The sequence below is a fragment of the Thermobia domestica genome, chromosome 7 (assembly GCF_964235325.1).
Source record: "Thermobia domestica chromosome 7, izTheDome1.hap1.1, whole genome shotgun sequence".
NCBI lineage: Eukaryota > Metazoa > Arthropoda > Insecta > Zygentoma > Lepismatidae > Thermobia > Thermobia domestica.
Genome location: NC_137460.1, coordinates 291,330,973 through 291,558,605, shown reverse-complemented (window position 1 = coordinate 291,558,605; position 227,633 = coordinate 291,330,973). Strand labels below are relative to the sequence as shown.

The following is a 227,633-nucleotide window of genomic DNA, read 5'->3' as shown; positions in this document are numbered from 1 at the left end:
GGTAAAACGAGCTATGCTATATTGTTAGTGTTTCCCTAAAACATAATTTATTTATGAAATACGAACACAATCGCCTGAGTCGTTCTTGAAAAATCGCAGGGTAAAACTTACTGTAAAAAGTAATTTTCAGGATGAGGGCATTATACGATATAGCTAGCTTATTTATGTAACATGTATTTGTGAAATATGAACAACAAACATCTCCTGAGTCGTTTTTGGGAAGTCATCGGGAAAAGCTTACCTCCAAAGGTAAACTATTCTATCTGTAATTTTGACAGTATATCGAGTAATTTTTAAGCAAATCGTCGGGAAAATTTTCACTGTCAAAGAAAACTCTCTCTTTTTTGGATTTTTCTTTTCGGAACACGCGAGTAATAGCATATTATTAGATTACTACAGAACATATCTTTACTGAAATTAGAACAAATTTATCTCAGCTATTACTGAGAAAATTGTAAAAAAAAAATCAACCCTTGAGAAAACCACTTCTGTATGTTATCGGGATAAACGGTTTATGCTGTATGTTAGTTTATTAACCTTTTGATTACGGAGCCTTTTTAAAAAATAAAGCCTGGGATACGGCGCCAATTTCTGCAGTTGCCTAGTATGTCTCCTGAGTAAAACACATGCAAGTACATATATGAGATACCCAGAAAGTTAAAAAACAATTAGGTTTAGTGGGCAAACTGCAAGATATCTATAAATAGTTACTTCGTATCCCAAGCCTTATTTTTAGGTAACTAAATATAGTTACTTCGTGTCCTAAAGGTTAATGAAACATTTCGTTAGGAAGTAAGAACAAAATCGCCTTAGGCGTTAATGGGAAAAACCATCGGGAAAAAACTCACCTTAAAAGAAAACTACTACTTCGAACGAGTTGTCATATTGTTATCTTATTATGATACGCTAATTTATGAAATGTGGTTGAGAAAATTGTGCAAAAAGAACGCATACCATATAGTAAATTACACCATATATATTTTTCCGAAAAAATATTCATATACGGTGGAGATTTGTTAATAAAGTAAGCTTATATATTTATGAAAAGTTAATAAAACCGTCACAACTGTATCTTTTGGAAAACTTAATTATTTTAAATTTTAATCCTCTAGTAAACCACCCTTACTTTTAGGTGTCTAAGAATATAAATTTCGAAACGATAGTGTTATTAAAACGTTATGTCTAGAATTAGGTCCAGATACGTTGAACAGTATGGCTTCTATTTGAGTGCTTGTAAAAGCGTGACAAACCAAGAGACGAATAGATGGACAGACATAGAAAAATCACTTTTTCGATATGTAGGAGTCATGTAACTTGAATTCATTAAAATTTGATATTCGGCTTTCATAGCTATCAACACACTTTCTTCTTTCGTCGCTCGAATGTGAAAACAAATAGGCCTATACCGACATATAAAATGATAATTTGTAATCCCCAAAATTTAATTTGTTATGTTTAATGTGTTGTCACGCTAGAAAAAAAAGGTTATGCATGTTACATCATTTTGTTGTCAGTTTTCCATGCTAATGTATTATTCGGAAGAACGGTATGATTATAATTAATATCCATGGCACATTTTGGAAGCATTCGTGTTCTTCACAAACAGAGCTGTAAAATTTAGTTTTGTTAAAAGAAAGCATTCCTTATTCCTTACACAGACTTATGATTGCATTTCTTGCACTTGTGGATATGAAAAAAGGAGAGAGAGAGTCAATACCCTAAAAAGAAACACACACACACAGAAACACTAGAACAGTAATTCAACATCAGCCTTTTATTTTTCTTCACGACAAAGAGCTATTCTACTTTCGTCACTCTGTGCGTAAGGCCGCAGGTCGTGCATGTTTTCCTTTTTTCTGTTCCTGACTCACAGACACACACGAAGCGAGTTGAGGTTACTTTTGCTCTGTAAAAACGGGGTCGCTATTAGTAATAGTAAACTAATTCTGAATAAATACGTCATCAGAAGAAACAAAAAGTTATTTCCTTATTATATTGTTTCGGCTGTTGTTAATATAAGAATCATACATTCTCTATAATGTTTTGTAAAAAAAAAGATGGGATCGGATGGGATTCGACGTGGTGTCAAAACAGTATAAGAATTACCAGTCCGCCACTCTACCCACTTGACCACACAGACTATCTTTTGGCGTCTGTCTTTTCTTAACAAATAAATGCTCATGACTATACGGTAGAGGATGTCACTTCCAAACTTAAGACAACACTTATTCTCTTTGTTTCTATATTTCCGTACAACATCTTAGTTACACAAGCTAAATTAGATTTGGCAGGCAATTTACACCCTAGATTTAAGCCAATAAATGCTATATTTTACCTCACTTTCCATTTTTTGATTCAACTCTCCACTTACCAATCCTGTTATTCCCTCTGCAATCATGCTCTGCTACTGCAAAGAATCCCTCGAAAACATTATTGCCAGTATACACAAAACCGACCATAATTTTGTTTTTTGCTTATATTTTTATTATTTTATTATATTTTTTTTGCAAAATAAGCTGCTATCTCGCAATTTTGGTGGAAACTATCAATATGACATATCTCCTTAGAAGGATTGCTTTGTATTATCTCCACTTACTAATAACTGAACTTTACCCATAATCGTATGTAAAATTGAATAATTGCGTAAAATCGTGAGTTACAGTATACATGCAATTTGTTTCTGCGTGTAAGGGTACATTTAACCCCGTTTGTTTCGGGATATTTAAATTCTCATGTGGTGCTCACATTTTTAAAATCTTTGGCGAAATAACGAACTGGTGGTGAGAAAACTAATGTGTGAAAAATTAGTAATGTTAGAGAAGAAAGGAACACTTCATGCTCTTCGAAACACTGTGTATTTAACTTCAAGTGATTGGCTTTATTTCTTGAAATTATTAACGTGCATTGAACAATACTGTGAAAAACAGTAAAATTTGGAGTATTGTGCTACGTGAATATTTTGACTTGTCTACTGATACTATTCGCAATCATGTACAATCGCAATGTCTTACATGCAGAGGACTTGTCGGTTGTCATACATGTGTGGATGAGTAGAGTATTATTAATTGAATGAACATCAGTTTTCCAACTGTATGTCCTGATAAGAAGAGTGATGTGAACATTGATGGTGAAAGATTAAAATTGGAAATGAAAGTATTCTGCGAACAAAAACTCATAGATTCAAATATGGCTGATTTATTTGGTAGGCAAACACAGCCATGGTGGGGAGGACCAGATACTCAACCTGTGGAGGGTATCGACGAAATTGGCGTCTGTTCATAATGAAAAAACTGATTTGTTTTTTCATATATACAAAACAGTGTAGTAAACATATAACAATAAAAATATAGTGAAAGTGAAATGTTTCGTTTAGAAAAAACGTGTTTTGTGATCTTTTCATACACTTTACTGTGATGGGATTTTTTAATAAGTGTACTAATGTTTTCATGATAAGAAAATAGTATCAAGTTTTCCCTTCTATACTATAAGTATTATGTATAATTATAATGAATTCATATACTTGAAATGTTTGATAAAGAAATCAAAACGTTTGTATTTGAAGTCATTATTATTACATAATTCGGCCTTAAGTATGATAGGCCTTTTTATTTAGAAAAAAAATTAAAATAATTAATATTAAATTTTAAAAGAAAGTCTATCATAATAATAATAAAATTGAATTAACATATTTGTTTCAATTTACGAAAGAATAACTGATTAAATATTTGAATTCATTATTATTATATAGTTATATGATTACATCAATGAATTATTCTTTAAGAGAATGAGTTTTAAAAAGGTACAAAATATGTTTTCTGATATATTTATTTAATTACATAATTGATCATAAAACATACTTATTACGAAATGGAAGAAAATAAAAAAAGAAACATTTGTTTTTTCAAAGATAAGAAAGAAGAATACAAACTCTTTATTAATGATAATATTTACCCAAGAATAAACGATGGTAAGTATAGTACATCTTTTTTTTTAAAAAAAACTTAAACACTATTCTTAATTAACACACACAGTTTGAAAAACCATTTCACGTTTACTGTGTGAATGATTTGAACTCGTCACTTTACACGTACTACAATATTGATGACGATGACGACTCTACACTGTCCACACTAATGTTCATATGGCTGATGATGGAACGTACCTAGAAATCATACTGTACAGCGATGGTGACCATAATCACTTGACACACACACACACACATTATAGTAATATTTTTATAGTGATGATGATGACTCGATACACAGTGCACATTATTGTTTATATTATTATGATGATGAAAGGTAGCTAGAAGTCATAATGTACAATGATGCAGCCCATATTTCTGATTACGATTTTTTATTGTCTGAAATGAAAAAAGTGAAAATCATAACAAATTATTTTATCTATAATAATGAACAAATAAAGAAATAATAAAAATGAACAAATAAAGAAACGATAATATAAGAATACAAAACAAACGCAAAAGAGAAAATAACAGTGATAATAAGGAAATAATAATAATACGTATACAAAGAAGAAGAAGAAGAAGAATAAGAAGGATAAATGATTACCTGCAGTAATAGAATAATCGAAGATAATTTTTTCGGGTGTTAATGAGAAATTATAAAGAAAATCGTTTAAGGACTTTCCTTTAGCTTTGAAGCAAAGGAATAAGTATGAATAATGTCCACATTGGGACGATTTCACATTTTGGATATGTTTATTATTAAATTTATAAGAAATTTAATTTCTACGTAGTAAAGGAATATGTTGCATTACATATGGAGGAAACCCAAATGTATCGAAATAGTCAGCACGTCCATCAGTATTAATATATATGGATGACCAATGGGTACCGATTTTACTGGATGGATCTGTATTTATGACGATAACTACAGGTATCATGACATGTAATGGTAATTGATTCCAGGCAAATACGCCAATGTAGTGATTTTGAAATAAAGAAATTGTTTGAAGTGCATTCAATAATTCTAGTGTAGAGGAAGTCATGTATAAAAATGCACACATGTTCATATATGTTGCGGTATTAAAATAATAATAACGTGCCTTTAAAAATCCATGATGATGTTCCTTTGGTGATCTACTTCTAACAGTGACTGGAACTCACCATATGTGATGCATGAGACAGGTGCTGGTAGAGTGTTCTTAAAATAAACTTCCAGACGAACACAACCATGCCGTATAAGATTCCAATGCTGCACTTCTGTGGCTTCTCCATCTTGCTTAATGTCGAAAACAAAGCTAGTGTATCATTGAGAAAAGTCAAGGCGGGGAATGTTGATGCCATGATTGGAAAAGTTAATATCTGATCAACAGAATAGGGTATGATATGAAGAAACATATAGGTTGTTTTCGAAATCTGGTTATAAAGGTTTTGAATGTACAGGTTTTCCATTAAAGTATAACGAGAAGAAATTGACGTCTAAATGTTTGAAATGAAATGGATTTTAAGTTATCGTTCCTGTGTTTGCATCATTTTGAGTAAACGCCACAATCACTCGAGTTGGTAATACTCCCATAAATAAATTTTCGATTATTTTTGAATGAAGATTCTTTGGCATAACGAATGACTTCACTTGCACTTTTGCGAGATGTTTATCCAAACAACGGTTTGTTGTTTTAACATACATAAAAAAACAGCGTAAAAACGGTTGATAATTATTTAATAGTAACATTAATAAGAATTACACAATTAATGGACTGTATTTAGTACACAAAAGATTGATAGTTATTCCAATCGAAAAAGAATGTAATTTGGTCCTCCAAGCACGATCGCGGTAGCGCGTTACACACAAAAGCTCTCACTCCCACACACTGACAAAAGATGCTTGGACGCGGCCTAACTGTAAATTTTGAACAACGGGAGAAAAGGAACCAGTATGCGAAACTTCGGGGTAGAGAAAAAGTCACCCCAAGAGCCATCTGTACACAAAAATTGCAGAATGACACTGTCAAAAATTTAATATAAGGCTGTCATAGACAAAATTAATAATAATTAATTGGCAAAGAACAGAATGGCCCAAACATAGCCCCCACCTTGAAACGCTCAAGTTTCAAAGAAAATAGTAACTTCACAAGCCTTGAATCACACAAATCACATACACTGCATAAGACTAATGAATATTAATACGCTGAAACATGAAAGCACTATTTACAAATTATAACGACAGCAGCCAATGCACTTATCACAACACCCTGCCATGACCTATTTATTTTCGGAATTGAACGGGATTAAACACAGTTTCACAATAGGACGTTTCAGTTCACCCTGGGCTGTTTTAATCGTAACTACACGCACTGCTCCATCGCGGCCTGAGTGAACTTCCTTGATCCTCCCAAGCTTCCATTGTAGTGGGGGGAGGTTGGATTCCTTTATTATCACCATGTCGCCCACCTTCAGGTTATCTTGTAGCGTAAACCACCTTGCCTTTTGCTGGAGGCAGGACACATACTCTAATGACCAGCGACGCCAGAAATGCCTTACAAGCTGTTGCACAAGCTGCCATCTTCTAAGGTGAGAGAGGTTAGGGGACGAGCAGTCCTTCTCTGGGAGGGCCAAGAGGGATTCCCCAACTAAGAAGTGAGCAGGGGTAAGACAGGAGAGATCATTAGGATTCTCTGACAACGGTGTGAGAGGGCGCGAGTTCAGAATTCCTTCTATTTGGGCCAGCACGGTGCACATCTCTTCGTAGCACAATGTTACATTTCCCATTATTCTTTTTAAATGGTGCTTGACACTCTTCACGCCGGCCTCCCATAAACCACCAAAGTGAGGGGAAGAAGGGGGATTAAAATGCCAAGTTATCCCCCTTTCGGAGAGGAATGATGTGGTCAGTTTATTTTCCTTGGAATGCGCACTGGCCTTCAACAGCTGATTTAATTCTTTACTAGCGCCCACAAAATTTCGACCACAGTCACTATAAAAATCACTTGGAACACCCCTGCGGGCTATAAATCGCTTCAAAGCGGCTAGAAATGAATTGGTGCTGGCGTCAGATACCAATTCAAGGTGAAGGGCCTTGGTAGCGAGACACACAAACAGAACAATATAGCCCTTACCCTTAATACGACTTCTTCCATAACTGTTTTTCAGAACATATGGCCCAGCGTAGTCTACGCCAACTTTGGAAAAGCACTTGCCGGGATTAACCCGGGATGCTGGCAGTGAACCCATAATTTGAGTCTGGGTTTTTGCATTGAAACGCTGACACCGTACACATTTGTGAATGACATCACGCACTAAACTTCTGGCCCCCAGCACCCAAAACTTTGTTCGCAGGGTAGCCAGCACTAATTGAGGCCCACCATGCAAAGTGTTTGCATGCTCACATTCCACCAATAGACGAGTAAGTTTATGCCTTTTGGGCATCAAAATAGGGTGTTTCCTATCCACGGACATCTCGGCATTCTGCAACCTTCCACCAACACGTAAAATTCCATCACTGTCAATAAAGGGAGTCAAACATAACAAACTGCTCTTACGGGGAAGGGGTTGTTCATTCTGTAGACGCTTAAGCTCTGTAGAAAAAACACTTTGTTGCACTATCTTGACCAGGCACAAAAGACTTTCTTCTAATTCTGTCGCGGTCAATGAACCACGAAGCTTCTGTTTTGGGTTTCTGCAATTGTAAATAAACCGCCGACACCAGCTCACCACTCTTTTCAACTTTGACAGGGAGGAGTAGCGGTTCGCAAGGTCATTTTCGGTGTTTACACACATGACTGTGACACATTTTCTTCTTTCTTCAACTACACTTGAGGCAGCCGGAGTACAAAATGACGCTGGCAACACTGCTTCGCGCATCCACGAAGGACCCTCCCACCACAGAGGGTGACCTAAGAGCTCCTGGGGCATGACCCCCCGCGTAGCACAGTCCGCTGGATTGTCCTTACTCTCGACATGTCCCCACTGGGGGGCGGGCAGAATATTTTGTATTTTCGCTACTCTGTTAGCAACGAAGGTTCGCCATTTGTCCGGTGACTGAGCTAACCACGATAACACGACCATAGAATCCGTAAAGGCTCTAGCTTCTTTCACATCGAGATTAATTGCACTAGCAATTGTTTTTAGTAGCTTAGCCAACAGTAATGCCGCACACAACTCCATCGGGGGAGGGACACAGCTTTGATGGGCGCAACCTTAGTCTTAGCCGCAATGAGGCTTACGCCCACACCCCCGTCTGCACATTCTGATCGTAGGTAGGCCACTGCACAATAAGCTCGTTCGCTAGCATCACAATGACCTATCAGCTGACAGCTGACAGCGTCAAATGGCCTGATACATCGCGCTACCTTCACCTCACTTAACACAAATAGTGAGTCACAGTATGCTTGCCACACTGCACTGGTCTCAAGAGAAAGGGGTTCATCCCAGCCTAAGTTTTCCTTCCATAAGGATTGCAATAGTATCTTAGCCTTTATAGTCACTGGGGAAAGAAGACCAAGAGGATCGAAGAATTTGGCCACTTCCGATAGTACCTTCCGTTTTGTCCACACAGAGGGAGGAGGAGGGATGGATACACTGAAACCAAATTCGTCACTTACAGGTGACCACTGCACCCCGAGAGTCTTAAAGTTGCTTTCTTCACTGAAATTGAAGGGCACATCCATTTCGCGCAAGTGGGGGGGAACGGCCTCAAGCACTTTTGGTTCACTAGATAACCATTTTCGAAGCTCAAAACCGCATTCCCGTAACAGTTGAATTAGCTGCTGCTGCAACTCAATTGCGTCCCTCACACTGCTCGCACCTCCGAGGTAGTCGTCCATGAAAAAATCCCGTTTCACGGCTTCGGCTGCTAGCGGGTATCTCTCCCCTTCATCTTCGACCGCCTGGAGTAGGCATCTCGTGGCAAGGAAGCTAGCAGGAGCGGTACCATAAGTGACGGTGAGTAGGCGGTAGTCCTGTATAGTTTCACTTGGCGAGTTTCTCCAAACAATCCTTTGATAGTCCACATCGTCTTTATGCACTCGTATGGCACGGTACATCTGTTTAATATCAGCACATAATGGCACACGATGTTCGCGAAAGCGAACTAGAATAGGAAAAATGTCTTCCTGTAACTTCGGGCCCACCATGAGCCTTTGATTTAAGGACACCCCAGAAGTTGTTTCCGCACTTCCATCGAAAACCACTCGTACTTTCGTGGTAGAGCTAGTAGGTTTTAAGACCGCGTGATGCGGCAGGTAGCAACTTTTTTCGGGGGGCACATTTTTCTCACTTGCGGGGATAAGCTCCATATGTCCCAATTCAAGATATTCGTCCATGAACTCACGATACTGCCGCTGTAACACAGGTTGTTTCGCTAATTTACGTTCCATGTTCAATAATCTCTTAATCGCGATCTCGCGTGATTCTCCTAGTTCTGGCGCGCTACCCCTGAAAGGTAGTCTTACCACATAACGTCCCTGTGAGTCACGGTGGTGGGTTTTCAGAAAATGTTGCTCACAATCCTTTTCTTCTTTGGATAAGTGCGTTTGCTGAGGCAGCTCTTCTAGTTCCCAGAAACTTTGAAGGGCGGAATCTATTTCACATGATACACGGCATGATGTCACTGTCACGTTGCTGGCTCTAGAACCTACACTTCCGGATAACACCCATCCCAGTGTCGTTTCAAGAGCAATAGGTGAGCCTGGGGGCCCGACCCGCTTTCCCCCGAGCATGAGAGACGGAAACACGTCAGCACCGAGAAGAATGTCAATGGACCCTACCTCATTAAAAGTGGGGTCCGCGAACCTTAAACCTGTCAAATGTGGCCAGAACGTTGCTTCGGGACATGGCTGTTTTGGTAGATTTGAGGTCACCTTGGGCACTACAACAGCCTTGGTTTCGAATGTTTCACAACTTCCGCCTAGAGGTTGAAACTTCAAATTCACCATAGCACTAGCAGTTCCTACCCCTGCTCCCGTTATACCGGAAATCACCACACTGGATCTGATTTTTCGAAGACCAAGCTTCTGCACGCAATTTTCAGTAACAAAACTGGACTCTGATGCGCAATCGAGCATACACCGGAATGGATATGGCACACCATCCTTCCCTAATATTTTCACGATAGCAGTACACAATAGGACATGAGGAACACTGACTTCGGAAGTCACATGAGAGGCAAAACTTGTTTCCTGAGATTGTACTGGGTTCGACGTCGACTCACTTCTATTAAAATGTAATAATGCATGATGTTTCTTATCACACTTTCGACATTTGCTGGATGAGCATTTGTCCTTCCAACATGCTTTGCGCATGCAATTAAAGCATAGTTTTCTCTCCTTCACGAACGCGACACGATCTTCTACTGTTCGTTTGGTAAATTCGGCACATTTGTAAAGAGGGTGGTCAGAACTACACATTTCACATAGAGTTTGAGTACGTTGAGCGGTACTGACATAAGAGGACGCTGATTTCTTTTCGCGGCCTTTCATTGGGTCACTAGTGGCGGGTGGTTGTCTCGGCTTGTCATTGGCCGCAACAGCAAGAGCGCGGGCTCTGTTGTTCAAAAATGCCGCGAGTTGCTCAAAAGATGGCTGCTCACTTGAGTTCAAAGAAAGCTCCCATTGTCTACGTGTCTCGTTGTCTAATTTGTCCGCTGTATGGTACACTAAGAGCGCATCCCAATGTTCGATTGGTTGTTCCAACACCTTAAGAGAACGCGTACACTCCATGGTGGTGTCTATCAATTTTCTTAACGCGGCTGCTGATTCCTGTTTAATGGAAGGTTGTGTAACTAACCGTTTCAAAATCGAGTTTACTATTTCTCGCTTATTATGATAGCGCGCGTTTAACATGACCCATGCTTCCTTATAATTACTATCCGTTATCTGCATAGCTTGTAAAAGCTGTGCCGGCTCCCCTTGCAACGATGTTTTTAAATACTGCATTTTTTGAGCACCTGTCAGTTTCTCGTTATTATGCACAGAGGCCACGAATAAGTCATGGAACGAAAGCCAGTCAAATAGATTTCCTGAGAACACTGGAAGCTGGAGTTTGGGTAACCTAATGTCACTCACTTGTTGCATTTCAGACACAGGGTTTGGGGGAGGGGGTTGGGACACTTGTAATCCAATTAATGACACCCGCAGTTTCACTATCCTGTTGTCCATCTCCGCAATGTCCACTTCTTCCCTTGTGTATTCTTCATCTGTTGGCACCGAAGCACAATCTTCCAACAACGCTGAGCATTCTCGTTCAAGATCCGCCACTTTTTCTTTGTGAACAAGAATGGCGTTCACTTCACTTGTTGTCAAAAGCTCAACGGCTTTTTCAGCTCTTGTGATTTTCGACTTTGGGGTCCGTTTCTTCACAGCAAATGTCTCCATCTTAATAATAAACACAAAACACTTTAAAACCAGAATAGAATGTTCACACTGTTCGTTTAAAACTGCTCACAACGGTTACGGATCCGGCCCGGAAAGAGGACCATTTAGATGTTTATCCAAACAACGGTTTGTTGTTTTAACATACATAAAAAACAGCGTAAAAACGGTTGATAATTATTTAATAGTAACATTAATAAGAATTACACAATTAATGGACTGTATTTAGTACACAAAAGATTGATAGTTATTCCAATCGAAAAAGAATGTAATTTGGTCCTCCAAGCACGATCGCGGTAGCGCGTTACACACAAAAGCTCTCACTCCCACACACTGACAAAAGATGCTTGGACGCGGCCTAACTGTAAATTTTGAACAATGGGAGAAAAGGAACCAGTATGCGAAACTTCGGGGTAGAGAAAAAGTCACCCCAAGAGCCATCTGTACACAAAAATTGGCACTACATGCAGAATAACACTGTCAAAAATTTAATATAAGGCTGTCATAGACAAAATTAATAATAATTAATTGGCAAAGAACAGAATGGCCCAAACACGAGAGGATATTTGGCGGTTGTTGATTGAAGAAGCTTGTTATGTGCTAGTTTTATTCTAGGACTAACATCAACCCTTTTAGTATGATGTTATATGATTACATCAATGAATTAAAAAGAGTGTGAAATTCTTTAAGACAATGAGTTTAAAGAAAGTACAAAATATGTTTTGTGATATATTTATTAAATTATATAATTGATCATAAAACATACTTATTACGAAATGGAAGAAAATAAAAAAGAAACATTTGTTTTTTCAAAGATAAGAAAGAAGAATACAAACTCTTTATTGATGATAATATTTACACAAGAATAAACGATGGTAAGTATAGTACATCTTTTTTTTAAAAAAACTTAAACACTATTCTTAATTAACACACACAGTTTGAAAAACCATTTCACGTTTACTGTGTGAATGATTTGAACTCGTCACTTTACACGTACTACAATATTGATGACGATGACGACTCTACACTGTCCACACTAATGTTCATATGGCTGATGATGGAACGTACCTAGAAATCATACTGTACAGCGATGGTGACCATAATCACTTGACACACACACACACACATAGTAGTAGGGGTCCGCGTATATTGAGCCGAGTCAGCAAAATTTTTTGTGACGTCATAGGTCAAAGGTCAATGACCTTGGCCCGGGGTCAATAACCTAGGGGTACTTAGGACTACCCCCTCTAAATTTTGGCAGGTGTACCATGGCCCACCCCTAAATTTCGGCAGGTGTACCTAGGACCAGCCCCCTTAAATTTTGGAAATTGCCCAATTTAAACATTTGTTATTATAGTACTGGACCCTAACATGTATTATGATAAATTTGGGTGGTCCACCTCGTTCCCTTTTAGGGGTACAAAATTGCCAAAATATAAACGTAAGGAATACGTTGTACCCGTGTTTGGTCTTTTGGCCCAATTTATCCTCTTGGATGAGGTCCTATTACCTTATATGGTTATATGGTTATGTATAGGGGTCCATTACCTACCATAAGACATAGGTACATTTGTGCACCTCTTTAAAAATTTGGGAGGGGTACCTTGGCCCACCCCTTTAGTTTTGGAAATTGACCAATTTAAACATTTAGTATTATAGTACTGGACCCTAACATGAATTATGATAAATTTGGGTGGTCCACCTCGCTCCTTTTTAGGGTTACAACATTGCCAAAATATAAACGTAAGCAATACGTTGTACCACGTGTTTGGTCTTTTGGCTCAATTTATCCTCTTGGATGAGATCCTGTTACCTTATGTGGTTATGTATAGGGGTCCATTACCTATCATAAGACATAGGCACATTTGTGCACCCCTTTAAAATTTGGGAGGGGTAACTTGGCCCATTCCTTTAATTGTAGAAATTGCCCAATTTAAACATTTGGTATTTTAATACTGGACCCTAACATGTATTATGATAAATTTGGGTGATCCACCTCGTTTCCTTTCATGGGTACAAAATTGTCAAATTTTAGTACAACCACGTGTTTGGTATTTTGGCCCAATTAATTCCCTTGGATGAGGTACTACTACCTTATATGGTTATATGGTTATGTATAGGGGTCTATTCCCTATCATAAGAGATAGGTGCATCCTTACATTTTAGAAATTGCTTATTTTATATATTTGGTATTATAGTACTGGACCCTAACATGTATTACTATAAATTTGGGTGGTTCATCTCGTTCCCTTTCATGGGTATGAAATTGCCAAATTTTAGTACAACCAAGTGTTTGTTTTTGGCTCAATTTTATCTCCTTGGATGAGGTCCTATTACCTTATATGATTATTTGGTTATGTATATTGGTCCATTCCCTATTATAAGACATGGGTATATTGATGCACCCGTTTAAAAATTTGGGATGGGGTACCTTGGCCCACCCCTTCAATTATAGAAATTGCCCAATTTAAACGTTTGGTATAATAGTATAAGACGCTAATATATATTACTATAAATTTGGGAGGTCCATCTCGTTCCCTTTCATGGGTACGAAATTACCAAATTTTAGTACAACCACGTGTTTCGTTTCCGACATAATTTATTCCCTTGGATGAGGTCCTATTACCTTATATGGTTATATGGTCATGTATAGGGGTCCATTTTCTATCATAAAACATAGGTACATTGATGCACCCCGGGAGGCACTGATTAAGAATAAATAGTCCGTCATAAAAATGTTTGGCTATTGTTTAGCTTTTGGGGGGACAGGTTTTTAATTGACTTTTTTGCGATTTTCTATTAACATTCGGTTAGATTAGCTTAATAACATTTAATTCACACAGTATTGCCGAGCGAGCGTTAGTGAGTAAAGGCGAGTTAGAGTCTCGCAGGGCACATTGTTTTCAGTCTTCGTTAGTGTTGGCTCCCCATTACTAAACAGTTACCAAATGTTAGGTTTTACAGTTAAAATGAGAGAGTACATATTATCGAGGGTTCTGTAAGATATTAAATTCCCGAGGAATTTTTCAGTGTAGGAAACTTCTAATTTATATTTAGAATAGCGAAAATATTACGCACTCTAACCTATTTTGATTTTATGCAACACTAAGTGTTTTTCGCTACCCTCATTTTGGCTCTCATCTTCAGCTATTGGTGTCTCTGTCTCTTGCGAACAAAACCCTGTGCTAACTTGTTGGTCCCATGCTGTGCTCCTGCTCTGAATCGGTTAAATATCATCCTCGCTTTTAATGGTCACCTAACGTAAGATGCTTTTCCTGCAGTCTCTTTTTAAATGATATTCGTTCGATGCGTAGTTACACCTTAGAGGCCTTCACTACTGCGTAATTAAACTACCGCTAATTTTAGTTTTTCTGTAATATCCTGAAAATAAATAAAAATACCCGAAAAGTAGAAACGTAGTAAACTAAACAATACGATTTTGTGTGTGATACCGTTATCACAACTCATCTATCTGCTTTCGATTTGCAACTGTAGATAGATTTAACAGTTTTCGTGGGTTATGTAAATAGCGGTATACCAAAAAGAGATAGGGAATTATAGTAAAAGTATCACATTCACAATCGTATTGTTTAGTTCACTACGTTTCTGCTTTTTGAATATTTCTATTAGTTTTGAAGACATAGAGAAAAACTCTAAAATTAGCTGTAGTTTAATTTCGGTGTAGTGAAGGCCCTTAAAGAAAGTCCTCGTAAAGTGAATCTGCACTCATGAATGCAACTCCTATCCTGAGAAACATTTTTAAAGACATTACAAATTAATTTCGTGAAGAAATAACTAGGCCTACATATAATAAGATAGCACATGATCATTCCAGACACATCATATGCAGGCATATTGTCAATCTGTACGCAATAATCTGAACATGCGCTAAAGTAATAACATGCCAGAACGTCTTAAGAAATCTTTTAAATCAAAAAATTTAAAAAAATGTTTGCTTTTTTTTTCAAAAAAGTCACGGAATATTCTCAATCTACGCCAATTTTGGGAAGTCATCTGTGGCACTTAGCCCTAGTATTCTTTAATTTTATAGTTATACAAAACAGATTACTGCTAGTATGCATAAAAATAATATCAATTACTTTCCGTGTCCACATACTCAATTTTAGTGCACCGCATAGCGATTTTCGTTTGTTTTCTTTGATATAATGTTGGATAAAAAATAAAACAAGATCTAATTTAGAGCAGTTGTGTCAAATGTTGTAACCAACCCAAAAGTTGCATACAACTTGGTATCATAAATTTTCAAATTCCACTTTGATGAAATATTTCATACAATATATGATGGAATATTTGTCTATAGCGTATTTAAAAAAGTTGAGAATGTCTCCATGTCCCGTTTCCAGCCTATTTTAAAGAAAAATTCCCGCATTCCCGCTAGTGCTCAGAATTTCGCATTTTACGGGAAATTTCCCACAAACTGGAAAAACTGGCATGGCTGTGCTTACCTCATGACGTCACACGTGTTCGGCATAGTTCGTAATCTCAGTTTGCGGCGCCCCCTGTGCAGTAGTAATTCAGCTCATTTACGAAACATTTTGGGTATAGATAATATTTCTCCTTCTTCTTCTTCTTCTTCAGGTTCCTCTGATTTGGTTGACATAATTGAAAGTGTCACGGATTCTTCTTGTTTTCGTATTAAATATAAATGTTTTTGAAGAGCATTATTATCTTTATTCCATTTTTGTTCATCACTAAGACAGGATAAATGTAAAATATTTTGCATTTCTTGATCCAAACTTGATTCACGTTCCCCCAGACAGGCACGTAGCCAGGATTTCGTGAAGGGGGGGTCCGTGACATGAAATACTGTGTTCATCACACCAGGGGCTTGATCATTCTAAACTATTTTACTGGAACATATACTAGTTCGTTTAGCCAGAATTTCATAACGGCAGGGGGGACATGAAACACTGAAGGCCCAGACTTACATACTACCCAGACTTACATACAGCAATATTTCAATTACAGCAGCCATCCCGCTTGTGCTATTCTTGAGATGAAAATGTTATCGATAACCTGGTTTTTCATTCACCTTTCGCCTATTTAGTGTCCAATAGTCAACACACTCATTCGCATTGTCCATTAACAATGGCTTTTTAACTCGCTAACAAAAATTGTCTCGTAGTAGATATGAGGCTGTTCATCAGCGTGGGAAACTTTTCCGCCATGGGAACGTTCCCTGTGGGCCTAAACCTTCCTAAACTAGTATGTTATTAGGTGATAGGTCATATGTATGCTCTTGGACGGCTGTATGGATATATAGAGACAAATGAAAGATGATATTTTCCTCTTCTTCTTCTGTATGTGACCCTAGACATGTATTGGGTAGTTATTTTGTACTTCCGCTCCACCCAGACGAAGAACGTAAGTGTTCATGCGAGCAGACTATATAAAATGTGTCCTTTGATTGAATTGGGCTTAGTTGCTAAGGTGAATATCGTATTTCATGACTTTTTTGAAACCGGGATGAGAATTCGTATGCGCAAGTGCCAGGAATTGGGTGCCACATGAAAGTTGTTGCAGCACCTGCAGCAGCAGCATTGACATTCAGCCTTGGTCCCATTCACCCGCAGATTGCTATGTGCAATGGTCATTTCCCAGGTCTTGAGTAAATAGCGGAGGATCACGTGATGAAAAGTAGCGAATGAAAGAATGGTGACGTGTGTACACATATGAGCTTGTGTAGATCATTCCGTTAGTACCTCTTGCGAAGGAAGAAACGTCAAATTAAAGATGGTATCGTCAATGAATTTATCAAATAAGCTTATTATGTCATCATTGGTTCCTTTTACAAAAATGAGAGATTTAGAGACTGGCGTACCATTCCGTATTGTAAACTGTGAGATAATTGCAACGATATATATGGCAGGAAGACATGTGTGACATTTGAAGGAGGAGAGAAAGTGATTTTACCATGACACTGCACTGAAAATTTGGAAGCAGATAATGGTGCATTATTAACGTATTTACAAAGCGTCAATACATCTTTAACATATAAAGGAATGAAGATTCATTTGTCTCGACGTAACATGCATGATCTTGAATTTACTGAATTGGTATCTTGATCGTAAGTGTATGGGGGCACGTATAAACAAGATAAAACATGAATTTTCCTCTTCGTCCTCCCCTTCATGCATACACAGACACCTGTATGCATAGTGCCCTTATTCTGTGTTGATCAGCTATTGGAGTAACATGTCTCTGAGTGCTTATGCATAAACTATGGCTACCGTACTAAGAAAGGGTACTTGTTAAATGATAGATATGTTTATAATTCAATGAAAATCAAATTAATTTGTATTGGATTGGATAGTGATGCATTCGAACTAGTGATTCGTGTTGGTAAAAGACTTGTGTTTGGAGTGAAGTTAAATTTGGCAGAGTGGTAGAAACTTGTACCCTCATGCGCAAAAAAAAAAAAAAAAAAAAAAAAATCGCGTATACTGTAACTCACGATTTTTCACAATTATTCAATTTTCCTTACGTTTATGGCTAGAATTCAGTTATTAGCAAGTGGAGATAATACAAAGAAATCCTTCTAAGGAGATATTTCGAAAAAGTATAATAAAATTATAAAAATATAAGTAAAAAACAAAATTATCGTCAATTTTGTGTATAATGGCAATAATGTTTTGGAGGGATTTTTTAAAGTATCAGAACATGATTGCAGAGGAAATAACAGGATTGATAGGGGGAGATTTGAATCAAGGAACTACAAAGTGGAGTAAGATATTGGAATAAGTGGCTTAAATCTAGGGTGTAAATTGTCTGCCAAATATAAATTAGCTTCTGTAACCAAGATGTTGTACGGAAATATAGAAACAAAGAGAATAAGTGTTGTCGTAAGTTTGGAAGTGACTTGCTCTATAGCCGTGAGCATTTATTTGTTAAGAAAAAGACAGGCACCGAAAGTTAGTCTGTGTGGTCAAGTGAGTAGACTGGCGGACTTAATTCTTATACTGTTTTGACGCCACATCGAATCCCATCCGATCTCATAATTTTTTTTTACAAAACATTATAGAAACTTTATAATTTTTATGTTAGTAAGAACCGAAACAATCTAATAAGGAAATAACTTTATGATTTTTCTGATGACATATTTATTTAGAATTAGTGTACTATTTGTAATAGCGATTGTTTTCAGTTTATGGTGTTGTATAGCTTCTTTTCTCATCCTCTTTCCTTGAAAACAAAAAGTGTTTCCAATAAAGTGTGAAAAGTATATATATAGAGAAACAGACTTCTCAGTATCAAACCTGATTTATCGTTATGAAATGAACAAGTTTCACGTTATTAAAAAAGAAAACTATAGAAAATTGTTGAATTTGGTCTCCTTTAGGTTTCTAGCAAGGTGAGTCAAAAGTCCTTGGACACCTGCTTAAGTTTGAAAATCGATGGGAAAAGTAAAAAGTGATTATGGGAACCGAGATTTGATGAGGGGCCGTAACTATTGGAGTGTATGTTATTCATGGCCGCCATCTTGAAATCCGCCATTTTGGATTTAAGTCAATTTTTTAAATCGGAAGGGGAGTGTATTACACATCAAATAACATTAGCTTGTGCTCCGGAATTTAGTGGTGTAATTTTTTTCAATCTTGTACAGTTTAGAAGTTATTAATGTGGGAAATTACATTGATACTGAATGCTATAGCACATGTTTTACGTGTTGACCATCCCGTGCCATGCACAACTGTAGTCGCCGCAACCACTCTGACTGCACACAGAGGAGAATGTCTCCTGAAATTTGGTCACAGGTTTGTTGGATGCGTTGCTTCAGGTGTATTAAATCACGGATTATCTCAGCATACAGTATATGTTTAAGATGTCCCCATAGATAAAAATCAAGGGGCGTTAAGTCAGGGGATCTGGGCAGCCACTTCACGGGACCACGGTGACCAATCCCCTACCCTGGCCGTTTATCATTCACGGACACCAAGTCCATAGTGTGGAGGGGCTCCATCATGCTGAAAATAAAATGGAAAATGCCGTCGGCGTTCAATGTGGCACGGAACACAAGGTCCTGCAGCTGCATCAGATACTATGGTGCTGTTAAGGTGTTGTAAATGAAAAATGGCACAATGATGCGGGTGTCCCATATGCCACACCACACCATCACCTTTGCTGAACTAAGATCTCGACTCGGGTCAACCCAGTTCGGATTTGCGTCACACCAATATCGACAATTATGTAGATTAACTTCGCATTTCAAAGTGAAATACGCCTCGCCGCTTAACAGTATACCCTTGTTAAACACAGGATCTAGTTCGTGTTGTTCAGTAGCGCACATGGAGTACTCCAACCGGCGATCAGGGTCATCCTCGTTCAGTTTATGTTGCATGTGCAGCTTGTAAGGATGCCACTGATTGGCGTGTGATATCCGGACAAAAGAGGATTGGCTTATTGCACATGCTAGGAACACACGACGGGTACTTTGTTTAGGACTTTTCACAAACGACGCAACAACCGCCGTTGCAGTTTCCTCATTGGTGGCAGTCTTTGGTCGCCTACTGCGTGCCCTATTTTGAACAGAGCCCGTCTCCCGGAATTTGATGATCACGTGAGCCACCGTGTAATGCGGTACCGGTTCTCTGTCTGGGTGCCGTCCGTTGTAGTCAGCTGCTATTGTTCGGTAGCTGCGTTCCCCTGATATAAGGATGATTTTGATCTTCTGTTCACGTGTCACACCCATTTTAGATCACCTTAAACAAAGAAAGAACTGGGTCAGTGTCAAGGTAATTTCCAACTTTGAACAGTAATAACTTCTAAAATGTACAAGATAGAGATAAACAAATTACACCACTAAATTCCTGAGATCAAGCTAGTGTTACTTGATGTGTCATACACCCCCTTCCCATTTAAAAGAAAGGACTTGAATCCAGTAGCGGCTCGATACCATAATCTGAGGCAGTTCTGCACAGTTTGTTTTTTGTATATTAAATTTCCTGTTTGCAGTAATTAATTATAAAATGTACACCAACCAGCATAATTTTTAGCCCTTTAATCGTTGTAAATGATAATTATAATTGAAATTAATAAACGTATATACAACTTTACTGTATCATGCAACCATGTGCGGCGATTAGGGGGGCAAAGGGGGGCAGTTGCACCCCACTTTTTTGATATAACCCATTTATGTATATAGATTCATTTGGAAATATAAAGTTTTTGTATGTATTACTGGTTCATAGAAAAAATGGTGCCATATAATATTCGCCATTGCATGAGTACGTGATGGTTATCTTCCCGTGGAGTTAAGAAAGCTGCAGAAGTTGCGTTTTAATTGCCACGGAAAATAACACAAAAATTAACCTATTGCAACACAACAATTTCAGCATACTTTCACTTCTTATACGGATTCAATATATTAGTCAGCCGCTTTGAATTTTAAGACGTTCATGAGCAAGGAATCAAATCTCTGTCTAAAAGTACAAAGGGCTAGTACATATACTTGCGTTGGTCTTGTCAATTTACTTAATAATATATGAAATACGATATACGGTATTTTAACAAAAAAGATAGTATTCTATTAGTTATACAACCTTCCTTCAAGTCTTGCCCCCCCCTACTTTTAACGTCCTATAGCTGCCTCTGCATGCAACCAAAATACTATTGTTTCTGATTATTGGGTGTCAATGGCACATTTAAGATTTTGTTTCGGGAGGAGCTATACGCAGCATATGAATAAACACTTAATTTTTCCTTTGGGATGCCTACAAGTTTTAATGAGTTTCGGGAGAGCTTGAGCCCGATAGCTCCCCCCTAAATACGCCACTGTTACGTGTAACAAACTTTAAAAATACTATACCCATATCGTAAGAAACATGCTGTTTTCAGATACCATAGAAAATTTCGGATTCACGTAATGTCTACAGGCAGAAATTTTATTAATACTACTGAATTATAGCTATCTTATTTTATTGTTTGTAAATGAAGTCCATCCATCCGACGTGTCTTCTGCTGTGCAAGATGTTTTATTACTCTATCATTAAAGTTCGGCATGGTGGATATGAAATCACGCTCGATTTATAAGGCAACCAAAGCATTGAGTCTTTCCTGGCATTTTGCGCTTCTCAAAAATATTTTATTTTTAAATTATAGAAGCAACGTTGTGCTTCAACTATTGTCATTGGGGTAGTTAGAAGAATTTCCAAAAGTTTTATGGATTCCTTAAAATTGTTACACAAATTTATTCAGAAAATTTGCACAAACTCGAACATGAAATGAAATGAAATCTTTAAGTTTAACGTCCCACGATTATGCCGGTTAGGCTAAAGGAGACGGTGATAATGAGAAATGAGTGAAATGGTGGAATGAAGAGTGGGAGGAAACGGGAGAACCCAGAGAAAACCCACGAGCACGGTGTTTGTCCACCACAAAGTCCAAACGGCGCGAGCTGGGATCGAACCAGGGACCCCAAGCACCGGAGGTGAACGCTCTACCACTGAGCCACCGCGCCCCCCCAAACTCGAACATGGAATACTATTATTTTAAAGCGCACAACTATACTGAACACCTTAAAAAAACAGGAGAAAGGCGCCACATGTACATCACGTCGTGTGTCTTCGGCTTCTTCGGAAGTATTCGTGAGTCCTGAGCTGCTGGAAGTGCAGCTCTAGTAAATCCTATCTACCAAACAAGGAAAACGTAATACAGTGCGGCTGGTGAAGAGTTTGGTCTCAATGCTAAAACATAGGGCAATCCGTGCACAGCTCTTGCAATATCATTAAGCTTCCAGAAGGTGTTTCCAGTAATTGTACGCTATGTAGCTTATCTAGCAGTACAATTTCAGGACACTGTTAGACTAAATATTATCATTACATGTTATTATCTTAATTAAATTAAACACAATTCAACTAAATTGAAAATACATGTATTCCACTAAAATAGCTGGTAGTTCTGCAGCTCTGCAGCACTTATAGACAAGCCGCCCCTGCTTGAATCCAAAATAACGGATTCCAAGATGGCAGCCATGAATGACATACACTCCAAAAGTTTCGGCCCCTCTTCAAACCGCTGTCTCCATCATCACATTTTAGTTTTCCCGTCGACTTTCAAACTTAAGCAGGTGTCCAACGACTTTTGACTCACCCTGTATATTCTTTATAAGACTATACTTTATAAGGCAAGATGTGCGATCATACCCAAAAATTTACCTAGTGAGTGAAAGATGTTTTCTGCGCAAATATTTTACAAGTTTAAGTGCATGAAACATCATTTCGCCATGGTCTCGCTTATCTGATCTTCGTTTATTGCACATACCATATTATCCGACATATCATAGCAGGTAAAATGTGGCATCAATCGGCAAGCTGAACTACAAGTTTGGTCTTAGTTCTTGACGCTTCGGCTTCTATCGCCTGGCACGCCCGTCTACACCATGACTCATATGTCTATCATTGTGTGCAGGCACGTATCCAGCTTTCATTTACGGAGGGGGCCCAACACAATTCCTCGTAAGCACGTAATTCTAAAGTTTCAAAAATACTACTACTACTACTACTACTACTACTACTACTACTACTAATAATAATAATAATAATAATAATGCAACAGTTCTGTATTTCTCTTAAACTTTTCTTACTTGTCATTTATGAACCGGTTTACTTTAAACAAACTACATTGTAACACAAACGAAATCAAAAAATATTTTCTAGAGACCTGTAGGGAAAACTGTCTGCTACGTATATCACATACCAAAAATAGCAAGAAGTTATTGAGTGTATCGTTTTATACATTAACATTATAAACAGAACGGAAACGAAATTGTAATCCCATTTAAAAGTGTTCTTTAATTCCACCTGGTATCAGCGGCATTACGGTATATTTTTACAAGTAACACTTCCCAAGTGTAACACTCTGATTTTAATAAAATTTGGCAGGTAGATACTACACATAAAATAAACGAATACGTGTTTTTTTTTATTTTCTGCGAAAAAACGGTTTTAGGTGACAAAAGCCACCACTCAAAAAATTTGAAAGTTGACGCCCGAAAGGCAAAAAACAGCTGGACCAATGTGAAGGAAATTGTGCACAGATATTGCAGACGTAAAAAAAAGCGAATATGTGTTTTGTATTTTCCTGGAAAAATGGTTAGGTGGGCACAAAACCCTCCAAACCTTTGATCATGAAATATCAAAAGTGCCAAATATATATCAGACGTGTGTAAAGGACATGGAGAATTGCAACACTTTGTGTATGAAGAATACGCAAAAAATAAACTTACACTTTATTTTAATTTTCTGCGGGAAAATTGGTTCTAGGGGGCAAAAGCCTCAACCCAAAATTTTGAAAGTTGACGCCTGAAAGGCAAGAAGAAGTGAACCGGAATAAACGAAATTGTGCACAGATATTGTAGACATAAAATGAGGGAATACTGGTTTCATATTTTCCTGGAAAAAACGGTTAGGTGGAACTTGGACTCCTCCAAACCTTTGATCATGAAATATCAAAAGTGCTAATAACAGTATGTCAGAAGTGCTTAAAAGACTTGAAGAATTGGAACGACACATCGTGTAGGGACAATATGCAAAAAAAGAGAAAAAAAAACGAATACTGGTTTATTTTGTGGGGAAAATGGTTTTAGGCGTCAGAAGTCCCTACCCAGAATTTTGAAATTTGAGGCCAAAAAGGCAAGAACAAGTGCACCGAATTGAATGAAATTGTGCACAGATTTTGTAGACGTAAATTGAGGTAATTGGGTTTCGTATTTTCCTGAAAATAGGCGGTTCAGTGGGAAATAAGTATACGTCAGAAGTTCCTAAAGAGTATGGAGAATTGCAACGATACTTCGTATAGGGACAATTTGCCAAAAAAATAAATGAAACATGTTTTAATTTGTGCGGAAAAACAGTTTTGGGGCCTGGGGCCCTCCGAAATAAAAGTAATATTACCGTAAAGTGCAGGAAGAAGTGGACCGAAGCAAATGAGATTGTGCGTAGATATTGTGTAGACTCTATGTAAACAAGGACTTCCGTGTTTCTATGATGCCCCTATCCATTTTGACGCATTAACAGCAAACATGAAATTAATCGGCACGTGTTTTTGTTTATGCGGAAAAACATTGTAAGGCTTAAGGGTGTCTCCTGAAATACTATAGGCCTACTGTTTGTGCTTGTTGTTGATCTGCCAAATTCGAAGAAATCGGATGGAGACACTTGTTAAACACGAAAGGCCTTACTTTTCATATCCAATATCTACAGACAATTTCATTCGCTTCGGTCCACTCAACAGTTTTTTTTTTCTTTTCAGAAAAATACGAAACACATATTCCATCATCTTACCTCTACAATATTTGTGAAGAATTTCATTCAGTTCGGTCCACTCAACAGTTTTTTTTTTCTTTTCAGAACAATACGAAACACGTATTCCCTCATCTTACCTTTACAATATTTGTGAAGAATTTCATTCAGTTCGGTCAATTTCTTCTTGCCTTTCGGGCTTCAAATTCCAAAATTCTGGGTGGGGCCTTTTGCCCACTAAAACCGTTCTTTTCGCAGGAAATAAAAAGCATATTCGTTTACTTTTTTTCTTTTTGCGTGTTGTCCGTACACAAAGTTTCGTTGCAATTCTTCATGTCCTTTACACACATTTGACCTACTGTTACTAGCACTTTTGATCATGGGTTCGGAGGGATCCGAGCCCCACCTAACCGTTTTTTCCAGGAAAATACGAAACCCGTATTCCCTCATTTTCCGTCTGAAATATCTTTGCACAATTTCGTTCACTTAGTCCACTTGTTTTCACATTTCGGGCGTCAAATTTGAAAATTTTGGGTGGGGGTTTTGCAGAAAATAAAAAAAAACACTTATTTGTTTATTTTATGCGTAGATCTACCTGCCAAATTTTATCAAAATTGGAGTGTTACACTTGGGAAATCTTACTTGTTGGAATTATAACAACAACGCATTGCCCACAGTTTGGACACTGACTCGAAGTAATCTGATACAAAAAACTTCAAAATGGTAAAAGCAGGTTTATTAAAAAGTGCTTGAGTTTTGGAAAGGGACAGCTTCCAGGACCTCACGCTGGATACGTCCCTGATTTAATGTATTTTATTTATTTCTTGCAAAACATGATTATTAGATGCGTAATATATAAAATTATATCATAGTTTGACTTTTAATAGGTCTTTTTTTAACACATCCATATTATCCGGCGTTCTGCCTGCCTGTTTTATGTCCGGTAAGTGAAACTCTACTGTATTTCCAAATATAGCATATACACAGGGGTTAGAGGTCTGCACGGGCCGGAATTTTTAGAACGGACCCGGCCAGTTCCCTTTAATTTATCACTGCAAGCATTAGCGGATTAAGGACAGAGCCAATGGAGCCCAGGATACTGGGCCCCAAGCTCGGGGGACCCTTCAAAATCCCTCTGTTTAATACTAAAACATATCAATCAAACTATTACATTATAGGCTTCAGCCCGATGCTGTTTTTTTTTTCCGCTCGTTACGCTCGCGGTGTCACTAGATTTAAGTCTTTCCATTAGAAGCATTTAACTGTTAATAATGAATGTAATTATTTAACTGTTAACAATGAATATAACTAAATTAATTCTTATAAACTTGGAGCACATTAAAATATTACAGCATAGTTCTAGGTTGTTCCTTAAGCCTATGAGGCTGTGGAATGCAGCAAAGAAAATTTATGCGTTAGAACTATTCGTAACATAGGGGCCCCTTAAAATAGTTGCCTCCAGGTCCCCAAAAGTCTTAATCGGCCCCTGCCTATCAGCAATATTTCACGAAAAGCTAGTATTTTTTTAACAAATGTGTTCGACATCAAGTTTTCATAAAGTAGTCCCTTTCTCCTTTAAATAATTTTAGAGGCCGCGTTGTTTCAGTGGTAGAGCGTTTACCTCTGGTGCATGGACTCCTTGGTTCGATCTATGCTCGCGCCAAGTGAACCTTGAGCTGGACAAACACCGTGTGCGTGGGTTTTCTCGGGGTTCTCCCGTATTATCCCACTTTCTTCATTCGACCATTTCGTTCATTTTCCATCATCACTGTCTCCTTTATCCTAGCCGGCATATTCGTGGGACGTAAAATTTAAAGCTTTCATTTCAAATAATTTCAATCAAAGAACAGTTGCAGGAAGTATGCAATTTCGAATACAACAAGCTACTATATAAAATTCCGAGTATATTATTTTTTTATGAAATTCTCGCGAACTTTATTTCTAAATCGAAGGGTAAGAAGACTAAATTCACTCTCTTATTATTATTGGTCCATTTCAATTGAAGCAGCTGGAATAGTTGGAAAAATTAAAAAGCCATACCAGTGGCGTAACTAAAGGTTTGGAGGACTCTCCCCAGTCAGCGTGGAGTGGGGCCCCTTTTCCACACCCAACTTCACGATTTGGGGGCCCCTGATGGCTTGAGGCCCCCACAATGCGAGATCTGCGGGGCCCTTATTTACGCCCATGAGCCATACCCTATATTCTAGCTGCCACAATCGGAATAACGCGGCATACTGGTGTGTCCAGCAAAGTGAATAGTGTGACGCAAACTTGTTCCTATTATTTACTAGAATATTTGTCGTGTTTCTGTTATTTATTTATTATTATTATTATTATTATTATTATTATTATTATTATTATTATTATTATTATTATTATTATTATTATTATTATTATTATCAACGATTCTTCCATGGATCAGCTATCTGTATACGGTTAAGCAACCACAACTATCACATTGAGGGAATGAGTATAATTATTTACTTTAATAGTAATACAAAATTCTATTTGCTTGTATATTCTACCGGGAATAACTGCATCCGTCTAGAAAGCTAGGACTAACAACAAAGGACCCTATGTTCTGACCACACACCGCTCCAAAGTTCACTTCTACGCCTTTGCACAATAAGGGCTTTTGCGTTCAGAGAGAGAGAGAGAGAGAGAGAGAAACAACTTAATTCCATTGCAGTTATATACTTATGAAAGGTTAACTTATGTTTATAAATTATGTAAATGACCGTATCGTGTTCTGTTTATTATTATTATTATTATTATTATTATTATTATTATTATTATTATTATTATTATTATTATTATTATTAATTATTATTACTAATTTTTATTATTATACATTTCTTAACACGCTGATTGCCATGTGTATGGAATTCCAACACAAGGCTCTCCTGTGCAGCACAGCGTGATGATTTTCCATACGCAAACAACGTAGATATTCCAAGTTTATTGTGTTCGTTCTATAGGTGTGTATGTAATTAGATGCATATGGCGTAGAAATCAAAATTTGATGTCCATGCCACGTATATGCAAAACCATTCACAAAGAAATTTAGGAACAAAGACATTGAGTTTAACGTCTCATTCAGCAACGAAGCTATATGAGACAACGGCCTACTGATTAACGTGGACTCCGAACCACGTGAACTCTCGCCGTCTTCCACGCCAAAGGCGCGTACGCTAACCGCTTAGCTACGAAGGAGCTCATGAACAGATACATGTATGGGCTAAAACAAAGACGAAACGAAGATGTATGATGTGATTTTGAGTTTATCGTCCGTTTCAGCAGCGAGGCTATATAAGAGTGGACCTACTGTTTAACGTGGAATCCGAACCACATGAGCTCCCGCCGGGCGAAAACAAATAATTACTGGCGCATTGCTGTCCGTGATGCACAAATGATAAGGGTCAACAGTTTTAAATTTAAACAAATATAGTTTTAATTAAGCATGAATTTAACTTACAGTGGACAGTGGGGAAGGCTCAGGAGTTTGCTAGGATCGTTACAATATCAAAATCCGTCAAACACTGCAAACCTGTCAGCAAGCCACTAAAAATATTAACAACCTCCTAACGTCGTGCCTATAAAGCATGGGGATAATCGAAGAGTGACGTTCAGAAGTTGCTACTACTCATTATCCAGAATGAGTAGGTTAAAGTTTAAATGAGAGGAAATTATAATAAACTCTATAATACGTTTCATTAATGTATTTGTCTAAATAATGTCATAGTGTCTGAGTGTATGTTCTGTATGAATGTTGCCTAACAAATCAGATCACAAATCGTAAACGACTGGAAATTGAATCACGACTAACACATACATAGCTGAGGCACACATACCTTCGTTATGCGATGACAGTCTGGACTGATAATTCTAAACTCCTCAGCTCTGGATCTCCTGGACAAGCGTCAGCGTGTGGTCTCCAACGGAATGCCAACTAGAAGCCAACAATTACAAGCGGACTGTAGTTGTACTTCAATGTAGAGTAAATCACCCTTGATCTACTATGGTCTTAATTGATCTCAGACTTCTGCTAGGCTGATAGTTCTCTGATCCTTCTGCTCGGCGTCTGATCAATGTCTGCTACTTCTGATCCAGATCCTCTCCAACACGAGGTTTTTGTTCTCAATTCGAGACGCTGGAATTCGCTATGTCGTTCAATTGTGTGTACCTCAGCTATTGGTGAAACATTTGTTTCAATCCGTATTACATCGTGACCAAATTTCCAGACTAACAATCTCTGCAGATCTGAAAGTTGTGCAACATTCAAATTGTGTCAATGTTAACAAACTAGATTGCACATTGATGACATTATAGTTCTCGATTTTCATCTTTACAAAACAAAACAAACAATCTGACTATTTAGCGTCTCGCCATGATTTCAATAACAACACTACATAAATACTATCATGTGTGGCAATTAACATATACAAACAAATGCACGTGTTCATATGTCATAACATTACATTATCACAGTATTTTAATCTTTTCAATTTTAATTATAATAAATCTTTATCTCCGTCACCAAAAATAAAATCTTAAAATCCATATACCTCTACAATATTAAACAGATATTGCGTTCTAATGTTCATTTCAATGCAAACCTATGTGTACCAACAGATTTTAGTATTCGCCCTCAAACGAAGGTGCACACTATCCATGATTTGCAGTATTAAACTCTCTCTCACCCTCTGTATTCTCCTAACATGTCTCCCAGCGATTACAACATTCTTTTTTGGGATCTCAATCATTTATTAGGGGGCCGCGGTGGCTCAGTGGTCGAGCGTTCACCTCTGGTGCTTGGGGTCCCGGGTTCGATCCCAGCCCTCGCCAAGTGAACTTTGTGGTGGACAAACACAGTGTGCGTGGGTTTTCTCGGGGTTCTCCCGTTTCCTCCCACTTTCTTCATTCCACCATTTCATTCATTACTCATCATCACCGTCTCCTTTAGCCTAACCGGCATAACCGTGGGACGTAAAACTCAAAGATTTCATTTCAATCATTTATTAGTAGGATACCTTTATCTACATGCCACTAATTAACCTGGCATTGTATTTTTCACTTTTTTACCTTTCGAATTGTTAATCGTCCTTTGGACATTTCAGTCGCACCTATCTAATATTAACAACGTTTCTTCGATAATTTGGTAACATTGTGTTATTTCTTTATATTATTGATTAGCTTGGTTAAGCTTATTTAAACATTTCTTTGCACCGACGTGTCACATCTCTTGCATGAACATACACTTCTCTCACTGGATACCAAATCCAGAACCAATGCACTTGAACCATTTGACCACAACAAGACACATTTAAAAAGAAGTTTCGATTTTGTTCGGAAAATTGTGATTAGATGGAACATTTAAAAATATATATAAGAAAGAGTGCGGAGCGTTGTACTTTCTCGCACCATTTCTTATATATATTTTTAAATGTTCCACTTGTACTTTATTCGCATTGTACTTTCTCGCTCGAATTTCTTACACTGACATATGTTAGGCTGCAACTATTATTGAAACATTTATTTGGGAAATTGCGAATAAAATAATGTTTTGGAAAACTTTGCTAGAAAAAATTTTATGCCCAAAAGTAACGTACCCATTGGCCATATTTTGGTTAGAAATAACTTAGGCCATATATTAAAATTTTTTAAGGATATAATTGTATGTGAATTATAAGCAAAAGCGTTTGAGTAATTTCTGAGAAAATCATGAAGAAAGTCAACCTCAAGAATAAATTATTCCTTGTGGGTCTTTTCAGGTAAAACGAGCTATGCTATATTGTTAGTGTTTCCCTAAAACATAATTTATTTATGAAATACGAACACAATCGCCTGAGTCGTTCTTGAAAAATCGCAGGGTAAAACTTACTGTAAAAAGTAATATACATCTTCTAGATTTTCAGGATGAGGGCATTATACGATATAGCTAGCTTATTTATGTAACATGTATTTGTGAAATATGAACAACAAACATCTCCTGAGTCGTTTTTGGGAAGTCATCGGGAAAAGCTTACCTCCAAAGGTAAACTATTCTATCTGTAATTTTGACAGTATATCGAGTAATTTTTAAGCAAATCGTCGGGAAAATTTTCACTGTCAAAGAAAACTCTCTCTTTTGGATTTTTCTTTTCGGAACACGCGAGTAATACCATATTATTAGATTACTACAGAACATATCATACTGAAATTAGAACAAATTTGTCTCAGTTATTACTGAGAAAATTGTAAACAAAATCAACCCTTGAGAAAACTACTTCTGTATGTTATCGGGATAAACGGTTTATGCTTTATGTTAGTTTATTAACCTTTTGATTACGGAGCCTTTTTAAAAAATAAAGCCTGGGATACGGCGCCAATATCTGCAGTTGCCTAGTATGTCTCCTGAATAAAACACATGCAAGTACATATATGAGATACCCAGAAAGTTAAATAACAATTAGGTTTAGTGGGCAAACTGCAAGATATCTATAAATAGTTACTTCGTATCCCAAGCCTTATTTTTAGGTAACTAAATATAGTTACTTCGTGTCCTAAAGGTTAATGAAACATTTCGTTAGGAAGTATGAACAAAATCGCCTTAGGCGTTAATGGGAAAAACCATCGGGAAAATACTCACCTTAAAAGAAAACTACTACTTCGAACGAGTTGTCATATTGTTATCTTATTATGATACGCTAATTTATGAAATGTGGTTGAGAAAATTGTGCAAAAAGAACGCATACCATATAGTAAATTACACCATATATATTTTTCCGAAAAAATATTCATATACGGTGGAGATTTGTTAATAAAGTAAGCTTATATATTTATGAAAAGTTAATAAAACCGTCACAACTGTATCTTTTGGAAAACTTAATTATTTTAAATTTTAATCCTCTAGTAAACTACCCTTACTTTTAGGTGCCTAAGAATATAAATTTCGAAACGATAGTGTTATTAAAACGTTATGTCTAGAATTAGGTCCAGATACGTTGAACAGTATGGCTTCTATTTGAGTGCTTGTAAAAGCGTGACAAACCAAGAGACGAATAGATGGACAGACATAGAAAAATCACTTTTTCGATATGTAGGAGCCATGTAACTTGAATTCATTAAAATTTGATATTCGACTTTCATAGCTATCAACACATTTTCTTCTTTCGTCGCTCGAATGTGAAAACAAATAGGCCTATACCGACATATAAAATGATAATTTGTAATCCCCAAAATTTAATTTGTTATGTTTAATGTGTTGTCACGCTAGAAAAAAATGGGTTATGCATGTTACATCATTTTGTTGTCAGTTTTTCATGCTAATGTATTATTCGGAAGAACGGTATGATTATAATTAATATCCATGGCACCTTTTGGAAGCATTCGTGTTCTTCACAAACAGAGCTGTAAAATTTAGTTTTGTTAAAAGAAAGCATTCCTTATTCCTTACACAGACTTATGATTGCATTTCTTGCACTTGTTGATATGAAAAAAGGAGAGAGAGAGTCAATACCCTAAAAAGAAACACACACACACAGAAACACTAGAACAGTAATTCAACATCAGCCTTTTATTTTACTTCACGACAAAGAGCTATTCTACTTTCGTCACTCTGTGCGTAAGCCGCAGGTCGTGCATGTTTTCCTTTTTTCTGTTCCTGACTCACAGACACACACGAAGTGAGTTGAGGTTACTTCTGCTCTGTAAAAACGGGGTCGCTAGTAGTAATAGTAAACTAATTCTGAATAAATACGTCATCAGAAGAAACAAAAAGTTATTTCCTTATTATATTGTTTTGGCTGTTATTAATATAAAAATCATACATTCTCTATAATGTTTTGCAAAAAAAAGATGGGATCGGATGGGATTCGACGTGGTGTCAAAACAGTATAAGAATTACCAGTCCGCCACTCTACCCACTTGACCACACAGACTATCTTTTGGCGTCTGTCTTTTCTTAACAAATAAATGCTCATGACTATACGGTAGAGGATGTCACTTCCAAACTTAAGACAACACTTATTCTCTTTGTTTCTATATTTCCGTACAACATCTTGGTTACACAAGCTAAATTAGATTTGGCAGGCAATTCACACCCTAGATTTAAGCCAATAAATGCTATATTTTACCCCACTTTCCATTTTTTGATTCAACTCTCCACTTACCAATCCTGTTATTCCCTCTGCAATCTTGCTCTGCTACTGCAAAGAATCCCTCGAAAACATTATTGCCAGTATACACAAAACCGACCATAATTTTGTTTTTTGCTTATATTTTTATTATTTTATTATATTTTTTTTGCAAAACAAGCTGCTATCTCGCAGTTTTGGTCGAAACTATCAATATGACATATCTCCTTAGAAGGATTGCTTTGTATTATCTCCACTTACTAATAACTGAACTTTACCCATAAACGTATGTAAAATTGAATAATTGCGGAAAATCGTGAGTTACAGTATACACGCAATTTGTTTCTGCGTGTGAGGGTACATTTAACCCCGTTTGTTTCGGGATATTTAAATTCTCATCTGGTGCTCACATTTTTAAAATCTTTGGCGAAATAACGAACTGGTGGTGAGAAAACTAATGTGTGAAAAATTAGTAATGTTAGAGAAGAAAGGAACACTTCATGCTCTTCGAAACACTGTGTATTTAACTTCAAGTGATTGGCTTTATTTCTTGAAATTATTAACGTGCATTGAACATGCTGTGAAAAACAGTAAAATTTGGAGTATTGTGCTACGTGAATATTTTGACTTGTGTACAGATACTATTCGCAATCATGTACAATCGCAATGTCTTACATGCAGAGGACTTGCCGGTTGTCATACATGTGTGGATGAGCAGAGTATTATTAATTGAATGAACATCAGTTTTCCAACTGTATGTCTTGATAAGAAGAGTGATGTGAACATTGATAGTGAAAGATTAAAATTGGAAATGAAAGTATTCTGCGAACAAATACTCATAGATTCAAATATGGCTGGTTTATTTGGTAGTGCAAACACAGCCATGGTGGGGAGAAACAGATACTCAACCTGTGGAGGGTATCGACGAAATTGGCGTCTGTTCATAATGAAAAAAAACTGATTTGCTTTTTCATATATACAAAACAGTGTAGTAAAAATATAACAATAAAAATATAGTGAAAGTGAAATGTTTCATTTAGAAAAAGTGTGTTTTGTGATCTTTTCATACACTTTACTGTGATAGGATTTTTTAATAAGTGTACTAATGTTTTCATGATAAGAAAATACTATCAAGTTTTTCCTTGTATACCATAAGTATTATGTATAATTATAATGAATTCATATACTTGAAATGTTTGATAAAGAAATGAAAACGTTTGTATTTGAAGTCATTATTATTACAGAATTCGGTCTTAAGTATGATAGGCCTTTTTATTTAGAAAAAAATTTAAATAATTAATATTAAATTTTAAAAGAAAGTCTATAATAATAATAATAAAATTGAATTAACATATTTGTTTTAATTTACGAAAGAATAACTGATTAAATATTTGAATTCATTATTATTATATAGTTATATGATTACATCCATGAATTATTCTTTAAGAGAATGAGTTTTTAAAAAGTACAAAATATGTTTTGTGATATATTTATTTAATTACATAATTGATCATAAAACATACTTATTACGAAATGGAAGAAAATAAAAAAGAAACATTTGTTTTTTCAAAGATAAGAAAGAAGAATACAAACTCTTTATTGATGATAATAGTTACACAAGAATAAACGATGGTAAGTATAGTACATCTTTTTTTTTTTAAAAAAACTTAAACACTATTCTTAATTAACACACACAGTTTGAAAAACTATTTCACGTTTACTGTGTGAATGATTTGAACTCGTCACTTTACACGTACTACAATATTGATGACGATGACGACTCTACACTGTCCACACTACGGATGGCCAGACGAATCCATATCTCGGATATCCGGATCCTATAATATCCGGATCCGGATCCTATAAGATCCGGATCTCGGATCCGGATCTGAAATTTCGGATCTTGGATCCGGAATTTCGGATCTTGGATCCGGATATCCGGTTCCTGGATCCGGATCCGAAATTTCGGATCTTGGATCCGGATCCGAAGTTTCGGATTTTGGATCCGGAATTTCGGATCTTGAATCCGGATCCGAAGTTTTGTATCTTGGATCCGGATCCGAAGTTTTGTATCTTGAATCCGGATCCGGAATTTTGGATCTCGGATCCGGATCCGAAGTTTCGAATATTGGATCCGGATATTCGGTTCCTCTATCCACACCCGAAATTTCGAAGTTCAGATTCGGACTCCTGATTTGAATATTTTAGACCTTAGATTGAGACCCAGAACTAAAATATCCATATGTATAAAATTGACTAGGTGAATTTTATCTAACTCAGTGGGAAGACAATTCAATGTAAATGACAAAAGATTACATGAAAATCTCATTTTCACATTTTTCGGGGTTAGACCACTGTTGCGCACACCCCATCATTTAGTCTTTAGTATATCTTTAAACGTACTACAAGTATGCCACTTTCATCTCAAGTCAGTAATTGTATAGATCTGCCTTTTGTTATATATTAATCGAGTTAGGATTAAAACTCGATTGTTTGTGAGACCTATGATAATATTTTCAGAATGAGTTATAACGTTGAAAAACTGCTTAGTAATGCTGCATATTTTCTTTGTGCCACATTGGAATTTAATGTAGTCTATCTTATACAGTCGGCTCTTATGATTAATTCAATGATCTGAACTCCTGCAGCATTACGCTAAAATCATGGATGTCTTTGAATTTTCATCATTATTTCTAGTTTTTATTACGAGCAAAATAAATATCATAAGCGGCATTTTACATAATACATATAGACGCAGTTCAGTCAGTTGATTGCTTAAAGTTTATAGCAAAGCTATTACATTTCGAAGACACTGGCGGCTTTAGGACAAAATCCATGGCTTTCCCATAAAATTTTAAATCTCTCTATATAAAAAGGGCAAAGTCCTGAGTGAGTGAGTGACAGATCACCGTACATGCCAAATCGCTTAAGCTACAAACGTGAAATTTGGACAGTTTATAGGCTTTGTGACGTAGGATACTACTAAGGAAGGACTTTGGGAAATTCGACGAGGAAGGGGGGAAATGGGGTGGAAAATAATGATGATTCTTGACGTTAGATACTTCAAATTTGGTATTTGGGTTTCTCATTGAAAATAATTTGATACTTGTTAAAGTGCTTTTTGAAATTTAAATTAGAAGGGGCAGGGAAGATGTAGAAAGTAAAAGAACGGGTGGTAATTGCAATTATTGCAATTAGTATAATAATATGCCTATATCTCGGAAACTTAAAGGGTTAGAAACATGGAATTTGGTATTTGAACTTCTCACTTAAAATAATTAGATACGTATTTCAACGTTTTTTTAATATGTGACCCAGAAGGGAAGAAAAAGGGCGAGAAGAAAATTAAGTGGAGATTAGAATTATTGTAATTATATGTTAAATCATTTAAGGTTAGAGACTTGAAATTTGGTATTTGCATTTCTCATTGAAAATAATTTGACATGTGTTTCAGTGTTTTTTGACGTTTTAGTAAAAAGGAAAAGAGAAGAGATGGAAAGGAAAGAGGGTGGGGATTGTAATTATTATAATAACATGTCGATATCTGGGAACCTCTGAAGGTTAGGAGCATAGAATTTGGTATTTGCATTTGAAATAATTAGGTATGTTCTTAAGCGTTTTTTGATGTATGTCTTAGAGGGGAAGAAAAGGGGCGGGGAGAAAAGACTTTTATATCTCGGAATCCTGGAATGTTAGAGAAATGAAACTTGTTATTTGAACAAAAATTCGTTATGAAATGAAATCTTTGAGTTTTACGTCCCACGCATATGCCGGTTAGGCTAAAGGAGAAGGTGATTATGAGAAATAAATGAAATGAAGAAAGTGGTAGGAAACGGGAAAACCCGAGAAAACCCACGAGCACGATGTTTGTCCACCACAAAGTCCACATGGCGCGAGCTGGGATCGAACCAGAGACCCCAAGCACCGGAGGTGAACGCTCTACCACTGAGCCACCGCGCCCCCTTAAAAATTCGTTGTGTTTGCAGGCGTATGATGTGCGAGGCCGTAGACCGAGCAAATGTGTGGGCTGGGGGGAAAGCCCTTATGTACTCGCACTGAAATTCGGTATGTCTCGGGATACCGGAATGTTATTACATACAATATGATATTTGAACTGAGATTCGGTATGGTTGTAGGTTTACGAGGTACGAGGTCATAGGCCGATCAAATGAGATATCAGAGGGTCTAAGGGCAAATCCCCAGACATTTCTTTTCGAATTGATTATGATTAGAGGCTTTAGTGGTGCGAGGCCCTAGTAACGGGTGTCTAGTGGCGAAGCCCCCAACTAGCCGAGATCTATTAAGTACATAAATATATTTGAGTAATGACTGGAAATTGCATGTATGCCTGTGGACAAAATTGCATAAGTAGCCACGAGAAATGACAATCCTTTAAGATAAAAATTTTAAAAAGCTACCAAAATGTACTCTTGAATGAGTTGTATATTATGTTTGCGCAGGGCCGAATCCAGAACGGACTCCTGGAGGGGGCGGATGGATTCTTAGGGGGCGGTTGGGGATGCTAGCAGTGAAAAATTACTTAGATGATCTGAAATTGCCACAAATTACTACTAAAGTACACTGTTAATGGTGGCGCTGGGTAGAGGCGAACGACTTTTCGCCATCCCCCTGCATCCGCCTATGTGTTTACATGAATGATATAGCTCGTTATACAACCTATGCAGAGTTAATAGTAGTGGATTACTAATTACAAAGATACGTGTTGCTGCTCGAGGCTCCATATGGTATTTTGTATACACATACAGTACATTAATACATTGATTTTGATACATTAATTGCCATTTAGAACTTCATCTCTACTACAATTCTTAATTCTAACTGGAGTGGTACGGTCACAGAGAAACGTATTTTTAAAGAAAGAAAAAAATCTCATCAAGAGCAAGAAAAGGAAGTTGCTTCTTTTGGAAAGGAAGTTTTTGAAATTTTTTCGTTTGAAATTTTTGTTTCAAAATTTTTTGTTCGAAAATTTTTGTTTTGAAAGATTTTGTTTCAAAATTTTGTTTGAAATTATTTCGTTTCAAAATTTTTGTTTGAAAATTTTTGTTTTCGAAATTTTTGTTTTAAAGTTTGGTTTGCCATTTTTAAAAGTTTGTGTACTCTTTAGTAAAGAACCGGAACTATTTAAAACAAAAACCTCTGGTAACACTGTTTATCATGATGCAATAGTACACGTCAGAACATGGGGTTGTACTTGAAATGAAAAAAAAATCATTGAAATGTATAATTTTGAAAAAAAATGAAATGAAATCTTTGAGTTTTACGTCCCACAGTTATGCCGGTTAGGCTAAAGGAGACGGTGATGATGAATAATGGATGAAATGGTGGAATGAAGAAAGTGGGAGGAAACGGGGGAACCCCGAGAAAACTAACGCACATATCGACTGAACACACCCATCTGTGACGTATATGTTGTTTACTTCAGTAGCCACTTTCTTATATAGTGTACTAGCATATATTACCCGCTTCGCTGGGTTGAAATGAAAATTTAAATGCACAACTCCATATCTCATGTGTTTAATACCCGTGAAATATGCTTGCAGTAAATGTTAACATTATATCGCCTGTCATTTATGTTAACCCGCCGAGTGACACGGTCATGCGGGTTGCATATAAATACGTTTATTTTTACCTATGATGAACTAACAAAGGATTTGTACGTTATGGACACTTGAATGGTCAATTATCTCAAGACACTGGTAATTAAAAATTAAAGTGATATGATAAAAACCATCTAGGGTCCAAATCCTAATAACCCCCCAAAAATGAAAGAAATTGGTTCAGCCGTATTAGCGTGATGAGGGAACAAAGGATTTGTACGTTCTCTTTTATATATAAGATGGGAATTTTCTTCTTTGTAGTTATCCACAATTTTTAGAAGTTGAAAACGCAGCAGGATGTGAAACGTTGTAGTAAAGTTTGCTTAATTGTTTGTTTATTGTTTCCATCTTGACCATATTGGATGTTTACACGCACGTGTCCTTTCTCTTGTAGGTTCTTCTTCTGTTTCTTCTTCGTCTTCTACAAACGATTTCAGAGGTATTTTTCCCTTAACGACATGCTACTGGTGATGTTTTGGTTCGTCGTAAAATATATAACAAACGTTTTGGATTCCCAACGACTTCTTAAGGGGATGTCTACCCACTTGCAAGTGTTTCAGGATCCCTATAAGATAACATGTAGATATTTCTATGTGAATATTTAACAAGATATTGAACTTACCGTCTCAAAATTTTCCATGATATTTTCCAACAGCGATACCTATATGTTCATGGTTTCTGTTTTTGATTTAATGCCCCAGATCAATTTAGATTAATTATAATGTATACTTCCGTTTACACTTGGCAACGTAGAGGATAGAATTTCTCCAGGAATTGAGAGCTCTCTGCTGAACCTCTAGCCCTAATAGTCTTCGCGTCACGTGGTAGTGATTTATGAGCGCTTCTGGCTAAAAACAAATGTTGTCTCTGTTTCTTCCTTTTTTTTTGTCAAAAACTTGTTTTGGGCAGCTTTGTTCTCAGTTTTGTCCACTGCCTCTATCGAGATAGCATTTATACAATGGAAATCGTTTGCAGATCTCATAGCAGATAATGTAACATTCTTTGAAGAAACTCGAAGACTGACATACGAACCGCGTGACAGTTTGGGTAGGGAATCTGGAGCGTTGCAATTTTGTGTTCTGAACTCCGCCTTATCACACAAGACGAAATGATCATAAACAAGAGACTTGTGAAGGAAGAAGGAAAATGTTCTTAGTAATTGTATCCAATTGTTTCCACATTTTTCACCTTTCCCCCCGAAAGATCCCTTCGAAAAGGGAAAGAGGGGAGGGTGATTTTGTGACCCTTGAGTTTTAGAATAGTCTTGAAACGAACTGCAAAGTGCACTTACTGGAAATTCTACTGTCGTTGTGCTATAATATCTGTGTTGCAAGAAGTGTGACAAAATGAAGGAATCAAAGAGGAAAAGAATTTGGTACTCTCTCCTTCCAAAAAAGAAGTCTCGCCAAGCTAATTCATATGTGTGGTCGATCTCAGAGTATGGAGTTCAGAGACTGGATAGTTAATATTTACCATTCAGGATTACCTTACAACAAATTAAATTCCATTTTCACCTAGCTTGGGCTGGGTTTGGGCAACTCCCTCTTGTGCAGTCGCCTGGACCCAGATCAGGCTCGTATTTATGGACATGTGTCTATTTCCGGATCACTTCGGAATTGATCCTTCGTTAATAACTATTCAAGTTCATTACTATATTTCCTGAATTATCCAGTAATCCTTTCTCCTCCAATCCTTTATCTTTCTTCATTCTTTCTCTTTTTCTTTTCTTCTCTGCCTCCTTCTGCTACTCTTCTTTCTCACTCTTCTTTTTCCTAACACTAACAAAACTGAAAAACGGTGTCGTGACGGGGAGTAGTCGCTATCAGCACGGTCAATAAGTTGTTTCGATAGTTTTTTTTTCCTTTGGGAGTCCGATATGGAATGATTAACTCGAAAATGAACATATACAGAAAGAATAATAATAATAATAAAATTTATTCATGATTTCAATTATCAGATAGGAGAGTATTGTATTTCTTCCTTACTTCGGGCGACTCCTCCTTCCACCCACGAATAAAATTACCCTTATACATGACAATAGGAAGGTATTTCGTTGAAAAATATGCTTTTTGTAGGATCATTTTAATTTCAGGCATATAGTCATTCTACTCCTTTTCATAATGTAATTAATATAGATGTATGCACAGTATAAATGTAATGTGTTAGAGATGTAATAAACTATTTCGTTGATAATTGTTTTTGGTAGAATCATTTGAATTTCAAGCATAACGTCATACTAAGGGGTTCCATAGTCTTGTGGTTAGAACTTTTGACTCCTGTTCGCGTGATTCTAGGTTCGATTCCCTACTAGAATACTTAAATCATTGGCGTTTGCTCATCGTTGTGAGCCAAGCTGGGGAGCCACGTGATTAAAAGACGTTACAGTCTATAGAATTAATATAAATGTATACACAGTACAAATGTTGTTTGACAGTAGTAAGGTATTTCGTTGATATGTATATACTATTTCCAGGATGTATACATTTCTTTGTATACGACTTTTATAATGTATAATGTATTCTTATAATCAAGAACGAAATCTTAAAATTCTTCTTCTTCTTATTATTATTATTAAGTATTCTGCCTTTTCGCCGGTCCTAAGACTGATGAGATTTTTTTCGTTTCTTGTTAATTTTCAGTTTGGACCTTGAAATATTTCTTCCATGTTTCTCGATTTTCAGCTTCTTCTTAATAATAATTAATTATTAATGCTTAATAATAATTAGGCATAACAATGTTAGAAAACTGAAATATTTTAACAGGGCAGTTGATTTCCACGAATGTCTAATAACAAATTTTACCACCCAAGTGAGATTTATACCACTTGACACTATGGTTCGGAACTCATGACTATCATATTTGTGTTACAAGGTTATTTTCTAAAGACAGCTGTTTATTAGTCTAAAATCTAAACTCAGCAATACAGCCCATAGGGGCCTGGACATGCCAGCTGGTAAACATTCACAACCTAGAAGATCGTGATCAGTGCAATGACATCAAACAATCCTTTCGTCTTTCTTGGCCAGAGATCGCTACCACTTTATTCGGATAGTTCTCCATTTCTTTCACGATGTTGACTCAACTTCGGAAGTTGTGAGCTTACACTGGCAATCGAATCCTATTCTACGTACAATGGAGACACAATATAACGAGATTCAGCTAAGGAAAAACTCCTAAATAGTCATTAGTAGGAAAAGAAGCTGAGTACTATTCAGGAATGAATTGTTGATCATCTCTTAGGGGGAGGATATTTTCGAGAAAATGTACGCATGGAAAATAATAATAATAATAATAATAATAATAATAATAATAATAACACAGCTACACAAAAAGAATAAGTTCTGTGCACCAGACCCCAGGGTATGGATTCAAAATATTTTGGTACCCAGAATCCAAATTTCGAAACCCCAGGACGATTGACCGTGATATTTTTTTAAATGGGCGATAAACATAAGCAAACGTAAAACAGCACTTACGTTCTTCGCCCATAAAACAAAGTTGACACGGTCAAATCGTCCTGGAGTTTCGAAATTTGGGTTCTGGGTACCAAAATACATCGAAGGGGTCCAGTGCACAGAACTTTTATTTATTTTGTGTGGTTGTGTAATAATAATAATACTGTATAAGGAAAAGGAATGAAGACGTACTAAAGGAAGCTAATGAAGGACGACAGATCATGAAGATAATAGGAAAAAACAGCATGCTTGGACATCTTATTCGGCACTCCGATTGGATCACCGTGTTGATAGGGGAAAAGGCAGAAGAAAAACCAGGAAGTGGAAGATCAAGGATAGAAATATCTATAAGTTTTACGTCCCACAGTTATGCCTGGTAGGTTAAAGGAGCTAGTGATGTTGTGGAAAGAAGGAAATGCTGGAATGCAAAAAGTGGAAGGAAACGGGAGAACCCCGAGAAACCCCCCACACATGGTGTTTGTCCTCCACAAAGTTCACTTGGTGCGAGCTGAGATCGAACTAAGGACGCCATGCATTAGAGGTGAACGCTCTACCACTGACCCACCGCGGCCCGACCAGGGATAGATGCAGTTACGAAGAAGAGACCTTATCAAATTATAAAACAGCTCTCCCAGGGGAGAGAAAAGTTTTAAAATTTCCTTCTTGCGCATCAACCTATGATTGAAGTGAGAAAGATTATTATTATTATTATTATTATTATTATTATTATTATTATTATTATTATATCGAGAATGTACTTCTGGGTTTCCTCCTTAAAAAATACACACACTATTTCCAATTATGGTTATCCTACTTTTTACAAATTTGTCTTTTTTTTCCTCTGTCTTTCATTCCCATCATGCGATGGGTGGGCCATAGAAGGTGACGCCTTTTCTGTGGCCAAAGTGATCAAACTTATCTAATTCAATATTGGTTTAAATAGTATTAGTTTTCAAGCTACATATATGAGTTCTTTGACTAACTGAATAGTGCACGCCCCTTCTGGCTCACTCGCCATTATTTAACATTAAATTTCAGATGCCTCGATATACTTGCATAAGTTTATTATTTCTAAAATAAACATTACGTAAAAGGTTATTCAAATTGATATCTAGTTTTTCTGACATTTGTATATTACGCATATCTTTCTTAAGGGGTCTTGGCCCCCCAAGCCAAATCTGAAATGACGCTACTGCCCGAACCCCTCCCGGGCCGGAAGTGATATATTCTTTGTAGGCCCGAGCACGTGCAGACCTCTAGTGCAGAGGCGTGCCCACGGCCTTGCATCTTGAGGGACCTCGCAAAGACCAACGAACCTAAATCGATTTAGCACTCACTTTTGTCGATGCAACAATAGAAACAAATATGAATTCGGACTTAATTACAGAAAAACAATACGCTTCAAACTAACTTTTCATCTATTCGTATATATTAGATCGCTAGCATACGCGACAGGCGGCGAGTTTATTTTAAAATTGCAATAATGAACACTGGCGTCTCTGGCATGTAAATTTTTGGGGGGACATAAAAAAAGCTATTTAAATGATACTACCTAACCCAAGCTATGTACTATCTTTGATTCCATTTGTTACTTTCCCGGACCCCCTGAGAACTCCGAACTCTGTTATAATCGTTTCACAGCCTGAATATTATATTCCAAATACAGTCGTTAGTAAATAAATTAAATTAGAATAAAATATGGAATATTTTGTACTTCAAAATATTGGGGGGGACGCGTCCCCCTCGTCCCCCCCGCCAGAGACGCCCATGATAATGAATGTGTATAAGTCTTTATCGTTGAGATGAATTGTTTTCGATAAATTTTATTATAATTAGCAATTTTTAAAAAAGGGGGCAGGAAGGACTCGTAAACCTTATTCGCCTTCTGTGCAGATGGTATGGTAAAAATCAATACTGGATAATGAAAGTGTAAGTGTAAAGGCTAATATGGAACAGAGAAACAAAAGAGAACTTCTTCAGAAGGGAATTGGGAGGGGAGGGGATGAGAGTACAATGGTGTGACACTTAAAATGCGTCTTGATTTGTATACTTCAACAAACTTTTCTTATTAGATTACGCAATTTCTAGTTTCTTACTCCGATTATTCAAAGTATTCAAATGTTCTCGGAGGGAGTGACCGCCCCTCCCTTTAATCCGTCCGTGGTGTCATTCAGTTTGGCTTTTCGCTACTAATTCAAAGTGTTTTCCGAAACAAGTTGTCTTCTTGTGACAGCAGGGGGTGGAAGAAACAAACAAACCGTGAAAGGAAGAAAGAAGAGGTTTTGGGCTCTTCCAGTCCAGACCATTCTAACCACTGAGAAGTGAGAATCACGTGATTTTTCTGGTAAGAGCGTCCTTTTAAAAGCAGCTAACAAGTAAACAGATGGTCAGCCCTCTCCCCTCTGCAGCATACTTTTTATTCTCTGTTGCCAAACTTACTGAAGAATATATTGCAATTAATCTAACGCATGTAACGTAAATTGGAGACCGTGGTTGGATTTATATGGGTCTTGTGTATTTGTATTAAAATTTTCAAGTTATTACCTGCAATACTTTGTTAGAAATTACCATATTAAATTTTACATGTTATCAAATGGAGAGTTAGAAACCTAAGCGGAGATGGTAGAAGATCCCCTTAAGGTGTGTTATTAGAAGATAAATAATTACTAAATTTCTCCCATCCAGGTGTATTTGTGTGTTTCCGTGGTCGCGATACATCACAAATTAAATCTAAAATATGAGATCTTCTAGTTTATCACCACTGATATAAACAGTTCCTTTATAATCCAACGTGATATTATCATCGTGTTTTATTCTATGCAGTAGCAAGGTTCGTATATATCACTACAGGTTGCGCCAACCCAATCGTTGGATGTGTGACGTCACCGGGTAAGCAGACGTGAGTATTTTCTTGGCTCAGTGATGCCAGTTTTGTAACAGCAACATTGCCGTCCAAAGCCACAACATTTCCCGATGTGATGCAAAATTTCCCGCTAACCTAAATAGATATAGTTTACATCTAGTAGTAAACAATTTTAAAAAATACCGCTTTAGACGAACTATGATGTACAGTACAATGGAATTCATTCTCGTAGTATAAAAAGGTATTATTTATAGTTATGCATGGTAAGGTAAAAAACATTTTTTAAAAAAATACTGTGTACACTTTTTTGTAACGAACACTATGTCGTTCTTTATGGTTTGGAAGGGAATGCTATGTTCAGCAAAGCCAGAGTTAATTCAGTTGTTTTGGCCTAACGATTTTTGTGTTGCAGCATATTGCTTGTTCCGTCACCAAAAAAGCAGCGAAAAGCAGGGTATTTTGGAATTGCTTTACATTAACTTGATTTTTCAAGTCTTTTTGTATTTTTGAGGTTCATTTGTATCACAAAAGAGCTCAATGTTAAGGGTCTTACACCTAAAGCCTATTATTCATCGTCAAACTTTTCCATCAAATATTGTATCAAACTTTTCTTTGACGATAATTTGGTGGGTAAAACTTTCGCACCCATTATAAACGATCAAATATAAAAGTGAATATCATTGCTCAGTTGTTTATATTTCTTGATTCAGTTGTTAGGTCACATGAACGTATATGTGAGTTTTATGGTGGCACCTGCTTGTGTAACTATAATGAATAAGGTTGTAGAAATGAATGGAATGACTATTCGCAGTTACTTCTGTCTCATTTCCCTCTTTTATTGCTATTCCCAAATAAATCTTATTTTCATGGTTCCTTTCTTGTTCAGTAAATACGTATGAATCTACATTCTATTTATTAGTCCGATGCTTAAATTTCTTCTAATTCAGTTAATTTTCGAGTAATTGGGGCACTGATTAAGAAAAATAGTCCGTCATAAAAATGTTTGGCTATTGTATAGCTTTGGCGGGACAGGTTTTTAATTGACTTTTTTGCGATTTTCTATTAACATTCGGTTAGATTAGCTTAATAACATTTAATTCACACAGTATTGCCGAGCGAGCGTTACCGAGTAAAGGCAAGTTAGAGTCTCGCAGGGCACATTGTTTTCAGTCTTCGTTAGTGTTGGCCCCCCATTACTAAATAGTTACCAAATGTTAGGTTTTACAGTTAAAATGAGAGAGTACATATTATCGAGGGTTCTGTAGGATATCAAATTCCCGAGGAATTTTTCAGTGTAGTAAACTTCTAATTTATATTTAGAATAGCGAAAATATTACGCACTCTAACCTATTTTGATTTTATGCAACACCAAGTGTTTTTCGCTACCCTCATTTTGGCTCTCATCTTCAGCTATTGGTGTCTCTTGCGAACAAAATCCTGTGCTAACTTGTTGGTCCCATGCTGTGCTCCTGCTTTGAATCGGTTAAATATCATCCTCGCTTTTAATGGTTACCTACCGTAAGATGCTTTTCCTGCAGTCTCTTTTTAAATGATATTCGTTCGATGCGTAGTTACACCTTAGAGGCCTTCACTACTGCGTAATTAAACTACCGCTAATTTTAGTTTTTCTGTAATATCCTGAAAATAAATAAAAATACAAGAAAAGTAGAAACGTAGTAAACTAAACAATACGATTTTGTGTGTGATACCGTTATCACAACTCATCTATCTGCTTTCGATTTGCAACTGTAGATAGATTTAACAGTTTTCGTGGGTTATGTAAATAGCGGTATACCAAAAAGAGATAGGGAATTATAGTAAAAGTATCACATTCACAATCGTATTGTTTAGTTCACTACGTTTCTGCTTTTTGAATATTTCTATAGTTTTGAAGACATAGAGAAAAACTCTAAAATTAGCTGTAGTTTAATTTCGGTGTAGTGAAGGCCCTTAAAGAAAGTCCTCGTAAAGTGAATCTGCACTCATGAATGCAACTCCTATCCTGAGACACATTTTTTAAGACATTACAAATTAATTTCGTGAAGAAATAACTAGGCCTACATATAATAAGATAGCATATGATCATTCCAGACACATCATATGCAGGCATATTGTCAATCTGTACGCAATAATCTGAACATGCGCTAAAGTAATAACATGCCAGAACGTCTTAAGAAATCTTTTAAATCAAAAAAATAAAAAAAGTTTGCTTTTTTTTAAAAAAAAAAGTCACGGAATATTCTCAATCTACGCCAATTTTGGGAAGTCTTCTGTGGCACTTAGCCCTAATATTCTTTAATTTTATAGTTATACAAAGCAGATTACTGCTAGTATGCATAAAAATAATATCAATTACTTTCCGTGTCCACATACTCAATTTTAGTGCCACCGCATAGCGATTTTCGTTTGTTTTCTTTGATATAATGTTGGATAAAAAATAAAACAAGTTCTAATTTAAAGCAGTTGTGTCAAATGTTGTAACCAACCCAAAAGTTGCATACAACTTGGTATCATAAATGTTCACTTTGATGGTATCCACTTTGATGAAATATTTGATACAATATATGATGGAATATTTGTCTATAGCGTATTTAAAAAAGTTGAGAATGTCTCCATGTCCAGTTTCCAGCCTATTTTAAAGAAAAATTCCCGCATTCCCGCTAGTGCTCAGAATTTCGCATTTTACGTGAAATTTCCCACAAACTGGAATCACTGGCTTGGCTGTGCTTACCTCATGACGTCACACGTGTTCGGCATAGTTCGTAATCTCAGTTTGCGGCGCCCCCCTGTGCAGTAGTAATTCAGCTCTTTTACGAAACATTTTGGGTATAGATAATTCTTCTTCTTCTTCTTCAGGTTCCTCTGATTTAGTTGACATCATTGAAAGTGTCACGGATTCTTCTTGTTTTCGTATTAAATATAAATATTTTTGAAGAGCATTATTATATTTATTCCATTTTTGTTCATCACTAAGACAGGATAAATGTAAAATATTTTGCATTTCTTGATCCAAACTTGATTCACGTTTCCCCAGACAGGCACGTAGCCAGGATTTCGTGAAGTGGGGGTCCGTGACATGAAATAATGTTCATCACACCAGGGGCTCGATCATTTAAACTATTTTACTGGAACATATACTGGTTCGTTTAGCCAGGATTTCATAACGGGAGGGGGGACATGAAACACTGAAGGCCCAATCAACCTAAATTACTTTACTATCAACATATATTGGTTTGTTAGGACATTAAAAAGAGGTATTTTAATAACAAACTACGAAGAAATCTTGAGTAAAATAATAAAAAACCGTATTGCACGTTCTTTCTCTGTTCAATCAAATATAGCAATTTTTATTTCATTAACACCTCAACTATCAACTATTATAAAAAGTACATTTTCACTATTATAAAAAGCACACTCATGTCCAAAATGATTATCTCATACCTATGACTGTCTTCTTGTAAGAATATAATTTGATAATGATTTTGCAGGGTACTTCTAATACTGATACCATGTGTATAATCGGGAAATGTATATTTGTGGTAAATTTCTAGGAAAAGAATTCTAAATACGAAAATTAGAGTGATTAAAACGAAATGTTGCTAAATGGACAAGAAATATTTTTGTTTTATTGTTCTTATTTACTGCTTTTTTGACAAAATTTGCCACTTACATGTCTTTGTCGATTATACACATCATTACAAGAAATACCGGGCGAATTCGTTATCAAATTATACTCCTACAACAACATATTTATATACATGCAACAAAAATTTTGGACATAAGTGTACAAACTCAATAATGTCTTGTAAAATATTTTACAATATCTGCGTTCTTTCTCTTTTGAATCAAATGTTAACAGAACTTTCTTTTTACATAAATTTTTGTTTTTATTATTCCTTTAACTACTTACTGTCTGTTCCAAATGACAGGTTAAAGGAGTAGTAGAAAATTGTTTGTGAAATAACATGTTTGATACTGCAAGGATGCGATGACGAAAAATTATGATAAAACAGTCCACGCTGTTACACAAATGTCCACGCTGGCTTTATGCTTTCAGAAGATTGAAATCTCCCTTACTAGTAGCAGAAATTCTAAGAATTGCGTAACTTCCGGAAATTTCAAATTCCTTGACTCTTCCAGGATATCCCAAACACCTCGCCACCATGTATTGCAACTAATTCAAATCTCCTCATAAGAAAGAGTAACTAAAAGCTTTCTGTAGTCCTTTTTTAATTTTTAACGCCGATTCTTTTTCTCATTTCATTTCGTTTTATCCTTCCTCATTTTTTTTAGTTCTGGTCTCGAAGGGGGGGGGGACCGGACCCCCCCTTGGCTAGTGCCTGCCCCAGAGCTGCTGCTGATGATGATGGTGTCTGTATACAATTAAGAAAATCATGTGAAACTAAAATCATTTTCTTTGCGTGTTCCATTTCAGTAACGGAATAGTAAACTTGATAATGAACTACTTAAAATTGGAGCTAATAATGCCGGGAGGAATCCACCCTGATACACTAGTAAATGCTTTTTCTTCCTTTCGATGAAGTTTCCTTTGTTTACAGAATATCAAAGCGTCCTCTTGTATCGATTTAACCTTGCTTTCTGCGTCTTTGTAATAGGTGCATTCCCCTTTAATACATTGTAACAACATTCGCAAATACTACGAATCACTCAAAAGACTGCATTTGACACTATAGCTTTACGTAATTTAGGATTGGCTTTGCTCAGCGTACCAAGAATATCTCCGTGTTTTACTCTCGGAGATATATTCACAGAATGAACAGAGTTTAAACCTAGTATTATAAACACATCTTATTCCTCTATTTCGTTGGAAGATAAACGTAATGATAAATATCATCAGGAAAGATATTTGTTTGAAAACGAAGTTCATCTGGCGTATCCTGTTTAAAATTAATAAATAAATATCCATATGGTAATTTTGTTGCGTCGTTGAAACTTTCTTGAAGAAATTTTAGATTTTCAGGAGCTAATTGATAACTCATGTTTGTGATTTATCTCTTGGGTTTTTAAATAATACGAGATAAGAGCAATTCAAGCTCATATCTCTGCTTCCTTTTCCTTGATAAAATATGTTTTGTGTAATAAACAGTACACTAAGATTTCTATGATGAGAAACCTTTGTAAAGAAATCAACTATATTGCGGATCACTTCGCACATATGGTCGTCAAAAATAATAAGATATGGTTCAGTTTCAGTAATAAGTTTTACGTTCGAGGTAATCCTTCAATATATTGTACTTTCGTCAAAATTTCTCGGTATGCATTTTGCCACTCTCCATAATAACGATAAATATGACGAAATGATGTATTAATCATATGTAATAAGTTAGACAGGAATCGTATTACAAAGGAAGATTTTTACATCCACTTGGTCCTGCAACAATACATCAAAAGGGATGTTTCCACGTCGTATCCATGTTAAAGAATATAACAATACTCTCTTCGTCCGTATATTTATAAATTAGCGTATTACATTCTTCTTCGTCTTCTTTTGTTGCAAAGAGTATATCCATATGGAAGAGTATCATATGAATTTAGAATTCTACGTTCTTTTATATAATTCACCTTATAGACTTGTGTTTCAGGCGTGCTAACGATAGTATGATCTTTCCTCGGTTTGGGGGACATGAATATATTAGGGGGCCAAGTCATTAAACGGTCTCTTACAAATATTTAAATCATGATTTTTGCATTAATAATAGCGTTTTGTATTGAGATCTAGGGCCACAGAAAGTTTAAGGGGAATGCCCCCCTAGCACCCCTCTGGTTGCGGGCCTGCATGGAATCCGAACCACATGAGTTCCCGTGATGAATCGAACCCGAGTCTCCCACTTTTTTGAATTGGAATCCACACATAAAGTTAGCTTAACTTTGTTGTGTGATCTTTGGTTTGATCCTTAGTTAAGTAAGTTTTTGTTCCATCCAGTAGATTTTATAAATATGTTTTCCACTTCAGAGTTGGAATTTATTTTCCACTTGATAGTCCGAGACAAACGAAACCAAATGTACGTTTCTCTTCTTCTGACAAATTTAATTTCACTAATGTAAAACGAAGAGTGACTCACTCAGATTCGAATTGTGGACTACGTCAATCAAAGGCATTCATATTAATCGATAGATCTTAGCGGCTCTCATCAATGATTTTTTTGTTGAGTTCTTTCCTTCGGCATAAACAACAAGGGTCCTGGTTCGATTCTCGATGCATTCAATCACACAAACATCCACAAAGGCACCCCCCCCCCACATACACACTTGAATATCTTCGACAAGAACATGGGCCTTATTATAAGAGTTATGTACAGAGTATATTTTTCTTATGCCATCAGACAAAAAGAGAAGTAGCTGTGAAGCAATGGGAAAAAAAATCTCATCACGGCTTCCACACAGGCATCATACATATGTATATTATAGTATCCGTTGATGTAGTTCTTTATATAACAGTTTTCACGTGCAACACAAGCCCAATGGGGGTTTGCGTATACAGATTTTCATCTTGCGTTGTCAAAACATTATGAAATTCTATACGAAGCTTCCATCATTCAATATCTTAGCTTCCGTTCTTATATCATACTCAATGGAATCTAAATAACAAACTATTCACTCAAGAGCTGGGAAAGTCATGTTTCATATTGTTTATACATCCATCTCCGGGGGAATAGGACCAAGGCTAAATTTTGATGCTGCATTTCTTCGTGGAAACCAAGGCCAATTCAATGTCTATAGGTGCACTTGCTTATACGAATTCTCATACTACGTTTTCAAAAAAAAAAAAAAAAAAAAATCATGAAATACGAGATTCACCTTAGCAAGTAAGACATATTCTATCAAAGGACACATTTCATACAGTCTGATACCAAAACCTGTTCTCATGGGCACGCGCGTCAAGGCTTATTCAATGTCTATGAGCAACACCTGCATATATGAATTTTCATCCCACGTTTGAAAATAAATCATGAAATACGAGATTCACCTTAGCAACTAAGACCAATTCGATCAAAGGACACATTTCATACATTCTGATACCAAAATCTGTTCCCATGGACTCTCGCGTCAAAGCCTATTCAATGTCTATGGAGAACACCTGCATATATGAATTCTCATCCCACGTTTTGAAAAAAAATCATGAAATACGAGATTCAGTTTGGCAACTAAGACCAATTCTATCAAAGGACAGATTTCATATAGTCTTCTTCCATGGACACTTACACTCTTCGTCAGAGAAGGCGTGGGTCAAAAATAACTACCCAATACATGTCCACGGTCACATTTAGTGATGGGCAGTGGGAATATTCCTGGTAAGAATGAAAATTAAAAAAGGGAATATTCCCGGGTTTTTCCCTGGGATATAAATTGGATTCTAAATAATTTGGAGGTTAAATAAATAAAATTCGTTGACTGTAGTTTATATAACTATTTACATGATTTTTTAAAAATTTTCCGTTTGAACTAGAAAGTAGCAAATTCCTAATTCATGAACTAGTTGATAAAGTAATATACTAATTCTGTAGAGATAGAGGTGAAGTAGTGTGAATACTCCTCGAACCACCTTCAGTAGTAGATGTCGGTTTGTCTGCTGTCTCTCATTCAAATTTCGCTCTCTGAGAAAGAATCAGATATTGAATAAAGAAATAGCTGTAGACGTAAATACTTATACTTTTAAAATGTAATGTTATATATCAAAATTAAGGTTGCTTCTCAGGATTATTATCGTTTTTTCCGGTCCTGGTTAAGTAGGATTTGTTTGCTTCCTTTTACGGCGTATTCATGTACCAAGCTTTGTTGGCAAATGTTGTTAACACCGTGTGTATTGTTCCAAATAGCATGTCCTTTTAAATTAGAGATTTAATAGTAGACAGTAAGAAGACAGTAACAAAGCACAGCTTACCTCAAATGAACATTCTATATATATACCATCCCATACACTGACAACCTTACAAAATTTCCGACACACTACGTACGTTTCTGGCAGTTACCAACCTAAATTCTTTATAATGTTTGAAAATTTCTATGATTATATTATTAGTAGTACTCAAGTTTAGAAAACCCATTTAAACTGTTTTAACGGTGTAAAAGTGTGTGGACTTTCTATACCAAGTGTTTTTCTTAGCACATATTTACTTAATAAAACATATTTTAAGTAAACATACATTTATGCCTAATCCCTACATAGAATAAAATAATAAAAAAGCAAGGCAATACCGTTCAGAATATACATTTTAAAGAATCATCTGGAGACACATGTAATAAGCAGTAACGTAGCGTGAAGTTTTGAAATAGGTAGGCTTAAATTAGATTCGTTGCTATAGCATGGCTAGGAGGGGACCCTGAAACTTGCAATTGTTTGTTGTATGCATACATGAGTATAAAGTGAATTCAAGTTGCGCCCCCCCCCCCCAAAAAAAACTATCCCGCCCTTGTTTAAAGGATCACGTCTTAGTGTTCTGACTACGGACGGCTGTAATGTTTGAGAGAAAAATGCTAATTCATGCAATAGATTTTTTATACAATGCAAGAAAAGTATAAAAGTAGTTCTGCTTCATATTTCCCTTACATATACGATTTCCTTACATATGCAATACTCGCACATTACACATACACTGTATTATTATTTCAAAGAAACAATAAAAACGGATATAGGGCTATCTTAATTTTAAATTCTCCAAATCATGGACACAAATTTAAGCACTTCATCCACAACAACACCTATCAGCATACTAATGTAAAATAGTAGTGCTGCAGCTCACAGTCAATTTATGCTTTTTACAGAAAAAGCTAGTTTTAGAGGAACTTTTTACAGAAAAAAAACTAGGACAAAAAAGGCACTATACCTCATCTGAGGCCTCATTCATATCGATCTTCGCAAAACTTGCGGGTCGCAACGAAAAAAATGCAACGTCAATTATTGCCAACTAAAATGGAAATTTTACTCTGCGATAGCGGAAACCGGTACGTAATAAGATCCCTAATGTATTAGTACTATTCATAGTAAGATTTCTAATCTCTCTCTCTCTCTTCTTTTTCTCTTTCTCAGAACTTGTTACTGAATGCGAGCTCCTAAATTTTTTATAGTCTCTCTGTTTTATACTTTCTTTCAAGACCGTGTCCTGTCGCTTTTGTTTCCTCAAACACCCGAAAGGCTAGCCTTTCGTCAACATTCGTCCACGTTCGTTGCATTGTGTTGAATTTGTGTATTGCTCATGATTTTCGTCTGCTGAGGGTGACGGGAAAGCGATTGTCACCGCCCCATTCTCAAAATTGCATGAGAAAGGCGGAAGGCTAGCGGTCCATAGCCTACAATGCCTTCTTGCAGAAGCTTCAATCTCTCGTGATGTTTAAACAGTGCATCATAAAATAAATCAATTTTAATAAAATTTATTGTATCAATGTTCAAAATCAATATTTCAGGCTGATGTATAAATAAGTGAATAGCCTAAGCCTTATAGCTTCAATGAACTCTACTTCCCTGGTAATAAGTATACTATAGTAGAAACGAATTTCATCATATAGTAATATAATGCAATTTTCTCTGTTTGTAATGAATTCCCGGAATCTTCCCATTTTGGGGAGTCTTCCTGGCAATATTCCCGAAAAATATTTTCCCGGGAATTTACCCATCACTGGTCACATACAGAATAAGAAAACATCTTGTTCTTTATATCGATACACCCGTCCTAGTGCATGCATATGACCTATCACCTAGCAACATACTAGTTTAGGTCGATTTATTCCGCCAAGGAACGTTCCCAGGGCGAACATTTTCCCACGCTGACGAACAGCCTTATATTTTCTCTCGTATTCAACACCAATGAAAATGTTAAGTAGTTAATAATTACGATTTATAAGCGCTCTAAGTGAACAAAAGTAGTGTGTCATTGTTAGTCATCCCATCGTATGGCTTATACTATCTCCGTTCCAGTTTAGTTGAGGTCTCATGTAACTCAGTTATTGTGATTTATTACTTTGTATCAGGTTACACTTGCATCGCTCATTGTACATAAGACTTGAGCAGCGAAACAGTGAGTGTATGGGGCACAAAGGAATGAGAGAGAGAGAGAGAGAAGCACAAGAGAAATGCTTTAATTTATAATGTGACCATTCCTCATCAAAATTTAATCACAAAAGAACCCCACTGTGAGTATATAGCTTTATTTCAAACTAATACAATAACCAATCGAGAATTGTTTGAGTTTATGTACCTGTCACTTAACGAGAATTGTTTATGTTACTGTTAAATTCTTCGATAAATTTTGCTCATGATTTGCATTCCACAATAGTTTGAGTCAACACAATCCAAAATTTGCGATTTAGTTCGTGATAGTAGTATTACTAGTCGTAATGACTGGGTATATTCACAATACACACTCCAGGTGGTCATCGGTAAGTACGGCCGCTTTAAAATGATATAGTAGAGTAGAGTAGAGTAAGATAGGGATAAGTAAGTTAGGGGTAGAAACGGATTAGCTTAAAATTTAATTATTATTATTATTTTTTTTATCTATTTTCATAAAACTAATAGAGCGTAATTTCTCGTTGTTGGGTGAGTATACCAGCTGGAGTGGGCATTGTAAAGTTAACCCACGACTTTTTGCATCTTTTGCCTTGCGTTACTGTACGCAGATATTTAGGAGCACAAATTTAGAATGTGGTCTCAAGTATGAGAAAATTTCCTGTCGTGTGTGAAAGTGTTTTATTTGTTACGTAGATTAAGAATATTCAAACTTAGAAAAAAGAAAAAAAAACGCGTTTCTTCTTTCAAATAAGCTCTATGATCGTCTTGACTGTTACTAGCATAACGCATGCCCAAAGAATTGTGTACATATTGATAATATGGATAAAAATTGATGTGCCCTAAAAAATAACATGCTATCTTATTTCATCTCGAAATTATCTCGTAGATCCTTATAAATGATTTCTTTGCGAAGAAGTTGCATTTGCGAATACAAATTTACTTTATAACTCCTTTGGGGGTACGTTTAGTACAAGGGGTCCAACAGCACGTAAAAAACACAAAATTTACAGGAGAAATGAGTGATGCAAATACTTAGACGTAACATAACGTAACCAAATCTAACCAAACTTAACATAAACTAACGTAAGCTAACCTGAACCAAACTAAACTAACGTAATATTAGTAGAAATAAGCGAAATTCTATGATTTTTTGGAAAATTATGCAGGACTCCTATACTAATATAACATAAAATAAACTAACCTAACGTAACCTAAACTAGCCTATCCTAACTTAAACTAACCAACCCTACCCTACACTATCCGAATGTGAATAGAAATTACCAAAATTGTAACATTTTTTTAGAGAAAAGAGCTGGACCCCTTCTGCTAAACATAGGCCCTCCTTTGGGAGACCCGGGTTCGATTACCGGCGGTAGCTCATGTGGTTCGGATTCCACGTTAATCAGTAGTTCCATGTCTCATATAGCCTCGCTGCTGAAAGGAACGCTAAACTAAAATCAACTCAGTTGATAAGTACTTTTTCTTATTGGTATATACGCGTTTACATTTGCTTTGAAAACTTCTGTGCATCCAGCTTGTAGTATGTGGCCGTTGAAGTGAGAGTGCTATACTCTATGTAGCTTTGTTAATGTTACGAAAGTCATGAGGTAATTTCTCACACTGACGTAAGTAAAAATTGCCTATGAGCATACAGCATATTGGTATATTCAACGAAGGCCGTAAAGTGGGAATATAAAGTTCGAAGGAGTAGATATTTAACACCAATAAAGTTCGTGGTCTAAGAAGCCGAGAGGTGGCACTGTTGTTTAATAAGTAATTGCCATCTCCAGACAAACAGGTGGGACTTCTGTTCAAGACCCTAGAGTCTATTATACTGCGAGTGTTGCATAAGACAAGTGACAGTGTTCTTCTAAAAGATGGCACTTTATTCAGACCGTGGACAACATGCAATTGATTTACGGTCGTTCACATATATTCGAACTCTTTCAGAGGCGTTTTCCTAACAGACGCCAATCGTCATACAGGATATTTGCAGCAATTTATCGGCGCGTCTGTAAAACAGGAACCGTACCTCCTCATGTGTTTGCTTGTCGAGTCCGTCGTGTACGAACACCTGCCATTTACGTATTTGTCTTATAAGCTGTGGTAAATGAGACAAATGCGTGTACGAAGGAACGTAGCCGCGAAATGCATGTCAGTCATATGACTGCTTCGCGTGCGTTGCATTAAAATGTCTGGTACTTATACTACCTGGAAAGGGTACAAGGACTGATAGAAGTGGATTTCCCACTACGAGAAGCATTCTACCAGTGGTTCATTCTGCGGATTACAACCATCGTGCTGTGTCAGGGATAAATAATGTTCACTGATAAGGCCAGGTTTGGAAAGAATGGTATCGCTAACTTGCATAACAAACACTTTGGCTGACGCACATTGCTGTGGTATGGTTGTCGTTCATCAACACCAATTTTGTGCGCAATATATGGTATGGTATTGTCCATGATCAACTGACATACATGCTACCTAAAAGAGTGGATGGAGCACAGAATTTTAACAGGATAAAGCAAAGAATTTTACTTCCCTGCAGGATACATTGCTCGAATTACTGGAAAATTTTTCCCTATCGATTCGCCGCAGCATCTGATACATGCGCGATGGGGACGCAGGTACTTCAGCGTGAATATCAGTTGGTGATTGGATAACAAGTTTCCCACGCCTTGGATCGGACTGAGCGGCCCAATACATTGGGTTGCTCGTTCTCCGGATCTGAATCCACTGAATTTTTATAGTACAACTGTTTGCCAGGAACCATGTATCTTCGAATGAATTCTATAATTCATGATCTTTCGTGGCTATACATGCGTTGCTCTCCATGGCCGACACTTCTTACATCTCCTGTGATATGTCCGATGAATGTAAGTTGTGTCTCTCTACATGTCGCTATTTCCTACTTCGAACTTACTGTTACCATGCTTCGGCTCTCGCTATCTCTGTTATTCTATATGTCTATAGGACCTGTTTGCTTCTCCCGGTGTCAGAAATGAACTCCGAACGTTTGTTACATTAATTAAGTTACGCCCTGTATAACCGAATCAGGGCAGAAGTGCAGAGGGGGTCCGTGAGGTAGTGCATCCACAACGAAGGGTGTTCACATAAAGCATTAGTGCAAAAGACGCTTGATAGCGCATAAATTTACGTACATTTGAACACTTTTAACCCTGTTATAATAAACTTAAGGTTTCACACAGAAATGCTCCGCCGCTGAAAGTTAGTAGCCTTTGGTATTCATCCATTTATGTTTGGTATAGCACTTACAATGGTTACACTTTTGTAATATTATGCCTATAATCATGAAATGCTGGTTTCCTACGCTGTGAATGCTTCCCCCGACAATAGGATTTAGCCAGTTTTCTTTCAATCTTCTTTCATATATACTCACTCACTTAACCATGAAATCCACATTTTTAAGACTTTTTTCTTAAGCCTCTTCTGCTGCCATAAGGTCAATATAACCCCACACGTCTCTGGCCTGTGTTTTTCCTCTCAAGTATGTAAATTAAACACAATGACTTAAACATAGTTTTTTTTTCTTTTCACCTTCCTAACAGTGTGGCAGACGTCTAATACTTTACATTTTATTTATATTTCCACTTGGGGTCAAGTGGATCCCTTAGTACTTTCTATGTAATTTATCTATCTATCTATGTACATATGATTCTCTGACTTACGCAACATTACAAAATATATGAACGACGAAGATGGTTAGTGGATTATGATATTCTGGCTACTATGAATTACCTATGTAACGTCCACGTGAATGTAAGGACTATATTAAAGATAGTCTGAGTTGATTTGAAACTCAGCACCGCATTCTCACAGTGAAATATATTTGAGTGATTTAAAATGGGAAAAGAAGTAACTTAACATTTGGGAAAATTTAAGGTTCTTGCAAGAAACGGATGTATGTCATACTTGAAGCTAATATCATTAAGATGAAAATCAATATGAAACAGTTTTAAAAGGAAACCGGGATTGAAATGTTTATTTACTTATTTATTTATTGTTTTTATGAGAACATGGTTATAGATATCAACATGGTCTGACCAGAATATTGTAGTCGTTGAAACCAGTTGCAGAAAAAAATTCTGTTTTTGTACAACATATATGACATAATTAAAATTTTCATTCAAAATAAGACTATGCTTAGAGAACATTAGAAAGAAAAATACAAAGTTTTGAAAGAAATTCACCGAAGTTTTATTTATTCATTGTGTACATTGGTGATCGGACGACATTTCAATGTATCAAGCACATTACTCGAAGTTGTAACATTTGACCACTCGGACAATTACAAGCTCCCTCCCCCTTCTAGCAACCATCCAGTTTCATTCAGAACAATGTAATAGATGCTAATTTTGCCCCATTTCAAAACGCAAGGAAATTAAATTTTAGCTCTGAGAAGTGTAATAAGTCAGGAGCACAGGAAATTACTGTACAACCAATGTAAGTAGTAAAATAACAGCTAAGTGTTATAAAACAATAACAATTACACCACAAAATGTTGTGTTCCAACATATATATGGATTCGAAAATACTTTTTTGTTTTTTTTTTAATAGATGTTTTCCTATGTTTGGCATTTCGCAGCTGCTAAACAAATACTTTTCTCCTTGTCGATATTTCCTTACAAACGTTTGTTGTATACTACCATTTCGAGAAAACAATGTAATATTTTCATAGTGTGTTTATTTCCAATGATATAGAACTTTTTCATTTTGGAATGATAACTCATAGTACTCATGAACTGGATGCAGTTAGCTAAGGATAAAAGTCAGTGGATAGCTTTTGTGAATGCAGCATTGAACCTCCGAGTTCCATAGGCCATAGAGTTAGTTAGTTAGTTACCTCATAGTACTCCGAACATAACTTTCTTCGTTGTGCCAGACCAGGGTTAATCAGTACCTATTTCTCTTTCTTATAAACGGAAATATTTCTGTAATCTAGTACTCTCCTGTACGAACTGTTAATTTAAAATACTAATTATGCTGGTGAGCACTTATAAACTGTAATGTATTATATATTTTTGTCGACGTTTTCCAAAAATGTATTCTTATTTATAGGTTGAGTTCTGAGGAGGGCAGTGTTAGTAGTTGAAACCCTAACACTTTAACTTAATTTTAATAAATATGTTATTTCTAGTCAGAAGGTATTAATTGGTTATGTAGTAAGCTTAAGATTTGTAATGAATAGAGTTACATAGAAAAATAATATCTAATACATTTAGATTATAATGTAGCTGCCATATAATAACTTTTTTTTTTTTTTTTTTTGAAAATGTCCTCTGGTCGGTAAGAATTTGTAAACCGAGAATTTTATTCTGCTTTCTATGTTAAGTTTCCGTCTTTGAATTCACGGGACTTTGATATGTTTCGTGTTGTGTAACTTTTACACTATTTAGTATACAGAAAATAGGTAAATAAAAAGTGGGCACTTTTTAAATTTATTTATCTGTATATTTTGACTGCTTTGAATGTGGTATTTGTCTCTGCCTGGAATAAGAAAGATAATAATAAGTGATGTTGCAGAAAGTTTACATCCTCGTATAAGACATTGTGAAAGTATTTAATATTTAAATAAATCAATATTATGGAATTCTTTTGAGCAGTCCTCTTTTTTTCGTGTTCACTGTCAGTGAATAAAATGGTAATAAGTAGCCTGAGCGCTATCTATGTACAATAATAACAATAGTAATATGTTACCTAACGAATGTGTTACTCTTTTATTTTATGTAGCAGCAAGAAAGAATCTAGTGTTTAGCGATACACTTTTCGTACATTAAAGTTGTATTGAAGAATTGAAGAGAGATGATATATAGCAAATTTCACCTAATCGAGCTAGAGGGATGAACTATTATGTAGTAAATTTCACAAAGTCGAGCGACGAAGAAATTTATGTTAAATATTGCATTCGGAAAAAATAAGTTTACGAAGTATCGTTGTTCTATTAGGCTATTTACTTAAGTTTTAATCGAACTTTAATTTGTAGAAGGTAGATCACTATCTTACTACTACTTCTTTTTCTTTATTACCCACTGACGTTTTATTTTCTCAGTCTTGTACTGTGCTTATAGTTTTCGGTGTTTTGTCTGTGTTGCAGAACGAATGAGGATACCTATGAATGTAAAAAATTATTTTTTGTTTTGTTTATTTATTTATTTATTTATTTTGTTTTTTAGGGCATAGAATCATTTCCGTTCGTGTTTGTAAGGAAATTCTGTGAAACTGAGAATTTTTTTTTTAATATATATGATTCCAGACAAACATTAAATTCGCTCTTTTATCCCAAGATCCTTTATATAATGTGTAAACGATAAGGAGGGTTTGAGTCAGGTATTGTTTTACTTCTTAAAGGATATAACTGAGTTCCCAATTGTGCTATCAAAAGAATTAAGACCTTTCATCCTTTTTCGAAATTTCCATTCCTTCACATACCTGTATTTAAATCAACCTCCTTTAAAGTCTTATTTGTGCGTGATAAGTTTTTCTTTGATCTTTCTTTCAGATAACTTGACTTGGGTAAGCAATTTAAAATATCGAAAAGACTTTTAAGTAGGTGTAATCTGTAGTACGTTTTTATTATATTTGTGATTTTCACAATTGTTTTCCTTATTTAATTTTAATGTAAGCTCAGCATAAAGTGTTGATAGTGATCTAAGGAAATTATTCCAAAATTTTTGGTCCGTAACGCAAAATTTGATCCGTCTTACAAAGTCTACTATGTCATCTCCTACAACCCACTAGTCTTTACATCACTGTTCTCTTTCCTATTTTTCTCACGAAAATAGTAAATGTAACAATAAACTACCGCCATAGTTGGATTTCTCATAGTAGAACCATTAAACATTTCCTAGTAGTTTCAAACTTTAATAAGTAGTAATCTTGAGGATTTGTGTATTCTGTTCCAATACATACGTGGATTATTTACTGTTGAGTTGTCATCGTTCTGATTGACTCAAAAGCTGAAATAAGGAAAACTCCTCACACATATTCATGAAGAGCAGTGTAATGTTGCCAATGTTTTCATTTTCCCCGTAAATTTTACATTTCTCTGTTTTGTTTTACTATGTATTATATATGCGTATTACTTATCGCTATAAGTCTTTTCTTGTACGCTGAAAGAAAAAACAGCTCTGTTAACGGTAAGGGGAACAGAAATTACAAAATTAACCTTATTTAGTCTGTAATTTGCCATATTCGAGTCTTGCGAGAGCAGGTTCTAGTCTCGGTGAAGTTCAGCATTAAAAAGTATCATCGCATTTTGGTGCGCAGTTTGAAATTGTAATCCGCGAAGGAATGGTGTTGTGATCACAAACTAGATACCTTAAACCACTCGGCCTTGGTAGGTACCTATAAAGTAAGAGGTGAAAGTCAAATGTGTGTCCTAAACGACATTTTAAGATATCCGTCAAATACTTTTAGTTCTTCTAATTCATTTTATGGAATAATGGATCACAAACTAGAGGAAATAGTTATTTTAGCCTTATAAGAGCTAAGTATCTAAAGGTTTATAAACAATCTCTTCTAATTTCTTCACTCCCAAAGAAACACAAAGAAGTAAAGAATTAACAATTATAAATAAAAGTATAAATAATTAGTTTATATATTAGTTTGACTGATATTTATATGACAGACTGGTTGGTAAAACATGGATCCATGCAATACTTACCAGTCTTCGTGGAAAAAGCAGGTTACAATGAAAAATGTCACTTACGTTTGAATAGGAATGTACATATTTTTAAATGAGAGCAGTGCAAAGACTCGGTATGGCCAAAGTACCAGGACGCAAATGCATCAAGACTGCCACATCCCGTCAGTGGGAGTCAAAACACTGAACGTTCCTCAGATAATCTCTAAAAGAAATTGTTAATTTATATCAGACTAAGCATTTAAACACACTGTTAGCCTTTAAGATGATATCGTTTCGAACTGTCGTGAAACGGCATGGAGAGACTTCTTGAATAAATAAATCTAAGTGGGAAGAAACTTAATTATTGTGGCTAAAATTTATAAAGAAAAAAACATGTGGAAATAGGATTCTGTAAATATCTGTTGACCTTCTTACAAAATATCATTAATGTAATATTCAGTTGGCCGAATTCATAAACTACACCTTTGTATCCACATTTTTGTGATTCCATGCTGACTAACACTTTCGTTGCCAAACAGTCATTTAATTATCTCCGCTGGAGATGATGAGCATTCTGGATTTTGATTAAATATGAAATGCCGTTCTACAGGTTAATGTTCAAATGTGGAGTTAAAGCAGGACATTTCATGAATTTTTCACATCATTGTACGAAATTTTTGTATAAAAAATATTTATATATCGTCGGAAGTACTGTAACGATGCAATATTATGCTGGAAATAACAAAAATTATGATTAGTGTTAATGATGCTCTGACATTTCGTCAGACAAGATGTCTTCACGTTATATACAATTTAATTTGGATTATTGGCCATGGAATCTTTAGTTTTAGCGCTAGGTTTTATACTACCGTAAGTTTGTCCCTGACAGCAGTTTTAGGAAAATTAGTTTTCTTTGTATTGGAATTATACTAGTCTTTAATTTTTTGATTATTAACTTAGCCATGTAAGGAAGTCACAAATCTGTATAATTGATGTGAAATAGCATGTCGCATATCTGTTTGCACTAAGTATACTCTGGAAACATGAAATTAATTTAACAAAAATACAGTAGTTTGGTAGAATATAAGATAAACTAATTTAAAATATGTACTATAAAGGTAAGAAAATCATAAATGTAAAGGTAAGTGGTTATGACGATGGTATGCTAGGAAAAATATATATTAAGCAATGGAATATCGTTTCCTTAGTTTAATTTGTAGGTGGCACTTACTGAGGATTCGCAGTAATATGGAAACTAGATAAGAGTGTTTGTTGTCAGTTGTTTATTAAGATTAGCCTTGAAGATACGTTTCGTTTCGGTATCACCTAAAGTTCAATGACCGAACTCAAACCTGTTTCAGTGTCACCCAAAAGTCATATTGGAGTAGAATCTTAGGATGTGCCATTTGTTCGTTGAAAGCAGCCACTTAGTAGATCTTTGATTCATCTTCTGTTGCAGTGAGTCAAGCTGTTCTCCATTATAAACTTTTGAGAATTATAATTACTCCCTACATATATTTTCAGCCGTTTTCTTTTTTTCTTTCTTTCTTTTTTTTTTTTTTTTGTCTGCTACACCTCTTTTCCTTTACTAACCCTGTTCACTGAAAATTAGAAAATAAGTTTCAAATGATCCTGTATAATCTGGTTGATTTCATTGACTGAGTATTTTAAATATCACTTTATCGTTACACCGCAAAACATCATTTTAATTTCAAAATCCGTTAATGATTTACAAGAGTGTTTCAAACCTTTTGCTTGACTTTTTTATACAGTAGTTTGCTGTATAACAGGACGTGTCGTCTTAGTTTAATATTTTTACAAATGTAAGGAAAAATCAATACGAAATAGATCATTATAATATATTTTAAGTGCAGGATAACCTCAATGTTTTAAAGCGATTATATTTGTAAAAAAAAAAAAAAAAAAAAAAAACTGTAGCCGAGTTTAGCCATCTTGTATGTTTTTTATTAGGTTGCTGGTACCTTTGTATTCAATAAACAGAAACGCCAAATCTTGTGCAATGATCATTAAGAATATCTATCTATGTCTCTCCTAGTTGCCAAGCGAAGCTGCAGTGGAAGAGTACGAAGAAACTTCTCGGCAAGAAATATTGATACCCTTTGTTTCCTTACAATTTATGATTTTTACTTTTGAGGTCAACAAGAAATATCAACGATGAGTTATTTATCATAAAACTTATGACTTTACTCGTATAATTTTGATGATGGAGGAAGATTCGAAAATGGAAAGTGGAGAATGCTCCACGAAATCTGAGATGGATCTCAATGTTACAACTGTTTATATAAAAGTAGAACCATTGGATGATGATGAATCATTTTTTGACGAAAACACAAGTCTATTATCACCAGAAATTAAAAATGAAGATGACGCTGAGGACCCAGAATATATATTACCAAATATACCAAACGAGCAATTCGCTAAAGACACGGAATCTAATTTACTGGATGACAAATATGAACAAATTGAAAGTAAAGAACTGCCATATATTTCAACCTCTAAGCCAGAAATTATTTCAATAAAGCAAGAACATGATGAAGGTGGAACGTGTTCAAATATATGTGAAACTGTTTTGGATATAAAGGAAAATGATATCTCGGACGGAACATGTGAAGTGATGTCGAGTAATACGGAAGTTCAGAGGTAATTTGTTTATTTATCTAAAAGAATAACTATATTATTATTTATAGTTCAATTAATGGCTAATATTAGATAAGAAACAAGAGAATATACAAGCTTACTATTTCAAAAATGTAAGCTAACGGTTTATAAGATAGCTTGTATTACTTTCAGAATTTGTATGATTGAGTTATAACTACAATTAGAAAGCTTTCTTTCGAAATGGGCTCATATAAGTCAATAAACAATTTAACCACAAGAAAAATATATAATATAACTCGATTCAAGACACTATAGTTTAACCTTCTCAGGACGAACAGCTCAACCGTTGAGCCAGCAATTCAAACCTCTCTAGCTCAGCTTCTAATTAACCTAGAGATATGATTTTGGTATTTCTTTAGAAAGGATGGAACTTTCTAATCCTGTGTATACCATTCATGTAATGGGTCACGCCGTGAAGGGGAGGGGGCAAAGTTGGGTGTTTATAGTTTTCCGTTTCTCCCTTCAGAATTTGGGGGGAGGTAACTCCCTGGTGGAGCTACAAGGGTAAAAAATGGCATCCATACAGACAAATGAACATACTAACTAGTCATACCCAGTCCATGACTTTTGGGCTTGAGAGGGGTGAACAGGAGTGGTATTGAATTTACCATTTTTTTATTGTAATTTTCTTATAAAGACAAAAAATATTTCAAATTTGAGGAACTCTGGCAACATTGTTATTCATCGTACGGAGTTAAAAATCTCAAATTTACGACAGATATTTGGGACGATGATACACAAAAGTCAAACCTGTCGGTTCAATACGAATGAAAAAAGAAATTCGGAACCCCGAACCTACGTGACACATCCTGTATCTTATTAAATATCCACTCTAATGTACTCTAACGTTGACAGCCCTAGCGACATTCGTAATTATCACAGACACACAAATCATACCTCGTTGAAAACCTTATAGACCAGCCATTCCAACAATGTAACTTTTTTGTGTCTCAGGCCAAACCAGTAAAAGAAGAAGACGACGAAAATCAAATTTTTGGCTGGAAAGTAAATCTTCCGAAATTTGTCGGATTATGGCAACGCTGTTATTTGTCGTACGCAAGGAAAAAATTCTCACGTTTACGCCAGACATTGGGAACAACGATATAAAAAAATGAATGGTGTAGTTGCAATAGGAGTGAAGAAAAAGATCGGAACCTCCAACCTACGTGAATCATCCGGTATTTTTTTTTTCGATACATTGAGGTATACGCTAATATCGGCAGAGTTGGCCACGCTCCTAACTGTCACAAGCATATTAGCTATACCTCGTTAGAAAGCTTATATAACAAACATCCCAACAAGGTAACTTTCGCATCTGTCGAGCCAAACTAGTAAAAGAAAAAAGACGAAAATGAAAATTTTGGGGGGAAATTCAAATTTTTCAAAATTTTTCGGACTATGGCAACGCTATTATTTGTCGTACGCAAGGAAAATAATTCTCACATTTGCGCCAGACATTGAAAACAACGATGTAGAAAAATGAAGGATTTAGGTGCAGTAGGAGTGAAAAAAATTCGGAACGCCGACCCTACGTGAATCATCTTGTATGTTTTCGAGAGATTGTGGTATAAGGTAACATTGGCAGACTTGGTCACGCTCCTAATTGTCAAAAGCATATCAGCTATACCTCGTTGGAAAGCTTATAGAACAGACATTCCAACAAGGTAACTTACAGAACAGACACACATACACACACGCACATACACACACAGAGAGAGAGAGACAGAGAGATAGCGAAAGGAAAACGGTTATCACCTCAGAACGCATCGTTCTACGTTTAGCCTGGTCAACGTCAGCTGTAGCTATCAGTTGAACCTAAGGGTCGTAAATATGCAATACATTTCTTTCAACTCCCTCCTTTTACAAGCTATTTAGTTTTAGAAAAACAATCTTCCTGCCGAAGCAAAAGAAAAGAAAAGTAATGATCTTTCGACGAACAATGTAAGTTTATTCTCTGCCGTTAGTAAGATACAATTTTTCTGCATTCCAACTGCACTTACACGCTTTATTTGTTGCACAATTGTTCACCATAACGGAGGTAAATATGAGAATTTTTTCTTACATACGAGAAACAACAGCGTTGTCAAAGTCCGACAAATTATGAAAGATTTGATTTTCCCCCCCAAATTTTTATTTTCGTCGTCTTTTTTTTAGTAGTTTGGCCCGACAGACACGAAAGTTACATTGTTGGAATGTTTGTTCCATAAGCTTTCCAACGAGGTATAGCTGATATGTTTGTGACAATCAGAAAACTGGCCAAGTCTGCCGATATTAGCGTATACCACACTCTATCGAAGAGAATGAGGATGATCCACGTAGAGTCGGTGCACCAAATTTTTTCCTCCATTTCGATTGCACCTACACCATTCATTTTTTATATAATTGTCCCCAATGTCTGGTGCAAATGTGAGATTTTTTTCTTGCGTACGAGAAATAACAGCGATGCCATAGTCCGACAAATTTTTAAAAAATGGATTTTCGAACCAAAATTTTGATTTTCGTCTTCTTGTACTAATTTAGCCCGAGAGATGTGAAAGTTCCCTTGTTGGAATGTGTGTGTTATACGGATTCCAACGGGGTATAGCTGATATGTTTGTGACAATTAGGAGCATAACCAAGCCTGTCAATGTTAGCGTATACGATAATCTCTCGAAAAAAATACAGAATGATTCACGTAGGTTGGATATTTCGAATTTTTTCCTCCATTCCTATTGTACCTAAACCCTTCGTTTTTTTATATCATTGTTCCCAATGTCTGGCGTAAATGTGAGAATTTTTTTCCTTGCGTACGACAAATACCAGCGTTGCCATAGTCGGACAAATTTGGAAAAAATAATTTTTTCGCGAAAAATTTTGATTATCGTTTTCTTCTTCTTTTACTAGTTTGACCCGAGAGACACGAAAGTTACCCTGTTGAAATTAGTGTTTCATAAGATTTCCAACGAGGTATAGCTGATTTGTTTGTGACAATTAGGGGCATCACCAGACTTGCCAATGTTAGCATATACCAAAATCTATCCATAAAATACACGATGATTGACGTAGGTTCGGTGTTCAGAATTTGTCCTTCCATTCGTATTGAATGTAAACCCTTCATTTTTTGGTATCATTGTCACTAGTGTCTGGCGTAAATCTGTAATTTTTTCCTTGCGTACGGTATATAACAGCGTTGCCATAGTCTGACACAATCTGAAGAAATGTATTTCTGTTAAAAAAAAAGAATTTTTTCTTCTTTTACTAATTTGGTCCGAGAGACACAAAAGTTACTTTGCTGAAATGTCTGTTCTATAAGGTTTCCAACTAGGTATGGTTTGTTTATGTGTGACATTTAGGGGCGTCGCCAAGCCTGCCAACGTAAGGGTAGACGAAAATTTCTCGGGAAAATAGGAACAGGATGATTCACCTAGATCCTACCTTCCGATTTTTTTACGTAGCTATTGTACCTTTGCCCTTCATTTTCTGGTATAATTATCAATGTCTGGCCTCCAGGTGAGAATATTTTTTTCTAGCGTACGACTAGAAACAATGTTGCCCGACTCACAAATTTCGAAAAAAGTAGACTTTTCAGTTTTTCTCTTCTACAGATTGGGTACGGTAGCATCAAAGGTTATCTTACTAGAATCTTTGTTTCATAAGCTTTCCAACAAGGTATAATTCATACCCATGGAAGAATTGGGAGAGGTGCTATGGCCGCCAAAGTAAAGCTCTACGAGTTTCTTGAAATTCCTGCCCGTCCTGCAAAGGTTAAGCCCATAAATCAAACGCGCAAAAGAACCTGATTATGAAATTATATTTAATCTTATTCCTGACGTAATAATACGCTTTTAGTGTTATAAACATATTTGAATTTACACACTTTCTTTCTTTTTAATTTTTAGGCCTTTTGTAGTTCTTTGTATTCGAATTTGACGACATCTTTTTTTAATACTTTTAACTGCATTTCAAAGAACACTTATAACTCATTTTCTACTGCTCTAAGTTCGATGCACGAAGTGTTTTGCTCTACGACTTGTGTAATATAAAATATCTATCGTTCCGCCAGTAATGAGAGAAGGTTGATAGAAAGTTCGATTACATGGATAAATATCGTTCATTTCGTTGGTTTATTCAGAAAATCTTAATAAACGTTAGCAACATTTCGGAATGTTTTCTATTAGAAATTATAACACCAATATCAAACTTTTCACTAAGGGGCTAAATTAGTACTGTTTTCAGTTAAAGTTCAATACTCTTGTACATCTTGATAAATCTGTAGAATAGAGATGCACAAGGAGGAAAAAAAATTAGTTTGGGGATTCATATCTTTTAAAAATATAAAAAAGCAAAATTTAATTTTCTGCGCAAGCCAGGTGTACTTGACTTGGTGGAAAAACCTTTGTGGGAAGCTTTTCATGCTTTAAATGTTAAAAAGAAGAGCTATGGTTGCGAGTCGCTGGGAGATAGTTCCTTACAAAAAAATCTGTCGTGTTATTGCATCTAAATGAAACGTGTAAGTCATAAGTCAAACAAATATCTAAAGATACATGGTATTTTTTATAACGTAACCTACTGCACTGTTTTATTTAATTAGTATCAAGTATTGATGTGGCTTTGGTATTGCTGTGGATGTCTCCCATATTAATCTTTTTGTAAGGCTAAAATTCGGTCATGTTTCGTTTTAAAAAAAATTTGTAACTGAAAATGAAACACAGGCATCTCAGAAAGACCCAAACTTATCTTGAAGTTCTGTGTGATCATTATATAATGTATAAAACGTATGAATATTGCTCATATATGTCAGACTTGGTGATTTTTGAAATTGCAGTGAGAGTTTGATTAAAATCTGCGACGTTAAAATATTTTCACGTTTGTTTCTCAGTATATTGCTTTTAAATGTTGGTACCCTTTTTTGTTTTCATTCTGATTCCAAAAAATTGAGATAAACATAATTTTAATATGCAGATTTTAGTGTAACATGCTTTTGATTAAATGATGGAAGCCTTAATAACGTTAGGTAGATAATAGGCAAATTTTGTGTTCCAAGCAATAATTTTCAATATATTTTCTTCTACTAGGACTTAATTTTATGGTCCAAGCATAAATTTACGATATTTTCGTCTATTTTACTAGGACTTCTGACGCACACGGTGATGTATACAATGAACCGAGAAGTATTCAGGAGCGTGGTGTATCAAAAAATTTAACTCATAAAGGAGAAAATGCGTTTACATGCACTCAATGCAACAAATCATTTTCCCAAAAAGCCCACATGTTGAGACATTTATTAATTCATAAAGGGGAGAAACCGTTTTCTTGCACTAATTGCAACAAATCATTTTCTCAAAAAGCCCATCTATCAAGACACCTATTAACTCATAAAGGGGAAAAGCCATTTTCTTGTGCATTTTGTGGAAAGTGTTTCTCAGTCAAATCTAGCATGATGCGTCATAATATAGTCCACACGGGCGAAAAACCATTTTCTTGTACACTTTGCGGTAAGAAATTTTCTATTAAAAGTAACCTTACGCAGCATATGTTAATTCATTCTGGTGTCAAATCACATACCTGTAACTTATGTGGTAAATCTTTCACTCAAAAAGATCAAGCAAAGAGACATATGTTGACGCACACAGGTGAAAAGCCATTCCCGTGTGACCAATGTGGTTTAGCATTTGGTCATTTACATAATCTTAAAAAACATTTGTTACTTCACACGGGAGAGAAGCCGTTCTCTTGCAAAGAATGTGGGAAAAGTTTTGCTCGAAATCACTATCTTCAAAAGCATTATATAAGTCATAGACGAAAGGAATTGCGTAAACAGAAGTATGCTTCAAAGTGATTTTTCGATTATTTTATAAGTTATCCTTTATTTGACATATTAGAATTATTTCTTTGATTTATAAAAATGTTTTTCAGAGTATGCAAACAATCATTATTCTAAGAGACTTTGTGTTCCTTTATGATTGAACTTTAATAATAATAATAATATATTTAATATCAAACACTGTAGTTAAGAATCTGAAGCATGGTAAGTTATAAAACTTATTAATACAATACTATACAAAAAATAAATGCCAAAATTCGTGATAAAGTTCATTTAAAAGAAAACGTATTTCCTGTTTTTAACATCAACAAAATAAAATGTGATTATGATTAATAATATGTTAAAAGCATAATTATATTTTATAGTGATATGCTGAAAGTCTTAGTAAATTATAAATTTACTCGTAAAAAAGGGAAAAGCGTGGGTGGTGCCTAGTGTATTCTGACTCATATAAGTGGTTTCTTCCATGTTGCGAGAAGATAAACTATTATCTAAACAAATTAGATGTGTAGAAATGGTTATGTTTTGTGTAGGTAACGGCATTAATATCTCAATTACGAGACTCATTATTTTCATGAAGTTATTTGCTTCATAAAACTTCTGCATACAGAATCGAAGCTCTCCACAAAAAATTCTGAAGATTCAATATGTTTTAACGCACTTCGAAAATATAGAGCTGAAAAGCTAACATGAAATATTCTGTACTAAATTTTAATCCTATTTTGAGAAAGTTTATAACTAGACTATAGTGTCGAGAATTGTGAATAATAAAAAGTAAAATTAATGCAAAGTGATTGTTGTGTATTCATATAGAGTGTGCTAATAAATTAGGTCAAAGAACTGTAAAAAATGATAGCACACACTAACATAAAAGTTGTTCAAAGTACGTCATTCCCCATGATATTTTGAACTCCCAAGCAGTTAAGTGACAATAAGTATAAAAATAGAAACATCGACTCACCGTAGAAATAATTATGCTAGAAAGACATGCAAAGAATGTACAAGGATTTTCAACAATAACATAAAAATCAATCGTGCTCTTAGTTACAAGTGCTTCCAAGTAGGCAAAAACACGCTTGGACGGCAAACAGGTATCCAGCCGAAACAGCGCTTGAACAAAAACCGCGTAAGGACAAAAAGAGCGCATGCAAATACCGCATGGACAAAAGCAGCGCATGAACAAAAACTGCACAAGGATAAAGCGCATAAACATAAACCGCGCAAAGAAAAAAAAATCACAAAAAAATGCGAGTGCAAAAAGCGCATGATCAAACACAGCGTATGAAAATACCGCATGGATAAAAACAGTGCAAGGACAAAAACAGCGCATACAAATACCACATTGACAAAAGCAGCGCATGAACAGAAACTGCACACTTACAAACATCGCATGCAAATAAAACATGCGCAAAAAGAATGCATAAACATAAATCTCACAAGAACAAAAACAGCGCATGCATATACCACGTGGACAAAAACCGCATGGAGAAAAACCGTGCAAGGACAGAAACAGCGCATGTGAATACCGCGTAGGCAGAAACAGCGCAAGGACAAAAGCAGTGCATATACAAAAAAAGCACATGAACAAAAGCCGCGCAAGGACAAACAGCGGATGCAAATAACGCGTGGACAAAAACAACGCATGAACAAAAACTGTGGAAGGACAAAAACAGTATATGCAAATACAACGTGGGCAAAAATAACGCATGGACAAAAATCACACATGCAGAAAAATAGTGATGGGCAGTGGGAATATTCCCGGTGAGAAGGAATTTAAAAAATGGGAACATTCCTTGGTTTTTTCCCGGTCTATAAATTCCCGGGAAGGAATTTTTTTTTCATTTCTTTACTTTATCTTCCAAATTATAAGAACCATATGAGTAATTACTTTATTTTAATATATTATGATTTACTTCTAGGAATGAAAGAATTTGGAGGTTAAAGAAATTAAAATTTTTTGACTGTACTTATATAACTTATAATATGTTTTTTTTAAAGTTCCATTTCCATTTGCCCTAAAATGTAAGGCAATTGTTTAGCATTGGGGGGCGAAAACTAGCAAAAGGTAAGATGATTTACGGAAGAAATGTGTTGATAGTGATGTTCAAGTAGTAAAAATTGTGTCGAACACATGTTTTTAGGGCAGTAGGGAATTTGTACAAACGTAAGGGTAAGTGGAAGTGATTTATGTGAGAAAAGAAAGTGAATTGTTTGTAACGAAGATCGAAAACAACGAGCCCTGCGGGCTTTTGACCCGACTTTACTCGCTCGGCAATGCTTTCTGAATTTAATGTTGGTAACGTAATTTAACATATGAAACCATAAAACAACCGCATCGGAATAGAATATCGCAAAAAAAAAAAAAAAGTAGGTGCAAAATCTGGCCCCCCAAACCTAAACAATAGCCAAAAGTAGCAAAGTACTAATTTACAAATTATGAAAAGGATTCATTTTGTAAAGTAATGTAGAATTATGTAGAAATGGAGGTCCATTACTATTAATAAACCCTGAATTACCGTTAGTAATAGATTTCGGTCTGTCTCCTCTCTCTAATTCGAATTTCTGAAGAGGTACTCGGACTTCTCCTGTGTGTGAATTAACGCATGAAATTTTGAAAAATGGACAGGAAGGAAGGTCTTGTATGGCAATGTTACATGCAAAATTATCAAGATAGGAAAGTATTTTGCAATTATTGTGAACATACATATTTACGTGCAAATGTTGACAAAATGGTGGGACATGTCTCCTGGCAGTTGCCCAACCTAATTTGTTTATAAGATTTAAAAATTTAATATGTTTATAATATCAGTAGTAGAAGTTTAGAAAATCCACTAACATGTAAATTTAAACTTTTTAGCGGTTTAAAGATATGTGGATTTACTAGACCATTTTTGAAATATATTTACTTTCATAGAACATATTTGTAAATAAATATCCATTTATGCGTACTCTCTAAATATAATTAAATAACATAACATCGTTTAGAATATACATTTTAAAGACTCCTCTGGGGACAACACTAATAATATACTATGATATAAATCGAATTTAACTTTGAAATTATAATAAGAAAATGGAATTTTCTTTGTGATTGTACATAAATTCCCGAAAAATATATTCCCGGGAATTTACCCCCCAATACACAAAAACACCACAGCGACAAAAACCGCGCACACAAAATCAGCAGAACAAAATACCGTTAAAAAAAGTCATTTAACATTTTCCACTAGGATCGCTCGCGCTCTCGCTCACTTCCAATTTTGCTCGCGATTATTTACCTCAATTGGGCTCGTTCTCCCAACTACTTTCTTCGGCTTTTCTCGCAATCACTTGATCTTCCGCTCACCTTTCTCGATTGGGCTCGCGCTCCCAACTACTTTCCTCGGCTGTTCTCGCGATCACTTGATCTTCCGCTCACCTTTCTCTACTGAGCTTGTACTCGCCCGGCTTTGCACTCACACGAGCTTGTACTCTATTCCTAACGGCTCGGGCTGACGCTGACTTCTCTCAACCTGGCTATCGCTCACTCGGACTCCCTCTAACTTCCATCAACATGGCTCCAGGTCGCTATCTCTTCCCCATACTTGGCTCGCGCTCACTCAGGCTCCTGCTATATTCCCTCAACTGGTCTCGCACTCTCGATAACTTCTCAATTTAGCTCAGGCTCGCGATCACTTCCCAAAACTGGACTAGCGCTCACACGGGCTCGCACTTAATTCTCTCGAATGGGTTCGTGGTCACTAATCCTAAGTGCGATCGCGTTCACACGGACTCGTGCTCACTTTTCTCAACTGATTTCGCGTTTACTCGGACTGGCGCTCACTTCTCTCAACTGAACTCGCGTTCACTCGGACTGGCGCTCACTTCTCTCAAGGGAGCTCGCGCTCTTTGAAGCTTGCGATCACTTCTTACAACTGGGCTTGATCTTACTCGGTCTCGCATTCGTTTCTCTCGACTACTAGCGGATCCAGAAGGATCAGTTGGAGAAAGTGGTTCGCTTCCTGGAAGATGAGCGTAGCTTCAAGGTGACTAAAATTTTAGTTAGCAAGTATGGGATGCATACTAATCCGGGGTTGCAGAGGGGTGTAAACCTGATTCCCAGATTCCATTTTGGGACCCGAATTTGTGTGTTTTTTTTTTAAAAATGAAAGTATGTTCTTTCTTACGGCTTAATGAACTCTTAGATTCATTGCCGCAGTAACAAAATACGCAAGTGCATTCTCCCTTGCGCTGTACCAATTAAGTAATTACTTTCATAATTTGGTTGCATAAGAGTATTCTTTATATTCTTCTTCTCAGTCAACTTAAAGATCCATCTGAAACTCTATAGAACTCTTTCTTGCACTTCGTAAATATTCCTTTACGAAAATGACACACACACACAGAGAGAGAGAGATGTTGAAATATCATACGCAGCTAATAGCAGAGACATACGCAGCTAATGGATCCCGGGAATCTGGATCCCCTCCACAAAATCTCGATTTTTCTGTAAATTTCGTCTAATTTTGGTGGTGATTTGACAAATTTTAATATAATTTATTCTCATTTTAAGTTTGGAATCCCTCCCGAAATAGTTCAATGTACGTGCCTATCACGAGGTATAACACATGTATAGCTTACTACGTTTTCTTCATTCATGATGTGTTGGGTTCAATTCCTGGTGTTACAGCCTTGAAAGGACTAACTAACGCCAATAGCACTGGTAAAAAGTGCCCTCGCTTCGATAAATTTCGGATTTTCTTTTAAAATCGCTAAGTCCAATGTATCTATTTTAAAACAAATCCATTCATGGGGTCACTAGCCAAATAAACTCAAAACTGGAATTTTTGAACGTCCATTTATGCCAATGGTAAAAGTTCGATGGTTGAATACGTTTCGAATTGGTCTTTTTATACTAATTTGAGGACACTGAGGCTAATGGAAGGATGTTTCAACATATTGGTGCACGAAGCGACGAAAAAAATGACATCAATGGGTGGATATGCATACTCCATTCTCGTGACTCCATGAACGGATATGCGTTAAAATAGTTCAATTGGATTCAGGGTTCTCAAATTAGTATGAATATAGCAATTAGAAATTTGTTCAAGAGTAGGCACTTTCTACTAGTGGCAAAACCATTTGTTCCCTGGGCGCATTACAGTGATTCGGATTCCACCTAAAACGGCAGATGTACGTTTCATATAGCATCGGTGCTAAAAGAGACAAGCTTTCTTCATATTTTGTTGATATTGATATTTGAGAGGCGTGTCATTGTGAGTTGTGGTATAAGCCTGTAAAGCGCTTACTTCTTTCGATTTGATTCGAGTCCATGATTTTAGCCAAAGTATGATAAACAATGCATGTATTTCGAAATAATTGAAAGCCACACATACACCCTGTTTTCATGTGCCTCCCCGAATTTCATGAATTTCTCATTACGGGATTTTCACATGTTTATACTGCCTCTTCCAGTGTCGGTCGCTTCACCAAAAATGACAACAGAGTCACGTTCTTCAGTTTCTTACTCATCTTCATCACACACACTAACAGAACAACCGTAAATTAATATATAACGGGTTGAATTTGAAATATGTTAAAATTGCAGTCCACGCAAAAAATATTTTCTCTGTCAATGTAACAGAGTAGGGTCGCACGGTTAAAGCTTATCTTGCCATTTGTTATCTGCCATTAAGCCCTCCCATTTCTCCTCTGTGTAGATAAATATAGGTTTCCTTTGTTGCACTAAACTGATCGCAGGAAAACTTGAAGCTTGACCTAAATCTATCGATTTCACTATCCAATAGAATGCGAGGGTATGTTCGGGTCGTCCACTCCTATACATGACATTGTTTTCAGTGTCCTCTCAGAAAAAGACATAATCTTTGAACTGTAGCACTATGCGAAGAACATTTCCTGATGGGCAAAATGTTGGATTTTCGATGTATTTCGTTTTGTGAAATTCAATATTTCACCACGACTTTAATTTGTCAACATTGTTGAGATTTTCTTAAATGTATGTTCGGATTGCGGCTCCATAAATCGTACCAAAATCTTCTGATGTATCAAAGGTGAAGAAAACTTTTGTATGATCGGTATAGGACCCAGAATTCACGACATGTTGGAAGTTAGAGATAAACCTTGGGATCATGTATCCATAGAATTGTTCATTTCTCAAGAAAAAAACTTTCAACTGTATTCAATTGATGTATTTAAAGATGAATGTATCAGGAATTCAATTGCTGGTACGTTTAGGAATTTTTCACTTGAACATAAGAAACATAAGACAAATATAGGACACTGTTTCAAAACTGTATGCAAAGGGTATTTTGGTTTGTTGCTTGAGCTTAACGTTCCACGGGAACAACAGGGCGGCTAAAGGAGACGTTCACTTACTGATTACAGTAGAATCCGAACCACTTTTTTTATTCAAATGTACTTCAATCGGGAATCGAACCGGGTACCATGAGCACCGTATAGGGTATTTTGTCCAAGTTCACCGCCTTTGCAGTGGTATAGTTGAGTATGTAAAGGAAAAAAGCATTAGACCAGACTTAGAACAAGATGTTAGAAATTGGCTCTATTAAGTAATTTGTTAAATGTAGCTTTTAGAAACGCAGTAGAATTATAGATATTCCTATAACAACAATAAGATTATATTATACTAGCCATCGCCTAGGGTGAGGCTTCACCTCCAGACCCCCAATTTGCTCGGAATACAGGCTCGCCCAATATAGCAAATGCTAATACGTGTTACTATGGTTCAATATTTAGCATTCTTCGTTCTGTATATTTCGTATAGAATTGAATTCGGCTAAAACTCTGTCACGAAATTCAGACATCTCGTAAGGCATTTTAGTGAACCACCGCCAGCTCTTTTCCTACAATTTCTCTTTATTCAGGTAAGGGCAATTGAAGTTTCGGGACCAGAATTTCATTTCATTATCCTTTCTCTAGGACACAATTTTAAAATATATCTTTCATACAGAGTGAGCCGACTTGCCCTCCTTCCTACAGCTGTTTGTCCAACGAATGAATCATATATTGCCCTTTTGGGGCTTATGGTGTCCGCCTAAAGAACTAGGGACAAAAGTATTCATAATTCAAATATGTGTGTATAAAGTACTATTACTACCACACATTTTGATTCGACTCTGCTTGACTTGTTACACAATTTGGATCGGTTGTGAAAAGGCAATATTTATATTTGCCAATGATAAATGCTGGAAATAAAAAAGAAAGAAAATTGGGGGGCGGTCGCCCCCTCCGTGGATCCACCAGTGCTTCCGACTTGGTTCACGCTCACTCGGACAGGCGCTCAATTATTTCATTGAGGCTCGGGCTCACTTGAGCTCGTGCTGAATTATTCAGCCCGTGACCGGCTGGGCGCGAGTGCCGCGCTCGCGAGTGTTAGGCTTGCTAGTTTGGACACCTATGATAAAAGCAGATTATGCATGGCCCGCGATGCTCATCCTTTTCCAAAGCAAACAATAAAGCAATAGTCTAGCAAAGCACATTAACTCTTGCGCTGAACCCGACTCTTGGCTGGATCACGCTGGCTTGTACCTGCCAAATTTTAGTATAGACTTCATCCTACTTTGAAAAAATGAAATGAAATCTTTGAGTTTTACGTCCCACGCTTATGCGATTTCATCCTACTGTTGATTCCTACCAGTCAGGACTATACTAACAAGTAACACTTCCCAAGTATAGCACGCCGATTTTGACATAGTTTGGCAGGTAGATACTACACATAAAACAAATGAATGCGTGTTTTTTTTATTGTCTGAAAATAAAAAAAAACGGTTACATGGGCCAATAACCTTCGCCCAAAATTTGGAAGTTGATCGAAAGGCAATAACACACGGACTGGAGTGGACGAAATTGTGCAACAGATATTGTAGACGTAAAATGAGGGAATAGAGGTTTCGTATTTTCATGAGAAAAGGTGTGGGGCAGACCCTTCCAACCTTTGGTCATAAAATATCAAAGGTGCTAATAACAGTATATCAGAAGTGCATGAAGAATTAGAACGAAAGTCAGTGTAGTGACAATACTCAAAAATAAACGAATACAGATTTTTTTTTATTTTCCGCGGAAAAACGGTTTTATTGTCCAAAAGCCCCAGCCCAGAATTTTGAAAGTTGACGCCCGAAAGGCAAGAAGTTAACAGTGAAGGAAACTTTGTATATATATTATAGACGTAAAATTAAGGTGTATACATATTATAGACGTAAAATTAAGGAATATGTATTTCTTAATGCCACAAACCTTCTAAACCGTTGATTACGAAGTATTATTGTCCAAATAGGCATACGTCAGAAGTTCCTAAAGGATATGGAGAATTGTAACAAAACTTCTTATCGGGACAATTTGCAAAATAATACACGAAACATGATTTAATTTTTGCGGAAAAATTTGGGGGCTTCATCCAATAAATTTAAATATTACTCTAATAGCAGAGGAAGGAGTGAAGTATAAGCAAATGAAATTGTGTGTAGATACTGTATGTGTAAAATAAGGCCTGTCGTGTTTCTAAAGTATCTCTGTCTAATTTGCTTCAAATTGGTCACTTCAACAGCAAACAGGAAATAAACCGACACGTGTTTTTGTTCATGCGGGAAAAACCTTGTAAGGCTTAAAGGCGCCTCCTGAAATACCATAAAACACGCTATACATTTTCTGATTACTGTTTATCTGCCAAATCTGAAGAAATCGGATGGGTACCCTTGTGATCACGGAAGGCCTTATTTTACATATACAATATCTACACACAATTTCGTTCCCTTCGGTCCATTCTTTCTGCCACCCAACGCCTCGGTCTACCGAACATTTTTTTTTGGGGGGGGCGGAAATACGAAACACATTCCCTCATCTTACCTGTACAATATCCGCACAATTTCATTCACTTCGATTCACTTCATGCCTTTCGGACGTCAAATTTCAAAATTTCGGGTGGAGATTTTGCCCCTAAAACCGTTTTTCCGCACAAGAAACCTATTCGTTTATTTTCGCGTATTGTCACTACACAACGTTTTGTTCTTATTCTTCATGTCCATTAAACACTTCTAACATACTGACATTAGCAATTTTGATATATCGTGATTAAAGTTTTGGAGGGATCCTTATACCACTCAACCACTTTTTTCAGGAAAATACCAAACCCATATTTTCTCATTTTACGTCTACAATATCTGTGCACAATTTCATTCACTTCAGTCCACTTCTTTTTGCCTTTCGGGCGTCAAATTTCAAATTTTCGGTTGGGGCTTTTGCCTCCTAAAACCGTTTCTCCGCGGAAAATTAAAAAAAAAACACGCATTCGTTTATTTTGTGTACTATCTATCTGCCAAATTTAATCAAAATCGGAGTGTTACGCTTGGGAAGTGTTACTTGTAAGTCACGCGTTATTCAAAATAGGCCAACCTCTGGTGCTTGGGGTCCCGGGTTCGATCCCAGCCCCCGCCAAGTGAACTTTGTGGTGGACAAACACCGTGCTCGTGGGTTTTCTCGGGGTTCTCCCGTTTCCTCCCACTTTCTTCATTCCACCATTTCACTCATCTCTCATCCTCACCGTCTCCTTTAGCCTAACCGGCATAACCGTGGGACGTAAAACTCAGAGATTTCATTTCATTTCATTTTCAAAATAGGCCAAATAGAGTATCCAAGATGTCAATGCGAAGAAATAGGCACATCAGAACAGCACGTATTATGGTGTCCATTACCTGAAGAACGGTTAGAGGGAAAAGATCAAATAAATTGGAAAGAAATAAACTAAATTATAGCTAATGAGGTGGACTATAGGATATTAAGCAAAGTAATAAATGACATCAGAAGAAAGAAGAGAACAATATACTAGGTAGAAAAAATCATTTAGAATGTAAACAAAACGGAGAAACAACAAAATATGAATTATGTATATAATAATAGTGTAGCTGAATGAATGGGAGAGTGGTTGTGATTCTTTGTGGACCGAAGGACTCCTCGAGGAACGTCGGCATTGCGAGTGTTGCAGAAAGAAACTGTGTGCACTGGACACATCCCCGGGTAAAACCGGTGTAAACAGTAAATTTATAAATGCCTTTAATGAAAAAAAAAATATCTCGGAGCGGAAGCACAATCCAGTATCTGCACTGGCGTATTTAAATGACATGCGAATCTTACAAGAAACAGACGTGAACGTGTTATCCGGACATCCGAATCAAACCTAGTCTATTTAATAAACATAACAAAAATATGTTCATGCAGAAACAGTTAGGTGCTATGGACAATGGAGTAAGTCTCTGGAGCCCATTAATCCTGTTAGCATAAAAACAAATTTTAGACTCGCAGTGACAAAGCTATTGCATCAACATTGTTCATTGGAAAGTCATCCTTTGTAGTTCATTCTCTCAGCATGAAAGAAGTTCTGGAAGTGAGTGTGAGCTGAATTGAGAGAAGTGAGCATGAGCCCATTCGAGAGAAGTGCGTGCAAGCCCAGTTGAGAGAAGTTATCGCAAGCGTAAGCTCAGTTGAGGGAAGTCAGCGCGAGCTCAGTTGAGAGAAGTGAGTGCAAGTCCGACTGAACGCTACTGCACTGAGGATTAGTGAGTGCGAGCCCAATTGAGAGAAGTGATCGCGAGCTCAAGCTTTGTTCAGGGAAGTGAGCGCGTGTCCGAATGAGTTCGAGTTCAGTTCAGAGAAGCGAGCACGAGCCCGAGTGAACGTCAGCCAAAACAAGAGAAGCGAGCGCAGTTACGAATAGTGAGTTCAAACTCGAGAATTTACAAGCCCGAATGAGTGCGAGCCCAATTGTGGTGAATGACCGCGAGCTGTTAAAACAAGTGTTTTCGAGTGCGAGCGAGCCTAGTGCAAAAAGTTATCTATGATATTTGTCCATGCTGTGTTTGCTTGAGCTGTTTTTGTCCGCGCTTTATTTGCATGCGCTCTTTTTGTGTGTGCACGTTTTTATGCATATGCTAGTTTTGTGTACACTGTATTTTAATGGGCTGTTTTTGTCCACGTGTATTTACAGGCGCTCTTTTTGCTCAACGCTCTTATTGTTTGCGGGTTTTTGACCTAGAACCGGCAAAGAGTACAGACTGTGTCGAAAGAAAGTCAGAAGAGTTACGGAATTGCTGTTTCATTGTTCATATTTTTACAGATAACCCATGTCAGGATGTTATTTTTTGTGATTTTGTACGTCTGTTACTCCTAACTGTACCCTTTTGCCCACAGGCATAGTCTCACTTTTCCATTTTTTCATATGACAAATTCCGTCTTACAGTTTGTCGACCTAGTAGAGTAACACCTTCTTCATTTTTATTTAAGAATAGAATTATGCACAAATCAACGCAACAGACGGTGATGTTTCGGTTAAAAGATAATGGACATGGAAGACCCATCACACAATTAGACAATCTCATCAGCGTACTTTATCCTATACCTTTATAAGTTATTATGTAGAAATGTGGCCCACTTTTAATTGACGTGTTCTAATTTATGTCAATGATCGTCTAAATACTGGTTTCTTATATGAAGAAAAATCTTGAATTGCAAGCCTGCAGTGGTGGTAGGAAATTGTCATCTATGAAAGTCTGACATTGGCCATCAGAAAATCCATATTTCAGCAATGTGTAAAGGTTTGCTAGTGTTATACTACAGGTAACCACGAAGGATTTCTGTATGACAAAAAATAAGCACTCGACCTTACAAAAAATTACGGAATACCTGGAAATAAAGGAAAACTGCCTACATCCTACAGTATATCATTCATAATAAGATTAACATTATATAAGTCCGGTGTCATAAAATTGGTGGTCTGAAACACAACAGTCTAATCTCTTTATTTAAGTACACATAATACTGAAATTCTTTTTACTGAAATGCTGTTTAGTATGTCGCATGTTATTTTCAAACAAGCAATGACACATTGGTGGGAGGTAATGGGCTATGGGCTTCAACTCTTTATTTGTGCTTAGGTTTTGAAGGTGAGTATTCTGTTTCGGAAAAAGAATTAACATTTCCAGTTTCACTAGGGTACCTTTCCTGATCACCCAGAAGTTCCTGCACCGCTCATAAAGCATCTCAAAGGTTGCTACAATTCAATTATAGAGACCATTGTTTTTCTCTACGTTTGAAATCAAGAGTAAAAACCAGGTATCTTTTCTGAGAAGCTTGTAATCAGTGCAATATTGAGGTAATAAAGTAATTTAGTTTGTGAAGTCGAAAAATATGTTCACTTTGACACTTTTTTTTAAAGTAGGATACGAAGCAGTACACATGTCTTAAAATATAAACTGTCCGTACAAAGTGCGGACTTACTGCAAGCTACACTGAGATATTTCCCAAATAAGGTGAGTTCTATGTAAGCCTTGACTGCAGTGAAGACTGAATGGGTCAACAGAAAATCAAGTGTTAAAAGAAACGCCAACTGCATGGTTCTTCTAGTTAGGCAATATCGATTGCTGCGAAGTCACTTCTTAAAACTTGTCGATGTAGTTTATTACTTCTTTATATGTATACTTAACGTATATGTGGAACCTAATTTTGAAATTGTATAATTCCAATCTTTGCGAGACTAGACAGACATTCTGCAATACTGGCCAAGATAAACTAGAATGAATTCCAGAGATTAAATCAAATAATAAAAATTAATCCAGATTATAAGTCTCTTGAAGCTGTACTTACAATGATTTCTTTTCTCTCAAGTCTAGAGGAGTGCGCAAGAGAAAAAGGTCATCTAGACATGGCTGCCAACTAGATATCTAAGTTTCATATATAAAACAATGCATGACAATAACAGCTAAGTCAGTCAAAAGTTGGCTTATTGGGTAATACAGTAGTAAGGAGTGTGGTGGGAGCAGAGTCTTACGATATTGAAAAGAGAAGACAGAAGTGTACTGTTAGAGACTTTGTGGGTCAATGATTAGTGTCACGGATCTGTGAGTAATCGTTCATTTTGGCATGTGTTCAGATCCTGTCAAAGAATGTATTTTTTAATTTTGGTACCGCTTTATTCGTCGTGGTTCGGAATAACTTTCAGTCTCTTATTTTACTTGTACACTTGTCTTTTCTTAGCAATGCCATGGCGGAAACGGTCCATACCCATGCCTGTATCTTCATTGTACTGGGGCTGGGAAACACAGCAAACTCGAACACAGACACCGTAAAAGATATTCACTGAATTATACGTGATTAAACTACGTATTAAATTTGTAACAAATGACAAAACCAAATTTTATATAATGGATGTATAATGTTACTCAATATCAACACATATATATATTGTTACACTAACCAAGAAAACAAATGAGTTAATAACTCTTTAAGTAACCAGAGTGCACAGCTGCTATAATTGAAATATACCAATGAAATAGGTGGCTCGATAAATGAACTAAACAACTCACGTTAGTCTTCGGCTAGCCAATGTTTCAGTTCTGTCGCCGTCTTCAGGTTGGGTCCCTGATGCTTCCTCCGTAATTAATGTTCCAGACTGGTGTTCGTAAATGCAATCCTTAGTGTATATGGTAACAGACGAAGTCGTGTTCCAGGGTTCCACTTATCGTGATATTTACCGCAATGGAGAATGAATTGATCCTCTTAACACATACGAGAAATTGATTAACTCGGTCTTCACATTTAAAATACTTCACAACTAGAACTGTTCGACACAGATCAAACTGACGAGGCGCGTAGGTTCATCCCATACAAGGGTATGTTGCACGTTTAGACGCGTACTTCACAACACACATAAGCGTGGATCTTACGTCCGCAGAAGTGCCTGAAGCACTCCAGCACTCTTTTGCTCAACTATAGAATATGAATCCTGTGGCTGGAGTCTCCCGCTTATGACGTATCATGTTGAGGCCAAGCTCTTTTGGTGAAAAGCTGCGGATGCTTCGAATTAACCAACCAATGATGGACTATAATAACATGTAGGTGTATCTGCAAGTGTCCCGTTTTCTGGACTCGAGAAAGCGATAACAAAAAATAAGTTGTTGTTTCCACATCATATGCTCATATATAGCCATGGAATCTAACTGAGGCTCACCAACACAATTGAAAAAATATACCAAAGCGATGAGGGAAGAGTTTCTAGAACGTATGGAAATATACGAGGCTTGGTTAATAAAGTTTAAAATATATCAAAGGTTTTGTTGATTCTCCTCAAATACAATAAAATAGGCTAGGGTCGGAAATATCCCTTTGGCCTCGAACGGACCGAGCAAATAGTTTTAATTTGTGAGAGAATCCTGGACTGTAAAGGGTTAAAGGTCTATATGAAGTTGTTACTGAGAAGTCACTGTATTTGTGGAACACCCTGTAGGTGATCACTAGTTGCTGAAGGTTCACTATGAAAATTCGGTATATTGGGACTGCACTGTATATAACGAATCACACTTCATTTGATAAATATAAGGTTGTTCAGCCTGTATGACGATAAGCTATCTTTTATGTTCATAAAGCCACCTTCAATAAAACATTCATTATTATTTCATTTATTTGTATGTGCAGTTTATAGTTCATTTTCTTTCTCTTATTTATTTATTTTTCAATTATCGGTTTCTCACCATGATTATGTGCGTTTCAATTTACTTTTCAATCATTTTCACTAAACATATAGCATATTTAAACACATTAAACCAATTGAATATGCAAATAAACATTAACGTAAAAATACTTAATTACTTAGATAATAACAAGAAACATGTATTACGGTACAGCTTCGCGCAGATCGGCACGCACCATCTTTAGACGGTTACCGTAGAGAACTCACAACTCTTTACCTCCAAATAATACAGCTTTGCACTATATTACTTGTAGGTTCAGAAAGTTCGTCCCTTCGACAATCGTCTAAAACTCCACGAAGGCACGGTTCACCTTACCGTAACGGTCCAGATTCGGACGGAATCACCTGAGGCGTGATAAAGAAAATAGATAAGAGCATCACCTACTTTCACAGATTGATCACAAGTAATTTAACAACCACGTTCTCGCCTTGTCATGCAACCTGAAAAAAGAACAAACAAACCTAAATATTTTCAGTGCCATTTATTATGAGTAATTGGACGTACCTGTAACATAGTGTATATTTTACATTTTACTTTGCCCCAATTACGTAGTTGGTTCGTAGATATGCTTTGAAACTTTTCACGAGAACAATCTTAGTCCGTGATGGCGCACTATCGTTTGTGATCACAAATCCGAAGTCTTCCCATTAAGAATCTGATGAATCCTCTTGCAATAACTGTCCGTTATATTACTTTTATAGATTTACTGAGCCGGCTTCCCTGGTAAACGTGATGGCTACATTACAACGTGAATTCGCTTGAATAAATTGACTTCTTCAATAATTCTTCATATTAGTCGGTATTTAGACGTCCATTCTGTTCAGGTATACCTTTCCAAGTCCTTTGATCGACATAAAGTCTCGTTCACCACCCCCTCTTGTTATAAAACACTTCATGGGGCAGATTTAGTTTAGAGAAAGCTTACGAAATATCCACTAAAACACTCATATCAGCAGTACTATTTTTACAGATTATTTATAAACTTTTGGGTACACTTATAGTTTTTGTAAAGCATAGCACAATTCATATACTTTTAAAATGCGTCTGGCGTTAAGACTCGACTTCGATCAAGAATTTTTGTCGAGTCATTCTTCGTACACAAACACTTACACACCAAACTCCAGCTTTATGCGTCTGAAGTTCTCTTTACTTTCCTCTTCCTTTTCTTCTACTCTCTTTCTTTTAGTACCACCAGGCGGCAACACAATCAGCGGAGAGCATACACCACACAAATTGTACGAATTCAAATGAACGTCACAAAATACACTAACGCAGAAGTTGCGTTGAAACGAAAAATATATCAAGCAAAAATTTGGAGTAGTTACACATGTATGTCGAATTCGGAAGTCTTGCCTGAGAACAATGTGAGCGGCAAGATCGAAATTCCTAATATGTGTATTTGGTGTAGTGTAAGATGTGTGTGTGCACGTTTTTACAACAAACTTAATCAATGCTCAAACTTTCTTATTCATAATATTTTATAATATTCAAATATTAAATATAAACATCTAATATAGCATGAAAATTATTATATCAACTAATATATATATATATAGTCATACACGAAACATTAGTAAATCGAAATGATTTTCAAAACAAGTATCTCATAAGACAATTATAACATTAATCTCTTACTAATTACTTAAAGTACTATATTTTCAACTTACTTAATATCAAAAATACTAAAAGAATACAAAATCACTTAAAATCTTAAGTCCCAATAATTATATTGCTCAAATAACAAAACAAAAGATTTATTGAATTTTTTCAAATAAATTTAGAATCACGTGTCAACTCATTTTTTTTTTATCAGTATTACTCACAACGAATGTAAACTTTTCATTTTTTTAATCAAATCATCAATCATAATAGGTACGCAGACATCAATACTAATGCACGGATCTTTGTAATATTAGCGAACGCACGATCATTGGCTGATACAATCATTACTTAACTTTATTTTTAGCAAATCTTCCTATTAGCAATGGCAAAATATAACTCTCTGACACATTTAAGGGCATTAATCGCAAACACATATCACATAACAAGAGGGATATACAATCCACCTCTAAAAACATTAAACATTTACAATAAATACTTCCTACTTATCTAGCATTCATAAGCTAGGCATTCGAGAAGTAACGAGGAATAATTATTTCCGAACGTGTACAGCCTTCAAGTGGCCTCTTGTTTCACGTTTAAATACGCTTGCATCACAACAACGAATTTACGTGAGGATGCCGCTGTACAACAGCCTTTTGGCATCTTAGAAACAGCCCTAAATCATTTAAAATGCTCAACTGCCACTCAGTTGCACTGAGACGTATACAGCCCAAAGAAACTTCACACGCAATCATTCTGTTCGCTTAATAACCATTGTCAAAACCTGATAAATTTATGCCTGATTTGATTAACATACCATAAGCAATGGGACCTGTCTTTTACTAGATTGTACAACGAATAAATTTCTTCCCCATTTTCTTCCTTTTTTTAAATCTGAAATTCAATTTAAATTTCACTATATATAATTATTATCGTGAGAGTTTATTGACAAGTATTAATTTAAGACAATATTTTCTCTCCCTTCAAACTTACGAACATGAAAACAATCAGTTAAACAACAAAGTAATTCGTTAATTCCGACTATTTTATTTAAATGAGTTATGTAGCGAAAGTTTCAACTAGTACTTTTCCCATATCGAAGTGAATAAAAACCCTGATAAAGTGAATTAAACTAATTTTTTCCTCCTATATGAATCATTTGACACAAAACGAAACCAAAAATTAGGTATTTTCTCTCTTGCGTCAGTCGTTGAGCAATACATAAACTTGTAAAAAATCATGGAAACGAAACTTTTTTTTTTTAAAAAAAAAGATATGGTTTTTACATTGAGACTACTTCTTTGCTTTAAATATATATCTGTCAGAAAGATAATTAAAATATACGAACATAATATGTAAACGTAATACAATATATAAACAAAATTCAAATTTTAATTATATTTTCTTCACTAAACACAAAATCTATTCATAAAACTAATAAAGTTCAGAATTGAGTAAAACTACAATGTAAAACTAAAACACATATGTACTAATCAACATTCCTACGCATTATATCATTATATCCAAAATTGTTAAAATATTAACTATATACTTGCATTATATAACATAACTAACAATCTTTCAAACATTTTAATACAAATAAATGACCGAATCGGTGGGTAAGCTTTGCGAAGCGCCGTCCTGTATGTCACTGGTTGACAGCACAGGTTCTAAGTCGTCAATAATAATATAAAAAAATAGGTTAATGAATTGGTCCCGAAGACCAACGGGCGCAGACTTACAATTTGTTACAGCTGAAGTATGCAGGGTCGCTAAACTCCCTGACGATTTAAATAAATCGCTTCTACACTAAAACCTTATCCCTCCCAGCTGAACGCGATATGCGTTGCAGCTATGTCACAATCGGGTAAATCTTTGCAACCCCAATTGGGCTGTCACCATCTAGATCTTGAAGAGGTCATATGAAAAGGACAATATGAATACCCTGGGGAAAGGGAAATTCGATAATACTGCCCCGTATTTAAATTCCATCTAGTAAATCATTGAGATTATTTCGGGCCTGCTCATACCTACAAAGTAAGTAGGTTTACAAACACATAATTTTCTTAAAAGCGCATTGGCCACTATGGAGGATGTGCGGCCTACTGGCAAATGCACTTATCATTATCGGGAATACAGTCACATCCAGGAGAGTCACATTCGAGAATAAATCATTATATTGGACAATGTCACTTATAATCGGAATGTTGTATTCACTTTTTGATTAATCTCACCTTTTGCAATTATTATTCATATTTCCTCGATTTCGAAAATATGCTTATTTCTAAATTTAAAACAATATTCATCAAATTTTGTCCAGGATCACATCAACAATGCTATCAAATCCAAAACTGATGATAAATTTAATTATCAAATTTCCATAATGTTTATAACTTGTTGATATTTTATGTACTTTTCATCCAATTACTTAAGCTCATTATAGATAATACTACCTAGCCAAAATAAACACTCTATGTTTGTCGATACCGACTTTTATCAGCTATTTGTTGGTTCCACTGTCTTAACAAGATACTATAGCAAAACTTACAAATTAAATAATAACAGCATTTCATGTTTTCTAATTGCAAAAGCATAACATATATGTGTAAATGCATCTTTTATTAATCGATCTTATCAACACTGTGCAGCCAAAGAAAAAAAAAAAGAGAAAAGATTATTTACTGAAATCCAAAACGAATGTAATTTCATTTTCTCCTTTAAATCAATTTAAGATAAATATCTGATAAAAAATATAAAGTTTTCAGCTTCAGTTATATAATGTTATGTTTTTTTAAAATACATGAAACGTCAAAAGCCGAAAATGAATTTTGGAATGTGTGATTAATTGCCGAACTCGCACACTAGCTGAGGCCCAATCGGATGCCACCCCGATTTGGTCACTTTAATTTGGAAAGAAAATAGTGACGCCTCTAAGGGATGAATTAGAAAGTATAAAATCTATCAAAGGCTTTCTTGATTCTCCTCAAATGCAATAAAATAGGATAGGGTCGGTGATAACTTAGAAACTACTTTCTATCGTAAAGAACATGGATATATGGACGTGAAATAAATATAAAATATATCAAAAATATACCCAATATATAACAAATATACCCAATACACTGTTTTAAATCATATCATCATCTTGTTTCTAATTATATTCACAAACAGAAAGCAATATAAAAAGATGCCCAGCTTTGTTCAAAAATTTGCAAAAGATCAGCCATATACATATATTAATGAAACACGAAGGTGAATAAGAAGAATTTATTATATACAGCTGAAAACTAATTCTTTCCTCTATTTTTCAACATAGTCTCCATAAACTTTCAAGCACTTATCATATCTCTGCACTAACTTAGAAATTCCATCAACATAAAAATCTCACGCCTGTCGCTTGAGCCAGCCTGTGACCGCATCTCTCAAGCTTCTGTTCATCACCAAAGCGCTGAGATCTAGGTAACTTCTTCAAATATATGAAGTGTGATGATAACCACTGGATTAAAGGACGATTTTCAAGAATTTTTCCATCAATTTTCTGAATCAGTTCATCAGTGACTACTGACGGCCTGCTACATCCCTCTTCATCATAGTGGTTGTTCGTCCATTTTTAAATGAATAGACGTTCACGAACAAGACCGTTACTAATCACACTTGGTCCATACATGGCACAAAGTTCCCGATCAATAGCTGCTGCAGAATATTCTTTCGCGGTATGAAAACTTGACTCTACCACGTAGTTAGGTGCAAATTCCCCGGAAGATATTTTTCGGGAATATTCCCAAAAATGGTAATATTCTGCGAATTTATGTATAAACACAAAGAAAATTGCATTCTATGACTATATTACGATTTAAAAATAAAATTCCTTTTATTATCGTATATTTATTACTGTTTTTTTCAGGATATTCTTTAAAATGTATGTTCTGAACGGTATTATATTTTATTATATTTAGAGAGTATGCATAAATGTATATTTACTTACAATATATTTTATGCAGTTAAATATATAGAAAAAAACACTTGGTATAGAAACTCCACATGCTTTTACACCGCTAAACAATTAAAATTTATATGTAAGTAAATTTTCTAAACTTAAACCTACTTCTAATAATTATATATATATATATATAAAACTTTTTAAATGCTATAAACAAATTAGGTTGGTAACTACCACAAAACATCCGTACTCTGTCGATGTTGTTAGTGCCACGTTGCTAGTGTATGGGGTCACATTTATATAATGTTGATTTGAGGTACCCTGTGCTTTGTTACTGTGTTCTCACTGTATACCATTAAATCTCTAATTTAAGAAGATAGGCTATTTCAATTAATATACAGGGTGCAAAAAAATTCCCCAACAACGTTTGGTAGAGGAATACATACGTAAAAGGAAGCTAAAAATCCCAATTAACACAAGTCCAGAAAAAACAGTATTAATGGAACACCGTAAAAATCAACCCTAATTTTGATATGTAAGCATTACATCTTGAAAGTATATGAATTTCAACTACAGATATATCTATATTTAGTATCTGATTCTTCCACAAAAAGCGAAATTTGAGTCAGACAGCAGATAGACTGACATCTATTAGTAACGGTTGTTCGGGATGTATTGTTAGTACTTCACTTCTACATAACTTCTACATTATTTTACAAAATTGGTTCCTTTTCGGCATTTAAAAATTAGTACTTTGTTACTTTCTAGTGCAAATGGAAATGGAAACTAAAAATCATATTACTAGTTAGTTATGTAAGTACAGCAAAAATTTTAATTTTTTTAAACCTCCAAATCATTTAGAAGAAAATAATTATAAATGACAATAAAGTAATTAGCCATATGATTGTTATAATTTGGAAAATAAAGTAAAGAAATGGAAACCAATTCCTTCCTGAGAATGTATATACCAGGGGAAAAAACGGAACATTACCACTGCCCATCAGTACTACTAAGGCTGGATGGAAACTGAACTACCACGCACGTCTGTGCAAGGATTGTAGCTCTGCCCCCACTACTTTTCGCTCTAATCGGAATTACTTTCTTAACGCGACTCGTATATCATAATAGGTTAATTTAGACCTACGAAACCTTTCCGATAAACTCGTTGATAAAATACACATGTTACGTGATCTCTTAAATGATTGTGAGGAAGGAAGCAGTCTTTCACCTAAAATCCGACATGACAGTGGTGCGACCAAGGGAACATCCAGTGAATTTAGGATAATGATATCCAGAATCGTTCTGTTTCCAGTATTTACGTGCCACTTATGATCCCGTTGTTAGACCTACGAATGATAATTTAGACCATAGATAATATAGATAATTTAGATAATATAACCGTAATCCATAAATATTTTATTAAAAATGAACATGAAAATGAACAAGAAATAATTTGGTCTTGGGGAAGACTGAAGGACAAAATTTTCTGAAACTCCTATAACAATTTTGTCCTTCAGTCTTCCCCAAGACCAAATTATTTCTTGTTCATTTTCATGTTCATTTTTAATAAAATATTTATGGATTACGTACAAATTTAGCTGAACAGTTCTTGTCACAAAATTTTCCGACAAAGAAAACTTTCTACGAAGGATATACTATGTCTTATGAAATTTACATGCAAAGTGACTAACCATGATCAATTTCACCCCATATTACAGGTTTTAATTGAGCATTTATGAAACAAACGAAATAACCTAAATCATTTCTGATAAACGTTTCCGGCCAGAAACTCAGCAGAAGAGTAAAATTCCCCTTGTCGACGTCATTTCCTTTTTTAATAAAATCGATTTATAATGTAATATATGGTTGTTAATGGAATGCAGATTTGAATTAAAAAATCAAAATAAGTTTGAGCTTTTTTCAAGAAAATTACATTGAAACACTCATCCTTCATTAAATTACCCTTAATTTCAGGGATAGTAAGAAAATTCAAAATTGTCTCCAGAAATTTCAAATTTAATGGAGATATGAGTAGTATTACCGCCAATTAACCGCGTTTTGTAATGAATTTTTCTCTTTTCTCAGGTCCCACCTGATCCGAATTACTCGATTTTCCAGTGTCGCACGATATACTGTGTCACGCGTATAGCCCAGCTATGGAAAATTGACCACCCTGAAATCTTGTTCTCTCTTATGAGGGTATATTCGTTCTCTTTTATGACCACTTTTTAAACATAGCAAAAATTACATAAGACTACGAACACTATGACCACGATCGCATATATTAGCAGCACTACTATGTAACATAGCAGAGAATAATGGGGGTTGTACTCGTTTCCTTTCACGACCCCTTTTTTGGGGTGTATTCATTTTCTTCTCCAACCCCTATTTTAACATAGCATAAATTATACAGAGACTACGATCCCCTTATGCAACATAGCAGAGATTTCCTCAATGCAGTGTTAAGCTAGGTACAAATATATTTGAATAATTAACTCATTTCCCATTCTCACATACATATCCATATCAATTGTATATTGAAAAACTAGTAAATTGTAATGCTAATGCAAAATAAACATATCTTCAAACATCCATGTGGTTTAGAGATACCGTAGGTCATATGGACTGTGGCCGACAACGTTTTCTTATTATTTTAAGTCAGCAATTTGAATTATTGGGTTATATTCATGCTGATATTTTCAATCAGGAGAAATTTCTACTCAATAGTGTACAACTGCAAATTACACGAATTCCAGCTAAACATGTATTTTGTCTAATGGGTAAAGCACATGCTGAGGAAAAAGTTGTAATTACAGATGCAACATTGTTGGTGAAAAAGTTGATGTATCATCTGCGGTTAAAATAGCACAAAAAAAAGTATTACAAAACCCTAAGTTTAGAATAAAATATACTATAACAAAAGTGCAGGTGAAGACAGAAACTTTACCACAAGGAATTATGGATAGTTCACTTCCCAGATTTGTTTTCCGGCATAGTGCTTAACGTATTATTATTGGGTTTGTTTCTAATAGAGCTTTCAATGGTACATAGGAGACTAATCCATTCAATGTTAAACATTGTATGTTGATGGAACGCCTGAATCATCCAAACCACTACAACCAGATTTTGATAAGCTATATATACAAACAAGCTACAAATATACAAGCATATTCTACGTTGTTTACAAGTTCTGGTATTTATTATTCTAATCAAGGTAATGCTATTTCACTTGCCGAATATCCTAATGGTTATACTCTACTGGTGTTTGATTTAACTCCCGATCCAAGTGCTAGTGCTGAGCTCCTCCGTGGCTAAGCGGTTAGCGTACGCGCCTTTGGCGTGGGAGGCCCAGGTTCGATTCCCGGCGGGAGCTCATGTGGTTCGGATTCCACGTTAATCAGTAGGTCCACGTCTCATATAGCCTCGCTGCTGAACGGGACGTTAAACTCAAACTCAACTCAACTCAACCAAGTGCTAGTGCTGGATTTCATACTAGTCTACAACGTCAAGGAAGTGTGCAGAAATTATTGACGGTGAATTGTCCTCAAAACTAGAAATTTATTTGAGAGCATTAATTAAAAATGTTAAATACCCTTGAACTTTATGAGGCACTACAACAAAATTTGTCTAAATGCTTTTACAGGTGTATATGCTGCAGATGAGTTACCGCAATTTATTCATGCATTTCCAGCAGCCATAATTATAAACACTGATCCTAGTGATAAGCCTGGTGAACATTGGGTTGCTGTTTATATATCTAATATGTGTGTGGGACAGTATTTCGATAGCTATGGTATACCTCCCTATATACAACATCATATAAGGTTTTTAAAACGAAACTGTCTGTAAGGAGGGCACCGTGCAAAACACCAGTCTCCCTTCATCTGGTCAATAAGAAGATAGACACTATTTACTCTTTGTAATCAAAGACATTTGTAATTAGAACTGTGTAATAAAATTGGTGAAGGGAAAAGATTCGCCCGGACCGTCATTTAGTCTCTACCTATAAAGTCATTGCCATATACTCAGACCAATTTATAAATTAACTATTATATATAGTTTTTCAGGGAAAGTTTTCGAATTTTCTTCCTCATCATAAAAATAAGGGAAGCTCACTGAAGTGTGGAAATCAAAATTTCCATTCTATCGGAAACGACTTTTATAATTTTGTTTATATATCGCAAATCAGGGTTATATTAAGAATTATAGCATAGCATAAATTTTTGTAGGAAAGTTTGAGGTAGTAGTTTATCTTAGTGGTTTGTTGCTGGACTATTTTCTTAAAATGAATGCTGGCATGTCGTTCAAACTTTCATAAAAATAATATTTCATTAACCCATATATACCCAGAATAATTTTAGTCACGAAATTACGTAATATTGTAAACATTAGTAATAGGGTTGTGTTTGAACCAGAATTTTTAAAAACTTTTTACGTATTTTAACTATTTAATGAATAAATGTCACTTGCGAACACGCAACACCGAGCACATAGGATATCAATCGGAAACAATATGCCTGTTGCGAAAACGAAAATATCGGGAAAAGAAGACAGGGGTGTAGCCAAGGGGGGACCCATCGGAGCCAGGGCCCCAAATGATTTCCTGTCCCCCAAATGACCAGCTTTTAAAACATCATAGTAAAATTATCTCGCTTATATGCTTTAACAAGTGTTTTAAAATACATAGAGGATGGAAAATTTGGTGAGAAACAATGTTTTTATTCAGTTTGGATTTCATTCGCTCTCTTTTATTTCTACTCACTGTAATAAAATAATTATTTTTGTTTAAGTCATGAATAATAAATAAATATTTTTGTCAGGAAACCGTAAACAAATTAAGTGAAATTTCAAAGAAAATCAATTTTGTGTAGATAGGTTCTGTATACAAGATCTTAAATATAAATATAAAGGTAACCAAGAAACGTTTTGTTGCTTTTTCACCCACCACCTTCGAACATCGATATGGTACCTAAGACTACCTGAAAGATCAAAAATAGTCCCCATCAGCATCGACGACCTTCTGAAAACGTTCTGGAAGGCCATGGAATCCATTGCGGTAGAACTTGGTGGGCCGTGAAACGAAGAAGGTATCAGGTGCATTCAGAACTGATGCCTCCAGAGTTTTAAGTTTTTCTTGAGCACAGCTCAACTGCTGACACTACACAGTTGTAATGATACTCTGACCAGCTGGTAGCAGTTCCCGATGCACGATGCAGCAAACACACAGAAGGACCTTCTCTTGGTGCAGTGCTGGTTTCGGCTGTTTTGAAATCGGTTCATGGGATGCTAACCAATGATGATGGCGCCGTGGAGCTTCGTATGGGACCCACTTTTTTATATCACATATCAACACCCTGTTCAGAAATGGCTCCGAAACAGTAAATAAACACAGGCGACTGCCGCGTTGCCTTGTGGCCCGGAGTCAAAATATGTGGGGCCCATCGACCCAACTTGTAGTGCTTCCGACGTTGATGGATGTGCTGCCGAATGGTTTCTCCACTCACACTGAATTGTAGTCCCAGTTCCTCTTTGTACATGTGTTGGTCTTCCGGCACGTGTTGTTTCGGGTGTTTCTTAAACTTGTTAAACCATCGCTGCACTTTCCGCGTCGTCACGACACCCTCACCAAAGGCCTGGCATATCTTCTGTCCCGCTACAGCGGCGTTTGATCTCCATTTGAACTCGGTCAGCATACATGCTCTTATGACGCTCTGTGGATGTCCCATGTTCCCTCTGTCTTTACGCAAGTTCACGGTGTATCTGAATTCCCACAACCAGGTAGTATGTTGGATATACCCACACCAAGAACTCACGTTCGCCTTATCTCCACTCGCATTCAACTCACGGTGTGAGGTTAAATTGAACACAGACCTCCACGAAAAGGAACGGAACTTTCTTGTTTACCTTTATAGTTATGCACAAAAGTATAGCGTTTGGTCCCGGGCAGTAGTTCTTGATTAAGCATAATAAAAACTATCTTGAATATAATTTATGGATAATAATAATAATAATAATAATAATAATAATAATAATAATAATAATAAGAGGAAGAAGAAGAAAAAGAAGAAGCTAAAATAGTATTTTTAATTTTCCAGAAGGAAACCAAAATTTTCCTTTCTTTCAGGCCTCAAAAACACTAGCAGCAACACATTTTTTGGCTTTGTACATTGTGGCGGCCCCCTCAAAAACGACGGGCCCCTCCTACACAAACCTGCTGGCTACACCCCTGAAGGAAGATATCATTGAACTCTCTCGAACACTAACGGGGGTCCAGGTAGAAATGGTCAACAAGAATCGTTCTCTTTATTTGATTTAAAAATATTTATATTTGGTGCTTTGCAGGGACGGATCCATGACCGACTTCTGGGGGGGCGGTGGGTTGTCATACTGCTACTTTTAAGGTCACCAAACTTTGGGATAAGATTTATTTATATATATAAAATAAGAAAGTTTCCTCTTCTGGGGGGGCGATCGCCCCCCTTTGATCCGCCCCTGGTGCTTTGACAAATAATATCCTGAATAACATATTTGAGAAAAGACATACATACATGCACACCCACCCATACATATACATATATGGTGTTTAGTTCTCAATATTTAGTACTTTTTCAGTTCCTGGATCGTAAAAGCTATACTTACAACATTTGCAATTATTTGACAGAATGGAACATCATGAAGTGACACCTGACATTGTGCTCACACTCTGTTTGGTTGCAATTTACATAAAGCACACCTTGACCACTTTCACTGCACTGTCAGTGTCCTTTATTGCCAAATCGTACATTCTCTCCTACTCTGTCTACAATTCCTGTAACTATTCTCCCAGGTCTACATTTTATTTGTCCGTATTTTCCTAGAACAGCCATTGTAACACCAAGCCGGAAATGAAGAAAATTCAAGTTGTCTCCACCAGTAATGTTGACTCAGTCCTTTAAAAGATGATACGCATTCTGAGCTGAAACTTCAATCCCCTATAAGAACAGAGGCCACAATTATTATTTAGATCGAGTGTTACTTCTGCAACAGCTCACATTCTGGCCCATACGATCAGTACCGCCCATGTATCGATTATACAAAGCTATCCCGTTTGCCTGCGGTACTGTTATTTTCTTTTTTTTAGGAGCGGAGAGTGTCTGTTTACTGGCATAATGGGTTCAAATAGTTGGTACTTGAAAGAAATTGTCACGACTGAATTATAATTCCAGCTACACACAATGGCTTTTTCGAAGCATTTTCATCCAGCATAGTACATCATATGTGCCTTGTGCTGCCCGTTTGAAAATTGAATGTTCGGCGATCCGACACTTGTCCAATGGGTTACCTCTCAGAGTATCAGTTTTTTTCTATGAAATTATTTTTGAATTATTATTATTATTATTATTATTAGTAGTAGTAGTAGTAGTAGTATTATAAGCTCGCATTTCCTCTAATATATATATGCTAATGATTGGGGCCGCAGTGGCTCAGTGGTAGAGCGTTCACTTCTGGTGCTTGGGGTCCCGGGTTCGATGCCAGCCCTCGCCAAGTGAACTTTATGGTGGACAAACACCGTGTGCATCGGTTTTCTCGGAGTTCTCCCGTTTCCTCCCACTTTCTTCATTTCACCACTTCATTCATTATTCATCATCACCGTCTCTTTTAGCCTAACCGGCATAAGCGTGGGACGTAAAACTCAAAGATTTCATTTTTCTGCTAACGATTATGATACCAAACATTTCTCGAAGCTTTCTTGCACCCACTGGAAAACGTGAAGTATATTAATATTTATTTGCATATATTGTTATTGTAGACTGTTCCCATAATGCCCACCGACTTCGATTTTCAAAATTAAAAAAAAATAAATTTCACTTTTTATTTTGTGTTCAATTTGAATTCATTTTGTTATACTACCATTAAAAACCCATATACATCATATTACGAATCAATCATTATGGAACAATTTCATGTGTTAGGCGCAGCATTGGTACCAATCTTTGAAAATTTCATTTACAACTTTTTTCTTTTTCTATTTTAATTGATTTTGTGAGTAATAGTGCTTTCAGTATAAAGGTACAACAAGATTTTTTTTCTCTCTCTCTGTCTGTGTATGTGTGTTTCTAGTTTCCGGCGTAAGCGTGTGGATACTACCAGGTATACTTTCGTGTGTACATATGCTAGTGGGTGTGTGTGGCGGGGGTATATGAAGTATTAATTGGGATCACGTAGTGGAACTCGATATTAGTACGTACATACGAGCGGCCGTTACTTCACACGATAACTTTGGACGAATGCGATTTTTTTTAATTCTGCTTTCTGCAGTAAATAAGTAGAGTGATTCCTCTTGAGGGAGTTCTTTAATGGAGGTGATTCGCCAACTGGAAGTGGTAGAAATGGGTCATTTCCGATTTTAATGTTGATAATTATAGAGCTTACAAAATTTGGACGATTACTGTGTTTGGATTTCATGATAATCTTTGAGTCTACGTCTCACATAACCTCGATGCACAAAGGGAATCCTAAACTTAAATAATTAACTAACTCGAAACCGATGAGAGTACAAAACTCAAGGTTTCGGCAGAAAACTAGCACAAAAATTTGGAATAGAAAAAGTATCAAGTATTCAGTTGGAGGGGGAGGGAAAGGATGAGAACACGGACATAAGACCATAAAACACATTATTGAAATGGCAGTCAGTGATGATTATAGAGGTGGTTCTTGGGCCTAGAGCTTCGAAATTCCCTCTATGGCATTTCCCGAGCGTGCACAATCTGAGTTACTATAATTTTCACAGTACTATATTCAGCCATCGTTTATTCAATTCCCCCGCCCTTCAAAATCTGAAATGAACATTGCCTCCTATGGTGCTCTATATAAATTACATGTATTTTTGCAGTACTGCTTTCCACGTCCATTTAGACAGTCCCTCACCATTCCAGACACAATCGGAAATGGTCTCAGTCGTTTGTACATCGTTTCTACAGAAATGTGTAGGTGAAATTTTCGTTTGCACACAATTAGGGGCACCGCCAGAACAAAAACAAAGTGGGGGGCTGTCCAATGGTAGTCCCCCACCACGTAAAATTCAATCACAAATCGTCGCAATCGTTTGTACATCGGTTGTACAGAAATGTGCAGGCGAAATTTTCGTTTGCACACATTTAGGGGCGCCGCCAGGACGGGAAAAAATGGAGGGCGGTCCAAAAGGTAGCCCCCCCCACCATGTCCAATACAATCATAAATCGTCGCAATCGTTTCTACATCGTTTGTACAGAAATGTGCAGGCCAAATTTTCGTTTGTACATAATTAGAGGCGCCGCCAGAAAGAAAACAAAGTGGGCGGTGTGTCTAAGTGGTAGACCCCCACCATGTCGAATTCAAACACAAATTGTCGCAATTGCTTGTACATCGTTTGTAAAGAAATGTGCAGGCGAAATTTTCATTTGTACACAATTAGGGGCACCGCCAGAACGAAAACAAACTGGGGTCTGTCTAAGTGGTTGCCACCCACCATGTCGAATTCAAGTACAAATTGTCGCAATCGTTTGTACATCGTTTGTACAGAAATGTGCGGGCGAAATTTTCATTTGTACATAAGTAGGGGCGCCGCCAGAACGAAAACAATGTGGCGGACTGTCTAAATGGTAGAAACATTAAAAAAATTTGTCACATACTCACTCACTCACTCACTCACTCTATGGCCTATGGAACCCAGAGGTTCAGTGCCGCGTTCACAAAAGCTCTCCACTGACTTCTATCCTTAGCTAATTGCATCCAGTTTCTACTTTGTATTCCTATCTCTGCGAGATCCATCTTAATATTATCCTCCCATCTGCGCCTAGGTCTTCCTAATGGTCGTTTTCCTATGGATCTACCAGTCAAGACTTTGAAAGCGTTTCTACTTTCTTCCATTCTAGCTACATGACCTGCCCACCTAAGCCTCCTAGACTTGACGACCCCAACAATGTTGGGTAAACCGTATAAACTATGTAGTTCCTCGATATGAAGCTTCCGCCATTCCCCATTCTCGTTCCTCTTGGGTCCGAATATTCTTCTCAGGATCCTGTTCTCAAATACTTTCAGTCTATGTTCTTCCCTCAGAGTAAGCGACCATGTTTCGCAACCATACAGAACAACAGGCATGATTATCGTTTTATATATTTTAAGCTTCAAATTCCTCGACAGAATTCGCGACGACAAGAGATTTTGAACCGAATAGTAACACAAATTCCCTGCTTTTAGTCGACATTTAATTTCTTCGTGAATGTGATTTTCGTCTGTTAATATTGTTGATACATACGATTGATATTATTTATGAATATATTATTTTGGGAAAGGAAGCATATTTAATTATTGAATGTTATGTTAAAATAAAGAAACTAAATGTTGTCATAGAATGTAAACACGTGTGTGTGTTTATGTGTTTACATCAATGTTTTGTATATGTGATGAATGTTATGTTTTGCTACGGCTAGACGCTAAGTCGTCAGTTCGTATGCTATTGTGATTTGTAATTTGTAATGTTTTGGTTCAGGAATGTATTGTCATCAAGTTGTAATACTATAACATTGACACACTTTTGACTGTGGCATAATCGTTGAGTTTGCAGAAATTTGTTGGTCTGAGAATTTGATCACGATGTAATTCGGGTGAAACCAATGTTTTACCAATAGCTGAGATATACAGAAAATCAACAACATGAATTCCAGGATGTCTGGAATCCGAGTATAAAAACTCATGGTCCTAAAGGATTGGGATCAGATGGAAGAGATTACGATTAGACGAGCTATCATTGAGAACCACGGATAAGTGTATCACAGTTGTCGTTTAGCTGTGATTCCATTCTACGATTAGATCAGGAGATCTAATAGTTTCCAGTAAACCATTAAAGTGGATTATGGTTTAACAATAGTCAGCCACTACAGACTATTGGCAGCGAGATCTGTATTATCCAGAACTTCGACATCAGTTCCAGGCATCATTTACTCAAAGGTACGTGTATCTCAGCTATGTTCGAGTTATTCGTGGTTAACTTCTTAGATGCTTAAAGATATGTGATCTGGCGTTTATACACAGTCTACGAACAAGTTACAGTAATACACGATATTTATGAAAATACACAGATTTAATTGAAAGTCAATCTAATGTGGTTTCCTTTTGTCATCCTCAACCTACTCATTAGGATAATAAAAGATTTCCCATATCAAATGATAATTGGGAACGATTTCTTGCAGACACAGAATTGTCGAATAGATTATGGAACTAGTAAAATCATAGTTCAAAGGTTCGGGAAACCGATTAAACATTGTAGAAATGATCAGGAAACCAGAACAGTTTCCGATAATATCGCGATGAGTAAAAAAACAAGTTTAAAGCCGAAATGGGTCCTTGGACATAGAGTGAAGTTGTTAGCAAGAACTAGGACAACTGTTGAAGTTAACCTAGTCAACTCTTGGGCAAACAACGAGTATTTATTAGAGCCAGATAAATTGTTAGAAACTCAATATAACGTATTTATACCTAGAGCGGTATTGTCAAAAGAAAATCGGTGTTTAGAAGTAATTAATCCATCAAATAAGACAATCATGTTAACGAAAAATTTGAAAGTTGGAGATGCAGAAGCATGTATTAGTGAATCAGAATTAAGACAGGAAGGATTAACAGAGGATGAAATTGAAGAGGTGTTAGATGCAAGGAAAAACTATGATAAAACAAGGTTAAAATTTGGCGAAAAGACTAATCCAGAAATTAAAAAGAAATTAGAAAAGTTATGTTATGATTACGCAGATGTTCTTGCGTGGAAAGAGAATGAGTTAGGAAGAGTTAAAGGAGTAGAACATAAGATAGAGTTGGAAACGGAAGTTCCGTTTAGACGGCAACAGTATCCAATACCAATAGCTATGAGAGACAAAGTTAAAGAACAAATCAACATCCTGCTCGAACAAAACATCATCGAGGAGAGTAATAGCTCTTACAATTCACCCATGCTATTCGTCAAAAAGCCTAATGGATCTATCAGAGCCTGTCTCGATTGTAGACTGCTGAATAAGCACGTAAGGTTCCATTCCGTGGCGTTGCCGCCTATACATCAGATTTTAACATGTATGGGGGGTCACAAATTCTTTAGTGTACTTGACATTAAGAGTGCGTATCACACGGTATCAATTTCGAAGGAATCAAGGAAGTACACGGCGTTTAACATTCCTGGCGTCGGTGCTTACCAATATTCTAAACTCCCTATGGGATACATCCAATCGCCCGCCATATATACGATAATCATGGCAATGACATTAGCTAACGTTCATCCGGAAGCGGTGTCATATTACATGGACGACGTATTCCTATACGTAAACAATCAGGAGAAGATGGTATCGGTATTACATTCAGTTTTTCAAAGACTAAGAAAATATGGCTTAAAGTTGTCGGTAGAAAAATGTCACTTCATGGAGGAAAAAGTAATGGCATTAGGTCACATTGTGAGCGAAGCCGGTTATGAAATAAGTCCAAAAGTGATTCAGGCAATAAAAGCTTGTAAGCCACCCACAAGCGCAAAAGAATTTAAGTCATTCCTTGGGTTGACTAACTACGTACGAAAGTTTTGTAAAAACTATGCAGAAATGTCAGCTACTTTTCAACAATTGTTGAGGAAAAACCATAAATTCGTATGGACCGAGGAACATCAACTTAGCTTTGAAAAATTAAAAGATGCGTTGATGAATGCACCTTTATTAGCACCATTCCGAGAAAATCTGGAAACGAGAGTGTATACCGATGCGTCGACAAAATCAATTGGGGCTGTACTCATGCAAAAGCAAGTGAATGGAGAATGGACACCTATAGCATATTATAGCAGAGTGTTAAGACCAAATGAATCGAGAAGACATATAGTGGAGTTAGAAATTTTGGCTGTGGTGAGTGCATTCAAAGCATTCAACTATTATTTGTATAATAAAGAATTCGAGTTATACACTGATTGTAGATGTATCAAGTATCTACAAACAACGCCAAAATTATCACCAAAATTGTTAAGGTACAGTTTAGAGATGGCACAATACCAATATATGCCAGTGCATTGTCCAGGTGAGAAAAACCCGAGCGATGTATTATCAAGAAACACGGATATTCAACCAACCGATGAAGACATTGATTTGGATGCGTTACCAGTAAAGACAGAAGATCTTGAAGTCAACATCACGTTCGACGAAGATGTGGACGTAGCTGAGTTGCAGAGGAAATAATGAAGTCTATAGAACATCCAGAAGAAGCAGACGAAAAAGCGGAAAAACAAGCTCGCTGGTATGAAATTAAGGACGGAAAACTTTTCAGAACTCAAAAGATGGCTAATGGAAAGGAATTTCTATTATGCATTCCTTTTTCTTTAAGGGAACAAGTTTTCAAGAACTTGCATTGTTCGATATATGGAGGAGGACACTATTCCTACACGAAGTGCTATAATCGAGCATTAAAATCAATTTATTTCCCGAATATGAAAAGATTTTTCCAAGAGAAGGTCAGCCAGTGCATCAGTTGTCAAATTCAGAAACGTAAAGCTGGTAGGACACCATTGCATCCACAGACATACCCGAGTTATATGCCATTCCAGCATGTAACTATGGATGAGATTGGGCCGTTTAAAAGATCTAAAAATCATAGGAATAAATACGTAATTGTATTCGTAGATAGTGCTACGCGTTACGTAATTGCTAGGGCAGTTCCCGCTATAACGTCCGAAATTATAGCAGAAGTAATTTTTGAAGAGTTGATTACAAAGCATGGGATTCCTGAGATTTTGGCCATGGACCGGCATAGCACACATCGAAGCCGAGTAATGGAAGAGATGGCTGAGCGTTTTGGTATGATGTTAAACTTTGCCAACACAGATGCCCACTATAGTATCGGAACATCGGAAAGAGCTATAGGGTCAATCCAAGAGATTATGAAGCACTATATAGACCGTGAATTCACAAATTGGGACGAAATCTTACCTTGCATAGTGTTTACCATGAATACACAGATTCATGACGGAACTAAACACTCGCCATATTATTTGCTTACAGGGCGTGAACCCAGAACGTTCTTGAAACAGGATCTGGACATACCTTGTGAGTATATAGAAAACGAAGAGCGAATAAGAACTGTAAAGGAAGCAAGGAAGGTAGCGTACCAGAATTTGCAAAAACGGTTTAAGTCTCAAAAGAAGCAAATCGAGAAGAAGTTTTCTCAACCTAACTTTGACGTAGGTCAAAAAGTTTGGATTCGTGAAATGCCAAGAGCAGGCATTCCAGCTTGTTTTGGGAAAAGATTCAATATTCGTGGAGTTATAGTGCAAAAGATGAATAATAATTCATATAAAGTGAAATATGAGACGAAGAAAGGACAAGAAAAGATTGATACCATTGATTTAAGACGTTTAAAACCATTTGTTAGCGCGAATGATGAAGATTCGGATAGGCAAGATCAAGATTCGGATTTAGACAGTGATGTCTAAAAAGAAAAAAAACAACGCGTGTAAAAATCAAGAGGTTGTTGACTCATTGACTACATTGAAAAAATAAAGTTAAAAGTTATTGGCAACGATAAAACACGAATAAGTTTTAGTATATAATTTTGTATTTTTGTTAGGGATCTGTAGACAAAATGTTTTTATCAGTGAAACAGCGAGATGGACCGCTGTTTATCAACAAAAGTCCGTGTCCCGAAATCAAAGGAAATGTTGATTTCCATCTAAAAAATCCCTTAACTGGTAAAAATATATTGTTTACAGAATTTGGAAGTGATTAGGAAATTAGAGAATTTTTTTTAAACTTAGATATATCTAGGAAATTTGTTTAAATTGTTGAATAATCCAAGGTGCACATACAAAGTAAATTAAATAAATAAAAACATTAAATAAATAAGAAATATAGAAATAATTAAAATAAATAATTTAAATTCAGATAGTAATTCTAAGTTTTAATTGTTTGCAGTTAACATCATGTTCAAGATATTCATTTTTCAAATACTATTGATTAGTATTGGGATAGCAGAGGAAGAACATCAACAGATAACATTATCAGAGATTGGATTAGCTTTGACGCAGAATGCATATGCTGTTCATGCTACGAATATGGTGTTTACTACTGAAAAAATGCATTTGAATTTCCAAGAATCGGTGCCAGTACATGATAAATGTACTGACGCATACGAAATTCTTAACGACTATGCTGTAAAAGAGAAAGAATTTAGACAGAACATAGTAAATTTATTACCCTGCCATTTTGTCTATGAAAATGGAAAAACTAGGTGTAATAATAATCACAGAAATAAAAGATTTATATTTTCGTTGTTACTGGGATTATCGTCTATTGGTTTATCGACTTATAACTTAATACATAATAAACAGTTGTCTCAGTCTATTGATAAATTAAATAAACATGAAAATGTATTAACTAATGAAATTAAAAATCTAAAAGAATCATTTAATAATGAAATTGCAGTAGTCCACGGGATTGTAATAAAAGTACAACATGTACTGCACGATTTTAAAAATAAAATTCAAGAGCTATACTGTTATTTGCATCAATCCCAACGCAAGATAATGGCGAACTTGTTTGCTCATCTTGTACAGGAGAGAGTAAATAAAATAGTAAATAGCATATTAAATAATCAGTTAACATATCATATATTATCTAATGCTGATGTTAAAAGGTTAATTAGTCTTCATGATGTATTGAAGAATACTATTTATAGGTCAGACACTGGGATGTTTTACCAAATGTCTGGCGTATATTTAGTAAAATATCATTACGAAGAAAATAATGTTGATTTAATAATAAAAACTCCGATAATATATGATACTAGTATTTCAATAATGTATGACGTAACATCAATGGGCTACTTAATAAATAATACCAGAATATTTTATGAATTACCGGAAGCAGTTTATTTGGCGGAAGGTAAATTTCATTCTTTAGATAAAAGTAAATGCGAATTTAAAAGTTTTCTATATTTTTGTGAAAGCATAACTATGGATCGTGAATCAAAATGTTTGAATAATATCATTTTAAATAATTCTTTGGAAGGATGCCAGCAAAATTCTGAGAAATTTTTGGGGAATGTGATATTCAGATATACACACGCTGGTGTGATGTATTCTTCTGTTGAAAAAGAAGCGTACATGACAAAAGTGGGTGTACATCAAGAAGTTACTTCAGCAAAACTTGATCAAACTAAATCTAAATCAAATTTCATAAACTATGATAAATTTGATAACATAATAATAGGAGAACTGGTCATTCCAACTAAGCGGATAATTCAAATTCAGAATAAACATATTAAATTGATCGGTAATTGGACTGAGAGACAAGTAAATTTCACCTTGCATACGCAAGAGTTAAATAGTTTAACTGAAAAATTGTTAAAATTGAAAGTCGATACGTCAATCCCAGAACTACATCTAAAAACAGATTATATCATATATGTAATATTTGGAGTAATAATATCATTAATTTTGACGACAATATTGTTATTAGTACTGTATTGTAAGCTTTACAGAGCAATACGGAAGTATAAAATTCAAAATCAAGAATAATAATAATAATAATAATAATAATAATAATAATAATCATCATCATCATCAACAACAACAAGTAATAATGAAGTAAGCATAGTATGTAAATCAATATTGTATGTGCCTTGGGTTATGAAAAAAAAAGTTTTACATTTTTGGATATGAAGAGGAATGGAGTTTATTTGAAAAAAAATCTAAGTTGCAATAAAGACCTGAAAAGGAATATCGGATTAACATTTAAAACAATTGGTAATAGGTAGAGATACTTACCTATAGCATGAGGTAGTTGTGAGTTGAAAAGCCTTTGGTTATGCCATCCTAGATAAAACTAGGATTGGTCTATTTGATTTGGTGAAACGATTAAGTTGTTGAATAAAAATGGTTACGTAGTACTAATACGGCAAAACTCTTTGTTTTGATAGAAAAGAAGCAATAGATAATAAGCATAGTTAATAGATTATCATAGATGAAAATAGATACAAGCGTGTAAATAGATAATAGCTAGGTTAAATAACAACATAATATTAGTGAAATCAGTAGCTCCAAGCTATAGAAAACAAAAGCGAAAAGAGTAAAAATAGAAAGAATTGTCTATTAGTGAAGCTAGACAAATAGATAAATAATAGATAATGTAGATGCTAGTGATATAAACTAGTTCAGTAAGCTTACGAATCAAGAATAAGAAGTCGTAAAAAAAGTGCGAAAAAAAAGTATGAAAAAGTCGTTAAAAGAAGTAAATGGTTTGAATAGAAAAGTAAGAAGATCATAGATACTAGACGAGAAATAGTCAAGAATAGAATACAATCATAATGCATCATGTCTATAATCATCATTAAGTTGTATGTAAACACATTATTTTTGTCAAAATTCATTTTCTAAATTCAAGTTTTTTTAAAAATGAGAGGAAAATTATTGATTTATTATTATAGAATGATCAATTGGCATATGGATTATTTGTATAATAATAAGTTAAAGTATTCAGTTCATGAATATCTTCAATATTCATTTGGATACAAGATTCAGTTTTGTAGCGTTTCAGTCTACTACAAGCTACTACTTGCTGGACGGCTGAATCCTTGCGCTCGCATGAGATGCGTTCGCTTCTCCCGCATGCGAAAGGACCCGTTGCTAGGGGGCGGAGCTTCCAAGAACATGGCCGCCGTATAGCAACAGGCCACACCTACGGACGACGAGTTTCGTTCACAATGATTTTGATGCTTTATGAATGATTTCTAAGTACATAGAATGTTGGAATGTTGAAGAAAGATAGATTAAACAACACTAAAGATAATAGTACCTACAGACAACGTTAAAACTAGTAGTAAACTGTATTTAAGAGAATAAATATGCACGAAAATGTAGGGCTTTACGACTTTAAAAAAAATGATGACAAAGACAGCGTGAAACGAGTGAAAATGTAACGAGGATAGCATTTTTGTCTCCGAATAGGTTACATAACTATTAGAACACTAATCATTATTTAGAATATGCATTGATTATGCATTTTATAGAGAATAATGAACGATTTTTGAACATTAAGACTAGGCCTATGTGAAAAGTACGTAATATTTTTACAGAAGAGAATCATAGACCGAGATTTAGCAATATTAGTTTTTAAGATAAATAAAAACGGGATTTCACACTTAGTTATTTATATTTACAGGCATTATGGAGAAGAAGTTTATGGTACTTACTTTTGCATTAACATCGTTAACACTATTAGTACTAGCGACGTCTATAGTTATAATATATATAGTTATTAAATTACGTAGATTAGTAGAAAGAAAGAACAGGAAGGAAGTGTAGAAAATAGAAAGGTATATGACGATATTAGTAACATAGATAACTACGGATCATTTCCAATTTATGCAGAAGTAGATAAAAATCACACTAAAAAGCACATTATTAGCACTAAAAATAATGCAGATCACAATCACAAGCATACAGAAGTATCACAAAAAACTTCAGACACTGTTGGTATACACGAGAGGTTCCACTGCACCAAAACTAAGAGGGATGCACTAAAAATCACGGAATTATCCAATTTCGAGACGGAAAACATGGATAGACACTTATTCACAAACTCGAAAAACGAAAAAGTTTACGTTAGACCCTGTGATGTGGTAATCCTGTGAACAATTTTCCAAAATTTTAACGAAAAGTGCGGAGCACGTCTTCATGGTTAACTTGAACTATCGAAGCGACGCGGCAAATAGGATGACACGTGGAACTGTTTCAATGTCAGTGTCAAAAACGTTGCTGATACAGCAATCTATGGAAGGAAGTGACTCAGAGTTGCTAACTCTATGGATAAGAAACTTACTATTAGTGAAGTGATTAATATTTTGCAAATTTTATTTTGTGTTAGAAAAATCATGCAACGACAAGAGACGTTGTTTATTAGTATATTAGTGTACTATAACAAGATAAATAGTGTATAATAAAGTGTATTATAGTCATCGAAAACATCAGTGATATGGACACTGATACTAGTGAAACAAGTGCAGAGATAACAAACACTGGTTTGGACTTTGCGACTGAATGCAGCGGAAAGTTTCCGAGAACGAGAACAAGAAAGTATATGTATGTGCAGTTCCGAGCACAGGAAATGCTAGACAATTACAAGTAGTTATGTATATAACTCAACAGATGGCAGGAGCCGATACTTTTATGAGGACTCTTGACAAGTATTTTTTAAAGAACAACAATGAATGTAAATAAATGATGTTTTAAAAATTTGTTTTTAAATGTGATAAATAGTTAAATGAATATAAAGATATATATACAGGGTGATGGATAAATATACGCAATTATTGTTATAGTCAATTTCAGGGAAGTAATTGATTCGAGAACGGAGTTCCCTCATTTTGAAGGAAGGGCATGTTGATACATACGATTGATATTATTTATGAATATATTATTTTGGGAAAGGAAGCATATTTAATTATTGAATGTTATGTTAAAATAAAGAAACTAAATGTTGTCATAGAATGTAAACACGTGTGTGTGTTTATGTGTTTACATCAATGTTTTGTATATGTGATGAATGTTATGTTTTGCTACGGCTAGACGCTAATTCGTCAGTTCGTATGCTATTGTGATTTGTAATTTGTAATGTTTTGGTTCAGGAATGTATTGTCATCAAGTTGTAATACTATAACATTGACACACTTTTGACTGTGGCATAATCGTTGAGTTTGCAGAAATTTGTTGGTCTGAGAATTTGATCACGATGTAATTCGGGTGAAACCAATGTTTTACCAATAGCTGAGATATACAGAAAATCAACAACATGAATTCCAGGATGTCTGGAATCCGAGTATAAAAACTCATGGTCCTAAAGGATTGGGATCAGATGGAAGAGATTTCGATTAGACGAGCTATCATTGAGAACCACGGATAAGTGTATCACAGTTGTCGTTTAGCTGTGATTCCATTCTACGATTAGATCAGGAGATCTAATAGTTTCCAGTAAACCATTAAAGTGGATTATGGTTTAACAATAGTCAGCCACTACAGACTATTGGCAGCGAGATCTGTATTATCCAGAACTTCGACATCAGCTCCAGGCATCATTTACTCAAAGGTACGTGTATCTCAGCTATGTTCGAGTTATTCGTGGTTAACTTCTTAGATGCTTAAAGATATGTGATCTGGCGTTTATACACAGTCTACGAACAAGTTACAGTAATACACGATATTTATGAAAATACACAGATTTAATTGAAAGTCAATCTAATGTGGTTTCCTTTTGTCATCATCAACCTACTCATTCTAGATGGTGAGTAGCAGCGATCTTCGACCGTCAATTATCATTCATCCCCATGCAATCTAGGCACGACGGTGGAAGGTTGTTAATATTGATCCTAAATATTTGAAAGTATCCACTTTATCAAAAGTATTATTTAATATTTTAACGCCTCCACAATTTGCAGTATTACGGTCCAAACACACTTCCATGTATTTAGTTTTCTCTGCATTTACTTCTAAACCCATGTCCCTACACGCGTTTAATAAGATCTCTGCATTTATTTCTACTGTTCTCCTATCATCCCCTATTAAATTTACATCATCAGCATATGCCATAACCTGGTGAATGCCGTTCAACTCTAGGCCCTGGTTGCTATCTCTCTCTCTCTCTCTCTCTCTCTCTCTCTCTCTCTCTCTCTATATATATATATATATATATATATATATATATATATTGGGGTGGCAATGAAAATTCATTTTTACATTTTTAATGGTCAAATTTTATTGTGTTTTATCTGAGATGTTTACTACAAAAGTTTTGGAAAAAAATACACAATATTTAGTGGTCGCTCAAGGCATCCATAAATTTATTTAAAACTACTAAAATGTGAAAATTCACATACAAATCGTATGAAATTCAAAAATACGTTTGGAAACATCTTTTAGTAATATTTATGTTTTACGAATGTATATTTTTCAATATTTGTTTGCAAAAGTATATTCAACACAAGAAACAAAATATGCTTTGACTGAGAATGAATTTACTTGAAGGAGAAATTTCTTTCTGTACTGCTCTACAACTTGGAGAAGAAACTAGCCCTGATTTTCCTAATTCTTCAGTTTTCCATTGAAGTTTTGAATGAGTAGAATTCCTCGTTCTGCCAGATCATTTGCAACATGCAGACCTCTCACACGCTCTCGAGTCTGAGGGAAAATATCGTTCGTTTTCCACGTTTCCGGGTATTCTAATGAGAAACAATCCGTGGAGATGTCTAATGCTTCAAACAGCTTTTTGCTGTTCTGGAAATCAAGTCACTAAGGGCTTTATCCTTCCCGGTCTCCTCATATCTTAAGGGTACGTGTTCTTCTCCTTCATTTCCATCCCTAAATAATGCTGTAACCACGTCTTTCTTCACTGCTGCGTAGACTTCAGGACCAAAGAAACTGAGGCCAATAAATGGTTCGCTCAAATACTACAGATATTCTGAAAAATTGTGCGATTTTGCTTCTGCAATTAATGCATTAACATTTTGTAGAAATGATTGTGCCTTAAGATATTTAGCTCATTCCTTGGATCTGAAAGAGCAAGATTATTCCTTCAAATACACTGCGACGACAACTTTGAAGTCACGAAGCCTGTTCAGCTCACGAGATGTAAGTGAAACTGTGACTGGAAAAGGAATATCTTCAGGCAATAAATCAATTTCGCCATCCATCATGAATTATGGTAGGCTCCAGGAACGTAGAATGTGATATCTCCTTAAAAAAAAAAAACTTCGCCAGGAAGTATGAGAGCAACCTGTGAAAGTTCATTGTAATTATCTCTGTGTTGATAGTGCGTGCTTGAAAAAAGATATCAGTTCATACTTTACTGGGATAAGAACCCCTGCGACAACTATGTCCTGGTGGAATCCAATATCGTCTGATTCTTCAGCTTATCAATTGGGGTCCATGCCTCAGAGAAACGGTGAAAGAATTCTAGAGTATATCATATATTCTAGAGTATATCCACGATTCCTAAAGTTTTTCACGTGTATCTCGTTTTCAAATGTCAAATAATTGTAATGAATGATAGGTTTCGGAAGAAAATATCAAGTAAAATGAGAAAGTCAAATGAGGTTTCAAGCGCCCAATGTAATATACTCGTCACGCACCCTATATATGAGACCTCTAAACATATCATCACCAAACTTTAGAATACATCGTGAATACCTCCGGGGGTCATGTACCGCAAGTGTGAAAACTACCTCAAAGAGAAAAAGTTGGGCTGATCCAGGTTGACACGCTGAGATTACATGAGTGCTTAACTATTATAAACGTAGCTATAAGCTTAAGCGCGTTGAGTGACCTATAAATATTAAAATGTTTTTATGAAATTTTGTACGCATGCTTAAGTAACCAAAAGGAAAAAATAGCGGGACACTGTGTTAAATTTGCCCATATAACTAAGTGCCATCCTAATATATATAGGGTGTTTCAAAACTACCAAGAACGTTTGGGAGCTGATTCCTGACACCAATATAGGACAAAAAGTAGAGACCAAACTGGGTGAACAGATGTTTCTGTTCGGAACTATAGGAAATGAAATGAAATCTTTAAGTTTTACGTCCAACGGTTATGGCGGTTAGACTCAAGAGATCTTGATGAGAGATCCATGAATGAAATGCTGGAATGAGGAAAGTTGGGGGAAACGGGAGAACCCTGGGAAAACCCACGAGCACGGTGTTTGTCTACCACAAGTCCATACGGCGCGAGCTGGGATCGAACCAGGGACCCCAAGCACCGGTTCGGAGCTATAGGCTGCCCAAAACACGAAAAATCGGGCTTTGAAAGTCCCTAGCCCCAAACCTATGGGACCTATCGTAGTCGAGTCAAGACTTCACTTAGGAACTAGTATGTGTCATATCCAAATATTCAAGTTTCAGATTCCTGCGGTACTTCTGCAATAATTTTTATAGAGGTAGTTGGTGAATACTTAAAATTACATGCCCGTAACAAACTCCCTCTATAAAAATTGTTACGTGAGTACTTTAGGATTTTGAAACGAGGATTTTGGATAGGGCACATATTAGTTCCTAAGCAAAGTCTTGACCTGACTATGGTAGGTCTATAGTTTGGTAGCTAGAGACCTTTAAAGTTCAATTTTTCTTGTCTTCGGCATCCTTTATCTCCGAATAAAAGCTTTTACGCACCCTGGTTTGTCTATACATCTTCTCTTATGTTGGTATCAGGAATCACCTCCCAAACGCTGTAGGTGTTTCCAAACATCCTGTATGCATTCCGTCTTATTTCTAAAAGTAAATGTGCCGGTACGCTACACCTCGGCTTTATAACAGTTTAAAAGTTGCATACCTTTCAGGGTAATAATAATAATAATAATAATAATAATAATAATAATAATAATAATAATAATAATAATAATGTCCAGTTGCATATCACTGCAGTCTTTTAACTAAAATCTCTTACGTACATATATATAAAGAATGGTTTTAAACGTCTGATTCTTATAATAATTTCATCATACAATAAAAATAATGATAATCAATATTTCTTAGTGATTTATTTCTTGTTTTTTTTTTCTTTTAGAAACGGGTGAAAGTAAGCTGCTCGTTTTCAAAAGGCATCAAGAGTTCCACAAGTACTGAATTTCAATGACAATACACAGTGGCGGAATAAAAGGCATGGAGGCCTCCCCGCAGACAGCGTGGAGTGGGCCCCTTCTCTATGTCCCACTTCACAAATTGGGGGCTCTCTTATGGCTTGGAGTCCTCGGAATGCGGGGTCTACGGGGTCCTTATATACGCCCCTGGCAACACACATAAAATACATTGTTCACATAATGTTCTTCAGATAGCTAATCATGCTTCAAAAATGTTATACAATCCGCTACTAAATTAATGGATAAACTTTACGTAAAAATCTAGATGTTTTCACCTAATCCTAATAATCTTCTTAATAATGAATGAAAATTAATTAGATGCATTAAAATAGAAACTGAGAAAAGACTCCGAAAGGTGGAGTTCGAACAGAATTTTTGTACTGGCTTTCGAACTTCAGCAGCAAACAAATTTGTTGGGATTATTTCGTTGTGGGAGGTCAATCTTCTAAGAGAAAAAAATCTGGTTGGTTTAAAGACTTTACGGTTTATATGACCGTGCAAAAAATGTATTTAAAAAAGGGAGGTGCGAGGACTGCCAACTTGCGAGAGACAGAAGGGCCCAAATATTTTTAATCTCTGAATACAATTAAGTGACTTCAAGAAGGGATAAAGATTCGGAACTCGTTCTCTAGCGAGAGAAAAAAGGAAAATTATAAAAACTGATTTTCTATAAAACGTATTTACTATATGGTATTTTCGAAGATTTTAAGACAGAAGAGGAAATATTTCGTTCACAAAAATGGTACCGGTATGTTCTACCGCTGCGTACAGCCAAAAATAAAACACACACACACACACACATATATATATATATATATATATATATATATATATATATATATACGGGGCTAGGCTAAAAAGTTTTCTGTTGGTATCTATCCCTCTTAGTTTTATTTTCAAGAATACCGTTATTCCTCCTGAAGTTTCTCCAATTCTTGCCTGCACCGTCACCTAGCCGGAATCCTCATCTGCCCACGTGGTCAACAGTTGTGGCGAAGTCGGCGACTGATGTAAACGTACGTCTGAAATATAGCCGTAATCAAATTCTTAACAGCGGAAGAAGTTTCGACCGCTAAAGTTTTCGCCGGATACAAGTAGTGTATGATGAGGCCTGCACGGACAAAAGTACCGTGTGAAGATGGAATATCAGAATTCAGAGAAACCTTACTGCCTTCGCACATCGATTATATTGCCCTGATATTACACCCAGGGGCTTTTGCCTCTTTCCCAAACTGAAAGAACAATTTCTGGGCATCCACTAACCATCAGATGAGGAAGTGTTGTGCGCTGTGCGATCGTATTATCGCTCCAAAACCAAACGTTTTTACCGTGATACCATGGAAAGACTGATGCGATGGTGTAGGAAGCGGATGTCTACTATGTGGAGAAGTGATGTTCCAGAACTGAAGCCTAGATGTAAAAGTAGGTATTGCTATATATTTCATTGAATAATGTTCACAATAATCCGACATATATATATATATATGAAAAAGCTCGTTAACTCTTTCGGACCTAGGTGGCCAAAGTGGCACACACGGATCTCTTGATTCGTTCCTCTGTGGACACTAATTAAGGTAACAGGATATTCTTTTTACCCAAATATGGTTGGACCATAGTTTATCATATTAACTTCTTTAATTCTGGGTGTCGAATTTCCTTCTCACATTTCAGCCCAAAGAAACAAATTCAAGAATTTTCGAATTTCAATTTCATTTTTTTCCTGTAGCTTCCTTCGTTGTAGAGAGATCTCTGTAAGACTTGTCAGATAGGTATCTCGGATGGATACCTAATTGTTGACATCAATTGGATCTACCCGCACGCAATGTTGTCAACTAAGGAAATTAAAATATCCCTAAATTTGGGCAAAAAAATCGATTTATTTTTATAAATCTGTACCTAAACCTCCCAGCGTAAATCAACTTATGCCAGTCGAACGTTTTCCACACTTAACAAAAGCGAGTACATATCGTTACAATGGGGTAATTAGGGAACACGAAAAGTTCGTAATTAGGTTCTAACCCTTTTTTTTTTTTTAGTTTTTCCCTACGTTTCTCTTAACTGTAATATTTTTATTGCAATTAGAAACTTTGGTTCTTAAATATCGACATAATACTCGTAGGATATATTAGTGTTGTACCAATGTTTACTTCAAGATAGTTTGCATCTCTCTGGTATCAGTGTTGCCAGCTACGAAAAATTCCCGATTTTAGAGGAAATCTTTAGAAAAATCATTTTTTATTATTTCTCTTTTTTTTTGGCTACATTCGAACAATCGTATCACTGTCTAATAGCCTCTTTTAAGCACCATAAAAAGTTTCAGTAGGTTAATTAGGGAACTACAGTTTTGAGTTTTAAAATAAACCATGTTCTGTAAATGATAAGAAAATGGCTAATATCTGAGGTACAATGAGATTTTCTGAATTTTTTCATGCTTATATTGTTAGATATCGCCATGATTGTTGTAGGACATAGTAGGGTAGCAAGGTTTATTTTCAGATAATTTGCGTCAGTCTGGTGGCAGTGTTTCGAGCCAAAAATAATTCCTGATTTTAGATGAAATTCAATTCAGAAAATTTTTATTTTCCCATTTATTATTTTCCTTTTGCTGGCTACACTGGAGAAAACGTACCGCTATCTGAAAGTCTGATCTCTGGCCTACAAAATGCACTGAAAGTTTCCATAGAATAATTAGGAAAGCTGTAGCCCCGGCACATCTGGTGATTTTTGTTTCTGATGCATAAAATATGTTAAAATTTCATGTGTATGATGACAGAGAATTTTTTTCTCTCTTTGTAAAGCAGCCATCGACTTCAAGTTTTCACTGTACTTTGTCAACGAACCAAAGAATTTTATAAGTGACTTGGATCCATGTGGCAACCGTGCTGCTAGCTGCAAAACATCTTGAAATTAGAATAGTGTTCTTTTTTTTTTGTAAATTTTTGCCTCTACATTACCTCAATAAATTCCCTTCCGTTGTCAATACTGCAATGTAACTTACACCAATAAGTTGACACTTTTTTCTTCAGAAAGGCAAGGCCTTAACGATATCAATCGGATAAGTAGTTTCTGAGCAATAAGTCACCAACTGAAAAGGTAGGAGAGCGCCAAAGATGAACTTGGTCCGAAAGTGTTAAACGAAAATATAAGGCCTTATTTTTTATTTTATTCCTTTTTTTCTTTGAATCTCACCCTACTGAAATTGTTCAAAATCAGACCAAAGTAACAAATGAGAAAAATTAGCTTAATTGAGTAATAGTATTAAATGGTGCACTAATCGACATCAACTTTTGAATGTATTTACAATACAGAATATAGGTTCAGGTACCTTATAGATTTGGAAAGAGAGTTAAAAGTTAATAAACATACATTACGATAGTAATAATTATTAAATGATTGGAGATAATTTGGAAAACATCTCACATGTGTGTTTGTGATTAAAAAAATTGAGAACATGACACATAACTCTTTCCTATTGAAAAGTTTGGTGTAGTTCAGAAACTTGTTAGGAGAGTGAGACTCAAAATAACTTAGAAGTCTAAAGAAGGAACACCCTATCCCATGCTCCAACACCTAATGGCGCACTTGCTGGTAAATGTCAATCGTCGATAGAGCGATGCATAGATGGATTGCCGCTAGTGAGCCCCTGGCGGTCGGGTTTCTTCAAGTCGAGACAGATATCTAGAATTTGGATATTGAAGTTACTACTGCATAGCAGCGAGGACTTCATTTCGTCTGCGCTCCTCCGATTCGTCGCGGAGAATCGCGAAAGGACCAACACGAACTATCGTCAGTCATGTGCATAAGGTTAATATTCTATATATATATTTTCGTGGCGAATTGTACCTAAAGTGAGCTCGGATGGTTAAGAGTAACCCCTGTCTCTACATCAAGAAGTTAAAAATCTTGGGTGAGTGCGTATAATTGTATGAATTTAAGTGATAACTGTCGCCGATCATTAAAAATGAGTATGGGAAAACTATTAACTAAATAAAGTAAATAGACTCGCGTCATTTTGTTATAAAGTTATAAGGATAACGCATTTTACCTGATCCCGAACGGTTATCCTCGGACATATACGTTTAAAGAAACACTCTGATTGGTCAATTTAAAAAGACCTCAACGATTTATACCTCTACAAGTGAGGTTTTCTTCATCGCCTTCGTAGCGAGGTCGTAAAAACACGCGCCTAGTAGTCATATGGTTGTTGGTTCCCTCATGCCGTAAACGTCGCCAACACCTAGTGACTCACTTGCGGGTAAATGTCAATCGTCGATATAGTGACGTATCGAAGGATTGCCACTAGTGTCCCACTGGCGGCAGGGTTTCGTCGAGTGGAAACAGATATCTCGAGTCGGGATATTGAAATTACCACTGCGTAGCAGCGAGAACTTCGTTTTGGTCCGCGCTCCTTAGATTCGTCGCGGAGAATCGTGAAGGACCAACACAAACTATCGCCAGTCATGTGCATGCGGTTATTATTATATATTATTTTTTCTGACGAATTGTTCCTAAAGTGAGCTCCGAGGTCAAGAATAACCTCTGCCTCAACATGATGAAAAATCTTGAGACAAGTGCGATTATTGTATGAATTTAGATGGCAACTGTCGTTGATCATTAGAAAGTGAGTATGGGAGAACTATCAAATGAAGTAAGTAGACACGCGTAATTTTGTTATAAAATTACATGGCGAACGCACTTTATCTTATCCCAAACAGTTATCACCTCATGCGCACGGTTAATGTAGCACTCTGATTGACCAAATTAAAAAGATCTCAACGATTTATCCCTTTACAAACGAAGTTCCCTTCATCGCCTCCGTGGCGATGCCGGAAGAACACCCGCCTAGTAATCATAAGGTTGTTGGTTTGAACCCCCTCCGAGGTACATTTTTGGTACTTTTCAAAGTGTTTTTTAGACTCACCTTAATGTAAACAAATCACACACATATAGCCGATTTAGCATATTTTAGGGGAGTAATTTTGTGGTTCATTGGCGTTTTGTCGCGTCTCTGCCTATGGTGGGCCGCTGATTTTATAATTTTCGAAACGGAAGAGGGGCCACCGCGGATCGTCGCTGCGGAGCCGCAATTTTTGGCGAGATGTCGCTAGGTGCTCATCGGTGGTACACCGACGCTTACGGCATGGAGACTCTCGTCGTTAAATTTATGTTTGTTTCTATCTCTTGGTGTAGCTGACTGTTTCTTTTCCGTTAAGTGTAAACATATTTCACTATATATAGCTCAGTGATCTTACTGTTAGCTTATTAATTTTTTTGACACGAAACCTTAAATAATCTAACCTTAACTGACCAAGATGTACAGTATATATATATATATATATATATATATATATATATATATATATATATATATATATATATATATATATATATATATATCTGAAATGTTAAATTCATTTTCGAAAGATTAGAGGAACTGTACCAAAAGTGGGCCCCCATTTTGTTTTTTCCATATATCTAAGAAAATATCGATCAGAAAAAAATGCTATTCACGCTGAAAATAATATAATATGTAATTGCTTTGCTTGTTTCTTCCCATAACAATCAAGGAAAAAATAGGTTGAGAAAAAATGGATTTTCATGTGGACTGCATTTTCGGCATTCGAAAAAACTGTTCCAAAACCGGGCCCCTTTAAATTTAGATAAATTACACAAAGCGAAAACCTGTATTACCTAAATGAGTTACGCATTTAAGCTAAAAACAACATCCTAAACACTGGGGGTTGAAATAAAATGAAAAATGAATGTTTAAAAAACTTTATTAGAAGAAATTGAAACAAATTCCGAAAAGTAAAGAACACACTAAAATTGAACTTAAAACTTAAATATTCTACATTCTAGTGGCCGAAATGCAATCTGAGAGTCTTTTTCTTAACTCCAGCACAACCTTTCAAGTAGATTAAACTTGTAAACTGAAAATGTCTAAACTTAAATATTCCACATTTTACTGGCCGAAATAACAAATCAAAAAGTATTTTTTTTCTTTTTTAAGCTCCAGAACAATCTTTCAAATAGACCAAACTTGAAGACTGAAACTTTCAAAACTGAAATATTCAATATTCTACTGGTAGAAATAAGAAATGTAAACATCTCTCTTTCTCCAACCTACTTATTTGGCATTAAAAAAAATCCTCAAACTTCAGAACCGAAACTTCCAAATTAAACGTGATAAATGAAACGTTTCACAAAGTTAAGATTTCTACTGGCGAAAGTCACAAATATAAATGACTTTGTCAGTCTCCTCACAATCTACATGGGCCCACTAAGAGCACATGGCACAATGGACCCAGAGTTCAACTCTCGTATCACTCAAAAAAGTTTCAGTGCAGAACATGCAGGTGGCATCGTCATCCGTGGACGGTGTTTTCCCCGGTGGAGCGTTTAATGTTGAGACTATTGTTGATGCTTCCTTATATCAGAGATTGAGCCACAATTAGAATCGTCTTCCTTGGTTCTTCCTTTCACCTTCAGCGGTATCTTTTACTTTCCTGGGTCATAGGATCTTGATAATGACTTGACACTACCATGCCCTCGACCACGATATTGAGTTATTAATTTCGGCTTTGTTTTGGGCATTTTGGTCCTCTTAAAAATTGTAAATAAATTGCACGAATTATGAGAATTTGGTATGAAACATATTTACTTTTGCACAACATAGTAGGGGTTCGCTTTAGGATTGACAAGGGGGCCCACTTTACGACCATACATGTTTCTAGTTTCGCTGCAAATAATTTGTCACTCCTACGTCTAAATTACTAGCTAATTACATAGAACATACTTCTTACCATTAAGATTAAATTAATAAATAGTTGGCTCACTTATCTCTCTACTAACTATGGAAAACAATGCTTGCTCGTCGGAGCTTCAAAACTTTCCACTACATGAAAACTCGTTAGATGTTGATTGCAAAACAAAGGATTAACTGATCAACACAGGAACTAGCGCTGCATGCAACAGTAACGGTAAACTACAATTCAGCTTATTTCTAGCATTCTACGTCAATACCCGGAGCAGCAATTGAGGGGGCCCGCTTTATGGACCCGGGCCCGGGTTTGGTACAGTTCCTCTACTATTAATAACAATGTTCAAAGAACATAAGATAAAGCTGGCTTATATGAACATGTGTGACCGTACCAAAGAAGATTAAATTATTTGCTCAATAATTCCTTATTCATGGATAGCTTTTGATATGAAGTCAGTTGTTTTATGATTTATTTAAACAGTAGAGGCTTTATGCAGAGTCGTTCTGAGGCGTGATTAGTGCCACACTAAAGCTCGACTAACACTTGATACCTGCAGTAGTCAGGCCTTTACTATATAAAGCTAATCATATGTCGAAACGACTCTTCATAAGGCTCGTTTTAGACGGAAGCATTTCTCGTAGCAGATATGCTCCAAAAAATCTCGTATAATATTCTATGGCATCAAAAGTATATGGTCTATTTACACGGTAGCATTTTGATAAGCATCTTGTCGTGACGTAGCAAACAAGTCTTTGGAGAACAGCGGAATTATAGGTCCGAAACTAAAAACAAATATTTCAGTCGCTATTTCTTCTAAAGCCCTTTGTCGTATATGCTTATTATGATACAAAAGACTTTAAACTTTGTACAAACGTGGATGCTCCTCATACTTTTCAATCAGCATAATAATAGCATTACTACACCAACTCATTTTTCATTACTACAATTCAATTTCCCACAGACAACAAAGAGGATGTCTATTTGACACAAAGTCTTTCGCTTTCTTTTCACACACCACGGTGCTGTAATCGGACCAGAAATGTTTGGGAAAATGCTACGAAATAGAACAGCTTCTATCGACAAGAAATGCCACAGGATATGCCATGGCATGGGAAATAATATAGCATTTGCTACTTTACACGGTAGGATATCGATGATACGATTTTTGCTACAAGAAATGCTACGATAAATGCTGCCGTCTAAAACTAGCCTTAAGGGTAAACAAGCAAAGAAAGTTCATGTGACCTTATGTCGGGAAATGCATCCTTACAGAGGTACGGTCATTCAGCCATATGACGGTGTGAAATAGTCACAGTCTGCCCGCCCCTCAATGTGAGCCAATTTAAGCCTTAATAACTCAACCTCTATTGATGCCAGGAAGATGACTTTGGTATCAATGTGTTCCTGAAGGACGAAACTTTTTGCTGATATTCATTTAATGTATGTGAGGGATACCACCGAGGACGGTGGAGGGTAGAGTACGTACATTTATGGCAGTAAGTACGCCAGAAATTTTTACGTGGAGGACGTTCAAAACAAAAATGGGGGTGTGCTCTCAGAATAGTGATAAAAATTTTTAACAAACTCAAACAAGAAAAGAGTAAATTTTGTTACGCAACTATTGTACTACAACAACAACAACAACAACAACAACAACAACAACAACAACAACAACAACAACAACAACAACAACAACAACAACAACAACAACAACAACAACAACAACAACAACAACAACTACTACTACTACTACTACTACTACTACTACTACTACTACTACTACTACTACTACTACTAATAATAATAATAATAATAATAATAATATCAGCTCTTCACAGTGGTAGGTTCAATAAAGTAAGTTCACACATTTGAGTATTTATTATTATTATTAAACTAAGTAATACAGTGAAACCTCTCAAAACGGACATCGGTGGAACAGATTATTTGTCCGTAAATGTGAGGTGTCCCTAAAATCAAGGGTTCTCTCTCTTAACACCACACCACGCATATTTATGGCATCGAGGAATAATAAAGTTCTTCCTCTTATAAAGATGTCCATCAGTGGCGTGCCGTGACTTTTCTCACAGGGGACTAGATTCGAAGAGAATGTGTGCTGTAGAGTGAGATCCTGAGTAGTATTGTTGACACCAAATAACACAATTTATGTGTTTCTGTAAACGCTTCTTCTACCAAGCCTCTTTCTTTTAAGAAACGGATAATTTCAGTCACAGTTTTATTTGAAAAATCTAAGAGTCTGTAAACCTATATTAATTCACTCCGCAAATTGTTAAAATTAAAAAAAAAAATCTCCCGTAAATTGATTTAAGGGTCAAAAACAAGCAATCAGGAAATCGAGATTTCAAGCACTGAAAATTCTTTAAATCTAACAGCTCAAGAAATTGTAACTCACTGAGATCTTGAAATCACAGTATCAATAATGTCATTGAAGAGACGCACGTATTTAATTTCTGAATCTGTTCAGTCATCTACTTTACATCTTTTATTAGAAGGTTCCCGTTGTCATCCAATTCTACTTTTCTATAAGTCTTCAAAATCGATTCTTGCGTTTCTAGGTTGAGATACCATCTTTTGTACTTTCTGGATGCAATATTTCACATCCAAGGTTTTACTTTAAAGAATGTTGAATAGTATATCCGTGCGAAGAAATGCAAAATCGAAATCCTTCAATGATAACTCTCACATTTTTTTCTTTTTTGTAGTCATGAAAGTTTCGGTGTCGCAATTATCTGAATCTTCTACAATGTTCTCAGAATACCGTAAGAGTTCTATTTGATTTTCATTTACTGCATTCCCAATTTTGAAATTGTAATTCCATCTTATAGTGGCAACCATTGGAAATCGCTTAGTTACTTCTGATTCAGCAAGCGCGTTACAGCGTTTCGATGAATATGAAAAGAAATTTGGAATGCCACTTATTCTAAAAAATATTTTACATTCCTTGATGTGATTAACAGACTGTGGAACAACGAGATTGAGTCTGTGATGATAGCAGTGTATGGTGAGTGCACTCAAACACCTTTTCACAAAAGATTCTAAACTGTTCAAATGTCCAGAAAATGTGGCAGCTCCATCCATAGCCTAGTGCTACAAGCTTTTGCTTACAATTAAAATGAGAGAGAATTTGGAAAGCATGCTCACTTAGAGCAGTCACACTGCAATCACTGCTTTTTTTTAGTAGTAACATCTGCAAAACAAATCTTTCACGAATTGCCGTCTTTCACGTACCGATTGAATGTTGAAAGATCTTTGCAATGTCCGTAGTTTTGTTCAACATTATTGCTGTAAGAAGTGTATTGTTTATTTCTGACTTAATTTTATCCAGAATTACTCACCAACACATTTAATAATATAATTCTGAATTCTGTTTGACGTTCCTTTAAACACTCCCATGCTGTGAAGATGCCAAGTCAACATGGGCGCCCGAACGAGAGAGCAGGGTGGGGCCCGAACCTTCCTCTGGCTCACGAAAATGTATACGTAATGTAGCAAACCACGTATATTAAATACCAGAAATATCAGATGCAACATAGCAACCATGGAGATGAGCCCCTCCCTAGAAAATTTTCTTCAGGCGCCCCTGCAAGTCCATTTAATGTCGTACTTAGAAAGTAACTGAATTAGTTCAATATAATTTCCCTAATTGACAGAATCTTCCTGTTTGTTATGACTTCTAAATGATAGCTCTTGTTTAGCCATAAAACAAGAGGAATAAATCAATCGGTTCATTAGTTCTCGGTTTGAATCAACTTCTGCATTGCTTGCTCAATTAAAAATCAATTCTGGTTTCCCGAAAGTTTTCAATTTAGATATTGTGGACAGGTGTGAATAACATTTTTCTTGGCGCAACTTGGGTTTGTGAAAATTGTTCATGTCACAAAAGCCATCATTATTCCACACGTCCTTTCCTATGTGGAACAGAATACAAGGCCAGCAATACAGTTTGTTTCTTGTCTTACATGCAGTTAACTATTTCGAAGAAGCAAAATAATCCGTTTTGATATTATGTATATAATATTTCATTTTTGTTTAAATGGAAATGCTTGGAGTTGTTCTACCACTGGCTATTTTGTTGCATTTCTTGAAAATTAAGAAATCCAATGGTCCAGAATACAAGACTGAAACAGCCGATCCCCACCCCTACTGTACTCTATACCAATTGAAGTAATATCCCTGCTTGCGCCATCGCTTTGCTGCAAGGGACTCGGTTTCTCAAACGAGTCCCCTTCCATACTTTATTCTTTGAGTCATTTTCAAAATATATTGATAATCTAAAAAGTTCACACTTTACTAGATTTCTTAAAGTGTCAAGATTAATACTGTAAATTTAATAGCGTTAAAACTATTAACTGTAAAAAGCAAACGAGCATTAAATTCGCTTACGGCAGAACGCCCGTGCTTAGAGCTTAGACAACATAATATGAGGACTAGCTGATTGGACCCTGTTCCCTTCTCCGAGAAAAGCCGATTAAAACCCGAGCGTTTCCGATCTCCACTTCGCTATCGTACCCAGCACACGGGCGCTGACTATAATTGTGTCAGAACAATTGAAATAGTGTTATTTTACAAAAATAGAGAAATGTTTTCGTTTTCTTTGGTACATATTTATCACAAATACTTTAATTAAAATTCCAGGGGACTAGCCTAGTCCCCTAGTCCCCTTGACGGCACGCCGCTGATGTCCATTATTAAGAGATGCCTGTTAAGAGAAGTTTCACTGCATTAGGAATTAACCACTACTATTTTACCCAGTAATTACATAGAATTGATTACATACGAATTATTGTAATCATTTCGCAAAATTCTTCATTATTTCAATTTATCCACCCCCAGCAAGTTCCAGTGGGTGACTTTTTTCCAAAATATTAATTGAAATTCCGTCGTCCCATGCTGAAATCATATTCGTTTAGTAATTAATACCGTACATAGTTCCAATTTTAATATTTTAATATTCTAACCCTGTTGTTAACGTTAATTGTTGTAATATTATTTGATCTCTTAATCTCCGTTCCTGCCCCTTCATGGCTACGTTATTTGCTCTGAATATCTTTCATTATATATATATATATATATATATATATATATATATATATATATATATATATATATATATATATATATATATTGATTTAGTTGTTTTCCAGAAATCCAAGTTTTCAATTTACAAATATTTTGTATCTTTCTGTTTTGTCATCTTTAATATACCCTAATTTTAATAATCCCAGGGCTCATAGTGGTCTGGTCTTTTGTAAATAGTTGAAAAGTGACTAAAAATGGCCAAAAGCACACCAAAATGTGACCAAAATCTCATCATGCCCCTTTTTTCCTTTGTCAATTTCTCCATCACCTCTCTCTTTGTTTCTTCTTTACCTCTTCTTTTTGAGCTTCCTCCTTTCTTAGGTTTTCAAAGTATGCTTTGTAGTTACGGTAAGCAGACTTAGCAGATGTAAAAAGCTTCTGAGTAAGTAGAACCAGTTCTGGTCTATTTCCGAATTTCTTCATCCCAGACATTATATTTAACTTCGCATTAAGAGTTCTCAAAAACGTGAAATATTCAAATTCATCACCTACTCTTAAGAAAAACATACAAGAAGCATAACACAAGACGAACATGATGAACCACACAAACACACACACAACGTTGAACGGAGCGTTAACTATTACGAGAGAAAACTAAAAGATTATTATGATAGAAGAAAGAATAGACAGAGAAGGGTTCTCAACCCCACCTTGAGAGCTTAAGCATCCACCAACCGTCCACCGTGCTTTAGAAAGAATAAAAGCTGAATGAGAATAAAGCTGACTATTTCACATGTGACAGCAAGTACTGAAGCTTTCAGAAGAGTAATGAGTAACAAGTTTCTGCATTTTTCCATTTGTTTTTGTATTTTTCTTAGCAAACTGCCAATGCAAAACAAATCTCACGAAAAAGTAACTTTTAGTGACAAATTTGAAAAGAAGTTATTTTTAGTGACAAACTTGAAAAAAGTAAATTTTAGTTAAAAAAAAGTGACTCGCTATGAGAGCTGTTCCGCTCAAAGAATTTACGTAAATAAAAATATACTTTACAAAAAAATTAAGCTAGCGCCAAATGCGTTCCTGCATAACATTAGACTCAGTCTAAAATATATACAGAGGTTGTTCAGCCTACGTTTGGCCGATTTCGTTCCTTCCCCCTCCCGGGCAGAATGGACTCACCCGACCTGGCTCGTAGTGTCCTGCAGTGTTGTGCAGTGGCTTCCTGGGAACGGAGTTGTTTCTCTGCGCGAACGACAATAACGCACAAAACAGGACAATTGTTTTGAGTGTTGTGTTAAATTTGTTTCCAAGTGTGTGGGTTTCTGCTCTGTGACCAAAATGTCGTCCAAACTAAGCCAGGTTTGGGAAGGCTATGTTGCGGCTCTTTATGACGTCCACTTTAGTGTTTCTGTCATTAGAAAACAGTGCAAGAAGAATGGTTGCAACATCAGTTTAAGTGGAATAAAAATGTTATTAAAAAGTACAAGGGCAACGAAGCTCCACCATTTGGATCACCAACAAAGTTGCCTAGGAAGCGGGAATGCACCAAGGCCACCTCCACCATACAGAGGAAACTTCGCAAAATGGCAATGCAAGAAAATCCGCCAACACAAAGGTGTATGGCTAATCGTCTTGATGTGTCTTTGGGGATTGTGAGCCGGACCTTACACCATCAACTCAAGCTGGAAAAAGTCATGAAAGCTCGCGGCCATCTTCTCACGGATGCCGACCAAAAAGAACAAAAGTGTAACGCCCGGAAGCTGTACGAACGCTATCTAGCAAAACAAAGGTGGATGTACGTCGTAACGCTCGATGAAGCATGGATTTACCTTTCCGACTTCGGCAAATCGAGAGCGATCATGTACCGAGAGCAAGGCGCCAAGAACTTCAGAAGGTGGGTCCGTGTCTGTAAAGAATCCTTCCCAAAAGGGTTCATGGTCGTTACTGGCTACTGTTACCGAGGTAAACTGGAGATTCGTAGGGTGGCGAAGAACTGCAAAATAAATTCGCAGTATTTTCAGGAGCAGATTATGCCGCCGATCTACGAGAATGAGATTCCAACAATGTACGGAAGTACGCGAATCTGGTGCGCATTCATATGGACATGGCCTCATCACATACCTCACGATCGTCCCTCGTATTCCACAAGGAGATGGAGGAGGCAAGTGGTATACAGGTGATACCTTTCAATGAGGTACGTGTTAAATCTCCAGATGCAAGTCCTATGGACTATTGTGGATTTGGATTGCTGAAGCGGGCTTTGGGAAAATGGAGTGTGACAACTGTGGAAATTACGCTGTCGGGGTACTGTTAGGAACCAAAGAAAACACATCAAGCACTTACGGACCTGGCGATATGGATTCTTCTAAATTTTTAGGTAAGTCGAAATTGGCGAAATGTAGACTGAACAACCTCTGTGTAATTTTTACTTTGTCGATCTCTTCATTTCTTAAAAAAACGTTTTGACTACACCCTTCTAACGTCCGTCAGTTGATACACTACTTGCAGAGCAGGCTCGAAACCAGCCACAGAGCTTTGGGGGGGGGCATGAATATGTTAGGAAGGACCAAGGCATTAAAAATTCCTTTACAAATATCTAAATTGTGCATTTTGTATTAAGGTCTGGAGGTGACATGAAAATTTAGGGAAGGCCAGGTCCTCTCTAGCCCCCCTCTGATTGCGAGCCAGTTGCAGAGTAGCACTTACCAACTAAATCGGGTATAGGCTTATTACTATATTGTCACCCTTTTCCTTATTGAGGAGGAGGTAGGTGAATGACCGCTAAAGACGTTGCCCATTTTAGTCATCTGCATCTGTCAATCAATCTCTTCTCTCGGAAACGACCGCGGAGCCCAGGAAGGTAGCAGGCACGTAGCCAGGATTTTGTGAAGGGGGGGTCCGTGACATGAAATACTGTGGTCATCACACCAGGGGCTCGATCATTCTAAACTATTTTACTGGAACATATATTGGTTCGTTTAGCCAGGATTTCGTAACCGGGGGAAGGGGGGGGTAACATGAAATTCTGAAGGCCCTGGAGCTCGATCAATCTAAACTACTTTACTATCAACATATTTTGGTTTGTGAGGATATGTTGGTAAGTATTTTAATAAACTATGAAGAAGTCTCGAGTAAAATTAAAAAAAAAAAAACTTATCGAAAAAGATTTTACAATATTTACATTCTTCCTCTGTTTATTCAAATATAACAATTTTCCTTTCATTCTGACCTCAACTATTATAAAAAGTACATATTCACTATCATAAAAAGTGCATACTCAATAATGTCTTGTAAAATATTTTTACAATATCTGCGTTCCTTTTTCTGTTGAATCAAATGTTAACAGAACTTTCTTTCCACATATATTTTTGTTTTTATTGTTCCGTCAACTACTGTCTGTTTCAAATGAGAGGTTAAAGGAGCAGTTGAAATTTGTTTTTCAAATAACATTTTTGATATTGCAAGGATGCGATGACGAAAAATTATGATAAAAAATGTCTACGCTGTTACACAACGGCACTACGGTTTCGGAAGCTTGAAATCTCCCTGACTAGTAGCAGAAATTCTGAGAATTCCGCAACTTTTCTAGAAATTTCAAATTCTCTGACTCTTCCAAGATATATCGCTCACCTCGCAACCACGTATTGCAAGTAATACAAATTTCCTCATAAAAAAGAGTAACCAAAAGCTTCCTGTAGTTTATTTTTAACCTTCTTTTTCTCATTTCATTTTGTTTCATCCTTCCTTAATTTTTTCATTTCTGGTCTCGAACGGGGGGGGGGGCTTGGCTACGTGCCTGAAGGTAGGTATCAGCGGTCTGTTTTGTCAATTGTTTCGATCGAAACACCGCCCGAAACAATGAGGTCGTGTGGTTCTCAAAGCCGTACCTGAGAACGAGGTCGCTTCGTATTTTGAAGTGAAATAAATAAATAAGAATATTGCCTTCTTTCCTAAAAGCTAAATCTTTTTTTAACTTGATGTAATAAATAACCTATATGATACTGATTGATACAATTGGATTTGGAGGAGTATTCCTTTTCCATCCAGGGGTGTGTGTAAAGAAATTTGGAGGGGTGTTAGGGGGTGTTGGGGGGTGTAGATTACTCCCTGTTTTACGGTTTTTGCATCAGAATTTTGGGGATGGTATTCCTTCCCTCTTAGGTGTACACTCATAAAAATTGGTATATGAAGCAACGAAGTAGTCCACTATATGGTAATACCCTGTATGCGTACTTGTTGCGTAGAAGTTTTACATGAAGCCGCCCTGAAAATAAATGCAATTTTCAAACTGACTCAAAAAATGCCCTCCCCTTCACCCCCATATAAGCAACAAGTACACATACGGGCTATTGCTATATAGTGGACTACTTCATTGGTTCATATACCAACTTTTATGAGTGTACGCCCAAGGTGGAATGAATGCCATTATCAAAATTCTGATGCAAATAGAAAAAAAAGAAAGAAAAGAAAAGAAAACACCTACTTTATCCTCTCCCGCCGCCCTAGTATCCCTTCATACACAAAATTCATATCGGCGAAAAGCTTCGTCCTTTTAGAACACATTGATACCAAATTTACCTTCCTAGCTTAATTAGGGGCTGAGTTATTGAGGTTTAAACTGAATCATATTGATAGGTGAGCAAAATGTGACTATTTCACATTGTGAGGCGACTCAATGGCTATAGCTCTGTAACGATGCATTTCCCGGCATATAGTGATATGATTTTTTTTTTTTTTTTTTTTTTTGCTTGTCTACCCATAAAGAATTTACCTTTTGATATTTTGCCATACCTTTTTGTTACACCCTGCATATTCATAGTTACTGTGATTAAGTGGTATATTCGGAAACGTTCTGGATGTTCAAATTTGAAAGCGTGAGGAGGATTTGGACTGGATGAATCTCCCATGTGTGCGCCCCTGGCACAGATAAAAGAAGTATAAAATTTAAAAAGGAGTTCAGGAGTTTGGTCATAGTCAACTTCCTTTGGCCTGTCCTGACTACTGTTGCCAACTCTGAAAAATAGAATTAAAAGCATCCGCTCACAATTCTTAAAACAGAGTAAGAATGATTGTATTTTAAGCCTTATAGTTGAGGCTGATAAAAATACTGGTGTGACAGTAAAATACTGACCAGTTGGCAACCCTAGTCCTGACACATTTAATTGTTTTCTTGTATTTTGCACAACATATGCAGCTCTTAGTCCTTGCTTTGAATGGTAAGACATTCCTCTAGTTGAGCTTCATCGTGGCTACGCGGTTAGCGCACGTACCTTTGACGCGGCAGACCCGGGTTCGATTCCCAGCGGGAGCTTGTGATATGGAATTAACACTAACCTATAGTGTTATAACGTATCCTATGAGTTTAATATTTTACGCAATGACTTGTTTCTTTACTCAGAGATGTACGATATAAACAAAATAAATGAAAAGTTTATATACTTACAAAGTACTGCACAAGGAGCTCCTTCGTGGTTAAGCGGTTAGCGTATACTCGTCTTTCGTGTGGAAGACCCGGGTTCGATTCCCGGCGGGAGCTCATGTGGTTCGGATTCCACGTCAATCAGTAGGTCCCGTCTCATATAGCCTGGCTGCTGAAAGGGATGCTACACTCAAACTCAATTCAACATTATTCTAATTATGGTTTGTTTTATGTTGTTACAGTATTAATGAGGAGAGAGAGGAAAGCTGCATTTAAAAATATGCAGTAGTGCACGATATCTCCAAGTATTTTATTTTTTCATATTAGGAAAGGAGAAAATGTTTCTTTCTTAGTTCTACTTAGTTCATTATCATTGACTGGCATGCTTTGACACTTACTGGTTGGGTTGGAAGGGAGAGATTGATAGGTAACCAAAGGCTGACCAATTGTGCCTTGTGTAGTACTTGAGTTGATTTTGAGTTTAATGTCCCATTCAGATGCGAGGCTATATGAGACGTGGACCTACTGATCAATGTGGAATCCGAACCACATGAGCTCCCGCCGGGTCTTCCACACCAAAGGCGAGTACGCTAACCGCTTAGCAACGAAGGAGCTCCTTATGTAGTACTTTTTGAGTATATAACCTTTTTCATTTATTTTGTTTATATCGTACATCTCTGAGCAAAGAAACAAGTCATTGCGTAAAATATTAAACTTATAGGGTACGTTATAACACTATGGATTAATGCTAATTCCATATCACAAGTTTATGCAGATTTATCCAAACAGTGAAGGTGTAGTGCTTTGAAATTCTTCTTTTATATATTTCAACATTCAAGAAAATCTTAACATAGATATTATACAGAAAGGTCAGATTGAAAATATTTCTTTAAACAAATGGTTCTCAACCTATTTCCTATCACGACCTCCATTTTATCACATCCTCTTGCCAGCGAGTCCCTCATACTTTCTGGTTTGTAATAAGCTTGTGTGGAATTTTTAATATACCTATTGCGGAGATGTCATAATAGCCTTTTTTTTTCTATAATAGTAGAACCCATTTTTTGTATATAGTGGATACAGTTACTTCCCTAAAAGCGAATGGATTAAAACCAAAATCTGGTCGGTTCATTCATATTACAAATATCGAATCCGATCCGTCATACTGTTTCAAAATGGAGGCCGTCTTAAAATTTTAAAACTTCATAACTTCCTTAATTTTGGGTCATAGATTAAAAAAAATAAAGTGATTTCTAATTTTGGTTAAAAAAAACTTCAACAGTGTGGTTTTTAAAAATGTTATGTCACTATTCTAATTTTCGAAAGGTGGCCACTTTTAGTTACCTCATATTGTAGTGAATTTGGTATATTGTTGTGTGTGTCTCCAATATTACCAAAAATTGTTATAAGCAACTTGTTTGCATTTAAAATTCAGGAATAGGGGTGTTCGGAATTGAGATTTCAATTCCGGAATTCGGAATGTCGGTAATTCCGGAATTTTTCGGAATTCCGTTTTTCGGAATTTCGGAATTTCGGAATCTTGGAATTCCGGAATTTCGAAATTCCGAGGTCCCGGAATTCCGATCTTCAGGAATTTCCGATGGAGTTTTAAGATTCCGGAATTCCGACCTTCCGAAATTTAGTATCGTGTTCTGGATTCCGGAATTCCGATCTTCCGAAATTTCGGATCGTGTTCCAAAAATCCGGAATTCCGAACTTCCGATATTTGCGATGAAGTTCCGGAATTCCGATTTTCCGAAATCAAATCTATTAGAGGCTTTATATTTTAGTATATATATGTGGGAAATACCAACTGAAAATGTTCGTTATATAACAACAGTAGTGCCAATATTGTAAAGGCCATTGTTGACTTGAGCGATTTCCAACATTTGAGCTGTTTCGGCCATACTTTGAATATTAGAGTAAACAAAGCCCTTGAGCTACAGGGACCTTCGAAAACAGACAAATTATGAGTCAAAGCAGGAAAATGAGACAAGCGCTGCAAGAAGAGTAAGATGCATTAGACCATGTTCTTAGCTATATTTGATAGCCTCCACACTGTAACACGTCCATCATCCTTGTATAAGCAGAATTTGTTTCTATCCGACCAGAGAACGTGATCCCAGAATTCTGTTGGCTTTCCCTAAACAGGTTAACAAATTTTAGACCCTTTTTCTGATTCACACAATTGACATATGGTTTCCTCTGGCATTGTAACCGGCACTATGTAAAACCCGTCCAACTGTTCCTGTGTGCATCACAGTGCCAGAATATTGTTCAAGGCTTCTTCTAATCTCAGATGCCGGATTCTGCTTGTTTGGCTCCTGTCACTAGTAGTAAGTTTAGAAGGAGCGGTATATGTCGGCTTATTCACAACACTATTAGTCTGTTTGAAGCGCTGAATGATGGAGAATACCATGATTTTGCTTCTGTTGACTATCAATTTCGGAGGGAGGTTTGTTTGTACAGATTAATTACAACATTTCTCTCTTCGACTGTTGTCTCCTTACCTTTACACCCCATGTCACTTGTGAATGCTTAGCTCTACACTACAATTGCGAGCTGCTGTTGCGAGGCACAGTATGAATACAACAACTGTGTGGTGGGGGCATAAAACATGCATCCAGTCATGTGTCTACTCGTTTGGAGACGTTATGTCGTCCTATAAGTGAGACCGTAGGAGAAATATAGTAGACTCTATATATTGTGTGCTAAATACATGCATTATGATATTTTAAATATAGTTTTGGAGACACATAATGGTAACGTTTTATATGTTTACAAATTCAACACTACTAAGCAAATGTGATGTATGTTATTTATAATACATACAATGTAAATAAAGTATTAATTATATTATTCCAATACTTCTGTCGGTCTCTGTATCTGTTTTTTCTTATTTTCAAAGGTACGGTAAATTTAAGCTGTTGAGAAGGGTATAGTTACCAGTGTCATTATCACTACATAGATGTATCTGTATATTATTCAAATAACATTTCCTTAGATTTCATAATGTTAATACATTATTTCAATATAATATTTCAATTAATATATTTCTTAAGTTTCATAATATTTCGTATTTAAAATGTTGTTTGTGCAGTATAACATTTTCTTAGTTTTTTAGTGCTACGTATTAAATATGCGTAATATATATTGTTATTATATTATTTGTATAACATTTCCTTATGTTTCATCATGATAAGTACTTTTTATTTTAATTTGTAGTTAATGTACATTTCCATTATGCCTTTTATATATGTCCTAGTAAAACTAACCAGACTGAAAACGCTATGAAAGGATAAAAGAATTTTCAAAAGTAAAATTTCGTAGTAGAAATAATTTACACATCAGGTTTAATGGCATCATTCAAATATATAGGATATTATTTCTAATTTTTAAAACATTTATTCTTTTGAAAATTGTCGCGAACATAACTATCCTCTCACGAGTCGGGATCGAAGAACTGATTTTGTACACCAAAGTCCGACGATATAAAGGTTGTTCTATAACCGCGAGTACTGTGTTCAGAAAAGTATTAAAATGTTGTACAATGATAGCATTAGATTTGAGGTAATGTGTATTTTTTTTAGTTTTTGTAAATTAATTGTAATAATGTATATTCTAATCTATGAAAATTTATACGAAATTTATATTGCATTAACCAACATCTTTAAACACAATAAGGTATTTTTTGTTTGTTTATTTTATTGATCTTATGAACAGGTAGCCTAACTTATAAGAGTAAGAATCCGCTATTATGTAAAGCTCTGATAGAAAAATTACGGTAGAAACTAAAATTATAGGTTTCCTTTAAATTAAAGAAATATGAGAGGATTAACATTCTATTGATATGGCATTTCATTATTACTTTATGTTGAAATCTAGATTGATTGTATATTTTTCCACTGTTTTTACAAATATTAAATACAGTTATTATAAATATATTACATTCTATTTCCAATTTTCCGCAGTTCAGATCTATCATATTTTTATTTCTTTTTTATATTAACGCAAAATACATCTGACATTAAGGAAAGTTTTCATTTTGTGTATTAAAAAAGGTATCATGGTATAATTGAATTAATTTTTGTGTCATGCTATCTACAAAAATTACATAATTATGGTACAGCATTATGCAAAACCTACGTTATGAAAAACTATTTGCTGGGACCGACTACGTATGTGAGCTCCGAACCACATGTTTTCGTTGAAAAGTTGTTTTCCTAATACAAGAAATTAAAAACTAAGAAAATTATGAGGGAGAAGAGCTAGATGCTTTGTCTTATAAAAATGGATGTATGTTTGTTCCAGCATAATTCTGGAACACCTGAAGCAATTTCAAACAAACTTGGTACACATATGCCTACAACTTGGAAACAAATTGTGACTGTAAGACCTCCTAGCTCCACAAGGAGGTAGATTGAAAGAGGGTGACATGTAAAAATAGTTAGAAACGACTGATATTAATTCGGAATTCATAGTTTTTTTGGCCGCTGAGATGAACATTGACACTCTCGATTCCATTGAAGTTTAAGTTTAGCTCTCAAGACTCCCTAGCAACTATGGTTGGAGTGGGAAGAGGTGGCATGTAACAAAAATTGGAAACTATCGGTATTAGTGTCGAATCCATAGTTTTCGAGGTAAACCGTGAAATCAATCGTTGAAATGTGTATCTTAAGGGGAGTTGGGGGTTCAAATATTTTTGATAAACTTAATCTCTTCGTGCGCAGAACGAGCATTTCAGCTACAGTACGTGTCCAGAACCTGACTTCTTAACATTAAGGAGTACGAGGGTGATATAATAGCAGAGGAATATCGGCTCAAGTATGCAAGTAAATTTATAGGTAATGAATACGAAACTCGCAATCTATGGCTTCGCCCTGTTTCTAAGTTTTTCATTTTCTATATGTCATTTTGAAGCCACGCAGGGAAGAAACTGGTCGATACTCTATCCGTATTGCACTAGTGACCCAGCTAGCAACGATGTATGAACATGTTAAAGCCTGCCCTTGGGTATAACATTAGAATAAGACAAGAACCAGTAAATGAAGTATTTACACTTTGTTCAATGAGTCCTTCTGCTAAGCACTTTTCGTTCTGCAGAAAGACTTAGTATTGCGACCACTAGCAATGAGTAAAAGGGAGTAAGTTTCATCATTACATTGTCTGAGTGTTGATGTCTATCTCATAATCATGTTACTTGAAGCTTTCAGATTCTGACATTTCAGCATTCCGAGATTCCGATATGCTGGATCGACGTACCGTTATTGGGAATTTCGAATTTCAAAGATTCAGAAGTGCTGAACCGAAGTCCTCATATTCTGGAATTCGGAAATTTCTAGCTGAAGTTTCGAGATTGCGGAGTTTCGGGTTTTCGAAATTCCGAAATTTTAGCTGAAGTTCCGAGATTCCGGAATTCCGAGTTTTAGAAATTCCGAAATTTCTGACTGAAGTTCCGGAATTCCGAGATTCCTGAATTCCGATATTTCAAGGTGAACTTTCGGAATTCCGAAATTCCGGAATTTAGAGATTTCGAAATTACGGAATTCCGAGATTTCGAAATTACGGAATTCCGAGATTCCGAAATTACGGAATTCCGAGATTTCGGAATTCCGGAATAACTAAATTTTAAATCCCGATTCCGGAATTAAGATTTTCATTCCGAAGTATTCCGGAATCCGGAACACCCCTATTCAGGAAACACTAAAATCCCACACCAAAACCTATCTTGATTGTAGCCAGCTTGCTGCAATAAACACCATTCGCTCACACACGTATGTGTACAATTCTGCAAAGAACAATAAAGGATCCTAAACAAAACCAATCCCTTTAGTTGCTGACAGAATAATTTGTCTATTGTTGATTTACCAACTAACTCAACACAGCTATTGCTGATCAGTGTTTTGGCTCTGTGGATACTGGTATTTGAAGTTCTCATTAGTTTCATATCGTGCCTCTTCCATTTTTAGCAACTCTGCACCTGATGAATACGTTTGGTAGACGTAATCGTTGTTCTTGACACTATGTATAAAAATAAAAATATGCCTATAAGAACAAAATTTAAAATAATATTTAAAAATATTTTCCGGTATTAGATTCTAATTATATTTATCTCTTGCGCTTACCTTCGTTACCTCAAAGTAACGTTACCTCAAAGTAATATATATAACCCATCTCAAAGTTTTGAGCCCTTAAAGGTAGAAGTATGACAACCCACCGTCCCCCCAGAAGTCGGTCCTGGATCCGCCCCTGATTCGTTACACTTTATAGGACGTCAGTACACGTGGCGATAAACCGGTAATTGTTGGTGATGAAACGACGATGAATCGACCTAATTCAATTTCAATTAGGTTTGCTTCCAGGGAGGTCTAACAGGTTAACCTATTGGCCGCCATACATAAATATTTCTACTACTCTTATACACGTGGTCATCAACCGGTAATTCTTGACGATCAAACGACAGTAAAACGATCTGACTCAATTTCGATCACACTTGGCACCAAAGAAGGGGGGATAAGAGGTTAACTTGTTGCCCCCCTGCAAAGCCGTAGCTAGAGTTTTTGGCGCCCGGAACGAAGTAGCTAGAATTCGGCGTCTCTTATACTCACTTACCTACCTTTTCTTTCTTTCTTTTTCCTTCTGTTTTTTTAGGCTACAAATAGGGGAAGCAGCTGCTGTTGTTATATTATGCTGAATTTTTATTAATCTGCTTGGATAGACCATTGCAATAGCCAAAAGCGATCATTATGCAGGCCTACTCTTTTACAAATAACAGCATTCTCCAAAGTGCTCATTTTCAACTTTTTGTTAAACTTGAGAAAACTACCATTGGTTGTTTATTTATTTATTTGCCTGTTTTGCATACAAATGAGAATTTTGTATACAAATCGACGTGAAGAACAGTCAAGGAAATTTACAACTATATACAACGTTTCATACTATCGATAAATGAAATTTCAATAGGGCCTACACTAGAACCTACGTCCTTTTAAAATGTTCGAAGTAAGTGACAGCATTAATTTCCAGTAATAATTGTAAACTTTTGTAATTTTGTTCTGCATGTGACTCCAGAAACAGCATTTTAATTTCGATTCTTTTACGGTATTTTTTTTTTTTTTTTTTTTTGTGAAACGTAACGGAAATTCAGAAGAACCCTTCTTTGAGAATCAGGGGCGTCATTTAGGGAGGGCAGGAGCGGGCAATTGCCCCCCAAAGAGTTTGAGAAATATATATACTTAAATCGATTGTCTACTAATATACTAGTACAAAACGTGAAAATCTTATGTTGGTGGCGCTCTTGCCCCCTCAACCGAAGCCTGAAATGACGCTCCTGTTGGGAATTATTTCGATATTGAACGCTGGAAGTGAAGAATACGCCTATGTTTAATGTTTGTATTTAAAAACGAAATTAATTATAGTTTGGCTATCACATATGTTTGAAGTTAAAGTAATTACTTAATTTCTTATAGTAATTATCAGAGGCGTATTTAGGGAGAGTTCCCGGGCTTAAGACCCCGAAATCTTACTTACTATAGTAAAGTATATGAAATATCTTGCAGAATTTTCACATTTTCAGGCAAAGCTTCCCCCGAAAGTTAACAAAGCCCCTCCCGATACAAAATCGTAAATACGTCACTGGTAATTACTCTGGGGGACTAACAAGTCACTGGTGATTTTATTATGGTGTATTCTGAATTTTCTACACCAAATGTTGGAACTACTAGGAGATTTGCAAACTAAAGTATCACATTATTCATGAAATCTGATATTATCGCATAAGATAGGAATGTTTATTTATTATTATTATTATTATTATTATTATTATTATTATTATTATTATTATTATTATTATTATTATTATTATTATTAAACACTTTAATAATGCCAAATGCTGCAGTTCAAGAAAACAAATATGAACTTATTAGAAGAAAAACATAAATTTAACGTACAATAATATATGCGTACCAATTGGCAACGCTGGTTTTAAAATATCAATGATCATAAGTAAACATGCTTTCCCTTTAACATGAAAATACCCCAAGTTTGCTCGCTAACTAAAATAGAGTAGATGAAGAAAGTATTCAGTTGTAAGTATATCACTGAATTTCATTCTAATATGGTGAATATCGTAGATTTATTTGTATATGAAATAAGACTCTTATCCCAGAGACAGCATGTACAAAGGGAAGTTCTCGTTATAATTTTTGTGATTTCTGCAATTTCGAGAGAAGTGATTTTGCCAAGAATGATTTACATACTATAAAATATCTACGTATGAAAATAAGGAAATAAAAAGGTTGCTGGGTATTTTATTCACGTGTTTGGGGTTTGTGTTTTTTGTAACCCCTCACATAGATGAAAGTGAAAAAAAAAAAACTCCAATTTCTTCATTAAAATAATCTCATTTTATTATGTGCCTTTTCTAAAACGGAATTTTGTTTGTGAATATGGCATTGGTTGTGTGAGTACCGATGTACATATTCCTTAATATACCAAAGGACAATACCGGTATTTCAAATACAATAACTATTAGTAACTAGTGAATTTATGTAGTTTTGAACCCAAATTCCTAACTTGAGTGCTATCTTATTTTAGGCAAGTATACTTGTATTAATATCATATTCGATTGCGTACAGTTTTACTATACGGATCCATAGTATAAGTAGTAGTAGAAACGGGTTAGAAATCTCGCAGTCGTTCATTGGTTCTTTTCGACATGAAATAGGTATATTAAAGACTTGTTCAGATTTTTCTATACATTTTACGTTGCACCTTCGATTGTTTATCAGAGAATTACCTTAGAAAGTGTTTCTTAACTTATTCTCTGTAGATTCAGTTTGATTGGGTTTTACCATTTTGCATATAAATACAATCCAAAAATACGGATTGCGTACTGAAAATGGTCCACAGATACGAACCGTACTAATCTAATCTAATTTTTTTTTTTTTTTTTTTTTTTTTTTTTTTGGCTAGAGTGCAGTTTATGCTGAACAAGTGATTTTGTCATTGAAAGTGGCATTGGAGGAACAGAATCACAGTCACTGGAACAGGTACAGAATCTGTTTTTATTCCTCCTGTTGAGAATATTGTTTTGGTGTGGCAGTAATATTGTGTTCTGGGTAAGACTTCCATATAAGCATTTCATTCATTTTCTCGAATCTTCGGTTCAGTAACTTGTTCCGCTAACTTGCTCCCTTGTACGAAGTGATGTGGTTGAAGGTTTAAAGTTCAAGGTACATGATTGTTTGAACTTGGAATTATGGATATGGTGTGACGTCATCTTATTGTGACAGTTTTCAATAGTGCACGTGGTTTCTTGAGTGTCTGCTTCATTCATCTTGGTGTGGTCTTCGTCATTTCTCTGCTACGTCGTACTTTCGTTCTTTTTCATGGAATGTTGGTCGTGACGTCATGTGATTGTGTGTTTGTAGACCTGGTGTGTCAGTGCTGTTTTGTTTTGCTGTAGGTTGTGGCCTACACACACATGCCTGCTGTGTATGGTTTGCGCGGGCGGTTTAATGGCAAAACGGTGTTGATATGAGGATGAATAAATTGCTAATTTAAATTTGTGTAGGCTAGAAGCTTTCGTGGTTAATGGTAAAAAAAAAAAAAAAAAAAAAAGCTAGCGCTTTATTTCTTAGTTGGAATTTCAAAGTTAGATAAAGATTGATGGATGGCATCATTTGACCATGAACCGTTCTTCAAACTTCGTTGACCCCGTAAAATATAGAAAATCTTTGGTGTCATTTGAAAAGAAAGCTAAGTTGTACTCATGGTTCTGAGTCCATGATGTTGCAATTTGTATATTATCTATGGTGTCAAAAATTTTGTAAGGATGCGAGAATTGATGAAAAATATTTATTTTTCATGAAGCATGCTGGTGAATTGTATACTTAAGTTTAATCTAAGGTATGTTGTTCTTTTATGTATTTAAGTGTTGATATGTAGGTAGTGTTTTGGGAGAAAGCGGTAGGGGGCTTGCCCCCCCCCCCTTGTAGTACAATTTAATTCAATATATATTATTTTTGGTTTAGAGAGTGCAGGGGAACTTGCCCTCTTATGATAGTGTATTCCAATATATTTGTGGTATAGAGGGGGTTAGGGCGCTTGACCCCCTTGTAGTACATTGTATTGTAATATATAATTTTTGCCTTGCCCTCGCTTGTAGTATGATTTAACGCTTTTTTGTTTTATATTTCGTGCACATTTTTGTAGTATGTTTTTTAAGATTGGTGGAATGTAATAGAACGCTGCTCTACCATATTGATTATGAAGGAGGTTGTTTCCTTCTATGAAATTGTATATGGAAAGTAACCAATCAGATTCGTAATCAGTGCGGTAGAACAGCGTTTTCTAGAAACTTTCTCGAGTTGATTCTTTAGGAACTGGTTCTTCGGAAAAGTTGAAACAATTCCGTGGAATCAGTTTCTAAGAAATCGATTCATTAAACGAGTCATTTGAATGAAATGCCTATACTAAAGTCTTCTGGAGGAACAGAATCACAGTCACTGGAACAGGTACGGAATCGTTGTTTTTATTCCTTCTGTTGGGAATGTTGTTTTGGTGTTTTAGCGCCTGGTGGCAGTGATAATTTCTCCTGTGCTGTGATTGGGTGATTAGTGATGTCGCTGATTGGGACCCTTGAGCGATCATACTGTCTGTTTGAATTTGGAAGTTGAAGATGTATATTACTTCGGTGAAGGAAAAAGAAGGTAGTGAAGGGTGTCAACTGAAGTCAGTTTCGATGTCGGTTCGTTGTAATATTGTGCAGAATTTGAAAAGACCGTTTTGCGAGTGTGGTTGTTCTGATATTAATTTATCTTTTTGTTTTAACATGTTTGGGATACTGAAGTGAATTCATATCGTTTCGGAATATTGTGTGGATTGGTCAACATTGAAGAGAGTTTGGTCGGTAGACGCAAATTTAATGTCGGTTGAATGCGCCGAAGTCAAAGGTGAATAGTCGGTGTTATTTGCCCTGAAACTAATGAGACATTTTTCAGTGATTGTAGTGAGTACTCTCGCAGTGCTGATTCCCTTTTAATTTTTTTTTTTCTAATCATGTACATCCTAACTCCCGTTATTATTACTGATTGTTGGAAGAGGCACGTAGGTTTGGGCAAGGGGCGGTGGACTCATATGACTGTGAATCATTGGCTTAACTTCGTTGATCTCTAAAGTGGTGCAATCTAGCGAGAATGTGTGGTTGCATTTAAAGAGAAATTTAAATTTAACTTATTGTTTTGATAATTTAATGCTTCATTTTGCTTACCGGTATTACTTATGGAAGAGAAGATTTGCTGTTGGCTGCTCGATTGGTGAAATGTATTTCATTTTTCTTCGTCATGTTGGATTGATTTATAATTAGTGGTGAGTGTTACTTTACTTTTTTGCAGTTAATTTTTCTGTATTACCTTAGATTTATAGTGGTGGTTTTATTTTTTGTTGTGATTTTCGATTCGTTCTTTTCTGGTTCTTGAGCGGGGGGTTTGGGGGGATGCAGCTCCCATTTAGATCTCAATTGGTAGTCACCGTTTCACTTGAATTGATTTCTCGATGACTTGAGCGTCAGCTCTCAAGGATATTGCCCTTGTACGTGACAATTGAAGAGTAAATTCTTGGTGAGTTTGCTCGATCATTTGGTTAGCAATCGTAATCTATTATCATTGTCATGATATATATCTTTGTTTGCTGGTAAAGTTAGATACGATTGCTTATTAGGTGGTCTGCAAAACTTGTCCACAATTTACTTTTCGATTGCTTCGATTCAGGGGATTATTTTTTGGAACCGATCTCTGAACTGTTCCAAGGAAACAGTTCAGGTGAAGCGCTTCCAATGAATGTTCGGCATAAAGTGCATTCTTACCGTTTTTTTTTTAAGCTGTCACGTTTCAGATTTACTCTACTGTACATAGGCTAAAACAAACCAATCTGTGTTAGGTGGTCAGTAAAAGGTACGAGTGCTATATAACTGGGTTATGGCACTGCGAGGTACATGGTTAGAGATCAGATCGCTCAGTGATGATGAATATAGACGTTAACAAGAATATCGTAAATTATATATTTGTTGCACCACATTTTGGAAGACTTACAGGTAAAATTCAATACCTTGTATGAAAAAACATACTTGTAAACAGCAAGTTTCTGCAAGCGATAGAATTAGATACAAAGTAATACATCTGTATTTTATGTTAACAAGTGTAGTGTTACTACTGTAAAATCCTTACAAGTGCTTTACTAGGGATGAAATAAGTGAGCGAATTTGAAAGATGACTGTATTAAAAACTATTTTTCAGTGGCGTTGTATTTCTACAGATTTATTTTATGTTTACAATGTTAACGCTACTACTATAAAACCATGAGAAGTGCTATTGAAACTCTATCATTTGCAAAACCTAGCGCTTTCACTACCCTCGATTATGCGTATACTCACTTTCAGTGACGTGCCTGCTCTCTCGGACGCACCCACACGCCAACGCTTGCGCCTACCAGCTTCGCCCTGCCCTGCCTCGATTATATAGCATTCGGCTTTCTAGTGGCCATCTACCACAGATTGTCTTGTGTTTTTTGGATTGTAGTGTTTATTGTGTTTGCTTTCGTCCCTTTTTCATGCATTTAGCACTGTATTGCAATGCATGTGGAATGGACACGTCATTTATATAGAAACGCAAGAGTAAACGGAAATAATACTAATGTAAATTACATACATTAGGTTAATATTTATGGTTACATTTTGCATATCGTTATTACAAATAAATTTACAGTAAGTAGTTATTACTTGCAGTGTATGTAGACATCCTTCCATATGTATCTAATGCTAAAGACAAGTACTGACACCGATATAATTAGATTTTTTCAGTTTGCTCTTCATGTGGATCGTGTACCGAGTAAAAGGAGTGTTGGAATAAATATTTCAGGAGCTCTTTTTTAAATTTAGCAACAAAATCCTGAATTTTTATATGTTTGGAAAGTTTATTGTACAACATGATGCCCACGTATTTACACCCTTTTTCATATAATACAATTCTGTGTTCTACAATGGAATGGTTTTGTTTGTTCCTGGTCTCCTATTTATGTTTTTCTTCTACTCGAGTAAGGACACCCTCCAGGTGTTACTTTACAGATATCAGTAAATTTAAGATATGCAAACAGGGTACTGAAAGTTTTTTTTTTTCCTCTAAATTTTGGTTTACAGTGATCTTTCGGTTTAGCACTTGCCATCATTCTTATTATTTATTTCTGTATTGTAAAAATTACTTTGGCATTATGTGTGTTTCCCCAAAATGTAATACGATATTTTAAATTCGACTGGAATGATCGAAAGTAATTATTTTAAAGTGGAAATTTTTAACACGTTGTTAAGTACGTTAATTGCGAAAGAATTTGATTTAATTTCTTACTAAGCCCATCCCAGGAGATTTTTTATCTGTCCAAATTCTTAATAACTTGATAGAATTCACGTAGTTTGTTTCATTATTTTCAAATAAAATATTCACAGGCTGCGCATGTTTTTTACGCAGATAATGAAAATTGACTTCGTGCGTCTTTCCAATGTTTAAGTTTATTTTGTAGAATCGAGTGGGATAGTTTAACAAGATTCCGTTTGCACTACCTTTAACTTCCTCGTTTGTTTTCCCTTTTAATGTAGTATTCGCATTATCTGTATAAAGGGTAGTTCTTCTGACGCAAAATTACATTGTAGGTCGTTAATGTATATATATAAAGCGGATATAATATGGATCCTTGTAGCACGTGGCATGATATTTCTGGCTTATCCGATATGTGGTATGAAGTCTGATTTGTTTCTCTATTATCGTATTTATTTTCCACTTTTAGCGGCCGATTTTCCAGATACGGTGTAAACCATTAGTACGCAGTGTTTCTTATTCCATAATCTTGTAGCTTTGAAGAAAGATTTTTATATGACACTAAGCCAAATGCTTTAGAAAAATCAAGGAAGACACCTATACGTTTGGCCTTACTCTCTAGGCTTTTATGTGCAATTTCGAGGAAATTATGTATTGTAGTTTCCGTTGATTTACCATCTAAGAATCCATGTTGTTCGTTTATTCTTAGATTATATTTGTTTAAAAAAGATGCTACCCGGACACTCAGTGTGGTTTCTAGAATTTTTGAGAAAGTTGAGAGAAGTGAAATAAGCTTATAATTTGTAAGCGTTGATTTGTCGCCATTTTTACTTATTGGTTTTACTTTTAATACACTAGGGATTTTACTTTTAATATACAATTTTTAATATACTAGGGAAATCTCCATTTAAGAATTTCGTATTTATAAGGAAATATATGGGGTCCGAGATATATTTAATGCTTTTTTTCGCAATACATGGCGATATGCAATCTACGCCAGCTGACAACTTACATTTCATTCTTTTTACCTCTTTTAATATTTCTAAATTGGTAACTGGAGGTAGATATGTTGTATTGTTGCATTTTTGAAGTGGAAAATGCTGAGTATTGTACATTTGTGATAAGTTATTGTAGTAATTATTAAATAGGTCAGCTATTATACGGATCTTTTATTATGTTGCCATTTTTAACTAAGATACCATCAGCATTTCTTGAGTTTATATTTAACTTGCTCTTCCCTACTTTTCACAAAGATTTGTAAAGTGGAAGGGCCGTAGTGTGAAAAAAAATAAATTAATTATTATGCAAATTGAATCAAAATTTAAGTAAATTTTATTATGCTAATCTTGAAATGCTAGTGTTCTGAAAAATATGTAAATAATTAGCTAAGTCGGTAGAGCTTTTAAGTTTAAAATGTCGGTAGAGCAAAATATGTATTATAAAAGATAAAGTAATTTCATGAACAAAAATGAGAGTAATTTAGTATAGCATTTCCAATCCAAAAGAGAGACTCTAAATTACTGGTCTACGTGTTTCCCCAGGTGGTTAGAGACAATACTACTTCTCACTCACACAACAACACTTGGTTGTGAGAGACCGTATTTTACCAGACATTGACAACTCCGGAGCAGCTGAAAGAAATACATGAGAATATTACACTGAGCACATACCTTGTCAGACTTTCTGTGGAGAATGAAGTGCACACGAGATTCAGGAGATAGACTTTTAATGAGATGTAACACCACACGCATTAACACTATACACTGTGATAAAATAATAATAAAAAAAAATGATTAAATTTTGAACTTTCGCCGAAATGTTTAATTTCAGAAGTAAGGCCTTATTTGTTTAGATTAAATGTTCGTGCACGATTTAGCGCATCTTCAATGGTTCTCCTCTTCTCCTGGATGTCCTCCTGGTCCTCTTCTTGCAGCTTCCGATGGCTCTGCTCTCTTCCGTATTTAGCAGAACGTAGGTCCCACGGAGGTCATGTTTCTCTTCCACATTAAACCATGACGATACTCTGCTTCCCTCCTGGTTTGTCTCCAGTTGAATATTCAGAGAATAATTAACATATCTCTGGATCTTGTGCCTGCAGTGGATCAGGATCTCAGCACAGGTTGCTTCGCCTATCCTAACGCGATCCAGCCTGTTAGGTGGCTATTGCTCGACTATCTAACTTCATCACCCCCAATAGAAAAGGGAAGATGACACTATCAGGTTCGTTTAACAGGTTATATTATCTCCTGCGCATACTTTATTAAATGTTCGTACACCACTGTCCTGTACTAAACGCACACAGTTGCGAAATTCGTCGCGCAGGATTAACAACGAGATATAATATATATACACATTTTACGAAGAATATCTGCACTAAGATAAATATTGACTATATGTATGATTAATAGTATGCCATTGATCCCTTGTGTTACCTAGGATTTTGATTCCTTTGTAAGTTACACATTTTACAACAGGGAATGGTAGAATGAAATAGAAAATTAAGGTGTCAATAAAGCAACTGAAAGCTTCATTAACCAGATTAGACATATAGATCTCGTTCCAATCTTCTTCCCTGAAATGGCGATTAATTAATTGCAAACTTTCTTTTGTAAGTTACATTGGTTTGTGGCTCGTGTATAACAAAAAGTTCTGTTGAGGGTTTCATGTATATCGAGTACTTGGGCAAGATGACCTTATATTTAAAATGTTTTCTCACTGTGAGCGGGTCAGTTGCACTTTCGGAATATCTTGTAATACGCGTCGGAACTTTAACAGTTGCGTTCACATTAAATAAAAGTAGGAAATGTTTTGTCGGCTGCAAAAAAATCTATTTTTATATCCCCAAGAATTATGTCTTTCTTCTTGAGTTGGAGAAAATAGTTTAGTATGGTATCCATATTATTTATAAAATTTTTTATATCATTGTCAGAAGCTGTATGTACACATACACTTAAAAGGTTATATTATAAAATTTCTAATGCACAACTTTCAGTGTTTTTTCGCATTTACATGTTCAAGCCTATTTCATTTTTTCGTTTTTAGGGATGTTTTTGCATTTATAGAAGCTCCCCCTCTGTCTTTATTACTTCAACAGTATGCCGCTCTTGCTCAAATTGCGGAATGCTTAAGTATCCTAAGCAACTTGATTGTAACCGGTGTTCTATTATACAGATTAAATTTACTCCCAACAATTTGTCCGAAAGTAGTTTATCTAACATGCTCTTTTTATGAAACGTAAACCTTTCTGCACTTTTATGGAAAATAACTATATTATTGCTATTACTTTTGCAACCTGAGTTGTCAGACTGTATATTCTGATATAATGACAGCACTTCAACGGTGGTGTGTTGGAGGCTTTCTTTGCCTTATAAATTTCCAATGTATAATCTTATATTGTGTAGTTCGTTGAAAAGAAGCAATGTCATTTGAAGCGTTCCTATTTGCAATGTTACAGTCTACACTGATACCTTATTTATTGGATAGTTTAAATTTATCTTCCATTTACTTCTTCAAAACACATCGTTTTGTCGATTGACTTTTGCGAAAACTCACTACTATATGACCTTGCCATTGTGGTAACGCTTGTTTCCCTACTTGTGTTCACAAAATTGCCAGTTTTTGATTCATCTACACAATGACTCATTAAAATAAGACTATAATATTTTATTGAAATTCTCCACGGTGCTGGAATAGCATTGCTTACCTTCTTGTGCATTCTTTTGCGTATAACTGTATTACCTGTTTTATTTAAATGCATGCCTTCCACTGTCCGTTGACCACATTTCTTCAACACTTTCATTAGCCGATTTGTAAACACCAAGTAACAATATTCCATAAAAGCATACATTTCTGTTTCACGTGTTTCCGTTCATTTCTTTCTATTTGTAGGATGCGATTTATTCCAGTTTGTTATCGCTTGTTTAGCCCTTCGATTTGTCTCCCGAACAATGAGATTGACCATTTCAGGTGCTATAAGCAGATTTAGAGAACTACATTTATCAGAAACATTCTTCCCATTACCTACTAATCCTCTTTATTTGTCGCAAAATATCATGGGCTGCAGTTTGTGACGATTTAGGTTCGTTAGTAGTCCACTTAAGCCCTGACCGCGATTCGAAAATATAATCTTAATTCAAAACGTTATCACGTCTAGGTCGTTTACGACTAGTAGATGGTTGGTCGAGAGACAAGTCACTAGTTTCACTACCACTGTCAGATTCTTAATCATATTCTTAGTTCAAATCTTCTGACTCATCCCTTAGACTCTCTTCGTATTCGGAGGATTCGTCGCAGCTACCAAACTCTACATAATCTTCAATGTCAGTTTCATATAATATTCGCTTAACTTCTGCTATTGAAACATCCTTTTGTCGTGACATTTTACAATCAAAGAATACAGCACAGTCAATCTATTCTTTTTCTACCTATGTATTTACGTGTGGTTAAGACAACAATGAAATCACTTCAAGAACACTGTAGGAGAGGTATTTCCTGCTTGGCAAACAGCCACAAAATCAACAATCAAACAAGTAGTGCCAAGTGTTGAAATTGTATAAGTCTAGATTGCACTGAGACCTGTTGATGAAACAGAGAAGCTACCGGCATTGTTGCATTATGTAAACCTAGAATGTGCTGCTATTTGTTGATAAAATAGAGAAGCTTTCAAACATCTAGCACGCACAAATTAACATTTTCAAAGCAAATATTGCATCAAATATATCTGGGGTCCGCTCGGACCCCAGGTCACACAGGTATGAGTTTAAATCTTTAATGCGAAACAGCAAAACACTCGTTGCCATGTATACTGTGAAAAGCTTGCAACGTATTAAAACATTTTGATATGAGATGTCACTGGGCATGAACACCCGAACTACGATATTTACAAAATAGCAGTTAATTAAAAGTGTCTGGGGCTCGCGTGGACGCCAGGTCATAGTGATAAGATGAATAGCATTCAGTTCTCGTGCACAATTTCATTCTCCATTTGTTATTTAATAATTCTGGGGAAGATATTCCAGAAAATTATTTGAAAGCCACCTATCAATAATACTTATGGTTACATTATAAATGAGATATAACTTGCTCATTTTATGCAGCGCGTAGAAAGTAAAATAGGTGAATGTATCATTTCGATTAACCTCACGCACTGTACAATGCATAATCTTACTTTCTAGATCCTCTAATAAGTAAGATTGTTGGTTTTCCAGTTACTTTTTAAAATAACGTTTTCCGTAAAACAGGACGGTGCAAAGAGTGACATTTTGGCAACCGAGGACAAAATTATTATATCAAGAATCCTTCACATTAAAGTGATGTAATGTACGTTTATAGGCTGTAGTTGCAGAAATAACTGAACACATGCTATTGAGCCCTATACTTTCTTTAACCTTCGAGTAGTCGCGCCGCGGTCAAAAGCACCGCAGAGAAATTATTTTTGATCGTGTGTCTATTCTGTTTGTCCGACAGACTCCTCCGTCTAGCTAATCTTTCCCCCCCCCCCCACCTTCCCGAACATTCCTGCTCAATCACTCCGTTATCCGTTGTTTAGTTTAACTACTAGTGAATGTTTAGTGTTTTTTGCGGTGCTTTCCACCGCGCGCGACTAACGGCGTAATTTTTTCTCAGTGTTTTGCTCGCTCTGCACGTGACCTTTGCTTTGGAGATGTTTTAAGCTTTATAAACATAAATATTATTTTAATGGACGGAAGAGAGGTCGACAGAGTTAACAAGCTGATACCAAGTGTGAAAAAAGAGAAAATTAGAAATGAACAGCTTAAAACAACGGAGGTAAATGTTAGGAATGGACTATTTGGATAAATCAGCCGAGATGATCTCGTGGAAGCTTTGTCTGAGGAACATCATAACAAATATATATATATATATATATATATATATATATATATATATATATATGAACACGAAAGGTGAAGTGAGGAGTCTGCGAGCGAATCTGAAGATCTTAAACCCAGAAATGACCAGCGATTCCCCGAATGTGGTCAAAGGAGGAGAGGACGAAATAAGCGACGACGAAGTGTAGAACAGTGTAAATTTGAAGATAACTTAAAATAATTCAATGTAGTGCTGTATATGTGAAGTTTGAAAATAACAGGAACGTAAAATAATTCAATGCAAATTTGATTTCAATTTAGCGCCCTTTTCAGCATCAATGCTATGTAAGACGTGGACCTACTGCTTAACGTGGGATCCGAACCACATGACTCCCACCGGGAATCGAACCCGAAAGTCCCACGCCAAAGGCGTGTATGCTAACCGCTTAGCTACGAGTGAGCTCTAATTAAATGTAAAATGCGCTGTGAAGCTTTGTTTTAGTTATGTTTATATATTTTTTACTAATTTACTATTGCATTTCTAATTTTAGACAAAAACAAAAGATCGTCATCAGATTTAGAATTTTCAATAAAACTAGTGCGTAGCTATCTATCTAAAGAAATATGTAACGAAAAAAAATTTTGGTCCAAATAAGAAATAAAAAAAAACAGTACATGTCTAATTGTAGGTTCCTCTAATAGTTATTACTGTAAAACATGTTATAATAATAAAAATGTTATTCCCTCTTAATCAGATAATATACAAAATTACGTTCTAATACAAGAAAAAATATTTAAAACGATATTTGCAACACATTATGTTGGTGCGGTCCTTGTGACCGCGCGCGACTACTCGCGTTACTTTTTCAGCGCGACTTCTCGAGGGTTAAGAAATAGTAATAGTATCAAATCCCATCAACAATAACTTTCGTAGATACACATTAAACAAAAAAGGAGGAAAGAGTTGTTGCCATAAAGAAAAACGACAACGAGAGCAAAGTTCATCGTAAAAACAGTGACGTCGATTAGTCATTTAAACAGAGCATGGATACATGTTTTTTTCTTTTTTTATATAGCCTCCACTTCCTACTGCCTTGGCCAAGTTCTTTTGGTCTTATTCATGGCAGACGCAACTGCCCCTTACGAATTTGTTCTTTTTTCTACTTTTTCTTTCATTTCGTATCATTTTTGTTTTGAAACCTCAACAGATTGAGGCGAGGCTGCTACTTGTTTGGCATCATACATTATTAGTTTAACCCATGCCATTTATTTTCTTATTTTATTAATTTATAATTTATTACTTTTTTACGACAAAAGGAGAAAAACTCGAAGTTCGTCATGGAAAATGGATTCACAAATTTGGGAATAAATGAAAAAACAGGCTGAAGAGAGAAACGAATAAACAAAAAAAAAAAAAAAAAAAAAAAAAGAGAGAGAAATAGTAAGCTGACTCCTTTTTGAGTTCCTGTTTCACACCATTTTTGTTTAATATTAATAGTTGCTCTTCTGTGTTTCCATTTATCACATATTCCAGTTTATATAAATATAAAACAACACAAAATATAACAATTTGCATGAAACTATAGAGGACAGTCAACCATAGTGTGTACTTAAAAATTATTCACATATCACTCTCTGAACCGCTACTGCTGAGTTCGTAGGCGGATGAGTCATCTGACGAAGCATGATGTTCGTTGGAAGTGTGCAAAGATGGCTCATCCAATAAATTGAGTACCTCTCCTTCGATACGACTGTGTTTCGTTTTTCGAGGAAATCGGAAACTTTCAATGACTAGATCAGAGTTAATGAGATATGTGTATAGCAGATATATGTTTTTACTACTTCTTGGTGTCTTCCTCGTAAAGAATTCCTTGTATTGCCTGTGGTGCTTTTTCTGGTCTCTCGTCTTCCTCCGAAAGCTGACTAATAGGAAGAATACAAGAAGATAGGATATCTTTCCCGTGGAAGAGCCTTTTATGTACACTGACACGCATTGGGTACCAAGAGTATCTTTTTACATACAGTTCTCTTGTGATCTGTGCGTATTGATCTGGAATCCAGAGCAGAATTCCTCCAAGATGGCATGAAAACGTTTGATGATATCAGTACCAACACCAGTTATTTTTGCAGATAGTTCCTCGTTTCTGAAAAATTTACGAGCTGATTTGCTGTCATTGGTGATTGCTCTCTTGGGAAGTCAACCAGTAAACCAAGTTCTCTTCTAACATAGTCTTGCATTTGTATCTATTTTCGAGCAACAATGCGTTTTTTTCTCAGGACTTCGCATCTGCCAATTTTGTATGTCAAATCTGTAAGAAATGTGAAGAATGCAATCAACGTGTCCAAGAGTGAAGAGGAGACAGACCAATTCTTATTTACGGCCCTGTTCGGTATTGAAACCAAATCATTCATTTCATTCAGCTTTGCCCCACACAAATAGCTAGTTTGCGTAGAAGCACATGATAAAACTGCATTGCAAATTTTACAGTCTATCATGCAGAAAATTAGTGTAGGTTTCACAAAAATATCACTATTACTTACATTTACCTTCATAGGTTTCAGATTAGCAATTTGATCCTGTATTTTCCTTACTTCTGCAGTTAGTACTTCAGCTGTCTCCTTTGCGAAAACAAACTTTATAGGTCGGGAGAGCCGTGTTGACGGTGGCGTGGGGTTGTTCCACATAACTTTGGTATCTTCTGCACGCAGTTGGATGGACACCATGGAGATCGAAAAAATGCTTGCGTCAGTGCGATGCTCTGCGGAAATTTTTGTTTGTATATGGTTTGTTCAGAACCATCACAACCTCACTTCACTACAAGTTCCAATACACTATTCATTGGTAAATTTACATGCACTAAAACTTCTTCCTGTACACTTACTCATCTGTTGATATTGTGTTCTAACAGCGATTGTAAACGAACTTCTGCAAACACGTCTGTAGGAAGTATTCTTGGCGAATAACTTCTCTTTGGTGGGGCCGCGATGGCTCAGTGGTAGAGCGTTCACCTCTGGTGCTTGGGGTCCCGGGTTCGATCCCAGCCCCCGCCAAGTGAACTTTGTGGTGAACAAACACCGCGTGCGTGGGTTTTCACGGGGTTCTCCCGTTTCCTCTCACTTTCTTCATTCCACCATTTCATTCATCAGTCATCATCACCGTCTCCTTTAGCCTAACCGGCATAACCGTGGGACGTAAAACTCAAAGATTTCATTTCTCTTTGGCATATTTTACTTTATGATATGATGGATACAGCCAATTCTTATACATTTTCGTCTGATCGCCAATAATATTTTATTGGTGTGTTGATAGATTTGTGTCCACTATTAAAACAATAGCTTGTTCTGGAGAGAGTCCAGGTGACCTAGGGCTTCGAAGGACCAACTGACGTGACTTCTTCATCCTAGTTCCTCTCTGGGGAGAGGCACTTAGAAAGTTCACTCACAGTTGAAACAGAATCCCTCTTTCCTTCTTGTCTTAAGTTTTAGTTCAATGGCAACGACAGCTCCTGATGACTTGTTTCTTCAATCAGACTCTTAATTCCACGTTGGTTTGACTTTCGGCTGCAGTCATTGAAGAATTTGTGTGGCCTTCCAACATGACCTTGGGATGTACTAGGCCGTGATGTCATGACATCAGGAAATTGAATCCTACCTTAAGCCAGGAGGAATCAGAAAACGTTCGCGATGTTTTCATGCTGTCTTCCCCTTCAAGTTTGTGACTAAAAGTCATAAGTATAGCCTTAATAGATGATAAATCATCATCAGACAATGGGAAGTAGTCAACTGATTGCTTAACATGCATCAGTAAGCCATCAAATCTTGTCGAACTTGAATTATGTACCCATATCTCAAATATAGCGTGATAGGGAATTTGTAGCTCTTTTGTAATTAAAAATTAATATCCTTTAAGTGCGCAAATTTACGTAGTAACTTTTCACTTTTCAAAAGTCTGAAACACTACTAATGTGGAATAATGTACTAAAAATCAAAGTTATTTTTAACATTTCAATATAATTTTGTGTAGAATATTTAGTTTTCAGTACCTTTTTTCAGAACGGATAGAATGTTTTGAAAAGGAACACTACAATTCAGAACAGACGTAATATAACCACCAATACGTGCGAAGTTTCTATTTGCTGTTACACGACTCGTGTGATCCATACTGGGCAAGCGAAATCGCATTACAGATTTTCGAACTCGCACTGCGAAATCACGGAACAGGTGTTCGTACAAGTTTAGACTTATCTATGGGCAAGATTAGATAACAGAATTGGAAACAAGTGTTGGTTTGATTAATTGTGGTTATCCTAGTATTGGAATAACTATTAGTTGTATGTATATTAATCACTTGATGTAATCTATTTTGTCCTTCTAGATAATCAAAATATCACACTGTCTCGTGCCCTTCGTTTTATAGTTATTTATAATAAAATAAAGAAAAAATGGAACACCAGAATGTGACGTTTCATTTGCATAATGAGATCAGTATGTTCATAAGCTGATAGTTACATGTGTACGTATAAAACTATTGCCGTCGTATATTTTCTTTGCATAAGGACATAAACTTCAACATACCAATTCCATTATATTCAATACATAAAGTATAACTATAGCAAACACTTATTTTCGATAATATCCTAGAGTTTTGACTGAAACAAACATACAAACCAAAATTGTATGATACATGCGTTATCAGTACTGAGACTCTAAGATGTTTAGCAATAAGTAATTGCTTTGGACAGGTTTATTTTTATTTAAGAAAGAATCCAAATATTGCATTTTAAGCATTATTATTGAGTATATATTTCTACTTTTTCTTGTTTTCAGGCGAGCTCATGGTGAAAGTGTTAAGACAAAACTTCTCGCTGTGAAATACTTGGTTGGTAATTTGTGATATTTAGTTTTGAAAGTACCCAAACAGCAAAACTGAGTTACCTATTTTAGAACCTTATGACATTACTGTCATTAGTAAAGCTATCTAGTAAAATCGAGAATGGCAAGTGAACAATCCTTCACGGAATCAGAGATGCATCCAAATATTGCAGCTGTTTATGTAAAGTCAGAACCATTGGATGAAAATGAGGTATTATACAGGGAGAACACAGATCCAGTGTCACCAGAAGTTAAAGATGAATACCTCATTGAAAATTCAGGACCAGTAATTCCAAACATACCAAATGAACACTTCGGTGAAAACACTGAAGGAAAAGCAGTAGATATCAAATGTGAATATGATGATTCTAAAAACTTACCATGTGTTTCAACCTCTACACCGGATATTCTTTCAGAAAAACAAGATCTTGAATTCGGTGTAAATTACTTAAATATGTGTGAAACAGTTTTGGAAATAGAAGAAAATGATACGCACGGGAAAATGTGTGAAGGGACATCAATAAAGTCGGAAAATCAGAGGTAATTTTATTTTTGTATTATTTAAATTATAGGATTTGTAACATAGTATTAGCAATAACTGAAACAGAGTTCTGTTCTCTCATTAATAACTAAAATTGCGGTAAAGAACAAAGTACAACCTTCCACGTTCTCTAATAAATTACAAGTGTATGAGATTACAAGATTGCACATTTAATAGGAATATTGAATTTATATATCTTTTTTCTTCTGTTTAAAATGTTTTCAAACTTTAAATCAAGGCAATATAAGTGCCCTGATAATTGCCTTTCTCGATAGTTTTATAATTTGTTCCCTATTCTCTTCTGGAAATGTTTGAGTATTTTGTTTTACTCCTTAAGAGTTGCTACTTTCCTACACAATTATACAAACTAAGTAAACCCTTTTCCAGTAGAACACCAAATAATTTATTTCGCAATATATATGACTGACTTCATAGACATATTTATTTATTAGAAAATGTAAACACTCACACACAAAGAAAAAAATATAGGTTCAAGTCGAGCATTTTCCTCCGTTACTTTATTTCGTAATGACGAGCCAACCTTTGCACATGTATACCTCACCTTAAACCATTCATTTTATGACACACCAGAGTAACAATTTTTGAATCCATAATTGTAGATAAATCTGTAGTTCAAATTCACAAATGAAATTTTTATTCATAGGTAGCCTGCAATGGAATAACGTTTATAATTTCTAAATTTAAATTCCGTTGTTAAACTTAGTTCATTCTTTCCTTTATTAGCTAAAGTTAAATGTATGTGTACGCAAATCTGGGAAATGTTCAAGTCGAAACTGGCATGATTTCAAAACCATCAGCAGTATGCAACAACTTTACTGCAATCCTTTTTTTAGTACCTTCACAATCTGTAGCTTAAAATCTCTACTATTAATCCTGTTTCCTCTCCCTTTATGTCTTGCTCTTTGTCTTCAACTCTTCTGCATATAACCTTCTCTCCCGTTTTATAATCACCAAAATGTACGTCTCAAAACTTCCACATATTTGCTTGGCCATAATTTCAGGTACTTGGCATCTTTTTCCCCAACTTATCCCTGTCTTTAAATACAACGTCTTTCCTTTTGGATATTTAATACTGATGCGATTCATCATAGAATACTATGACATGCTGAATAAGTTTTAGATTGATATAGAATCCCAGTTTAGCATATTAATCATCTTAGTATGGTTTAGCAGGGTGTGAAGTATTCCTAAAGGAAAAGTTCAAGTAATACATCAACGAACTAAAAAAAAAAGGTACAAGAGAAAGACCTGAAAGCAGATTGAATACACAGCAACAATTGGATCGAGTGTAACGTTACATATTCATACATATTAATTGAATTCTATGTTAAATGAAGTTGTGAAGAAATTATAGCTATAAAATGTCACGCAAAGCAATAATTAGTAACATATTTACTAAAACTGCTCTTCTATCATAACTGTGATCGAAAAGTGATTTGGGCATCCATTTGTAGCACACAAAAGATTAAATATAAGCGAATTAAAAAGCGAAGGTGCTCTGGTTATTATAGTGTAAATTTAAGTGTTTTGTGTATTTTTTTTTTTTTAATGAAACGAAAACAGTATCCATATTTTAGTTCTGTATTTCTGATTGAATTAACGGTATATGTATGTAAATGAAATAGTGATATATTTCATGCCTTCTTTAGCGTTCCCATAGTAATTGATAGAGCAATTCGAATGACAGTCTCGGAGTCTAATGAGTTTAATTTCTTTTGTTCTGTTCTAATAACCCGCTGAGCCTCTCACACGCCCTCACTCATCTACTTGTTATAATGCTAATGATAATGATCTCAAATCTCTTAAATAAGCCAGAGTCATACAAATGGCGGATAAGAAGTAATGAATCTTGTTCCAAATTCCCTCTGCCAAACTCATCTTCCTGCAGTATTAGACATACTAATTTATTCCATACTTTCTTTTCTCTTGCAACCTGCGGGTCGATACTACTGGCTTACTCTCCTGGCAACGCTACTTTATCCTATATCCCGATCTACTCTGGTTTTCAGAAATCATTCCTTTCCTTTTTTGGTAGAGTCTACCTGATGAGTAGAATTATGCAATGCCTACATATTTTCAACTTCAAAATTCGGCATAATTTTCGCTAGACAAAATTGCCTTAAACGAAGGAAACCAGGCACTATCAGCCTTGAGTTGAAACCGTTTTATATATCAATCTGAAATCTTAAAGCCGTATTATATATATTCTTCCAATCGGCACACTCCTAACAACGCACGAAATAATAGATAAAATGGTATTTTTCAAATATTAATTATTCACATGATCCACCATAAATATTATATGTACTGAAAATTCGGGCGACAAGTGCGCTTTTAATCTATCCAGCTCGAAACGTTCTTGTATACGACAATGAAGGCTTAGAAGTCTCATAATATCTATTTGATGGAATAAAATCAGTCCATGTATCCCTTTTCCTAATGATGTTTTAGCTTAACGCGCGATATGCGTCTCAACATACTATAATAGATATAGCCCTATAATTGCTCGTTCTATTTTTTGTATTTTTATTTCACAAATTTTGCAAAGACCGATACAATGTGAGGTTCTGTATCTTAAGGTTGTTCTCCATTTGGAGTATGATATATAATTATTTTATTTTCTCCATAAGGACCCAAGAAAGAGTGCGAAATTAAAAATATATGTATAACTATAACTAACTATATGGTTAATGGAACCCGGAGGTTGAACGCCATGTTCGCAAAAACTCTCCACTGACTTTTATCCGTAACCAACTGGATCCAATTTCTACTTTGTGTTCCTATTTCTGCGAGATCCGTCTTAATATTGTCTTCGCATCGGCGCCTAGGTCTTCCTAATGGCCATTTTCCGATTGGTCGTCCAGTTAAGACTGAGAGTGTTCCTACTTTCATCCGTCCTGGCCACATTCCCTGCCCATCTCAGTCTCCTAGACTTGATGAAGATTAGTTTTAGATAGAAGCATTTATCGTAGCAAAAATCGTATCATCGATATCATACCGTGTAAAGTAGCAAATGCTATAACATTTCCCATGCCATGGCTTATCCTATGGCACTTCTTGTCCATAGAACCTGCTCTATTTTGTAGCATTTTCCCCATCATTTCTGAATCGATTGCAGCGCGGTGGTGTGTTAAAAGGAAGTGAAAGATTGTGTGCCAAATATTCATGCTCTTTGTGTACGAAATTGAATCGTAGTAAAGAAAAATGAGGTAGAATAGAGATGCTCTTTGCACACATATGTATTTATTTCTGGTTTTCGTTTTTTAATATAACCGGTGAGAACTGTTGCTACAACCAGTATAACTTTAGCTACCTCGCGCTTAAGTTTCAGAGCCATAATTGGGCTCTCTCCCATTAATTTGTTTGGTACGTCACGACAAGATGCTTATCAAAATGCGACAGTGTAAAAGTATCATATTTTTTTGATGCCATAGAATATTATACAAGATTTTTTCAGTACATCTGCTATGATAAATGCTTCCGTCTAAAACTAATCTAACAATGTTTTGTAAAGCGTATAAATTATGTAGTTCCTTGTTATGAAATTTCCGCTATTCCCCATTCCCGTTCTTCTCGGGTCCATATATTGGGCTAAGGATCTTGTTCTCAAATACTTTCAGTCTATCTTCTTCCCTCAGAGAAGCGACCATGTTCTGCAACTGTACAAAACAATACGCATGATTATTGTTTTATATATTTTATCTTCAAATTCTTCGACAGAATTCGAGATGACAACAGATTTTAAACTGAATATCAACACGAACTCCCTGTTTTCAGTTGACATTTAACTTCTTCGTGAATATGTTTTTTGTCTGTTAATATTGATCCCAGATATTTGAAAGTATCTACTTTATCAAAATTATTATTTGATATTTAAGGCATCCATAATTTGCCGTATTATTAACCCGACGCACTTCCATGCATTTAGTTTTCTCTGCATTTACTTCTAAACTCATGTCCCTACAAGAGTCTAATATAACCTCTGCATTTCTTTCTGTTGTTCTCCTATTGTCCCCTATTAAAGTTACATTACCATACGCGATAAGCTGATCAAGACTATTCAACTCTAGGCCCTGCTTACTATCTTTGATTTCCCTTAGAGCGTAAACTTTTTCCTCGGTATTTAGAGGACCCACATTGAAAAAAAAAGTAAGTTATATTCAAGCTGAAGGTATCTCAATCACCAGCAAATTCTAAAGAAAATTTATTCTTTATACTCGTGAACTGCTGTAGTATTGATCTGATGCTATAATTGAATAATGTTCTCCCATTTTTGTTGTTGTAGACGCCTTTCAAAACAATATTCCTGTTCGTGAAGTAACTTACCATGTTTTCGAAATAACGTTTGGAACTCCTTTCAATGCATGAATACGCATATCAAAACATCCAGAACTTTTGACGTGGTCCTCTATGACTATCACTATGTAATGCCTGATACATTTAAACGTTAAATATTGTGGAGTCGGAAAGTGCAATATAATTTTTGTTTTATGCCTACAACCGTCAGAATATATTCATATACCATTCTATTAATGGCTTACTTGAAGCTTTGCTAATTTTTGTATCTATCTTTCTGCTGTTACTCTCATTTTAAGCTTAGTGTTGAATAAATATAGTTCGTTTCGTGCAAATAAGTTTAATTGAATGTCTTAAGTGTTACAAGCATTAATGAGATTATTTGTATTGGTTTTTGTTTTTTTGTTTTTTTCCTTCAGCATAATAATGTTAATATACGTTTCTCTACTTTTCTTTACTAGGTTCTTTGGCTCACCTGAAAATATATCCAGTAAAACAAATGATAAATTATATTCATGTCACCAGTGCAATCAATCGTACAAGTTCGAACTAAATCTTAGGAAACATTTACTTAAATGTAAGCAAATGTTCCCTTGCGACCAGTGCGATAAATCCTTTCCCAAAAGAAGTATCCTGAAGAAGCATTTAATAACTCATTCCGGTGAGAAGGAGTACTGCAACCAATGTGGTAAAGGATTTGCAAAACTGTATCTAATGCGTCATATGAAGCTTCATATGGATGAGAAGTCATACCCTTGTGATCACTGTACCTTATCCTTTTCTCGCAAAGAATACCTCATGAAACATTTAGTAAATCACACTGAAAAGAAAACGTTTATATGTTCTCAGTGTGGAAAATCCTTTTGTTACAAGTATAATTTAACAAAACATTTATTAACTCATAAAGGTGAAAAGCCGTTTACTTGCACATCTTGCAACAAATCATTTACTCAAAAGCAACATCTTTCAAGACATTTGTTAATACATAAAGGTGAGAAGCCATTTGCTTGTACTTATTGCCCCAAGTCCTTTTCTCAAAAGACACACCTTTCAAGGCATTTATTAATGCATAAAGGTGAAAAACCATTTGCATGTAAACTGTGTGCTAAACGTTTCTCAAGAAAATCGAGTATGATTCGTCATCTATTGCTTCACACAGCTGAGAAACAATTGCAGCATAATCTTTCGGGTTGAAGGCACCTTACGCAGTATATGTTAGTTCATTCGAGTATTAATATGCATTCTTGTAACTTATGTGGGAAGTCTTTCGCTTATAAAGACCAAAGGAAGAGGCATGTGTTGACACATCCAGTGAGAATTCATGTGTAAGCACTCCGGTTTAGCATTCACCCTACTAGATATGTCCTAAAACATTCATTAATTTACACTGGAGGGAATCCATTAGATTGTAAATTAATAATGTCGGGAGTATTTTCCTTGAAATCACTGTTTAAAAGCATAATCTGTCATTAAAAAAGAAATATCGTAATGAGTACCATGCGTAAAATTTGGTTTTATGTTTGAGATATTCGATAATTCCGAATAGGTTCATTAAGAAGAAGTTAACATACGTTAGTTAGTATAAAACTATAGAATTTAAATTCCAACTACGAAAAAGCAGTGTTGAAAATCTGCCATTGTAGTCCCCTTTTGTTGAAATATAATAATATATAATAGTAATATAAAATTAATAATATATAAAAAACTAAAGTTATTTAATGAACTACAAGTTATATTTGAGAACATATATATATTATATAAATACTATTTATTTTTTGGAGTAACGATTACAGAAGTCCTTGTCGAGTGTATAGATGCTATAATATTTCGTAATAGTGTCATATTTAAATGTAATTTTTTGTATTAATACCACAAAAAAAGTATGGTAATTTTAATTAATAATAAATTAGATGTATGCTTCCATAATGTTACATTATCGAAGCATGAAGTAATCTCCTTTCCAGGAGAACTTCTTGAAAAGTGTTCAGAAATTTTCATTGGTAAGATATAATTTACAACAAGGTGCGTTTCTGTGATTAAAGTGCAATAATAGGAAGAAGATGCTTTATTATTTCTGAAACTTATTTGGCTCACGAATTGCGTATGTCACTTGTACGTTTTCTGCTAGAAATGGTGGAGGTCTAATTATATTGTTCCGCTATTCGAAAATATGAGCCAGGCTTTGTGTAGAAAAATTGAAGGCTTTACAAAAAAGTGTAATGACAAATAGAACGCAATCATGTAAATCAAAAATCAATTAAATACGATTAAAAAGCAGTGTAGTCGTTCTGAATTCACTATGTTTTTACTAAGAAGAAAGTTCAAAGAACGGTCATGTAAATGAATTATCGCCTTAAACTGTTTTTGAGAAAATGAATGTAATGGATATTAAAATAACTGATTATGTTGCAAACAAACAAAACTTATATGATTTTACACTTTACAATATATGCATTAGCAGACATGAAATTTCATTATATATATATACCATACATCTCTGAATACGACATGGTTCTTTACGCTAGAATTTCCTGCTAAATATAAGAAGTCTCCTGGGTTTCACTACATGTAACGTGAAGCTTTTTCTTACTGACCGGAACCACAGAGCTCTACGCTCTTTGTTGCCTGTCGGTCTAATGATTAAAGTTCGTAGATTCAGTAGACTCTTTGAGTGAGGTAGTCTAATTAAGGTCTCTATGTGATTTGAACTTCAATGTATTAACATATATAGTTCTAAGATTATGCCCATTATTAGCTATAGATGTTCTTATCCTTTCTTAAAATAATTCGAGTTATTGATTGGGACCTTTCTGGAATTCTAAAATTACAGACCCCCAGAGAGAGAGAGAGAGTGATGCAGGATATCTATGACCTTTGGGTCAAATTTATACAGATGACAGAAGATACTTACAATATACGTATTTTGAGGTAGGAAACAGAAGGTCGAAAACAGCTAGTTCAAGCATCACGCCATCTCAAGTTAGAGCAATTTGTGCGAACGAGTACGAAGATTCAATTACAAATATGTCTATGAAGTTCATACAACCTGCTTTATTGTGCGTAATACCAGATATGAATATTTAAGGCTTAGTACAATTAATATACTGCTGCACTGTACGTACCAGAGCTCATACTTACTTGCACAAAATGACTACCGCCAATTTCGACGCACGTAGTAAAACACCTAAGGGAATTTGTCCTCACTCACTCAAATATCCCCGACTTGTCTTACGCAGTTAAACAGGCAGCTAGGACTCTTGCAAGCAAGTCTTCCTCTGATTCTACTGGCGATTCATATAGGACATGAACTATCCTCCAAGGAAAAAGTCGATAGGGTTGAGAATTTGAAAGTGCGTTGGCCACTGGATGAGGCCTCCTATTCAACGCAACGATCAGGGAAGTATTGGCGCCCTATTAAATCAATATTATTGTGGAATTGAAAAGAAATAATCTTTTTTTTTTTTTTCAATTCTTCCTCGCTTTGCTCGCAATGCAAACGTTTTAATAAGTTACAACAAGCCTTCACTTATTACTTAAATAATTTACATATGATTTGTTAATGACGATGTGATATAGAAGGCCGCAAGCTGCTGTTTGTTCGAGAATGTTAAACATGAAAGTAAAGGAGAAGAATACTAATATTTTCGAACTTGAAACAACGGTAGGGGCTAAAGGGCACAGAACTTAACCTAACCAATTTCATCTTTTTCAAACACTGATCAATGCGAATGATTTTTTCTCATTGACATGAAATGCTTCCAATTTGAAGGAATTTATTGGGATGATTTCACCATCAACTAGTTTTATCGCCAGGATATATAAATATAAATATATACAGCATGGCGCTATATTCCTTGTACGAAAGCAGAGGGGTGATTCCTGAGAGTAAAACAAACAAAAAAGGTTCTAATAAACAGGGCGAAAACTGCGTCGTTTACGTGTTATAGGCTGCCGAAAGCATGAGAAAAAGAACTTTAGACTTAAATGTTTCACTAACTATTGAGCGTAGACGTGATGCGGCATGATATCGTCAAAGTATCCTAACCTGCTATATCCAAATGTGCAGTTTTCAGATTTGTGCAGTGGCGGCGCAAGGGATTGCCGGACATTTCATGAGGTAAATTGATTGGTCAAGAGCATGTAAAAGACGCCTCATTGACTAGGAATAACACTACGTGGCAGATCAGTATTCATACAAACATATTAAAAGATGGCGGATGAGGTAATTACTCACTGTGCGTGGTTACATACCTCTTCAAAAAGTACTAGTAAAAACGTTGTACAGCGGGGGACACTTCTAAATGGTACAGCCATATGGAGATTTACGGCTAAGGTGTACCATTTAAAAGTGTCCCCCGCTGTACAAGAATTCACTGAAAAAGTCACGTGGTTACAATGTGAAAAATACGTAGAACACAAGCTGATAGATAACAGAAGATAAAGAAGTTCCGATTGCTGATTTGCTCATATTAATGATATCGCAAGGCTTTTAGAAACGCTTCCAATTTTACTACTACAGGAATTGAACAAGAACTACTATTAAAAGACAACTAGAGAACTCATAATAATAATAATAATACAAATAGGAGTTTGAGAACATTTGTTTTGATCAGTATATCACATAAATGCGACTACCATACGTTCTTTTTTTCAATTAATATTCTAACCTGACTGACGTGAAACAAAACATTTATTCCACTTGTGAGATTTGTTGTAACAGAGGCTGATGTTTCTTGTCCCAAATCGTATAACGGGACTGCATACCGAAGAGAATTGTAGGGAACAAGGTACAGAGAAGAGTCGTTAAAATTAAGAGGATAATCGTCAGAACTGTCACTACAAACCGTATTCAAAGTTTCGACCCCCACTTCAATGCAAAGGTTACAGCAGCGGTGAAGGGATCGATGGGCGTGTTGATACTCCTGGAGTTTCCCTAATGCTCCAGGAAGCACCAAAAATTCGAGAAACAAATCCTACAGGCGTCGTATATACTAGTTGTTTCATATGGCCCCAGAAAAAGAAATCAAAGGGGTGAAGGTCTGGTGAGCGAGGTGGACAAGACACTTGTCGTTCTACGCCGATCCATTTGTTCGGAAAGAATGCGTTGAGAAAATTTCGCATCTCCGCAGCGAAATGTACTTTAGCACAGTCGTGCATGAAAAAAGCATGTTTCGACGAACAGCCAGTGCCACAATCTCTAATAGTTCAGGCAGAACCTCTTTCAAAAATATGCGATACTCCCACCTGGTCAAGCCTTGTGGTAGTAGGCACGGTCCGATGAGATAATTAACAATTTCTGCCCAAAAATTCAAAGAACATATTTTCTGATGGGAAAGAGTTGACGTTCCGTGTGGGTTTGTCTCAGATCACAAATGTTGATTGTGAGTATTGAACACTCCATCACGGGAAACGAAGCTTCATCTGTGAAGAGAACACGAGACATGAAGCCAGGTGTATTAGCATGCCGTTCGCGTAGCTACTGGACAAACTGATCAACGTGGAATCCGAACCACATGACATCCCGCCGGGAATCCAACCCGGATCTTTCATGCAAATGCCGCATACGCTAACGTCGCTTAGCCACGAAGGGGTTGGAAAAGATACTGGGGAGAATGACAGACGAGTATGTACATTACGAAACACAAATAAACTAAACGACACTAGCATTAATAACAGACCGTCATTAAAAGCGATGTGATGTCATTAATATGAGCACATCAGCAATCGAAATTTCTTTATCTTCTGTTACCTATCGGCTTGTGTTGTACGCATTGTGACATTGTAGCCATGTGGCGTTTCCAGTGAATTCTTGTACAACGTTTTTAATAGTACTTTTTGAGGAGGTATGCAACCATGCACAGTAAATATTACCTCATTTGCCATCTTTTAATCTGTGTGTATGAATACTGATCTGCCACGTAGCATTATTTCTAGTCAATGAGGCGTCTTTTACATGTTCTTGTCCAATCGATTTACGTTATAAAATGTTCGGGAATCCCTAACGTCCTTTGGGGAATCAATTGCGCCGCTACTGCACAAATTTGAAAACTGCAAATTTGGATAGAGCAGGTTAGGATCCTTTGACGATATCATGCCGCATCACGTAGTTAGTGAAATACTTAAGTCTAAAGTTCATTTTCCTATGCTTTCGGCAGCCTATAACACGTAAATTACGCGGTTTTCGCCCTATGTTTATTAGATTTTTTTTAGTTTACTTTCAGGAATCACCTCTCTGCTTTTGTGCGACGGATTTAGGGCCATACTTTATATATATATAGTGTATATGTATCTAGTTGTGTTATTTTTTATTTATCGACACATATATATGCACATTATACACATTCTGTAAATAAATGTGTGTAATATATATATATATATATATATATATAGGGTGACCGCGTGACTATGTTACAAAATTTAAGGGATGATTCCTGACACGGAAACTAGAAAAAATTTCAAATAAACTTTTGTCCAACGTACATAATTTCGGAGCTACAAGGTGCCGAAAGCGTGGGAAAATGACATTCAAAGCTCTATAGCTCGACTATGGTGAATGATAGAGCTAATGCGGCATGGTCACATCAAAGACACCGAAGCTGCTGTAATCAAAAATGCTTAGGTCGAGATCGTGCAATTCGTGCACAAGGGATTCTCCAAAGGAGTGTAGGGATTCCCGGATAATCTGTCAAGAAAGATGGGTCGGAAAGGATACGGATGAATAGCTGTCCCAACTGCTAGCAATAATGCGTCTGTACTAAGTCGATATCTCGCACAAACACAAAATGGCGAACAGTTTTATACGTGCCATGTGTGGTTGCATAACGCGCACTAAGTAAGAGTGAGAAACATGGAAGGAAAATGTGAATAATTTGGTACAAATGGTAAATACATGATATCACAATGTCCTATCATTAAACAGACGCTTTTAATAAAAGGTAATAGTCATGAAACGTACTAAAATGTTGTAAATGGATCACACTATTAGTCTTTCTTCCATGTATTGTTGTCATTGAAAACAAATAAACAAAACTGAGCGAACAACCATAATGCAAAAGAGGTTGTTTTCTAAAGACAAAAGTCGCAAGAATGGGAATAATGTCTACAATCAACATTTTACAGCAGGATTGAATGCAGCCAAGAACATTATCAATTACCTGTAAACGAGACAAATCTCCCAATTATCCTACAATAGGTGATGGACATGGCGTCCCTCTACTTCAACACAGGCGTTACAGCGTCGCAGTAAGTTCTAACGCATCCGCTGTAACAACCCAGGATCTGTTCTTATAGTATCACAGGCAGCGAGTATTCGTGCTAATAGTTCTTCTGCGTTGTCTATAGGCGTTTCATAGACAAGTGTTTTGACATGACCTCACAAGAAAAAATCAAGTGGAGTTAAATCTGGGGAACGTGCAGGCCAATTACAAGGGCTGCCTCTTCCAATCCATCTGTCACGAAACGTTTGATTCAAAAACTCTCGCGCACTAGCTGAAAAGTGGGCTGGGGCGCCATCATGTTGAAACCACATCCGTTGACGAACACCGAGAGGGACATCCTCTAATAACTCGGGAAGTATGTCTCGCAGGAATCTTGTATACACTTGTGCAGTTCATCGTGGTGGTAGTAAATATGGACCTATTACCTGATCACTGATAATACCCGCCCACATATTTATGGCGAATCGGTCTTGGTGGCCCATTTCCACAATTGCATAAGGATTTTCGTCTGCCCATACGTAATTATTGGTACTATTAAATATCCCGTCTTTCGTAAAAAAAATAAAAAAAAACTTCGTCGGTGGAAAGCACGTAGGAAGCAAACTGTGGATCAACTATAAAGCGTTGGAGAAACCACTCACAAAACTGAATGCGAGGTTGAAAGTCAGTTGGACGTAAGGCCTGAACCCTGTGCGGGTGATAGGAGTGTAACTGTTGCTCGTGTACTACTTTCCAAACAGTATTTTGTGCTACTCCCCTTTCACATGCTACTTTCCGGGTACTTACTGCTGGGTCTTGGGCGAAACGATCAAGCACTTGTTCTTCAAAGTCCGGAGTCCTTGTTGTTCTCCGTCTTCCTTGGTCGTAGTATTGAGGTTGTAAATTCCCCATGTCTCGTAAGCGTTGAAAAAGTCTGGCAAACATAGTATGGGCTGGATGTCTTCTTTGTGGATAATTCAATCGATATAACCTGTCAGCTTCTCGACTGTTGCTATTTGCTTGACCGTATACAAATATCATGTCCGCAAGTTCTGCTACCGAATACTCCATTTTATCTCACATTCAAACAAGCAAAGCACAAACTGCACTAAGGAACTCGTACGCTACGAACAAACCACATGAAGAATGACCTTCCACCTTCCACAACGCCTTCTAGTAGGGTTGTCTTATACTTTCCTTTCCTTCGGCTGTTTTCTACGACAGAAGGAACAACAAATGCTTGTGATCGAACCTGCAAACTGTGGCGTACTTCAGGTGATAACACCGTCTGTGAAAACAAAATATCTTCTAAACGATAACAATATGACATGTTAAGCATTCTAGACAAAATCTCGGAATCAGTCCTGCAAAACATCGGAAGCAGCGACTAAAACAAACGTCCAGATACATTGTTTTTCCTTGTTCTTTTTCAATGTTCAGGTAACGCACATTACGGCTAATGATAAGAAACGGATTTTTTACTGTTGTTCTCTGGCAGTGGTCAAATTATCATGGGATGGTGGAAAAATCCCCCTCTCGTGAAAAGTATCCTCGGCTCGTATCATCAAATAAAATAAGATTTCTGCCTGGAAGAAAGCACCCATATCCCTCCGTTTTTCCCCTTAGTTTTACTTGCTTTCAATGACAAAATACATAGAAGAAAACAATGTTAGTGTGATCCTTTTTCAAAATTTTAATACGTTTCATGACTATTACCTCTTATTAAAAGCGTCTGTTTAATGATAGGACATTGTGATATCATGTATTTACCATTTGTACCAAATTATTCACATTTTCCTTCCATGTTTCTCACTCTTACTTAGTGCGCGTTATGCAACCACACATGGAATGTATAAAACTGTTCGCCATTTTGTGCTTGTGCGAGATATCGACTTAGTACAGACGCATTATTGCTAGCAGTTGGGACAGCTATTCATCCGTATCCTTTCCGACCCATCTTTCTTGACAGATTATCCGGGAATCCCTACACTCCTTTGGGGAATCCCTTGTGCACGAATTGCACGATCTGGACCTAAGCATTTTTGAATACAGCAGCCTCGGTGTCTTTGACGTGACCATGCCGCATTAGCTCTGTCATTCACCATAGTCGAGCTATAGAGCTTTGAATGTCATTTTCCCACGCTTTCGGCACCTTGTAGCTCCGAAATTATGTACGTTGGACAAAAGTTTATTTGAACTTTTTTCTAGTTTCCGTGTCAGGAATCATCCCTTACATTTTGTAACATAGTCACACGGTCACCCTGTATATATATATATATATATATATATATATATATATATATATATATTTACATGTGTGTATTTGCTAGTGTATTCTCAATACGTTAATTAATAATAAGTAACTTAAATTCAGAACTTTAATTATTTAAGAAATGAAATAATTACGACAATTTAAAATATGTATTAGCCAAAGAATATTTTGCATTTTAGATAGAAACATTAAAGATATTCTTCATCTCCATCGATCAATATTGAGAAATTTGCAAAGAACGCTTCTTTTGATTTTCCGTTACATTTCACAATATATATTTCCTTAAAGGAATCGAAATTTATAATGCTGTTTGTTTCGTCAAAGAGTATTTTATACATAATAAAATTTCCAAAGTTGACAATTATTACTGGAAATTAATGCTGTCACGCATTTCGAACATTTTGAAAGCACATCGTTTCTAATGCATTGCAATTTCATTCATGGATAGTACGAAACATTGTAAATAGTTGTAATTTCCATAACTGTTCTTCAAGTGGATTTGTATAGAATCAAAGGTAGTTCTGTCAAGTTTAACAAAACTAATGTAAGCTTCTTAAAAAAAGTTCTTATTTGTAAAAAGATACTAACTATCGCTTTCCGCTGATGCCATCGTAGTGTCCAAGAAGCTTGATAAAAATTTAGCCTAGCATAACTACGAGAAGCAGCTTATATATATATATATATATATGCATGTATGTGTGTGTGTGTATAAGGGAGAGTAGCCAAAACGCACTACTTTTTGCATAAATGGTTTTAATTCGAAACTTTTGAAGAAATTTAAAATGATCTTTTGATCGTATTGTACTTTATAGTTTTCCAATTCTTTTACAGCGATTTCATAACGATATCTTATGATAAAAATGATGTTATTTTAGAAGCCTGCAATTGGTGCGATTTACGCAATGGGTTTTCCAAATCGCACTGGTATTTAAATATATGCAAATTTTACCGTAATGAGTATGGGTAAAGCAAATTAGCATTTCCATGGAATATCGCATTATTTTATTTATGTTATATTAAGATGAGAAATAATAATCTTTAAAGAGCAAAAATACTGCAATGTAAATAACCGAGCACAGAAATAACACCTTAGAAATAAGCTAAGTAGTAATGCAACCTAAAAGGAAAATAGATTAACATTTCTATGATATATCGCATTCTTTTATCTCAGTGATATTAATGGAAGGAAGAACATATAGTTAAAGAAAAAGTATCCATATTGTTGATTCAATAAGCAATATTGTTCATAATCCTATGAAACGTAAAGTACCTACATGGAAAACACAGCTACATTCTATGTGCACAAAAATTACATTGGAATGCACATTCATCTGAAACACCCCCCACAAGACTCATGTTTCTAGACTTTACACAACACACTCTGTACCATATCTTCGACTAAATTTTGTTTCAAAGGACGCAAAACCAATCTTGTTCATTGATATCAAAAGTCAGATTTGAAACACTGCAAATGTGTAGCTCGGAGAATCGTGATTTGGATGAATCTACTTTTCAACTAAACTTTTTGGTGTTAAGGTTTCCTGAAGCACATGCATACCTAGCTAGCAGTTCAGAAAGATTACATCTCTCCACACGTTTGGATGCTCTTGATTGCCTTTCCCGTCATTCTTCAAGATGTTCTTTGTAAGGATTTGATGAGAGTACTTCTGTTCTTTGTGGTTGCATGTTGGTAGTTCTATTTCCTCCTGCTATTCGGCTTGGCAGTGACACTTTACTTTCTATATATCTTTCAAAGCACGATTCATAGACTCCGGAGACCATTTTCTATATTGTAATGTGCCCACCTTGCGTGAATTGTAACGAGAAAGAAATCAGGAGAAAACAATTCATCACTAGAGCCAAGATCGCACTGGTGTGATTTCGGATACACGGTAGTAGTGCGATTTGGGAAACTATACAATTTTAAAACAAATATTCTCTACATACCCCACGAATTAAAAAAAAGAGAATGACTTGAGTTTGTCACTATAATATTAATAGTATTTTGTTTATTACTACTTATTGAAAAATTAGCTAATTCTCTTATCTTAATCCCTATTCTACTGTGAAATGTCCCGAAAATTAGATCCAGTTATATTGTACTGCAACTACACACACACATAACTTACTGAATGTGGTCCCTTTACTCTGTAATTATGGAAATATGCTTATGTACTTAATTTAACTACCAAATTGCTTGTTAATACTACAGTTCTTTTTAAACTAGGAACGGTGCGATATCGGGAACCCCCCTATATATATATATATATATATATATATATATATATATATATATATATAATTACATCTGCTTATGATTATGACATCAAATATGATCCGAAGCTTTCTGGCATCCAGTGGAAAGCTTGGAGTATATTAATATTTGTTTGCATATATTGTTATTGTAAACTGTTCCCATAATGACCATCGACTTCGATTTTATAAAATTTGAGAGAAAAATTTAACTTTTTATTTTGTGGTCAATTTGAAGGCATTTTATTACACTGTCATTATGAAACCCATATACATCATCTTACTAATCAATCATTATGGAAGAATTGCATGTGTATGTTGCAGCAGTGGTACCAGTCTTTGAAAGTTTCATTTACAACTTTTCTTTTTTTAATTGATGTTCTGAGTAATTGCGCGTTCTGTGTAAATGTGCAATAAGATTCTCCCCTCTCTCTCTCTCTCTCTCTCTCTCTCTCTCTCTCTCTCTGTGTGTGTTTCCAGCTACCGGCATAGGCATATGGGAACTACCAGATATACTTTCGTGTGTGCATAAGTTAGTGTTGTGTGTGTGGCGGGGTCGGGGGTATGAAGTGTTTATTACGATCACTTAGTGGAACTTACCGTAACATTCCGCACGATAACTTTTGAACGAATGCGATTTTTTTAATTCTTTTTTTGAAATAGATAAATAGAGTAATTATCTCGAGGGAGTTCGTTAACGGAGATGATTTAGTCAACAGAAAGTGGTGCAAATGAGCCATTTTCGGTTTCAACGTTGATCACTGTAGAGCACATACTGTAATAGATAGCGACAAACGGTTTTCGGCAATCGATTAAACGTTTCAAGGACAACTCCCATGTTCATTCTAAACACTATTGTAAAACCGGAAGTGGTATAAATGAGTCATTTCCGGTTTTATTGTTGATCACTATAGAGCAAAAACGGTAAAAGATAGCAGGAAGTAATTTTCGGCAATCGATAAAGCGTGTCAAGGGTAACTTTCATATTCATCTCTAACATCCTAGTAAAACCGGAAGCAGTAGAAATTAACTATAATTTCCGACTTCAAATTAATCTACATAGGGAGATAGGGAGAAGCTGTTTTGGGGAATCAGTTTAGCGTTGTGGGAATAAGTATCGTCTCCTCTCTTAAACTTTAAATAAACTGGGAGTGGCAAAACCACACTTCTTCCGGTTTTAGTGTTGACCACAATAGATTACAAACCGTAATAAATAGCGAGAAGCGGTTTTCAGTAATCAATTAAGTGTTCCAAGAATTTTCTAATTCGACTTTAATCTTTCTACTCAAACCGGAAGTGACAGAAATCAATCACTTCCAGTTTAAGCATTGAATGTTATAGAATATATAGCTTGAAAGGAATAGAATTGAAAATTTATTAAGTGCCCAAGAGTGTGTTCCATCTCGACAGTAATCACTCTACTCAACTAGGAAGTGAAAAAAAATACTACAACTTCTGGTTTCCAAATCAATTGAAAAAATATTACGTAAATCTTTACTGTTTTTACTATTAGGATTACGAAGTGAAACTTGTAACATCGTAATGTTTGTACATATGTCCGTCCGTTACTCCGTACGATGACATTTGGACAGATGTGAATTTTTTAATTGTTTTTGCAATAGAAAGATACAATGATTATCTCGAGGGAGTTCTTTAATAGAGAAGATTCACCAACCGCAAGTGGTAGAAATAAGTCATTTCCGGTTTTAATGTTGATCATTATAGAACAAAAACGGTAATAGATAGGGAAAAGCGGTTCTTGGCAATCGATTACAAAATTCATAGCCAACTCTCATCTTCATTCTTAATAGTCTAATAAAAGCGGAAGAGGTACGAATGAGCCATCGAGAATGGACAATCGAAGAAGCGTTTCAAGATTAATCTACGTCTTCACCCTTAACACTCTAGTGAAACATGAACTGGTACAAATGAATCATGTCCGGTTTTAAAGTTGATCACTATAGAGAGAAAAGGGTAATAGATAGTAAGAGGTAGTTTTCGGCAATCGATAAATAGTTTCAAGAATAACTTTCTTCTTCATAATTAACATCTTAGTGAAAAAGATGAGGCAGAAATTACCTATAACTTCCGGTTTCAATTTAATCTATATAGTGCAAAAACTATAAGTTATAGAAACTGTTTTTGGGAACTAATTTAGCGTTGTAGGACCAGGTATCATCTCTATTAAACTTCTAATCGAACCGGAAGTAGCAAAACCCTACTACTTCCGGTTTTAGTGTTGATCGCTATAGATTAGAAACTAACAAGCGATAAGGTGTTTTCTGTAATCAATTAAGTGTCCCAAGAATATGTTCTATCTCGACTCTAATCTTTCTACTAAAACTTGAAGTGGTAGAAATCAATCGCTTCCAGTTATAACATTGGGCATTATAGAATGGATAGCGAGAAGGCTTTTTTTTGGTAATTCATTAAGTGCTCCAAGAGTATATTCCATCTCGGCAGTGATCCCTGTACTCAAATCGGAAGTGAAATAAATATACCAGAGCTTCTGGTTTCCAAACCACTACACAAAATATAACATGATCCTCTTTAAGATTTTATTATTATTAGGATCACGTAGTGCAACTTGTAATATCGTAATTTTAGTACGTACGTACATACATACGTCTATTAGTTCGAAAGATAACATTTGAAAGGATGCGAATTTTTTATTATTATTATTATTATTATTTTCAATAAGTAGATAGTGTGATTTTCTCGAGAGTTCATTAATAGAGGTGATTCGACAAGCAAAATGGTAGAAATGATTTTTTTCAGGTTTTAACGTAGATCAATAAAAACAAAAAACGATAATAGATAGCGAAAAGCGGTTCTGGGCAATCGATTATACGTTTTAAGGGAATCTCTATTCTTATTCTTAACATTCTAGTAGAACTGAAAATGGTAGAAATGAGCCATTTCCGGTTTTAACACTCATTACTATAGAGCTAAAACGATAATAGATAACGGGAAGATGTTTTTGGCAATCAATTAAAGTTTTCAAGAATAACCTTCTTCACATTTAACAAGATAGTAAATTCTGAAAGTAACAGAATTGAGCCATTTCCTGTTACAACGTTGATCACTATAGAGCGAAAAAGATAATAGATAGTAAGAAGCAGTTTTCGGCAATCGATAAAGCGTTCCAGGAGTAACTTTCATCTTCGTACTTAACACCCTAGTAAAAAGGAAGTGTAGAAATAACCTATAACTTCCGGATTCAATTTAATTTATATAGAGCATAAACTATAAGATATAGGGAGAAGCAGTTTTATGGAATCAATTTAACGTTGTGGGAACAGATAAGTTATTACCGCTCTTAAACTCCAAACCGGAAGTAGCAAAATCCAACTACTTGCGGTTTTAGTGTTGATCGCAATAGATTAGAAAAGATAACAGACAAAGAGAAGCGGTTTTCTATAATCATTTAGTGTCCCAAGAATATGTTCTATCTCGACTCTAACCTTTATACTAAAAGCAGAAGTGCCATATATTAATCACTTCCGGTTATAAATTGAGTGTTATAGATTGGAGAGCTAGAAGGAATTTTATGTAATTCATTAAATACCGCATGAGAGTATTCCATCTCGACAGTAATCTCTGTATTAATACCAGAAGTGAAAGAAATATGATACAAATTCCGGTATCCATATTAATAGAGAACATATTACGTCAACCTCTACGGTTTTTAGTAGAGTTTATTTTTAAATTAAATACTAGCCGGACGTTTACTAAATTTTGTGAGGTATTAGCCCATTCTCTAAGGAATAAACTCTGGCATATACTGTGGTCAAACTCGGCCAAGAACAGAGTGGACGCGGGTTGCATTTCATACCTTATTTCTCGATAACTACTTAATTAGCTAGCAGCATTTTCTTGATAACTATTGGCGGAATCGGAACAAAATTCGGTTGTGGGCAGCCCTCAATCTAATTAAAATCTCTACATTTGCTGGTCGAGTTTGGCCAAGTTTTGGGCTTGATTTGCGTGTGGTAATTTATTTCTCGGTAATCTCTTGTCAGTTCCAATCTAAAGGATTTGCCATTACAGAAAGCCGCTCGTAACTATTTATCGATTTTGCTTTATAGTGTTCAACGTAAAACCGGAAATGGTTTATTTCTACCACTTTCGGTTGGTAACGAAAGGAGATGTAAAATATTCTTGGAATGCTTAATCGATTGCTAAAAACCGTTTTTGTTTTATAGTGGTCAACGTTAAAATTTGGAAAAGGTTGATTTCTACCACTTTCGGTTTATGGATCACTTCAATTAACTAGCTCCTCCGAAAGAGTTATTCTACCCATAGTTTGCAAAAAAAAAATAATAATAATAATAAATAAATAAAAATAAAATAAAATAAATAAATAAATAAAGATATAAAATAAAATAAAAATTGGCTTTCTTTCAAGAGCTATCGTGCGCAGTAACTTAGTCGCAGCAGCTATCGTCTATTATTATTATTATTAAGAATTCTACCTGTTGGCAGGTACTGAGACTAATGGGAGATGTGAGTGTGATTCTGGTCTGGAAATTCTTCTTTCACTTTTCTCGGTCTTCAGCTTCCTCTTTTTATTCCCAATATTTGATACCATTTTTCAAATTATCGACCAACTGCATTCTTCTTCTTACTATTCCTTTCTTACCTTTCATCTCTTACTTTCAACTTTTCTCTTCCTCAGTAGGTTGAGAAAAGCTAATACGTTTTAATCTGGTTCCTTATAATTATTACCAGACTGCAGTTTCCTCTATCTATTTTTGAATACTATTTTTAAGAAATTGAAATATTATTATTATTATTATTATTATCGCGTCTATGTTCTGTTATTCTTTTAATTGTTAGAGGAAAGGTTCATTTTTTCTACAGTCTCACTATATCTATAATGCTACTTCGGTATTATACTTAATGTTTAGTTAACTCAAGAAAAAGCGGATCTAGTTGTGTGAATCCTCCATTTCATGTTAGCCTTCGGTGATCATTTAGTACTGTTCAGCAAGGTAATTTAACAGAAGTACAATGTTCTTATAGAGTATTCGTTGTAGTGTTATAAAGTAGGAAATGATACAAGACGCTGTGTTTTCTAAATTAAAGCTTTGGGATCCTCTAGGGCAATTGTTCCAACATTTTTAACAAGCGCCGACATTCTTAAACCCTACACACTTCACGCCTACATCATTCGCGATGTCTTTGACCGTTTCTGCAATTTTAGTTGCAGCATTGTATTCTCAAATCATCAGTAATAGCAACAAAAATAATAACAATAATAATAACCTATACTGTATATAAGACAATATAAGTGATTTACTCATTATCGACCAAGCCATAATGCTATAATTAGCAAGAATACTCTTTTTGATGAAAGCAAGGGATAAAGAAGAATTTTTGGAAATATGTATCCTTAGGGGCGTAAATAGGATAGTGTATATTGCTAATCCCTGAGGTAAGGAAGATGAAACTAGGCATATAAACTAACCATTAAAAATAACTGAACATGCACCTAAACAAGAAAGGAGTAATTCGTATAACATTAATTTTTCAACTGTATTTTATTTCATTTATTTCTAGAAAATGATAAATGTCATCATCATACGTATTCTGCCTTTATTGGCAGGTCACTTGCCGCAGCTGAGAAGCTTCCATGCTCCACGGTCCTCCGCTAACCTCTTCGTCTTCGCGTATGATCCTTCTGTTTTTATATAATCCATTAATTGTAGTCTCCTTCGCCCCCTCCCTCTCTTTCCCGCCGCCATGCCCTCTACCACGTCCCTCATGATACAATCTCTTCTTAGGCAATGTCCCAACCGGTTTCTCTTCCTCTTCCTAATAATATCTAAAAGTGTTCTTTTCTCACCCACCATTTCTAACACACTCTCATTCGTTTTCCGCTCGACCCAACTAATTCTTTCCATTCTTCTCCACACCCACATTTGGAAGGCTTCCAGTCGATTTTCGTCACCTTTACGTAATGTCCACGTTTCCGCCCCATACAGTACAACACTCCACACGAAGCATTTTATGAGTCTTTTTCTCAACTCTTTATTCAAGGTCCCACATAGCAAACTTTTCTTCCTCCTAAAGGCTTCTTTCGCCATTCCTATCCTTGCTTTTCTTTCAAGTTCGCACTTCATGTTATTACTAAGAATACTACCCAGATATCGAAAACTATTCACTTGTTCTACTTTCATCCCTCCTACTTTTATATTTGACACAGACCCCTTCGTTCCAATCACCATGGCTTTTGTCTTTCTAACATTTATTTTCATCCCATATTCTTCAAAGCCCTTTCTCATTTTTTCTAGCATTTTATTGATTTTCTTTTCAGATTCTGCAACAAGCAAATCTTATGCATTTAATCATTCTACCTCCTACCAAAATGCCATCATCATCATGTAAACTATTTTTCGCTATCTCTTCTAGATAGACATTAAATAGTGTTGGCGAGAGGCAGCATCCTTGTCGAACTCCCCTTCCAATTGCACTCTCTTCCGTCAGTTCTTCCCCTATCCTAACACTTACTTGTTGGTTCATGTATAAGTTTCTTATTAGTCTTCTATCTTTCAATTCCAACCCTATGTTCGTGAGAACTCCCAACAACAATTCCCAATTCACCGCGGTCGAAAGCCTTTCTCTAGATCAAACTAAATATAACATACACTCTTTCCCCTTTTTCTATAAATCTTTCACCGATCACCTTTAATAATCCAATTGCATCTCTTGTGCCCTTGCCTCTTCTGAACCCGAACTGCTCCTCCTCAACTTCTTTATTTGTTCTTTCATATAACCTTCTGTTCAGTATTCGGAGCAGAATTTTAGCTGCATGAGATATGAGACTAATAGTTCTATAATCCTCACATCTCTTTGGGTTCGATTTCTTAGCCATCGGTATCATGATCGTTTTCAGAAAGTCTTTTGGCCATTCTCCTGTTTCATATATTTCATTGCATAATCCGAACAATTTTTTCTTTCCCTTGTCTCCTATATTTTTAATGAATTCGATTGGTATGTTATCTATTCCGGTTGCCTTTCCATTTCTAATCTCGGATATAGCCTTTTCAAACTCATCACTAAGAATACTAAATCCTTTATCATCCTCGCCTACTTCATTTTCTACTTCAACATTTGGGCTACACGGTCTATCCCTACTCTCATATAAGTCTTCAACGTATTCTTTCCACCTTCCTATGACCTCATTTCCCTCGCTGACTACCTTCCCATTCTTATTTTCTACTGCCATCATAATACCCTCTTGATAAATGTAAGAATTCTTTATATTGGAGACGTGATATTTCAAAATTAAACTCAATTAGAAACGAACCAATACATGTTTAGGTTTTCCGAAAAGTCTGTCCTAAGATGAGAATGGAGAATAGTGTCTACCTATTATAATTTCTGCATTTGCTTACGTTTGAGGTGTGAAATTCGCCTTTGATTTCTTAACTATAAATAATTGAACGTATGTTTCCGGAAATTCCCTCTTAAAGATGGAGAAAAGACACGATTTCTATAATATTAAAATTTACCACTATTTATTCAGAAAATGTCATGAAATGTGAAATTCGCTTAAATTCGTAATCTGAAATTTCGTAAACCAACTCTGAACTAAAAAGAATGGAATACGTATTTCAGAGTTTTCGAAATTCTCCTTTTAAGCAGAAGGAGGGAGGAATTAATTTACTTATTTCTCGACATTCAAATCGGCGTTCGCTATCTCATCATCATAGAATGTTCGAGGAGAATTACTGAACATATTTAGAACTACCCTAGAGCATGGTTTCATCATATCACTATCACTGAAATGCGTATCCTAAGGGAAGGGGTCAAGGTCTAAAATATTTGCTAAAAATACAGTATCTTTCAAATCTCTCATGTATGAAGATGAGATTTAATATAAAAACCAAGTATACACGCAACCCAGCGTTCTAGGAAATTCCACTTCCCTCTCATCTCATTAAAAATTATTGAAAATTTTAGAACATAGTTAGCACTTGGCTGAAGCCATTTCTTAACCATGTCAGTTTCATTAAGATTCGTATCCTAAGAGGGTGGAGGAGTTAATATATACGGCGAAAATTAAATATCTTCCAAGCCAAGGAGATGAAACTAGGTATATAACTTTTTACTTAACGAGGTCATCATGTGGACATGCCCCAGCGTTTTCGAAAATTCTGCTTCCAAAAGAGGTTACAGTGTGACAAAGTGTTTGAAACGTCTGAAATGAATTTTTAAACATATTTAGCATGTAGGACATTTCTATTTTATCAACCCACTTCGAAATAAAAGAATCGTAAAAGCAGAAGAGAATTTAGATTTCTTGCAAAGAATGAATACTGCGTCGTATGAAACACATTTTTGAACATGGTCGAGCTAGGGGTTTTATTTCACTTTTGTTCAAATAAGTTACGTAATGGAGAAAGAGTGATCAAATATAACTTTCAAATATTTCTCATAAACCTATTCTACCCGTACCAGTAGCGTAGCGTGGTATTCCGAAATGGGGATGCCAAGGTTAGTCATTTGTGCGATACAATACTACTAAAATCAGCAATACATAGCTATACCGATGGGAAATATAGGGTTATTAAAAAATTTAGGGAGGAGGGCCCCTAATTGATGGCCTAGTGGGATACACAGAAGCAAATGCGTCGATTACGTTAGAAGCCAATAAGCAATTGTCTCAGCTCCTTCTTACCACTACCACGTGACAAGAAAACTCGGCCCCGCTGTTGTATGAACATTGTTTCCAGTATAGTTCCCTTTATTTCTTTCTCGTGGGCAGCTTCTTTCTCTGCATACCATACTTCAATCTCGTTCTTTAAAAAGTCGCCCCTAGAAATTTGTCATCTTGAGTCCGGAACTCAGACGCCCATTCGTGAATATGGACCTGAGTGTATACGTATATCATTTGAAGATGCAAATAGAAAGCACTTAAACCAACTCAGGGGGCCTGTTTCTGTGTATGTATTTCGTTGTCAGATATCCAGATACTGAAGGCAGGGGCGAAAATCTATCTTCAATATTCGGGGAACGGGTAAGACCGTTCCTATTTTTTTAAAGCGATGTTCAAAATATTTATGAAGTTGAAAAACAATGCTGTGGAGGATCAGAGTTGTCTTCAACATTGGGAGGAGGGCAGATTTGAGGCTTATTCCGGGGGGAGGGGAGATGAGATTCATATTACGGTAGATGAATCTGATTTCTGAGGTGAATCTGTTGTATTTTATATACCAGGGGATGTAGATGAAATTGTGATACGTATCAGTACCGTGAACACATTCTGAAATCTGAATACATGCATATTTATAATTGATATGTTTCTATTTACGCATCCACAATGATCCACATTAAAATTTTAGGACACTTGTTTTGTAATAATATATATAATGACTTCCCCAAAACTATGAAAGAAAGTCAACTATGTATGGCGCAACAATACTCTTATTTGACCAAAATTATGATTATCACAATAGCATTATAGGAATCTTTACAGGAATTAAACAAGTAGCTGCAAATAGACTAACAATAATTAATGACAATGAAATATTAAATAATACGATTCTTTTTTAAAGATAAAACAAGTCAAGGGACATCAATTTCATCTTGCTTTCCTTTGTAGCAGTTGGATACAAATCATCACAATTTCAAATCGGATAGTTGGGGGGGGGGACAGTCTCCCTGCTCCAAGATTGGAGGGAACATGTCCTCCTCATTTCCCCGGGATACGTGCCAGTGACTGAAGGTCCCAAGCAATCCTTACGAGGGGCAAGGAGTACTGGCTTTCTTGGTCTACCAGATCGGTGACCTTGATTCTACAGAATGCTTTATATTTATGCTTGTGTGTGTGAGCTCCCTCAGAGTTTCTGGCCACGCTACTGGACATACTATGTATTCATGATGAAGATTAATAATTTGCCTTTAATTACGATTACAATTACGATGCATTTAATTACGATTAAAGCATAACTAGTTTTATACTATTATTTACATAACCGGCATGCTTCGAAAAGACATTGAATTAACCACTTTTGTTTTGTTCTATCTCCTTGATGTTAGCGCTCGTACGTTCGGTACAGAAACAATAACTTAGTTCAAGATATATAGAGTTGGAAATACTTGAATACGCCAGCGCATATCTAAAGCAAAATGTAGAGTTGCAAGGGATGAAGAGAGTAGTAGTTGGGCATGCGCATTCGACAGAAAGCAGACGAAAACCACGTTGCTTGCAGTAGGCCTGCATGCCCAAGGAACATAGCATACGACAAGAGTAAAGAGAGAAAATGTGCATCTGAGTTATACGCATGCGTAGGTTCCACCTGTCAAAGTAAGATGAGAGAGGACATCCAGAAGATTGAAGTGGAAATAATTGTGATAATAATTACAAGCTAACAATTCATATACAATGAAATACGTATTTTTTCTTATCAACAGGGGATGCCGGGCATACCGGCGTTCTCTTTCGCTACGCCGCTGATCCGTACGAAGAACGAGCTTGCATATAATAATAGCCATATTCTCACAAATTTATATTTATTTCCAGCAAGATTCCTGCATAGCATTGTAGTGCAGTGGAATATTATATTTTACCAGTTTTGTCAATGAAACCACAGTTCTTACAGGATAGTTATTTCGTGTATAAATATTTAATTTAATGTTTGTTACAACATTCGTAATATTTGTAATTTTAAATTTAGTTCTGTCAGAGACTCGCACTCATAGATTAGGAGCCACTGCTCTAGGGACCGCCTAGAAACTTTGAATTTACACCTCCATAGGATTTGTGACGTGGGGTACCACTAAGAAAAAATTTTGAAAATTCACGAAAAGAGGAGGAATTGTGGTGAGAGTTATTTTAATAAGATACCCTCATCTCCGAAACGTATAGGACTGGGAACTTAAATTTTAGTATTTGGATTTCCAATTTAAAATAATTTAACACGTGTTTCACGATTTCTTTTATATCTTAGTAATAAAGGAGAAGGAAAAGGTGAGAATAGGAATTATTACTCATATAATAGCATATCGGTATCTCAGAATCTTTGAAAGTTATAAACATGAAATTTGGCTTTAGGACTTCTCATTTAAAACAAAATCACTTAAAGACAGTAAACAGGAGCACCCAATATTTTTCAATTAAAATTGAAACCAGAAGTTGTAGTAGATATCTACCACTTAGTGTTATTTACTAGTGATTATAGTGGAGATGGAATATATTCTAGGGACGCTTAATCGAATACAAAAACCGTGCCTATCTATTGCCGTTTGTCATATACAGTCTTGTTCAAGAAAACTTTGCCACTCGTCTCTCTTTGAAAAGGCCTGTGGTCTTACCTGCAGTTAGAATTAAATCAAATAAATGTGAATTTTGTTTGGTCGATTAAGAAGTTTATTAAGAGCCACAGCATTATAATTTCATTTTGCGGTTGCAAGAATATCATCTTTCATAGCAGGGTGAGTGGTCAAGATTTCTTGAACAAGACTGTACAACGATGAACGTTAAAACCGGAGTTGGTTGATTTCTAATAATTACGTTTGATTACAGGGTAAAAGAAGAGATGGTACCTATTTTAAGAACGCTAACTCATTTTTTTTAAAAAAAACTCTTCTCACTGTCTCTTATAGGTCATGTTCTATGTATATTACATTGAACCTGGAAGTCATACTGGATTACCAGGGTGTCTATCGGTCACGAAAATGATTAAAGAAAGTCACGAAATCAGAAAATGGTCATGAAAGTCAAGAAATTTTGCTTTTGGGCCACGATTCATTTTATCTGTACAAATATAAGTAGGTACATACTTGTAAATGTTGTTCTATAAAATGTCAAAATTCACCACCAAAAACGTATATGGTTTAGACGCTACCAAATCACAAGTAAAGCACGCTTCTATCACGTGCGTGAAAATTGGCCCAAGTCGCACTCAAATTTGCTTTTGAGAATGTTAGTAAATTTAATGGTTTGTTAAAGAAAGGGTCATGAAATTTCATTTTGGAATTTTAGTAGACACCCTGTCATTTCTGATTTTATTAGAGTGTTATGGAAAGACAAAATGTATTCTTGGGATGCTCCGTCGATTGTCGAAAACAGCTTCTTGCTATCTATTACAGCTTTTGCTCCACAGTAATGAAAAATAAACCGAAAATAGTTGATTCCTCCCGCTTCTAGTTTTATCAGTGTTAAGGATAGAAACGAAAGGTGTTCTTGGAATCTTTTAGTCGATTTCCCAAAACTGCTTCTCGCTATATATTACCGTTTTTCCCCATTCAATGTTAAAGCGGGAACTTGTTTATTTCTGCCATTTTCTATTTCAATACAGTATTAAGGATGGAGTTGAAAGATATTCTTGGGATGCTAAATCGACTGCCGGAAACCATTTCTTGCTAACTATTACCCTTTTTGGTTTACAGGATCAACGTTAAAAGCAAAAATGGTTGATTTCTACCACTCCTGCTTTCTGATCCACAACCTCCTGGTTTATGATCCTCTACTAACGAACACTTTCGAGATAATTATCTTAGCTATCAATTGCAAAAAAACAGAAGTCAAATTCAGTTTCGTTCAAGAGTTTCGTGCGGAGTAACTGACGGGATGGACCAAAGTACTAACTCTACAATATTATTTTAAATCTTACTCTGTAATCCCAATAATTAGATACATATTTCAGCGTTTTTGATTGTGATCTAGGAGGGAAGAAAAGGGTTTGGAAGAGAATAGAGGGGGATATTACAATTATTATTATACTAAGATGTTTATATCTCGGGATCCCGTAAAGTTGAAGATATGAAGTCAACGCCTGTATTTGGAAGTCAACGCCTGTGGGGGTATCACCATTGATCTCAGCGACCGCGAAAACTATGGATGTGATACTAATATCGGTCATTTTGGGATATTTTTACATGCCTCGGTATCCACCCCCCGCTGACTCCCGGACCGCATACTTGCAAGTCATCGCTAATGGAAGTGTCACTATTCATTTCAGCGACCGCAAAAACTATGGATTTGACACTAATATCGGTCATTTTGAATTACTTTTATATGTCTTGGTATCTCATCCCCCTCCGGTGACCCCCGGCCCGGAGCCGAATAGCGTGAATTTGGAAATTAATTCGACTGGAGTTTCACCATAGATTTCAGCGACCGCGAAAATAAGAATTCGACACTAATAGCTCAAGTGGTAGAGCGTTGGCTTCGCATTCGGGAGGTCGTGGCTTCGAATCCCGCTGCCTACCATCCTGACTGAAGTTTTCCAGGGTTTCCCTCGGTCCTACCAGGCAAATGCAGGGATGGCACCTACTAAACTGGCCCTGGGCGATACCTTCCCAAATCCTTTCCATTATTAATGTTGTTGGATATTCAATGCAAAATAGCCTCTGAGCTGTATCTGGTGATTGTTAAATAAATAAATAGTAAAATATCAGTCATTTTCTACTACCTTTACATGTCCCTGTAAACGCCCCCCTGAGACCCCCTGGTTCGAATTTCGACAAAAACGTTTACTGTGGTCTGGAGCCTTGACCAAGGTATTCATGACTAAAATTTGGTAACGCTCGGTCAATTTGTCTGGTTCCCAAGCCGGTTCCGGTACAAGACCCCTCAGACCCCACTGCTTCGAAATTTGAAAAAAATCGCTGCGTCTTGATCTGGGGCTTGGGCCAAGCTACCCCTCACCAAAATTTCGTAACTGTCGGTCCACTCGTCTGGTTCCCAGGCCGCTCACAAAAAGACAGAGACAAACGCACAAACAAACTCTTTATTTTATTTATATTAAAAGTTTACAAGACAGTATTCAGTATGTACTTTTTATAATAATTGAGGTCATAACGAAAGGAAAATTGTTATATTTGAATAAACAGGAGAAGGGCGTAAACATTGCAAAATCTTTTTCAATACTTTTTTTTTATTATTTTGCTCGAAATGTCTTCATAGTTTGTTATTAAAATACTTGCCAACATATCCTCATTTTATTGTCCTAACAAACCAATATACATTGATAGTAAAATAGTTTAGATTGATCGAGGTACTGGGTCTTCAGAATTTCATGTCACTCCCCCTCACCGTTACGAAATGTTGGCTAAAGGAATCAATATATGTTCCAGTAAAATAGTTTAGAGTGATCGAGCCCCTTTTATGATGACCACAGTATTTCATGTCACGGACCCCCCTCTTCACGAAATCCTGGCTACGTGCCTGCAAGACTGTCAGTAGCTACGTCCTCGACTAATATACATTTACAAGTACAGCTTTATTTTCGTATTTTTTCAACAGTTAACCAATTTAAAACCGTATTTTAATTCAAAGTACTTATCATATTTTTATCGCAAAACAAGAATATGTAGTTAACTTCTTAAATACTTCGCTCCGCAGGAACTTGTTCAGCGCATGCAAGAAGCAAAAACAACATGCTTGGAGTCTCACAAATGACAAAGGACAAAAGAGAAAAGCAAAAGCAGCACAGCAGGGCCTTATCGCAGTCAGAGCTGACAACATAGTTTCGGTCGTCACTTACGCCAATAGACCTACAAGCGGTGTACAGGAGTTATACAGTTACAATATACGTTGTGCCACAGTAGCGCTACAGGCGGAATGTGCACGAACTACAAATGATTATGTTTCTTACAAGTATCAGTCACTGTTGAACCCTCTTTACATTCTACACATCCTTTTTCCTCCCACTTTTTGATCTTGACAAGCAGAAGTACCAGGCTTTCCGAGTTCACAACCATAAAATGTTTGTGTACAGAGTACGTTTTCAGTTCTTCGAATGACTCTGCGCGCGAAGAACAGGGGTGATGATCGGGCAACCGAATAAGGCAGCGAGAAACACCCGGTTGCAAGTTTAAATGTAAAATATAAAATACAAATATAGAGCCTTGACAATGTCGTGAGGATGTATATATATATATATATATATATATATATATATATATATATATATATATATATATATATATATATATATATATATATATATATATATATATATATATATAGGGTGAGTGGAAATAAGTGTTACAAGCCTATGTCTCGCGAACTATACATCAAATAAGAAAAATATTAAGAGTCGATGTACAATACAGACAGGAATAACAAATGGGTCAAACACGAAGTCCTAATTTTGTATTAAGCTGTTTGGTATTTCACGATCTATCAAAGAAGGTATCACTCGCCTAATGTTGCCATTTGAAAATTCCACGTACACCCCACCCTCCAAAATGGGGGTGGGGGAACATCGTGTTTAATCCATATTTTAGGTCGTCAGTATTGTACAATGACTATTAATACTTTTCTTATTTGATGCATAGTTTGTCTTGTAACACACGATATTGGCTTGTAAACTCAATTTGAACACTGCGCTTTATATCTGAATGTGGAACCCTTTTCGGCGGCCATTTCAAAACGGACTTGCCCGAAATCAAAACAAATTTTGTACTAAGCTGTTTGTGCTTCCACGATTTATCAAACAAAGTATCACTCAACGTATACTCCCATTTGAAATTTTCAAGTTGCTCCCGAGGCTCCATGATGAGGCCACTGGATACACCGCAACAATACCATTCCATTGCCTATAGCTTTTTCCTTTTTCATTTTGTTTCATCCTTTTCTACTCAGCCGTTCCTGATTTATAACTACTGGAAATTTTATATGATACATGACCATTTTTGGGAGCCATCTTGAAAATGTGCTCCGTATCAAAAATTGTTTCTTACAGAAATTGTTCAATTTTTCAAGCTGTTTCGAACGAGGTATCACTCGACCTATGTCCCCATTTGAAAATTTCTCGTATACCCCATCCCAAAATGATGAGCGGGGAAACCTCGTGTTTAACTCAATTTTAGACCCCTCTGTATTCTACATACACTCTCAATATTTTTCTTATTTGATGTATAGTTCGCGAGATGTGGGCTGGTAACACTTATTTTGACTGACCTTATATATATATATATATATATATATATATATATATATATATATATATATATATATATATATATATATATATATATATATATATATCCCGTAAGAGGGGGCTACTTGGCACAAAATATGAAAAGAGTTTCACAGTCGTCTGTCGGTAAAACCATAAACTGTAAAGAGTAAGATTCAACTGCCGCCGTAATATAAAACATCTAACTGTATTTTGGCTACAATGTTGAGGGTTAACATCAGTTTTAATTCTCGTGAGGGTTTGTTGCGTAAGGTATGGAAAGTGAACAGAAAAACAATGTAGGTAGTTAGTGGGAAAGAGGAGTCGCTATATATTAATCTTTAATCAGGTAATTTAGTAAATATGAATTAAAAGTGAATTAAATTGTAATAAATTTAGGAATTTTTCTTCATATGTACGTTTTAGGCTTAACTAATTCATATCGGACTGCCGAAGGGAAACATCAGAATAATTTAATGACCGTTTCTATAGCGAACCCCCAGTCACGACCCCTGTTCAGTTTCATTACAAAGAGGAAAAGAAAAAATGAGAAAGAACAGAGGAAGGTAGGGGAAAAGGAGGAAAAGAACGAGGAAAAGGAGAGAGGAAGAAGGAACTAGAGATTAAGGATTACTGGATAATGATAGACATATGGTAAAGGAACTTGAATAGTGATTAAAAGGTGATTCATATTCGAAGGTTATTACTTAAGGATCAATTCTGAAGTGATCTCGAAGAGACACATGTTCCCTCATACTACCGCGACCTGGATCCAGACAACTGTGGAAGTGGGAATTGCCTTAAGCCATCCCAGGTGACGAGAAGTTTCAATTTAATTGTTTGTATATTATTTAGAAATGTTAAATAACCTGTATCCAGTATTTGCATTTTTATAATGAAGAACGAAAACACATCTGAATCAGCCAAGAAAAAAAGTCAAAGTGATGTACTTAATTTTCACAAATAGAAGTTTTGGGGTTTCTCAAAAGATTGTCGTTATTCAAGCACATTCTGTTATTTTGGCTTTCCCCTCAGAGCCGATTTAGATTACTTAAAATTTATCATTCATGACCTCCGTCATACACTAATACGTATAACATGCTATTACTTATTATGAACACTATCGTAGTAAATCAATATTAAATGCTACCACTTAAGACTAAATTTAACATTCATACACACACACTCACATGCATACAGGACATCGTGTCGACATGGGTGAAAATAATTTAAAGAAACCATCTAACTACAATTGGCGAACATTTATTACATCTATTAAGAAATTAAACACATAATTTCATAAACATGAAATAAACATAAATGCAAATATATCAATCTACATTGGAAATTAAACAACAGCTATGTAATAGTGCATATACGTTAACAGACAGATGAAAGAAATAAAATAATAGTTATTTAACTTTTGGTAAAATGATATATAAATCCAAGAACACCATTACATTCTTCAATATTTGCGGAAAAAATTGAGAAGGGTTAGAATGAGTCTGTATCTCATATACGCAAAGAAAATTTAATTAATTCCACGAGTCCTCTCTCGTACATTCAGGCGAGCTATAATATCATACGTATTAGGAACGCGCCTTCTTGGTGTAAATGTACATAACTTCCTTTTATTTCAATGTACACACATGCGATCATGTTTATAGATCATAGACAACATATACTCAGCTTGTAGCTACATTTTTCATGTATATTTTGCTTTTCCTGGATTAAACGAAATAAGTTTTGTCACTCATAACACGGTGACTACGTCACTTATCGGGTCATAACGATTATTAACTAGTTTATTGGCCAGCTTTAAATCTCTATCGCCTTATATTCCAAGACGCACACATTTGTAGTTATGTTCATACCACGTATAAAATAAAGAGGATTTTCCAGGCCCAAAGGGATTATTTTATTGAGAGCACAGTTACTGAGGTGGGAACACTGTTCAAGTTTGAAAATTCGCACATAAAGGATGGAATTGAAATGTAATTTCACAGAAGTTTTGAAATCTACGACCTTGAGGGTAGATTTAATAATACATTAGGGTTGCGATGACCTGCCTTAATCCCATGCTACATGCAGTTAGTGTAATAGAGATGATGCAGATAATACAGATGTCACAAAAATTGAAGAGAACATCTAACATGCAATGGTATCTTCTAATATTCACATTTTAGATTTCTCGGATATTTCGGAACTATGACAACCAAGAGCTGTTCGGGGTATGTAGCAAGACCCTTTACACATATGTATCGACTCAATTAAACATTATACATTTCACGTTAATATCATATTTATATTCAATCAGGATTCGTATCTCAACATATACTCAATAAACATTTAATATTTCAAATTAATAACCACGAAAATTTAATTAATATGTTGCAATACTTTACATGAGAAAATCCGAATATCTCACAAATTTAATTAGGTGACAGCACATGATGATAATAGTTATATTCTCAAGCATGTTATATAAACTATTATACATTTAATTCGCATGGCAGGCACGTAATAACATAATATGTATAGTATATGATTCTAAAACAGTAATACTACTCTGGGTCCAAACTACTATGATAAAACTCACATTTATGGTAACGAGTGGAAACAAAAGTAGAAATAACTGATAGTCCAACGCAGAATTCTGAACGAATAACAAAATAAATATTTTATTGTGTCCGAACCATCGCTCACTATCGCAGTAGGTCAAAATAACATAGAGAAACGTTCCCTTAACCTTCTACATCAACGAATCGTGTCTCGCGACTTCTCAGTTGGTAGATCAATTTCAAATGGTATATTGAGTGGTTGATGTACGTCAAGTTCAAAACTTGGAGGGACGGTTAAAAATAAAAAAAATCTTGAAGAGAATAGAGTGATAGATAGAGAAGAGAAAGAAAGAAAGCGGCTCCAAAGAAATAAGCTAGGACACTAAAACTACAATGATAAATCGTCGAATTGAGACATCAACGATCCCCAACCAAATATGCTTTCATATGCTGAAAATGGTGGCCTACTAGAGACCTGCACGGGCCGAATTTTTCGGCCCGAGCCCAATCCAGCCCGAACGTACCTAGGCCCGGCTCGGCCCGGGCCCGAAAAGTTTTGGAGATTTTCGGCCCGAGCCCGGCCCGATAAGTTTTTAAAATTCTTGGCCCAAGCCCGGCCCGGGCCCGAAACATTTTAAAACTTTTTGGCCCGACCCCGGCCCGATAATTTTTTTAAAAAATTAGCTCGAGCCCCAATCTTTCTCAAAATTTAGTACTAAATTTTACCTAACACTCTGAAACATTTTCTAAACTCTAATTCACAACCTGACGCTTGCCTCCCGAATGGTACTATTGCCTCCTACAACTTTGCATGTCATCGAGAGAACAAAAACTCCATTTCCTGTAAGAAAAACCTAACTTAATTGATGTTTAGCATAAAGTGAAGATGGCAATATTGTTTAGCGACAGGCAAAACATTCCCGCCCCTTCTTGTTATATTTTGAGTTCAGTGAAGGTCAAGGTCAGAGCTTAATTTACCGCATAATGCCTGCAATCCTCTATAGTGAAAGTGGAGCCGCTAAGCAACACAAACTGTAAATAGCTATTGCATTGTTTGTAACATTTTTCATGGACACACTTCTTCAACGTTTGGCTTTATTCCAATTATCGTTTAACGAAAGTGAATAATTATTAAAGATTTATTATTATTGATCGGCCCCAGCCCGGCCCGACCTGAAGAGAAATCAGTGTCGGCCAGCCCAAGCCCGGCCCGGCCCAAAGAAATAAGTGTCGGCCCGGCCCAAAGAAATAGCGGAGTCGGCGCGCCCAAGCCCGGCCCGTGCAGGTCTCTATGGCCTACTAAAATGCGTGGCTGAAGATAAATATCTCCGAGCCCACAAGCTGGTCCTTGTAATGAGCGAGGTTTAGATAAAGACAATTACTTTATGGAAATTTCATTTCGCGCTGTGTCCTACTGAGACCTTGAAGACTACGACCCTACCGGAAAGTCAGTGTGGTTTCTTGATTTAGGATTTCTGAATAAAAAGACATCCGACCCCACAGAAGCTGAGAAGAGTTTTGAATAAAGTATGTAAAACTAGAATAAAGTCAATAAATAGAGGAAATCCTAACAGGGATTTGCCAAATTAAAAAAAAATAAATGAAATAAATTCTATACTAGTAAGTTGTCTGGCAAATCTTACTAGTAGCTCCCAAATCCGCAAGGGTGCCAACCTTGAGATGTCGACTAATTTCAAAACACTATGAGCGGTATTCAGAGAGAATACATTAATCGAAGGTTAGTCACAGACTACTTAGTAAGCATACGAACTCATAACTATGGAAGGTGCACTTTTGTATTCAGAGTCTACTTTGACTACAACTAAAATGATTATTTGGGTATGATTAACTTATAGCACCCCAATGCATCGGTGAGTACAATAAATGTGGCAACTACGGAAAAGTAGATGAGCGCATGCGTAGTCTGTAAAATTGAAAATACATGAATTACGAAATACGAAATGTTGTGTCACACGCTGTCGTAATCAGAGTCTCTGAATACAATTTTGATAACCATCCGTTAGTCAACCCCGTAGTATGGTGTTAATTAGACGTCAAAACGACTCTCCATAAGGCTCTATATCTACTAGAAGTAGAAGAAACGAAATATCATGTATATTGGGAATTTGGACGCCCTAGTAAAGTATTACAGGATTCTACTATAATACATTCCCTATATTATTCTGCCCTATCCACCTCGTCAGATCTGTGAAAAGCAGTTAACTTGGCTTAATCGGGAGAAGTAAAAATTCCGAGTCGCAGAGTGATATCGCAAATATAAATTCAACACGAATATTAAAAGCTTATGAATTCTGCAAACGGTTATATTGTTTTGTAACTAACTGGAATATATCCGGAATCGTTCACTATATGACCATTATTCGTATCGTCAAGCTTGCCAGTTAGCATATGTCAAGCCACAAAGTGAAAATGCAATCCATCATTTTTGCACAACACACTGTCCTCAAAAAATATTCTGACGTAATGATTAGCGAACTAATGTAATATATATATAAACAATCAATACCTTGTGGGAAAAATTACAGCTTGGTACATATATGCACGGGTGTCCTGTTATTTATTCCTAATCATACAATATATATATATATACCGTTAATATTATCACTAACTCACCTATATATATATATATATATATATATATATATATATATATATTAATTTCTATAACGACGCTTTTTTTTGAGACACCCTATACTCTATCGTTACGCCGCCCAAGACTGTTCAAAGCCGTCTTTATATATATATATATATATATATATATATATATATATATATATATATATATATATATATATATATATATATATATATATATATATATATATATATATATATATATATATAAAGCAACACATTACTCTAGTACGCTAACCAAGACGTGTGAGCTTGTATGAACCGATACAGGTTCTTTCAAAACAATTATAGTATATTTCACTTTAGGGCTTCGGATTATCTTATATTCAACGAAAATACAATATCATTAACTACATGCAATTATATTTCGGAAAGTGTCAATAATGCGATAATTCACAGAAAGCAACGTAAAGATAGAATTTAACTACAGCCTGACAAGAAAAATAATGCCTTGTAGTTAAATTTCATATTACAGGGAAAGGCGAAGTTGACTATTATTATTAATTTGATTAGTAGACTATATAAATTACTGTGCTTTTATGGAAAGTTATTTTACAATGTAAATCATCTAAATACCTATTTATATGGGCCAGAACTAATATCTACTCATCATTTATTGCAAAACAAGGGTCATTTTTATGTTGACCAGATCGTTGTGTTACTGAGGAACAATACACTAGCAGCGAATAGTTCATAGCCCGACACGAAATGGAGTTGGTAGTATGAAAACAACCTTTGCACTATTAAATACATTTTGTACGTACTTTGTAATAGTTAACAATAAGAAATATACTATGAAGTGACGGTACAGAATTATTGTAAAATTTTATTATGAATCAATGTACTTATTACGACAGACAAAAGAAGATGAATAATTGATGAGCAACAAAACATTGTCTTCAATTATATACATCATACTTTAACTCACATATTAATCCTACTATCTAAGTACTAAATTACACACACACATGTTACATCGCACATAAACTTAAAAAAATACTAATATATATCACTACCCATATTAAATCATATTATCATCCAAATTAACTATATGCACACTGAACAAATTACTGATTTCACCATTCTAAACCTGCTCTATAAAATAAGAGAGGGGGAGAGGGTCAGAGTCAAGTTGAACTTCTATCAACTAAATCATTGTTTGTCAATTACAGAATTATATTAATGCCCCGGGAGGGACATATTGAAACTAAAATGAAAAGGAAAATAGGTCTCTTTCCTGATGGGAAAAGAACCTTGCCAAAACATCGTTCAACCCGTTTCTCTTGGAAGCTTTGGTCAATTTAGGAATAAGTAAGAGTCCCTGTGCTAAATTACATTGACATTGTGAAATTCAACTTAGCTACAAGGAAGCCTACAAATACCGCCATGTTAATAATAATTAAAAAATCACGTATACTATAGATGCAGAATTATAAGTGAACAGGTCTATCGTATCGTACACGAATTTGGAGGGTAGAAAGGATATTCTAAATGTTTTAAATAACTGAATCAATCACCAAAGACAAATCAATACACTATTGTTTCACACTTGTCCGCAGCAACTTACTGACGTAAACACGGCGTGTGTTGGTCTGCATTCTATATTTTACGGTTTTCAGTCTGTTTTTGCTCAAAATTCCACTGAATTTAAACTCTTAACTGCTTCCTAAATGTTTTTTCTCCTAACTGAAACTAATTTTATTTGAATTTTACTGCTTTGTTTATCTCCAAATCCAAAATTTTCTAGAATGAAAACAAATGTCTCATTCGGAGCTGGTCCCAAGTAGAGAATGACAAGAAGGGTTTCTTAATATTAGAGCGCCAGAAATAAGTCCAATCAAAGCAAAGAATTTTGGGCGGCGGAAAATATAAAGCAAATAAAAATAACAAAAACTGTATGAAACCGGATTTCGTGTGGAAATGGGCATCTGAGAGGGACGATAGAGGTTTAAATTATCCTGCCAAATATCAGATTTGTGGATAATTCCAAGAATTTTTTATCCAATTGCGGGCGTATGTTTTCGTATAGCATCAAAATGTATAATTTCAATAGTCATCCTTTTGAAATGCCCATATACAGGGCTTACATGGAACGAAGAATATAGTACATGGACCGAAGAATATATATTCTAAAATTTACAGTATACACTACGTACAAAAATTTTGGACTGCTCCAAAGAAAATCTCATTACCCCGATTGTAATGGCACATTACAGTTCTTCCGGGTCTTTAACAAAATTGTTAGAATAACACATTTTTTTCTAAATATGAGTAATATGTAGTAATAGATGCAACCTTAGTATTAACTCATTCACACGTTCATTTAAGGTCAGTGTAATGCATTCATTTGTGATACTGTGCAGTTCGACTTTCTTTCCAGCAGTACAATCAAAGAGTTTAAGATTCTGAAATTTGTGTGTTCCGGTTCTTTCACCTTTTAAATTATGTAATAGCGCAATATTTCAATAATTTCGCTACCAAAAATGGGTCTGTATAAACCTTAATCAATTTAGCAGATTCGTGTTTCAAGATTGATGATAGATTATGTGCTTTTAGCATTACCAATTGTCATTCTTTCAACGTGGCGGAGTTTGAAGATTGGTTAATATAATTTCGTGAATTTACATTTACTTCTATGAATTTTAAACGGTCTTCAAGAGAATCCAAATTTTTAGGACATGGGAGCACTTCCCGGTAGGTGACAACAGCAGAATAACTCAGAAAGCGTTCCATCGGCGTACAACCTATACTGGAACAATACGAGTTATTCAACAGGGCCTGAATTTTTACTAATTACTTATACCAAGTAGTTTGGTCCTTATGACAACATAATCTGATTAATCTATTTAGCTCCGTTATCCCGTTAGCATTTGGCCAGTAACTGGATGTTCTTTTATGCTTAATCTATATAGCGCAGAATTCCTGTCACTGCTTGCATTGGAACTGTGGTCCTCGGTCAGATAGGAATTCCAGTGGATATGGCAATAGATGAAAGTACCTCCTTTGCAACACGGTTATTATTTCTTTAGTGTGGGCTTTTCTGAGTGCGAGAAAAGCAACGAAACGGGGGTAAATGTCTATTAATGATAGAATATAATAATAACATTGACTAGGTGGTAATTTTCCAATAATGGCTACGCCCAGTCTCATGGGGTACGCTTGCTTGAAAATGACATTTTGTTTAAGTATTGTCCGGCTCTCGGCTCATTCTACAAAATTTCGGATAAAACTCTTAATGGTAGATAGTGATGAGCGCAAGAGTCTTACATGCAAGACCAAGACCAAGACCAGGAATCCCGTTGCAAGACCAAGACCAAGGGATGCAAGACCAAAACCAAGATCAAGACCATACCTGCAAGAACGAGACCAAGACAAAGAGTCTTACATAAGTACCGGTACTACATGACTTTTTTCATAAAATGTAAAAAAGAAGGGAAAAATTATTACATCTTTCACTTGAATTTCTTGGCAGGAGTGAGTGTGTTCCCAGTAGTATATGCATTCCATGTGAGTCAATCTGCCACTAGCATATAGCTACAGTATGTCATTTTCTGAGTTGGTTGTTCGCGTTTTCAGTGGATATTGCACATTTTCAAGAAACACAGGTGTCATCTTGCGCCATGTAGACTACTTTGGTTAAGAAACATCGTGTGCGTGGGTTTTCTCAGGATTTTTCCGTTTTCTCGGACTTTCTTCATTCCACCATTTTAGGTGCCGACTGCATGAGTATGGTCCTGGCTCCAAGACTCAAGCATTCGTTGGAAATTTTCAATGTGTGCTCATAAAATTAATATCGAAATAACACTATCGTGACATTGACAAAATATTTAGTACATGTGACCGCAAGTTTGATTTCATGGGCGGATGTTGAATACGTTGATACGTTGAATATGTTTATCAATATAACTTTTAGTCTCCTTAGGTATACAGCACATCGAAGATTGGGCGATTTAACATTACACTACAATAGTAAATCTATATTATACAATTGAAAGTGACTACGTTTGTAACTCCTAAACTCTTGAACTACCCGCTCGATCTGGATCAAATTTTCAACATAGATGAGGTTTGGGCCTGGAAGTGTTTTCGTTATTTCACTTTGACGATAAAGCTTAGGGGGAGGAGGGTAGTTATAAAATAATAAATAAAACTTAATAGCTTTTGAACTAAACGACCAATCTCGATAAAAATTTTTAACATAGTTGAGGTTCAAGCCTGGAATGTTATTTGTCACTTCAGTTTGGCAGAGCAACGTATAGGAGGAGGAGGAGGAGATATACAAAAATCAATATAAATAAAAACAAAAATGACCAAGTTTGTGACTTAATAGCTCTTGAGCAACCCAACCGATCTCGGTTACATTTCAACATAGATGACCTTAGATTGGTTTCTGTTATATCACTTTGACGGTGCAGCTTAGGGGAGGAGGGATATTTAAAATGATCGAAAATGACCGATATTAGAGTGTAATCTATAGTTTTGGGAGTCGCTGAGATAAACAGTTACTTTTTATGCTGTTTAAAACCAAATTCAGCCCCGTAGCTTGACGGAGGGGAGAGGAAATATATAAAAATGTTCGAAAATGACGAATATTGGTGTTGAATTCATAGTCTTTGAGGTCGTTGATTGAATACTGACATTTCAAATACCATTTACGACAAAATTCAGCCCGTGAATTGGGGGAGAAAATGATGCATAAAAATGATCTAAAAATGACCAAATATTAGTGTCGAATCCATACTTCTTGGGGACGCTAAGGTGAACAGTGATAGTTCCGACCCCGTTTAAATGCAAATTTAGCACTGCAACTTGGGGAGGAGGAGGAGCAAGGATATATATATATATAATTATCTACAATGACCATTATTATCAATGGTGAATCCATGGTTTTCGAGGTCATTCAGATGAACAGTGACATTTCCGATGCTGTGCCTTGCAACATGGGGAAGAGGAGATATATAAATTTATTGAAAATGACCGATAGTAGTGCCAATTCCATAGTTTTCGGGGTCTCTAAAATAAACAGTGACAATTCTAATGCTGTTGAAATCCAAATTTAGCCCTGCAACTTGGGAAGAAAGGGCGAGAGAAATATAAAAACATCGAAAATGACGGATATCAGAGAACGCTTTAGTAATAGTAAAAAGTGACTGACTAACGAAAGATATTACACTAGTCAACAAATTTTAAGTTTTTTCTGCTACATGAGAGAAAACACCTGTTCCTAAAGGAACTTTGGCCGCTGAATTTGAATCAGCAATCCGTTTTTCTCTATCACGCACAGATTTCCCGTGACGGAAGGATTTTCGGGAAATTTCCCCAAAAAATTCCCCTTTTTCTTCATTTTTGTACGTCTAGCTCGGGTACCCTTAGGCATATAAACATACAAATTGTATTCTAGGTTAGCTGGATTTATACTTAGTTAACCCTGTAAGTTTCATCTGAGTCGCATTATTCTTCATTGAGAAATAAATATATTTCTATAAATATATGCTAAGTGTACTGTCCATTTTACCATATACAATAGGTGCAGAAAAATCACATGTAACTTCCACGGAAATTACAATATAAGCAAGGTTTAACTTCATTGGATTTGTAATGAAACATACTTTACAATGATGTATACACCATGTCCGCCACTTTTATAAGAGGGAAATTCTAGAGGAATTTTTCGGGAAATTTCCTAAAAAAGTAGATTTTTTGTCTCATGTCACTGTTCATATAGTTGTACAGAAGCGGGAATTGTGCCAGAATATAGATTTATATCAATTCAATAAATCAATAACTAACTAGTAAACAAGATTTTTGCCACATGAAAGAAAACATCTGATCCTAAAGAAACTTTGGTCGCTGAATTCGAAAGTGCAATCCGTTTTTCTCCATCACCCACAGTTTTTTGCGTGACAAGGGGAGGGGCTGAGAAATTCCCTCAAAATATACCTTTTTTTTCAAATTTTCGTACCACTGGCCCTGGAAATATAAATACAAAAATGACACCATATAAAACTTTGATTTATACTTAAGAAACCTCGCAAGTTTCAGAACAATCGCATTATTATTTCTAGAGAAATAAATATAGCTGCATGTATGTTGTTTGTACTACTTATTTTAAGACGTGATGTTGCGCTCTTTGCATCGAAAGAAAAAAACACAATTTCATTTACCCATACAGGCACAAATACGAAAAATGAGAGTATACGACATGGAGTAAGAGGTCTGTGGTTTTGTACCACCTGACATGTGATTGCATTGATACAGCTGTGCAACAACACGTGTTTAGCTGATGCAATAAAGCTGCGCAAAATCGGACTCTACTGATAAATTGTCAGGTCCATGGCAAATAGATAAGGAAGTGTTGTATAACTGCATGCATATTGTAGGTTTAGTTTTAATTTGGAGTTACCTGTGACAAGTGGTCGTAATTGCGTGTGCGTGTTTGTTTTCTTTCTCCGCTATGAAGAGATCACAACGTGCGTGTATAAACTCACCGAACACTTTCTGTTACGTGTGTGGAAAATATACTGTGAAAAGTCAGCGCCGTGCATTAGCAGAAACGTTGAAACAAGCTTATTATAGCTATTTTAGGTGTTATGTGGGTGATCAAGACAAAGTGTGGGCTCCCCATGTGTGCTGTGTAACATGCTATTCTACTCTTATTAAGTGGAAAAGTGGCGATAAAACTCGAGTTATGCCTTTTGCGGTGCCAATGGTCTGGCGAGAACCAACCAGTCATGCTGAAGACTGTTACTTCTGTCTAACAAAAATTTGGGGTCATTTTAAACGAGCAAAATCTAATATTGAGTACCCAAATGTTCCATCCGCTCTAAAACCCATACCACATGGACCTGAACTCCCAATCCCTGATCCATACGCACAGTCAGAAGAATCTTCTCCAACAGAAGAGCAAGTAGATTAGTTGCTCAAACCATCAACTTCCTTTGATCCAAACTATAGCCCATCCAAAAACACACCTCTTCTTGTTAACCAGTCCAGACTGAATGACTTAGTGAGGGATCTAAATCTGAGTAAGCAACAAGCTGAGTTGCTCGGATCGAGACTTCAAGAATGGAATTTACTGGCTCCTACCACCAGAATTTCAATTTTCAGAAACCGACATGAACAATTTTCAGGTTACTATATAATGCAAAATTTCCTCTGTGCATGTACAAATATAGATGGTTTAATGGATGCACTAGCTTTCCAACACATCCCTGAAGAATGGAGGTTGTTTATCGACTCCTCCAAAACAAGCCTTAAGGCTGTTTTGCTACATAATGGGAACACTAAACCATCAATTCCAATGGCATATTCCGTAGAGATGAAGGAAACTTAGGAAAGTTGTCTGTGTTGTTAGCTGTGATACATTATAACAAGTACTGTTGGCCAATTTGTGGTGATTTAAAGGTCATTGCTATATTACTGGGGCTTCAGGAAGGATTTACAAAATACTGTTGTTTTCTTTGCTTCTGGGTTAGTAGGGCAATTAATCACACTACATTCGAAAAGAATGGTCCCCAAGAGAAATATATATGCCAGGGAAACACAATGTTAAGTATTCTCCCTTAGCTAATTCAGAAAAAATTCTGCTGCTGCCTTTACATATAAAATTAGGCTTAATGAAAAACTTTGTTAAGGCCATGGACAAGAATGGAGAAGGTTTTGCGTACCTTAGAAGTCACTTTCCAAAACTTAGTGACGCGAAAGTAAAAGAGGGGATATTCGTCGAGCCCCAAATTCGGAAACTATTAAAGGAAAGCATCTTTGAGACAAAGTTAAATAATGATGAACTATCCGCCTGGAGAGTTTTCAGTAAAGTGGTGTATGGATTTTTGGGAAATCATAAGGCAGAAAATTACCGTCAATTGGATCAAGAGCTTTTGGATAGCTATCAAAGGTTAGGATGAAGAATGTCCCTGAAAATTCACTTTCTTCATTCCCACTTGGAATTTTTCCCCGAGAATTTAGGAGCTGTAAGTGACAAACAAGAGGAACGATTTCATCAGGACATTAAAAAATGGAGTAACGTTATCAAGGTAAATGGGATCCTCACATGATGGGCGACTACTGCTGGTTTTTAGTTAGAGAAAGTGACTGGCACTACAAAAGGAAGAATTAATTGTAAGTACAAATGTTTTATTTTCATACTTTGTAAAGCAGTTATGCATTTGATCCATTGTGAGTTATTGATATTTGTTTTGTTTTTGTAGGTCAATATTAATTTTTTGTTTACTATCTTGAATAACGTTTGAAAGGCGTGGAAACTAATAATTTTGTTGTATACTTTTGGAGTTAAAGATCAGTTTATCAATAGGATTAATCTTGCGCAATTCCCGTTTCTGTATCACTATATGAACAGTGACATGAGAAAAAAATCTACTTTTTTAGGGAATTTCCCGAAAAATCCCTCTAGAATTTCCCTCTTATAAAAATGGCGGACATGGTGTATATATCATTGTAAAGTGTTTCATTACAAATCCAATGAAGTATAAACCTTGCTTATATTGTAATTCCCGTGGAAGTTACATGTGATTTTTCTGCATCTGTTGTATATGGTAAACTGGACAGTACACATAGCATATATTTATATAAATATATTTATTTCTCAATGAAGAATGATGCGACTCAGATGAGACTTAAAGGGTTTACTAGGTATAAATCAAGCTAACCTAGAATATAATTTGTATGTTTACATTCCTAAGGGTACCCGAGCTAGAGGTACAATAATGAAAAAGGGAAATTTTCGGGGAAATTTCCCGAAAATCCCTCTGTCACGGGAAAACTGTGCGTGATAGAGAAAACCGGATTGCAGATTCGAATTCAGCGGCCAAAGTTCCTTAAAGATCAGCATTCTTCTTTCATGTGGCAAAAACCTTGTTGACGAGTGTTATTATTTTTTTTTTCTTTTTGAAAATTTAACCCAACGAAGTGGGTAATTGATGCTAGTAATCCATATTCACAAATGAGACTGATTTTGTACAGTTATTTCAAATAACTTCGGGTTTGGTGTCATTACCTTGTATTTTTAATATATGCCAAAATTATTTATTGAAATTGAGTTTACAGAAAAGATATAGACAATTGAGTCGTTTTCAGTTTTCACTCAAATTATTTTAAAATAAAATTCACTCAAATTATAATAATTATTATTTTATTTTTCTGTCTTTTTTGGTGAATATTGCTAAACATATCATCATCATAGCTATGCTGCCATTATTTCCAGGTTGCTGCAACTGAGAAACTTCGATGTACCGTGGACCTCAGCTAGTCCCTTTGTCTTAACGTAGCAATTTTCTCTTTTAATAATTTTCTTCAACTACAGTCTCCTTTGCTCCTTCCCTCTGATTCCTTTCACCATACCCTCTAGCAGGTCTTCCACAGCCAATATCCCAACCAGTTCCTCTTTCTCCTCTTATCAATATCTAAAATTCTTTCCCCTATTGCAAATATTTCTAACACCTTCTCATTCATTTTCCGTTCAACTTCGCTAATTCTCTCTGTTTTTCTCCATGCTCACGTTTCAAAAGCTTGTATTTTTCATCGCTTTTGCGTAATGTCCATGTTTTTGCCCCATAGATTACATATTCCAATCAGTAGAACAAAATCTCAATATTTAATTGGATATTTGTTTAATACAAGAATTAGGTAATCGTAGTTGAAGAGAAAACTCTGACAACTTTAGAGTGTAAAAATAATTTTGCAGTTCATGGTATCTCAATAATCTGTGCAGTCTTTATTTGCTTTAATGTGTCTCAGGGGTAGCCTCCCCAGTTTGGGAACTAGTGGACTGTAAGATCTATTAAAAAATGTAAAAAGATTACGAAACGTTGTGATTTGTCTTATAAGCAGTGAAGCGTGAACACCCATTAAAAAAGAAGAGTCATCGTTTATGTTGTACACTATCATCCTACTTACAAGAAGGTAAATTATGTTACACTTAGAAACATACATTGTATTTCTGTTATTATTGCCACATTGTAAATATTTATTATCCCTTATGTCAGGAGTAAAATTTAACTATGAAAAGTATAAATATTTTTAAAAGCAAGACTTGCAACGCTCTTGCAAGGAAGACCAAGACCAAGACCACCCCGGTCTTGGTCTTGCACTTACTCATCACTAATATTAGTTTTCTGATTTTTTCAGTAAAAGATTGCTCTGCAGAATCGATAACATTTTTGCACTCCGAAGTGGCCGGTAGAATTAATAGACCCTAACATTTACAATCTCAGAAATACATATCTTAGGTATTAGTAGAAGCCAGTTATGAACTCGTAACGATTTTGTATTAATTAGTCCTCGGTGTATTGTTATTCTGCCCGGATTCCAGTTACACTGTTCAACAAATTTTGATCGAAAGTATGTAAATTCTTTGAAATTGCGATTTTTACATTCATTTAAGCATAATATGAAAGGAAATGATAATAGAAGAATTTTCTTAGCTCCGGTTGTGAAAAAAACGCCCTTGTACAACAGTAGCTGTATATATACAAATGTATTAATATTTATAGAACATTTAAGCAAAATCCTTGTAGAAACCTACATTTCACTTTTTTTAATCTATTTCACTGTGATGTGATATGCTGGGGAGTTAAGAAGTACCCTAACCTATAGCTCTCTATACCCTTGTACTTCCTTTTTTCAAAATTGCGCAAATACCAGTTTCACAGCGATACAGAAAATAAAGTAACCGCGGGCAAGTTAAACATTAACAATTCCGTAATAATAATCAGTATTAACATCAAAACATGAAAAATATGTACAAATACTTTTTTGTGCAAAAACTACACTGCAATGTAGACAAAAGTATCAAGTGTTCCCTTGTACAGGATTATGTTTATTTTATTTTGAGCGTCTTCGCTTGGCTTGCCTTTTGTAGGTTACATCTGGAGCATCCCTTGCAATAGTCCAACAGTAGTCGGCCAATATGTTAAGAACTCCACTTTCACTCATATCTCTTCTCCATGGCTGCAATATCTTGATGGAAACGCTCACCATGTTCGTCACTTACTGCTCCACAATCTTCGGGAAAGAAGTCTAGATGTGAATGAAGAAAGTGGAGTTTCAGAGACATATTGCAACCAAGATTTTCGTAGCACAATAACAACTTTGCTACCAGTTGTTTGTAATTTGTTGCTCGGTGTCTTCCCAAGAACTGTGAACAAACACTCCTCAAGCTTTCCCACGCAGCTTTCTCCTCACCTTGGAGAATTTCGTCGAACTTGTGATCTTTGAATAGTTGCCTAATCTCTGGCCCTATGAAAACACCCTCTTTAACTTTGGCATCACTTAATCGAGGGAATTGTCCTCTTAGGTACTTATAGGCCTATCCTCTTGGTTCATGCTCTTAACAAAACTTTTCATAAGACCTAATTTAATATGTAAAGGAGAAAGCAAAATTCGGTTACGATCTACCAGTGGTTCATGCTGCACATTTTTCACTCCCGGCTGAAGAGTTTCTCTGGTACTCCAATCACTTTTGCGGTAATGAGATCCACGATCTCTACTGTCCCATTCACATATAAAACAACAATACTTTGTATACCCTAAGTGCATACCTACTAACAACAGTGCTATTACTTTAACGTCACCACAAATCAGCCACTGAAAATCGTAATATTTAATGGCTTGAAGTAAACGTTTCAAGTTTTCATAAGATTCCTTCATATGAACTGCGTAACCTACAGGAATTGAAGGAAGTTCATTTCCAATATGTAAAAGCACTGCCTTTAAACTCACCTTGGACGAATCTATAAAGAGCCTCTACTCTGTACGTTCGTAATTAATTTTAAGTGCCCTCATGAGACCATTTACATCTGTACTTGCCACAAGTGTGTCTTTCATAGTAAAAAGTGAAGTGAATATCCTCTCCCTATTCCGATACACTGAAATATTTACTTTTTCCTGCAATAAATTCCATTGCTTTAAGTGTGACGCTAAAATTTCGCCTTTGCTTTTCGAGAGGTGCAAGTCTCTGATTAGATCATTTAGTTCCTCTTGAGTAAGTCTATGTGTTTCACATGGAGGTTCTTCTACAACAAACGTAGGGTCGTTCGAAGTACTTGATTCAGGAGCTTCAACTTCTTGATCATCATCAGAAAAAAGATCGTATTCTTTAGGTGGATCAGGAACAGGTAGTCCTTCTCCATGTGGAACACGGCGCATTGCAGAAGGAATGTTAGGATAGATCAAGGCCCGATTCTTCTTCGTGGAAATTCCCTTCTTGACGGAAGGAACCATACAAAAATAACAGTCTTTGATGTGGTCGCTTGGCTCCCTCCAAATCATGGGCACTGCAAAAGGCATTGAGCGCCCCTTCCCATTAATCCAATTTCTTAGATTGCTGGCAGAAGTGTTACACACAGTGTGGGGTGCCCAAGATTTATCTTGGTCTCCAATTTTACAACCAAAGTAATATTGATAGGTTTTTCTTATTAGTGGTGTTATAGTCTGCTTTTGTGAGGAAAATGTCATTTCCCCACACACGTAGCAGAAGCTATCCGCACTGTTTACACCATTTCCCGGCATTTTTGTTTATTGAAATCCTCAAAATTTCACTTGAAATAGTTCCGACAACTATTTAAAAATATACATTCGAAATACCAGTATTTTATGCGTAGGGGCCTACTTGTAGTTGTATTTTTATGTACTGCACTACACAAACGTCACAACCAAAACGCTGATAACTGCACTTAACCTGTCTTTTCTAACAATAGCAGAACACTACTGAGATAAGGAACACAATGAAATCAAGCGTTCATATAGTTTGTCCAGTGTTGCCGGATCAGTGTAACATTTTACCCCAAACGAAGCGAATATATTTATTTTTAAAGCGTTATTAATAGACATGCCTGTAAAACGAAAAGTAGAGCTAATATTCGAAAATAACTCAAATTCGTGATCAGCACCACAAAATCAATAAGATTTAGCTGATTTTGTTCAATTTACATTTTCGTTGTTGAACAGTGTTATTTTCGTATTGTTTTAATAGGTTTGTACATAACTCATCCCTCTTTTGATTTTCTCGAATGTTATCTAAATTAATATCAGTATATTGAGTTTCAGTTAGAAAATGGACATAATGGATCTCTGTTTCGAGCAATACTTCAGGAGGATATCGACTGAGTGTGTCTGCTGCAAAGCTCTCGTTGCCCGAACAGTGTTGGAAAATTAAATCGAATTTTTGTAATTTGAGTAAAATTCTAGTGGTAAGATTTTTCTGCTAAACGCATGAGTGACTGCTGAATTGTCTGTATGAGTGTAGGTAGTACAGCCCATGATATACTGTTCAACGTGTTCGCAGAGGAACAAAACGGACAGGAGTTCCAACTGAGAAATTGAGACAGACAACTCATAGGGTTCCACTCGTCGACTGGCATACCTTTTGACATTAGGATCTTCTTTACCGGGAGGATATTGCACGAGTAAGCCAGCCAAAGTCTTCATGCACGCGTCACTGTGAATGTGAAACGGCAAAGAGAAATCCGGCTGACTTGATCATTAAGGCGGATCATTAAGGAGATCTCACAACTTGTAAAAAGATTCCAAGGATTCGTTATCCAATGCGAATTTCTGATCCTTCTTCAATAGATGATACAACTTTGTGGTGAGTCCAGAAAATTTTGGAATGAATTTTCTTCTCCACCATATGAGTCCTAAAATTTCTGTAATGTCTTTATCGATTTAGGTACAGGAAAGCAGCGGATAGGATCGTTTAACCGCGGGGTTGACCCTTATTGTTTTGCCACTATTTATGTGTCCTAAAAATTTAATCTCCCGGGACAAGAACTTACACTTTTGAAAATTAAGAGAAAAGTTCGCCTGTTTAAAATATCAAAGGTTCTTTCTAAGTGGATTAAATGTTCTTCTTGAGTCGTTGGTTTGACCAAAACATCATCTAAGTACAATACGATGAAACAGCGAGTGGACTTATTAAAAGGGTGGCCATTACGGATTGAAATAGAGCAGGACTGCTTTCAGTCATTGTGGCAAAAAAGCAAGGCAATTGTGTCTTCCCTTATAAACGAAACTGGTACATTGGTAAGAATTTTCGTGTAGACTGATAACATGGTATGCGCTAGATGCATCAAAAGATGAAATCAACATTTCTTGTGAAATATGGTGAAACAAATTATTTATGAGTTCTACCTGCATCTATACGGAAATAATTTTAGCCTTAGTTGCTCTGAGATCCGAAACCGGACGTACGGCCCCTGAAGCCTTCCTTACAACATGAACAGTGTTTCTATAGGGAGACATTCGTTCTATAGCAATTCCCAAATGTAGCCATTTGTAAGCTCGGCTTCAAACTCAGGTTGTATGGCCTGAGGAACAGAATAACACGGACCCACAAATGTTTCACCATCTTTTAATTGGATTTTGTAGGGAGGAACATTAACACGGAGTGCGTACTCGGAGAAGAGTGATCGGTGATTTAATAGTAATTTATGGAGAACTGATTTATGGTGGTAAATCATCCCGGGAAGTAATATATGCATCTATTTCCTGTTGGGAGACATTGCATTCAGTGCCCAGGAGTGGATCCAGCTGAGCAGCCCTATTTACCTCTTCTCCGTGGAGAGGTGTCACTGCACAAGCAGCTTGAAAGGTTAATATGGAGTCAAGGGTGGTTTGCTTCGCTACTGGCCACCCTGATTCACCGACTGCAATCTCTTCTTCTGGTATTCTCACAAATATTATATCAGGTTGGTCAGTTGAAACAGTAAGTGTGCTTCCCAACCTATCTTTCATGCAGATTTATTTTCTTTCACGGTCAACAATACATTGGATTTTTACTAAAAACGGGCATCCAAGTATTAAGTCAGTTCGCAAGTATTTAATGACAAAAATTGCAATCTCGAATATATGTTCTTGAATATTGAAATTAAAATTCTGAACCCCCTGAAGAGAAAAACTCTTTTCCATCGAGAGCGCCAAGTGTGAGGCCAGTGTATGGTTTCAACTTTGCAAACGAAAAACGCTGCTTTAGCTTTTTCCACACCTCCTAGTCCAATAAGCAGAGTTCAGAGTCAGAATCTATGGTAGCTACGAGTTCAACGCCGCCGATACTTCCTCTTAAGATGAGAGATGCTGAAAAATAGCGCTCTTCAGTTAAAGCAAATAGTTCTTCATCACTAACAAATTTCGTTATGAATTCTAACGAATCCTGGGAAAGTAAATTTTTAATAAAAGAATCGGGTCTCTTTTCGGTTAAAGTTTCATTTTCGAAATTAATAGGGTGCTGGTTCCCGCAGTTATATTCCCTCATTTCACCAGGTAACTGCTGTATTAGTTCGTCGAGTTTACCGCTGTTTCACGGCTGTTAACTCCCCCAGTTGCCATTATTTCTCACTTTGAAGGGACTTAATTCTGGGTCCTATTTACAACATTGACGTTATTACCGCTTTGGCCATTGCCGTTTTCTCTTCTCTCATACATTGACCTATTAAAGCTCCTCTGGTTGTTATCGTCCCTATGTCGGTTCGATTACCCATTAGTGCGGTTATTGCGGCGATTATTCAACATGGGTCGATTCCGATATAATCACCGGCCATTGTTATTGTTATTTTCTTAGCTGTAGTCACTAGGATACCAAGATCAAGCCTGAGTATAGCTCAGAAAGTCTGTTTGGCAATTTTCTGTTACTTTATTTTTCGCAGGTTTAACAATTTTGGCTTGCTGGGCAAAATATATCTTTGGAGGACAGCTAACTTCTTACCCACACAGCTCAGCTAGTCGCGACGTGACTTCTCGAACACTCTGACACATATGGAATGCTATTGATCGTGGCTCGTCGGGTGAAAGAGCATTAGCAATGCTATCTACAAGTTTCGCCTGCAAGGGATTTTCCGCTATTTGATAATACAGTTCAATTATTTTCCAGGAATAGTCCAAGACGAACCCATACTTAGATCAGTCGTACCTCAATGATTGGAGATTATGTTTCTGAAGCCGTTCAGTGTGTTCATTACAGTACTCTTCTTTGAATAGAATCAGAAAATTGCTGTAGGTCGGAATCCCATTTTTGACTGAGGCAATTTAAAACACCTGAAGCAGCAACCAAAACACTTCTCTATAATTTGAAGATGTTCACCGTCAGTCACCTGGTACATATCTAAATACTGTTGTAGTCTTCGCAGGAAGACAAGCAGTAACCCATTTGTGACGTTCCTATTGAACGTTGGGAAACGTTCAATGTCACGCAGTGATACCTTAAAGTTCATGCTTAAAGGTGCATGAAAAGAGCTCAAAGGGACCAATGCGTTGTTCTGAATGTTAGCTTGTATGAACAATATCAGGTTCTTTCAAAAGAAATTATAGTATATTTCACTTTATGGCTTCTGATTATTTTGTATGCTACGAAAATTCAATATCATTAATTACATGCAATTATACTTCGGAAAGTGTCAACAATGCTATAATTCACAGAAAGCAATGTAAAGATAGAATTTAGCTACAGACTGACAAGAAAAAAAATGCCATGTAGTTAAATTTCATGTTACAGGGAAAGGCGAAGTTGACTATTATTATTGTGCTGCCAAAATGTCTTGAGCCGTGGCAAAAATGCGAACTAAAGCTCACACCTTCACCCACCCACGCGTTGAGCCAATAAGGGTTCAGCTGTTGCTAAGCGAGAGAAAGCGAGTGGAATTCCTTCAGCCGATAGCAGCGCTTGCAACGAAAGACTAGGGATCAAGTCAATGTGGCATCAGTATAATAATTTGATTAGTGGACTATATAAATTACTGTGCTTTTAGGGAAAGTTATTTTACAATGTAAACCATTTAAATACCTATTCATATGCGCCAGAATTAATATCTATTCATCATTTATTGCAAAACAAGGGTCATTTTCATGTTGACCAGATCGCTATGTTACTGAGAACAGAACACTAACAGCGAATAGTTCATAGCCCAACATGAAATGGCGTTGGTAGTATGAAAACTACCCTTGCATTATTAAATACCTTTGTAGTCTGTCATAGTTCACTGTAACAATTATACTATGAAGTGACGGTACAGAATTATTGTAAATTTTTATTATGAATCAATGTACTTATTACGACAGACCAAAGGAGATGAATAATTGATGAGCAACAAAACATTGTCTTCAATTATATACATCATACTTTAACTCACATATTAATCCTACTATCTAAGTACTAAATTACACACACACACATGCTACATCGCACATAAACTAAAAAAAAATACTAATATATATCACTACACATATTAAATCATATTATCATCCAAATTAACTATATGCACACTGAACAAATTACTGATTTCACCATTCTAAACCAGCTCTATAAAATAAGAGAGGGGGAGAGGGTCAGAGTCAAGTTTAACTTCTATCAACTAAATCATTGTTTGTCAATTACAGAATTATATTAATGCCCCGGGAGGGACATATTGAAACTAAAATGAAAAGGAAAGTAGGTCTCTTTCCTGATGGGAAAAGAATCCTGCCAAAACATCGTTCAACCCGTTTCTGTTGGAAGCTTTGGTCAATTTAGGAATAAGTAAGAGTCCCTGTGCTAAATTACATTGACATTGTGAAATTCAACTTAGCTACAAGGAAGCCTACAAATACCGCCATGTTAATAATAATTAAAAAATCACGTATACTATAGATGCAGAATTATAAGTGGACAGGTCTATCGTATCGTACACGAATTTGGAGGGTAGAAAGGATATTCTAAATGTTTTAAATAACTGAATCAATCACCAAAGACAAATCAATACACTATTGTTTCACACTTGTCCGCAGGCCCGCAACTAGGGTTTCTGTCACCCGGGGCAAACACACAATTCGGCGCCCCCCTCTCCTTCCAAGGTTTAGTCGAAAAGTATCACTTATGGATTGCTACTATAAATAACATTCTTAATGAAACCAGTTATATCGATTTTTAAGTACTTTAACCCTCCAATACGCGCGCGGGCTACCATTGTAGCCCAGCGTTTTTATTTTCCTTGCCGCAAAGTAATTCGAGATGATAACTCAAAGGGTGTCTGTGTACCTTTCTATCAACTATCATTCTGCGTGTTTAGGGTGTGGTCAAACGTAAAATTGAACGGATCTCATTGTTATTCTGCTTGAAAGTTTCATGGGCTACATCTGTAGCCCGCGCGACTATTGATGTCACGGGTGTTCCAAAGCGTCAAAGTTTTTTCATTATAGTTTGAGTCTTGATCAGATGGTCAATGAGTTTGCAAAATGCCAATTCTGATGAGAAATGTTTTTAAAACCAATATTTACCATCCAAAATCATTGAGAACATAACAATGCAACAATAAAAAGCTTATTTTTATTTCTGTAAATTTTTCGGTGTAATCCTTTGATGTGGAGAAAAGAAGAAAACTTTCCATCAACAATGAAGCACACAAGAACTCCACACTATATTATGTGTACCTCTCGAACATGAGCACTTTCTGTACCTTTTGGGCACCTTTCTGTATACTTTCTCTTTCTGTATATATGCACCTCTAAGGTGCACACAAGTGATAGAAAAAACTGATTCGAGCAAAGCATCTCTCTTTACAGTGCATTAACTAGAAAGTTCATTAAATATGAAAGAAATTGCTTCATAAAATATTAACAAATAGATCAAGATATTTAGATTATTTAATGTACAGTAAATAATGTACATTATACACGATTAATGTAAAAAGAAATGATTGAAATTAACAATAAAGCATAATAAAGCATAAGTTGGACTGATAGATAACAATTCAAAATGCCTCGAAAAGCTCTCAAGCAAAACTAATAGATAAAGCTTCATACAGCCTTCACTCGCAAAATCTCTTGGTAGGCGTACAAGAAACAATTAAATACACCGAGGCGTGTAAATTATCTTTTCCGTCACAAAACTGCCCTCTAGTTTAAAAACATTACAGCAATTGCGTAACATTACAGGGGGCGCGTCTGAGCTAAACTCTTCAACCACCAGCAAGCAACAAAAATCGGGAAGTTTTCGCCCCCGCCCCTATTAATAACAGCGTTTTAAACTTCAGAGCTGTTCTCAATGGAATTATACAAACAAACAGCTCCTTGTGATAGGAAAAGGAAAGGGGGGCGGATTCTCTGTGGTCGCCCAAGGGAACAAATGCATGCAATATTTACAGGTTTTATGCATTACAGGTTTTTAATGTATGACATTACACCTATTTAGATGAGACTCTCTCTCTCTCTGTCTCTCTCTAAGGTCCCATGGAAAAGGCCAAGTAAACTTTTGATTTCTTTTAACCTCTAGAATAAGTTCCTCAAGGGAAAGGGTGCTCTTTTTAAAACAATTGATATATCTTCTTTCCGGCGCCCCCTCCAACCACGCGCCCGGGGCACGTGCCCCCTCTGCCCCCCCCTAGTTGCGGCCCTGCTTGTCCGCAGCAACTTACTGACGTAAACACGGCGTCTGTTGGTCTGCATTCTATATTTTACGGTTTTCAGTCTGTTTTTGCTCAAAATTCCACTGAATTTAGACTCTTAACTGCTTCCTAAATGTTTTTTCTCCTAACTGAAACTAATTTTACCTGAATTTTGCTTCTTTTTCTTCTTGTTCTTTTTTTTATAAAAAATCCCAAAATCCAAAATTTTCCGTAACGAAAACATACGCTGTCTTATTCGGAGCTAGTGCCAAGTAGAGAACGACATGAAACACGGCTTAATACTAAAGCCTCAGAAATAAGGCCAATCAAATCAAATAATTTTGGCGGTGGAAAATATAAAGAGAATGAAAAACAAAAACTGTATGAATCCGGATTTCATGAGGAAATGAGCATCTGAGAAGGACGAAGGGGTTCTAAATTATTCTGCCAAATATCAGTTTTGTGGATAATTTCAAGAATTTATATCCAATTGCGGGCCTATGTTTTCGTATAGCTTCAAAGTGTATAAATTCAATATTCGTCCATTTGAAATGCCATATTACACTAAAATAATGTACAAATAAAGATATTATTCCCCGAAATATAATTCTTACTGGGTTATTCAAAGCTTCCACATTGATTTTTGTTTGAGTAAAGAACTAATGAATATACTACATGGACCGAAGAATATATATTGAAAAATCTACAGTATACAGTTCGTTAAAAATATTCGACCCCTCCAAACAAAATTTTATTACCCAATTGTAATGGAACATTAGAAAAGAAGACACTGTAAATACCACCAAACTTTGAAAGATACCACCTACAAGAATTTCCGTCCAAGTTATGTCAGTTTTTCGAATACTACCGTGTATAATGGAACTTTTATGCAATAGTTGAAATTGAATTTTGAAACGTTTTAAAGTTAAATAAGTTAAAACTGGAAGAAGACGATTTCAACCTCTAATCGGGGTTAGTTTACGTAGGTGCAAAATACCTCTTAGATAGGAAATTATTTCTAGCTGAACATCCTGCAATTTAAATTTAGATAAGTTTCCTAGTTAGGTAGATACCGGAATAAATTTCTTGTTTTAAAATAAAGTATGAACAGTGGCGGATCTAGAAAATAGTTTGAGAGGGGTTTCACTCATAAAGGCTTCGGTTTTTGTAAAAATAACTGCACTGAGAAAAAATATTGGGTTGAAATTGACCCTATTGTTGCATATTTTAACCCAACCAGGTGGCTAAAATATCTCCGACCCAAATAGGGTCATTCCGTTTATTAAATTAGTTTGAAATAAATTCAACGCAACGTATAATTAAATGTTGCAGTCCAGCCCAATGACCCAATTGGTGTAAAGTCGCATAACCTGTTCATACCTTTAACCCAACTTGGTGTACAATATAACCCAAAAAATGTGTAAAAAGCATTAACCTGATAATGCGTTTGACCAAACATGTAGTTAAAAGGGAACAAGCGTGGAGTAAGAAATGACCACATCACGGGGTCGCTTGGAGAAGGGAGGGAGTGCAAAAACCCAACATTGAGGTAAAATTGACCACGGTGAAGTTAAAACATGACAAAATAATGGGTTAAAAGAGTAAAGGCCACATTAACCGTTACAGGATTTAACACAACATATTGTTAAACCATCAGTTGGTTACAAAGGCGACCCACAGTACACAACACAAAATGAATTCCACTTTAACGTGTTACATGGAATTTTATTCAACACCAGGGACATCCCCTTCCGAGCATATCAGAAATAATTCATTACTGGCTGTGAATATTTTCATTTCTCACAGCCAGTAAGTAGTTATGTCAAAGCTTATTGCAGTAGATTTGGCATTTATGTGAAACTACAAATAACGTCTGTTTCTTGTAATTGACCACAGTAATAGTTTTTTTAAACTTGTGAATAAGCTTAGTATGACAACGGTTACACGAGTAACAGTTGATCCATCTTTTATTCTTATATGCTAGGATATAAGAAAAACAGATAAGGAAAAAGATTACAGCACTGCTATTCGTGTATTGTGGCTTCAACCCAACCATTCACGTTTCAACCCAACCATTTATCTCAGTGTACACTTTTAGGGAGCTTGAAGCTTATATTAATATAAATGACTAACATTAGATTAAAACAAAAAGGAAATCATGCAATTTGGGTGGACTTCAGCCTGAAAGTCTCAAACCATGTACATCTTCCATTAATTACGGTTGGGATGATATTCTTTAACATAAAGGATAACCAAGGTAAATCAATTCGCGGGGATTTTTTTCTATGCCTAAGTTGGCATTTTTGTGGGACATTTGCTAAATGTTGTTCCTTACTATTAGATTGCGGTTCCTATGCCGGTACCACAAAACATATTTTCTACACAAATATTGCTAATTCATACTAAGTATCGATAGCAGTACCCTCATTCTCATATCAATATTTTTAAACTGTATGCAGTTTTGTGTAGAAAGTAAAATGTATAAATACTGAAGGGAAAACATTGTACAGAAACGTTATATTTATATGTTGAACCTACTTTTCTGTATGTTGTGCATAGTAACTCCAACTATGGGGTTACTTTGCACCAAAGTTTAAATTTCATACTAAATATTTACCAATGAATTTCCACGAATGTTTTCCATATATATCTAGCTATTTTATTTTTAAAATAGAGTATTCTAAATCATTGCATTCGTAAGTTACATGCGATTTTCTTTAACATTCCGTAAATTGTGTGCAAAGTATCGTCTTAAATGAATGAACGAAAATGTCTTTATTGAAACGGGCGAGGTTCAGCCATAACTGCTCTACCACCTAACCCTTGTCAAAAGAATATGATATTAAACATTACACATCAAAGGGAACAAAAAAAAAATACAAGTAAAAGAATAAATCAGAAAATAAACGTGTCACATATGCAATAAAAGGTATCGATATTGTTGGATTCAGCTAAGTTGTTACATAAAACTGTACATGTCGTTAGTGCAAGAGGCCAGTCGCTGGGATTTCATCAAATGTGATTTTAATGAATTTCGAAATGAATTAAATGACATTTTTTTTTCCGTGAGAGCTTTTGGATCCCATGCCATACTCTCGGACCTGCTGTAGAACATGATCCTTGCACTATCTTCAGTTTAAGTCTTTGTACAATTAATTTCTCACTGTTACGCGTACGTGAGAGTGAATTTGTAACCGCTTTGTAAATTTACAATACAAATATTTTGGGGATTGAGTTTTAAGGATTTTATACATCATACAACTATAGCGTAGGTATCTTCTCTCGACATTGTTAAAATATCGTTTCTATGTCGAGAGAGGGTCCATCATAAAAGTTTTCATGTGGCCCGCTTGTATTTCCCGCTCCAGGGCCCCCAATGATCTTAATCTGGCCCTGTATATTTTCTATGCGGAAAGCAACTGACTAACTAACTTGGCCTATGGAACTCGGAGGTTCAATACCGCGTTGAAGGAAGCTCTCCACTGACTTCTATCCTTAGCCAATTGGATCCAGTTTCTACTTTGTATTCCTATCTCTGAGAGATCCATCTTAATATTGTCTTCCCATCTGCGCCCACGTATTCATAATGGCCGTTTTCCGATTAGTCTTCCAGTCAGGACTTTGGAAGGATTTCTACTTTCTTCCATTCTAGCTACATAAGCTGCCCACCTAAGCCTCCTAGACTTGAAGACCTAAGAATGTTGGGTGAACCGTATTATGTAGTCCCTTGTTAAGTAGTTTCTACCATTTTCCATTCCCGTTTCTCTTGGATCCGAATATTCGTCTCAGGATCTTGTTCTCAAATACTTTCAGTCTATGTTCTTCCCTCGGAGTAAGCGACCATGTTTCGTAACCATACAGAACAACAGGCATGATTATCGTTTTATATATTTTAAGCTTCAAATTCCTCGACAAAATTCGCGACGACAAGAGATTTTGAACCGAATAGTAACACATATTCCCTGATTTTAGTCGACATTTAATTTCTTAGTGAATATAATTTTCGTCTGTTAATATTGATCCTAAATATTTTAAAATATCCACTTTATCAAAAGTATTATTTAATATTTTAACGTATCCATAACTTGGTGTATTACGGTCTTGGCGCACTTCCATGTATTTAGTTTTCTCTGTATTTAGTTTTAAGCCCATGTCCCTGCAAGCGTTTAATAAGATCTCTGCATTTATTTTTGTTGTTCTCCTATCGTCCCCTATTAAACTTACATCACCAACATATGCCATAACCTGGTGAATACCGCTCAACTCTAGGCCTACGAAAAGCAACGGTGCTGTAAAATGTAAATTACTGTTTAATTTCAATTGTGGCATCATTTGTGATTTCGATTTAGCTGAAAACTTCAATATTGACAAAAGTATAAAGCAGAGTGGGAAATTAGAGATGTTTCCAGGGTTGACTTACGAAAAATGTGAAAGGCTATTTTCGCAACATTATGAGCTGGCGACGCTGGTCTTGTATTAGCTGACTGTATTGCAGGTACTCGACGTGTTTTCCTCCTTCGTTCCCTGACTCCCTTATGCGTGGTGTGCGTGACGTGTGCCTTTTTGTTTGTATACCGCTACTTACGATATGTTGCGTAGAGCCCAATAAAAAATTCACCGTCTACGGCCCACCGGGAAGTTTCCTGCCTGGCCAGTACGGCTCTGTTTATATTCTTCTGCAAGAAATTGTTTGATATTTATGTACTATTAACATGTAGCGGAATACACGACCAACTAATACCATGCAGACTCCATTCTCTAGCAGGAAATCTGCAATTTAGTTTGCGATAATAGGGATAGGAGTTTTACACAAATTGATTTTATTTTATTTTTGCGAGGGCAACGCTATTCATATGGAATTGTTTGTTTCTCCTGAAAGCGACACACATAACTTTTTAACCACATCCTACTTGTAAGAAATTATAAAATTCTTTTAAGGTATGCCAAATGCACAATGTAAACATACAAGGTGAGTCAAATATGTTAACATTAAATGGGGATTACTCACGTAAAGTTACAAGATAAGAAGCTGGTTACAGGGTTTCAATTTTACTTGCATCACGCTCAATTCAGTTATGGAGTCTGTCCATTTTTGATTGTGTAGTCCTCTGGGCCAATTGGGTAGAGATAATAGCGATGACCTAAGTGATACGGTGATTCAGGTGGTGCAAGTTGCTAGTTTTGCTGGCATACACACGATCCTTGACTATGCCCCACAACCATGAACGTGCTCTGCATGAAAGGTAATTCTCTGCCCTGACGGTCTCTTCTTGAAGAAAGAAGGGTCCAATCACTCCAAATTTGCTCACTTCACACCAAACATTCACCTTGGGACTATCCTGCAAGTGTTCGAAAATTTCCTGCGGATGCTCGGTCGACCAGATGACACAGTTCTGTTTTGTTCACACCACCGCGTACGTGGAATGTTGCTGAACGTGGAATCACGTGTCAGATGACATGAACACAATATCCGGCTCGATGTGTAGCATTTCCTAGATTATTTTTCAGCAGTCACACATTCTTCCTTGTCCACGTTTGTGAGATGGTGCACAAACGGAAGTCTTATGGCTTCATTCCTAAACAACGGTGTAAAATTCTAACCATTGACCTTTAAGAAATGGTCTCTATGGAAAATCTGCGCGATTACGTGGTTGGACTAGCTATGTTCGCTTCCTGAACGAGGATTATATTCTCTTCAGTTCAAACACATCTCTTTCTACCACTATTCCCTTTGCAATGGTCTTGAACGGATCCCGTCCTTAAAAATCTTCTCGTAGCTGCTACCAAATGCCAGGTGCAAACGTGCATCCGCTCCCGTCCACGTTGTGATTTAGCGATTTCTGGGGACTGAAAAACCTCCATCCAGGCAGCAACTTTCCTCATTCCTCAATGGAATATCGGCACGCCATAGTTTAATCTGCGAAACAAGAACAAAAGGGACGCCCAATTAATGTTAAAATCTTTCTCCCTGAAACTGTACAGCACACGTACACACACACACACACACATATATATATATATATATATACATATATATATATATATATATATATATATATATATATATATATATATATACAGGGTGATTCAATAAGAACGTACCAGGCTTATATCGCAGCTAATAATGCACATAGAGCCGTCAAAAAAAACAATTGAACTACCAAATCGTGTGTGTAGAATCCAATAAAAGTAGTAGCGACACCAGTGGCATATTGTGAACATCTCCAACGGGGGGCAACATCAAAATTTGAAATGGTAACAGGGGTTGGTTTTGCCTCCGTTGAAATAAGCGCACAATTGCAGAAACTTCGAGAGGAAAAACGTTGGCATATTTCTTCCTCTGTGGCAGTAACACGATCACATTACTAGGTCAAAGTCAGATGATGCGAGGGTTTCTGAATGGGGAACCAAAGGGAAGAGTAAATACTGGTCAGAAACGAACGAGACGTACAATTGTACATACGAGGAATCACACCGTGTAAGTGGCGATAACAATGGCGTAAGCAAGAGACCACGACGGGGAGGATACATACTGTAACAGTAAGCAGAAGTACATTTGCTGCTGTTGAATGAAGCTCTAAATAGGGAACCAATGACATACGCAATATTTGAAGAGAGTGATTTCCGCATGGCTGTGACAGAAGCGCAGTGGATGGGGAGAACTATGGTGAGGGATAATGTACGATGCTATAACAAAACGGAAGAAGAACCTATTGGTTGGAACGATGAAAGACGAACCGAATGTGCTTTTGCCAAATCATGGAACAAAACATGGGGACAGAAAGCTGAGGCGTTGCAATCAAGCCATTGGACAAAGATGAGTAAAGAGCTAAAGAATCAGCTTACATTTTGCGTAGTGTAGTCGACGCCCCCTGGCTTTCACAAATATTCAAAGTGATGTCCCCGAGCAGCAATACAGCGATATATTCGCTGTACGTAATTGTGAGCAACATCTTCCAACTCGGTCACGTTGATGGTCCGGAATGCGGTTGTAATGCGGTCTTGCATGTTGCGGATTGTAGTTGGTCGGTGGACATACACAAGATCTTTAATTCGACCCCAGAAAAATAGTCCATACGATAAGGTCGGGCAACCGCGGAGGAAACTGTGGATTGGAACCTCTTCCGATCCAGCTTTGCGGAAATAGAACATTTAGCTCTTCCCTACACACGCCAGCATTATGGGCTGGACAGCCATCTAATTGAAACCAAAGCGTCTGACGTATATGGAGCGGTACGTTTTCCAATAGCGCTATCGCAAGAAATCACGAAACATTGCACCTGTTAAATGACCAGCAAAAAACCATGGCCCAGTGACCTGAGTTCCTACGATGCCACCCCACACATTAATGCGCCATCGGTGTTGCCGATTGACTTCTCTAATCCAATGAGGGTTCTCCGCTGCCCAGTAATGTGCATTGTGTAGATTCACGTTGTCATCACTGGAGAATGTCGCTTCATCAGTCCATAAAATGAAGTGAATGAAATTCGGATGTTTTCTCACGCGATTGACCACCCAGTTGCAGAACAGAAGCCGTAAATTAGAGTCCGTATCACTTAGTTTTTGATGCACAGAGAGCTGGTACGGGTGGAAATGTGATTTCCATTGAATACGCAGGACACTACCTTGACCGATACAACGATCACGTGCGATCTGCCGCGAAGATACATGAGGATTTACTGCAATAGCGGCAAGTACATCAATTTCTACGTCTTCATTTTGTACGACCCTTCTCCGGACACCATAGCGTCCCCGCATGTTGCCTGTCTGCCGCAATCGTGCTGCTAATATCCGCAGCAGATTGTGGGAAATAGCTTGTCGCAGTGGATAGCGTTCCACGTATAATCGAGCTGCAGCCCTATAATTTTCCCGGCATTCCCTTAAAATCATGAGCATTTGGAATGCCTCAAAATTCGTATACCGCATGAATGTTATTTACTACCGACACTTCCTACCACAATCACTCAAATATAAACACAATCAAAGAGGTTTCACTGCTTGTGGAAGTTTCGCATTTGTCCCGTCACGAGCTTGTAATGAACAGGGATAGTAGAACTCAATACACGACACCTTGTCCAGTACACATACCGCTTTAACTCACTGCAGAGGTTAATCACTCTCGGATTCTTCACGCATGTGTTACTTGTTTGGGCTACAGCATCGCTCCTTCTGCCGTCTGTCTGACATAGCAGCAATCACCTGTTCGAAGCCGCATAGACTATATCTTGAGCAAGGTCATGTACGTGTTAGCTACTGGATCTACAGGAGTACCACCACACAATCGCTGGCAACGATAAATGAATGTGGTGTTCGAAACAACGACAAACAAGCCCACAACACAAGCTCCCGGATTTGGAAGGTATTTCATATTGTACGTACGCACACAAGATTACATCGCGCATCCAAGTCATTGTGGGTCTGGGCTACCCTTGGCTAAGGCCCCGAGTAAATCCTGCAAAGGCGTCGACGGTAGTTTGCCAGGGCATGGTTTGCACGTACCCTCCCGGCATTCGCCTGGTGTGACTTGGAACACCCTCGCACCATCTGACTTTCACCTAGTAATGCGACTGTTACTGCCAACAAAGAAAAAAAAATAAAACGTGTTTCCTCTACACGTTTCTCCAATTGTGCGCTTGTTTCAATGGAGGCACAACCAACCCCTGTTTCCATTTCAAATTTTGCAGATAACCGCTGTCGGAGATATTCACGATACGCCACTGGTGCGTCTACTATTTTTATTGCATTCTACACATACGATTTGATAGTTCAATTGTTTGTTTGACGGCTCTATGTGCATTATTAGCTGAGATAAAGGCCTGCTACGGGTAGTCAGATACATGTCTGCACCAACGCCTCTAGCGGCTAAATGGAAAAGGACAAGACAAAGTTTGTCCTCTAAAAGTTGCATGACATTTAATGTCCTTTCGAACGATTCCAACAGTTATACCACTTTCCATTTCAAATTTTGAAGTTGCCCCACATTTGAGGCATTCACGAGACGCCACTGGTCTTGCTCCTACTTTTATTGCATTCTACACATACGATTTGGTAATGCAATTTTTGGTTTGAAGGTTCTACGTGCAGTATTAGCTGCGATATAAGCCTGGTACATTCTTATTGAATCATCCTATATATATATATATATATATATATATATATATATATATATATATATATATATATATATATATAAAATCAAGTTCTTTTAAGGAACCATTTCAAATTCTTCAACATAAACTTTGACAGGAAACATTTGAACAAAAATGGAACATCGTAGTCCGCCTTATGCAGAGTCGTTTTGATATCTGATTAGCGGCCTGACTACCGATACTAAAGGCCTGACTACCGCAGGAAACAACTGTTAGTGGAACTCTTTAGTTTGGCACTAATCGTGCTTCAGAACAGCTCTGCATGAGGCTCAGTATGTCCAAGGTCTGAAGATCACCAATAGTGATGAGCAAATTCAAGACCAAGACCGGGATGGTCTTGGTCTTGCACTGGAACTCTTAGTCTTGGTCTTGTTCTTGCACACCCAGTCTTGGTCTTGCATGCAAGAGTCTTGCAAGTCTTGCATTTAAGAAATCTCAAGCTTTTCCTAGGTAAATTTTACTATGGATATAAGGGATAATAAACTCTACAATGCGACAATAGTAACGGAAATACAATTCATGTTTTTAAATGTAATATGGTTTAACTTTGTGTAAGTATCATGATAGTGTACAACATAGGTAATGACCTTTTCTTTTTTAATGGGTGCCCGCGCTTCACTACTTGTAAGATATGCCTAAATCACAACGTTTCGTAATCTGTTTATATTTTTTAACAGATCCAACACTTCACTGGTTCCCAAACTGGGAAGGCTACCCCTGAGACGCATGAAAGAAAATCAAGACGGCACAGATTATTGAAATACCATGAATTGCAAAATTATTTTTACACTCTAAAGGCGTCAGATTTTTCTTTTCAATCACGATTAGCTAATCCTTGTATTAATCAAACTTCCAATTAAATATTGAGATTTTGTTTTACAGATTCCAATATGTACTCTATGGGCAGAAACATTGACATTACGCAAAAGCGATGAAAAAATTGCAGGTTTTCGATACATGGGCATGGAGATAAAAGGAGAGAATTAGCTGTGTTGAACGGACAACGAATGAGGTGTTAAAAAAAAATTAGCAGTAGGGAAAAAAAGAAGAATTTTAGATATTGTTAATAGGAGGAAGAGGAACTGGTTAGGATATTGGCTGAGGAGGAACTGTATTGTGAGGGACGTGCTGGAAGATATTGTGGAAGGAAAGAAAGAGAGGGAGCGAAGGAGACTAGTTGAAGGAAGGTATTAAAACAGAAAATTGCTACGTCAAGACGAAGAGACTAGCTGAGGACCACCGAATGTCGAACCTTCTCAGTTGCATCAAGTAACCTGCCAATAAGGCAGAATAGTTATTATGAAGATGATGATATATTTAGCAATATTGACTAAAAAAGAGAAAGAGAAAATTAAAATAATAATTATTATAATCAAACATCTTTATATTTTTGAATATGTTGAGTGAAAACTGAAAAGATTCAACTGTATTTGTCTTTTGTGTAAATTCAATCTATACAATTATTTTGACTGTATTGGAAATACAAAATAACGGCATCAAACTCCAAGTTATTTGAAGTCCCACTTGTGACTTTGGATTACTAACATCAATTACCCACTTCGTTGGGTTAAACTTTAAAAAAAAATAATAATAAATTTCGTTAGTCAATCACTTTTTACTATTAGTAAAGCGCTCTGTGGTATCGGTCATTTTCGATTATTTTTATATTTCCCTCCTCCTCTCCAAGTTGCGGGGCTGAATTTGAATTTAAACGGCATCAGAAGTGTCACTGTTCGTCTCAGAGACCCCAAAAACTAAGGATTCGGCACTAATATTGGTCATTTTCAATAAACTTATATATCTCCTTAACCCCCATGTTGCGAGGTACGGCATCGGAAGTATCATTGTTCATCTCAGTGACCTCGAAAACCATGAGTTCGATATTTATAATGGTAATTTTTGATAATTTTATATATTTTGTTCCTCCCTCAAATTGCGGTGCTAAATTTGCATTTAAACTGTATCGGAAGTATCACTGTTCACCTTAGAGACGCCGAGAACTATGGATTTGACAATAATATTTGTCATTTTCGATCGTTTTTCTATATCTTCTCTTCCCTCCGCCAAGCTACGGGGCTGAACTTGGATTTAAATAGCATCGGAAGTGTCACTCTTTATCTCAGCGACCCCGAAAACTATAGACTCCATTTTAATATCGGCCATTTTCGATCATTTTTAAATATTTTTCATTCCCCCTCCCCTAAACTGCACCGTCAAGGTGATATGACAGAAACCACCTCAGGTCCGATCCTCATCTATGTTGAAAATGAGATCTAGTTCCGTGGGGTGGTTCAAGAGTTATTAAATTTTATTTATTTTTGTACATTTTCCATCCCCACCTCCTACCCTAAGTTCTACCGTCAAAGTGATTTGACAAAAAACACCCCAAGTCAGAACCTCATCTATGTTGAAAATTTGATTGAGATCGATTGGCTGGTTCAAGAGTAATGAATCCACAAACACAGTCATTTATGTTTTTATTTTTTACACACACGCACATAAGCATATATATATACCTCCTCCCCTCTCCTACGTTGCACCGTAAAAATAAACTGATAAAAATCGCTCCAGATCTGAACTTCATCTATGTTGAAAATTTGATCAAGATCGGTCGAGTGTTTGAAAAGTTATTAAGTTTTATTTATTATATATATATATATATATATATATATATATATATATATATATATATATATATATATATATATCCCTCCTTTCCTCCACCCCTAGGTACTACCATCAAAGTGAAACAAACTCTAAAAAAAAAACTTTCCAGGACCGAACCTCATACATGCTATAAAAGTTTGATTGAGATCGGTTTACGAGTTATTAAGTCACAAACTTAGTCATTGTTATTTTTATTTATATTGACTTTTGTACATCTCTCCCTCCTCCTCCTTCCCTACATTGGTCTGCCGAAGTGAACTGACAGATAACATTTCAGGCTTGAACCGCATGTATGTTAAAAATTTGATCGAGATTGGTCGTTTGCTTCAAGAGTCATTAAGTTTTATTTATTACTTTATAACTCCCTCTTTTCCTTCCCCTAAGTTTTACCGTCAAGGTGAAATGACGAACACACTCCCAGGCCCAGGAGCGAATCCAGGGGGGGGGCGATCGCACCCCCCCCCCAGAAGAGGAAAACTTTCTTATTTTATATATATAAATAAAACCCATTCCAAAGTTTGGAGCCCTTAAAAGTAGCAGTATGACAACCCACCGCCCCCCCAGAAGTCGGTCTTGGATCCGCCCCTGCCCAGGCCCAATCCTCATCTATGTTGAAAATTTGATCGAGATCGGTCGGCTGGTTCAAGAGATTAGGAGTCACAAAAATCGTCACTTTCAATTTTATAATATAAATTTATTGTTGTAGTATAATGTTATATCGTTCAATCCTCGATGTGCCGTATACCTAAGGAGGCTAAAAGTTATATTAAACAATTATTCAATGTATAAGCATTACCGGTATTACCGATGTTCAATACTACATTTCTCTTTAGTTTTGGAAAAAGAACACCACTAATATAATTTGAAATGTAATGAAGTATCTAGTTTAACGTCCCACGATTGTGCACAAGGCTAAGGGAGGCAGTGATGATGAGAAATGACTGAAATTGTGGAATGAAGAAAGTAGGAGGAAACGAAAAAATACCTAGAAAACCCACACACACAGTGTTTGTCCACCAAAAAAGTTCACATGGTGCCAGATGACACCTGTATGGCTTGGAAACGAGTAATATCTACAGAAAACGCGAACAACCGATTCAGAAAACGACATGCTGATCGACTCACACGAATTGCATAAGCTACTGGGAACACATTCACTCCAGCAGCATTTTTACTGAAGCTAAAACATCCATCTCCTTCTTTCTTACATTATATAAAAAAAATCAAGTAGTGCCGGTACTTGTGCAAGACTCCTGGTCTTGGTCTTCGTCCTGCAGGTATGGTCTTGGTCTTGGTCTTGCATCGGGATACCTGGTCTTGGTCTTGGTCTTGCATGCAAGACTCTTGCAAAAACTGCAAGACCAAGACGCTTGCGCTCATCACTAATCACCAACAACTTAAAAATACTTCTCCGCCTACTACTCTGATTAAAATTATTATAATCTATATCAGTATTGTGATTTTTCTCGTTATACGTTTTTAGCTCACAGATACGATTCGTATGAAGATATCAATTTTAAACAGTGTTTTAGTTGAAGGACAGAAGATAAGATTCCAGTTTGCCAACGACACGATGATCTATTGTGATATACGATAATTTATTAGAATGTTATATGCGATATTGTCTTTACGATAACAGGTGTACATACGATAGTTTTAAAACGCACAGTTCTTTTAAGTTTGCAGTTTTCAGTGTACAAAAAAAAAAAAAAAAATGTAGATGTGTATTAAATAATTATAAAACCAGTGGCCGCCGGTGGATTATGGTTTCGGGTGTTGCAGTACTAACGGTCGGAGACAGACGATATAAAGCGGACTCATTGACTTATCAGCATAGCTTTAGATGCAAATGTTATGTGTCATGTGAAATTCAACAAAATTCTTTAAAAAAAATATATAAATGCAAAACTTTTATCTAATTAAATCACTTGGGACGTTCAATTCCTTCAAAGTTTCCTCCCTGACAGTGAATCGAATTCCTTTTCAGATTTGATTGAAGAGAGTACGTAGCAGAGATTAGTGTCATAAAAAAAATGTACATTGAACACACTTTATTCACAGTTTATTTATGAAAATTTAAAATAAATTGAGGAACTGTATCTAGTGCAAACAATATTACTGCTTGGGGCCGTGGTGGCTCAGTGGTAGAGCGTTCACCTCTCGTACGTGGGGTCCCGGGTTCGATCCCAGTTCCCACCAAGTGAACTTTGTGGTGGAGAAACATCGTGTGCATGGGTTTTCTCGGGGTTCTCCCGTTTCCTCCCACTTCCTTCATTCCACCATTTCATTCATTTACATAATCACAACCTTCTTTAGACTAGCCGGCATAACCATGGGACGTAAAACTGGAATATTTCATTTCGTTGCAATATTACTGCCATAAGATATCCTATAAGTTCAAACTGGACTTTTTCGAACACTCTCCTGAATTGCTCTTTGCTTGTTTTGTCTAAGCATACACAATAAAATTAAATTTAATAATATAAACCAAAAGATGTATTGGTATACGAATTCCCAATGTGACATATTCATACATCAATACACACATGTGCTTAAAAGGAAAAAAAAATATATTCCAAATCATCCGTCTTGGTTGTTACGAAATGCACGATTAACACAATATACTTCCACATGAGGCGAAACAATGCACACAATGTCATACGTTCTGAAAGGAAACCTTGAAACCTGCCAGATGGAGGATCAGCATGTAACAGAAGCCAAAAGCAAAGAACGTCAAAAGAAACAGCATTGCCAGTTCTACACTCAGAAATGTTAGTGGGAAGGGTCCAAAGTATTTGAGGGAGGTCATATACGTCTACGTAATATGGAACCTATCTTATACTGCACCCGAAAAGATAATAAGAAATTCTTAATGACTGTCACCTATATTTTTTGAAAAATGATAGAACGATTATTTTTATAAGAAAAGAAAAAGT

At 36.1% G+C, this 227,633-nt stretch overlaps 3 protein-coding genes across 9 annotated transcripts; 1 reads left to right on the top strand and 2 right to left on the bottom strand.

Annotated features, from left to right (window-relative positions):
- Positions 1-6,226: 6,226 nt before the first annotated feature.
- Positions 6,227-8,029, bottom strand: LOC145689796 (uncharacterized). The gene has a single exon (XM_081764001.1). It carries the CDS (start codon positions 8,027-8,029, stop codon positions 6,227-6,229), a length of 1,803 nt encoding a protein of 600 aa, XP_081620127.1.
- Positions 8,030-8,088: 59 nt separating this feature from the next.
- Positions 8,089-11,334, bottom strand: LOC145689795 (uncharacterized). The gene has a single exon (XM_081764000.1). It carries the CDS (start codon positions 11,332-11,334, stop codon positions 8,089-8,091), a length of 3,246 nt encoding a protein of 1,081 aa, XP_081620126.1.
- A 43,091-nt stretch (positions 11,335-54,425) lies between these two features.
- On the top strand, positions 54,426-163,144 carry LOC145691044 (uncharacterized). Of its 7 annotated transcripts, XM_081766650.1 has the most exons (4): positions 139,757-139,825; positions 140,712-140,788; positions 155,761-156,345; positions 161,125-163,144. In XM_081766650.1, the coding sequence occupies exons 3-4, from the start codon at positions 155,927-155,929 to the stop codon at positions 161,855-161,857; spliced, it is 1,152 nt and encodes a 383-aa protein (XP_081622776.1). In that variant the 5' UTR covers positions 139,757-139,825; positions 140,712-140,788; positions 155,761-155,926; the 3' UTR covers positions 161,858-163,144. The 7 variants fall into 7 exon arrangements, with proteins under 7 accessions (XP_081622781.1, XP_081622777.1, XP_081622779.1 ...); XM_081766655.1 differs by lacking the exons at positions 139,757-139,825; positions 140,712-140,788; positions 155,761-156,345; positions 161,125-163,144 and adding exons at positions 54,426-54,789; positions 64,369-64,973; positions 70,046-70,172; XM_081766651.1 differs by lacking the exons at positions 139,757-139,825; positions 140,712-140,788 and adding an exon at positions 54,428-54,789.
- The last annotated feature ends 64,489 nt before the right edge of the window (positions 163,145-227,633 follow it).

Bases quoted from the DNA above. Each gene is read 5' to 3' on its own strand.
- LOC145689796 (XM_081764001.1), bottom strand. From the start codon at position 8,029: ATGGTCGTGTTATCGTGGTTAGCTCAGTCACCGGACAAATGGCGAACC.
- LOC145689795 (XM_081764000.1), bottom strand. From the start codon at position 11,334: ATGGAGACATTTGCTGTGAAGAAACGGACCCCAAAGTCGAAAATCACA.
- LOC145691044 (XM_081766651.1), top strand. From the start codon at position 155,927: ATGGCAAGTGAACAATCCTTCACGGAATCAGAGATGCATCCAAATATT. The intron at 156,346-161,124 runs GTAATTTTATTT...TTTCTTTACTAG, and splicing joins ATAAAGTCGGAAAATCAGAG to GTTCTTTGGCTCACCTGAAA.